This window comes from Amphibalanus amphitrite, unplaced genomic scaffold, assembly GCF_019059575.1.
Source record: "Amphibalanus amphitrite isolate SeventyFive unplaced genomic scaffold, NRLGWU_Aamphi_draft 000533F_arrow, whole genome shotgun sequence".
Lineage (NCBI taxonomy): Eukaryota > Metazoa > Arthropoda > Thecostraca > Balanomorpha > Balanidae > Amphibalanus > Amphibalanus amphitrite.
The window spans coordinates 55,858-344,215 of NW_024882027.1; the positions used below are offsets into that span (position 1 = coordinate 55,858).

Sequence of the window (288,358 nt, forward strand, 5' to 3'; positions counted from 1 at the left end):
TGAGCTGAGCTGACCAGCAACAACCTTTGCTTGTATAGCTTTGGATGGTTAACTGCCAGCCAGTGTTGCGCAAGTCCCAGGAAGCCACTGGTTTTAAAGAGAGTTCAGAGCTCAGGGTTCAGAGTTCAAAATTGGAGTTCTGGAGTGCATCAGACACGTGAAAGCGCAATACAACTCTGCGCCCATTCCATCCATCATTTTGACATTCACGCACACCGGCGCACGAATTTTGGACAGGGGAGTCCCCGTGCGCGGCGCGTGCAGCGAGCCGCCAGGAAAGGAGGCCACTGGAGCGGGGACGGGGCCGGGGTGCGGCCCGGCCGGCCGACCGCTGTCGCTGCTCTGCACGACGGTACCACGGCCGAGGCCGGCTGCTGATGAGCCAACCCAAACGGGATATACGAGTATAGGGCTGGTAGAGTAGAAGGATGAGTCAGCGAGCACGGACAGACTGAGAAACAGATACAGACATATAAACACATAAACAGGCAACGCAAACAGTACGGCGACAAAAGGCAGACAGTCTTAAAGACAGGTAGTGTTTATTACTACAAACGTTTCACACAATAATAAAGCCAGGGCGGATTTGCTGGCGTCAGCCTGCATATTACAGCCCGCAACCCGTAGTACTCTTGGATAGCGCTGCGCACCCCGTGCAGTGCCGTGCTGCACCGGGTCGAGGCGGGCCGGCTGTCGAGGTGTGCGGGGCGGCCCCGGAGGCCGGTTTGGCCGGATTAGCGCCGGTCACTCGGTCGGCAGGCAGGTGGCCAGAGCGCGCCCCAGAAGTGGCCGGGGTGGACTGCAGCTGAGACAGACAGACAGACAGACAGACAGACAGACAAGGCCGCAGACCGCGGCTCCGCGCCAGCTGCCAGGCAGGCGCTGGATACCAGGGACATCTCCTCCAACTGACACGGGTTTGCAGGGATGCGAAGTTTTACAGAAGTGACAACTCACAAGCCGGATGGGTAATGGCACAGTTCAGCCGACCAGTAATTATGCTGTTCAGTGTTCATGGTAACGTTGAGCGTCATAATGCATTGGTGTTCATCGCCGATATACCAAAGGATGGACCTTCCAATACTTGAGGACGTGAGTCGTGGAAACAATTCGAACGAAGCCGGAATACCTGTTAGACTCGGAGAACTATGAACGCATCTTCACGGCAACCTTCGAGAGCCTGCAATCTTTCACTACGTCAAAGGGCGCGAGGGGCCAACGTTCCGCAGGGTCAGAGGGACCAGATCAAACACGCGATGTTGGCCTCTGGAAATCCTGCGAATTTTACATGTGCATGCAATAGCAAAGGGTACGTCCGTACGTACGTATCCTGGGCATGTGAGGTCAGCTAAGCATGAGCATGTAGGGATAATATAGGCAGGTAACCTGCATCAGTGAAGTGCGCCTTCATGTGTGGAAAACGTCTACAATTATATCAGCTCTTCCGCAAGGTCTAATGCAATATATCTGTGATGACCTTGTGGGACACCCTGCAGCCCTCAACTCTCGATCAGATTATGCTTCCTTCCCACACACAATCATTCAGACCTTTCGTCAAAGTTTTCAGCTGCAGATCCCTGCTGTTCTGTCCCTTATTCTCGTCATCTTGATAACTCTGTCGTTGTATTCACTCTCCACACAACTTTGTAGTCCCCCGGGCTGATAATGTGGGGTTACCGCAGCGGTGATCACAATTCACCCTATGACATAATGGCATCTATCTAGCCAACACACATGTGAGATTGCCCTGGGCAGGTAATGGCGTTGTCCCCGGGTCTTCCCGCTGACCGTATGACGTTGTCAGTCAGCCAAGGTTGGACACTGGACACCCCTTAGCCACCTCCGTGAAACCCGGTCTTTGTGCGAAGTGGAGCTAAAGGGCTGGTCAGCGACGTCATATAATCGTGGCATTTCCCGTGCGGGGAAGAATGCTAAGCTTCCCGAGCATAGGGAACAGTCTGCAAGGGGGCAGTGAAACCAAAACCACAGTGTGGTTGGACAAGCACCACATTAATTATCAAGACGAACCATCAAAGCAAGCCATGGGCTTCAGTGGTCGGTGGCCAATGCATAGGATGGACGTTGTGGTCAGGATATGGACGGTTCCTGAAAGCATGTGGTCTCGACCTGCGACTTCAATCCAGGTGTGAGGGCGAGGTCTTAGTGCACAGTGGGACATACCGCATGGGGTTTCGTTCGAAAGCATATCGTGAATGGAAGCGAATGGACAACCAAGAACGCCAGCCACAACAATCGGGGATCTCCAAAAGTTAATCTTTCCGGGCGCAATAAACTACGAATTCGAACTGCCAATGATGCGATGCTTCAAGGAAATATGACAATGAAGGGCCACCTGATGATTTTACAAGCCGTAACTCCCTGGTCTCGTAAAAGACCATGGGATACGACATGAGAAGATAAGTCGTAAGGATTCAGGCTCAGATCGAAAGTCATGCTCGCTGACAACCGACAGTCACAGGAAGTTGACAGCCTTGCCATCATCTCCCGTCGCTACTCGTGGCCCGAGAAGCAGCAGTAGCCCGACTGCAGTAGCCCGACGATCATATGTTATGACCACCCAGCCATATCCTCTTCATGTCTTCCTCCGCAGTTGAGCCGCTCCATGCCGTGAGAGCAGGACATTCCTCCTCCTGGCCACCGTCCGCTAGCGCACACCTGCGCGCACAAAGAGCTCCACAAAACTGTCCGGGGAGGCACAGGGTTTTCCAGGCGGCTGGAGCCGCGCCGGGCGCCGCCGGAGCCACGCCGGGCCGTCGCTCGGCTGGGCCGTGAGTAGAGCGTTTCCGGCGCCCGTGGAGTCGGCCGATATACCGAGGAAAACCCACAACTGTGGCGCCGCCGCATACCTGGACGACAGGAAATTTCCTGACGCATCTGACTGAACGCCCGTGGACGCAGGCTCGATTGTCCAAACGCTGGTCCTTTGCTGCAGGCGCCTTGGCTGCAGGCTGCATGTTGATGGTAGTACTTCATTGCAGGCACCTTGTGTGCACATGGCGCGGGAGCCGGGGGGGGGGCAGTGGGGGCAGCTTGCCCCCCCCCCAACTCTGGGGCCGTGGGGGCGATGCCCCCACAGCTTTGAGACGGAATACCACACTTTTTTGCAAATGTTTTCCTTTTTGTTGAAAAAGCCAAGGGATGAAAAATAAGTGGCCTAAAACCGGCGAGAAAACTAGATTTGGGGGCACCCTAGGTTGATCTCTATTATGGTGTGCCCCCCCCCCCAGTCTGAACGCAGTTCCCGCACCCCTGTGTGTGCAGAATGCGGCGCCGAGACTGGCTATATGATATTCATTCATGCCCCGCACCGTTAGAACAGCGCTGCGTTGCAAAAATAAAAAATAAAATCGCATCAAAAAGGCATTACCGCACTAGCTGCTGTAGTTAACGAGATGTCCCATAAAGAAGCACGGCTCTGGGTGGAACAGATTCTTAGTAGTTAAGTGGATTCACAAGTGATGTGCTTCGGATTACAGCGTCCGGGTTCTTAGTGCAGAGTTTAGCAGACAGCGGGAACGTCCATGGACTAGAAACGGTACCGATTATATTCATAGGTACAGTCCACAGCAGAAGTAATGTGGGGTTTCAGTCATGGGTATGTTCTGCTTCTGAAGCTTAGGAACGATTAGCCAGACTACAATGAAACTTTGAATGTAGCTTATATGTATCGTCACCCTTGCAGCTGCAACTTTAGCTATTGACATCTTCTTTTCGATCACTCCGCATTAAACAGTCGCCAGTCAAAGCCAACCGTTGAGATTGGTAAATCCCTACATTACTTTAGCGGTGGGCTGCACATACATATGTAAAATACGATAGATAATCTACGTAATATGTCGGGCGCTGACATTAAAGGAAAATATGTCATGCCCTGCTGGTACAGCCTCCGCCCTTCCAGTTGTGGATCACACTGGAATGCCTCGGTCCTTGAGCACTGAGGGGCGGTTTGCTCCGTCGAAGCTAGATGAAGTCAAATTATGCATGGTCAGCTCTTTCCGTAACCGCGAATCCCCGCACCTTCTCCGAGGTAGGAACTCAGAACTCAGAAGACAGTCGTCGACTTGTTAAATAAGAGCAGTGAGTTGTGCATGTCCAAGATTTAGAAACAGAGCTGTTGAGGCGGTTTCAAGTCGCCTCCTTAGAGCCCACTCGGTTACAGTTCTGCGAACTCAATAATCACACCATTATAATGGTGTGATAGACGGAGGCCGATCATCCAGCGCTCATTTATATCTAATGAATCCGCCGTTCGTTTGAGGGGCGGCATCGCTATCGTCCTGCAGGGAGAATCGAGGGAATACCCGCTCCCAGCTACGGCTCAGTTCAGACTCCGGCTCCGGCTCTGGCTCCGGCCGCAGCTCCGGCTCTGACTTCGGCTCCGGGTCCGGCTCCGGCCGCAGCCGCCCGTCGCGCTCGCACAGAGCGGCAATAAAATAGTGTCCGTGCACGCGTGCACCGCAGGGCCGTACCTGCTCGGCCGCATTCCTATGGACCAATCGGTATGCAGGAGAGGCAATGGCCGTTGCAGCCGCTGCAGCGTTGCTAGACGGTAGAGCACTGCTCAATGTTCAGACAGACAGTGTCCGCCGGCCTCGGGAAGTCGGCTGGGCGGCGACCGTCGAAAGTGAAGGCGAGATGGGCTATAACCCTCGAACAGAGTCGACCTCGACCTACGTCCATTTCCGAGTTATTGATATTGCGTTCTCAGCAGTGTTTAGAAATTAAGCACTGTGCTGACGGGCACCATCACTCCGTTTTTTAATTCAATTCCTGATAAGTACGTGTTTTTAGCATAATGTATTCCAATGAGCAGCATGGCAAGTGCAACACAAGTCACAAAAACGATTGCATTGTGGGGATATGTGATAATCTTGTAGATATATTCTCGTCTTTGGTGTTCCCAAATGCATCCACTATTGCACTGTTTTGCAGTTGAACTGTGCAGGCCTGCAGCGTCGAGCTCGGTCACTGCACAGTGCTGCGCTGTGGTGCGCCAGAATAGCGGTACCGGTTCCGCACCGGGCACTCCCAGCAGAATGTTCAGCTAACACTAAACCATTGCCGATGCTGAGGCGCATCTGCAGTCTCAGGATTCAGGACACCACAGCCGCCTTTTTTCGAGGAGCGGCCGGCCTGACCGCAGTGCGGGGTGGATGAAGTGCCGATCGCTCCCACCACAACCTGTCGGACCGTTACACGGCCCCGACCGTGACGGGACGTGTGCCGTAACGCAGCGTGACGTTGCTGAACAGCGTCACTATGACACTGCTGGACGGCACGGTTTCAAAGTTTCGATCATAAGGTCAATGTGGTGTCCGTTCTGTCCACAAAAGGCGTACACCTGGATACTGGTGCTGACCGGCATAGTCCCTGATCCTATCTTCACCTCGTCAGAGGTACAGTTGATGATGACGGCACGAACTGCATGGAGTGAGCGGGGTTCAACACGTCACGGTTCGCTTCCCTATCGCACTATCCTGGCCCGGTGCCGATTTACGTAAGCTCCTCTGCGGGGTTTCCACCTATAGCGTCCATATTGCACGCTTCCTGGAAGGTGTGCTCATATCTCTATTCATAACGAACAATCGCCGCACTTTTCCATCTGGTTTCGAGCTAGTCTGCGGCCACGCCACCAGCCTTGGCAACACCGGACCGAAGCGGTCGCGCTGGATTGGGAAGTGACGGCCGTTCCCCCATTTCCCCGGGCCGTTCATCCATGTCTCAGTCATCACTCACAGCCGTGGGCCGTTCCCATATATCCCCAGGCCATTGACTCATATTCCCGGTCTGTAACAATATCCCCAGTCTATTCACTCACATGTGCCCAGTCTGTTTCCTTATACCCACGGTCCGTTCCCCTAAATACCCAGTCCGCTCTTCGGTCCGCTTCTCTGAACTCGTGGCTCGTAAGCTGGAGCCTGATTCGATGTGGTCAATAGTCACCCGATGAAGCGAATATCCGATGTCAGGCTCATCTGGTGCTCTCGGAAGCCCATTAATGCGTAACCAATAGATTGTATCCAACAGGCAACAGACAATAGATGTCAAAACCGTGGATAGCCTGACGACCCTCAGAGGGCCACCGGTGTAAGTACATATACCGGCCATGTGTACATATACCTGTACAATACCGGCCGTACCAAAGAGGTCCGGCGATGTATGTACCCCGCCGTACCAAAGAGGCACCAAGGCCTGTCCACCGGCGCGCCGTAGGGATATTCCCGATCTAGCCTGTCTTAAGTCCCAGAACCGACTTCTCTCTTAAATCATTCTTTTGGGCTCATCTTGCGTAAAATTGTCTGAATTTTTACGTTACATGTCTCATTTTACCCTTAAGAATAATTTGAGTAGAAAAAATGAGCTCAAAGTCAGGCATCGCTTACTTTTCACACCGGGTAGAAATGGATGCTGAAAACAAGCACGCGATTCTGTGGCTTATAACTGGAAAGCAATGATATCCAGCATGACAAGTGGCATATGGTCTAATGGCCACATCATTGTGGAGTATGTGGATGCATTACAATAATATATTTGTCAAATTTTGGGGTTCTAAACGCCAAATAAAAGATATATTGTAAACGGTGTTTTAGTTATCAGTACGGTTTTGAAAAACATAGAAAATCAACAACTTTCGACAAAAGTTGACACTACAAATTTGACACCATTCGATTCTTTGAACAATTCTAGGTTAGAATTACATTGTAACTTTTGCTACTTTTTGCTCCTCTCGGAATTCGGCCGCCTCATAACATAGACGGTAGTAGGGCGGCACACGGTTGAAGCTGCTGAGACTAACCAAAATGCAGTTATATCGCTCACATCTAAAATTTGCCCATTCCTTACATCATAAATCGCTGATGGTTGAATGGTCAACTTATTTTTGACCACAAGGCACAGTGGTGATTTTTCCGATCTAGCGCGTCTTAATTCCAAAAATCTTTTTTGGATTTTTTTTTTTTTGTGTCAGTGGGGCTAAGAGATGTCTGAATGTTTCATATAGCATGGCATTGTTTTATCTGTATGTCCACAGCAAGACTAGGAAAATGCGCCAAAAGTTCACACTCATGCGTGATTACTCAATGGGCTCAGTAAGGCCCGAAAGTATAGCTCAATGTCATTGTCCTGTCCTGTTGGTTTTATTCTTGCGAGGTCTTAAAGTTGTATATCGTCTGAAAGGCACCTTTATTAGGAATGGAATGGCAAACAGAAAGCATGCCCAACCTTACTAAGGTCACAAAAATGCCATTTACAAAAACAACAGACACCATATTGAAGGAATGGTATTCTAAATAAATGTACATAGGAAATCAACAATGTTTTCCACACTTTTCCACTCCAAAAACATATCCTATCGAATTCGCCACTTTCTCCTGCACAAGACAACGCCTAGTTTGGCTGCCGGAACTTGCCTGAACACGGAATATTCACATTTGAGTATCTTAATTAATACCCCACTCTAGGAGCGTTAGGGCAAACAGCACGATATAGGTATGCTCCGGACATAGGCGAATAATTTTACTTCGTGATTTATATGATGCATATTTTCTGAGACACATTCATTAGGAATAGGATGGCAAGCGTAAATTATACATACCGTAACCTTATTAACCCTCGCTGTGGGGAGGGGGAGGGGGAAGTGGTTGGATAAAACCCCATGGTTTTCCGCAAATTGCTCGCGCAAAAAGCGGCCGATAGCGACAAAACTTTCGGTGCCCTCGAGATCATCAATTGTACATCTAACCTAAAAATTTCATGACTCTGACCCAACTGACCTTTGACCTGTGGCATATTCCTCGAGACCATGTTTGGCCGGAATCGCGATTCGGCGTATGCCAGCTCACATTATCGGCGGTTTCCAGTCTTTTTGTGGTTTTAAACGTTAAAATATGTGAGATGATGTTGGTGCCATGCATTATGGTGGGTGTCAAGGTCACGTTAGGCGGCACGGGCGGACATCGATAGCAGCGCCTCTATCGGTCACTAACTAGGGAAAGCTGGGCTGTAGGCGACGAAATACCGGCTGAGTTGTCACACGCTGAAGAGGTTTATAGCCATCCGTCTTGTGAAAAAGTTGAACTTTTGCCTTTAATATTTCTACAGGCAATTTTAGAAGTGTCTTCACATGGATTACAAAGCCGTTTAGATTATTGTATTCACTTCAAGCCTTCCCTATTGTTCTTGATGATACGGGAACTATTTCTAATTAGTGTTTCTAGCTTAGTAAAAGAACACAGGTACTGTGCAAACGATGAAAAAAGCATAAATGGAAGATTTTAAATGCAATTTTCTCTAACAATTAATGGTAAATTCTCTACATATCAAGGAAAAGGTGCATGCTAACTGATAGTTTAAAGTTCTTGGGGCCAGTTGTTTTCTTCTTTTCTTACGTCGCCCCAATGGCCGCGAATACACTTGTGATAACGCCTATCGACGTGAAGGTCAAGTCAAGGTCATTGACCTTTGATGACCTTGATTCACTTTTTCGAGTTTTACTTGTTTTTAGGGTAGTTTTTGGTGCTGATTTCGAATTAAGCAACCATTTGAATATTAACGAAGTAGTTCTGGTGCCATCGTACCATGTTACGAAGCTGTCAGTGGTAGGTGACTCCTACTATGGATGGCCGGCAGGACGCCTACTGGTTGAGCTGACCTGACCTGACCCGACCTGGCCTTGATGCATAAAGGCATCGTCTGTGATCAAAACTAACATGAAATTCGTGATCAGCACCCCAAAATACCCCGTCACACCCGAACTTTACGAAGTTTCAAGAGGTCTCGATTTCCCAACTTTAGTTGGGTCATTAAACTGACTTGGAAAGTCAACTTATGACCTTGGACTTTGAAATTAGATACATTCGGCCTCATCTCGTCATAGGCAGCACGCTTGATTTTTCCGCGAAGCTCTAGCTTGATCAGGGGCCAAACGGCTGAGACAGGGGTCCAATTGAACCCCCTAAACTATGTTGATTATGCACATTTACAGGTAAACATTCTCACCAGAACACACCAGCCAACATCTGTGAACAATCTGGCTACAATACTACCTATGGTTTGCCCTCTACGAATTAAGACGTGCTAGATCGGAAAAATCCCCACTGTGCGGCGTCCACCGACATCCAGGGCCCAGTGTCCAGTCCCCCGGTGCCCCGGCGTCCACTGGCGGCGCGGTCACTAACGGGCGCGACACGGTAAAAACGAGCCGACGCCGGTCGGCCGCGCCCGTTTTTCGGTGCTCGGGGAATCCCCGGTCCGCCGGACAAGGCCCAGACCGTGTATACATCGGCTGCGTCCGCCGAATGGCTGCCTGGAACCGGCCTGGGCGGCCTGGTGACGGCGAGTTCGTGCGCTCCTCCGATCGAAAGCCACTCCATCGTGCGCTGGTGCCCCATCGCCAACCTTGGAGGATGATGAGAATTAATGTCGCTTATTAGCCGGCGAAAGCTATAGGTAGCTCTAGCTGGACAACGCACTGCGAAAGGCCGGTTGGATAATTCTACGAAATTCTGACATCGTCAGCGTTGAAGAGGCCCAGCGCAATATGAACTTAAAGGGACCTCCAACCTTCAAAAAAGTTGATTGGCGTAATGAATTGAAATATTTAAAAGATTGAATTGGCATTAACCCGCGCGGGGCTGGGGGGGGGGGGTAAATTTTACCCCCCTCGCGAATTTTTGCAATATCTCAAAAATATCGGCGCGTAGCGCCGCCAAACTTTCAGTACCTTTTCGTACATCAATTTGACACGTTCCCTGAAAATTTGAGCGAAATCTTCAGGATTTTTTTTTTTGAGAAAATGACGTTTTAGTGACGTCATGCTCGCCATTTTCGCCTCAAAAACGGCAAAATTTCAAACGCCGCTAACATCTTCATTTTTAAGGGAATCAAGACGTAACAAAAAGGTTATACGTGATTCTTCTTTGTCTATCAAATTGCTATCTCGGTTTTTGGAAAAAAAAATTGATTTTGGCCCATTTTTTTTTTCTCTAAAAAAAACTGATTTTTGGGGAAAATAATTGAAAAATCCAAAATTTTGCGTGTACCGAAAAAACGGAATTTATGTCAGAGAAGTGGTCCATGTGCACCTACATACCAATTTTTAGAAAAATCGGTTCAAAAATGTGGGAGTTATTAAAAAAGTGAAATTTTTGAAAGTTCTAGACCTTGTACGGAAACAAAAATAGCACCATTCGATTCGCCGTGAAAAACTGCATCAAAGCCTGGCGGGCCTGTCACGGTGAGCTCGTAAGGCCAGAAACTGATGTCACCCGGTCATTCCATTCATGGGTGTAAAGTCCACATCAGAGTCAACTGAGTGGGACAAAACTGCATTGCGTCAGGTTAGCGTTCGGCCTGGTCTCAAAGGTAGCGTTAGTGCGTGGACTTGACCGTTTGGACGAGTCTTATCGCGATCTTGAAGGAGGAGATACATTGATAACACAGTTGTGTGCAGTGGAAGCCCATATGTTGGTGCTCTGACCATATGGGTGAACCTCCTATCCTGGATGAGACAGTCCGGCGCACAAAAAGAAAAAAGAAACTAGAAAATGTTTTCCAATTCCGTTACTGTCAAAGAAGATTCCCTGCAAAGAAGCACATGACTGACAACGCGAGTTCCCATGTCTGTTTCACAACATCAGGAGAATTTGCTTTAGATAAGCTCGATACTCGGGAGACTAAAAATGTAAAGGCCGGCATTCTAGCATAGTTTTCTTTGTTTACAAAAGATGCTTGATCTGTGAGTCGTTGGGTTTTCCGTTTCATGAGTTCAGCGCTAACGTATATTATTATATTAAATGCCTGTCATCATTAGCTAACATTTTTCTTGTTAAGCCTATTTATGGAAATTCCGCGGTGATAGTTTTTGGAATTTCATCTAACGGTCACTTTATTCAAATGTCTAGTGTTGATATAGGAACAATCTCACTGGCGGATCCAGGGGTTCAGCGCGGGGGGGGGGGGCATACCAGGTCACGGAGCCAAACCTAGGGTACCCCCAAATCCTGTTTTCTCATCGGATTTAGGCCACTTATTTTTCGTCATAGCCCTGACACGAGTTTTTTTTTCTAAAAAAAAAAACAGAAATGGTAGGACACCTGACCCCCATTGGCAGATCCAGGAGGAGGAGGCATTTGGGACAAATACCCGGGCAGCGCCAGAATCGACGAAAATTGGTGGGGCCGTTGGGGCCCTCAGCCCCTCAGAATGACTGGTGTATAGAGCCGACCCAGGGCCGCCGGTGTGGAACCTTAAGAGGTGCTAGCGTGGGACCATCAAAGGTATCGGTGTGGGTTCCCCAGAGGCAGTGGTGTGGGGCCCTCTAAGGTGCTGGTGTGAGGCCCTCACATGGACGTCGTTGTGGTGCCTCAGACACTGGTGTGGCGCTAAGCCCACACCATTCACAGATGGCTGTGTGGGGCCCTTGGAGTTGTTGGTGCGAAATGCGAATGCTTAATAACCCAGTAGGACCTCTCAGAGACCGACAAAGGGCCCTCAGAGGCCGGTAACAGGCCGTATGATGTCAACAATGGGCCTTCACAGGCCGGCAAGTGTCTTCAGGAGCCCTGTGGAATCCTTAGAGATCGGCATGGTACTCTCAGACGCCGGTGGGGCCCTCATAGTCACCGGTGTAGGACCTACAGAGTTACCGGTGGCTGGCTGCCAGAGGCACTGGTGTGGGGCCCCAGAGGCGCCGGTGTGGGACCCTGAGAGTCGCCGATGTGGGCCTCAGGAGACACTGGTGTCTCAGAGGTGGCGGTGTAAGGCCCTCAGACGCGTCTGTGTGGTGCCCTCACAGTCGCCGGTGAAGACTTTCAAAGGCATCGTTGTGGGAGTCCTCACTCCTCAGAGACACATGCATGGGGGCAAGGGGTCTTCAAGAGACCAGCAAGGGCCAGCAGAGGGTTTCAGGAGCCTTGCGGGATTCTGGAGACCGGCGTGGTACTCTCAGGCGTCACTGGGAGCCCTCAGACTCACCAGTGTGGGGCCCACAGAGTGCAGGTAGGTAGCCGTCAGATGCGCCTGTGAAAGACCTTCAGAGGCGCCAGTGTGGGGCCCTCAGAGCCGCCGCCGATGTAGGGCCTTAAGAAATATTGGTGTTAGTCCCTCAGATTGGCGGTGTTGGGCCCTCAAAGGCGCCGGTGTAAGACCCTCACAGGCGCCGTTATGGGCCCTCAGAGACACTGGTGTGGAACTGTGGAGCCGTTCCATGCGGGTATGGGCCAGGACCCTAATTAGAGCTGACGCTTAATAGGTCAGCAAGGTCACTCAGAGGCCAGCACAGGGCCCTCAGAAGCCGGAGTGGGGCCCTTATGGAGATGTGTGATGTGACTCAGGAGCCCGTGACTCTGTGAGGTGCCCTCACGAGGCCTGCGGGTCTTATCTCAGTCGAAATAAGGCACGCTTGGACCCTGAGCGGCCAATTGGCACTGCAGGGTCTCTCGGGCCCATAGGGCACCATGCATCTAATGAGGCGGCACGCGCCCCTTGTGCCCCCCCCCCCTGGTTACGCTGCACTGGCTGCGGCCATACAGGTAAATCATATTCTAACCATCCCTATTCCCAAGCATAGGCGGCGGCCGATTCCTGCATGATTTGCGCAATATGAGTGCCATCGTTAGACAATACGGTCAAAAGGGTTGAAGCGGCATGACTCCCTGTGGTTAGAACTAAGAAGCAGCATATTTTTAGACAAAATAAAGCAATGACAACTAAATTGAGGTTACTAAAACCAGTGGCGCGGGAACCGGGAGGGGGGGGGGACTAGCGGGGGTTGAGCCCCCCAGCCGAAAAGCTGGGGGGGGGGGGCTCGTAATGTATTTGAGCCTCCCCCCCCCCCAGCTGGAGGAATCGAAATCGGAAATCTACCAACATACCTAATTTCATAGATTCATACATAGGCGCGGGAACCGGGGGAGGGGGCAATGGGGGAAGCTTGCCCTCACAATTCTGCGGCCGTGGGGGCGGTCCACACAACTTTTCATGAGGCCAGGAACCGCAGCTTGTCCTTCCCAAATTAGGGGTTGTGGGTCACATAGGAAGAAAGCATGTACCTAAGTGAAAAATCCACCTCTTTCACTGGCTCGGCAACTCATTTGACAGATTAAAACCTTTACTCCAGGTTGCCAGAACGGTAGTTTCTTCACTCAGCTGAGACGGAATGACTCACTTTTTGCATTTTTTTTCGTTTTTTTGTTGTTGTTGTTGAAAAGACCAAAGTCTGAAAAATAAGTGGCCTAAAACCGGTGAGAAAACTAGATTTGGGGGTACCCTAGGTTGATCTCTATTATGGTTCAGCCCCCCCAGTCTGGAAGAAGTTCTCGCGCCGCTGACTAAAACGACTCTGATCACAAAAGTAGTTACTAGGAAGGCTTTCTAAACCATTTTTATTTAGTTCCTCGTTATAGGCGTAAGAAGTGTAAGTCTGAACGGGGGGGGGGCATACTTGTACTGAATGCCCTCCCCAGGCTCCTGTCGGGGGGGGGGCATATGCCCCTAATGCCCCCCCCCCTGGATGCGCCAGTGAACAATCTGTCACGACTCGTACCTAGCCCTCTGTAAGAACAAAAAATAAACACGTCACAGCCACAGCATTCAGACAGCATTCCCACACCGTTTCTACCATTGGAATATATACCTATAGACGTAAAGAAGTAAAGTTCTATAACAAAGTCCCCCTGCCCCCGAAAGACTTAACATTCACGGCTGCGGAACATCTGGCGTCAGCACTCAGCAGTTTTATGATAGAATGTCTGATGTCTTCATTGTCAGACAGGTGGGCCGTTGCCCGCACAATGCACATCCAAACTGACGCCCAGGATAGTCCTTTTGACACCTATACATTGGAGCATCCTCTGTTTGAGCGAAGTGGATATAGCTGAATAGAGTACATACAAGTACCTACTCCGAGCAATTGCTTTCTCTGAAGAGGCCTTATATAAGCCATCGACCTAATGGTTAACATCGAAGTGCCTAGATAGTTTCAATAATGAGGCGCTTAGGCTGCGGACGGCATCGTCCTGCGTCCCTTGGGTACCCACTTCAAGTCCATGTTCGTCAGTAGTTAGCCTGTTAATGTGACCTTTATTATTTTTTGAGTATTTTCAACGAAGTACCTATACATAAATGTCCATATCAATAAATGAAATTGAAACCAAACTAATTCCAGTAGGCCAGCCAGAGATCCCGGATCCCGCAATAGTCCAGAGTCCTACACTTCTTATGTAACCTCCAACCAGCTCATGTTGCGTCCGTTGACAGTTTTTTTTTTTTTTTTAAATCCCAATTCATAATGTGAACGGAAGGTCAGCCTCTACATACTTAACAATACCTCATCATCGACATGGCATCGGGTGATAGATGGTCAGGTGTCAGAAATCACCATTCACCTCAACCGGCACCAGAAACATTCAGGTGCTCTCGTCGGTCGTCCTGCACACCTGGTTAGTCCATTACCACGTGGGCTCAGATCATATAGTTCCCTTCCTCCTGCTCCTTGACCTTGCCATCAGCCATGAGGGGCTGAGGGCGACAGGGTTGGTAAAGGAGAACTTCCGCTCATGAGGACAGAAGAGAAGGAGGCGATGGGCCCGAGCTGCGAGGTTTGTGAGCCAGCGTCCACGGTGGAGGGAGGAGGGCGGCTGTGCGGTCGAGGTGTAAGACACGGAAGGGGCGGCGGCCGTGCCGTTGCCACCGGCCCTGTCGCGCGGCGCTCGCCGCCGTCGCTGTACCGTTGCGGTGCGCCCGGCGCGGTTGCTGTCAGGGCCACCCGGTCCGGGGGATTACCCACCGTCCGATAGATATTGCGCAGCGCCACCGTTGTCCCCAGCTTATGTAACACGACAGAGACGGAAATGAGGCTCGGGACGAGTGCTCGACAGTCAATTGGTGCAATATAGGACGGCACGCAGGGACAGACCTAGGCACTACGCCGCTTTGGGCAATAGATACGGTCTGCTAGTTATAAGGACCCACTGTGCGAGGACAATCCTGCAGCGGATTCCATGTCAAGCTAGGGAGTTTTAGTGATCGGATGTCCCACGCATCCATGTTATTGCAGTAACGGAGATTTGTGAGCCAGAGTGAGATGTTGCGGGCCGATAGATCAACCGCTGCGAGCCTAACCGCAGATGGAAACCGATCTCCTAAACTTTCGGTCTCCGTGCGTGTTTGTTATGTAAGCTTGTTCAATGTTGCATAAGCATTCCCGAATTTTCTACTACGCAGTACTCACCAAAATTCCGTGCCGAAAGGTCCCAAAGATGAGTTCGTTTTAAAAAAATGCGCAGTTTCCCAACATGGAAGCGTTCTGGAAACGGAAAATCACGGTCAGCATCCGCATAGGATAGCCTATCTTAGAAGTCGCTGACCGTCTATAAATAGCACGCGATCACAGCAGATGAGAGTAGCTCAACAGCAATGCAAACAATGCCGAATGACCCTATCCGCATGCTGCTTGCCGATCCATGCAAAAGCAATGCGCATTGTCAAAACAAAGCATTAATTGTTCATACATATTCAAAGAAGTATGGGGCAATGAAAGCCATTTGACGGCAATTAGACTAGACACTGATGGTGCACTCATGAAGATCATTGCCTAATGTCCATGAAACGCTAACGTCGCTTCTCGCTGACAACGTCAAGGTTAAGTCTTTTGAAGATGTCGAAGCCATTGGAAACTACATTCGATTAGCCGATTCGACCCATCCTTATTTATACGCTACTAAGTTGAAGAGTTGATGATGAACACGTGCAATATATTACAATCACATTAACTCCACGCAAATCATCACCATGCTGGGTCCATTCATGCACATTCGTAAAATGTGTGATCTACCCGTTCAAACCCCAGCAAATCCAGGGACAGGCTTGCCCCGTACCATTCACAGCCGGCATAAACTGGTCCTGAGTCACATCAGTCTTGAGCGGACAGGAAGCCGTCAGATAAGCAGTGAGTCGCCGGCACGACCAGCAGCCGAGACGATGTGCCGCTGCTACAAGACCTTGAATAGCCATCTCGCTGGAGGACGCTGGGAGTGGGGTCCTCCCAACTTGGGGATTATTAGTACGATTGGTACCGTAGGTAGCTGAAGCTCAAGGCCGCCAAGACTCCGCAGTTCCATAGCTGCGAAAAGAACGATCTTACGTTATCGAAAAAGCAGAGTGGTGGAGAGCAAATAGGCCGAATGATAGAGGATAGCGACAGTCGGGGTCTTCGATCTCGGGTGTGTCTTGCGACCCGCTGCCGGCAGTCGAGTCCACCCGCCTATATTTCTAAGCGCCGGGCCAGCGCCCCGCCAGCCGCCCTTCCGAGAGGGCATCGACCGATGGTCAGCCCGCCTTAAGGTCGACCGGTGGTACCCCTACCTACACTGGGGCCACCGTCACTTCCTCAGTGGATCCAGCGGTGAAGCTACGTGAGGTCTTTCGCGGCACCTTTGTACTTGGAGACTTTAGTTAAGTAGGAGAGCTTTTAGAATATCAATCATATCAAAGAACGAAAATCTGATGACCTCATTTATTGAGACGGTGAGGTGACAATGATACAATGACACATGAGCTTAGCGAAAGCACGGGAAAGATCCCACCATCCGGTATGTCGCATGGAACGCTCCCTCTTCATGAACAATGTCTTATCCTCCCACGCAGTACAAGAGCAATGTGCCCCGCATTTGCGTGAAATCATCCCTCTCCACTCCCATTTCGCTAAACCGTCGATGGCAGGCCCACAACATGGTGACATCACTGCATCCGGCACACACGTCTGACATCACAGGGTGACGTCAACCACTCTGTCAGCCAATCGGCGACCTCAGATCCGGGCTGCGACGTCACTGGATGAGGTCACGCACAGGTCTCTGCACGAGAAGGGCGCGAGCTTAGTGTGAAGGGCCCACTATCAGTCACGCCACCCACCGTTTAGTGTGTACTGTATAACCTTTACTGTGGCGAGATTGTGGGGTTCGCCCACACAACGGAAGCCCTCACAGTCTGTGAACCTCTAATCACCTCTGAGCCACTCAATAGCCCTTTGCGTTGTTAGTCATCCTCATGTAGCAGACACTAGCCCGATCAAGCAGAGACGAGCAGAGAATACGCGGGCCTATCAGTGAACCAGATGTTCAAGTACCCTTCACACAAGCCATGTCAGTGAGCCAGGTGCTTCGGTATCCCTGGCGCAAGCCGGTCAGTGGACCAGGTGCTGGAGAACGCCCTGCCGCACCAGGTGCTGGCACTGGGAGCGAGGCAGAAAGTGTATCGAGTTCTTCTTCAGCAGCATGACGTCGCCGTCCTCGGTCTCAAACTCTCCGTAATCCTCCATACAGCGCACCTGGCGACAACAATTCGGTTATCGGGGTCAGAGCACGAGTCGTAGGGGCATGCGGGTCAGATCGTGAGGTCAAGTCGGGCCAAGTCATAAGTTCGACCCAGACAACGCAAAAATTACTGTCAGATGACGGTTCAATGGGTGAGGCCGAGTCAGCCCATGGGGCAAGTCACAGTCATGTAGGTCAGGTCAGGACATGAGGTCAGTTCATTGCGAATGCCGTGTTAGTCAACACGAAAGCATGTCGTGAGCCTGGTGTTTACGGCGATAACCATCGTATTTTCATATGCTTACCATACCAGAACAGACATAGAAAGGCAATCAGCGCTAAGCCGTTACAGCACACTCGTGTCTTGTCTGGCTGAATATGCTCGATAGTGACAGTAAAATTTAGCTGTGTGGTTCCCCTCCCTCAAGAAAAACGAGGATTGCCAGGGCAAGGCGATTTCTGATATTTATTTGCATCGTATCTCAAGCATATCTATTCATACGTGACCACTGACCAGCGCTCCACCAGAGCACAGGCACGACCCCAGTGTCCAGTTTTGACGGACCAAATGACCCGGGCTTCCCACCTTGGCGCCCAGGCTCCGGACGAATTAGAACACACTAGAACAGTACAATACCTCCGTTACATAATCACGACATGTTGCCTTGGGAAGCACCGAATGACGCATAATCTGGACCTACAGAGAAATACCATGTTCGTTCACAACATCCGCTTCTTACGGCGCGTCTCCGGACGTGGGGGATCCGGGATCAGGGCACTGGCCGCGGGTCTGTCCAGCGTCCCCGCCTACGCCGCCCTCCCGGCAGCAGCTCGATGGGGCCGAGGGGACCCCCAGGCAGAGGCGGGGTGACTAGACATCCGGCATCTTCACGGAGCTGGTCGGACGCTCACGCTCTGAACTACATCAGCGATACCCGACTCATGATAATGAATCAACTCGACGCCGATACGCAGATGCAATGTGTTCAGGTGGGTCACCAACTGACACACAAGTGTGACCTGACTTGACATGTTTATCGTTTATGCAATAGTCTACGGGCACTGCGCACTGCGCAGTCCATGCAATATTTGCGTCACTGGCGTCCCAAGGCGTTGTTCATCGACGACTCATGCCACCGTTCCCTAGCCTGGTGACTCCCGACACAGCTCCACGCTTGCAGGGACTCCGGGATTTGTAAGAGTCGTTAACCCACGTCACACTTTGGCCCCATTGGCCCAACACGCAGTCGCACAATCCCCGGCTGCGTCGTTACCACTGGAAAACGGGGAATGAGCCAGGAGGGAGAGGTGCGCATTGCGGGGAGCCCCGGGCCGTCGGGGCTTTGTCTGAAGATCTCCTCAGGCACAGAGGTGTAGCGCGTCAGGGTAGTCCCACCGCGCTGTAGGGGGGAGCGGAGAAGTAAATGACGACGGAATATACCTCCGCTAGTTGCGCGTGTTATACTAAGACTGAGCCCTAATCGCGCCCCACAGCGTCAGGGTGAGGGACGACCACATCAAAGGACACAGCTCAGCAGCCAGGTCACCGAAATCGGCTGGCATTGAATGTGCATCAGCTAACGCCTAACGTTGAACACGACCATCGCACACCGACACCGACAACAGGCCATGCCCACCGAAACTTTCAGACGCGAACAGGGAGAGTCGTGGCCCTAGCCCGTCTCTCACCAGTGCAGTGTATCGAACCGCTGTCTGATTCGTTGCTCCGAATAGTCAACGAAAGCCCCAGACATTAACCGGTATGGGCCACTGGAACTGCATCACATCCCGTACACTGCCATTGGGCACTGGAAAACCGACAAAACTGATGGTCGCTTGTTATTTCTGTCCATGCCCTGATAATGGCAAAAATTATCTTCATGGAAGTTGGTTAGGACTAAATATTTGCAACTGATACACTACATTACTGAATTAAAACATATTTATCAGTCAAGATGTAACTTTTCTCTCCGTCTGCTACTACACATTGCACAGTAGTGGGTAAACATCACGAAATCCACCAGCAAACTTTCGTGCCACGCGACTTGTGAAAACGACACCAAACGAAGCTCACAAACGACTCGCGGTAAAATCCAGCAGGCACGGCAGAAAAAAGGCCAGTCGACGATTCTCCTGATAGCAACCACCGTCCCTGGCATGTGAGACATTTTTCTCTTGTCACGAAAATGAAAAGTTGCTCCCGTTCAATGTTTCCCTGTCCCGAGTTGGAGCAACGATAAATTAGTAGCGACGTGCAGCTGTTCAATTCGCTGCTGTTGACTCTGCAATCATGCAGCGCAACATAAGCGCGGTCAGACGAAATAGATACGTAAGCTGCAAGCGCCCACACCTTGGCGACGTTTATTTGTACATTCTCACTGCAAGCAACGATGAGAGAACACACTGTAATGTTCCCGAAACAGTGTCCAGATAACTGATAATGCGAATTACACCCGGAACTGAAGGAGATGCTAACGCAACACAGGCAATCGCGTGTCGTTCAGCATCCTGAACAAGGGAGTTTCCAGACGTCGTTTACAATTCAGGATTAGAGCGCCATCTCGCCGGTCCTTGGCCGAGGTCCTGTACCTTTCCACTTCAGGCCGGTTCATATGGAAACATGCCGACAGCCTTGACCAGCGTTATTTCCAGGTCGGACTACTCAGCTATGCGGAATTTACCTCTCGCGGGTGGCCTGCTCTCGGCATAGCCCAAACTGAGAGGAGAGATCCTTCCGCCAGACAAGTCATGGAGATGATCTGGAAAACTGGACCAGGGCCGACGAGCCGCGGGCTGGCCCGGCGCCGCGGCTTACAGACGGTAATCCCAGTCGCACCCCCCCCGTTAATGTACACACATGTCACGTGCTGCGGCCGTCTGCAGCGACCCCCCCCCTCACTCACTGAGAGGACTAACAGCGCTGCGCGCATGGCCTGGCCAGGACTGGTAAGTCGCGCCACCCCCATCAATCGGTCAGTTGAGCGGGCCGCCAGGTCACCCATTCTATAACTCGGCAAGTGGAACAGGACGGCAGATCGGGGTCACCCCTTCCCATATAGGTCAGTGGAGCCACGCGAACGACAATCAGGTAAAATTCCCCTTTGCAAGGCAGCAAAGTCGGTAGAGGCTGCAAATAACTGCGGTACACCCGTGACCGACCATCCTATTTTTGGAGGTGAGCAAACTCGTCCCCGGGCTCCATTTGTTCCACACATTTCCCGACCACCGTATTATTTGTGGCCGGCAGTCGTCCCGCGAGCGTCCCCCGCTCCCGGCGGAAGCACCATCACCGGCACCATAATGAACATGCTTGCTGGTGTGAATGGCACAAGCCGAGCATAATATAATTACGCCAATGGTAATTACCCCATGGAAACTGCATTGAGCAGAATGGGTTTGAAATAATCATAATTTGTATGCGCTTATCGTCCATGAATGTATAAATATATTCAAATGTAATGAATAAATGAAGTATGTACCATACAAATCTACTGCCTATGCCAACAGCTAATTATACGAAGGTAACATCGCGGCATGACCGTCTCAAAGACGAAAAGGCTAGAACAAGAACACCGAAAGCGTATCATCAGTTCCACGGCCACCGCCGTTTGCTATATACCATTGCAATGCGACCGTCTCTGTTCCATACTATAGCGTGGCGACTGTCGCTAAAGAGCGTCTCCACAATCTGTCTTTGTAACGATTGTCTCTGTGCTGTGTAATAGCCTCGCGACGGTCTCTGTGCGCCACCAGAGCGTCGCCATTGTCACCGAGCGCCGTCAGGACCGCATCGGGCCGCCCTCCACCAGGAAAATGTGTCTACTTTGTAGCGTGCGCGGCTGCGACCGGCGACCACAGGGACTTCCCTGCCGCCGGCCGACGACCGTCCAACAAGGGCCGACCGACGCGGACTAGACAACACTGCAGACAGAAATGGAGGGAGGGCCGCCCAGCGCGGTGGGACGGGGGGGAAGGGTAGCCCAGGAGCGGCGGGAAGGGCGGGAGGGGGGGGGGACTGCAGCTCCGCAGCATGGCTGGTGCGGGGGTCGTTGGCGGCGCTGCAACCGCAGACCCAACATGGTGGGTCTCACATGGATTCCCTCAAGGGATGTTTACGGGATGCCACTCAATACTAAGAACAACGAGCACCGCGACGGAAGAGATACACGCACCAAAAGATCATCAGTAGAACGCGCTGCACCTTTGTATTGCATGAAGTTCAGTTATCTCGCATTTGGCCATCTATCAACTATGGGGTCACTCTTGACTGTCCCTGTGCAGTACCAGAGCTACCGACCCGTTCTAGTTGCAGCGACGGTCGCCTTGAGCGCACCAAATCATGTTTTCCGTTACAGCTTTGCCCTTATATCAACACCGCTGCATCACTTACGACATTTGTTTGTTTATTGAGGTTACAGGCGCACTGACTGCATGCCATTTAAACGTTCACACTGTCTGTGAGCCAACAGGGCAGGCGTGGCGGCAGCGACCATACCAGTCCTAGCCACCGGCAGCAGTGGCAATGGGCCGCCCCGGCAGGCGATTTATCATGCACTCGATGGAGCCTCGGCGAGACGGCGACCCTGAATCACCGGGCGCGGAGTTCACGAGAGACACTCGGCCGCACCGTATATGGCTGTGAGCAATGCGGAACGACACTAGCACGGCTCGGCTAGGTGACAAGGAGCAGGCTCGGCTTGGTAAGGGTTGAGGAAGGGGATGGGGGTGACATGGGAACTGGGGAGAGACGGCCCCGCTGCGCGACAAGAGACGTTGGACGGCAAGACGCCACGGCGGCACAGGGGTCAAGGGACTGCTGGCAGACACAAGAAGCCACGAGGACGGCACATGGAGCAATGACATGACACATGGAGCAATGTGATGACACTTCGAGCCATGGGACGACAAAGTGACACTCCAAGACATGGAAATATCCCGGCGATCACAGAGGGAGACCCCGGTACTTCCTCCGCGGCATGGGAGCGATATTACGACGCTCAGCGCCGTAGCGGTAGCCGGCCGCTGCGCCCCGGCCGGCGCGCGGCGGTGTTTGACCAGCCAGGTGGAGGGAGATTGGCGGCGCCGAGCGTTGGCCCGGGGAGTTACCAACTCTCCGCAGGGAGTTACCAACTCTCTGCAGGGAGTTACCAACGTTCTGCGACATAGTAACAAGCTGTCGACCGACGCAATATTCGAGCTCAGAGCGTCAGCAGCGCAGGAGGAAAAAGCTTAAGACGCAGTTTCATCTGTCAGAAATTATGTGGTACTTCTTACAACGCAGAGGGGATATCACCGCTTCCTTTTACGAAATTGGCTTGGTATTAGACCGCTAGTTTATTCCAAGTGGTTACTACCGTTAAGAAGATGCATCCTTATACCTCAGAAGATGCGTAAGAGGTTTTGAGCAGGGTGTTCCCTCGCAGCTTGATCTGCTAGATCTCTTATCTCCTATATTAACTTTTTTGCAATTTCCTCTCAAAATGAGGAGTGAAAAGCGATATTAAAGCCTACCTTGGGTGCGCAATTTTTTTTTTTCAAAACGGCTGTATTTTATGAGTGATGAAAGAATCATCACCTGCCATTCGTCAAATTAGTAACCACTTTGTAACCGTAAAAAGAAAAAGCAGCACTAGCCTATGTATTATCGTCAAATTAGTAACCACTTTGTAACCGTAAAAAGAAAAAGCAACACTAGCCTATGTATTAGTTACAGCATGCCTGATTATGCGACAGACAAATAGCAACTTAAAAATGAAATGGAAGGGACGTTAGCACAGATCGGTATTCTTAAATACTTCACAATTCAAACACACAGATATGGCAAAGCCATTTTTCATCCACAATAAATCAATTCGGCCGTGAACAATCATCAAATACGCAGTGGCGAGCCAATACCAGTAGAATCCAGACGAGCTGGGGGCATATGGCGCAGCCGCTGCGAGTTGCTGCGAAAACTACCGAGGGACTTTCCCGGCGATATTCATGGCTCGGCCGCCGCCCCGACCCGGAGCGGTGGCTCAATAACTGAGCTGGGGTCTCATCTGCGCTAATGGTAGAGCGAAGGAGGCAGTGCGCCCCGCGCGAGTCCCGCCTTCATAGTCGGAAAGACTGACAGAATGGGAGCAGCGCGTGGTTTATGGATCGTACCTGCGCAAACGGCTGGGGTATCGGATCAGACAATCACTGCAGGCTATCGCAGGGTGTTCCCGCATAAGGAATGACGGTCAAGTAAGAGGCACAGCTCTCCTCTCGGGGGGCAGTCGGGTCAAATCATGCCTGGGTCTAGCCTAACCTTAGAGTGGAGTGAATGATATTAGGAAACATTTGGTTAAGTTAGCTGTCACTGTTAGTTAATAAAACATATTTTGTTCGGATCATATCTTGAAGTAGTTAGGTCAGTTTGATGGAGCAATTATACATTTACTAACACCACAATCATTATTTTTCAAATGGCTTGAACAGCAAAGAATGCTTCTTTGTATAAAACTATGCCCGGATGCGGCCGAGCCCCCTGGGCAGGTCGGGTGACTCCCCAACTATCACGGGGAACTCCGTGAACGATATTCTGGGCCGGTGAGTTGATGAGTTGACGACCGATATAGCACCCGACCACCGGAGCACGCTCGCCGGCGGTGGTACACCGAAACACAATCCAGACACCAGGGTCTATCTTGGTCGCCAACCGGTGTTATGACCGGCTCAAATGACACCTATTTTTGACCCATGAAAATTTCAGACTCATCATCCAGGAACTTTTTACTCCTCGTGATACTCATTTCAAACAGAAAAAAAACTGATGGCGAATCGTGATACGCTCTAAACCAGTCTTCTAAACGGCCGTCCCAGCCTCTATTCTAACGTCCAGTCTCTAACCTGCTAGTCTCTATTTCGTCTTCATTCTGTTTGCCAACAGCGCTGGTCTGATCCAGAGTCCCCTACCCGTTTGGTTGACCCCAACGCTCCAGACTTGAATACCACCCTCTCAGCCCCTCACCACCTCCGGAGACGGAACCAACCTCGATGTAAAGCTGTTTGGGCGGCTTCAGGTCATCGGTCAGATTCAGGCCGGTCTCGCCGATGGAACGCATGTAGCCAGCCAGAGAGCGGCTGTACTCGGCGAACCAGCTCACCTGCCGGAGGTCAGAGGTCACGCGGGTCAGTCGCAGCCGAGGTCAGATCACATGGGTTTATGTATGCTGGAGGTCGAGGGTCGGGTCACAATGGTCAGCTACAGGTGAGGTTAGATCACACGCAGTGGCTTCAGCCGAGGTCAGCTCACAGGTACAGGTCACATGTAGGTCCGAGGTCAAGTGGGCCAAGTCTAGCCGAGATCAGGTCGCACACATCGGTTTTAGCTTAGGTCAGAGGTCACAGGTAAAAGGTCAGAGGTGAAGAAAGTCACACCTTCAGTCATGTGAAATGCCTAATGCGATCCAGCACAAAAAGTCCCATAATCGGGAATGTCAACTCAATTCGTTTAGGGTTTGAACTCAACATGGCTTCATAATCGAGAAAACCTGAAGCTTCGGTTTCTTCACTGCGCGTCGTCGTCTTCGTCTTATACCATCATTGTTTTTCCCGATGCATCCCAAAACAGCAAAATGCGCCTTCCGCCTCTACTCGCCAACCGTGTGTTTTGAATGAAGGCCACGTGCTATTGTTGTGACAGTCCGAAGGTGTGAGACGAGCAAACGTCAACAAATACAAAAATGACTCAGCCGCCCCGACACGTGTCTGGACTGGATTCGCGATGCATGAGCTGTTCGCCATGAGTCAGAGACGTCAGAACAGGTTAGGGGCCAATTCACACCTAAACATTGCCGTAAATGGTCTGCGGTCACTCCCTATCATCTGACCAGGATTTATGGTAACAGAATCAGTGGCCCCAGTACTGACCGACCGGAGGGGTTCAGTGCTCGCGAAAAGACGTAGGGTCACCTCTGAGGGGCCAATGACGACAAACAATAATAAAAGCATTAACATTGAGACGTATCAGTGTCCCCAAAACAGCATACCAACGAGGTGGTAAACCCAGTTGGAATACCTGACGTCTCCCTCGCAAAGTACCACAGCGTGCAGATTACGATTAACTCCCGACATGGAGCGTGTTCTATAGCCGCTCCAGCAAGCAAAACATGGATGCACGATCAGTGTTTTTCAGTGGTAAGGTGATCACATCAGCTATATCATAAATGGACTCGTATCGCGTGACAAAATAGCCACATTTATTCACTTGGGACTATGCCTAGAAGTTCCCTATGTAAACAATACCGTACGTTTATAATGGCGAATGTTCCGTAATCATTTACGTCCAATGGGGAGCCCCCTCAGTGATTAATGGATATTCGCAGTTGATGAACAATGAACATGTCATGAATCATCAATAAAACGAACACCATTGCCACCAGCCCACCAGCGCGGGACGAACAAGGCTTGAGCTTCGAGTGTCTTCCTTACCGGCACTGCGGTTTGCTGTAAATCATTCAAACATTTTTTAGGTGATTTCGGGATCCTCGAGTCATTCAATTAGTACCTATAGTATGGTGCCTTTGCACCTGAGCTGTTGCTATAAATAGGACGAGTTTTTAATTTCGGCTAAATCACATATCTTCGATTAAAACGTCCTCCAGTTCCGCTCCGTAGTGCTTTGACGAGACTTATCAGTGTAAGTCAGCGAACGTCAAAATGCATGGTATCCATATACTTTGCCTCGTTAAATATTCCCAGATTGCAGTGAGTTGAGTGCTAGTGTCCATCCACTGAACATGGTTGGGTATTTCAATAAAGTGGAAATCCAAACGTCCTACGGGTCAACGGACCAGTCAGTTTCCATTGCAGCTGCTCACCCTGTCGGCTGAAGGTTTCATTGGGTTTATTAGAGGTTTGTGTTTAATTTGCTGTTTTCCGGAATGGTTTCGACAGACGAAACGACTCGAACCCGTGTACTAACGACCAAAGGTTGATGACACACCACTAAAACGGCCTGCATACGAGGATATACCGTATTGAGGGCACCATAAAAAGAACTACAAGGAACCCCTGTGCGGAACGAGTATCTTATTTGCGTTACGCTAAGGAGCTGGTTGAGACTACATAGAGCGCCAGACGTTTGGTAGTCAACTCGTTGGCGGCGGACCCGGTGAGAAAGACTGGCAAGCAGTGCTTCTATCGCGTTTTCTTACTGATTTGAGGCAAACAGTCTCAAGGTAGTTCTAAGTTTTCTAACAATGCAATATAAGAATAACGGTATGTAAACATCAAGAGTCCTAAGCCAATGCAAAGTGCAGTGGCCAGGCACAGCACTGCAGCTAGAACCAGTATAAGTGGCACTCATTGTGCGATAGGTTGGGACGTCACACACCGACAGCCGATAACCTTTTATGGCTCGTAACGTTTGATTTCAGGGCTCGACAGTACAAGGTTACGATAACACGTTATCTTCCGTTAACTGTAACGCCTTCAGACTGCGCTCCGTCGTCCCGTTGGCTGATAATCGGCCGTCCGTCCCTCTCGTTCCGTTTCTTACGGCCTATGAGAGGGACAGTCGACATGTGAGGATAAAAAAAAAAAAAAATCAAGGAAGGGAACTGCTTAACGCGGTACTTCGCTCTCCAATCTCCTCTCGCTGGTAGACTCTTCTGCGCGCGGCAGTCACGCACGGACTGGCGAGCGTAGCGCCGTCCCGTCCTTACCCCTCCCCCAGTCCTCGCCTCCCTTAGGATAGCGACGCGCCGCCAGCGTCGCCCGCGGCGGCCCGCCTCGGCCCCGCTGCGCCGCGGCGGCCCGCCTCGGCCCCGCTGCGCCGCGGCGGCCGCCGCCGCGGCCCGGGCGTCGCGGGTGCGGCTGAGAGGGCCGTCTCACAGTCTCCTGGCGTACCGTTAACGAACATATAACACGTTATCTTCCGTTAACTGTAACGCCTTCAGACTGCGCTCCGTCGTCCCGTTGGCTGATAATCGGCCGTCCGTCCCTCTCGTTCCGTTTCTTACGCCAATCACGCCCGACAGGACAGAATGTAAATGTGTATTGATGAGTGACACGTCACAGGCGGAAACCGGTGATTGTTTCGGGGCCGCGGCTGGGGTCCCGCAAATAGTCAGTTAGTCCGGGGGGCACAGGGTCCGGCCTGACATGAGCGGTGGGCTGCAGGCGCCGGAACCGGGGGAGGTCGCCTCGGGACAGGCTGTCCGCCGGCCCGTTGTCGGCCGTCGGCACGTATGCCACTGACAAAACACAGGCGTGACATGCGGTGACGAACAGTAAATGTCGCAACAGTGCCATGATACGGGCGTCCCCGGACCACCCGCGCGAGACACACCCGACCACTCCCATGTTGTCCGAAAACACTCGCACCCGCTGAGCGGACCATTCTGCGCCCCACAACACCAGGGAGACCAAGATGGGGATTAGCTCGATCCAGGTCATAGACGGGGAGCCACTGTCGGTGGTGCCGGCAGGCCAAGGTGAGAGCCACCACCGTTGACCTGAGCAGGCCCCGGTGCCCCACCTCGAGCTGTCCGTGTGGAGTATGATATCCACCGTACGGTCGTCCGGGTTGAGCAGTGGGAACGTCCCAGACCACCGCGGGAGGTACTCTGCCCACCACCGCAGGTCGGCCTGGGCGGCGGCCGTCAGTCGCACCCGATGGAGCGGGGCTGTCACAGAACAGGCCAGCTGGAGCAGGCGTCGCGTAAAGGCCCGACCCGGCGGCACACATTTGCTGGCATGTACGAGACGCCCGACCACAGAAAGCAGTTGGCGTTTGGTGCACTTCTGGCGTGAAAGGAGGTCACCGATGGTGGTGCGCAGCTCGAGAAGCTTCTCAGGGGGTAAGCCCACCGTCATGGCGTCTGTGTCGATCGAGACCCCGAGCAGTGTGAGCGCGGTGGAGGGCGGGACACTTTTCCCGGCTGCTAGCGGCACTCTCAGCTCGGCACACACGTCTTTGACGGCCCGATACGCTTTGTGTGCGTCGCTGGTCCCAGGAGGGGCCACCAGCCAGAAATCGTCCAGATAATGCCGAACTGCCGCGGCTCCCGCGCGCTGCTGGAATAGGGCTACAAGGCATTCGGCGAAGTCATTAAAAATGCGGGGCGAGCTCCGACTGCCGAAGCTCAAGGCGGTCTGATAGTAATAGCTGTTCTGCCACTGGAACCCCAGTAGACGCCACTGGTCGGGCCGCACCGGGATCAGTTTGAAAGCCGCCTGAATGTCGACCTTGGCGAGCAGTGCGCCCCGGCCGCCCAGCGCGAATATCAGCCGAAACGCCTCGTCTATTGCTGTGTAGGACAGCCGGAACTGCGCTGCGTCAATGCCGTCGTTCACACTGCTGCCGGCGGGCTGCGACAGGTCTAGAATGGGGCGTTCCACGAGAAGCTCATATAGATGTCGCTGCTAGTCAAAGCCTCAAAGTTTTTTTGCGCAGATGTTCCAAATGCGGCGCAGTCTTATCGTGTTCATTTTTACTTTTTTGTACTGGAGCTGCTCTCAGTTGCCATTGTAAGCGAATCAGGTTCATGGAAATGATGGCTGACTGACGCTGGGAAGAAATTTCGAATATAATGCGTATGTCTTTCGAACTTGAATCTGAGTAGAGTTTGGAGTCGGGTTTATCGGATTGTGATTGAGCTTGTTGTAAAGACGATCGGAAGCGTTAGATAGAAGCGTTAGAAGGCCTTGGATAAAATAAAGAAGCCTGCAAACATGGTTGGCTGCTGTGTTCCTGGATGCAGTAGCACTGTTGGAGGGCACAAAATACCACGTGAAGAGAAGGTGAGAAAAGTGAATAACCCGGTTACCACACGTCATATAACATATTCAATGTTTTTATGTCCAAATGGCAAGGTGGACTTGAAATTTTGTCAGAGGTTTTAGCTCATCAAATGCATCAGTCATGTACATGGGGGGATAATGTGGCATGACCCAGACCACAACATAGATGATGCTAGGCCACACCGAGATGTTCCTCGCCACACTGACACCAACTTTTGAAACCATTCTCCACCAAGGGCTATGTGTACAAGAAATTGGCATATGTTTGCTACTGATACAGCCTGAAGGGCATACCTATCATGGATTGATCATGTGTAGTATATCATGTCGGCCGCCTGCCATTTAAGTATGCCATTGCTGAAACTCCTTTTGAACTTTCCACAGCCTTTTGGCTTAAAGATGTCTCACTGAGGCCGTAATGTCTGTTTTCACATGCAACTTGCACATTCTTATAAATTGGTCTTGATACCCTGACCTGGAAATGTATTAACATGCTTGCTTGCACAAGTAATGCAAATGTAAAGCTATTTCTTCAGATCTCACATAAAGACATTGCCACATTTTACATGACTGTTTTTACCCACCACAGCTCCGCAAGACCTGGTTGGTGAAGATCAGGAGAGAAGGTTCAAAACGAGGATCTGTGTGGAAACCTTCAGCATCATCTGTAGTTTGTCGAAAACACTTCACACCGAATGATTATATGGAGCCATCCTGGACATCCAAGATGGCAGGAATTGGTAAGTAAATAAATTGTCAACAAAAAACAATTTTCATTCAAAAACAATTTGTCATCTAAGCATGGGATTTCAAATCTGCCACTCACTTTCAACATTTGCTACAGGTACCCATGTTTGCTTTTTCATGTTGATGAATCCGTATTTTCACTTATCACTTTTTATGTTTCGCTTATTATGTGAAGAAATGTAACTTAACATGTGATCCAGCATAAGCAATCCTACACTAGCCTTGCCTCAGTAGGTACCTATTCTTTCTTTTTAAAATGCAAATCAGGGCACAATTCATTTGAGAACAAAGACATCCATAATCAGTAACTTCATAGATTGTTAAGGAATGCAACACAATTCAATATAAAATATCACGCCAAGGTCAATAAATAGCAATTCTTTGCCAGGTAGTTTATACCTATTAACATTTCACCTTTGATATTGTGTTCATTTTGATGCATAATCTAACCACAATTCCTCCTGTTTTGCTTTCAGTCAGGAAGCAGCTGAAAAAAGATGCTGTCCCAAGCATTTTCCCATGGACTTCTGCAAAGAATAAGGTAGAAGTGCAGAGGAGAGCCAGGAGCATACAAAGACAGCACACATCTAAACAAGAAGATGTTGCTGAAGAGCCTGATGCAACTCTTGATAGGATAGGCAACTTTGATACAGTTGAGGAAGTTGTTGCTGAGAATGACTACCATGAAAATGCTGAAGTCGCTGATGAGTCTGCACCTCAACCTGAGCGTGCTGATAAATCCGTGCAAGCAGAGCAAAGTAGCGTGAACTTCTCAGTAGACCGCTTCAGTAACAATGACAAGGCCATCAAGTTCTATACCGGGTTTGAGAGCTTCGAACACTTCCAGATCGTATTTGACTGCCTGGGTCCGGCAGCGCATAGGCTTCAATATTACCCGGATGGCTCTGCTTGCACGGTGATCCCTCCTCTAGACTGTTTCTTCATTACACTGGTAAAGTTAAAGAGAAACAAAGAACTTTTTGAACTGAGCATGATGTATGACGTGTCAGTCTCGCTGATATCCAACATAGTCATCACATGGGTGAACTTTATGTATCGCGAGTTTCTGGACATGGGACTAGGTTGTGGGTTCGGGGCGGGCCGCAGCGAGGATTCAGGGATCACAAAGGTGATTATAGACTGTACAGAGGTAGCAACTGTGAAGCCTGGAAACGTGATCGCGCAGCAGGCCACGTATAGTACGTACAAATCTACAAACACCATGAAGACACTAGTGGCAATAACACCCTCGGGTATCGTAACTCACGTTTCCCAGACATATGGTGGAAGCACCAGCGATAATGCGATAGTGCAGGAAAGCGGCTTGTTGGAGAGCCTCGGGCCGGGAGCGGAGGTCATTGCTGACCGTGGATTCACTGATCGCTGCCTCGCCGAGTCTAGATCTGTGAAGCTTGTGACCCCAGCCTCGATGAAGGGTAGAGGACAGTTACCGCCTAGCGAAAGAGCCGCATCGGGGGCCCTGTCATCTCGACGCATACACGTGGAACGTGTTATTGGGTTAGCCAAGACTTACGCTATTCTACGTGGTCGGATGTGTGTATCCCAGGTTAAGCTAAGCACGGAAATAGTGTACATCTGCTTCATGCTCGCCAACTTCCGAAGGAATATAGTGAAGTAAGCGTACCACACTCCAGCGAGTCGAGAGGTTCTGAATGTCCTAGTGTATACCTATGTATGTCTCTGACTTACTATGTTCCGACAGATCAATGAATACACGTCTCATATTACATCAATTTTTGCAGTTTTCAGAAACGTGTAATACAGGGACGCATACAGGCGCGTGTAGTAACAGAGTTGAGCCGAATCTCAAATACCAGGCAGCCGCTATTACCCTTGTTGCTGTTACTCGCGGGTGTGAGATCAACGATGTACCGTAACTTAATTGTCCATGTACATTTGTAAAGAGCATTGTTGCGTTTTGATAACCAATGACCGTGCAATCAATTCCTATGAAACGACATAAAACAAAGGAGCGTTCAGGGAATGCTCAATGTATTGTGACACATTACAGCACAGGGAAAATATACATGACCACCGAACACAACACAAACAGGGATATCCCTTTTTTAACCAATACACCTTGCATTGAGGGTCATTTTCACGACGAGAGCAATGAACAGAGCAAACGACACTTCACAGAGACGCGGAAGTCCAGCTGAAGAAGAATAGGCACGGCGCGTCAAGTCACAGTTTTTGACGAGCCAATGCATCTTCACAGTTAACACGGATTATGTACCCGACACCGCCCAGTGCCCTTCACAGATCACGGTAAGACACGCTCCCCGGTCGGGGCGCACCTTCATACATAAGCATGTCTAGATATGCCGGACCCCAGCCCGTCACACACGTGGCTGAGACAAGATCGCTGGCCCCCGCCCGCGCCGCCTCGCACCTCAGTGCGACTTTCCACGCGAGGCGGCGCCCCCTGACCACCGGCCAGTCCCGCGGGCCAAAGGCGGTCCGCGCGACAGGCCGGCGGCCCGGCCTGCCCTGCTTATGCAGGGGGGCCGGGCACGGGTTAGCCCGGATGGGGTAAGGCGGGGGCCACGGATCAAACGAGGCGAACAGGGATGTACCTATTACTATTAAAGCATGTACCAACACTTTGTGTACGAAAATGTTTCACTTTCTTTGCCCTTTTGGTGATTGATACACAAGTTTGACATTCAAACGGGCACGCTGCAAGCACAGACAGAGCGCTAAACGGGAGCGCGCATGCGATGCTTAAAAGTAAGTAAGAGCCAGCTCCTCATCTATGTCCATGGATGATGGCTTCGTTATCCCAAGTTTAGCAGACAGAATTGCTGGCACCATATAGGTGTCGTAGAAGGATGCCAGTTTGGGCAGAGCTACGTTGCGGAAAGTTGCTGTATCAGCAGGGACACTGATGATCTTTGTATCAACTTTTGTGCACACTACAAAGTCACACTCGACTTTGTCGGTGCAAAACATCTGCGTTTGGACTTGCCACCAGTATGGGGACGACCGCTTGAGCATGAGAGCTCCTTCTTTGATCTCGATATGCGAGTAGTTCGAGGGCGATATAGCACTTTTCCTTATACTATAGGGACACTTTACCTCGATCACTTTATCGCCCACAATGCCATCGGGCGATGCTGCGAGGGCTCTTAGCTCTGGATGTATGACGAGCCCGCTCTTCATCACCCCACACCCAGTGAGTTCCTCGTACCGTTTGATTGCTTGGGGCTCGAAATTTCGTCCCCACGTTGTCGCCGCAAACCGTGGAGCTCCTGTTCCCGCGACCAGGGTCGCAGCCAGCTGGTGAGGGTCGCGGGTTTTCATGTTGATAATCGTCGAGACATTCGACGCTGTGATCCGCAGGCTTCGCTCTGCGTGCCACAGTTTGCTGGTCGTCTGACCTCTGGTGTGCTGCTCGACTGCGCCGACATCAGTATCCTGCCAACGAAAAATTCAACTCAGTGTCAGTGAGCTGATTTTTTGTCTTTCCTTCCTGTCATATGGGGCAGGTACATGTGTACATATGTACCTACATTCGTTTCCTGCGTGATAAACACACTTTTGAAACAAACAGAGACTTTTCAAGAAAATACTTAATTGAGTGGTCAAAATCCAGCATTTGTTGTTGGCTTATGTTGTATATGGAAAAAGGCTATGTTTTTTTCTTATTCCAGGCAACAGAATAGTAATAAAGATATTTTGCATATCAGTTGTCATATGTCTTTGAACAAGCAATAACAACGAACAATACAATATTCAATGGTGACTATCAATAAACTAAACCTAGGCCTTATTACCTTCAGCTGCCTGAAGAGCCACTGGATGTCGAGCGGAACATCAAGATAATCATGGTCTAGCATGATTGCCTCCCAGTTGGCTTTGTCATCAAAACCTTGCATGATCGCCATTTGTGGCCCAGACTTGTTGGCATGGTAATTCAACAGCAGAGATCTCAGCCTGGCTTGTTTCTCCGCCTTTGGCACGTTTCTGTCATGCTCTTGTCGTGGGTCGAATACAAATTCTCCAGAACCACTTGCATGATGTTCATCACTTGAGGATGCCTGAGACACATTTAGTGGCATATCTCTTGAGGACAGTGCGCACGGAGCCACTCTCACCCTCTTTGGCTCATGCCACTTTTGCTGTTTTTGAGTCACACTTTTCCGCACCAAAACTTCCCCTGTCCTGCCTGCATGTTCAATGGCATAGAGCACAGTTGCAACATGTTTGCACGTAGCATGAGGCCCTGCACCTGCAGGACACTCACAGTGGCAAAACTCAACTGAGCCACCATGCAGACGGACATATGCATAGTATGTCACAGTCTTCGACATTTCTGCATGGACATGTGCACGGAAAAAGTCTGCCTCACCATTGCCTGCATGAAGTAGGGACAGAAGGAACATCTCATGAAGCATCTTGTACCCAGCCTGATTTTCCACTTTCATTCGGCTCACTGACTGACTGTGTGAAGCAAAGAAAAAGCTGATTTCTACATTTGTCAGACTTTCCTGCTGATTTCCATCATACATCTTGAAATCAGTAGATTGAGGCCAAGCAGCTGAGTCAGCCCGTGTCGGATCATTTTCCTGGTTGGTTTCTCATTCACCAGGGACGTAAGACGCAGAGTCCAAAGTTTGAAGTCTGAAAAAAAAATATTCAGTATGTTAGCACGGTTATGCTACATATGATGCAGTTTGTCCATTCAGATAATAGTTTTAGCCTTAAGGGACCACTACTCATAAGGATTCTTTATGTAGCTGTAGGTGCCAGGTGGGCATGACCTGCCAACTGGGCCCCTCATGCCAGGGGCCCCAGCCGGAAAATTCACCCGAGATGGGCCCTCCCAGGGGTTTCATTCACCATCAATTTTTAGATGGTCTTTGGCAGTCTTAAAATTAAGGGCTCGTTTGATTTGAGGACCCATTAGGGGCCATCTGAACACATTTGAGGCAGGCCCCCAAATCGCAATTTAAATGGGCCATGGGGATGGCATGCCGCATGGGCCCTTACGCCCTTACTTTGTGAGTGCCCTTGCATCAATGGGCATAGCTAGAATCTTTGAAGGGATAAACATCATAAAAGAAAACATACTCAAATAAACCTTACCTCTGCACTAGAGCCGATTTTCGACCAGACGTTTTACTGTTCCTCAGCTTCAGCTCTTCCTTCAGTCTTGGTACACTCCACGTTTCATATCCGACCTCCATAGTACGAGGCACTAAGATTTCAAAGCAAGGTTCGTGCAAGAACGATTCCTATAACTTTTACAACAATACAATTAAATATATGCTCAGATAATCGACTCCCCTTCCTCTCCTCATCCGCACAACTCGCTAGTCGCAGCCTATCAAAGACTGCAAAATGTATGCGCGCCAGATTTGTAACAGCTGCGCCAAACGCCTTTGAGGCTTTGCTTAGCAGAGCCACCTGGTGGATTAGTTTCCCCTAGAACGCCCCATTAACCTCACGCTCCCGTCCCCCTTGTCACGGGCGCTTAGCGCGTTGGTGATAAAGGCTGGCAGGGGCGGCGCCGTGAAAGGACCTCGCGTCGTCCCAGCTGCGACCTCTGCGGCGATGGCGGTGGAGACGCCCGCCGGCCGCAGTAACGCGGACCGATTGTTGTCTGTGCGCCGTGCCTCTGCGGGGCCCCGGTAGCCGATGTCCGCCCCTTCCACGAACCGGCGGATAATGGTATCTCGGTGTTTGGCTGGGACCGCCGGGCAGTGGGTCAACAGACGAAATAACGCAGGCACATCAATCCCGGTGTCGTGGGGGCGGTGCTCAGTGGTAGGCGGGGGCGTCGGCGCGGCCGGCAGCGCAGGGAAAGAAGCGGCGACAGGGCCCGCCCTACCTGTGGTGCTGGGGTCTTGGTTAAACATCTGTACAGTATTTACACGAGTGCCGCCGCCGGCAGGGTCAGCGGGGACGGTGCCATGGCCGACGTGGGGAGGGGGCGCGGCGACTGCCGGCGGGGGCGGGGCGCCGGCGGAGCCGTGTCCTCAGCGCCGGGGGACGCGGCCGGCCAGCGTGTACGGCTGGTGGCGTCGGACACCCGGGCCGGGCCCGATCAGCGGGCCGGGCGCGGCTAGCGGGCTGCGGTCTCTGGCGTGGTGCTGCTCCGTCGCGTGGTCGCTCTGTCGGCAGATGAGGCAGGCCGGGTGCTGACGGAACCATGGGCACGGGTGGGCGGGGCAGCGACCGGCCAGGAAGTTCTGGCAGATGATTGCCCGCTGCGGCTTCCTGGTCTCCACACTGTGGCTAATTGGTGTTATGCCAGGCCGGCACAGCACGTCCCAGTCGAGAGCTGTGTGCAGAATACTCGGATTTGCCGCCATGGCCTCTCGTGCTTTGGCGTCGGCGGCCCGAGTTTCGGCGAGGGGCCGGTCGGCGTAAGTACGCATCAGCCACGCCATGTAACTTGTCAGCTGGAGCCCCGCCGCTGGGAAATGGTAGGCTCTGTGAGCCAGCAGTTCGGCTACACGGGCCAAATAGTGGGCGGTGGTCGTCAGCGGGCCCCCTACTTCATCCCCCGAGTCGTCGACAGCGACGTAGCGGCCTCGGTGGCGGAGGTCCTGGGCGGCCTTGGTGCTGACCCCGGCTAGCCGGAGGGCGGGTACCGGCGGCTGCGCGTAGGACACTACCGGCAGCTGCTGGTGGTCCTGTGCGCGGTCCACCGCCACCCCTCGCTCGCGTGCCTTTAGTTCCGCCGCGGCTGCGCTCTCTCTAGTCTCGCCGGCTGAGCGTCGGTACTCGTCATAGGGCTGGATCATTTGTGGGGGCAGCCCGTGCCCGGTGCTGGCTGCGCCGCTCGGCTGGGTCGCGGGGGCCGGGCGGTTGTAGGCCTGGGTCGTGGGTGTGGGGCCGACGCCGGCGAACTGTTCATTCCCGGGCACCGGCCAGTTGGGCGCGCCCCCGGGCGCCGGCCAGTTGGGCGCGCCCCCGGGCGCCGGCCAGTTGGACGCGCCTCCGGGCGCCGGCCAGTTGGGCGCGCCTCCGGGCGCCGGCCAGTTGGGCGCGCCTCCGGGCGCCGGCCAGTTGGGCGCGCCTCCAGGCGCCGGGTAGGCAGGGGTGTGTGCCGCGCCTCCCCATGAGGGCGGGGCCGCGGCGCCGGCCGTCGCCGGCGGCACAGGGCAAGCCGGTGGGTCTCCGGCTCCGTGGGCCCGTGTTGTTGCTGGTACCGGGGCCGGCTGGGGGCCCGCCGGCGCGTCAGCTCCGGTGGTCGTCTGGTGGGCGGGCATTGCTGTAGGGGGTAGCGGGCCTGTCACGTCTGCCCAGGGGCCAACGATCGCGCTCCGCGCTGCGGTGTTGTCCGTTGGGGTGAGCGGTCGGAGTCCTGTAGGCCAGGATAACAGACCGTCAGTTAGGGGCATTGTTTGCAGTCCTGTGAGTGGGATGAAGGCGCTTAGGTCCACTGAGACGCCAGTATCGGGGGGGGGGGGGGGGCGTTGGCGACATGGCGGCCTCGCCCAGAGGCGGATCCAGCTCAGAGGTTTGGGGGGGGGGCAAACCATAACAATTTATCGAATCTTTCCATGCATCGTCCATAGGCGTAATGTTAAAATTATGCCGTTGGGGGGGGGGGAGCAAATGCCCATTTTTGCCCCTCCCCCTGGATCCGCCACTGGCCTCGCCGGGAACGTCACCAGCGGTATTATGGGTACGATAACGCTAGGGTGACCGGTGGGGAGAGCGCGAAAACAACCCACGGTCAAACACCAGTCGGGCGGGAAAAGTAAACAATGGACGGTCAGGTGTCAACCGCACCACACGTTCGCCCACCGCCGTTCGACACCGTGTTCTTTGAGGGCGGTGTGACGTCAGGACTGCTGGGCTGGGCCACGTGGTTGGCGTACGCGCGGTCACCTGATGTGTACGGGCCGTACGTGGTCGCATGCGGTGGTCAGCGTGCGTTCGATTCATTCGTGCGTACCGCTGTTTACCAGTGTATGTGAGCCGACAATGCTATGGGACGGGTTAGAGTTCCATTCGTGCAGACGGGCTGCCAGTCGCGCTATAGGGCCAGTCAGCGATTCATGCGCGCGCGCGCGTCGGGCGTACGAGCCGGCAGCGCTGAGAGGGGGCCGGTTAGCAGCCACCAGAATAAGTACAGGGTGTCAGTTTGTGGGGCGGTCAACGCTCAGAGGGGCCGATCAGCGGCCAGGTCTGAAGAAGTACGGGCTGTCAGCGCGTGGAGCGATCAGCGCTCAGAGGGGCCGGTCAGTGCGTGGAGCGATCAGCGCTCAGAGGGGCCGGTCAGTGCGTGGAGCGATCAGCGCTCAAAGGGGCCGGTCGGCGGCTACCCGAATAAGTACGGGCTGTCAGTGCGTGGAGCGATCAGCGCTCAGAGGGGCCGGTCAGTGCGTGGAGCGATCAGCGCTCAGAGGGGCCGGTCAGTGCGTGAAGCGATCAGCGCTCAGAGGGGCCGGTCAGTGCGGGGAGCGATCAGCGCTCAGAGGGGCCGGTCGGCGGCTACCCGAATAAGTACGGGCTGTCAGCGTGTGGAGCGATCAGCGCTCAGAGGGGCCGCTCAGAGGGGCCGCCTGGGCCGCGATGGTGGCCTAAACGACGGACAGGTAGTCGCGTGCGCCGGTGATATCTTACCGGTGATGGCGTATCCTAAGGCGGCGTGCTCCATCGTTGCACAGGCCGATACTGCACAGAAGGGAACTGCTTAACGCGGTACTTCGCTCTCCAATCTCCTCTCGCTGGTAGACTCTTCTGCGCGCGGCAGTCACGCACGGACTGGCGAGCGTAGCGCCGTCCCGTCCTTACCCCTCCCCCAGTCCTCGCCTCCCTTAGGATAGCGACGCGCCGCCAGCGTCGCCCGCGGCGGCCCGCCTCGGCCCCGCTGCGCCGCGGCGGCCGCCGCCGCGGCCCGGGCGTCGCGGGTGCGGCTGAGAGGGCCGTCTCACAGTCTCCTGGCGTACCGTTAACGAACATGTAATTCCGACGATTACACCCTCGATTAGAATTTCCCGTCACCGCCAGGGGGTCGCCAGAGTCCTCAGAGCCACAAAGGTTGACTCTAGCGGGCGCCCGAGTCGCCGGCATCCGTCTAATAAACGTTCACCTGCTGACAGATAAGATCGAGCGATGACTCTCGCTGACGTCACCCCGACTCGCTGACGTCAAAGCTCTCACTGACGTTGGCACCAGACCGTGACTCTTACTCGATGACTCATCGGGAAAACCGACAGGAGAGTCGGAGTCATGAGCCCTCTCGCGGCGCACGGGAGGCTCCCGTTGCAGCGCCTCAGCCGCCTGGGGTCGACGGGGGTTGACTCGTTGCAACCCGAGTCGACTTACCAAGCCGTGAGATGGGTGAGTCAAGGACTCACATCAGCATGACATCAGCAATGATAGATTCGATCACCGATGACGTCACCGGGTTATAATCTCATGGCGACTCCGAGTCATCTGAGTAGACCCAGGCGCCGAAGGAGCGACTCAGCGCAACGAGGTGAGTCTGTCAGTCAAATGACTCACCCCGCGAGTCGGTCTGTCAGCTGCGGCGGCCGTAGCTGTCATGTGACAGCTGTGCTAGGTGTGACAGCCTTGACGTCTGTCAAGTGTGACAAGCGGTTGGGGCGGGTTCGACGAGCCTCGAGTAAAGCTCGGTAGGTGCGTCTGCATATTGCATATCCGGGTACGTCGTCTGCATATTCGGGTACGGTGTCTGTGGGGTACGTGTTCTTTATCACAAGGACTGGCACAGTGACGCGGAAGTAACAGACTTCGACTAGCATCTGACGAGTACCTACTAACAACGAATTTGCCGCCAGTATTCTGTATGATCCCACCTGTCGTCTTTTTTAGATCGTCTCGAACTAAGACGACTAATGCTCCTTTTACAAAAAAGGTACACAGATACATTAAGCATGTATTTAACGGTGAATCTAAGCAAATACAAATTCTTGCATCAAATATATGAATTCCTTGAATGGCCAAGGTAGTTTCCGTTCCCAAAACTAATGTTTCGAAGTTGGTTGACATTGGAAGTCGGCAGCTCCAAAGGAAATCTACAAGCCAGCTTTCTGAGAAGACGAACAACCAAACAAACTTCACGGGGATATTTGCCAACGGCGCAACTCGGACAAAAATGACCGCTCTACACTTCCCGCGCATAACTTGAAAGGATTTCCTGGCACTGATATGAAACTTTGAACATTGTCTTACTTAGAACAAAAGGCGACGACCGGGCGTCATAGATTCTGCGCACTTTCTCCTATAGCCAGCTGCACATAAGATACTCAGTTTTAGCTGGCCAGAATAAAACACGACGATTGTTTATCCGGTTATTTAACCCTCACCCGTATTGGCGTTTTGCCGCCCGTGAACGTATAAGGGGGGGGGGGGTCCGTTGGACCCCCCTTGCCGTTTCGCCCCTGATCGAGCTAAAGCTTCACGGAAAAAAAACGAGCGTGCTGCCCGTGAGAGGAAGCCGACGATATCCAAGTTTAGGGTTCTAGGTCATTGGTTGACCTTCCAGTCAGGTCAATGACCCAAAAGTCGGGAAAATCGGGACCGGTTAGAAAATCGTAAAGTGTAGCTGCTATGAGATTTTTCGGGGTGCTGATCACGAAAAGCATGTTAGTTTTGATCACAGATGAAGTCTTCGTGCATTTGGGCCAGGTCGGGTCAGGTCAGGTCAGGTCAGGTCAGGTCAGGTCAACTAGTAGGTGTCCTGCCGGGTATTCGTAGTAGGTGTCAACCGCCTCTGACAGCTTCGTACCATGTTACGAAGGCACTAAAACTATTCCGTAAATGTTCAAATTGTTGCTATATTCGAATTCAGCTCCCAAACCTAGCCTAGAAACATGTAGAACTCGAAAAACGAACCGAGGTCATCAGAGATCAATGACCTGACCTTCAGGTGACCTTGACACCCACCCTAATGCATGGGACCAATATAATATCACATGTTTGAACGCTTATAATAACGAAAATGCTGCACACGCGCGGCTAATGCGAGCCGACATTCGCCGAATCGCCACAAGTCTGTTGTCATCTCACATTTGCTGAGGTTTTAATTATATCAACTGTAGCCATGCAGCCTGAACCCTGTAGCTGTAATGGAGAAGTAATCAATTAAATACTTGAAAGAGATGGGAGGCGGAAAACTCTGGTTAGCTCCGCACGTTTACCGTTGACATAGGAGCAACTACATATCATTTCCTTGCACAAAAACCCATTAAATGGTCCAAAAACCGATAACCCTCCCGTGCCGTACCTGTTTCTGACAAAGCAGGCAAACCGAAAACTTGCCACCACGTCTATACCTTTTTACGCCCAATTTGGGCGGCAGTGCACCTGTACACATTTCAGTAAAAGTGCAGGCGATTTTGACAGTACGGCATAGTCTGTTGATGCCGAACTGTCTGTAGTAATGCAAAAAGTCCAGTACACTCAGATGCCTCTATTCACACCCGTACCCGCTCGTGTCCCGGAGCGCACTGCCCGGCTTCACCACATTAGCCTAGATCATACCTCTGTACACGTCATATCACGTCATATCACGTCATTCTGAACCCTAGACAAAGGCTGATCAATTTCTCCCTCCGCCGACTCACCGTCGCCATAAGACCCTGGCTCGCAATACGACGCGCACCATCATCGCTCGAACCACGCAATGACTAAGACACAGACTACACCTCACCCTGATCCTCAAGATCATCACTTCCGCTGCTGCTGTTTAACGCATCAATCGGCACCACGTGGCCGAAGAAGTCAGGCGGCCGCCGATTACGCTGACCTCGGCGCACCACCCTTTCGCCGCTGTCGCTCTCAGACCGGCCGCATTCACCACCCGCATCATCAGCCTCCTCCACCGGGCGCCCCGGCGCGCCATCGCCCTCATAACCGAATGTCATGACGATCGGGGACCCGGCACGGTCCTCCTCCGCTTCCTGTGGGCCCCCGCTGCCCCGGTCGGGGGTCCGAGGGCCTGCTGCTGGTCCCCCGGTGTCACCGCAGTGGCGGAGGTCTCTGATGTGCCAAGGCACGCCGCCCACTTCAACCACCTGCGGCGACACCACGCCAGACACCGTTCCTCGAACCGACCGCTCGGTGCAGCGGGTGCCCGGCCGCCTCACCCACACGGCGTCCCCCACCTGGAAGTCGCCCTCCCGCCGGGCTGGCGGCCGTCCTATCACGGCCTCCTCGGACGCTCCGGCGGTAGCTCTTTGTCTCACGGCGTCCCTCACAGGGTAGCGGTAGATGCCGTTGGCGGGCGCCTCAGCCGCCGTCCCGCCGTCACGGGGCGTGATATTGTACAGGTGCACGGCCTCTCCGATGCCACACTTCTTCCGCGCCGCGATCACTTTGACACTGCGGTGGTTCCGCTCCACGATGGAGTTCCCGCTGGGGCGATGCACTGCGCGGAAACGCAGCAGCACTCCCCAGCGGGCAGCGAAAGCGGCGAACTGACGACTGCGGAAAGCGGTGTCGTTGTCCGCCAGAAGCTCAGCCGGTGCGCCTCGCTCCGCGAACACTTGTTCGAGTTCACTCGTGACTGTCGCCGCGTCCGACCGCCGCAGCAGCCTCCACACACAAAACCGTGACGGGCCACAGTCTATCACCGACAAGTAGGACTGACCACCGTAGTGCGTGACATCGATGGCCAGCCGGTCCCACGTCCCCTCCACAGCCAGCGACCCGTGCCTCCAGGTCACCGGCGCCGGGTCAACCGCGCGGCAGACGTCACAGGCCGTCACCACTTCCCTGACCACTTTCCGGGAAATCGACGATGACACATCCCGACGCGCGAAATACAGCGTTCGTCGGACACCCGGGTGACCCGCCCTGACATGTACGTCAGTGACGGCCTGTCGGAAGTCCACGGTAACGGCGCCGCCGCCGTCTCCCACTTCCGATCCAACCACTGCCGCTGCTGCCACTGGCTGTCCATCGCTCGGCCGCTGGTCCGCTGGCTGCGAGTCCTGACGCAACCACAGGGACGGCACTCGGGTCAGCGTGTCCGAACGGTTCTGAGACGAGCGGACTAGAGACACGGTGAGAGAAATGCCCAGCTCTGCGACCAGCTGCCTGATGACGTCGACCCGCCGGCGGATAAGCATCTCTCCATGTGCCTTGGTTCGCAGTCTCGCGCGCCCGCTCAGAGCGTCGCTGACCCACCGGTGAACAGTGGCGGAGTCCGTCTTCAGCTCGATGGTCTTCATGTCCCACGCCAGGGCCAGGTTGATGCCCCGCACGGCGGCGTCGAGCTCCGCCATGTTGATGTGGGTGGCCTCGTCCCGGCGGAGCCAGCACGCGTCCTCGATGACGTCACCTCCCTCGCTCTCCAGCACGACGCCGGCGGCTATCGAGCTGGCGTCCGTCCACAGTACGGCGCGGTGCCCAGTCACGCACCACTGCCCACGGGCCGGGTCCTCGCTCGCCAGTCGCTCAGCCACGTGCTTCAGCTGTTCCCGCAGGGCCGCGTCGTGTGTGACGTCATCCCACCCGCGTGTGAGAGAGTTGACACGACGCTTCAGCCACGCTGTCGCTGGTCTCAGCCAACCGCAGACCGGCAGGTGCGCCACGATACGACCACACCATGAAAACACGGAGCGCCGCGTCATTGCCGCGGGCGGTGAGCCGACTGGGTTGTCACGCCTCCAGGCCAGCCCACCCCCGACTGGCTCCACACGCAGTCCCAGCAGCCGCGCTCCGTCCGCAGCCCGCTCCGGCGGCTTACACTGGAGCCCATAGCTCGCGAAGTGGGCGATCACGCGCTCCGCGCTCACCACGTCCTCATTGACGCACAGATCGTCGACGTACGGTATGACGGCGCCCTGCATCACTGGGTCCTGTTGCAGCACCGTCCGCACCACCGCCTTCATGATGAGAGGCGCGACGTTGAGCCCGAATCCGACACGGGTAAGAGCGTACCTTTGGCCATCAATCACGACTGTCTGAAACGGCCACAGCCGACGATCGGTCCTGAGCTGCAAGTACGCCCTCTTCAGGTCGACGACGGCGACGTTGGCCCCGTGCCGCCGCCATTTCCTCAGCGTGTCGGCACATACGTCAGCGTCGGCCGTGTGTGCCTCCACATGGCTGTTGAGCTCGCGGCAGTCTAAGACTGGTCGTACTTTAGTCTTGTTCTGCTGTTCAACAGCCATGAGAGGGATCAGCCCGCGCGGCGGCCCGTCCACCGTCTCGTCGTACGGCTCCAGCCAGCCGTTGTCGATCCATGTACGGAGTTCAGCATCAAACTCCTGCCGTGCCTCGGCCGGCACGCCGTACTGGGGGACACCGTTCCTCAGGCACCCTGGCTCCGCCCCGTTCCGCCACTTCCACGCCACCGTCCAGTGTTGACTTTTCGCGTCATAAGTGACCGTGAAGTCTCGCTCTTCCACGGTCAACGCCGGGGGCGTCACGGCGCTGCATCGCGGCGGCACCCCTCCCGGGCCCGGCACGGCCACGTCGGGCCTCTCGCTGGCACCGAACACCACATCGTCCGCCGCCCGCACTGTCACCCCGCCCAGCGCCGCGATGCCGGTCATCCCCACCAGCATATCCACGCCCAGTGGTTTGTCCGGCACTACCACGGCGCTGAGCGTCACCGCGGGCCCGCCGCTCTTCAGCTGAACCGCCACCTCCGTTACTCCGCTGCTTGGCAGCCGGGACCCGTTGACGGCCATTACAGTCACGCCGCACCGTCTCCAGCTCGCGCAGCACGACTCGTGGATGATGGTGCAGCTGCAGCCCGAGTCGATAACAGCCACTCTGCGCTGCCCATTCACCAGCAGCTGCACCGTCGGTAGCGCGCCTCTTACTCTTGGGCTGCCCGAGAGGAGGTTGGCGCAGACACCGCCTCTCCTGACGCGTTTCCCGGCATCCGTTCCGGGCAGCGTGCCGCGGCGTGTCCTGGCTGCTCGCACCGGAAACAGATGATGTCCGCTCTCCTCTCCGCCCGGCAGTCACGAGCGAAGTGACCGGCTCGACCGCAGCGGTAACACCGTGATGACGCCGGCGTGTGGCGGGAACGGGCCGGCGCAGCGGCGGCAGCGGCTGCAGCGACGGCATTCTCTGCCATCAGCGCCCGAGCCCGCTCCACCAGCTCGGCCAGCGTCAGGCTCTCCATGCGGCAGCCGGCCCTCAAGGTATGCCTCGCCGCATCCGGGAGACCGGCCACGAAGCCGCACATCAGCGCCGTGTCGCCGAGCCCGCCGAACAGGGAGGCCAGCCGCCGCAGGTCTGCCAGGTAGACGTCGACGCTCTCGCCGACACGAAGTCTTCTCGCCGTGAACTCCTCGTACGCCTGGAACTTATCCACAGCGAACGCCCGCAGCAGGGCAGCTTTGACGGCAGAGTACTGCAGCTTCTCCTCGGGCTTCAGCTGCTGGTAGACGCTGAAGGCTCCGCCGGTCAACCGCAGGGGGACGACGGTTTGAATGTCGGACACTCCGCGCAGCTGACAGACGAGCTCCGTCTTATCCAGCCACTCTTCCACAGAGGCGTTACCGCCATCGAACTCGGGGATTAGCCGCATGTCCAGCGCCGAACTTGCCACAGCGCTTTCCTGTGACATGGTTGCCGAAATAGCTTGTAGTAATGCAAAAAGTCCAGTACACTCAGATGCCTCTATTCACACCCGTACCCGCTCGTGTCCCGGAGCGCACTGCCCGGCTTCACCACATTAGCCTAGATCATACCTCTGTACACGTCATATCACGTCATATCACGTCATTCTGAACCCTAGACAAAGGCTGATCAATTTCTCCCTCCGCCGACTCACCGTCGCCATAAGACCCTGGCTCGCAATACGACGCGCACCATCATCGCTCGAACCACGCAATGACTAAGACACAGACTACACTGTCGAAATCGGTTGCACTATTACTGAACTGTGTGCACTACATAGTACATATGTCTGTCTATATTTGGCCATAACGAGGTGTACACTTAGGCCAGAGCTTTGGGTTCATTTGGTACGATACGACCCACTCCTACCTCATCGGCGATTTCGTAATAAGACGCAATGGCCACACTTTCTGCGTGAGCAGATCTCAGCTAGGGTACGGCGCGGGGAGCGCCTGACCATCTAAAGCCGGTTTAGAGCCGCTTCAACAAATATCGGCACATGGGCCTCCAGCATCGGCTTATGATGAGGTCATCATTCATCACCGCATACCCCGAAATCCACACCATAACCGCAAACTCTCTAAAATAGAGATGCCTTGCACGAACGCCTGTGAACCGGAAACGTTTAGTGCAGTGTTCGACCTCCGGGTTGACTTTGAGTTCGACCCTCAGTCTCGCAGAACCAGCTTAGACATGGGGAGCAGGTGTGTCTCCCAAACATTCCAGCCACGTTATCTTGATTCAGGAATGAAATGCATGATCGGCTATAACAACTATCTGACTTTATTGGCTGATACAGCAGCTTGCAGTCGGATTTAAGGAGGTTTCTCATACAGAAACCGTTAGGAATAGCTGCCAGCTTGCTAATCTTAAACCAGGATGAAGAGACCGATGCCTGGTATCAGGCGCAGTTTGGAAAACAGCTGTTCGCTGGGAGTTATGGATGAGTTAGGAGTGAACTGTATAGACACAACCGTTCAGCGGGTATTCTACCACTGGTCAAATCACGGTCGTGCTCGTGTTTGCCGTAGTTCGTTTTACCTAAAGGTATAATTATAACGCCCGGGCAAAAATAAAAAACAGTAACATTAACATAAATCCACATAAATGTTATATGTTTACCATATGTGATAACAAGCGGAAACTTCAATGACCATTGAGTACGCACTGACATCAGCCCAGTACCGTTCAATTCTCAAGAAGGAGACTTATACCTGGACCCAAGTGGCCGGCTGACTGACATAATTCCCCGCATTACTGGGAGTCCCATCTCCTGTCCTCGTTAAGTCGGGACAATTTACTGGTGAAACTAGTTTCAGGATTAGCGCAATCATGTGTCGAAGAGTGCTATATTGCCTTGGTTACTGAGCAAATATAATTAATCAATTGATGGTATTCCCCAGATTACGGGAAATCCATAAACCAAGAGGGCACACAAAGAGAAACTACACAGCTGTTGTAGACCGTTACACCATCCCCATCCAGTATACTCCTCTGTCCCGATCCAATCCAATATTGGATTGTCCAATATGATGGCATGGTGTGCTCCCATGAAGGAAAAGACGATGAAATAGCGTCCCTTCGCAGCTTTTCCAAAACGACCCCACCAGCAATGTAAAGGCGGATTTGTTTTCAAAGAGATAGAAGGGCGTAGAGTTAAACCCAAAATCACACACACAAAAAACGAGTGTACGGAAAAATGCAGGTGGGGGGGGGGGGGGCGGATGACCGCCCCCCCCCCCTGAGATCTCGAGAACGAAGCAAGATAGCGACAAGCGGTAAACGGCATCGGATACGCACGGCCAAGATCTACAATTTTTACAAAGGTCATTTTCAGGTCAGGTCAAAGATGAAGTCACAGGGGTCGAAAAAGTCAAAATGGCGGCGCTAGCTATGGAGAGAGTTTTTCTCGAATAACTTTCGAATTAGTCAAGATAGGAACAAACTAAGGGCATCATCGTGATCCTCTCCTCAATCCGCATCGAATGATATATATGTTGACCTCGAAAGGTCAAGGTCAAAGGTTGACCTCAGGTCACGTGACCTCGAGGTCATCATGTATATCATTCGATGCGTCTTGACGAGCTGAACACAGTGAGACCATCCACGCGTCTGTATCTTGTTCCTGTACGGAGTTATTGGCCAAAAACCTTTGGTGACCTTTGATGACGTCACATGACCTCACAGCTGCCCAACAGCAAAACAGACCTCAAGGTAGTGAAGGTTGATCGTATATGAAGTCACGTAAAGTATATGGGGCCATTCCGACCCGTTTTAGTGGTAAAAACAGGGAGTTGATTTTTCCCCCATTGACTTATAATGGGGAGGTCGCGAAATTGACCTGACATTGGGTCACCGATATCAAAGTTCCGAGATATACAAATTGTAGCTACTAATGACCTAATAATATCCTGCGACTTTCAAAGGCCTCCGACATCTACTGTAGCTGTGGCACGGTGACAAAGTTGCAAAAAAGTGACTTGAGGTTGGGTCATTCAAAGTGACCTGGTGACCTGACCTTAAAAGGTAGGAAGTTCAAACTTGCACACCATGTGTAAAATTGATGAGGTTATAGTCATACCAAATTTCGCAGCGCCGCGGTTTTCCCGCTATTCGCGAAAAACCTCAGGGGGGGGGGGGCGGATATCCGCCCGTCGGTGCGCGGGTTAAAATGGGGCGATACAGCAACCGATGGAAAACAGCAAGCGGCTATCCAATACTATCCATGTACCATCACTGCAGGGCTGCGGAGTCGGAGTCGGAGTCGGAGTCGGAGTCGGTCGGAGTCGACAGTTGTGACCGGAGTCGGAGTCGGAGTCGATATTGGAAACCCCAGCCGGAGTCGGAGTCGGAGTCACCGAAAATCTGTCGACTCCGCAGCCCTGCCAGGTGTGCGGAGTCGGAGTCGGGAGTTGGAGTCGATCGGAGTCGACATTTCTGCCCGGAGTCGGGGTCGGAGTCGGAGTTGGTTTTTGAAAGCCGGAGTCGGAGTCGGAGTCGGAGTCGCCGTAAATCCATCGACTCCGCAGCCCTGAGGCAACGTTATCTAAATGTAGACCCCTGACTCCCTATGAGCTAGACTCCAAGCACCTTCCCCTTCCATTTCAGGATCAGCATTCTAGTGCAGTGTTCAAACGGCATCTGCTACAGAAATCCCACCGGAAACCCACTTATGTCGGTTCATTTTTACCGTTGCCGGGCAGCCGCACCTCAAAAAGATTCCAGCGAACATTGAGAAATCCCGCACAAATGAAACGGATGGCTGGTCGTATGCGGACGGTCTGAACATGCAAAGCCGCAACGAGGACCGCGAATGCTCGGATGACGTCCACGCCTATGACATATGAGCGATTAGTGTTTCTCGGAAAAGCAAACGTAAGCGCAAAGATCGGAGAGATGTGTGGCTATAATCCCACAGCTTTGGAGTCAAACGAGCTGTAAAATAGTTATTACTGCAAATAATGTTGCCAAAGGCAAATTTAATAATGAATCATAGAAGGGTGAATATGGATAAGTGAAACACATTTCACATATCGAAAGGAAACAGAGCCCGTCAGGCGGTCAAACTTATCGTCATTGAAGGCGTCGACAGCCAATGACGTTCAGAGAATACCACAAAAGTCAAGCGTAGATCATCGTCCCATGTTTTGTATTAGGATTTTCCCTGGGAGAACCAGATCCACAACTAATGATCCACCAGCAGGGAATTTCCATGCGATGTGCACATGCCGGAACCCGGCCAAAACATGCATCGAACAGCACAACGTGACACCCCGAACACCTCGCCAAAAATGTTAATCCGATATTTCTGGAACGGCTACATTAACGGCGATAGACATGGAACACCACAGCTTACAAAAAGAAAGAAAAAACTGAAAATACATCAGCGGGTATGGATAGTTCGTTTCGAATATGCAAAAGAGCCACAGACCATAGTTCTCATAGATGCAAGCACGGGAAATGGGAATTCAACAAAGGCATGGGACGATGTAGTTATTCTTAAGCATTATTCACCTACAAAGAACGAATGAACATAATTAGCTTTTGCCACTAATGCACCTTCAGATACCATCAGGTTTTACAGCATGAATCAGTACCTGGAAAACATCTAAGCAGCGTCTCTCCCGGGCACGAGCGCCAGTGGCTGAGACCAGCACTAAACCGACCGCAACTGGAACTAATGCAATCATAGCGGGTCCAAAGATGCAACACACCGTGCACACAGCTGCCCACTGCCCAGCAACAGGGCGGCAATGACAATGACGTGTTATCGATGACATGCATAATGACGTCACTGTGACGCCATCCCGTGATCCCGAGTAAGACCGCTACAATGCCCATGAATCCCACCAGTGGACCTTGCCCCCGGCTCGTGCAGAGAGCATGTGGGTGGTGTGGCCGGCGCGCACGCTGGGGTCAAAGTGCGACCGGCAGTGATCGAGCCACGGCCGACGGACAATCCCAGCGGCTATCGGTGTTAGCGCCAGCTGGACCAGCCGCACGACGGCAGCGGTCGGACAAGTGCCGGGCCTCCCGAAATTCACGTGCCTCATTGAACCGTCCGGGTCAAATGTATCATCGCATCTCAAAGTCCAAAATATGAATAAGTTCCGAGGATCAACCTTCGCAACACGTTTTTCTTTTCTCCGCAGTATATCCTGATGCTGTCAGATCCTTCCCGGAGACCGGCCATCACCTCGCATCCGGCCGAGGAACGGGGGACCCCGGCCGGCCTCCTCGCAGCTCCGATTTCCAATCAGAGCGCGCGCTGCGCCGACGGTGGCCGCTCAATGAAGCCAACTCCCCCCCTCCCCCAGCCGTGGGGGCTGTTAGCTGTGCGCCACCAGTGATGAGCTCACCTTACCTGCAGCTGCTCTTCGTCAATAGCATTTCAGAAAATAATATACGCTACCCTAATCAAATCTTGTAGAAGTTGCTGAAATGAAAAAAAAAAACAGAGGAAAAACAGCTATAATTGCTAACAAAAAGTAACAAGAAACTTGGTCATTACGAAACGCGTTGTTTATCTTCGTGTCAAATACTTTGACTGGGGGGAGGGGGAAGGGTCTGAGGCAGAACTTCTCGTACATGCCTGCCAAAGGTTGCTGCGCAGGCTAAGACCGCTTACACTAACTGAGGAATTTCAGGCACACAGCAGAACTGTGACTGTGATTCGAGTGTCCAGTCTGTCTTAAAAGTACCGCGCAAAGTGACGGTGGATTCATCAAGCCTGACCGAGAAAGGGCCTGCTTTAATTTTAAAGTCACCGACCAATTGACCTAGGGAATGGACGAGGATGTTATTTGCTTCGGTGACCCAAATTCAGCAGGCCCTTCCTCAATCAGGCTCGATGGATCCACCGTCACTTTGCGCGGTACTTTTAAGACAGACTGTCCAAATGTCGAAATGGCCGAAAAGAGGCACACCCTGCCTTATATGACGAAAAGACTACCTCATCGCAAGCCACGCTGGTTTACAGAAAGACGAAAGTAGCGAACACCAAAGCGAATCGAACTGTGCTGAGACCAGCTCGCGTCGGCAACTCAACATCAGACGATCTTCTGATGTATTTGTGGCCCGGGAACAATGACACACAAACGGGCATTGCATCAGAAAATCGGTGTAGATATGACGACAGCAAAGCTAAATTTAACGCACACCAGCACAGAGTGAAAATTAATCGGCTTGTTCTCATATGTCAAAAGCCGAAATCATTTATATTTTTGTTAATGCCATCTCATCGAAATCATAGCGATGAACACAACATAAGGCCAATCTCTTTAAAATACTTGCCTCTAAAATCTGCGGGCGCAACCACGAGAAATAATCAACCATTCTCTGTTTGGCAATATTAACTTTCCCATGTTTTTACTGGTAGCTTAGCGGCCTGCTATATTTAGCAGAACGGCCGAAGTTCGGCCGCAATAACAAGTCATTCTGGGAATCATGTGAACCCCTGAACCAATTAGAAGTTCAGTACAACTTGGCAAAGACGCCAGCCAGGTAGCACCGACCAAGTCGGCCACCGCTCGTTTCAGCGCCGGACCAATACGGAGCACTCGAGTGAACTTCAAGCAACGGGATTCGCGATAGAATCAATGCAAGAATGTGATGCAGAGAGAAGTACGACTTTCGCGTTTCAGTGTGGGAGAGGTGAGAAGCGATGATGGTACTGCGGGGCGAACGAGATGGGTCATGGGAGGAGATAGCGAGGGCGCGGCGTGAGACGAAAGCAGACATGAGAGAGCTACATCTGGTCGCCTCTAGCAGACCACACCCTGTCATCGGGAGGTGAGGCAGAGCTGGCTCTCCCGCAGAGGGTGACGGATTGATAACACAGGTCACGGGGTCGTGTCAATTATCGGTCACGCAACAGCACTTATTTTTGGCATAGCCCTTTTTCATCGTTAAATGTTATTTGAAAATGCCAATGGTCTTGGAGCTCTAATTACTGGGATATGAAATCATGCTAAATGTTAATGCAAAGTCCGGATATCTATTTTACGTTATTTTGAGATAGCTCAGAAATCGCCACAGAAATATGTAGGTACTAAGCTTCCTCATCAAATGTACCTAACATAAGACGAGAGCCTACGCAGTCTACATCTCCGGTAAGTACAATGGACGCCAAGTTTGGTGTGGGGGAGCTTATCGTGTCTCGACGTTTAAATTCCCTGCATGCACAAAGACGTTTGCTGAAGTGCGTGGGATCGTCGCAGCGCCACATCATCTGCCGTGCAGAGCGCTATCGACATCTGCGTATGTAAAACCAACCAGCTGGTATACGAGTATATCCGACTGTAGTGTGACTGTCGAGTGGCATCATTTGGAATATCCGACTCTTGACTGGAGTGTTGGCTGTAGAGAGGAACCATACCCGACTCTGCGGTGTAGAGTAACACCCAGCTGGTATATCCGACTCTCATCCCAAGTGTAGAGAGCCACATTGATGGTACCTCCACTCCACGTGGACGCGTGGGAGGCCCAGCTGTTCTCGCCGGAAGACGATAAGCTCCGTACTCTCCCAGTTTCCCACTCATTGAGCAGAATCATGCCAACGTACCGGGCGGAACGGTGCTGGACTGAGTCACAGAGTGCCTTGAATCACACTTTCCCTGAATGTCGAATCACTCATGCGTCGCGGTGGGCGGGAATGCTGCTAACTGCAAGCGCAAACAGAATGATGTGTACTCGCTCAAGAGGAGAGGAGGTTCAAGAGACTTATATTGGGATTCTGCTCTAGTCCTATGTAAGACCTTACGCGAAGTTTGACAACCGAGTCTAATCAACACGGATTAGCAAGCTCCTTCAGGGAAAGGAGAGGAACTGAGCGGCTCGAGTGGACATTTCCAACTGATCGTCTGCTTTGGGCACCAAGGAACATTGCTTATAAATGCCTCCTTTGGCAGCCATGTGGTCGTCCTACACCTTATATCGAAGTTCGTGGGCTCAATCGAGACGGCGCTGGGAGGAGCGTCCTTGCCGGCGCTCTCACGGCGCTGCGGTGGCCCGGTGGAGGTCGTCCCGCCCGACACGGCCCTGGGACCCGGCCACACGGCGTCAGCGACCTTCCCGGGCGGGGCGCCGCGGCCCAACGGGGCTGCTGGGAGTACCCAACGCCTGCCGCTGCAGGGAACCCGTCTCTGCGTGACGCCAGACACGAACAAGAGCGAACAGGCCATATAGGGAGACGGGCTCCCATTCCAGCCGCGGCGCCGCCTGTCATAGCAAAGACCGACCGGAAAATCCACGGCGGCCCACAGCAGACACACGTCAGTCGGACGTCAGTATCACGTCAGACGTCCACGTCAGAGCGACGTCAACCCAACGTCAGGAGCTTGAACTCCCGCATAGATAATTCATCGTCGAAACCACCCGACTCTGAAACAGCCCCATATAACGTCGTTAGCACGGAATATCCGCGGGACCCGCATTCGTTGCGAGCTCATTCTGCCTCAGTCAGAACTACGCATCATGGATCACGCTATGGCGACACCCGGCTAATTGCTATTCGCTCGGCGAACTCCCGTACCACACCACACCAATGGAATCAATCATCATACGCACAACTTTAGTCACGTCGCAGAAGCAAAAGTACCTGAAACCAGCCACACCGCAGGGATAACGATCACAACAGTATCAGCTGACGCAACCGCGGCAATCTCGGCGCGGTCGGAGGCGGTCGACGAGCAGAATCCGGCGCGGGGAAGCCCCGCACTGCGTCGGTATCGACGCGCCTCGTCGGAGCGCCGTCCGTGACGTCAAAGAGCGGCCGCGCGCGGTGAACGGGCGCTCCCGGCAGCGGCGCCAGTGGGAGGTGCACCGATCGAAGGACGTTACCTAGGTAACGCTGGCGACTGTTTGTTGCAGGGTATATTGAGGTTTGTTGCTCTGGATGCATGTTTGCGGAACGTGTGATAGGAGAGTTTGCTGTTTGTGCAGCATTAATGTACCATTAATGTACCATTGCACATAAGAAACAACATGTTTGATGGACATAAATTAATTGTAGGCATGCATGCGTACTTATATGAGCACAGCACAATCTAGCCATCGAGGGCTCACGAATAGGCAAGTCGGTAGTCCTTACTGTTACAAAACAGATAGGTATAGGTACAGGTGACATGCGAGTTGCGAACACGGCCTATAATACTACGGTCATACATTACCCCTGTCAACATCCCCCCCCCCCCGTGCGCAATTAATCGTTTCCATGCCGCCTTTTATATGCGTCATGTATTGCAATCAAATGCAACACAATGCATGATCTCAGCTACCAATTCACATTCAACCTTGCAAAATTGACTGCAGGCAACAAGTCAGGGTTCTCAGTGGGATAACTGAAGAACGAAACTAACCACGAAAGCCGGTTCGAGATCACCATTCGCCACGTTGATGGCTCCGTTTCAATCTCGGCATGGAACTTGCAAGAGAGTGCCTTGAATCAGTAAGCTTAATTTATTTGACGGGAGTTGAATGGAGTGAAAGTAACCAGTTCCTAGTTTCATAGCGTAAGAGGATAATGCTTCTGATCACACACAACGGGCTTTTCGTAAATCTACGACAGTCTGCGTGAGGTTTACGTGCGACGTCGATTTATGTAGTAAATAGCAAGTAGTCTACAAATATATTAAAGTGTACATATAATTAGGCGGACCGGTTTCGTCTATAAGACTTCGTCAGCGCTTTTTCAAAAACGTTTACCTTTTGGTGGTCAGTCAAAAAAGCGCTGAAGAAATCTTCTATAGACGAAACTGGTCCGCTTAATTATATGTAATTGCTTCTTTAATGTATTCGTAGACTACTTGCTCTTTACTACATATTTGTCCAATATATCTACGTCGATTTATGTTCTTCGTAAATCCCGCACGTTGATGAAATGGGTTGAAAAGACCGCCACCCGCTAAATCATAAAATTTAGGGAGTGAAAACGAATTGGCATAGGTTCTTAATTGGCACACAAACAAAATGAAGCCTTTGAACACGGGCGGTCGAGGCGAGGTGAACACCTGTCGAGGCGGTTACCCCCGTCGGTGGGTGGTATCGGTCCACCCAGACACCCGAATCACCGGCTTCCAGGTGTTTTAGTTATGGGTGTTATAGCTGCGGATATCTGTGGGCTGAAAAACGAAATTATGAGGAATGACGAGTCATTTGGAATCCAGCAGAAGATTTCGACTAATGAATTTGCTAGCTGCGAGACGTGGGCAGATGGGTCAAAGGGAGGTGGATTGATAAAAGGCAGATGTCAAAGGCGGGTGGGCAACTAGGACTCAGAGGAAGGCGGTTAGGGGCGGTCCGAGAACGATTACCCAGCAGGTCGTCAGAGGAGAAATAAGCCACAGCTATAGGTCCGCAAGGTTAGATTTCAAAGTTCGCTCAGCACATACAGCGAACGCAGCTGCTGGAGCCAGACGCAGTAATATATCGATAATAATTCTCCGAAGACGGGAAAGTTCAATTAGTCGTTTTTGCGGCTTTAGCTATCAAGCTCCAGATCATCATAAGTAACGCCTAAATTGTCCAGGCATGCTGAATCCTAAACCAGCAAATTGCGCTGACCTTCGGAACATCAGTAATGACGCTGAATCACCCAGAGGTACCCAGGGAGGTCTTCGCAGACAACTGGTGTTAATATAACATGTAAAACCTGTAAACCTTTCAACGAACTGAAGAAGGTGTGGTAGCTCCCCAAGTGCCGGCAACATCTCGGGGGGGGGGGGGGGGGGAGGGGGCCAGTGGCTCTTGGACATCAGAAGCTCTGACCTCGTCATGAAAAAAAATGGTATACCTAAAATGGGCGTAGTTGTTGAAGCATGGACTGTGGGTCCTCAGAGGTCGTCCCTGGGGCAGCTGGGCAGTGGGCACTGAGCAGCGACTCTCGCCGCCGCGCCGGTCGACGGGTCGACGGGTCGGCGGGTCGCCGTTGTCGGCGCGGCCGCGTCGGCGGCGTCGGGACTCCCCGAGATAGTATTGACGTCCGCGGCGGACCCGGGGACATCCCCGGGTCGCCGCTAGCCCCGCTCCCTCCGGCAGCCCCACAGCCCAGACGCCCACTGGCCCGCTTCAATCGTAATGGCGACACGTGGTGTGGGCCCCTGGGTGGTCCATATGATCCAATAAACCTGCCACCTGTGACGTAGGTTTCGCCTGTTGGCAGGGCACACATTCAGTGGAGGTGGTCCTACGGTATCAGGAGGGCTAAGTAGAGCACACACATAGGCAGTACCTCGAGTAAAAACGAGAAAACTGATAGAAATCTCCTACTTCATCGTGTCGACTTAGAACGGTTCAAGAAACAGCTTCTGCTAAAAAAATCTACAAACTTGATTGTTTACATGGACCATGCCATTTGTATGAATTTGACATTACATAAGAGGTATCCAATCTGGCAGAAACATTTTCTTATAACATATTTTGCGACTTATAAGGTCCTCATCGAGCTGCAGTTCTGCGAGCAAAGCCTGCAGTCGCTCGATGCCCAGAGGCAATACCGGCTGATATCAGTGCCTTCTAGCAGCAATAGAGGATGGTACCGCCAGGGCGCAAGGTCTGAGAACACCGTAATTCGCGGGCACAGCCTACGCCGGGATCCCTGGTATCTTACAGAACGACGGCCTCCTGCAATCAAAGCTATACAGACAGCTGCCGGACGCATGAGATAGCAGTCCGTCAGTCCCATCAGTCCGTCGTTCCAGCGATATGTGATCTGAGGCTTTCCGACCGCGCACACGATTGGTCTTCGCCGACGGGAGATCCCCGCTCCAATCTCGCGGAAAGTGCGGGACCTTCCCCATCTCTTCTCAGATGAAGGATCGGCGAGCCGGAGGGAAGTTCGCGATCGCCTAAGGGTTCACCCGTCCGCCATTCCTAATGTAATGGACATTAGACAGTAGGTGCCCGAGTGCATACAAGGAAAGCTCTTCATTCTTCCCAGTGATGATTACCATTCTTTCTTTCTGAAAATCTTGCACGCATCTTTGATCAACGGATGGTCGGAGGTCTTACACCGCTGAAGATACTGGCGGAAAATAAAAAGAAATATATTCACAGAAGCGCCTTGAAGTCTAACTTTGGACGATCATACGCGAACTTTATAGGGACATATTACGGATGTTCTGCATGGCGCTTTACTGTTCCCGATGGCATTATTTAGTCCGAAAGGTGGCACATTCCGTTCAACGCCGTAACAACATATCTTATCATTAACACTTAAACAGCCAGTTGAGGCATTTGCGTTCTGAAGAGTATTAACTTATTACCAGAAAGTGGGGAAGCTCTGCCTAACGGAGTTCATGATGATTTTTTTTTTCCAAGAAAGATTTTCAGTATGGACAAACTTTTTTTCGAAGAAGACTGTCAGTATTGACGATTTCCACAACCTATGATCGAGCTTTGTTGGACATGAAAATTATCCTACAGGCGTTGCAAACAAAACACCCAATTGTTTTAATCATATGACCAACAACACTAAGGTCACAGGTAAGATAGCTCATTAGCATTGTTCATTGACATTGCCTACTGAACACCAGGACAAAGCCGTTTTACTCAGAACCAGTAGCAGCCATGTCATGTCACACAAGCAAAAAACGTAACAGGCAGATCACGCGTAGAACGAGTCAGCGGAAACGACAACGCACTGACGATGATACCTGACTACTGCCTCCTTAAGGGCGACCACTTTCCAAAAGTTTGCCCCGATCCTTTTTCTAGGTCACGCTGCTGAATCCCGCAAATTTGGTGTGGGGGTTAAAAACCAAATATGTAGGAGAGCACTAAAGGGATTAACTTTGGGCGTCTTTTCCTCGTTGTTTTCAGCGTAGCGACGGTACATTTTACGTGACGGAGACCATTGTTTTATGGACGCATGACAAAACGCTGGGATTTTCGCATGGCTTGAATAAAACTTAGCTGATCAGTAGCTGCAGGTAAACAGCGAAAATCTTGTGCCAAATTTCCAGCGACGAGTTCTCAAAATTTATCACAGTTCCTAGAAACACATCATAATGAAAGCGTGCCAATGGCGCCAGGGAGACGTAAATCCCAAGGTAAAATCGTATGGGCAGAAGCGCGAATTATGCAAGCTCTTTAGCTTGAGACTGAGCAAATTATCCTAGCGACTCCTAATTACACGAAACTTTAAAAGACAAGCAATGCTGAAAAATGAACAATAATTCACCGCTCGCCTCTCTCCGCTCCCAAACAGTCGGTCACCTCCATGTTGTGACCCGTATATCGCGCCAGTCCACCATGAGCTGGCCGGCTGTGACGCCTACACCACCGGCCGACCTATTGGTAAAGGTCAGCACCGACGCCCCTGGTGGCCTCCGGGCCGGCGCGCGGGCGCCGCAGAGTCAACTGACACCTCCGACAGCGCCGAGTAACGAGGTGCTACACCGGCAACGGGATCGACACCCGAGAAGGGGAACCAACACCGGTGTAGATCGGACACCTGAGTAGGGAACCAACACCGCCGCAGTGGATGTTGCGGAATGGAACGCTGCGCAGCTTCATATCAGAGATGGGGGGGGGGGGGATGCTGAGGAAGATATTGCTTCGAAAGGGACGCGTCAGAAATATTTAACCCGCGCGGGGCTGGGGGGGGGGGTAAATTTTACCCCCCCTCGCGAATTTTTGCAATATCTCAAAAACGGTGGCGCGCAGCGCCGTCAAACTTTCAGTACCTTTTCGTACATCAATTTGACACGTTCCCTGAAAATTTGAGCGAAATCCGTCGATTTTTTTTTGAGAAATTGACGTTTTAGTGACGTCATGTTCGCCATTTTCGCCTCAAAAACGGCAAAATTTCAAACGCCGCTAACATCTTCATTTTTAAAGGAATCAAGACGTAACAAAAAAGGTTATACGTAATATTACTTTGTCTATCAAATGGCTATCTCGGTTTTTGAAAATTTTGGATTTTGGCCCAAATTTTTTTTTCTAAAAAAACTGACTTTTTTGGGAAAACAATTATAAAATCCAAAATTTTGAGTGTATCGAAAAAACCGGAATATATGTCAGAGAAGTGGTCTATGTGCACCTACATACTAATTTTTAGAAGAATCGCTTCATAAATGTGGGAATTATTCAAAACTTTATGACGTCACGACACACAAAATTTTTGAAAAATGATTTTTTTGGAAGTTCTAGACCACGCACGGAAACAAAAATAGCACCATTCGATTCGCCGTGAAAAACTGCATCAGATAGACACCTTTTTAGGCATTAACAACCAACTTCAAAATTTGACCTCACTTGACCTGACCTTGACCTGACCTCGACCTGAAATTCATCCAGAGGTGGTCCATATCACTTATTGAGTGTGCCTATTGAATTCTATGAGTAAAATGACCCATAAAAAATGTGTCGCACATGCCCTTTTCTATATTTTGTTTTTGGTGACCTGACCTGACCTGACCTTGACCTTGACCTCTGAATGATATTATATGCAACGAATATTGTCTTGGTAGCCTAAGAACACGTTTTGGGCAATCAGTCTCAGTTCATGACTCCATTCTTCGGCAACTACGGTACAAGGCCGATACTGTAGAAACTTGCAATTTGTACCCTTGACCTGACCTTGACCTTGACCTCAAACTTTAAATTAAGTACATGTTTTTAGTTGTTCGTGATGAGATCTTTCGATTGACGTTTGAATTTTCCAAATCGGACCATTAGTTCGGGAGATAACAGGGGGGGGGGGTAAAATTTACCCCCCCCCCCAGCCCCGCGCGTTCGGCTGGAGACCCCAGCCCCGCGCGGGTTAATAGCTGCCTCTTTGGGTGGCATGACGCGGACTATGGCGAAAAGAATTTCTAATATTCTGGATCGGGTGTTACTCATTTATCAATGAATCATCATTCCAACATTCGTTACTGTTGTCAGAACGCTGCGTCAAAACACCTCCCTCCTATTAAAATTTGGCGATCTTGCCCATCCGACCCCACCTCTCCAGAAGTAAAAACTATCGATCCATATCATTTATCTCGGTAAGAAAATAATACTGACAAGTGACAAGCCACAACACAGTAATGTGTACTATTACCAAGTAATTGCAAAACATTATAAGTAAGAAAAACTCTGTTAGCCAACAACGACGCAGGTATTTTCTTCAGCCACTCAGCTGCTACGACAATGCACCAGTGCGGGCCATCACGGGGCCGCAATGCAATGATGGTACATTTGCAATGCCGGCTTTCCAGTCTTTCCCCTGCTGACATTACGTCGCAGCTGTCTCGCCAGGGGACCTTGTTTGGGTTTGCGTCAAAGGCTCCGACGCGACAGTTCCACTTTCGTCAGACATGCTTTCTGATCGACGCTAAGATACGGCACATCATGACGATGACGTCACATTTTCGTCACAAAGCAACGTCACGCGAAAGGAACATCGCGGTGCGCAGCCCTGACGATCATCCTTTCGTGACTGTAAATAAGAATGTCTAGCGTCAATAAATGTGTGTCTCCGTTTAATGCAGTTGATGTATGTTGTAGTTCTTGCTGATAAACCGGTACTGCGTATGTAGTTACCGCTGAGTCCTGCACCATACTTATTTATAAATGTGAACATAACGTGAACGGCTGAGTAGGTGGTTGAATGACTTCAATTGTGGCGCGTGAGTAGGGCTCCTTTCGACAGCGTCGCTATAGAACTGCGCGGCGAGCTCTATACGTTTGTCCGACGACAGACGAAGAGCGGCCTTCCCCGCTCGACCAGCGATACCGGGAGCAACGACACAGCGGGAAAAACGTCAGCCGCAACAAGCAGGAAGACATGCCGATTCCGGCCCCTGTCCTGCCACTCCACCGGACAATGGGGAGGCAGAAAGATAGCATTCGTGCCTTGTGCACAGCATGTCTGCTTACCATGGGGCTTCCTAAGAGAACAGTGCAACACTTCTCGACAATGTAACTCGTTCGCTATCGGCAGCATCCGGCGGTTATGAGAGAGTGACATAAAACCAGCATGCAACAGCTAGCCCTGGATTGTGCACTAGCCGCCAGTTCTGTAGCCCTGTTTCACCGCTGCACCAGCTGCGGGGCACTCACCTCTGCCTCGGAAAGGTTCTGCTTCACATCGGGAGGCAGCACACTGCCGAAGCTCCAGCGCAGGGAGGAGATAGCGCGTAGTCGGTGGTACCTGCAACGAGAAGCACAGGGATCAGCGATTATAGGGATACAAGTTCACGTTGCTTTTGCCAAGATGCTTACGTTGAATGCAACAAGAAATGACGAATTTCTTGGCTACCCTTCGCAGGTTGCTCAAAAGCAGCAACAAACTTCTGTGTATGGCCATTTCTTTTCTGCTCCTAACTGCCTGCGCATGGCTCAGTGGGAAGATCTAACCCAGTATCATGGACAAACTAAGCCTTTTTCTTGCGGTATGTGTCTTATCGGCCACATTCAGGTTCGAAGAGCTACCATAACGAAGGAGGACGGGGTGAAGCATGCCCGACAGACGCGTGCGTGATGAACTGGGCTCCCAATCGGTCGAGTGTCCAGCACATGGGCTTTCCAGCGCAGCGCTCACGAAAATCTGCGCTCACCAGGTTGGCCAGAACATTTTCCGCGGAGTTTCCATTGTAAGTTGGCGGAAGAAGGCCACGCAAAGCGCCCATTTGGCGGCGCTTTTCCTTGTCACTGCTGAAGAACAAACAATCGAATGACATGGACGTGTCGGGCACTATATTAAGAATGCTGACGGCGTCAACAGGGGGAAGATTTGTGGGGATATCAAGCGGAAGTCTTATCAGGATGGCGGTCACTCGCCAGAACAATAACACAACTGAAAATTGCTTAGACTTCACTTGTTTATGGAAGCTTTGGGAAGCGTCGACTACTGAGGTCATTTTGCTGGTTAGGCTATGGTTTATCTCTGAAGTACAGGAACGCATCCATGTGAAGACTTTTGAAAAAGCGCAGAGCGTGCGCTCAACAATGAACATGATCGTGAGTTTTTTTTTGTGGCTAAGGTGGCTGAGCCCAGCCCGTTTAACCTTCGCCCCAGTGTGGGGGGGGGGCATATGTTACCACCCTGTCGCGTTTTTTGCATGTGAATAGAAAACCGCGGCGCGTAGCGCCGCGCCACTTGGGGTAGCTTTTGGTACATCAATTTTGGACAATGTGTGAAATTTTTGACCCAAGGTCATGTCAGGTCAGGTCACCAGGTCAAGTTAACTGACCAAGCCTAAAAAAGTTTGCAATCATGTCCAGCCTGCAGTGTTTGTCAGAAAGGTTTTAAACTTGGTTGATTGCATGATGTTATGGGCGCCTACAATTTGTATATCTCGGATTTTTTTTTATATCCGTGACCTAAAGTCAGGTCAGTGGCGTGACCTTTCCATTACAAGTCAATGGAGAAAAATGAAAATGCCTCTAGATCGGTGTGTACGCACAGGAACAGTCCAAATATTTCAGAATCACAATGATTTAGACCACCGGTGATGACCAAGGTGTCATTTTTGCTGATAGCCTCTAGAAAGGTCATCCGAGGTCATTTGAGGCTACAAACAGATTTTTGCCAATAACTCGCGATTGGAAAGAGATAGAACGCTGGGGATGGTCTCATTGTGCTTGTCTTGCCGAGACGCATCGACTGATATGCAACATGACCTTTTCCGGTCAGGTCATGACCTTGACCTGAGGTCAAATTTTCAAGTTGACCTTTCAAGGTTAAATTATAGTTCATTCGACGCGTCTCGGCGACAGAAACACGATTCTAGCAATAGAAATGTCGTTGCTTTTTGTTGTCGAAAGTTATTGTCGAAAAACACTTTTCGTAAAAACAGCTATTTTGGGAGTTTTTGCGCTCTGGAGGCTAAACCGTTGACCTGAGGTCAATTTTGATTATGACCTTTTCAAAAGAAGAGTTCAAGAGCTATCGATTGCTTTTCCATGCGTTTTTCTAACTACCATAGTTCCTGAGATAACGGTATGTTTTCCGTAAAATACTATGACCATTGGCAAATTTTGACCTTTGATGACCTCTGGTGACCCCAATATTGCTCTAAGATGAAAAATGACTGAAATACTTTCAAACGTACGCATTGAGAGCTATCGACTGCTTTTTACCGCGTCTTTCTAGCCCTCTTAGTTTTTGAGTTAGAGGTGGGTGGTAACATATGCCCCCCCCCCCCCACTAGGGCGAAGTTGGCTGAGACTGCCACTGGGGCGCGGGTTAAATGAAGTGTCTGATGACAGGCTTCCCTGACAGTCAAACGGTGTGAGTGGTTATACCGTTTCGGATTAGCCATCTAACGGTGTCTGCGATGAAGTGAACATCAGCCCGGACAGGGTGATGCCTACAAAGGTGTGGATGGGTTGAGCTGAGCCTGCGGATAGAGAAAACGGATTGGGCACAACTGAACTGGCAATAAGTGATGGCGGAAGGGTGAGCAACGGCTAATAGTGTACAACTTAGCGGTACCCCGAAAGGTGAATGAATGCAAGTAAAGAACTGTATGAACCGGCTAACCGATATCGTATTTTAGCCAAAAGCCATTATAACTGACATACACGTAGCGCAGCATACGACGACACGAAATGCACATGCCAAGCCGACCTGCATACACTGTTTTGGACAACAAAGTAGCCATTTTGAACACACTGCTCACACATGAATGCAAATCCAAAGCCATTCTTGCCTTATACAAACTATGCTTATAAAGCGGGACTTGTTTTTTACGACTTTTCCTTTTCAATCCATTCCATTTTCAGGTGTTTCGTGCTTGGAAAGCAGCTTTGTTTTTATCTAATTAAGCCCCAGATCATCTAATTTCGTGAATGGACAAACATCTTAAGGAACTGATAACCATGAGTATAGCACAACATAAAAATGAAGCCCGGTAACAGGCTTTAAATAAATCACATCTGATATGTAGTGAAAACAAAACAACACCAGCTGGGCGAACACCCACACAAACAACGGAAAAGGGACGGCGACTCAAACGAAACAACACAACAATGCACAATTCATCGGCACGGCAAAGCACAAGGCAAGATCGGCCTGAAGGACGCCACACGACCGTTCGTTCGGGCCACGGCCCAATTTGTCCTGTCACGTCTCGTAGCCGCTTTTCCGCGTTGTGAAACCCCGCCGTGCCTATGACTAACAGCCGACAGCTATTTTGACGACAGACCAGTGAGACATCGGGGAAGGGGGAGGGGTTGGGTCATACCATGTAAGACCGTCTATGAGAACGGCCGTTGTCTAATCCTAAAGTGGCGGGTTGTTCCATCCTCCTATCGTCCAAGACAGTGTGTGCGCGTATAAACCGGGGAAACGGAAATTAATGGACGGAAAAGTATAAATGGAGCATAAAAGATAGCATTTTATCACCGCTTGGTAGGCGTTCCATTTTCGACAACGCTGAAAATAGCTCAAAGGCATTGGTAACGGTGATAAGAAAATTAAAGCAAACAGATTGACTTAACTTTTCTCCCAGTGTGTCAACAATATGTTTAAGTTTATATCTTGTCTCAATTCGAACTTCTATCACCCTGTTGAATCTAGCGTGCATTGCATGACCGATACGACAGAAAAGAAAACACCAGAAGGCGCAGCAGGATTCACTGACGTAAGCTGAACGTGCTCGTGCGCTGCCGATGCATCGAGGTCCGCCAAAGTGGCATTGGTGCCACTGACCGCGGCCATTCCGGAATAACTGAACAGCACTATCATGACGATTTACACCGCACGTCGCCGACCCAGCGCAATTTTACATGTCATAGCCTCCACGATAACCTTCAAAAGCGCGAATCGATCCCGCAAGTTTCCACGAAACATTTTGTCCCCTTTCAGAACGGCTCGACGGGCGTTCTGCCGGACCTGGAGCCACACACCCTGACCAGGAAAACATTCCTATCTGCACGAACGTCTTTCCGACAGCCGGCTGCCAGGAAAAGTACCTAATCAGACAGACTCGGGTAAGAACCTCTTCCACTCAACAACAAAAAAAGCAGCGGAGCTTGTGCCCATCCACACGCAATGCAGCTCTGAGCAGGGGACACTGCACGGCCAACTAAAAAAGTCAGGCAGACTTTCATAAAAAAGAAAAATGCAATACAAGCTCGGCGACATTCGTAGCTCGGCAGCGCCGGGTGACCTCAGCCGTTCGTCAGACGGGGTCACAGGCCGCTCGAGCGGGGATCCCCCTGCTATGCACTGGTCGGCCCTCGGTGAGCCTCTGTGACCTCGGCAACCTCGGCGAGGGACGGTACAGGTGGCCTGGCACAGAGTGTCACGGATCCAAACAGGCGAACGATGAGCCACGACCTTTGCTGGAATGGTGGCGTGGGCAGGAGACTGTCAGTCGGGAGCCATTGGCCGCGACCGCCGGATCGGACGTGCATGAACTGGTTTTTCATTGATCAGATGTGCGCAATTGTGAGACTATGTAGAACAGTGCGGCTGAAAAAAGAGCAGATGATTCTCGAAAACGGGACATGCGCAATGTGCAATTTGCCAAATATCTGAGTGCAAAATTCCGACCGACCAAAAGGAATTTGCAAAAAGACTTATAAGTATCCTTCGGTTTAGGATCGCCACTTGCAAAAATAAATGCAAGTAAACTTAAGGATTGATTTACTCGTTGGGAAATGCTAACATGCATCTTTGCCAGTGGCGGATCCAGGGGGGGGGGGGCTGCGGGGGCTGGCAGCCCCCACCCAAGGAAAACTGGCGCCACTGGCCAATTTTCAATTCGCAACTCATCGGAGTGCCGCATACTAGGACTAGGATGCAAAAATCAGTCGAATAACGTCGTTTCAGTACGCTCCGCACCGATATTTCCAATCGTGTGGTGTCACTGTACATACTGATCCTGGGCGCCTCTTGTCAGGGCCACTGGGCGCCAATACGATGCGACTATGGCGCCCATCCGGGGCGTGGCGCCCAATTATGACCTGCAGCCCCTCCCCAGTGAAAATCCTGGATCCGCCACTGATCTTTGCCAATGCAACAATTACACATGTCTTTGTAATATAAAGTCAGTCATCTGACGATTTTTTTGTTCAATTTTCCCGTGAATGACAAATTCAAAGATTTCTGGAAAGTAACAGACAATTTTGCAGGTGATCTCTAAATAAATTTGAATATTTAGGCTGATATCGAATACTGGTTGATGTTAGTTATCACAATAACTCAAGACACTGAGGACAACAATAAGTCTACTTGATCTACGCCTCCAGGCTAGTGCGTCAACTGGGACAGGTCTTGGGCCACAGAAGCGAGCGCAATACCGCGTATCGGTGATTACCCATCAGAGATTTGCCTCGGGTAGCGAGGGCAAATCCCGACAAATGCGTCACTGTCAAAAGAAGAGATCTCCAGCCACTAATGGAACATAACAAGGATTAAATGTAAAATAAACCGTCATGAAAAAGACACATGAACATAAAACCCTCGATATTATATACAATTTCCTTCTAAAAGGTTCTATACCTATCCAGATGGCGGCCCGTGGGGTTCCGATGGATTGGGAGACTCGTTCCCCTCGCACAGACTCGCGCTGCGCTCGCTGGTGAGTGCGGCCATTCAGCCACCTTCATTACACGATTCTGGGAAGAGCGTGACACGCGCAGAGCGGCGCTCGCCGAGACCGGATTCGGAGACCGTCCGCTGTCCGATGTCGAGCTTCGGCAAAAAGCCGGTGCTGAAATAGCAGCCGACAGGATCCGGCTCGGCCGAGCGTGCGCCTCGAGCTCAGCTCACCCGCGGGAGGGACGCGAAAATCGCCCAGAGCTGTGTGGAGGGCACACAGCGCAGGTTGGCTGGCCATCGCAGGCTCTAGGTACCAATTTTTCCGTTATATACACAGACACGTCATTACCCAAACTCACACCTGTTCTATGCACATAGTTACTGTCTCGTTATGCCACTCATCATGACACCCCTGTGTGTTTCATCTATTTAAAGTACTTGCGGATGATATATTTTTGCTCCTTGCTCCTTGTTTTCATATATTTTTCGTTCAACATGTGTCATGTCGAAATAAACAAACGCACATAATGCTTCGCTCTTGCACCCTTTTGCTTTGATCATGCCATTCCATTCGCGACCTAACATCGATAACTTCCATATCACCTACGTTATCGCCATCATTTAAGGTCGCAAAGCGTGCACAGCGTGCAAAACTTCTTTTCAGAGCATTTGGTGGAAAGCCGCCGGCCGTATGCCCTATACAGAATCATGGCTCGCTGCTAATGACACCACGGACCTATCAAATATAATTGGGTACCAAAGGTCACACGAAGTAATGCTGCACTGCTCGTTCAGGAGGTTCACTCTCATCACTGCTGTTAGTCTGTCACTGGAGCATTCAGCACGGCCGAGAATCCTGCGGTATGCAACCCTTCAATTACGTGCACCTCTCTCACGGCCATAATCACAGCCACCAATAAAAAAATAAATTAGGCACACGCAGAGGGCTAGGGCGACAGCGGACCAGCCGTAAATTTTTGTTAGGCGTCGGTTTTATGCTCTCCGGATTAGGTCAAGCACTAATAACAAGACTGGCCGTGTCGGGCTGTCCCATCCATCTTCAGGAGGTGGTTCCCCGTAGGCTGCACGAGGCTGCACTTCTGTCTGGTATGCAGCAGTGGGCGGGGTTTGATATGGAGTATATCAAAGAGGCAATGGGCTGAGGGTCAGGTCAGGCTTCTTGTCAGGTAGTTACAACGGGCGCTTCAAACCACTTCAGAGACCGGAGGCACTATGATAACCCACGCTTGGTGCATTCCCCGTTTCCCATCCATTAGCTTTCAGACCACTTAAACTTGATCAAACATCAGCCGAACAGCACACATGATGACAGTGATTTTGACAGTGGCCCAAAGCTGTCCATTTTGGACACTGCCTTGGACACTGGACAGTGGGCACTGATCTATCCTGACCCACAAACGAAGGTCCTCCTGCACCATTGTAGGTATCAAATCCCGTAAGATGCCATGAAATCAGTCGCACGATCACGCAATTTTTTAACGCCCATCAATCACTGCACTAACAGTTACGGAGTACATCCGTTCGTTGTTTGCGTCGGCCTGCCGCCGGAGGCGATCTATGATATGTAGAGAGGTCTTTTGTGGGCGCAGCATGGCTGCTATCAGAGTCGTTTAGTCCTCGTTCACACCATGTGGAGGGAGTAGACGACTCGGTCTGCCAGTGAAAAGGGTTCAGTATGTGGAAATTAGGTGCAGAAGGAAGCGTTGTATTTTGTGTTGGTCTTGCTGAGTGGCGCCCAGTGCTGGGAGCTTTTTTAATTCACTTAACGATTACCTTGCATTCAATGAGAGGTAGCAATGAGCTATAAGGGATGCGGTAACTCACTTATTTTGCTATAGGTGATGGTGACAGTAAAGATGATGGTAAAAATAAAAATTGTGCTTGTGGTCCACCACGAACAATATTACGTTCACCATGGAAGGTAAAGTATCGACTAACCCCCACAAAAGAAGCTTCTTTTTACTATCTTAACAGCTTACGCGGCAACTACAATAAGATTTTACATACCACCAGAGACTTTCTGTAACCGTTGAAGAACCGTCTCCTGGCGGAAGGTCGGTCTAAGCTACCACAGATCCAGTGCCAGCCCAGCTTCCTCGACCCCCGCCCCCCCCCCCTTATTTTTCAGTTACATCTCCCAGTCTACAACAGGCATCTGTAGCCTCGCGGCGGGACAATGCTTCCCGCCGTCGAGTTGTGGTCGCTGCACGCGCCTTTTTGCGTGTACGTTCGGAGCCGAGCCGGTACTCAGCCGGATTTGGAACACCGACATTTCACTGGGTTGGTCTGAGGCAGGGACTGGGACAGGTGGGCGCATTTGACTGGAAAAAAGTAAAACAGCTGACTCACAGCATATATAGCCAGACACACGGAAAAATAAGATCAAGTTGCAGACCTACGGAAAAAAAAACTAGACCAAATGATGAATACGAGCGCATACGCGTATAGAGCTCGTACGCGCATTAATTATGCTTTTAATTGCAATGCGATCCACAAAAAAAAAATCGACAAATAATTCAAAATAGTTAATTACCCCTTCCATGTAAAGTATCCTACAAAGCTTGACCGAACCCGTCAATCACAGTGGTTATGCTAAGGCGAACTTTACGAAATGACAGACTTCCACCGAATGGCAGTCACAAAACTGCATATACCAGCTTCCATTTAATTAATTAAGTCCCGTTTTTGTACTGCAAGCATAGACTTCAAAGCTTCCAGAAGCCCATGGAGAATCATCTCCACCAGCAGATGAGGAGGGCTACTTCGATCCCGAGCGATATTGATACGCCAGGGATGGCGAGCGCAGTGGCGGCGGAATAGGGGGTGCAGGGGGTGCAGCTGCACCCCCATCGAAGAACATGGGGGTGCAAACATATCTTTTTGCACCCCCAAAATCCGTACAAGGGGCCCGTCGCACCATCCAATACATTTTCTCCTGAAAACCAGTGATCGGGAAACGAACACTGATGTGGAATCATCCGGGATGTCCAATTATGGTCAGGACTCAGGAGCGTCCCATGCTAGTCTTTGGGGCCCCCATACCGACCTAGAAGTGTCCCAAGCCGCGTTTGGTGCTCCACGCGGCATCTGAGGGCCCCCACGACGGCCTCAGAGGGCCCTTTTATGACGATCTCTGAGGGCTCCCACGACGACCTCTGTCCCCTGGGGCCCTACAACGGCCACTTAGGGCCCTCATGACGACCACTGAGGGTCCCACAGAGATTCCAGGGCCCCAAAGAGACTCCGGGGGCTACGCTGGCCTCTGAGGGCCCCTATATGACGGCCTCTGAGGGCCCTATATGACGGCCTCTGAGAGCCCTTACGATGATCTCTGAGGGAGGTCGTCACGACCACTAAGGGCCCTCATGACGACCGCTAAGGGTCCCACAGGACTCCAGGGGCCCCACTGGCCTTTGAGGGCCTCTAAGACGGTATCTGAGGGCCCTCGTGACGGCCCTAGACCCAACTCAAGTCTGAGGGCCCATTTGGCTTCAGACGGCCCAGCGACGGCCTCTGAGGGCCCCAACACAGCCAGACTGCAGGGGCTATGCTGGCATCTGAGGGCCCTACAACGGTCTATTGAGGGCCCTAACAACGATGGTCTCTAGCGGTCTTACCAAGGCGTCTGAGAGCCCTGCAAAGGTATCTGAGGGCCCATGAAGACCCTCACTATGGTCAAGGACCCTCATGACGACCTCTGATGATCCTCTCGAAGGCTTCACCACAACTTCTGAGGACTCCAGGACGGTCCCTGAGGGGCTGAGGGCCCTGTCGACGACCTCTCTGGGCCCTCACGATGGTCTCTAAGACCCAACGCAAGCTCCAAAGGCCCACGCTGGCGTCTGAGGGCCCCACGACGGCCTCTGAGGGCCTTGACGCAGGCAGGCTCCAGGGCCATGCTGACCTCTGAGAGCCCTCTTGACGGCTTCTAGGGCCTAACGAAGGCTTCAAGGGCCAACGCTGGCCTCTGAAGAACCCTACGACGGCCTCAGAGGGTCTCAACTCAACGCAGGCAGGTGCCAGGAGACATGCTGGCCTCTGAGGGCCCCACAGAGTAGAGATTCAGAGGATCCAACGACCTTTGTGGACCTTACGAAATACGAAGGTCTCCGAGAGCTCACGCAGGCTCCTGAAATTCCACACTGATTCTCAGGCCCCATGTCGGCTTGTTGAGGCACTTTATCTGCTCTTGGTGCCCCGTTGCCGGCCTCTGAGAGTCTCAATGTCGGAACTTATAGGGCCATGGGCCCTACACCGGCTTTTATAGCCCCTACATCGACTCTTGGGACTCATGACCCATGAAATGTGGGTCTAAGCGGCTTCTAAGAATCCCCGTGCTGGTTCTAGTAGCCGCCAGCCGAATATTTGGGCTCACACGCGAGCTCCTGGGACCCCGTGCATACCCCAGAGGTTTACATGCCTCTCAGACCCCACACATACTTTTGGGGCTCAAACGCTTGCCCCCGAAGGCCCCACTGAGACCCATTTCCTATACTTAGTCCTCCATGCCGGCTCTTTAGGCTAAACATCGGCTCCTGTGGCCTCCATCCCAGCTTTGGACTTGGAGGGCCTCCATACAGGCTTTTTTGGGGTCCGATGCCGGTTTCTGAGAGCCCTCAAAAGACTTTCGAGCCTATACTGCCTTCTGAAACCTTTCAGCAACTTTCAAGGGACCGACCCTGATCGGAGGGCTCATTCAGTCTGGGGAGTCATGTAGGTCTCTGGACTGAAGGAGTCTCTATGTGGTCGGTTTCCAAGGGGCTTCTAAACACGGTCTTCTTGGAACGGTCTCGTAGGGCACTCAGTGGTCCACTGCGGATCCAGAAAAGTGGTTTGAGACGCTGCGGGTGGTGGCTAGACTAAAAGATTAACCGATAAACAACTAACTGCATTTGCTTCTTTATGCTTTCATTATTTGAGATAGGTAGATAGTAGATACACTGCAATTTCAAACCTTTTACACAACTTGTGTGTATGGGGATAGTTTTCCAAAATCTGCATTTTTCATGAATCAGTAATAATCACTAAAAAAAAAACTGGAGGGGGGCCCAAAACTTCCAGAGGGGCCCCTTAGGAAAACTTTGCACCCCCATCCAAAATTACCTTCCGCCGCCACTGGGCGAGCGCGGAGTTTCCCCGGCTTCGTGCGCAGCGCGGCTGGCTCAGGCTGCTTCTGCCAGTCCCATTTGCATTGACGCACGAGGCCCTGTCGGAATCTCCGCGTCGCGTCGGTCCGTGTGTGGCGCAGGATGGCACCCGGCGGTGATTCGACTGATTGTTCGACGAAGTGTGACGTCTTTGTGACCTGGTACTGACAGAGTTCAATCGCTAAAAGACGCAGATGGCAGATGTCATCTCTACGGCAGCAAGAAGAGCATCGAGAAAGGTCAGGGGATGTCGGGAAATGAGCAATTCAATTATTCATGCTATATGTAAATAGACATTCAGTTGATGACGATTTTCCAGTTTGTTCGGCCACGCGGTAATGACAAAAAAGTCGCATCACACGAAGAGTTAGGCTAAGCAGATTTAGAGTGAATCTGAATGATGACAGATATCCTGAGCTGAGGCGACAAACGATCGCACGGCATTACCTTTCTTCTCTACTCAAGAAATCGATGAGGCTTCCATTCTGCGTACGCTGCATTCCGTTATATTCATTCTAAATACAACCTTGACGATCTGCACGCGAGAAGTGTCCTCGTTCCCGCCCGTGCGTGGGCGATCACAGGAAAACTGGCTGTCCCCTCCGGCTCACCCTACCAAGCACCCAGACCAGACGGCATTGGTCATCAGCGCCCAGTGCGACATCCCTGAACCTCGGTAGAGAGTCCAGAGAACACTAGTAAACATTTCGCCGCATGCCCCACTTATACATGGGGGTGTTTACCGCGCTAGCATCAACAGTGAGCAGCGGCGCCGAACGCATGCATAATTCCAATACACATTGCACAAGCACGTGCAGTGGAACCAGAACATCCTCCACAATCACCACCATCTACAGCCACGTCACCAGCGGCGGCCACCGAACATCGCGCACTATCCCGCTAGTTCCGAGAGGCGTGCGGAGGCCTCGGAGTGTCCCAACCACACCAGTCGCCGAAAACCACACTCAGACGGACATCCCGGAGGGAGTATATACCAAGGGCGCGGGTCCTTAGCGATAAACACTAGCGTTACACACCGCATCCGTATGGCTCCGGCTGTTTAGTTTTCTGCGGGATTTTCCCAAGTGGCGACGGTCCAGCAAAAAAGAACGGCGACTGCAGCTACGCAGGACAGCTATGTAGACAAGGCAATGTTCACACGATAAAATTTGTCCGTTTTCAGAATGATGCAAAGCACCTTTCGCAGGAATCGCAGCCAAAATCGGCGCTGGTTACCGTATGTATGAATTTGGCTATTAAAATAGTTTGTGGTTGGAAAGAGCAAGGCATCTGGTTGTTTCCCCAAATAAAGTCAAAGGGGTGATCATTAGCGTGTGTCACAATCGCACAAACGGGATACCAACATGTTGTTCTTCATTATTAAATAATATCCCTTTCCTGAGTATTTGCATTGTGAGTCAATCGATGAATACAGTAGTTAAGTCCCATAACTCAACAAGTCAATGTGCCTTTCTGTTGCCGGCTACATAAGACCCAAAAAAATTAGTAATGAGCAATTGATCTGCACTAGGGAATCGCATTGTGCCGCATAAGTGATAATACTACAAACGCATTTACAATTGCTCCTGAACGCAACGTGGTCGCACCTATATTTCTCAAAAACAGAACAAACGCTGCACCACTATTATATTTTCCAAGTCGAGAACACCGGCGCACGTGTGAGACACCTTGAACGAAGTTCGTCCGAACGGGGCAGGCCACTGGGCCAGGTCAGCAATGATCGAAACTTCGCGGCTCACCTGTGGCGACACGAGTGGTGTGGTCATTATTCGGCATTATTCTGCTGGGGCCACTGCGCCACGGCGAGATCTGGTGGCGCTGACTGCGCGGCGCGCGCTGCCGTCAGTCGTGGCGCGTGCCACACAAACGGGCACGTCCACTGATGAAACTCCCTGGAGGCCAGCGTAATTCGCAAAGTAGGAGTGTGGTACTACGAACAGCGAAGTTTGGCTGATTCACCCTGTCTGCTCTTGAACCACACTCGGCAATGCTCACTGCCTCGTCATATCCGCATTCTTATTTGAATAACAGGCGCGAGTGACGACTGAGACCACACCCCGCTGCTTGGAATGGTAGCATCAATCACCAGTAAGAAATGAAAAGCCAATAGCCATCATCACATAAAAAGGTAGACGTCGGTCTGGAAATGAGGCCCCGTTACACCGCTGACTAAGCCCTGCACCTAACCGCAGTCGGCGAAAGCCGCAACCCTCAGAAGCCCCGGGGACACTCCTGCGCGACGCCACAGCCGCAAGCGTGTCACTCATACTCATTAGGAATGCCATCTCAGGTGAGGGTAACCTTGACCGCTCTGACCCGCGTCAGCCAGGCGGCGTATGTGAGGGGTTCTCTTGCAGGAGCTGGTGGAAGTGGAAGTGTGTGCACTGCGCACCTGCCACTGGCGAGGAGCGGTTGCGCAGCACGCGGGATGCCCAGCCCAGCACCCCTCGCGCAGATAGCACGTGTATCGGAGCCCCACGCGCCTCGAGAGGCCGGGGGAGGGGAGGGGAGGGGTGAAAACCACTCACGCCACGTCTGGGGATCTCCCCGGTAAACCACCGCACGTGCGGCTCATTCAGAGTTTGACGCGTGGTACGAGACGTGCTCCACGTAGCTTAAGGCGAGCTCAAGCCTGATAGGCGGTTACATTGCGTTCAGGGAACACACCCGATGTCGCGGGCGTGGTGCAACGTTGGTATGTAACTCGGTAAGTTCCGGTCTGATAGGCGCAGAAGATACCAGAGATCACGCCACTCCGCCTTTCCTTGCCAGACGTCGGCCCGGTGTCTTGCTCTGTGACTGCGTCTATGTTTCAGTTCACACGCAATGTATAAATATAGCTGCAATGACGGCTTCGAAACACCTTTGGTCAGCCCTTTCCGACAGTTGAACAAATGTGTTCACATGCAACCGGCACTACCTTTTGTGTCTGTAAAATCACAAAGCCCGAAGCAACCTGGGCCTCAAAGCACAAACCGCGCCTTCGCTTATCATCACCAGCCACCACCCATGATCAAAGGCTTGACAAACGCACATTAAGTCGGCGGTTGACAGAAGACTCAAACATCCAACCATCAGGTGCAGTGGGACAGCGGGAGATAACTACCAAAACCAGACACACTTGACAACAACGAAGTGAGAGCACCCCTGGCCCACCGTGGTGCCAGTGGGCTGGAAATTCCTCCCAGAGCCTGCAGGCAAGTCGTCACCTCATCGCTCCGTGATGTCGTGTCACATTGGGTTGATGAGCCGGGCTTCCCAAACAGCACCACATCACCAAACAGCACCACAGGCACGCCAGGTGAGCGCCGGGACGTTCGGTATGAATTCCGACCTCCGTTAACCTGCATCAAAGACAACAACGTACAGCATTTGGTATGAATGGGTCTACGCCTGCATGTTTCTACAACGCAATTAGCATCAAACACCGACGACCAGCTGGCCAAGTTTTGGTATGGTAACGAACGAGGAGTTTGGAGAAGACCAGTCACGACAGGTGGCTGAAACAGGTTCTACCATGTTCCAGGTGAATCTTCGGTGTGTTCATAGACTAAAGTTTGCTTTTATCAACCGTCGCAGCTACCGACGCAGAAGTTTAGCGATAAATGCGAAATATCCCTCTCTCTAGCTGTGACGAATCCATAACTCCCGGTTCCTCGCGAAAAAGAGACGGTAGTGCAGAAACTTCCAGAGGCTCTCCTTGACCAAAAGTGGAACCCGTGTCACATCAAGAAATCACGACAGTAGCTGATAAGTCACCGGTCGGAGGATTGAAGTCGCAAGTCGACAGCTAGATTATGCAATAACTATGCATGCTGCAACACTGCAAGGGAAAAGGGGAAATAAATACAAGTCAAGTAGAGCTAGAAGTGCGAAGAAGAGTGACGCTGTTATTGTTGCACCTTCTTTCATTTTAGAAACAAGGTAAGAAGCATTGGCCTATTCCCTGCTTCGCCTTGATGCATTTATTTGGTTCCGACCACACGTGGTTTTGCCATGCCACTCAAAAATTCAAAATGCAACTATCACAAGCCAGTAGTTCAAAACGCCACCTCCTACATCAATTAAAGCACGTGCCACAGCTACCTTCCTCCTTTGGACCTAAACACGTCAGCTCCGCCGTCAAAAGTGTCGGACCGATCGACTGACTGACGGGTTTGACGGCTGACACGCGGCCGGTCGGACGGGTAAAGTCCCGCCGGCCGCCGCGCGCGGAAGGACGTCTCGGCAGGCACGAGGTGGGCTTCACCTGTCGTGGCAATAACTGTCATCGACAGAGACGAGCCAGGCGCATAGGGTCGTCAATCACTGCAATGGTCACTAATGACTGCCCAACGAGGCCCAGGGGTAACCCCACTTCACTCGGGCGTAATAGAAAAACACAATTTTAACGAATAGTGTTTGTCTATTTCAAAAAACCTGCGGTTATTAATGAGGATGTGATCCATAACCGACAGAGCACGGGTGTAATTGTAAACAATGGTTCCAGGGCCCACTACATTGTTCAGTAATTCGTGAAAGGCTTGAATCCAGAAGATAACTGATAAGTGATAACTGAAATAAGATTGTCCGACACTTGAAGTAGGCAAAGAACCGATACCTTGCGGAGAAACCTCGGTAAATAAGATGTCAAATGAGGAGTAATTGGAGAGTCAAAGATGTCCCACGGGTAGAAATACGCACCATCGCAGCATAGTGCAGTTGTTGCACTTCAATAAACTCGAGCCGCGAGCATGGGTGGAGATTGGAGAACCTGCCCCGGCCACCCCGGCCGTGGCCGGGGTAACTTTCAGCCGACCCCGGCGCTGCCGGGGTAACTTTTTCCACTTTTGTAAATCCTAAAAGCTGTCTCCATACGAAAAAACTGCCATCTATAAAAGCGTCTCTCATTATTCTTATCTACCTTGAAAAGTTCTGGAAAATTTACTTTATTTTCATTTGGAACTTCTATGTTTTTAAGTCTTTTCATCGCGGAGCCCGACATGTTTCATAAAACAGAAGTAAATCATATTTAAGGGCCGTTATCGTAAGATGGCACTGTAATAACATCACAAGACAGGACGATCAGTGAGATAGAAGGACGAGCTGCTGGGGCTCAAGGCTCCCCCCAACTTTCCCCGCGCCAGGGTGGTGGCCTTACCGTATAACACGTTCGTTGAGTCGAGAGGTGGGCTTTTCACGCTCCTTCTAACTCGGCTACTGGGCTACGAGGCGAGAAGCGGAACGACGTTTGAAAGAGCGACAAACTTGACCAGAGAAATCTGGTCATGTTTTAGGCAAGCTCAATAATAAAATCACCATAGATCATCAAAAGCCAAATTTCCCTGATTTTAGCGTTCTCCGACAACTTTTCTCACAGTTCATGGACATAACGGAGCTTAAACACTGCAAACAAAACATTCGATTACTCGTTTACCTAAGGCTCGGTCGCGAATAATATTTCAGGTACGAGCTCAAATCAATAAGAGGGTCAAAACGGTCAAATTTGACATTTTGTTTTGTGTGGGAAGGTTGCAACTTCCACGGAATAAGCTTTGCAAAGGACATGATGGCATTTATAGCACGATAATCCAGCAAATTTGACCTGATGACCTGACCTAGCACTAGGTGACATGCGTCCGAAATTTTAAGGCGTGTTGCAAAATTGTTGTTACAAGTACGAAATCTTCCGCACCTGCGTGCAGCAGTTTTCCCTAAAAACGTACAAACGGCAGACATCCATTATTATATGCCACAGAATAGGGGTTTGTTGATAACCGTTGACAAATATTTGAGCATCATCGTCTTTCTGACTTTCGGTCGCCGGCCGGGGTAACTTTTTCAAACATTCTCCACCCGTGGCCGCGAGCATAATCGGCGTCAGTACCAGGCGCGGATACAAGGGGGGGGGGCCATGGGGGCCATGCCCCCCCCCCCCTTGGCCGATTTTTTCAAAAATAAAATAAAAAGTTAAAAAGTTGAAAAGGGGGCCTCCTGAAAATAAAGTGGCCGAAATCCGATGAGTTTTTTTTTTAACCTACCCACTTAGTTATTTCTTAGAAGACTAGCTGAGAAGACTTCTTTGTTAGAAGATTGGTAAAGCTTTTCATAACTTGGAGGTCTCTTATACTCACAGAGATGACCACTTTTACAGGGCCTCCTAACCTGCACAGAGGGCCTCCAAGCCTGCACAGATGTTGAGATGTTGCCTGAACAGCTAGATAAGCTCAATAGACGCAGTTTTTTTTTGGGGGGGGGGCCCAACAAGTGGGAAGATGGGGCCTCCAACAGGTGGGATTATGGGGGGGGGGGGGGCTCCTGGTTTCTAATGGCCCCTCCCTTGGAGATTTTCTGGATCCGCCCCTGGTCAGTACAATGAATAAATTACAATATAATGAGGCAGGAGTTATCCAAAACAAAAGCACATAACACATTTGTAATGCAGCTGAACTCACTGCGCGGAGGACACGATCAACAAGTCTCGAAGTTGTGTTTGATCCAACTGTATAAGGACAAACAATTTCGTCCACTCTAAAACGTTATATCATGGTGCCTGCCATTCACGGGCATCGTGACTTAAAAAGGTATCCTCTTCCTGGCTTGGATTACTGTTTGTTTGCCAGGAAATCGGTAGATACCTACCGGTGCAGTGGCCGCACAAGTACCTACCCTGATACGTGGATCAGAGCCAGATTACTGACCACACGACGGGGTGTTATCAGCACTCTCGCCATCCTCTCACGGCGGGTCAACGCCAGGTAAAACCCTGCTAAGAGCTCCGCGTCGAGCACTTGGTACGCGAGCCCAGATTGACAGGGGCTTACTCGCATCAAGAGCTCAGGCTTACTCTCTCAAAGGCCAGCCGGATAGCCGCTCAGCAGGTAAAAATTCCCTCTCCTAAATCTCGGCCAGCGCGGCGTCCAGAGAGCGGGGTTTCCCACAGAGTGGCGCGGTGCAGAGGTCGACACGCGGCGGTCCGAGCTCCCGGGGCCAGAAATAGCCGCAGGCTGCAGTGGGCGGCCACACGCGCGGCCGATGGGCCTCTAGTGGGCGGCTCCGTGCACCCTCTATGACAGTGTGATACACGGCTCGTCCGGAGGGCTGGGTGGGCTGACCTCGACATAGCGTGCCGCAGTGCGGAGTACGGTACACATGCACCGAGTGTGTGTCAATAGCACAGATAGTGCCTGATGCACAGTGATGTTTTTCGAGTGTGTGGGATGGTGAGCGTTAGTGAGCGAGAACAAAGGGAGGGACACTCATTCGCAGACACGGGATATTTCTTCCTTTGTCCCATGCGCCAACTCACCATTCCACGCACAACACGCTCGGAAGACGACGGTGAAAATCAAGCCTAACTGCGTCTGCACGGGGACACTTGCCTAGTTACGGACGGGTATTTAATTACCTCGTCTTCTGCGAACGAGCTGAATGCCGTCTGATCCATTGACGCAATGCAATCTGGATCAATACAGACTGCGCCCCTGGCAATTCACAGTTGCTCCTTGCGTACACAAGCATAGGCGCAGAGATGGACTTGGCCAAAACTGTGCACAAAGTGGATTCTACAAGACTGTGAAAACCCTTTTCATGAAACCAAACAAAATCGACTGAAAAGCGCTATCAGGAGGTCAAAGCCGCAACTGTTGCTATTTCAGACTCATGATATACTTTTACATAAGCAAACAACCCGCTTGGCTTAGACTCGGCTTTTACTTGTAATGCCAGAGAGACAATGTTTAGTGTGTACCTGAACAGACTGACAATTAGCAATGTTACCGTTACAGCAAAATAACGTGCTTATGCAGCATGACTTTCCTTTTTCACCTGCCACTTTTGAACTCTCAGAGTGGCCGATAGTCTCACACGAAGACACCGCTGGGGTCCGGGTCGTCGGGACGAGTGATGGGGACGCCTGTCTAGGGGAGGGACGCCGGACCAGCCGGGGAACTCCTCGTTACATCTCGACTAGAGTGCTTGTCGCCGACAAGGAGTGTGACAGAGTCAGGACGGAGCACGATAGGGGTACAAGACACCCCACTTCCGTTCATGTTTTGGTCGTAGAAGTAAAATAAACTTCACCAAAAAACAGCTCAAGGCAGTTATCTCACAAACAGCTCAAGCAGTTATTTTACTTCTACGACCAAAACATGAACGGAGGTATGAAGCACCTGAGTTTTTGAAACCCCACTTGTACGGGGAATCCTCATAAGAACTCGAAACATATACTAGATTGGCGGCAAGCAGTAACAAATAATAATGTTTCAACATTTTTTCTCTTCTGAAAAACGTTATCAAGAATGTCCACAAGCAGAATAGAGCCAAGAAGTAGAGCTGTTGATAGCTGGTCAATGGCTAACCGGCAGCACATTACAGGGAAAAAAACAATTAAGGTGATTCATCATGGCATATCAAATAAGCGAAAAAGGGGAATTTAGTTCTAGGAAATAACCTTATTGATAACGGTACTTGACGGTATCAAGGGCCAGTGTATACAGGTGTCTAGTAGGTAGGCATTACAGCAATCGGTCGACATATCCCCAGAAGCTCCAAGAATACATTCCCGCCCTTCACTTCCGGACGGGGAACACTTTTGGGAAACTATAGTCTATAACAGTCAATTCAAAGGAGTATGGGGGTGCCCCATGTGCGCCCTTTGATGACAAAGGGCAAGCACCGGGAAAGCTTTTGAATACCCACGATATGGCGGACTATTTCGGTAAATGAGAGTGGGGAATCACAGGCCGGTAGGGCGCGAAGGTTTATTGGCAGGGTTCGAGGAGAATGGGAGAAGGTGGGCGGCGAAAGGACCGGGTAGGTCGAAGTGTCCCCGTGCAGATATAGGCTCGAGTCTCACCGTCGTTTTCCGAGCGTTTTGTGCGTGGAATGGTGAGTTGGGGCATGGGACAAAGAAAGCAATACCCCGTGTCTGCGAATGAGTGTCCCTCCCTTTGTTCTCGCTCACTAACGCTCACCATCCCACATGCCACTCGAAATTAAAGCTGAGCCGAGCTGTGGCCGGGCGAAGGTATGACGGGGAGCACTGGGCAGGCGACCGTTCCCAACGCGACGGGCTCCATTCAGTGAACCAGCTCGCCTCCGGCAGGCAGATATGTATTTATTAGTAGTGTCAATCGGAACCGAAAATATGTATTTATTTACCGCCGCTCCCAGCATAGCTCCGTCGCTCCGGCAACCGCCCGCATCTCGAGCCGCACGCGTCCTTACCGACCAGCCGGATTCCCCGACCAGAAACCCAACCATTCGGCGACGACAGACGCAGAGAGATGTCGGGTAAATGTCGGGAAATCAGACGCAAAGAGATGCAGTGTCAGAAAAGTGGCCGGTTTCTCAATTTTTTTGAACTTGGAAGATTTGTTCTGTGAGATTTTTCACTGCTAATAATCACTTTTTTTGTTCCGTCACTGACTAAATATCAACTGCAACTGGGCATCACAGGACTGAAAGGGAAACTTACTAAAGAAACATGTTAATTGAAAATTTGACATTGTGCTTTGTTCTGTTTTCAGATCTCCAAAGCAGCAAGCAAGCATCCTGCAAGTACTATTGAAACAGATAAGAAGCAGTTACTCCACAATTTCACCATGCAATCATCATAATTGGATCAGTTAAAATGCCAGTCATTCATTACTTTCCAAAGTTGAGGTGCTTACAAGATAGAAGTATTGACAAACCATGTCAAACTATCCAGCAAGTTTTAAAACAAGCGTGAAGGAATGAATCCAGTATACGTGCCTTGAATGTATGCTATTGAGTGTGTTTGTGAAATAAATAAATGTTTCCATTCCATCACATTTCTCACCTGGTTTGTCTACGAATGAGAATCAGATGTTTACGAAAGAGAATCAGCCCGTGACAGGATGATACCTACCATCCAATTCAACCATGATCACCTGCATGTCACGTGCACGGAATGAGGTTAGATGCTTCTTACGATAAATCAATATTATCACGAACAACCACCCATACCAATACCTACGACTTGAATGGCAAGTCCTCAGTCCCAGCCTCACCACGTCTTTGCACAATGCACAATCTACTATACTATTTGTAGAATGAAACTCTGTCTGTCTGTTTGCACCGTGCAGAGGGGTGCTTTGACGCCGTGCACAGGTCAAACGGTGCGGTCCATGGGGCTGAAATTTTCGCACGGTGTTGATGACGTCACGGGCACGTGCAGTGGCGTGTTTCGGGTCTCGGGGGGTGGATGGTTCGCACGTGGCACGCGCTGGAAAAAGGTGCTTTTTCTCCAAATTTTGCTCGGCTCTCAAGCTTGCTTCAAGGCATCGGCAGCCGGGTTCAATCGCCTTTGACAATAAAATGCATGACGATCGGCGGCGGGTGCCTCTCATTTGCAGATTGGCCAAGTTATTTATTTTGATAAACAGAGGCGAATGAAGGTGTTGATTTTCGGTAAATAAAGACAGTTTTCAATGTGCTTACACAAATGCACCGCGTTTGCCGTAGTGCGCCACATTTGTCTCGAGGTGCCATTTTTGCCGCAAATTGCACAGCTTTGTCAAATATTTGACAAAGCATATATTGTCCGATAAAGGTGCAATTCGGTGGAAGGATGCATGGCAAAACGACAATTACAAATGCTCCACTTTTGTCGCAATGCGCCACATTTGTCACAAGGTGCCATTTCCATCAAATACTATTAAGAATAATTGAATGACACGAGTAGGAGGCTAGGAGCAGGGTTAGGAACTCTTTTTTTAGCTGGTTTTTCTGAGTCTGTCACCTCACATGACCCAGTGGTAGTGGTAGTGGTAGTGGTAGTGGTAGTGGTAGTGGTAGTGGTAGTGGTAGTAGTGTTCGTAGGAGTAGCGGTAAGGGTAGTGGTAGTATTAGGGGTAGTGGTAGGGGCTTAGGGGTAGTGGTAGTGGTAGTGGTAGCAGTAGTGGTAGGGGTAGTAGTATGGGTAGTGGTAGTGGTAGTGGTAAGGGTAGTGGTAGGGGTAGTGGTAGGGGTTGTGGTAGGGGTAGTGGTAGGGGTAGTGGTAGGAGTAGTGGAAGGGGTAGTGGTAGGGTAGGGGTAGTGGTAGGGGTAGTAGTAGGGGTAGTGGTAGGGGTAGTAGGAGGGGTAGTGGTAGCCGGTAGGGGTAGTAGTATGGGTAGTAGTAGGGGTAGTGGTAGGGGTAGTGGTAGGGGTAGTGGTAGGGGTAGTGGTAGGGGTAGTGGTAGGGTAGTGGTAGGAGTAGTATTAGGGGTAGTGGTAGGGGTGGTGGTAGGGGTTGTGGCAGTAGAAGCGTGGTCCAGGCCTATCCAATGTGACGAGGTGACCTATAGGTACGACCTGGCCTGACCGAAGGTAACCTGGACTGACCCAGTGTGACCAGGGATGACCATCTTGACCTGACTTGACTCCGTGTGACCCAAATTTCATACAACTAAGCCCTCAGAATAGTTCTTATGTTCAAAATTTTCTTCTGCACGTTTCCGTCCATATCTCTGCTTCCAGACGACCGATCAGTTTAAATCAAACACCATTCAAAAGCAAATTGGTTGCTGCCGCATTTTATGACTACGCCGCGAAGCAAGTGGCGCAGCCGCTTGTCTATATTACTATTTGAGGAGGGTGCGTCTGTCCGTTACCGAGGTCCCGACTTGGTGGTGCTTTGCGTGGACTGCAGGCCAGACCGTTGCACCTAGCCCGGTGAAATTTGCACAACTCATAGATCAAGGATGCGCGACGTGCCTTTGAGGGGTCTCAGCTCGATCGGGTCGATAGGGAGCGCGTGGTGCGTGCTCAAAAAGTGCAAATTCGCGTCATAGACTTTACATGTATAAATCGGCGTGCGAAATCGGGCGAAAATGGCTAATTTTGGCCGACACGGGTCCAGTTCCCGTGCAATATCTTGGTGACCAGGGATCCGACCGGCACGGGGAAAACAGCATCGTGTACAGAATTGAACGGGCTATTGAATGGTGTGCAATGCAGAGGATAGCACGCGCCACGTGCACCGGAGAGGGCACTTTTATTTGAAAAATTGCGGTTTTTGAGGGATTTTGGAATTAATTTTATTTTTAGGTGACCGTTAAATGGAGCGAGTTGAATCAACGCCTATTTGCAAGAGAAAGGTACCGCCTCTCATATAAAAATTATGAAAAGCTGATTGATCCAAATCAAGGTGGTGCAAATCACAGGAGAAAATGGTGTTTGTCAATTTTGTGCCACTTTATTAATCACACGGGGTTTGCTGCATAACCTGATACCTTTGGCAATTGAATATGGTACCATTGGATAGAGCATTCAATTCTGTCCAATATTCACTCTTCATTTTTGCATAATTAGCAACAGTATCCTTAAAAATGTAAATGTTCCAAACCATTACATTGTCATTTTTAGCGAAATTCATCGATGGCCCTCAAAAGACTTCACGCCAGTTTTCGAATCATTCTAAAGTAGAACGCATGATAATACGACACGGGCACCTCGATGCGATGTATCTTTTTGTTTTCTTACAAAATGCTTGGCCGTCAAAAAGCAATCGAACGAAATGGATATTTACCAACCAAATCGACACAGACCAACCCACGGGTCAAAAAATCCCCCCTTAGCGTTGCGGAGCACGCGGGTAACCCTAGTCCACACCACGTTTATGGATACACAGCCATTCCTTTTGCGTATTCTTTCATCAAATCAGTAACTACCGATTTCCTGCTTTCTCGTCCACTATTGGGCAGGAAACGATTTTTATGTAGGAAACACTGATATCACAAAAAAATAAACATTACTTTTGACGGTGATGCGCATTATTTGTCGAATTTCCCAAAAGACGGTCGCTTTTGCCCGTTCAGTGAGGCTGCCATATCCTCATAACGGCATTTCAATGGCAGTGCATTTCTCAGTTTACCATATTCTTGTTCCGTGACACGGAACAAAAGTAAGGGTAGAATAAAGGTTGAAGTAGGCTTGCAATCTGTTCAAATTAGGTATGGCATCATAGATTGTTCAATTCTGATTGTTTCTATGTCAAATTTTTATATTTTTATGGACGTTTTCATATAGTTTTATTGAAACGCCGTGACCATGTTTCGTCACGGAACAACTCACTTAATTTGGAACGTTTAAGCAATCTCGACTTGTATTTATAAAAAATTGGGTACCGTTAGAATCGTTGAGAGACGGCGCTTTTCATAGCATAAAATTATTGCCCAGTTAATGCCGATTGCAGGTATAATACCGACATATGCTGATATCACTTTTACATGAAGTAATGTTTGTCTAGGGCATGAAATCCCTTTGCTTATTACTACATTATTTGAAATAAAGCAGCCAGATTGAGGTCGAATATTCATTTATTTTAGATTCTTTTTAAATATGATATGCTATTTTGAAGTTTTCATCAATTTGAATCATTTTATCAAATTGAAAACCAGTAAAGAGGAAATCCCTTTCCTCTAATTTCCCTCGCCGAGTCATCCTCCGCGCCATTTCTCAAGGCTCGAGGTGCGAGGCGTCCGTTTCAGTTTGAGCAAGCGCGTGGGCCGTGGGCAATTATCTATTGTTGATTATAATCATTTGTGGCATGGTTTTTGGGGGTTGTCTTGCACAAGACCTTTTTTCTTTAAGTGCTGGCATGTTTTTGTGTCTTTGTGGTTCGTTATTTGTTGGTTATATTTGCTTCAAGCTGGATTGCGTCAAATTTGTCAAACTTGCATTATATCAATATAGGTATAAGTAGGTACAAGGCCATTGATACTGATACTATCTAGGTAGGTAGGTACCAGTCCACTTGGCTATGTTTTGATTTTGCTTAAAGGTATTTCAAATAGTATTTCAATATACTTAGCAGTTTTTGTTTCATGTGAAAATGTGTCATTTGAAAAGCATATTCTGGATGTTGTGTATATTTTTATACCCCATTCATTTTTCTCACTGCATTCACAATTTTAAGAATTATTTGTATATTTTCCATTATGAATAATTTTGAGCATCAGTGGTCATCCATTACCTGCATGTCCAGATTTGCTAACTAATTATAAATAAGTCTAACACTTGGGCTGTAAGGCCACAACCTGCTGCGTTCCTTGAACCCTTATTTTATATCTAGAAGCTGCTGTTTCTGACTGAGACTCTGGCAAATATCTTGTATACTTAAAGCATACCTAGAACAATACGCGTGGCCCTACAGTGCCTTACTTTATGATTTTTGTTCCGTGAGCAGCTAAACATTTTGTTCCGCGAACTTAGATCCCCAAACCACTTTTCTGACACTGAAGAGATGTCGGGGAAATGTCGGGAAATCAGTCGCGGAGCACCAGCCCGCTATTTCGTTAGTTAATTGAGACGTACGGCGAATATAGAGCACTGCGACTGCCAACTTGAAGTTATTTATTTGCCCATAGGTCAAGAAGAATCAGCGGGTCTTGAGGGCATGCTGATCGAAGATAAAGCTACTTTACCGTGCCTGATAAAGAGCTTTCTCAATGTGAGCAGTATCTCTGTTGAAAAAAAAAAAACAATACAGTCGATAAGTCCTTTATGTTCCTCCCCCCTCTCTCTCTCCCTCCTTCTCTCTCTCTCTCTCTCTCTCTCTCTCTCTCTCTCTCTCTCTCTCTCTCTCTCTCTCTCTCTCTCTCTCTCTCTCTCTCTCTCGCCCTCCATCTCATCTCCTTATCACCCTTTCTCTCTCCTCCGCTCGCCGCAGCCAGGTCGGTCACGGTCGCCCAGTCTGCCACCCTTGATCTCAATGCACCGCGCCCCGGGCTGATCTACACCAAACGCCCGCCCGCTACACCCTATACCACGTCCCACACGCCCTCTCCCCGTCCACACTCCACAGGGACTTCCCAGCAGCGGCGCACCAGCCTCAGACGCCCTGGGGCGGTCAGCCCGGCCGGGGGTCAGAGTGGTCAGAGGGAGGGCCTAGAGAGAGCGGACTGAGAGGCACACTGCGCACTGCGCAGATGGACGGATGTATGTCGGGGGCGCTTCGACAGCCGAGTTGTTATGCAGGTCACCGGTTAATCCCAGTTTCCGTGCCGGCCTCTCGCCGGCCACAGGTGATGTAAGCTGAAAGGAAACACGGTCAGCCAGGCTGTGACACGGAAGGGGTGTCCACGGCGGCGCAACGTGGACAAACACCTGTCAACCCTCCGGGAAAGAAACCGTTGTGTGGGATCGGACTGACGCCGGGTGAGGGGAAACGGACGACACGTGGTGAACTGACGCAACCGCTCCGTGACCGTCACATGTCACATGGCTGTGACGGTCCGTGCGGGACGGGGCTGTCCCGGTGCTGACTGGCAGAAAACCGCCGGCAGCGTGAAGGCAGGCCCCCCCCCCCCCCCCTCCCCACCACCCGGGAGAGTCAGTCAGCATGGACAGAGACCGTGACTGGGCACGGGCGGGGCCCGGCAGCTCCGCTACACCCACGCACCGGTCATTTACGGGCCGGCCACGCCTGCCGGAATGGCCGTCAATGGCGGTCGGTACTGGACCGCCGTCGGTGCGGGACTTCCCAGCGCGGCGGGATGAATGGGTAGGGAAGGGGAGCGAGGTGAGCCAGAGGTGGTCAGGGGCGGAGAGAGGGAGAGAGAGAGAGAGAGAGAGAGAGAGAGAGAGAGAGAGAGAGAGAGAGAGAGAGAGAGAGAGAGAGAGAGAGAGAGAGAGAGAGAGAGAGAGGGAGAGAAAGAATGCGAGAGAGAGAGAGAGAGGGACAGGGACAGGGAGAGCGGGGGAGAGAGGGAGAGAGAAAGAGAGGGAGAGAGAGAGAGAGAGGGGAGAGAGACTGGTCCGGTCCAGTCTTGTTTTTTTTTACGGTCAACTACAGTCCAGCCTGTTTCAGGCACTATTTACATAGTCAGGTCATGGTCCTGTGCAGTCCAGTGACAGTCCGATCTGGTCCAATCCAGTCCAGTCTAGTCCACTCTAGTTCTGGTCCAGTCCTGATCCGATCTATTTCCGACTGTCAGCCAAGACAGTAAGACAGCATTTTATCATAATACCATCATATATCCCTTTAAGCATTGGCCATTATGATCCATTTACCGTGGCTACCTACTTATTTTCAGCCCCTTCGTTTTTATTTTATATTTCCTAAATAATGTCCCTGTTTTTACTTAGTAGCTTAAGCAGCTTATTGCTAGGTTTGCGGAGCGCGTCGGTGCACCAAACAAGTAGGTTTGATACGGTGATTTTACATGCAAATAAAGTGAGGTTCCCGCTGTTTATGCAGCGCATTCAATCACGGAGCGCCATGAAAGTAATACCACCATGTGCAAGAAATGATTACGAAGAGATGCTCTTCAGCGGGTTTACAGCGTCGTAAAACATAACTACAATAGTCATTAGCGACAAGCGAGGGAATAGTTGAGGCAAATAAAGAACATAAATGTGTCAACTGTACAACAGACCCAAAGCGCAAACCTTCCGTGATGACTAATAAGCCCGCCCACCCAGTCATTACGCTAAGTAGTGAACCACACAGCTGGTGAGTCTAAAATCGCCGCGATGGTCGAGGCCTACACACATCACATCCGTTCATTCACCCTTTGCCCACCACACTGCTGAAGAGAAACCCCAGCCCGACCTCCCCAGCAGACTACCACCACACCGATTCAACACGCTATGCCCTCCAGCCTTCAATGACGAGCACATTTTCCTCGCATATTTCACAGCACAGCGACAGACCCAGCGGCAACTCCGCGGTAGGCCCGCGCCCGAGCCCCGGGCCAGCGGCAGGGCCGGGTGGAGGTCCGAGTCCGGTCCAGCCAGTAGCGGGGCCGGGCGGCACAGCGGCCGGGGAACCCCTGCTCACCGCCGCCGGCAGGTAAACCGACGGCGGGAAGCCAGCCCAGTGAAGTCCCGCACTGTTTGCGCGACCTCGCAGCCGGCCAGGCAAATGGGCACAGGCATGCACGGGGAAGGGCTGCATGCGGTCGCTTCCTTCCTCGGCTCGCTATCGATACGGGATGTGGTGAGGCGAGAGTGTCGCATAAAGCCGAAACCGGGGAGTCCAGCAGTTGTCACTCATCGTTCAGCAATGCGTGATAGCGAAGGAGAGAGCAGCGAGGGTGTTACTGTTGCTGTATCCTAATTAGCGGCGTTTATACCCGATTTCGCAGTGTTTGGAAAATGTGTCACCTATGACGCAAATTTGCAAGTTTTCGGCATATATCACGTGCTCACTGTGGACCCAGTCGAGTTCAGATCCGCCAAATTACACATCCTTTTTCAACACGGTGAACAAACTTAACGTTGTCACTTAAAATCAATTAGCTCGTAGCCCAGAATAAAGGCAACGATCTCGGGACAGCACATTCCACGCCTTGTGTATACAATGTGGAAGGTTCACACTACTCATAAATGGTTAGACTTGTAGCTTAGAATACACGACACGATGGCGGCCGGGACCTTATGACCGCAGGGCGCTAACCGACGCATCATTATCAAAAAGAGAAAAAAAAATATTTACGCCGTTTTTGCAAGGAAAAAAGTTGCCACCAGAGAGTAGTGGCGTTTTCATTACTGCGCTTACAACAGTGTATTATGAGCATTAAGTCAGCCATGATAGGGGGAAATTGTTCCAGAGACAGACACCAATATAACCCTTTCATAAACGTCCCAAAGCTTCAGGGAATCCCCACGCAGGAAAGCTATAAAGCATTCACACAGGTTGTCATCTACTTCCAACAAACATTGGCGAAATGCACACACCTCCCTCTGACTACTCAAACATTGGACTGCGCTAACATATGCGGCCGAACCGTGGCCCCGGCCCGAGAGGCGCTTCCAGGGGCCAATTCTGCCGAGCGGTGAAGTACCGCCGAATCTGTCACAGTGCTGTGTTTTGCCAGTCGCGCCCCGCAGCAGTAACAGGTTCAGTGGCCTCTGCGCCTGGCCTTCGGTGGTTCGACAGCCTCTGTGAGCCCTGTGGCCCCGGCGGTCCGGCAGACCTTGGGAGCCCAGAGGCCCCTTCAGGTCCACTGACCCCTTCTGGATTAGAAACCCCCCTCCAAGTTCAGTGACCCTCAAATATCGGTGGCCACAATAGCTGCCCAGGCCCCGTCTGACCAGCAGTGTAACACTCACAGGTAGGCGAGCAGGCAGCGGCGGTTCCTCTCAATGCCGGCGTGTCGCACCCAGACTGCCGCTGACAGTGATCCGCCCACTCCGCTGGCGTCCAGGTCGACGCTGGCGGCCGGGAAAGGTCAGGTCAGCTTAATGGGTTTAAACAGCACACCGTCTCCATCGCTGGTGTCCAGAAGACAGGTCAATATTAATGGGTGCCGGTCTTAAGTCAGAGCCATATGAGAGTGTCGAAGCGATGAAACTGAGCTATTCGGGACGAAATCAATACGGGCTTCGGATAGCGTTGACCATTATGCGGAGGATTGAGGATGACTTTAGAGCCACCAACAGCTCGAAAACACGTTTTCCCAGCTAACTTTTTGTAAAAGAGATTGCTAAGGTCATGGTACAGGTCACAGGACCAGGATCAACCAAATAATAGTGCATGAGTATGCCTATTTGGGCAGTTACGGCGAACCCGTCTAAGGCCCGCAGCCCGGCGCCAAAAGGTGGCGCTGTAGAACATCCACCAGGTGGCAGGGCTGCACAGCATACAGCGGGGCGCAGTACCCTTCATCGAATGCGGCACCACTGGCGTGTGGTGAACGAAAGACAATCGGCGCTGGATAAGCTTAGGACATTCCTGAAATGAATTACAGCGATAGAATTAAAAAGAGCTACATGAAGCAGCTACAGAAGGAAAGCTAGAGACGCTACATGTAGAAGCAGCGAGAAGGAGCTACAAGAAGAATATGGGCTGGTATGAATATCAATGATGGTCCAGCAGGTGAAGACATGGCAAGCTTGATGCTGCAGGTAGCTCAGCTATCCAGAGGAGCTGGTATATTACTCACACGTCGCGCCGGTTGGCCTCGAACAGTGTGCGAACCTCCTGCAGCACCTGGCGCACAGTGGCGTCCTGAGGGAAATGAAGGAGACGATTTACATCAGCAATGACATAGCACCACCACAAAGCATGACTTGAGGGATGGTGCAACTAGCCAGTGGCAATGTCTTAAAAGGACCTAAATTAGCAATGATAAAGTGCTCACAGAGTTTTTGTGACCCTATCATAAAACGTAACGCAGTATGAATGTTTACCTAAAATAGCATAGGTACTGGCGGCTGGTTAGAATATAGTTACCTACATTCCCACAAAATACCAATTCTGAGAACATCTCACTTTCTAGACACACAAAAATGTGACCAGGTGCAAAAAGTCAACACAGCACTAACTGAATAGGTAGGTAGGTAGAAAGCAATTATTTGGCCACCAATATCATTGTGCAACACCATCCAACACTCACATTGTATGGTGGCAGGCTGTCAGGTGTCCTCTTCAATTCTCTTATGAGCTCCAAAGCTTTAGCTCCCAACATTGTTAACTGAAAACAGGGCATTCTTCAAAGCAAAAGCATTCATGTTGATGAATTTGAAACTCACCCAACCTTAAAGGTAGAGAGCTACTGAATGAATGGGATTACAAATAGTTCTATTTAGTTCACACACATGTCACATTCTTGTTCTTGTCATCAGACATAGAATGGGAGGACATAATTTATTGTAATAATGCTGATGTTTAAGAGATTCAATGCATAGGGGTTGCATTTTGAATTTTCACATTTTTTGCACAATACTACACTGTCCCGGTGCAACATATGTTCAGTAAGGTTCTGGAGAAAGCTGCATCCCAGTGTATTTTAGCTCATGTTCGCCCGGTTTTATCCCAGAAACAGCATGGTTTCATGCCAAAACGGTCATAGTCATGTGACAGCAACTCAACTTGTCAAATTTGCAGCATGCAGGGTGGGAGGCCATAGAGAACAAAAAAGCAGCTCGATTGCATATCAATATATACCGACTACTCTGCGGCGTTTCAGAGCGTAGATCATAGACTTTGGTCATTCACATGGAGCCTGGAGGTCCATGCTGATGCTTCAAAATTAGTTAATCCCTATAATATAGACATCATTCTATAGAGAAACTCATGTTAATTGGACATAGGTGATAGGTACCTACTGCCTTGAATAAAACTGAGACACGAATTTAAATTGAAATGCAAAGGGGTAATTCAAATTGACAAATTGTTACGTTTGCAAAAAGAAGCAGCAAACAAGAACAAGAAATGTAGGTACCTATTCAAAACATAGGCAGGTGTCCCGTGAAACACACTATCCCCATTGACAGGTTACTATCAGAGGTCAATGCTATGCTATCCCTAACACTAGTATAAAAATAAATTAATATAAAAGAGCCCTAACCACACAGGCCACACAGTTGCGGGCCCGCCGAGCGAACGTAGAATTGAAACGGGATCGCCAGATATGTATGAAATAATGGAAATGCACGTCTACTAATTCAAGTGTCGTCCAACTAATATAAAGTAAACCAGATATTTCGTTTCAGAGATATATTTTTTGTGATCATTGCTTGCTTTATTTAGTCGTGTAGAATTTTTGACAATGAAAAAAATATTTTTTTGATTGAAAAACTATACACTTAAACCGATTGATACTGAAATTAATTAAAAACCAAAGATAAGATCTCGAACAGGTTAGATTTGTTAAGGGATCTCCAGAAGGACAGTGGCTTATGTCATTATGTGTTTTGGTTTCATTTCAGGCACAGTGTCACAAAAGTGATAATGCAGGGGTCGAACAAGTAAGAATGCATGCGCACGAATGCAGCATCCAAGGCCGCATCTACTTTGCCACGATACCTCTGATATGGTAGTAATATGGAAGCGCCGAGTTGTTTGGGTTATGGCGCAACAGCTTCAAAATACAGCCAGCGCGGCTGGCGTATATTTTTGTGTGCGTCCGAAATTGCGTCCATCTCAATCTATGAATTTTTGGCATGTTTATAAAGATCGTAGGCAAGTTTATAAAGTTTATGAAGGCTATAAAATCACAAAAGCTTGCATCAGCTTGAGATGACATATACGAACTTCTTCTCATTAAAAAATTGAACGTGAACCTGATGGATAGAATTAGATATTATATCATTTTCACATATTTAGGCTATGGACAGATGACAGTTGATACCTATTTTCTAATGTCTGACATGCATGTTCACAATCTGAAGTAAAGTCAAAGTTGAACTGCGGAACATAGGTTATAAACAATGACACCTGCTTTATGACGGTGGCTTGACGGTGGCTGCATTCAAGGCACAGTGTGGCCTAAGGGCATGTATCTGGAGAATGAGATTGCAACACAAGTTGTGGCACTTTTTAATAAGGTTATTTTGAATTCCTGTAGCATGTGAATTATGAGGCTGAAGGCTCTGTAAGGAATTATTTTTTCAATTTATTATTTTTTAGAAATTCAGTGACGCGTGCTCTGTTACAAGCCCTGAGGGCACCCCTCTCCCAAACGACCACCCTTTGAGACTGCTTATAAAGCTGTCTCCAAATATCAGGCATCAACCACTAACCAGACTTCTGCAGTCAGCTCCATCAATTGGATTGAATGTAATGTCTTGTAATGTCTTGTTTTACCTCTTGCCATTCTCATTCTCCTGCCTCAAAACATGGATAAGCTGGACTCAGGTCTACTCACCTAGTTAACTGATCTGGTTGGGATATCAGTGTCAAGAAAAGGAGTTGGAAGGAAAAAAGGAAATGCAGGGACCCCTGGATCATAGACATGCCAGCTGTCAGAGCGGACAGCTGGCACTCTGGCTCCTTACTCTAAGGACAGCTGGCTCCTTAGCTCTAAGGAAGATCTTCACTTGTGGTTGGCTGGGCAGTGTAGAAAGATGGAATTTAGTGTCTTCCATTGAGTCTAACATTATGCACAAACACATTGTAGGTACCTAGTTTGGTATGGAGGTTGTATCTACATATCCATTTCATGTGAAATGTAATGAGACATTTTTGGCATTACAGATGTGACAATTTGCAGGTTTTGGGAGTAGTTTTGAGGGTGAAGAAAGCTTCAAAGTATTGACATGGATATTGATGAGATCTACTCTCATATTGGGGAGTTTGGTCCCATGCAAAAGAAGTATGTCTTTGGGATTTGTTTATCAAGTTTGTACACTGCATTCATAAATTTAAATCTGGAATTTGCTGGTGAGTATGTAGATGATTTCTCATTGCTGTTGAAATTGCATCATCACTTAATTTTTGTTCTTAGCTTTCACCATTTCTGAGTGTATCTTTAACTTGACTGATGTTTTCTGCTTTTAATGTGGACTTGTTATGTAATATCTTAAATGTTATTTTGGAAGTGCCATTTGATAAAATTTTATTGCATGGCCAATGATACAAGACTGATAATGGGTGTTCTTTTTCAGCATTTACACCAGAATTTTCATGCTATCCAAAAGATGGTGGCTCTACACCACTTCTCAACAGATGTCCAAACAATGAAATATCAAAGTGTGTTGACTTCAAGTATCACTCAAATTACACAACATTGGTTACAGAGGTGGGTGTTCATGCATATAATACTACCACAAGCAGCTAACTATGTATATGTTGGGACTTAAGTTGGAAGTTGGGACCATAGGTATGCACCTTGATATTGAATCCTCGTCATAACAGCAGTTTCATCGATTAATATCGAGAGGTCCTTGCACATTCCCTTGTTGATTTTTTTTTCAATTTTTTTTTTTAAATAAATTTAGTCCGAACCTTTTCATAGGAATGATTCACAAGGACAGAGCCACCGCTAAGCGAAGCTTGTTGTGGTAACCCCCCTGCCCTCTACCCTCCGATCGCGCAATTCCAGTTCTATGGCAGAATTTAGAGTCCAAAGCTTAACGTGCGCACAAAGCCGTGCACGGCCGGTCCCCTCACTGACTTCGCCTGGCTACGGCCTGCCACCAACCGCAACCATACCCGTCAGGAGGCCCATAAATGTCAAGCGCCCGTCGCCCTTCGAACCCGGACTGTTGTAACCGGGAACGCGTGCTCTCACCACGCGGAGTCCAACGCTCTACCAACTGAGCTACGGGACCGGCAATTTATCTGATTTATCTGATTTGTTAATTCTCTTAAATTGGTTTGTGTCTCTTGAACCAGGGCTTCATTCGAAACTTCGTTAACCAGGCTTCGCAGTAAGTAGTAACCAGGACTTCGTAAACCAGACTTCGCAATCGATGTCGAAGCCAGAGTCGTTCGTAGTGCGGGCAGTTCGGGCCGGAGTCCGGGGTCCAGACGGTTCAGGTCGGAATCCGGACAATTCAGGCCGGAGTTCCGGCCGGAGTCCGAACAGTTCAGGCCGGGATCCGGACAGTTCGGGGCGGGCCGGAGTTGGAGTAATTGGTCACCGAATTCGTCTTGCCAGTGCATTCATCTTGCTAAGCCAGTTTTTAAGATGTTACGCTCGTTTAGTGTTTCTTGACATCTTTTCGCAACCAAAGCCATAGACATTCGTGTTTTGGACAAACGTTTTTAGCGTGACAGGCAGACGACAATGGCGCCACAAAAATTAGTAACTTGAGTCAAAGTTGAGGTTTTGTCAGTGCTTTGATGCCGGAGTCGGAGTCATATAAAAGCCGTCGACTCGACAGTCCCGTTCTATAAATGATGGAGCTACAACATCGTTGAGGGAAGCACTCAATGCTTGTTTAACCCTCGCCGGCACAAGGGGGGGATTGATGCACCCCCCCTAAGGTTTTTCGCGAATAACCCGCGTAAAAAGCGGCCGATGGCGACGAAACTTTAACCCTCGCCGGCACAAGGGGGGGGGTTGATGCAACCCCCCCTAAGGTTTTTCGCGAATAACCCGCGTAAAAAGCGGCCGATCGCGACGAAACTTTCAGTACCCTCGCATTGATCAATTTTACACCTACCCTGAAAATTTCATAACCCTGACCCCAATGACCTTTGACCTGTGACCCCTTTTCCGTGACCATGTTTGGCCGAAATCGCGATTCGGCGTATGTCGGCTCGCATTAGCCGCGCGTTTGCAAGCTTTTCGTGGTTTCAAACGTTCAAACATGTGATTCGATGTTGCTCCCATGCATAAGGGTGGGTGTCAAGGTCACCTGAAGGTCAGGTCAGGTCATTGACCTTTGGTGACCTCGGTTCACTTTTTCGAGTTTTACATGTTTCTAGGCTAGTTTTTGGAGCTGAATTCGAATTTAGCAGCCATTTGAACATTTACGAAGTAGTTTTGGTGCCTTCGTAACATGTTACGAAGCTGTCAGAGGCGGATGACAGGTACTACGAATACCCGTCACGACCCCTACCGGTTGACCTTACCTGACCTGAGCTGACCGACCTGACCTGACCTGACCCGACCTGGTCTAAACGCTTAACGACATCATCTGTGATCAAAACTAACACGATGTTCGTGATCAGCACCCCGGAAAACCCCTTATCAGCCACGCTTTACGACTTTCTAACAGGTCCCGATATTCCCGATTTTTGGGTCATTGACCTGACCTGGAAGGTCACCCGATGACCTAGGACCTTAAAATTGGGTATCATTGGCTTCCTCTCGTGACGGGCAACACGTTCGTTTTTTTTCCGCGAAGCTCTAGCTCCATCAGGGGCCAAACGCGAGGGGGGGGTCGTACCAACCCCCCCTTCTGCCATCGAAGGACTCAAAATGGCCTGTGCCGGCGAGGGTTAAGGTCTTTTCTTTAGTATTTCGTCATGTGTGCAGATAATACGTATGTCGTGAGATAAAATACCTACGGCATATTTTTTTGGACAATCGCGAAAAAAAAACGTGTCGGAGTCGGACATTTTATGATTGTTGCAACCCTCCCCATGTGCATTTGTGGTCAAATATGCTGCTAAGCCGTCGCATTATTTACGCCGTGCCGTGCTTCAGTAGTACCTGGTTTGTAACCCGCTTATATAAATATGTTTACTGGAGTGGGAGTTTGTGTCTTGGACCTGAAATATAACTATCTTTTATATTTGTCTCCACAGTGGGACCTGGTGTGCGACCAGGCGTACCGGGCCAAGGCCAGCCAGTCGGTATACATGGCCGGCCTGATGCTGGCTGCTCCTCTGATGGGGCCGCTGGCGGACAGGATCGGCCGCCAGCGCACCATGTTCCTGTATCTGCTGATGCTGATCGCCTGCCTGGGAGGCAGCATGGCGGCGCCCACCTACGATATATTTGTGTTGCTTCGGTGAGAGCGGGGCGCGGATGGAAAGAGGGGAAGAGTGGGATGGTAGGATTAGGGGGAGTGATAGGTAGATATATATTTATAAGTAGGATGGGTGGTCATATGGACTCGAGGGAATTTGTACGAGAAAATTTCATCATGTATAACATTGATGCAGCTTAATTGCAACTTGATAGTTGGGTGGAATCTAAAATAGTCTTCGGCGATATTCGATTACCGATCTTTCTTACTGACAATACCGTCTCCGGCCGCCGGCACTGCCTGGATCACTTCTGCACAGCGCACCCAGCACAGTGAGAGACGCCTGTCCGTCCACCGCGCGTGCCGTGGCCAAATAGACACCCACCACCACCGCACCGCTCCCTTAGTTGGACATCGTGTGCTGCCTGCTCAACCACTGCACCACGTTCAGTTCGAGCCTGTTCGTTGTCCGTTTAATTGTACTCCCTATTTTATGTTTGTATCTTTAAATTTGACGAATGTTCTTTTTTTTTTTTTCGTTTGCAGTTCAGTAGATCATAGACTTCTGCACACGTCCAGAGGTCTATGATTAGATACCAGATATATATTTATAAGTAACTTGCCTAAAGCATCCTTGAAAAGTAGACGTTTAGGTACATATTCCCAGCTTGAAGGGGTATGGATTTGCATTGCATTGTTTAATCCGTCTGTGCTTGCGTAGTTCCTCTGTAGTTGGAATCGCTTCATACTGTACCTGTTCAGTTCAGAAGGATTCTATGTTTGTTTGCGATTGCCATGGTTTGGGCATGGTTTAGGTAGTATTATTTACTTTTCTCTCTCACGTGTAGCGTAAGAACGGTTTGTTTTTTGCTAACCGGCTACACGTGATCTCGATATATGCGCGCCTACTGATGTCAGCTTGCAGTGGTGCCTCATATTCGCTGTACTCACCTCTCAGAGATGCCCTGAATCTTCTCCCTCCTCCCCACCACTGCCTACCCCCCCCCCCCCCCCGGATGCGTGCTTCAGATTCGTCTCGGGCTGCGTCATGATCGGCGTGATCCTCTCATCATTCGTGCTGGTTTCTGAGCTGGTGGGCGGTGCTCAGCGGGCGTTTGTCGGCAACCTCATCAGTGCCACGTTCGCGCTGGGCATACCGGCACTATCAATGTCTGCGGCGCTGGTACATAGCTGGCGTCAACTGTACCTGCTCATGATGGTGCTCGGATGCTGCTACTGCACACTCTACTTGTGAGTACCGTGGAAAAGGAACAGGAAGGCACTGAACAATCCCATAGCAGCTTACTGTAATTTGGAGTCACAAAGGATGGAAGGAAACTGCACTTTGTAAGCGCCCTGACGACGTATCTCTAGGTGTAGAGGACTGCGTGAGTTTAGAATTGTTTTTTTTTCTTGGGTTAAGATCGTTACGTTGATTTTACATGTGTCCGCCAACTGTCAGCCTCTAACCCATTTAAATCCTCCCCCCCCCCCGCAGCTACATCCCGGAGAGCCCGCGCTGGCTCCTGCTGAAGGGCCGCCCGGAGGCAGCACTGCGTATCCTGCAGCGCACGGCCCGTGGTAACGGAGTCCCTCTCCCGGCCGGCACTACACTGCGAGCACCGGCCGGTCGGCCCGCCGCCGGAGCGGGCCCCCCGGCCGAGGGCGTCACATCGCTGTTCAAGTACCGCAAGGTGGCCGTCTGGACACTGATCATGATGTTTTCTTGGTGAGTGAGAGTTAGTGTAAGTCAGGAGGCGTGGAATGCGTACGACATCGAACCGCATATTCTGATCGTGATCGGTGAAATACGCCTTTTGTGTTCGGTGACTGCGTTGTTTTGCACTATTATTTTAAAATGTTAAGATAAAAGTGAGGTATGCAGCCAGCTGTTTCCCTTCCGTTCTTATATGCAGTATTTGTCGATAGCAGCACGCATAATGTACATAGGTACGTTTACCAAATGATTTTATATAATAACATGGTAGCTTCGCGCCCTTCTCTTTAACTGTTTCCTTCTCTTCACGGTTTCCTTATCCAATGAACGCCATCCCCACGACCTTTCACTCACCTGATGAGAGCTCACCCCACCCTCATCCCTTGCATGCCAGGTTCGTCAACAACCTGTGCTACTACGGGCTGACGGCGGCGGCTGCCACCATGGGCAGCGATCGCTTCTCCTCGGTGGCCCTCAGCGGCCTTATCGAGCTGCCCGCCTACGTCATCGTGGCCCTCGTCCTCAACAGGTGGGTGACGAGAGTGCTGGTCGACCTATTCCCGGGATGACGTTTTTGGGTTACGCGCTACGGCCCCGCCATGTGGACTGTGGAGAGTACAGTGTGAATTATCGGTACTCTGGTCTGCCGCGAAGGTCTTGCCCAACGTTGCCGTCGTGGAGTCGTCAAATTAAGTATGATTGAATGCTCAATTACCTCCGGGTTTTGCAACTGGGGTTATTAAATATCTTGCCTTGATCTAGGAAGCGCTGATAGCCACAATGTGGATGTATTTCTAGCCCATTCTAACCGTGTGTTTACCCGAGTTTACTCCTCGACTGGGGATGCTCAAATGCGCCACCCACCACTCCCTAACAATCCCTCCGCCGTGCGTTCGCCCAGGTTCGGAAGACGGATGCCGCTGTGCGCCTTCATGCTGCTGGGTGGCGTCTGCTGTCTGTCCATCGTCGGCCTGCCGCGGCGGGACGAAATGTCACACGTCAGGATGATGCTGGGGCTCATTGGTAAGTGTTACCGCTGACATTGTGGGCGATGATGTAACTAGATTACATAGTCTGTCACTCAGTCCGCCGTATTTTGTATGGCGTCAGTTCTGTTGTGTTTTCGGAGACTAGAAATACCCTTTCTTTGACTATGACCCTGGAGGCCGCATAAAAATTAGAAGACTGAAGCAGTATCCCACTCATGCGCAGTTATTCGAATGTGATTTTGTAAGTTTTATTTCATTTTTATTTCACCCAACCCCGGCCCTAATCTGCACTGCCCGGTTTTCGTAATATCGAGCGTATGTGTAAATTGTAAACCAGCCTCTCCCCTTCTCACAGGCAAGCTGTGTGTGTCGGCCAGTTTTTCGGTTATCTTCATCCACTCGGGGGAGATTTTCCCGACGTCGATCCGAAACACGGGCTACGGCTTGGTTAACGTGTTCGCTCGGCTCGGCGGCATCTGCTACCCGTTCATGGCACTGCTGGTAAGTTGGTCCGTCGCTTCCCGGAGGGAATGGGTGGGTGCCTGAGGAGTCGGTGGGTGGTCCAATGGAATGGATGGTACCCTTAATGGTCCGTGGAGTGGAAGAATGATAGTCTGGGACGACACATTTTTAGGCTCATCTCTTCCGTCGCCCTGAAGGCCTTCCCCCTCCCCCTCCAGAACGATATATACCCGGACCTGCATTTCGTCGTGTTTGGTGGTCTGGCGGCCGGCTCAGGTCTACTCAACCTCAGTCTACCGGAGACGCTGGGCCGACCTCTACCAGAAACGGTAGAGGAACTGGCGGGTACAGAACGCTCCACCGAGATGTATTCTCCACTGCGACACGTAGAAGAAGATGATGAAGGGGGCAGTGATGGCGAGCTACCGTCGACCGGACGAAAACGGTCTGTCAAGGCTGTGTGATGGCCATGGCAGGGAGAAGGGAAGGTGAAGGACAGGAAAGGGTTTTGGTTTGTTTGGTTAGGAATGGAGAAACGGGTGCGAAATGTTTGCCGTCCGTATGAAGTGTTCTCCGTTGGAAGGCGTATTGTTGTGAGGTGTGATCAGAGTTATTGTTAGTGAATTATCGTGAAGCTGTGCAGTTCTGTGGTGTCTCGATAAGTAGGAATAGAAAGGAAAACATCCTTTTTGCCAAATTCAAATCAGTTGATATCGAAAGGATTCGTAAAATCAACCCTATTATAAACAAATGCAAGGCTTAAAATTCCAATTGCCAAAACTATCGAAATCAGTTTTGTGTCAGGTAACCAAAAATTCGATAACCCATAAGTAGAGTTATTAAGTGGCAGTGGCGGCGGAAGGTATTCTAGGATAGGGGTGCAAACGATATTGAAGCGCCCCTTCCCGCTGGGCGCCCCTTACCATGCCGATGGCCGTCCCTGCACTGGAAAATCAGTTTCGCCCCTATACAGGCGCCCATAGAAGTTTGCAGAGTGCTATTCCTGGTCATAATCATCTCCCCAGTAAAAAAAAAAAACGCAAAATACGCCCTAGCACTAGGGGTGTAACCGCCCATACGGACAGTGCAATTTTACAGGCCCCAATCTCGGACCTCCCTTAACATTCATATGTTGTAAACGGCAAACCGCCCCCGATAAATGTTACACAAACAAATTTCCTCTCGCATATCGGCCATCAGGCGCCCCTTTTTGTCGCATGGAGCCTGCAACGCTATAAGCCCTCATATGTTCGTGTTGGCGTTCGGAGGCTATCGCCTTCAAAGACGTCTCCATAAATGTTTCTTTTTCGTCCCACACACAGGCGCCCCTCTTTCGCATGCAGGCGCCCCTCTTCCGCATGGCGCGCTTCTCGAGTAGCTGCGCCCTCCTAGCCTTTATCGCCTGGCAAGATTATATTCGACAGGGTCGGCAGCATCTGCCTTTGTTTCAGATAAGGATGCCCTCCACTCTTCAGCATATCAAAAGATACTTTTCCCACGTCATTGCCACCCTCTTCGTGTCACAAGTGCCTTTATCAGTTGCGGTGTCGCCTCGCACTGCTCAGCTTTATGGCTGCCGCACCTCTTAACTTCCTGCCTCCTCTACAGATTTTCGAGGCGCCCCTTTCCATAGCTTTAGGGTGCAGCTGCCCCCCTTGCCCCCCTGCTTCCGCCGCCACTGTTAAGTGGTTGAAATTTTGCTACTGAAATTTGTATATTGAGAAGAAAGTATCACCGCTGAGTGGATTAGACCGCTATTTTCTCGCTATTTTCCATACATTTTACAACGGTTTTGTGCTAGAGCCTCTTAGAGGTCAAAGTTCGGTAGGACTAAGAGCTGGACGGAGGTTTTGTGAGCAGTTCTCGGTAGAATGTGACCGTCCAACCCACACGGGCCTCAGCTGCCTCAATGCTACGGCCCGGCCCCCGCGTGCGGCGCACCGGGCAAAACTGATACCACTTATTAGTCATTCCAGACTGGTAGTTGTGTTACATTTTAGCCGTTCCCTCGTTCCCTGGGTGTAGTGAGTTTATGAAGTGGAATCTGCTGCATGGTCGATAGGAGGTACTTACGATACGAGCTGTGTATAATCTTCCAGCCTGAGTACTGGACTGACAGACCTGGAAAAATATTTTATGGTCCGAAATAGATAGAATATATCAGTCTATTTGAGTAGCACTCTATTTGAGTAGTAGGGAGAGATGGGTAGGATTTCTCATGCTCTCTTTGAATGGGTAGAAGCTTTTATGGTTTCTTGGGTACCTAAGGAGGACATGAATCGAATATTCCAAACGAGTAGGGTTTGTCGTGCACGTTGTTCTTTGTTTATATTTATTTGAAAGTGAAGCATGTCCACGGTTTATTTTTAAACATTATGTTTTCATCTATTGTTCTCTCCTTGATGTGATGTAGATTCATGTCACTACATATCTAGCATAAATAGCTATTTTTCCTGAAAACTTTATCAGCATGTTTTGTTTATTTACCTTGACCCTATAGATAAATCTTAGTGAATTTATTTGCACATTGCTCTTATCTTCATGTGCTCGAAATTATCACACTGTGCTGCATTTTGTAACACGTATTTTAATTCCATAGCATCCTGATTGATGTCTGATGTTGACGCTGTCTTTGGTGTGGTGTATGGTGCTTCATCCTAGCGACTGAACGGTGTCTACCGCATGTCCGCTGCAAATGTTACGTGGGTTTTGTCCTGCTAGGTTAAAAGGGACGAAGGGCTGTGTGCGACTTGGTGTCAGTGGTCTTCCGTGTAGACTGCGGCAGGATGCTTCATTTCGGAGTATCGATCTATCCCATGGCTTCCGTTGAATGACGAACAGAGTTTAAATGTGGGGTCGACCCCTGAGCGTTGCTCAGTGCTCACGTTTAGTGTGGTATACTTGCAAGCATATCCGAGGCTAAAACGGCGACCCGAATGGGTCATCTGAACGGTCGTCGGTTGTTACCGTACGTCGCCGTCCGCCGCTCCCGTCGAACAGGGCGTCATTGGCGAGCTGTCGGTGTGTGGTGCATGGACTCGTTCGGTGAGAAATACAACGAATTTTTATATATTGATTGTCTGAAAGAATAATCCGCTGGATGACCTTGGTTGGGGTTGGTGTGGTGGCCAGTCTGGACAGTGGTTTAAGTTTCAGTGACACCACTGGGGTAGTTTGTATAAACAATCTTGCACAGTTCTGGGCGGGTTTAGCAGTATGGTTTGATTTTCCGGTGAAGTGTTTTCTCACCTATTGGCGTACCGTTTCGCGAAATGGGAATCTTATATATAATATAATTCGCTGTTTATGGGTCACCTCGTCAAAATCTGCTCACTATATCGTCATCGATGCGTCACACTGACTTTCTCTCGTCCTTTTTAGTTGAGTAACAAATGTCAAGCGCACAGGCTGTGCAAACCACGTGTGATAAAGGAAGAAGCGCTCCGGTATGCGGGGTGACCGGTGCAGTGGGCAGTGACCTTCCGCGACTCGTTCCTGCTGCGTGCACTCGGTCCCACCGTGCCGACTATACGGAATGAGACATCTTCCGGACAGGTTACCCCCCTCCCCCCCCCGCTGCGCGCCGCACGACATCCAGTCAGGTCAGAGGTGGGGGGGGGGGGGGGGTCGGAGAGCCGGCCGGACCGGACTGGATCAGAGGCAGCGCGGCCACCGTTGCTGCCTGTCTCACAGTTGTCTCGGTGGTGGTAGTCGGTGCAGGTACGGTTCAGCCCGGGCCCGTACTGAACACAACGGCACATTGCTGGCCCGAAGACGGTTCGCCAGCAGTGGTATCAGCCTGAATTAGTGGTGATTGGGACAGACATCGTTAGTGCGTCGGCCAGGGACTAGCGTTTGGTTCTGACACGTTGGTGCTGGAGTTCTGAGTTTCCAGTGGTGCCGGTGGTGCTGCTGATCTGAGCAACTGCGGTGACGGGCCGCGCGGAACACCAGAAGTGGCTGAGCGGCACCGTTGGTGCGCTGCTGGAATCAGGACTGGTGCGTTCACCAGCCGAGTGGTGCCACTGGTGCTGCCTGAAGTTGGTGCTCGACATGCGGTGGACGGTGGTGCTGGTCTTCGCTCTGGTGAGTACCAACTCAAAATAGACTGAAGTATGACGGTGTCTATATAGTGATTATTAGTACCTATCTAAGAAATACGACAGGCGCGCATTCTTTATCATTTTTTTTTAGGCATGCAAAGGTAAAACAAACCGCAGAACGACTGTGCAAGTAATTCCCCATGACGCCGAACTGCTATTTCGTGCATGTAAGACATGATGTGATTGAAGACATTTGATCTCACTTTCATGGAAAATTAGTGTTAACAGTGTTTATACAGTAATGGATATATCTCTCATCGCTAGGGGAAGTTGGGGCAATGCCGGAGTTGGGGCAAAGCCGAAATTCGAGATATTTCGAAAACCGTAAGACATGGATGCCACCTGTCAGTGATGCTCTGAAGCTTAAGTGACTACAATTATCGCATGTTTGTTACGAGTCGTCATTCGGAATACTTCGACTGTGAGGGCGCCAAGAGCGTTTTCAAGGTACGTTTCCCTTGTACTACATGCGCCTTTGAAGCTGCATTTCTTACTCATTATGCTACCGTTTGTCTGGCCAATTTGGTCAAGTAATCTTTAGCATGTCTTTGCATAAGTGTGCTGCCTATTTGAAATTTATACAGCACGTTGAAAAGTTATGGGCCTGCAAATGAAAGTATGGCAGGCTGGGGTAATGCCGAAAACGTGCGATTACGCACGTGTTAAAAGCACGCTACGTGGACTTTACTGCTGTAGAATAGCAACGCGTATTTTTAGTCACACAAATTACACTTTCAACCGACACAACGGCCTGTTACCTATAAGGAATGATTTAGGTCTGGCATGTTCTTATTATATCACACAATTATAACTTCCAGTGTGCACCGCGTCCTCAAGCTCTTAAAACGCGTGTCAGCTTTGATCAATTCTGGATAAAGTTTGAGATAAAATGGCAAAACATCAATGTCGGCATTCCCCGTAGATCATTTCTCCCATTTTCGGCTTTCCCCGCAGTCCGGGGCAACGCCGAAAAAGTCACTTCTTTGATATTTTTAGTTTGTGCGCTTAACGGTATGCGAATTCATCAAATGCGCCTGGTATGTTTGAAAGGCAAAAGACTGGCCTCTCGAATGACGCCAACAAGAATAGCCTATGTTGTCTACCTTGCGTGCTACGGGCGTCAGAAAAAAAGTCTTCGGCGTTCCCCCAACTTCCCCTACTAATTAGCTGCGTGGGATGTACCGGCCTTTCACCGGCCGACGTGGATCGAAAAACAAACGGTCAGCCATCGCTAGCTCATATTTGATGTCATCCCGTGCCACTAGTTTGTGCCTACTTACCTAGCTAAGAAGGCCGGTTTGAAACAGGTAGACAGTAGACACCTCTCTTCATTCCGGTCACTGGCGTCAAATATAGCAAGGAAGCGAAGCGCGATAGGGGAAGCCGGGGGAAGCCCGGGCGCGGGGGAAGCCCGGCCACCCCGTTTCCGGCTGAATTATTCACAATAAAATGCTCAACTGTTTGTCCTTTCAGCGTGGCAGCTAAGGTAACGCCAGCAAAAAAGTTAAGGCTCACAAAAATTGCATATTGTTAAAGTTATAGCTCAAAAATGATATTTTAAGGGTTTTTAGCTAAAAAGTGAGATATGTTGCACTGTTAATGTTATACCATACAGTACTAATATTTATACGAATGTTATGTAAGGACCGTTTATGTGTTTGTAGTAAGGGGTGACGAGGCAGACTGGCTTAAGTATGACATTTTTTTCGAATATCGCTGTTCTAAAATAAAAATTAGCACATTGGGGTAACCCCGGGCGAGTGGCCAAGCTTACCCCCAACCGAGAGCAATGCCACTAAACCACTGTTTTCCATGAGATAATAGGTACTGAGCAGGTTTGGTTTACACCTAGATCAAAGATAAATTTCGAAAATAAACATGTTATCATAGACAAAGCCAGTCATGTCACTTAAGGTCAACTAGGGTCAAACTACGTTTTTGCAGATAACGCGACAGACAATGAAGCTAGAGCTTCAAAAATGGTGTCGTGTTCTTCTTCATCAGCCGAGTTGAATGATATGCAATATGATGCATTAAGGTAAAAAGAAAAATAAATTGTAAGGAATTTTGAAATACACATTTTTTGTCAATTTTGCATCACGATTTTCATTGACCTGTACTGTATATGTGGTAGACGCTAGCTAAAATACCAGTAGTGACATAAACGCTAAGATGTCCAGAGCTTATCAGTACCTTAATATTTCACTTTCCGTTAATATTTGGAAGACACATAATGGTTTCATCAACTCGTTGTAAAGCGCTGGGGAGGTGGCCGGCGTTACCCCTATGCCGGGCTTACCCCAGAAAAATCAACACTTTTTTAAAACTCGATTTTCTCAACCTTATACTTATTCCACGAAACCGAATTTTTGGGAAAACACGGCCAATGAACTTAGCTAGCTAACAGGATATCAACATTTTATACAGCACGTATGGTATGTAATAAAAATGAAAAAGAGCTTACTATGCCGGGCTTCCCCCGGCTTCCCCTAATACGTCCACCGGAGAAACCAGTTGACGGAAGGGGCGGTCACCGTTCCCAATCCCTGTTGGCGCGTCACAGCGACATCGAAACCAGTCCGAAAGCCCGACTTATCTGTCCCATCCTGTCTGCTCACCGATCTTACCTTGTTCTTACCTTGCAGCTTGCGGTGTGGTCATTGCGAACGGGATAAGACTGGATTCCTTGAGCGCGGTGAACCAGGATGGATCTGACCTAATTCTCGGATGGCCTCTGCGCGCACAGTCGAGTGTCCTGCAGCCCCCTTGGTTAGGCGCTAGTAATCTTGCCCTCGGCAGTCCCCTACGCATTACGTTTACGCTGATTATGTGATCTATGTGATAGCGTGAATTGGACGGACTAGAAACGAATAAATGTTGAATTTCCGCAGGGTATGTGCTTTATGATGTGTCTAATGCTATGTGATTCCTCTCATATTCCAGGCGGCAGGCGCTGGCGGCCAGTCACTGGCAGACCGATTTCTGTCGTTCTTCTATCGGCAAACGTGCGATGACCTGCGTCACTCCCTGTTTGAGGTGGACACCCTGAGCGACTGCTCGGAGGCGCTCGGGTGTCCGCTCAACCAGCACTGCGAACCGTTCACCTGCCAGGGACTGTTCGTGCACCGGTACGTGGGGATAGGGAGGGTGGGAGCGGGTTACTGGCTCTACCGCCTGCTTATAACACGGGTAAAGTTTAACGTGCCGATGTTCTGGTCACCAGGCACCTGCCATGTGTAGCGTATATCCCACCGGAGTGTCATCAATTTGTCTGTCAAATCAACGCCAAACGTCTTTCAATCCGTTTAATCCATAAATTTCGCCGTTCATTTAGTGGCTTCTCTGAAGCGTCGAGGCTGCCGATGCCTTACGTCGATGCTGTCCCTCTGACTCATGTTTCCGACCTTCGCCAGGTGCGTGTCCAACTTCCGTATCGGTGCGTCGTGCCAGCGCGGCGAGCAGTGCAACACGGGCTTCTGCCACCCGACCTCCAGCACGTGCCAGCCGAGCGAGGGCGCCTGCCCGGAGCAGATGCTGAACGCGGGCGGCATCTGCCTGGGACTGCCCGCGTTCCGCGCCGCCTCGTGGACGGACGCACGCGCCGCATGTCCTGCGCTGTTCGGCGTAGGCGCCGCGCTGGTCTCCCCAATCAACCGTGTCGAGCAGCAGAACCTACAAACGTTCCTGGTGCTGCGTCGAGCTGCCGAAGAGCAGCCCTACATCGGCATATCCGACCTACAGCGCGAGGGAGAATTCCTCTTCGACGCCGGCGGCGCCCCGGTGGAGACTTTCAGCGCCTTCCTGGCGGAGGACCTGGCGCTGAACAGTCGCCGGCTCAGCTGCGCCACACACCGGCCCGTGAGGCTCGGGGTCGACCAGAACGGCTGGCAACTCAGTGAGTGTGACGGCAGCAGGAGGTTCGTCTGCCAGGCGGAGCCCAGAGTCGGACAGTGAGAGCTGCGTGACGCCGCACTGGCTTAAATGACACCGTGTAACACACGGTGGGAGAGAAAAACAGCGGCAATGGTGAGTGCGTTGGCCCTTGACTTGTCTCGCAGATCACCGTATACGCGTAAAGACGATGATAGCGCAATGATATCGGCTTGTGGTGACTTGAAAGACGCATGGCTGTCTACGGTGAAGTGGCGATAAATGAACTGTCACATCGCTGGCCACTAGGCTTCACAGATGACCGTGCCCAGTGCGATATGTGCTTTAGAACGTCAGCCCTGCGTCATGCGTGAGTCGGTAGAAGGTCAGCAACATGATCGACAGTGGAAACATACATACACCAGTCTGCAAGTGGAAGACGTTCACGACAACGAAGATGAGCTCAATGCGTTCCGTGGTCACGGGTCATCGTATAACAAGCAACGAGGACAGTGATGAGCCATAACCACCAAGCCTGCAAACGGCCAACCGGACAATGCACGGACCCCACGAGTCCCAGCATTCTTCCTGGCGTGGTGGATTACAGTATATCGTCGGTTATCGTTTCATGTCAGGTGAAACGAGCAATGCCTGAGGAATCAAGCCTTTACGCGAGTTCTGTCTACCTTGACGCTCAACTCGTAGTGCCCGTTTTGCATAATCTTAACGCGACGGTCTTGTGACGGCATCTGATAAGCGGTATCTCATGATAATAATTGACGTTTTTTGATTGAGTACCGAATCCTTACAAGTGCTCGTGGTCTTGCTCAGATCACAACATGTGCATTGGAGTATGACTTCAGTGTTAAGCTCAAAGTATTGAGACGTTACGCAGTGCATATGTGATATGATCTGAGACACCAAATAAGCCGAAAGCCGTATATGTAGATGTCCCTGTGACTAAACTAACCGGACGGGCGGTCTCCACCGACTCCACCGAATACCGTTGCAGCGTTGAAATCAAAGCCGGGTCCCGAACAACTATGACCAGATGTCGGCTACGCTGCTCCTGGGCTGCATCTGAGATGTTGATGTTTAATCGGTCGATGAAGAGCCGCAGTTTGAGTTTGTTGTTTTATTGCTGATGTGTCATATATGGATACCTATTTGTGTGTTTCAAAGACCTGGCGATGAACTGTTTGTCAAAAATAAACGTCCATCACTGTAACTTTTGTTCTGAGCGTTCTGAGTAGCATACCTGCTGAACCAACACGGCGCAGATGATGACGGTTCGTCAGCTCAGTGAAAGCCGTCTGCGGACTCGACTCAGTGGATGGCTGCGGTTGGGATGCGAATGAGGACATCCGGTCTGGCGCAAGGCAATGCGCTGCTTCAAATCCGCCAGTTTCTCCTCACAGAGCCGAGATGAAAAATCTGTGAGTTATGATCTATTGTTCTCCAACAGGTCGATATTTTCATGGAAGGCTTTCAGAGTGATCCCAATGCCATGGCACTTTCTCTTGCACGGTGTAGCCGAAGGCACACCGCTGCGCCTATGCATTTCAGAATGGCCTTCGCCGTTAAATTTAATTGCGTTACATTACAACAATGCATAAAATATTTATAAAACATTTTTCTCAGACGGGATAAGCTGCGAAATATCTTGGAATAAGCCGTCTGCCATTTAGGCTTGCATTACTATTTGAGATCAAGGGCCAAGGTCATGCAAAGTGTTGCATATAAAAGCTGATATATTATATCTACCCTGTGCGTTTCCTAATGCACTTTATCGACTAGTCAAACCTTACAATTACATTACATTTACGGGTGTTACAAAATGCAAACAGCTTACTGATAATTTTATTGCAGTGTTTTAGGGCGTGTGATACGTGTTTATTGCTGTCCTTGGTTGCTGTTGCAAAGGGCCGGCGATTTACAATATTTTTGTGTTTTTTTGGTGACGAGTGGTGGATGGTGAACGATAAAAATATATTCAGAAATTGGAAGAGTTCTTCGACATATTTTTTTACTTCTGGTTAGTATTGGTTGAGGTTCATGCTTTTACCAAACTGACCGATCAAGATCTCGGCAACGAACGTCGGACTTGACAAGTGACACGCCCTGGAAAATGTGTAAAAAACAATTCAGTTTAGTCCAATTAGGCTAATACAGGCTTGCAGGTTTATCAGATTTTAATAACAATTGCAAGCTCCATCCTCATTATTAGTTTGTGTATTTCTGCTGCTCAAACACATAGGTTGCCGTGTAGGTAATTTGCGTCATGCTCATTCATTGGTTTTAATCTCTTTTTTTTTCATCCAGAGGGCTGTTCACGGGCAATATACCCTGGTTCACGGGCACCGCACACTGCTGAGTGCAGTGTGTGCAGTATGTGCAGCAGGCATGGGGGTAGGGGAGGGATAGTCTGTATGATGCCACCCGGCTGAGTGCGGTGGACCGCACACGGCCATCACTGCATCCCGTCCCAACTGGCCACAGCGGTCGCTGTGTGCACTGATGGAAGGCTGACATAGGGGCGCAGTGGGCGGAGCTTGGAGCCTGTGTACGGTCCTACCGCACACAGGGCCCATGAACAGCCCTCAGTGTGAAAATGTTGTTTGTAGTGGGAATGAAGGCTGCATTTGATAACTCCCGGATTGGGATGACAAAGATTTTACAGCTTCAGGGCCAATGCAGTTTGATGTTGGCTCTGCCTGTGACTATCAAATGACATTGGCCTGGATGACTTAGAATTGTTGTTGTCTGGAAGTTTGCCTTAAATCTTTTTTCCAGTAATATGGGATGACCGTCACTGAAAAAAATGTTTTATCACTCCAAGGTTCAAAGCTGTGTACCTACCTAACTTTTTTTAGTTAAGTGAGCTATTTGTGTTTGTCATTCTGTTGTTCTGTTCTTTTCCTATTATTTTCATGTAGCATTCTTTCTCTGCAGCCTGGTTGAGACTGTTGGTCTTCTAGCCACCCATCAGTCCAGCCGCAATGGCCACAGATGATGTCAAGGAAGCCACTGAGGGTGTTGGAGCACTTAGTGTCACTGAGAAGGCCAGCAATAGAGTCTCAGAAAAGTGGGGACTTGAGCTGCAGCATCTCTACCACTTGGCTGTCAAGTTTTACAAAGGTGAGATGACTTGCTGGAAGTGAATACTTTTGTGACACGACATGTAACCTTGTTTTGATGGAGACAATGCTGCCTCACTTCTTTCTATAATATGGCATGATAAGAAAATACTAGTGTGACAAATACTACATCCACATTCCACACCTACCATATGACTTGTACTTAAGAGATTGTCTGGCTGCACCTATCTGTCAATTAACCTATGCTGCATGCTCTATCTGGCAGACAACTCTGGCAAGGTGCTGCAGCCGAGTTATGAGCAGAAGCTGCAGCTGTCGGCTCTGCAGCAGCAGTCAGTCCACGGACCGTGCCGGCCGGACGCGCTGCCGCCGCTCGGAGTGCTGGACGTCATCGGACGCGACCGCAGGTCAGTACGGGCGCACGTCGCCTCGGCTGGTACATGCCCTGAGCAACCAGTTGAAGCATTTTCAAGTTTCATCACGTTGACGCCAACGGAGGACTTATGGGCGCCGACGCAGACACTGTCGAAGACACCATCGTCTAATTCTGCTCCATTGCCACCATCGAGTTGAGGCGAATGGCTCGAACTGCTCAGACAGTTAGAGATGTTTCATCGATGCATATTTGTTGATGACTTGATGACTCAACAACCAACATGCATTACCCATGTGTTTACCGATGCATTGCCCGTAACATTGTGCTACCATTGTCTGCTATCGTGAGCTCGGCAAAAACTTTTGCATTTTGCACTCATTCTGCGCTAGCGTGCGTTTAACGCATATAAACTATGCTATTTGGAACACTTTGTGGTTTGTCATGTAATCTCTTAGATGTCTTTTTCCACAAACAATCAAGAACGGCCGGCAAGACATTTTATAAGCAGAAGCGGTGGCTAGCATTGGTAACGTAGCCATCATTCGAGACCGTCGGCTATCTAGTCAGATGAGGACAGGTGCTTGTCCACAGCGTATTTCTCACGCGGCTTTTACGTAACGTGGAAGCTCCGAGGCGGTAACGCGGAAGCTCCGAGGCGGTAACGTGGGAGCTCCAAGGTGGGCTGGTGTCAAATAAACACAAATAAACACGACGCCTTCACGCGCGACCTCAATGGACTCTGCTCGGAAGTTAAATTTCACCGATCCTCCACCAGATGGCAGGAGCTGAAACCGACGTAGTTTACGTGGCACGTCTCAAACGTCATCAATCAGTATCAACATGGTCATTATATGACACCCTATGAGAAGCGCGGCGTGAATGAACATCCTCGCCCTTGCTCACTCTAGCCCTTTACTCTGCTTAGCTAGGCTGACGGGCGGCTACCTACTTATTTTTCCGTTTGGGCAGGCATTAGGTGGACGTGTTCTACCTTTGCTGACATATTTCTCCGTCTAGAGACACAATTGATGGGTGTGTGCTGCCCCGACTGACATATTTCTCCGTTTAGAGACACACTTGATGGATGTGTGCTGCCCCGACTGACATATTTCTCCGTTTAGAGACACAATTGATGGGTGTGTCAGCTGCCCCGACTGACATATTTCTCCGTTTAGAGACACACTTGATGGATGTGTGCTGCCCCGACTGACATATTTCTCCGTTTAGAGACATAATTGATGGGTGTGTGCTGCCCCGACTGACATATTTCTCCGTTTAGAGACACACTTGATGGATGTGTGCTGCCCCGACTGGCGACTGACATATTTCTCCGTTTAGAGACACACTTGATGGATGTGTGCTGGTGTGCTGCCCCGACTGACGCATTTCTCCGTTTAGGGACACACTTGATGGATGTGTGCTGCCCTGACTGACATATTTCTACGTTTAGAGCTGACGCATTTATCCGTTTAGACACGTACTTGATGGATGTATGCTGCCCCTACTGACATATTCTCCTTTCACAGACAGGCGTGGCAGGCGCTCGGTGAACTGAGCCGACCCGAGGCCATGACTCGCTACATTGAGCTGCTAGACTCTGTGTGTGCTACGTTCCGGCCGTATGCGGAGGCACACAAGTGTGACCTGGAGGCCAAACAGCGGAAACTGTAAGTGATGGTGGGAGGTGTGGGTGGGAGGGTGGATCTCTGTGCTGGCGGGGATTGAGCGAGCGAGCAGTGTGCGAATGTAGTTTCCCATAAGGGTGCAAGATTTCCAAACTATCAACTGAGTTAGTCCAGTAAGTCAGGTGGTTGTCCACGTGCCAGTCAGTCCTGCAGCTCGTGTAGCATCTAGATTGTCGGTGTGACAGGTAAATGAATCGACTGTGTCTTATTTCTGGTCATTTTTGTGTACTGGCCAGCTTCTGCTGGCAGACCTGACCGCTTTTTTTGCTTCATCTTGCCGACCTTGTTGGCATGAGTGTCGCGATACATTTGATGTAGTTTTGCTCCGATGTGTGTTGTAACATCTACAGCTGAGACATACGAGTATTCAATGCCATGTATCCTGTGACATGCCCCTGTATGTGACCTCGGCTTTAACTCTTTCCCCGGGACAGAGAAGAGGCGCAGAACTCTGCCCGCCAGGAGCTTCAGGAGCAGGAGGAGGGTCGCCAGCGGCTGGAGCAGATGGCCATTCAGCAGGAGCAGGAGGAGGCTAGGAGACAGGAGGAGACCAAGTAAGGAGCCGGCGACAGAATCGCGCAGAGAGAATTAATAGGTGGAGGCGGAATGAAATGATACTTCAAGATCGGCACACTCGCTGAGTACCTACCATGTCTAACTACTAGTATGCGGATAGTCAGGCATATGATTTCATATTTTCTACCATCATGTACCCAGAATTTACCGATCGGATCTTAAAGGTCAGGATTTGCGCAACAAGCTTTGTGTTGCGGAGGCTCTGACAGGGGAAATATGCCATGAAAACACTGAGCATTTGATATGAACTTTGACGTAAAGGAGACGCAATGGAGCTTTCAGAAGTTTTATTTTAAAAATCTTTGAAACTCAAAGTCACTCTTGCGTTTCATCCTCGCAGATTTGGTTAGCTTTGTTCCACGAATAGGGCTGATTGTTGAAAACACGCCATGCTATTCAGCTGAAGTTAAATGAAATGCAAGTTGTGCCACATCGAATCATTATTTCCAAGGTTTGCTTCCCCGCAGTGACTGCGGGAAAATTTCGCTGATGTTTTAATGAAGTTGTGGGCTGTACTGCTTTGTGCTTTACAGTTCGCGCCTTGGCTGTTTTCGACGACGCGTAATGCAGCTGTGGCGTCGTGCTCACAAACATTGCCACCCGAGACATTAATTCTGATCGGGAGGTTAGATTGTAATTGGAGAGCTGATGGAAATAGGACCACACCTAGTTATACCAATTGTCACCTGCCACGCAGTGAGACGCGTGGCAGCCATTAGTGGCTAATTGGCTCTAGATGGCTCGCTAGTTGGCTGACAGATCTGCTGTCAGACCGCAGCTGCTACTTATACCGCACCCCTCCCCGCCCCGACCCTCCCTCCTGCGTTGTGCCCCCTCATGAGGCCCGCTCGCGCTAGTCCTCCGCTCATTCCGTTAACCTTCCGCCTCCCCGTCGCGTCGCCGCCGTCGTTCGTCGTTCGTCGGTGGCGGCGGCCGCTGTGACCTTGAGCAGCGATCGCTGATTGGTGGCCGCCAGTTGAGCGGTGGCTGCCATTGGTCAGCGCCCCCGGTGTTCTGTTCGGTGGTGGCAGTTCCTCGTGGCTGTGTGTGGTTGAGGTGCCGGCGGTGGTGGGCGGCCGCCTGGAGAAGTGAAGTGGACGGGATTCATCTAGGAACAGGTTAGAGTCGTGTGCTTTCTTCCGCCTTCGAACGTGTTGGGTCCAAACGGCATCCCTGACGCTTGTGGTTATGTAGAGGCAGGTCGTGGGATGTCACTGATTTTAAAACGGGTCGGCTGGCCAGTGGCTGATTGCTACGTTTTGTCTAAATAGTAATTGGAAACGTGACACGAGTACCGTATTATTCGCTATTGCATGTAAATATTATGGCTTTTTGTTAGCTTCGGGCTAGTTGTACGTGGTCCGTTTTTTATCTTTCTCTTGATATGACTGGTCAGAGAGCATTAATATTTCACGCACGCATATCTAATATCGAACAAAACCTGGACTCTGCATACAAAATTGGCAGCCCAGTCGTGAGTACCTACGTCATAAGTCGTGCTCAAACTCCAATCGCCTAAAAACTGCGAGTGTGCGAGCGGGCCCGCGCACTAATTAGCTCTCCTATAGCAGTGCTTGATGAATTCGCGCTCACGCTGGAACGCAGTTTTAGGCGTCAGAACTGGGCGGGCTTACTGGATTACGAGTTGACTTTGCTGGCTGAGCCCAGTGATCTAGGCCCCCGCCCCTGCCCGTTTATTAATTAGATCGGTAGAGTAAATGTGTGACGTGCTTTTGTTACGCGATAATTGCCTTTGCAAGTATTTTAGTATAACTGTGGCGCTGCTGACCAAATGTCTGTGTATTCTTCCCGGCCTATTGAAGACGCTTGGCCTCTGCCAGGGGTCTCAAAATTATATGACGATCAATTAATCAGCTACGTCGGAGTATTAGCGGTTCAACTGATATGCTCGGTGCTTGATTTCATCCTCTCGGCTTTATCCGCTTTATCTGAAGTATTGTTCTAGCCAAGTCCTAGCTTTCAGGCATATTCGATTCTTCTTCTCTTCGGTTTATTTATAAAGCTAATTCGAGTTATTGAATATTGTTGAGGACTCTGATGTTTAAGCGTGTAACTGAACAAACACCTCGCAGTCACAGACTCTACGCCCGGCTCACCGGAGCGACTTCAACACAAAGTGGACCGACCTTACGGCATGGTATCTACATACCCGCTCTTCTTGATCGGTGGCTGACTTTGTGCTCGAGTGCCATCTGTTTTCATGTAACAACGCTGGTCACGTTTGCCAATAGCGTGCTGAATGATGGACGGCCCAGTTACTCTGTTAGCAAGCCTGGGATGGCTGGCTCTATCAATGGATTGTGTTTACTGAACTCCAACAACTCGTCCAAGGGTAACTCCAATTAAAGACGGTATCAAACATCAAAGTAATGCCTGGAACATTATGGGGATTGCGCTTGTGGAGCTTCAGTTGAGCTGTCCCCGGCCTTTGAAGAAGTTCTCTGTTTGCAACCAAGGCATTCACTTCAATTATAGGACTTATTTGAAGTGTTCATTCCGAAGCTTTTCAAACATCGGCACCGCCGTTCCAGCACAGTATCCGCGGCGTCCCATATCCCATAGCGACGCCCTGCATCAATATACAGCGCCGCTATCAGTCCGGGACAATTGGGGACGTGTTGGCCGCGCGTGCCGCCTGGCTCGCTCAACTGGCCGCCGCCCGGCTGGTCCGTATCGGTTGCCGGTAATCGGCATTGTTTGCGCCTGATAGACGGGCTCCGGTTCCCAGTGGTGGCTGTCTGTGACGACCGCTAACGAACACTGCTGCCTTCATGGCGAGCTGCTATGTGTAGATGTGAATTTTTTATCGGTATGCTGCTTTGTGATGAGGCGGCGCGGTGCGAAAGGAGTCAACATATTCGGAAGTCCTTAATCAGTATGGCTCACTGTTATCTATGTTTTCGTTATGATGCATGAGTCGACGCTTTTAGCTTTCCAGCGTCGATAGAGGGTGAGTCATGAACTGCTGAGTCATATTTAGATACAAAAGCATGCATTAATGTCCTACACATTATAGCATTATTGTGATGGAGCCTTCCTATTTCGGTTCAGCGTGGATCAAGTTACACATGCTCGTCGATACATCCCCGACAAATGGATTCAGTTCTCCGATTTCATCTCCGTTTGTCGCTTAGTGACCGCAGCCGGCTTTCTGCCTCGGTATAAACACAAAGTTGCCGTGGAGACGTGCGCCTTGGCTGGATGAATCCTCGAGAATCCCACTGAGCCCGGCTGACGTAGTTTCAGTTAATGTTGACCGAAATAACTTCTCCAACAAATCCACGAGTCTGAACTCCGACGTCGGCCACGTTTGTGGAACGCCAGACTCGCAAGTCAAAGCCTTCGGTCACTTACAGCTATGTATAGCAATCTGTGTCGTCTGCTTCAGAAGGTACCATGAGCGAGAAATCTGAGTTGTGAATAGCGTTATTTCTGAACGGTCGCCGTCGACTGCCAAGTGCCACCCGACTCATCCGATGTCCGATTTATGGTTCACACTCCGAGTGGAGCATTTGATGACGCGCTACAAAAGACCAGGATGCGGGCTCGCGCAAATGGACACGGTTATTTACTCTCTGTTGGGCTATTTTGTTATTGGTGGCCGTGATGTAGCTTTGCGAGAGAGATTGAACTTGATTTATGTGGAGGGATGTAACATTTATATGAATTAGTTTTGATTGACTTTTGATGCATTTATCATTCTTTCACTCCGAAATGCGATTCCGAAGTGAATTAATCTTTCAGCTGGACTTCTGTTGTTATGAACTCTTCAGCATGTGGTGTTACAGCAGTGGATTTTCCTTAAAGGGACTATACCACCTTCTAAAATGTTGTTAAAACCAGTTAAATTGTGCCCGACTTTATAGATTGGATGACCAGGAACACGGTTCTGGCATTTATTTTTCATTAAACATCTTAGGCTTCCCATATTCCAAACACAAACTTTCAAATATGTGACGTCACAGCCCAAAATTACCTCCTTCCCCAGGCCACATTACTGTCATAAAGCTGATTCTTTTTACTCTGTAGGCACCACAACAAAGTTCAGACCAAGTTTTAAGCGATTTTTCAACGAACAAACCCATTTAAATCAGAATGACTAAACGAGGTGACGTCACACTAACGGTCGCTCCATGTTGAAGATAGGGCCTTGTACAAGGCCCATTGTCAAATGAAGGGAACGAATTTCTTCAACACCAAGAGGCCGCGGGGGTTGCAACCTAGATAGATAGTGGTTTCTGAACCTCGCCGCAAACTTGGCTATCTCAACTCAAACCCCATGTTAAAGGTGGGATAGTCCCTTTAAAACATCAAATGCCTTTGCTCGTAATGTTTCTCGTAAGGCAACTTCAGTACCTTGGTACCTATCTGCGTTTACGCTTTCCATTGTCCGTTTTATTTTCGCAACTCACTGCTGTCTGCCTTCATCCGCCTTCGTCCGTCCGTCCGTCCGTCCGTCCGTCCAACACCTACCTACGCCTGTCTATTCCCCGGCCCGTCCATCCGTCCGTCTGTCCGTCCGTCCGTCCATCCGTCCATCCATCCATCCATCCGTCCATCCCTCCCTCCGCCCGTCCGCCTGTCCGTCGGCGGGCGGCTCGGTCGGTGTGCTCCTGTCCATTGATCCCCGATCGACTGGGCGCTGTGTTCATAGAGAAAGGATCAGCTGGACGCTGTGTTCATAGAGAAAGGATCGGCTGGGCGCTGTGTTCATAGAGCAATGAGCGGATCGCCGATCGGTACTGTGTTCATAGATAAATGAGCGGAAACCGAATCGGGGTCTGGGCACAGCGACAGACGCCGGAGCGATGTCAGGGGTGGCAGACGGTGAAGCGGATGCATCGTTTTTAACACTGATATGGACACTGGTGATGACACGTATACGAACTCTTAAACTGACACATGTAATGCATGAACACTAGCGTTGACAACGATACTGGCACCGATACCAACACCAACACCTATGCAACTGTGGTACACACTGACCAATAGTGACAAGGTGACTATACCTTATTCATAGCTATCTCGATGGTTCGACACATACGCATTGATTTTATGAGACAAAGACCGACATCAACATCATCATTCTGGACACCTCTCTATTGATCCCTGAGACCTGTGCAATGATTGTTGACGTGTGCTGTCTGGTCCCGTATCATTGGAATGCAATCATAGCGCCGCCTTGCCTGATTGGACGGGATGGCTGTCAAAACTTGTTGACTGCTTAGTGGAAGGTTCCGCGGAGATGAAACAGTTTGTTGCAGACACTTCTGATGTGATTTTGGCGCAGTGCAGGGGCCGGTGATGAAACAACACATTGTTGAACCCGGTTCTTGTTCCCTTGTGTGTGGGCGTGCTTATGCGTTGTTAATGCTCGTAGAATAGGTAGTCATTTGCGTAATGGTCTCCGATTAACCCTCGCCCGCACATGCCATTTTCCCATCCTAGAACGCACATGGGGGGGGGGGGTGGTTGCCACCCCCCCCCCGCGCCATTTCGTTCCTGTTGGAGATAGAGCTTAGCAGTAAAGACCAAAAAGATTCTTTGGGAAGAGACGAATCCAATGATACCCAGTTTTACCTTCTCAGGTCAGTCATTGACCTTCCAGGTCAGGTCAAACTAAAAAATGTTGCTGTTTTGGGTCACCGTTGGATATCAAGTGCGCTGCTTATCAAATACCGATGACGATGCTGTTTTCTGGTGCCGAGCCAGCTAGAACCTCTTTGTCACACTATCCGACCAGAATTTTGCTGCTGAGGTCATTTCAGGTCAAGTTAGGTCAAGGTCAATTATATGTGTTTGTATGTCTGTGTGTGTCTGTGTGTATACTGATGTGTGCACCGATTGTATTTGGTTCCATATCACATGAAATCATGATCTGAGAAGCTTTTACCAAAAATGCAGTCAAAAAACTTAACAAAAAGTAAATTCAGCTTGCCTAAAACGCAATTATCTTAGATGACCTAGGTTGACCTTGACCCTGACCTTGACCCCTGTACATCGTCGAACAACATGTTCCATGATAGGTGGGAGGTAAGACTGGCAAAAAAGGCCGAAATCAGGGTGTCAAAAGCTCACAAGGCCCATGGCAAACGCAAGATGTTGAGAATTGGCCATTTGGGTCATGACATGACCTGAAAACAAGGTCATATCTCCGAAACCAAAAATCACAGAAACTTGAAATTTTCAGTGGACATCAAGAAAGGATAGACGAGCAGCTATACGAAAAATCAGCCTTCTAGCTCTAAAAATGTTGAGTGCAGAGCAGAAAGACTGCCTGGGGGGGTGGCAACCCCCCCCCCCCATGTGCGGGCGAGGGTTAAATCAGGACTGAAACTTCAATGGGGCAACGGCACTACATTTGGCCATTTGTCTCCGTTCTCTGTGATAATAGGTAATGCTGTCCCGTTTGCCGCAGTGCACGGCATGATAACGCTGTGGAGACGACAGATGCCAGGGCTCCCACCGCTAACCTGGCTCTGGGCAGGGTCGCTCTTCACAGCAGCTATGTCTTCTTGAATGGTACCGATACATGCCACCGTGCTGTTCTCTCTCTTGCTTTTCAATTAGACAGTCTTATTTAACTTAATGACTAATTGAGCTGTAAATGAAGCGGCCCAATTCAGTTTTGGATGCTGGTCCGGTGACTGTTCTTATTTGAACCGGCGAAATACACTGTCATTCCTATCTCGCTGGAATCACACCTCGACCTCTCACGTTTTCCATCTCACACCTCTGTTTCATCTGCCGTGCTGAAATACCTTCGTGTCGTTGCTGGCCGTTCGCGCCTGCCTTCTCACAACTCCCGTGTAAGCTTACCGTGGGTCGTGAGCGTCTCAGCCATAATGGTTTCGGCTCCTTTACTGCTGACACTGCCGGCTTCGCTCAGTTTCCCAGCGACAAAGACGTGGCGCGACCCCGCTCGTTCCATTTTCACATTTTGTCGAAAGGGCACAGTCTTGCCTCTGCTGCCGTTCCCTAAAGGTCACCGAGGTCGTGGGGTACTGCTCGCCTGAAATGCAAAATCATATATCTCGCTAATGAGCCCTTCACACTGGACAGGCTGGCACCAGAGTAATCTGCCGCCTGACAGGCCGCGGATTGAAATGGAGGCGTCGATGCTGGTTTATGTTTTTATGTCGGACTTGGCTGCGATGACCAGCTGGTGTGATCGAGTGATTTGAGGAGATTATGGCTGTCGGTAAAACTCGGCAGCTTTTGTCATTTTTCAGTCAACAAGCGTATTGTTTCGGATATTGGGATCCCGGAGGGCCTTGCATAATCTCAACTCTCGAGCTTTATTGTTTGTGATGAGTTTGGCAAACGTAGGCCTAGAGCTGATGTTGATCGGCTGCGGTGTTCCTTGAGACCGATCCTACCTTACATGAATCATGGAACATTAAAACCCAATATTCGAGAGCGGGCAAATATCATTTTTTACCATGTGACGGTGATCCCTTTAAAATGTCTAACAATGTTAACTGGAAGTGCAGCCTCTGCGTCGTCACTGCCTCCTTCTCCCTCCAAGGGTTCCGTCACGACCCGATGGTTGGGGGGGGGGGGGGGACGAAGGCCGTTTGAAGTCGATTCTTTCCATGCAACACCCATAGGCGTAATGTTAAAAATGTAAAATCCCTCCGTCCCCCGGTGGCGGAGCCCTTGTCTCCCTCCTTCATCTTTGTCTTTCCGAGACCTTACCCACCATGGGCGTAAGAACCTCACAAAAAGTGTGTGTGTGTGGGGGGGGGGGGGGGGGCAGCGAAACTTCAATGTCACTTTGTGAGAGCCCAATACCCTATGAAGAAATTCTTTGCAGTTTTGTGCTCATCTCACCTTGCTGAACCACTTCCTGCTCTTAGTTTTGTATTTAAATCAAAAATAAACATTTTACTAAAAATGGCTGAAAAGTGGGGGCATGGCCATCCCGCCTATCCCTGCGCCTATGTTACCCACGAACTAGGGATGGATCGGTGTGTGCGTGACATGACCCTAGACACTGTTCTTTGGGGAGGCGATCGACTTCGACCCGCCTTTGACCACGCCGTGGGCTCAATAGATCGTCCACCGGCACCGCGTCGTCGATCCTAATCGTTATTAGAGACGGAGGGGCGGTCGACCGGACCAGCATCAGGGCGGGAAGGCTCCCCTTGCTTTGATGGCATGGGGTCAAACAGGGGTCACTCCTTCCGCTGTGATGGACAGGGCCGGAGAAGGAACAGCTCCTTTTGCTTTGCAAATAGTTTCAGTAGCTCTCGATCTGTTGGGGCCCACGCCGAAGAACGAAAACTCCTCTGTTTCCACTGTGTTGCGTTGTTTGTGCTGACGACTACCTGGTTAGGCTTTCATTATGGGTTCTGGCTTTAGCACGGGAGAAACTGCAGACAACTGCTGACGTCTACCATCTGTTGCTTTAGTTTACCTGAGAGCATAATTCGACAATTACTGGAAACGGATATGGAAGGAGAGTGTCAATGTTTATATTCGTGGGTATGTGTTTGTTTATCTGTGTGGGAGAGGCAAGCGCTGGTTTCCAGTATCTACCCACCATCTCTTTTGATCATGTGTAAGGGAAGGGATAGTAGACGGGTCCGAGGATGTGCGAGTCATGACCAAAAGCGACCTGAGCGTCGAGGCGGAACTTTTCGCTAACAGGCGACTGGTTTAGAGGTCACGATTCAGTGGTGGAGTATCGGCCAGAAGAAGCGCTATATGGCTGCAGGTCCGTGCTTACATGCCGGCCTCAAACAAACTAGACTCAGGCACAAACAAACGGCGCTATACAAGCGGAACATGGGTGGCGAGGGCCTTCTGACGACGGGCGGGAGGGGACGCGGGGCGACCCTGGCTGCTACCTGTGCTTATCAGAGTCTTTATCCGTTGTCACCATTTTTCCTCAGATAGATTGACCCGATGACCGGCCAGAGAACCTTCGCCGGCCGTCATTGCTGTACGATGGCTGGTTTGAGAGCCCTGAGAACACATTCAGCCCTGAGATGACACCGAGAGCGGCTGTGGTGGCGGTGATAGCTTGGTCTGATTCCGAAAGACGCATTAATGGAGGAACGGCGATTTCGTCCTGCCTCCGTCCATACCCTCCATATGGAACCGGTACAACCACTGTGTCCTGTGTCCTCTGTATCCATTGTGTTCATTTTTGTAAGCATTGTGTCCACTGTGTCCCGGTGTCCAGTGTCCCTATGTCCTCTGTGTCCGCTGCTCCCCTGGCTGCTATGGTCCTCCCCTCTCGTTCCATAATATCGATGAAGATGAGATGGGATCAGCCGCGGAATGGACGACGCTCCCGGGATTGCCTGTCGGTGTTGGTATATTGTTGACCTTAGTTATTGCTGCGGCTCCTGGAATATCGCCCTATGTGGAGGGCGTTGTGGAAAATTTCATTTACAGGCATAACCTGTCGCGGCTTTCGAACATGTATTAGTTCCATGGAATGGAATGGAGCTTCTGGTTTATATATGTCGCCTCATATATAAAATGAATGGCCTGCAATTTTGAAACGAGATATTGGACATGGTATCTCCAAGGTCCACCTCGTGAACACGTGGTATCTCCAAATTCGTCTCGTAATGAAAACAGAGATTACGCTTCACATGTTATGCCCGAAGTGAAGCTTCATATTCGTACAAAAACACCCTCCAAACCATTCGAATAATTACATGTGCCATCTTGTGTTTCCCTCCGGTATTTGTGGTGGTACCGCACAGCTCGGCGCGTGCGATAATTGACCGATACGGTCCGTCCGTGCCGTCCGATTCCCGATATGGCCGCGGGCTCCGACCTCCCGTTGATTCCCATCGGGCATTGATGGGCCGCTCGCCGCCGACGGGTATTGGTCTGACAGGCGATGGCTGGTGTCTGGCGCTGGGTGGCGTCGGAGGTCCGTTATGGTTTCGGATTTTCAGTGATGGTGTCTAAGGTCTGTGTATTTGAGGTCTGTGATGGTTTTTGAGGGTCGTGGTTTTGTGTGCGGTTTGTGATGATGTGTGATGCTTGTGGTAATGTGTGAGGGTTGTGATGGTTTCGGACTTTCTGTTATTGTTTCGAAGGTCTGAGATGCTTGAGGTCTCCAATGACTCATATTGACTAAGGCCGTCATGCTTGTGGTGTCCGTGTTGGTATCTGCTGTGGCTCCTTGGGCTGTGTCATGCCGCACACACGGTGTGTTGCCGGACGACCCCAGTCCTGGCTCAGCTGGGTCGCGGTCGGCCTGACATCAGCGCGGCGGCCGGTCGCGGCTGGGACAATAGCCGACTAAGCTGTCTCCATTACGGGGCTCGGACGGCCGGGCAGCTCCGACGGGGCTGGCGATCCCACAGACAGACTTACTGGGCTCGGCGGTCGGGTAGCTCCGCCCGGGGCTGGCGATCCCACAGACGGACGGACATTTGCGGCGAGGTCATATCTCACTGACATTGACTGATCCCACGGACTGATATCTGGTTTCGCTGAATCTGACTGATCCGACTGAAGACGCAAATAGTCCCGGAACGGCACAGTCTCGCTGGGACTGATTGGAAATGCAGACACACATATCTTAGCAGACATTTCCGACATGACTGCGTCTCTCTGAATACATCAGTGCAGCGCCGTCTGTGTCATATCGCTCCCATGTGTAATTGTGTGGCTTTCTTTGCCGACAGGCGACACATCAAGGAGGCTCTGAACCAGCAGACGCGGGCTCAGTTTCGGGCCTACGCCGAACAACAGTACCCGGGCAGCCCTGATCAGGTGAGACGGCTGCTAAAAAGAAACTTCCTCGCGAAAGTTGTCCTCTCGAAGAATGTGAACTATCCTAATATTGGCCACATTCCTCCGTGTTGCGCCAGCTCCGTGCTTAATTTGGAATACGGCAGTGCATAACTGCATTACTGTGTCCAACCAGTCGGGTCGCGCCCTACGAATTCCCAGTCCGTGGCTTGGCTGAGGGCAGGGTCGGGCGAAGAGCTAGTAGTGTGGATGTGTGTCAGGTGTAGTCTATTCACACGACAGTCGATGACGGGTCGACACTGTCCTGTCCTTCCTGTCCTATTTTGTCATGTTCACCGTCTAGGTGTCCAGCTGTCCTGTTCTCTCCTGTGGCTGACCGATCCCCTCCTTATGTGGTGGTGGCCACCATCCTGTCCCTTTCTGCCCTGCGGCTGACCACCCTCCCCCGTCCCGCATTCATTAGCCTCCGGAGTGCCTCGCTGCGGTATACCGCGTGGGCCGTGTGTTGTGGAGACGGTGCGCCGAACAGCCGGATCCTGGCTAGACTGAATACTCAGCTGAATAACCGACTGAATGCCCGTCTGGGCAGCGGTCAGCGGCTCAGCGGTCAGCGGCTCAGCGGTCAGCCCTCGCTGAGGGATGGCCCCCCGCCGCGCCGGCGGCTCTGGTTTATTAAGCGGACATGATACCCAGTAATTGAACGTCGGCGATCGGTCCGCTCCTCCAGTATCGACCCATGTCAGGACCCAATCTTGTATGATAATGTGCGGCTTCTTCGGTAAAGGTTACCGCCGCGACTGGCCGGATGTGTTGTGACAGTGCAGCGCGTTGTTCGTGCGGGAAGGGGGGTCACACTGTCAGCTCAGAAAGAGGACACCTGACACCTTTCCGCTCAGCGGCTGGAAGAGAACCTGCTAAGTGTTTGCGCGTCCTGTCTGTAGCCGGTTTTTCAACTGACTGCGTGTATGTTTGTGTGTCGGCAGCAAGCGGTGCTGATCGAGCAGCTTCAGGAGCAGCACTATCAGCAGTACATGCAACAGCTGTACCAGCAGCAGCTCCAGCAGCAGCAACAGCAGCAGCAGCGACCGGCGCCGGTGGAGACCAGTGGAGGCGGGGCGGCCGAACCCCAGTCGGTTGGGGCGTCCGAACAAGCCGCAGAGCCGGCCGCGTCCGCTGTGCCAGCCGCGCCGGCTAGCTCACAGGGCGACGCTGCCGGGACGGGGACAGGTATGAACCTATGAGAGAGGGGAGGGAAAGTTAGAGGGAGAGGGAGAGCGATAGGCTATCCTTAGCTCATCTCCACATAGTGGGTCAGGCGGTGCGCTTTGTGGTCTGATGAGTGATCGGTGGAGGCTAAGGGACGACTTCTGCAGATGCTAAATCCGGCTGGTCACTGTATGACCCTCGCATTCTGACTGAGAGTGATGTACCCTATTATTGGCTGGAAGTGCCGCTTGCAGGGGAGTTTGTTTACAGTACGGCTACAGAACTACAGATGACCTCCCGGCGTAACCCGTGCCCTGACCTTGCTCTTACCTCTATCCCGCCGTAGCCGTGTTCTGACCACAATCACTACTGTGACTCGTGCCCTAACCTCTCCTGTCATATCCCGTGTCATGACCTCTTTCCCTAAGTTGACCGTGCCCCCCTCTCCCCCATCAGGAGCCGCAGTGCCTCCCCCAGTGAGTGCCGCCATGGCCGCCGTCCAGACCCCGGAGACGGAGGCTCTGCTGGAGTCGGGAGCCGACAGGTCACTCCGGGAGACGGACGGACTGCTAGCAGAGTCGGCGGGCGAGGAGTCCGACTCCGGAGACGGTGAGTCATGAGGGAGTTAGGACTGTCAGGAGGTTTGGGGTATCGAGTAAATAGGGGCACTGTGGGTCTCGAGGGGTGGAGTGGATTGGTCGGTGGCACATCGAGAGTCGGTCTCTGGCAACAGTGGGCTACAAACAGGGTTCTAGGCTGGGAGTTGCTGTGAGTAAGATCCCAGAGATCGCAAATCGAACTCCTGGGACGGTGATTCATAAACTATGGATGTGACTTCTAAGTCGGTTCACATTTGTATTGTTGATGTAACACCGACGTCTCGCTAGTTTCCACTGACATCTAACCCGTTCCACCCGGTTATGTTCTCTGCAGAGCATGTTCCGGACGTCGGCTCTGCCAGTATGTGGACGCGCAAGGACCTTGCCGAGTTCAAACAGGCCATCAAAGCCGAGGGAGGTGACGCAGTACTCAAAGTTGGTCACGGAGAGACGGTCACGGTACGTGAGGGGGACGGATGGGACTCGGTGGGACGGTGGTGGGACGGATGGGACGGTGGTGGGGTTTGGGTGGGACGGTGGTGGGGCTTGGGGGCGGGACGGGAATGAGTCTCGGTGGGACTCTGTGGGATGGGCGAGGCTGACTTGGTTTTGTGAAGTGCTCTGTGATACGTATGGAGAAATGGCACGCTGGCAAATGCAGGATATGACATCCATTCGTCGTATTTCGGCGTTTTTACTGCCTCTGCGCCAGACTGGCAGCCCGACGCCGAAGGGCTCTAACGGGACCTTGTTAAGAACGGATCGCGTGATTACTGCCTTAATCGGAACCCATTAGCGTGTTTAATTAAGTTTATGACGGGAGAGTTTATTGCGTTTCCAGGCGCTTAGCTGCCTACAAACTAGTTGCGATACCTACTTGTTTTTTCACTGTTTGAACCCTTTAGTATGTCAACTCTAGCTGAAGTTTTTATGTTTTTCTTCTACCTTTACGACTAGTCTGACTCAAAAATGTAAATAAATCAAAGTTTTTGAAGTAAACGTCACATACTGAACTCACTGACTGATTGTCGAAGAGAGGAAGGCTTGTTACGGAGCGAGCGAAGCGAGCGTAGTCTTTCCTTAGATTAACGGAAATTTCTGAGTATGAGCGGCCGGCCGGCCGGCCGTGGTCACGCTTTTGCGAGGCTTATATCTCAGCAACCACTTGACCGATTTACACGCGGTAATTTTTGTAGGGTAGCTTCATTCCTTCTACCAAGTATTGGACTATTCCCGATGCATGTGGGTGACCCCTTATGCACGTGCCACGTGCAAAACGAAGAGGTGTCACTTTTGTAATTGTTGCAATATCTCGGTAACTACTGGGCCGATTGCGCTGAAAGTTGGCATGTAGGTAGGCACTCACTAGGCAATGCACAGTGTGGCCAAATTGGCAATGTTGTGGGGAAATCCTCCCCTAATGAAAAGGATAATGACATCCTAAAAATTGGGAAAAAGACATCCTCACGACTTTTTCACTTAAATATATCATACTGTTCTGCAAGCATCAATGTGTTTGGCAACTTCTTGCTAGGTCATAAAATACCTCTGTCTCAATGAGCGCCAATTTGAATATAGGCATATACAATGTTAAGCAATATTCATATTCTTATGTTCTGGCAATATTGATATAAAATATAGGTCGAGGTATGTATGCAGCAACTGCAAGACGTATGGAAGAAGACAAATGCAAGACCGAGACAGCATGGCATTAGCAGTTGAAATCAGCATGCATTGCTGATGCTGCATGGGTGATGTGATTGTGACAAAATAAAAACTGCATTATATTCCAGTGTCTTGACTTTTGGAGCTGAGTTTGTACCTACCAAACAACATGCACAGGTTTGGTAAGGAAATCACAAATTGAATTGTACAAACAACTAGGCTATTTCAATTTCAATTTCAAGCTCACCCAGCGCAGATACAGCATATAGCCTTGGACCAGACTCGGATTAATATACAATAGTTATCAATTGATCGCAAAGAATAAAAGCAAAACTAAGCTCAAACACAACCACTGAAAATCAGGATAAGCGCAAACCCCTCGGACACAACACCAATGCATCCACAGCGTCCACAACACAAGCAGTCGTTCGAGATTCAAGGCCATCAAAGACACAATAATCCCCTGTTGACTCTTCATACATCATGCACCACCGCCCTGGCGTGCTTTGTTCAGCCTGTGACGTCACCGGTGGCCAAAAAGGAAGTCGTTATCGGGAAGTCATAATCCCGAAGGAAGTCGTTATTTTCCCCCTAACAACCCCTAACTTATAATGACGACAGCACCGCTAATTGACCAAACCAAGACGAGAAAATGAGATAATACGAAAGAAAATGAAATAATACATTGCATACGCGGTCATTTTCTTGGAAAATTTGCGAAATGCTTGTTTTTGAGCCCAGTAAACTTCCGTCATTTTCATGCGAAAAATCCGCTGATTTTGCGGAAAAAATGGCTTCTGAAGAAATGAAATTGTTAATTCCCAGGCTCATTTTACGAGCTAAATGTTATACAAAGTGAAAGAAAATTGATGAATTATGCCCACCTATGCATCAAAACTGATATTAAGCCCACAATACTCTATTTTGACATGTTCAAATATAATGACATCCTTCGCCTGTTTTGGCGAAATTCTACCCCTAACAACCCCTAACTTCAACTCTTCGCCAAACTGTGAAAAACCATTTTTGTGATTTGGTATTCACATATATCATGCTCCATCGATTTCCCTACAATATTATCATCATTTTACCGGCTGTATTGTCTTAATTTTCACGTTTGGCTGGCTTTCGTGAGCCGCTGTTTTAGGGATGTCGGAAGTTTTTCTGCCGAAAATCTCTGAAATCGTGTGACGTAATACGGAGGCCGCGAAGTTCGACAGGTGCGTCGAGATTGATAATCTTGTACAATATTTTGTAGACGAGGAAAACCGAAACATTTGCTCCATACAAACGATTCGAGAAATTAAATTGAATAGACAAGCAGTGTTGTGTTGTGGCCTTGTTGCCTTATTTCAATTTCAGTATTTGATAGAAGCGTAATAGAACTGATAGCAATACTTGCAAGCTATTAGTCAATAAGGTACAGGGACCTAAGACCTTGATCCTGGAAAGATCTCAATTAAAGTTGGGATGATGTTGGTCTATGCATGCACGTTTGTTATTTGTAGGTGGAGAGCGTAGACTGAGATTGCTTTGGAGAAGCATGGAACAGGAACACAGCCTCAGGTAAGAACGTTTATCAGCATTTCGAGCCTTTAGCTCTTGCCATCATCAGGAATCCGCAACCGAAGCTGGATGTTGAGCTCATTCACAAATATATAAGGCATCAGTTAAAATTTCATTTGTGTGCATCTGTTATTTTATCTGATTTGATACATTCATATACTTCAAAAATGCATATTACCTAAAAACAACAACCAACCAACAATCAGAACTCAGAAGAAATTTCCAGTGATGTTGGCTGGTTCCGTTAAGTTAATTATTAATATTTTGGATTAGCACCTCAGCAATGACATTGTCATTGCTAGTAAAAACCCTCTAGTTTCAAAGATTTTTCATTACCAGTTACCACCCATCTACTCTGTGCATTCTGACTGAAAGAAATGTAGGCATCTGGCCAGATTCTTACATATTGATATATTTATATATAGGTATCTGGTATGATAAAATTTGGTTTATGTGTAGATAGGTTGTGGGCTTAAGGTTGTAGGTTGTAGGTAATAGGTTTTGAGTTGGGACAGCCAGGTTGAAAGTTTTAGGTTGGTAGGTAGCTAGGTAAGGTTAGATCAGGTTAGGTTATGTTCAAAATATTCACTGGACTTCATATTCACATTTACTAAAGATTTCTTATATTGAGGGGTGATCTGTTAATATTGGACATTTGACGAAATGTTAATGTGAAGGCAGATGCGATGGGTATGTAGATTTCATTACATCAATCATTGCTTTAGTGTGTGAAAAATCTTTATGAAGAAAATGCATTCTGGCATTTGCAAACACCATTTGAACTATGATGATGTATTGAACTGCTTCATTCTGAAGCCTGATCTGATTCAGATGGGAAGTACCTTGACCTAATCTAATCATTTCAGGGATTTGGAGCTGTGTGTAAATTTAAAGCGATCTACATTTCTAATTCAACATAACTAGGCACTTATTCATTGCAAAACACTACTTATAATTGCAGTGGTACCTGGGTGAGGGGTGTTTTAATTTATGAGGAAAATACTGAGCAATATACATTATGAAATCTTTTCAACTTCACAACAACTGCATAGTACATTATGGCGACATCTATTGAGTAGGTTGTGGTGTTTACAGAGCCACCTACTGGCAGACATCCAAAACGAAACAACCAAGACGCACCGTGTACTATGCGTTCAGACTCATAATCGAACTGATTGGTGAATTGGCCCCAGTCAGTCATACCACCATTCGTGACTCGTGTGACTGATTTGTGAACCTACCATAGACTCCTTACCTGCAAAGCATGACAATCTCGATGAGATGTCGGCGTGAATGCACTCAGCTAGACGCTGGTGTGTTGTACAGCACAACTGATCCGCTGTCGTGTGGTAAGATTTTTTTTTTTTGTGCCCAACCAACATGGTATCGTGAACTTCGGTGTGAGACTGAGCACATACCCTGCTGTGCTAGGAAAAGGAAATGATAGGGTGAACTATGAGACCCACAACAGGTTGAGCAGGGAATAAATCGCCGTGTGTTTTTCCTTCAAACTCCATATCTGTTCTCCCGTAAATTTCCGACAGGTTGAAAAAAGCTTGAGAAAATACAGTGACTTGGTTTTCTGAAGTTTGTCTGTCTCAGCAGATCAAGCAATGTCAGAACAAGCTCACATGCTTGATACTTGATCAGGATCGAATAATTGATTGGACTTTTTAAATTGGATTTTTCGTGCTTCCGGGCAATTCACGGGAAGAAGATCAGGGTTTGGAAAAAACGCGTCGAAATGACCGGCTATGGTGTTTTCCCCTAAAAAAGTGTGATAGGCTGGTAAATATTTTATGACCTATTCAGTAATAGCTCTAGGTCTTGCTAGATGTAGGTGTGTTTTTCCAGCTCTGTTAGCTCTGTTCCGTCGGGCTGGTGCGGACTCATCACCTTAGTTGGTGCAGCTCGCCGACATATGTTGTCTCGTCTGGATATGGATTTGCGATCTGGCCAGCGATATAACGGTGACAAAATGTGCTCATCTCATCCGTTCGACCAACTCTTCTAGTTCAGTGTTACCCAGCCCAAAAAAGATCGGCGATATGGACGTTTCGGTACCTTATTGCATTTTATTTTCCCTTCAGTTGCCGTTACTACACACAGTAATGAGTAAATTCATCGCACACATTGAACCCAAGATCACAGTTGCGGTTGGATTCTGGGATATGCACTAGGACATTAATGTCGAGGATGACATCGGGAGTTGTACTGGCCACTGGCCATATCGGTCAACATTTTATATTAGTGATAACTTTTCTTAGTTCTCATAATCGATGCAATTCTGATTCTTATACTGATGCAATGTTGATACAATAACTGATTCAGAAATGGTCGTATAGTCGATTAATTCGATTGATTCGAGAGTAACCTATTAAACACAGCACTATGCATTTACATTTTATAAAACGTGAATAGGTATGCAGTATGCGCAGCTGTATCTTCGGGGAGCAGACGTCGGTGTCCGAGGTCATCCGGCAGTAGGGATCTTGATGGATTCGTAGGTTCACGATGATGACAGGAGTGCTTGGAAATTGGAAGGCTCGCGATCTTCTTTCAGGAATGGATGAGGAATATGCCTGGAATAGAGTAAGGAGAATCAGCATCGGGAAGGTGGTGGTTGGCAAATGACCAGTGGCCGTTGAAGTTGTTCCTATTAAACGATTGTCTTAAAAAGGATTGCTATTTCTACATATGTATCACTGAAGTGCTTTCTTCAAAGATACATCAGTACTGAATGTTAGTAAGGCCATTTCCCACCTTTCCTATGAAAATTAGAACTTAAAAAAATCAGTAGACCATTTTTCAAAAAAATAGTTACATCCTCTGGCGGCTTTTTTTCTACATCCTCCCCAAACGCAAAATGGATTTGGCCACACTGGCAATGCATATCCATGTGCCAGAGTTGGGGTGCTGCTGCACGTGCGCACGTGCAGGGGTCGATTCCAGATCTCGAGAACGGCTGGACCGATGGCGCTCAAATTTGGTACATGGCTAAGGACCGGTTAGTAGGGTGCCGTGCAAAAGTCAGTTGGGACCCATTTTGCACGTGCGCACGTGCAGGGTGCCGCTTCCAGATCTCGAGAACGGCTGGACCGATTGTGTTCAAATTTGGCACATCGCTAGAGACCGGTTAGTAGGGTGCCGTGCACAAGTTAGCTGGAGGTACCCCCTCGAAATTTCGCACGTGCAAGGCTCACCCTCTCGCTCGCTCCGTTAATCGCCCCAAAAGGCGTTATACTGGTTTATGCTCTTTGAAAGTAGATCACAAATGTCAGTTGCTCTTTCGCTGAATTTTTGTTACTCGACTTTGATAGGACTCATACAGACACCTTATTTCCGACATACCACACCCTGGCTGTGTTCTGAGCACTTCAGGCGCCGACATGGTCCACCCGTACCCTCATCCGCTCATCTGGCTTAGTCCCTCTACACGCCTGCAACCGCTCTGTTAGGTCGGTGGTTGAACGCAGTGCACCGCTCGTTCCAGCCGGGCGCTCCGGGCATACTTGAGTTTCGCACCACGTCCCCGGAGCCCGGAGCGGCGGCCGTTCGCGGCGGGAGCGTTCGATAGTGGGATGTTCCGATGCTGGTATGGTGGGCTGTTCTGGGATCGTGCTCGTTGAGGTGACGAGGGGGTGGTTAAGGCGTCGCATCAGCCAAGTGGAGGCGACTGGAGCTGCCTAGGATAACGTTTATACAATGAACGGAGGGGACACATTAGATCGGGTATGGAGACGGTGTGGGTCCAAATTGTTGACTGGCTGCAATACTGGTTGCTTCAAAACACCTTTAGCGCCCGCTGTCACCGGCCATTAGGGTAGTGCGAAAACAACAGCAACCAAAGACAGCGTGAAATGGAACACTAAATGCGCCGTCGATTTGATAGTAGTTGTGAGTGTGCTTTGCTTTTAAAATGATTGATTTCTTATTAGTTTGTGAGTTTATAATGTTTCCAGCGTTCAGCTACCAACCTTATGCTTTTGAGATTTATAAATTGCGCAACAACGGACCAACCTGAACAGAAGCGCTATTGTTAGAGAACCGTGTGCAATGCTGAGCGCACACATTATCTCCCTTATGTTTCGCTAACTTTGTCAGTATTTCGCCGAAGAATGCATCAACAAACAGCAACTTTGTCCCGACGGCGCTTATTCTCCTGCCACCAACTTTGTTATTACAACTACCCACTGTTTACCAACCTCTCGTTCTCGTTATTACAACAACCGACTGTTAACAAAACCCACAGTCTCTCCTGCTCTCCGCCTCTGTCCTAACTAAGGAAGTAACCCTCCCTTTACCCTGTGGCGCAGATCCGCGTACCTACTCACGAGGATGGCACGTGTCTGTTCTGGGAGTTCGCCACGGACAGCTACGACATCGGCTTCGGCGTGTTCTTCGAGTGGGGTCCCTCAGAGGACAGCGAGGTGACCATCCACATCAGCGAGAGCGAGGATGAGGACGAGGACCCCGAGAATGGTGAGGACTGGAGAGGATCGGCTGAGGACCGACGGGTGAGGACTAGGGGCGGCCAGTTGAGGACAGTAGAGAGGACCGGGATAGGGGAATGACGGGATGGAGACTGGGATAGAGGAGGGGGTGGGAATGGGGTAATAATGGAGGGCTATAGAGAAGGCCGAATCGTGATTCCTGTTATTTTTCGTGACTGATATGAGCAGTGATAATGGGAATGTTGAAATTATTTTCTGACCTCGTGTGTCCCTTCTGACTCCATGTGCTGCTTTTGACCCCGTGTGCCCCCTCTGACCCGTCTGACCCTACTCCACAGCCGATGATCCGGAGCGGGGCGCTCACGCGGCCGCCGAGGACCGTCCGCTAACCACCTGTGTGATTCCCGTGTACCGGAGGGACTGCCATCAGGAGGTGTACGCCGGATCGCATGTCTACCCTGGCCAGGTGAGCACATCGAGGGCCTGTGGGGCAGCATAGCATAGATGGCGATGTCACTCGGTGGTCGAGGGGCGGCGGCGGCCTGTCGAGCTCTTAGAATTTGTCGGTCTCACATAAATAAAAAAAAAAAACGAAAAGTTTTTGAAGGATATTTGAGATTGTTTATTTGTATAATTTTGTCATGTATCATTGTGAGCCTCACTTCTAAGTTCGACCAATTATATGCCTATCCAATCCGTGAGTCTAAATGGCCCCCAGCCTATTTCTTCTGTTTCTGTGTACCGTGTAGCTATGCCGGGCGCTATCTGACGCGGCTGCTCCCACCTGTCTCCAGGGCGTGTACCAGCTCAAATTCGACAACTCCTACAGTCTATGGCGCTCCAAGACGCTCTACTATCGTGTCTATTACACGCGGTGAAAGACCCACGAGCGCTCACCCGGCTGTGTAGCGCCGCGGCGCCGGTCAGTGTGGGGTCTGAGACCAGACCATGGACCAGTCGCGGCAGATCAGACCATGGTCTGTGGTGTGGATGATCCAGCCCGGAGTGGTGGTGGGTGATCCACCGAGTTACCAGCGCTCTGAGGCAGCGGACCGCTGAGGCTACTGCTGTAAGGGCTGGCAGGTGGATATTGGTGGAGCGATGGGAACAAGAGGCTAGGTACTGTCAGAGCTGAGGTAGATTCTATGCTGTAGTGGTTTTAGCCGTGTCAGCGAGGACGAGAGACGTCTGTGAACGCTGGACTGTGGACTGTGGACGGCAGACTGGCGGCTGCCTGTGGACAGCTGGGAGCGAAGTGGATATTCCACACCGTTTTGTTGTACTGAGAGGTGGACGTCACTGTGCAATGTAATTATATGGGCAGGTGATGCTACGTTACACGGAATCCTGTATACTCACTAGTCACTGGGCCCACGGGGCGGTGGACTGTTGGATCGTATAGTATTGCCACCAACTGTCCCAGTGCCCTCTGCTGCTGCGGCCTTCTTTCCATGGCCCTCTCAGCTCCGCCAACGGCCATCCTAGTACCGTCTCCAGGCCCGTGCAGCTCTGCCCGTAGTCCTCCAGTACCGCTCTCCACCCTCCCATCTGTACTCTCTGGCGCTCGCAGCCCCGCCGGCCGTCCCAGTACCGCCATCTGCCCCTTTTAGCTCTCTGCAGTGATGCCAAGCCGACCTGATCGGCCGGTAGTGAGCCTTTCAGAACTATCACGGATGTCTCCCAGCTGACTACTCCGGCAGGGGAAGTCATCAGGTGACTGCACGGCGCCTCACAGACTGACCGCTCCACCTGATTGGACTAGAAAGAACGGAGATTGCGCCGCCGCTGCCGCCCGCCGCTGGTGGACGTTTAGCGGAAATGTGCAGTAGATACTGTATGCGGCACATACTGTATGGAGTCGTCCAGGAGGCTCATTGAGCCAATATACGACTCATTCTGTCCGGCCCATGGTCGGATCAGATCCCCGTGTCTCCTCTGCCCCGGGCATTTCATGTGTTGTTCTGTTGTTTTGTAGATGCTTATGTTGCGCCGCGTCGCGATTCGTGTCATGAATGGCGTGACTGTTTGGTGTTTGGGTGTCCCCCGATGTGTGGGGCAGGGCTAGTGTGAAACATGCTACAGGCACGCCGGGTTTGGCTAGGGAGAGGTCTTACTGTATCTTATGATTGATTGTGGGCAAGGCGTGGTGATTTTGAGAGCCGATCCGTCGCCGCCAGCGCCACCACTCATGTACTTGTGTTTCTCGGACTGTTCGTCCGAGGGCAGCACTGGTCCGGTGTTTGGCGTTAGTGGACGGGCCGTGGTGTCGCTTCTCTAGGCGTTCGTTGTCGCAATGGCTGTCCCGTTGACTGCCGTTTGCGTCGCAGCACCGTAGAGTGCTCAGAGGCTCTGGGCATTTGAGTCGTATGGATGAACGGGCTTTAAAGTGTATAACCAATTACATGTGTGAGTGTGTCCGTGGAATACAGCTATGTTGTATCTTACAGATGTGATGTTTTCTGTTCTGAATATTTATCAATATCATTTTATTGATATTTTTGTGTTTACTTTCGGAGGGAATACGGAGCCTTTTGGTCCCTTGCGTCATGAGTAGGTTCAAGGCATCGATACCACTAACGAATCTTCAAAAGCTTCTCTGGAGGCTTCCACGTATGTACCATGCAGCGATGAAAAAGGTAGCCCGAAAGTCGATGTGTGGGAACGCTTACATTGGCCTACAATTGAGGCTAGAATTTTGATGGGCTAAAGCAAGGCTAAAGGGCCTGAGACATTTATTTTTGTCGTGCCTATACAATATAAGTACATACAGTGAGGTATGCCATTTGAACGTTCGATGTTCCCGTTACCGATAATGTGTTTGAGGCGCGGCCAGGCTGCAGCAGACGGTTTAGATGGTGCTACGGGTAGGGTTACGGACAAAAGTACGTATCGCTAAAGTACGTAGGACAAAAGTACGTAAGCAAAAGAACGTAGGATTAAAGTACGTATCGCAGAAGTACGTACAGTATAAAGTACGTACGGACAAAAGTACGTCAGGGACAAAAGTACGTATCGCAGAAGTACGTACAATATAAAGTACGTATGGACAAAAGTACATCAAGGACAAAAGTACGTATCGGAGAAGTACGTACAGTATAAAGTACGTATGGACAAAAGTACGTCAGGGACAAAAGCTCGTATCGCAGAAATACGTACTGTATAAAGTACGTATGGACAAAAGTACGTCTGGGACAAAAGTACGTATCGCAGAAGTACGTAGGGTATAAAGTACGTATGGACAAAAGTACGTCACGGACAAAAGTACGTATAGCTAATGTACGTAGGGTAAAAAGTACGTATGGACAAAAGTACGTCACGGACAAAAGTACGTATCGCAGAAGTACGTAGGGTATAAAGTACGTATGGACAAAAGTACGTCACGTACAAAAGCCTACGCATAGCAAATGTACGTAGGGTATAAAGTAGCCTTGGGCAAGACGCCCCATATAATTTATTTTGCTACATAGGTACCTTCTTTTGTCTCACATCACCTTGACCTGGAAGGCCAAATTTGTGCTCAATGTGTTCTTTGGACATTTTATTTTAAATTCCATCCCTCAAATTCATTCACTTGTGATCGGACTCCCAGCTAGGAAGTGATTTGTGAAGCAACTGCAAATGGGGCATTTTGCCCCAACCCCAGGGCAAAACGCCCCACGGCCTGAGGCAAGAAGCCCCATACACTAGATTAAAGATTGAACATGGTAGTTGGCTAAATCTTATATGAGAGGTCCGTTAGACCGCTGGAGGCACGGCACTGAAGGTAACACCTTCCGTGTTTTATTCCGTGTTTTTCTACTTGTCTGTATCAATATACATTTGTCTAACACCTTCCATCCTATCAAGTGTTCAGCTATGACACTATTGTATGACCAGGTTTTTCACCTGCCTCATAAGGCCAAATAATAAATTATTGCAATGCAAATCAGTTAACAATATACTTCCTTTGCCATACAATTGCTGAGAAAAATACATATAAATGCATAGAAACTTGTTGTTCGCCAGCTACCGAACATTAGGAAGTGGGTAGTCCGAACAACACATGAGGTAAAACGCCTCATGGGGCTTTTTGCCCCGCGACCTACTCGGGCGTTTTACCCCATCACGTAGTTCGGTCAGCGAACAACGCCTTGCGCTCCAGCAAGACATAATTTAACACGAACCAACCCGGCATCATAAGCGTTAGACAACAGTTGTTCAAAATACATAAAAGTTGTTAACCTGATGTGAACCACAAAAGAACGCGATGATGTATAATCAGACAACCAAACATAAAAATCACTCAACAAACACATTTTTGGCTATATCTCCTTAGAGAATTATCACAATTTCTTTCCAGTCTGCCCATATAATGATCATATAGTGCACATTTAACCCTCGCCGGACCTATTGGTTTTCTACATACGCGCCGGCCGAGGGGGGGGGGGCGGGTACGACCCCCCCCTCGCCGTTTCGCCCCTGGTGGAGCTAGCGCGTCGCGGAAAAAACGAGCGTGTGCGCCGTTACGAGACGCAGAGATTGGTACCCGATTTTAAGGTCCTAGGTCAACCGGTGACCTCTGAGGTCAGGTCAAGTGCCCCAAGGTACGGTTCAGTTTTTGGTGAATAACTTCGCAAAAAACGGCCGCAGAGCGCCGATTTTGGCAGCATCGTGTTCGTCTCGCTCAGGCGCGTCGAATGATATACTTTTTGTCCGGGTCAGGTCAACTTGGGGTGTTGACCTCAGGTCAAGGTCAGGTCAGCACCCCCAGGTCACGAAGTTGGTCGAAAGAGGTCATGTTGCATATCATTCGATTCGGCAGGTCTTCCCGAGTCCATTGGTGGCTTTCCCGACTCGCTAGCTCAATTTGATCAAGAGTTATTGACGAAAAACTAATATGACCTTGATGACGTCATAAATGACGTCACGCAAGGTCAACATTGCAAAAGTGACGCATCTAACCTTGCAAGGAGTGCATCAAATCACGATTCTGTGTGCTTGAGATAGTTGGAGATCGTTCCCGGCGCCAGAATAGCAGTTTGAATTTTTCCCCATTGACTCATAATGGTGAGGTCACGAAAATGACCTGACCTCATATGACCTTTAGGAAAAATCCGAGATATACAAGTTGTGGGAATCATAATGGATACTAGATCCTGCAAGTTTCATTTCCCTGTGACATCTCCTCTGGCAGTGAGGGCGTTGCGAAGTTGCGACATCTGAAGACCGTGCAGAGGTTCACTTATGACGTCATAGGTCAGTGACCTGACCTGACCCAAAAATGCGGTTGGTGTCAAAAGATCCGGCTTGGATCAAAGGTCAGGTATGCCAAGTTTCAGCTCTCTATCGCCAGCGTGTTCGGAGCTATCGCGAAAAAACCCTATGGGGGGGGGGGCGGCACCCGCCCCCCCCCCTCGGCCGGCGAGGGTTAACAGAAGAGAGGATCTTTCCCCAGAACCCTGCCAGTTCCGAGAAACATCGGTGAGGCGTTTTACCTCGGCGGGGCGACTTGCCCCGGTCTACCCTACGTGTGGACAAAAGTACGTCACGGACAAAAGTACGCATAGCAAATGCACGTAGCCCGTAGGGTATTAAGTACGTACCCCACCCTTGGGTTAAGTTGATCAATGTGTAATACCTTTCTTATTCTTTATTTAATGAGCATTTGTTACAAGGCATAGCAAAATTTCTCGATGAGTAAATGGGCGAAATGGACATAGCTATATTACCTATTTGGTATATGAATTTATCATGAGTTCCCTGTTGGTATGGCAACAGAGTAGCAATAAAGAAAAAGTGGCTCAACTTACACTACCATACCCTACTTCTAGCATACGTACTTTATACACTACGTACTTTGGCATACGAGCCGTACGTACTTTTGGCATACGTACTTTTTACACTACGTACTTTTGCATACGAACTTTTGCATACGAACATTTGCGTACGTACTTTTAGCATACGTACTTTATACACTACGTACTTTTGCATACGTACTTTTGCGTACGAACATTTGCGTACGTACTTTTGGCATACGTACTTTATACACTACGTACTTTTGCATACGAACTTTTGCGTACGAACATTTGCGTACGTACTTTTGGCATGCGTACATTTTACACTACGTACTTTTGCATACGTACTTTTGCGTACGAACATTTGCGTACGTACTTTTGGCATACGTACTTTATGCACTACGTACTTTTTCATACGTTCTTTTGCGTACGAACATTTGCGTACGTACTTTTGACATACGTACTTTATGCACTACGTACTTTTGCATACGTACTTTTGCGTACGAACATTTGCGTACGTACTTTTGGCATACGAACTTTATCGCCTACGTATATTTGCGTACGAACATTTGCATACGTACTTTTGTCCTACGTACTTTAGCGATACGTACTTTAGTCCTAAAATCCTACGGGTAAGCGCCTGAAGGTATGCTGTGCTGCAGAACTTCCTCTCTCGTCGACAGATGGCAGCAGTAACAAACGCCTGAATGCATGCTGCGCCGCAGAGCTTCCAGTCTTGTCGCTAGATGGCATTAGTAGTAACGCCTGAGTATATGCTGTGCCGCAAACCTTCTAACCATGCCGCTAGGCGCTAGACTAGATGGCAGCAGTAACCAATGCCTGAATGTATGCTGTGCCGCAAAGCTTCTAATTGCGTCGCTAGATGACAGCAGTAATTAGCGCCTGAATGTATGCTGTGCCGCAAAGCTTCTAATCGCGTCGCTAGATGGCAGCAGTAATCAGCGCCTGAATGCATGCTGTGCCGCAAAGCTTCTAATCGCGTCGCTAGATGGCAGCAGTAATTAGCGCCTGAATGTATGCTGCACCGCAGAGCTCTTGTCTCTTGATGGCAATAGATTTGTTAGTAGAAACTAACGCCTGAAGATTGGTTGTGCTGCATAACATAGGTAGATACCGCTATGAATTGATTATCTCTCCGTTCCGTCGTGTCCATCCTCAGGATACTGAAATCCTTCTCCTCCACGCCGTAACCCCACTCCGGGCTGGACAGGCAACTTTATCTCATGCGGGCTGCTCCCTTGGAGCGGCATCGCTGCTCCCGAGGGAGTGCTTGGGGGGGGGGGGCTGGGTGGCCTGTACTCTGGACGGGCTCAGCCCCGGCGACTCTCTAGGGTTTCTGCCCAGTCTGCCCAGACTAATGTCTCCCCCTAATTCCTGTCATTCTTCCGGCTCTGAAATAGTCTTGTCAGACCGAAAGGGCCTAACCCAACAAAACAAAAATTGATTACCGCTATTGAAAATGTCCATTTCATAAGCTGCTGCGCCTAGGCATTGGCATAAGTGACACACATTGCCTACTTATAAATGACTATACGATGCCCATTTTCATAAGCTGCCGTAACTCAGAATTAGCAGATAGTGGCTTACCGATAAATGTTTTTAGGCTTTTCAGTCCCTCATAGTTACTCGAATGTTTATGTTCCCAGGAATTGTTCCCTTAGCTCGGATACGCATTTTCCAACGCCGGGATAAATCACCATTCACCAAACATGTTATCACTTACCGAATACGAACACCGTACGAGCCTAAATAGGAAAGTCGGACCCTGCATGCAATGAGTACATTGACAGCATGACAGTATGCAGCTGTCAGGCTTTCCTTTTTATGCGGTAGCGTGCTCGAATTTCGTCTTTTCATAGATAAGGCATCTATGAATTTGTGGGTAGGTCAAGCTAGGTCAGGTCAGGTCAACCAACAGGCGTTCCGCCAGCTATCCATTTACGCTCAATCTGGCGTAATTGACTCATAGTCGCAAGTGATACCATTACTTTTTTATATAAAATGAGGCAATTATCGTGTTTTTTTTTTCTGCCGAAAGTCGTTTTGCAAAAAAAAACTGACTGGGTACAGCCCCCTCCCCCGTCCCGGCGCAGGCTAACTTCTTGTTGAAAATGCATGAACCAGTTCCTTTGCTGGTGAAATGTTAAAAGCGGACGCCCTGCATAACGGATCGACGAAACACGATCTTCCCCGGTCAAGTAATGATCTTGAAACGAGTTTAAATTTTTTGGGTTGAACTGCAAGCCTCACTGTCATTTAAACCGTCTTTCCCTCAAGGACAAACCATCAAACATCCTGTATGTATAGTCGACTACAGAATGATGTTCCACTCCTCAGAAGCTATCAATTGACCGGAGCGCTAACTTGTGCCGTTTATCACGCAAGTGTCGATTGTGAGCATTGGGACAAAGCTATAATTTGTGAACTCAGCCCGTGTGATGCGGCACAGCCTACCACTTCATGCAAATTATTGCCTGTGAAAAGTGGTACATCATTCTGTAGTCGACTATACAGAGGCCAGTTTTACCAACAGAAAAATAGCCGCCTGCCGGAATTCTTTGCCTATAGACCGCTTTACATATGGAGCGTAAAAGCGCTGAGCGCGTAAACGGATAGGGCTTCACCGTTTACACTCCATATGTGAAGCGGTCTTAGAGTCCGAAAAAAAAATCCGGCAGGCGGCTATTTTTCTGTTGGTAAAACTAGCCTCAGTACCAACGAGCCATTGACGGTTTAGATCGAGTCTTGTCCGCGGTGGCGGTCGGATCCGGCCCTCGCGAACCGCCTCGGGCCGGTCTGCGTCGGTGGTGAACGGTGGCGCCACCCGAGGCGAACAGACACTCCCCCTGGCGAACGGAGGGCAGTCAGCGCAGAGCGACCTCCGGAGAAGCCAGCAGCCACCCACCAGCTCCAGAAAACATGGGCAAGGGCAAGCCAGGTGAGTGCATACAGTCGGTTATTGGCACAGCCCTGCTCTATCCTTCCAGTTTTGCGCCGATCAGTGCTTAGCCAGGACGCCGGTGAAAACAGGGCGCCGGAGGGCATATTAGTCACGTGACATTTGGAACTTCTCCCGCTCCAAGGGCCTTGTATATCCCAAACGTCACGTGTAAATTTCACGAACCTTGATCAAATCGCCCCAGGCGCCCTGTTTTCACCGTCGTCCCTTAGCCAGTCGCTTACTCTCGAATTTAATCTTATACGGCATCTCTTTTGCATCACCATCACCGTCGGTTACGCTTTGATTTCCCGTTAGTTTGTTCACTGGAGTGCGAAAACTGAGATGTTGCTACCACCCCTTTAAAATTGCAAAGGCGTTAGACCTTCTGGGTAGTACTGTTGAAGGCTGAAATGAAGCGATTTCACAATATTTAATTGGCGGGTTTATGGCTTTCATAATTCTTTTTTAACCCTGCAGAGTATCACCACACATTATGATCAACATACTTATCTTCGTTCATTCCGATAGCCGAACGATAAGGATCTGTGGTTCAATTTAGATAATCAAACATGTGATGGATACGAGTAACTGATCATAATGAGCATACAGCATGCAAAAAATATATCGCTCTGTGGATAACAAAATAGCTTGCATTATATCGTGCATACTGGTGTCTGCTTTAGTTAAACTGTGGTCTGTAGCATATCGATTAGCACAGACGAGCCAATGCCCGACTGTATGGATAAGGAAACAATGCAAACGTTCCTTCTTGAATGAACTTCCGGTTATGACCGGTTGGCTATATGCTATTTTTGCACGGTATATGCCATTTTACGCCAACAAAAAAAAAAATGTTTGACCGAAGGAGAACTAAGATTTGAGCACGGGCACAATAGCTCTGTAGGGTCTCAAACCGTGCATGACCTGAGATTTCGTCAGCTGAGTTTGCCTGACCCCGCCAGGTCAGCCGGTGTGAACCGGTTCCATCCGGACTATCCCGGGGGGCTGACCGGGTCGATAGGCTGGCACCGCGCCCGCCCCGCCCGCCCCCAGGGCAGGGGGGAGGGGGAGACGTGACCGGAGGATGGCAGCCTGTTGCCTCCGGCCGCCAGCCGTGACCTGAGGCTCTACTGCCTTTCAAAAGCCGAGCATGGTTCTTGCGCTTGAGCTTGGTATCTTGGTATTGAGCTGACACGATTACAACATTGGACACTTGGTGCTGATTGTTAACTTTTTGCAGAGAAGAGTGGCGCCGCCCCTGCCGCTGATGCCGGCGCTAAGGGAGACAAGAAGGCCCCCGCCAAGGGAGCCAAGGAGGCCGCAGGAGCGAAAGAAGCCAAAGGCGGAAAGAAAGGCGAGTGCACGTGTTCAAAGGGAATGTCTTGTTTAAGAGCCGACTCTAATGCAATTCCTGTATGCCTATGTGCTATATTGTTACAGTTTTTATATTACTTCGCAAGTAATTCTTTCTTTATCCGATCATTTGTAGCGAGGAATAATCCGACAGGCCTGGTCCTACCAGTAATCACTGACATCATTGAGCGTATCATCTGTGTACTAACGTCATGCTCATGTTCCGTTTTCAGGAGGCAAGAAGTGACCCCGGGGGACGATTTCACACTACTTATCATCACTTCATCAGCCAGCTGACTAGGCAGCGCTGGGCTCGAGGGGCTGTCTAGCAGGAGACGCTGCTGTCTAGAAGAGGCTGGCACCGAAAATGCTGAGGACGGCGGCGCAGGGCATGGCTCACAGATTCCCCGCGACGGCAGCTTCTGGAGATGTGCTGACTGCTGGAGTCCTGGGCCGACCATATACCATGATGACCAGACTAGGCAGGAATCTCTGGCATAACACCTGTGGGACTGAGGATTGTACTGTTGTGAAATTTCCTGAACTTGGAGAAGTGTACGGAGCAGTATTTATTTGCCCGCGCATGTATTGTTTGAATAACTAGTCTAAATATAACTGGGACCGGATTAGCGTCAAAAGATAAACGTGTTTGAAGAACTGTCGCATGTGTTGTGTTACTGCCATCTAGATTTTTTTCTTGTGCATTTGCAGGAAAACTGTTATCGAAAATAAAATGATAACATCTTACTCTCTGTATTTATATGGTAGGTACGACTGGTCTCCTGGCTCAACCTGATAAAATCCAACAGCGAATCATCTGGAGTAATACCGGGCTTCTCAAAAAAGTTAGACGGATTTCTTTTGCGAATAGAGGACCCCTAACAACATTTAAGCAAAATCAATGCACGTGGAAAAACGGAGAATTTTTCGTAGATTTATATGACACCATGATTTGAGCTTAAAAAATGAAGCCGTGGTCTTAGAAAGTAAAAGCATAACTCGTGAAATTATGCTTTCCCAGACTACGTCGGTCGGTTCGACACCACGGAAGATCCGCAAACACTTTAGGGCAAAGAGAGCAACATCTTGAAACAAAATTTTCCACATTATTGACAAGTTTCTGGCTGGAGGAAGTGTTAACAATATGGTTCACGCAATTCAAGGAACACAGCGGCGGCCATAAACCCAATCAAAAGCTCACGGCGAACACCACTCGTGTGAGAGATGCGCTACTCAGACTGTCAATGGTCAGCGATATCGGGTGGCTCTGGCGACGTTTTTGGAGGGTTCTGCAATTGCAGGATGAGCAGAGATCCGGAAACGCTTAAGATCCAATGGTTCCAGCAAGACGGTGCCCCGCCAATACCGCTAAAGAAAACCGGGAGGGGCTGTGGGAGCGTTTCGGGCGGCGCGTGATCTCGAGGTTCGAGACACGCCCGTGGTCGGCGAATTCTCCGAACGTAACCCCACCGGACTTTTTCCTATAGGACCACCTCAAGTCCCAGGTGTACCGAAACCACCCAAAAAGTTCCGAAGATCATAAGGATGCAGTGAAGTCAGCGGTGTGCCGTCTGCAGCTTTCCGTGGGTCGTGCTGCAGCAGAGGTCGCGCTGCGCCGGGCTAAACTGCGCATCGAGCAAAAAGGGAATCATCTCGAATATAACCTCGGCGCGGCTCAGAAAGGCGACTGCCGAGGATCGAAATCCCCTCAAACGAAATGTCTTTGATGAGGCTTTTAGGTGATACCCAATTATGTTTTGTTACACTGATACACCCTTCAATACGTTAGTTATAAAATCGTCTAACTTTTTTGAGAAGCCCGGTATATGGAGTGTTTAACACGACGCGATGACTTTATTGCTCTCTATCCCTCTTATCTCCATAACTGCTGGTGCGATTCCCAAATTTCATGCATGAATTTGTTTTAAAACTTAGTTATAGCTTACTGTACATTATTTGTTTAGATTATACATTTTTTTCTAAAATATGAAAACACGCATGTTTAACCGAAGCTTTGCGTTTTTTGTTTTTAAATAGAAAAAAAGTCATTCGACAATCCTGAGTTGTTGAGCATTTTAGCAAAAAGAGCCTGAGAATATAGGCTGATAGTTCTGTTTTCTTTCTTGTATAATCTCTTAAAAAGCTGCAAATTGTGTTCATGGAAGGAATTTCGTAGCAATATTTTCCGTATTTTTTTTTTTTACATAGAACATTTTATGGTCTCCAGAGCTAGTCGTGTGGAATAAATAAAATTTTAGCAAAGATCAACCAAACAAGATTAACCCTCACCGGCACAGGCTATTTTGAGTCCTTCGACGGCACAAGGGGGGAGGGTTGGTACGACCCCCCTCGCGTTTGGCCCCTGATGGAGCTAGAGCTTCGCAGAAAAAAACGAGCGTGTTGCCCGTCACGAGAGGAAGCCAAATGATACCCAATTTTAAGGTCCTAGGTCATCGGTTGACCTTCCAGGTCAATCGATTGATTCTATCCGGACTGATTTTTGGGTCAATGACACAAAAATCAGGAATATCGGGACCTGTTAGAAAGCCGTAAAGTGTGGCTGCTAAGAGGTTTTCCGGAGTGATGATCACGAATATCGTGTTAGTTTTGATCACAGATGATGTCGTTAAGCGTTTAGACCAGGTCGGGTCAGGTCAGGTCAGGTCAAACGGTAGGGGTCGTGACGGGTATTCGTAGTACCTACCTGTCATCCGCCTCTGACAGCTTCGTAACATGTTACGAAGGCAACAAAACTACTTCGTAGATGTTCAAATGGTTACTAAATTCGAATCCAGCTCTAAAAACTAGCCTAGAAACATGTAAAACTCGAAAAAGTAAGCCGAGGTCACCAAAGGTCAATGACCTGACCTGACCTTCAGGTGACCTTGACACCCACCCTAATGCATGGGAGCAACATCAAATCACATGCTTGAACGTTTGAAACCACGAAAAGCTTGCAAACGCGCGGCTAATGCGAGCCGACATACGCCGAATCGCGATTCCGGCCAAACATGGTCTCGGAAAGGAGGTCACAGGTCAAAGTTCATTTGGGTCAGAGTCGTGAAATTTTCAGGGTAGGTGTAAAATTGATCAATGCGAGGGTACTGAAAGTTTCGTTGCGATCGGCCGCTTTTTACGCGAGTTATTCGCGAAAAGCCCTAGGGGGTTGCATCAACCCCCCCCCCCCTCCTGTGCCGGCGAGGTTAAAGTAGCATGAAACTTAGCGTTCGCACATCCAAAGATGTGTCGCAATCACGTCTGAGAGTTTGGAGGCTTCATTTCAATCAGTTATGTGGTCTTGACCGCACTTCGGCGCGCGTTTATTCGAGTCCGAACTGCGTATACACTATACATAGTGTCACCTTAACGATGGTATAAGTCATTTGTCAACAGATGTTGATTCCTCAACGTTATGAACTAGGGGTAACATTAACAAAGCTACCGCAGCGGGGAACAAAGGTGCTCTGAAAGCTCAGACATTACCATTGGTGTCGGGTTACACTGCTTGCAGTATTGCAAGACAACAGCCTATATACGCGGCTAGATTTAGTCGAGCTCACATGTTCTCTCAGCATATATCAGTTTCCAACATTTCACCTTGCATCATTTCCGAATCACGCATTTCAGCTTTCTAGCCACTTTTGGATAGATTAGAAGCTCATGGAGATTCTTTTCACACCAATCGCACTCAAGTCTTCGATCCATTATTCACGATGTTATTGCTCTTCGAGCAAGTTTGGGAGTTGGGACTTGAATCAATGTGTCATTCCAATTTTAAGCTGCTCGCTGGCTTTGGAAGTGCGAGCTGAGACGCATATTCCAGACATGGAAATGGCTTCGCTCCATGCGCCGCATGGAGCGAAGCACGATCACGTTGATTAGATGAAGCACGATCACGTTGATCACGGGTTTCAGCCGAGGCTACTTCTTGCCACCTGAAAAAGAAACAGAATACAGACGTGAATTTCAAGTTTGCTTGTTTGCATGTTTGTTCCTTATTTCTGGATCCCTGTTTGAGTAAGCTATAGGTAAAGGCCACCAGCTAAACCTACAAAGTACAGTGATTGTTTTGAAAGCTGAGAATGGCGATCCGCGATGGCTCTTCGACCCAAACCTTTATTCCATCGGATGGCTCGGAATCTGCTACAATAATTAAGTACTAAGTAGTATAAGGATATTTAATATACTTAATTATTGATTAATGTATAATAAAATTATGATAAGGAAATTTGCTAATAAAATTGCCGATATTTAGTGAATGACCACATGTGATATGTGAATAACTTTTTACCACTTTAAAAAACCTAGAAATTGAAATGACTTTCTGAGACTGTTCATTTTCGTAATAATTAACAACTTAGGTATTTAGTAGGTCTACTCGCCTTTCTTTCCGCCCTTGTTGTCTTTCGCTCCACCGGCATCCTTTCCGCCCTTGCCTTGGGCCTTCTTGTCTCCTTTGCCGGCATCGGCGGCAGGGGCGGCTCCACCCTTCTCTGAGAAGTGAGACAGTTGTGTGTCAGACGAACAGGCGTGTCATGCGCATCACGTGTGTCAGGTGTGTTTCAGGTAGGTCATAGGTTGAGTAAAAAGTAAGGAGGCAGGCCAGGCTAGCGGTGGCAGTTGCAGAGGAAGGTCAAAATGTCACAGACACTTCCGTGGACTGAATGTTGTTAGGCTTCAGTTGTGTCTGACTGGTATCGATCGTATTCTGAAGTGCCACCGGCGAAAGCAAAACCAAAGCTGGGGATGACAAGGCTATAGGGAGGACAGATCGCAGTCTGGGACGACAAAACTGGGAAGGACAGAAGTTGGGAGGACCTAGTGGCATAAGGTGTCTTGGGAAGGACATAGTGAAAAACTTTGATGAGCAGAACGTTACTTGTTTAGGATCAGTTTAAAGGTAGTGTGCCACCTTTGAAAGATTTCCCATTTTATTTTTCCTAGGATAAGAAGCTTCTGTTTTTACCTAATATCGCAAAAAAAATCAAAAATGGGCCTGGAATAGTGCCTTTCGCCTGAAAGTTTATCGGTTTTTCGATATGTATAACAACTGTAGTGGGCTGACCTGCAAACAGGCGTCGGCAACAATCGCGAATGCGGCGCACATGTGACAATAAGCAAAGGTCATTATAGAGTTACGGCGTACGGGAATGAGTTATCAGCTGTCTAATCGTAGACAACACAATGTCGAGCCTTAAACTGTAAGCCTGTATTGGTATTGTTTCTTTTATTTGGCTGTCGAACATTATTTATGGTTTGAAATATGATTTTATGTAAAATAATTGATATGAAAAAGCCGTCTCTTAAGTTATGACCCCATTTCACCACACGCAAGTGGCAGAAATGACAATGATCAGCTGACGCATTTTTCTTGGCCGAAGTCAGAGCGCGCGGCCCGACGCACCACCACCGCACCACAAAGTATGAGCAGAAGCCGCGCCCAAAGCCAGGGCCCCGGTAACGTGAGGTAGCCGAGTCGGGGCAGCGTGCGCTGACCCAAGCCGGGGCAGCAGCTTTGGGCGCGGTCTACCGCATCCCCGCGGGCAGCCCCGGGCTATCACATGACACCGGGAGGACGCGCGGCCCCGGCTTGGGTCAGCGCACGCTGCCCCGACTCGGCTACCTCACGTTACCGGGGCCCTGGCTTTGGGCGCGGTCTACCGCACCACCTAACAGGCGCGTTCGAAACCGCAGGAGATGATGATGAACGGGTTTATCGAAACTTGATTGGATGAGCATATCGGTAATAGCGATTTCAGTGTGTGCATTTATTGTTCATAGTGGTGTGAAATGTGGTTGGGGTACGACCGACAACCCGTCGGGGCGAATTTCGCACTGGGGTACTCAAAATTCGAAGAATTTAAGACGTTTCCATGACTTTTGAAGGTATGGATAAGTTCTAAAAATCCGGTTCTCCTTATCTGGGCCATTAACTCCATACGGTCCAGGAAAGCTGGCACACTACCTTTAAAACGCATGCCGGATTTTGATCGTATGAATAAACTGGAGCTGTCAACGAGGCATGATATCGATGATTGCCAAATGACCTTCCGTTAGTTGCCCGCAAAGTATCATCACCGCCTTCCTTTATGACAACACAGTCCGCTGGCGGATCGGTCACCGCTGGGCAGGCTGCCCGAGAATGTCGGCGCGTCGGCCAACTTCGCACCGAGCCCCCAGCTCAGAGGAAACAGCAGCGTCACGAACAGCCGCTATAGACAACATCGAGCGCACAGCACATGTCACCTTTCACAGTGCTTGTCAGCAAAGCGGACGCCGCCGCTGAGATACTCACTAGGTCCTCCTTTTCCCATGGCTTGTGCTGATTTCACGTGCGGTTGCTCGGGAGCTCCTCCTGTGCTGACTGCTGAGTCGGCCGCCAGGGGACGATGCCAGCGAGAGCGTAGATGGCGCTACACTCACCTTGGCCGGCCCCCAGTCGGCGAAGGACGATTCAGCATGCCTGTCAGCCTGCGAGCGACAGTGCAGAAATAGCCATCGTCGGCCGGATATTTGGCTACGGAATCTGGCAGGGTAGTCCGCTATAGTAATTTGGTTACCGATGTTTTCAGACATTGCATATCTCAATTCAGAATTCAGATAGGTACCTACAAACACTAATGGAAGAGTTATCTTTTATCTTTAAGTGTTATCTATGACGATATGAGATGCAGTTCATGCTCTAGAAAGTCTAACTGAATCTCATTTCCTGATTGTCGAAAAGTACTTTTGGAAACCTCACAGAAGACGAAAAATACAATTACTTCCTACTTCCTAGAAGTTCTGACGGTTTAAGGGGCCCTGACACTTGCACGATTTTGTGGCACGCATTGGCACGAATCGAATCGTGCCCGTGCGCATACTAGTCGTAAACTGACGTGAAGTGTGCGTTAGCTCGTCGTGACTTCGTGCCATGTCGGGGTGAGAACTTTGAAATGTTCAAAGTTTTGGTCACGACAAAATTTCGTGACCGGATCGTGAACTATGCGCAAACTGTTCGTGAACTCGTCGTGAACTTGTCGGGACGGTGCGGGAAGTGCGTAAACTATGCGCAAACTATGCGAAAAGTATTCGTGTACTCGTCGTACCAGCCCTTGCCAATGTGTGGATCTCGGCTTGCTTCGTAGCGCGAAATTTGGGATTGTTTGGTTTTTTCCCGAGTCGATTGGACGCCTAGATGGGAAGTTATGACCGAAAATATATTTAATGGGTCATTTCAGGTCAAAGGGGTCCAACTAGGTCACACGGGCTCAGGTTAGGTCACAGAGGTCAAATTAGGTCACACGGTGTCAGGTTAGGTCACCATGAGGTCACGATGGGTCACGCCACGTCACAGAGGTCAGCCAAAGTCACGATAGGTCAGTCCAGGTCAAACTGGTCACATTAGGTCCGGTCAGGACATTTGCGTCACTGGAGCTCACGATGGGTCAGGCCAGGACACGGAGAAATAGGTAAATGGGAGGTCACATTTTTATATGGCATGCCCAAGTCGGCACAAATTGCGCAAACTTGTCGTGCCAATGCGGGAAGTGCGTAAACTATGCGCAAACTATGCGGAAACTATGTGTGAGCTCGTCGTATCAGTCCGTGTCAATGAGGACACTGATGGGCACGCATTCGTGAATTATTCGTGAAATCGTCGTGAACTGGTCGTGCACTAGTCATGAACAGTGCGGGAGCCATCACAGTTCGTGCACGAAAATGGCACGGCTTGCCACGACAAAATCGTGACCGAAAGTCGTGCAAGTGTCAGGGCACACCCTGCCGGCTGTGCACTCTGCACATAGGTACTCGTATAACGAGGTGACTATCAATTCAGTGACAGAAGTTGGACCGTCTTCACAATACCCACAGATAAAGAGAAAATAAGGTATTCACGGTGGTTGTAACTATTGAACCAATTTATTTGTTTTGTTGGGTTAGGCCCTTTCGGTCCAGTAAGACCATTTCAGAGCCGGGAGGATGATAGGATAAGGGGGAGACATTGGTCTGGGCAGACACCCTAGTGAGTCGCCGGGGCTGAGCCCGTCCGAAGACAGGCCACCCAGCCCCAAGGCACTCACTGCACCCGGCTACGGGGTGCGCTCCCTCGGGAGCAGCGGTGCCGCTCCAAGGGAGCAGCCCGCATGAGATAAAGTTGCCTGTCCAGCCCGGAGGGGGGTTGCGGTGTGGAGGAGAAGGATTTCAGTATCCTGAGGATAGAAGCATGGAACGGTTGAACCAATTTACAAAGACTTGGGCCTTTACAGTGCACTAAATGCAATCTTGTGTTTCGTCTCCATACAGCCAACAGGCTGATAATAGTGCCGCAAAAATTCCACTTTGACTTTCCAATGAACCATTTCGTTGACTCAGATGCGCACTTGTCAATACCATATCATCATGCATGCTGCGTCAAATACCGGTAATATGAAAGTACGACATGATAAGATGGTTGATCTTACGTTATCGTTATGGAGGAGCCTTTAGGCTAACGGCCCATGGTGGTGACACTAGTGGCCCCTGGGGGCGACACGTCTGGTGACACTAGCGGCCCCTGACAGTAACACTAGCGGCCCCTGGCGGTGACACTAGCGGCCCCTGACGGTAACACTAGCGGCCCCTGGTGGTGACACTAGCGGCCCCTGGTGGGGACACTAGCGGCCCCTGTATTGTGTATAATATGAAGATTGAGGGAGGTACCCTCGACGAATCCGTCATCTATCACTGCTAAATGCAAATAAATTCAATCACCATTCGAAGTCATCTGCAAACATCATCGCCACCATACTTCTTAGCATCCTCGTGCGGCATTGTCCTGCCGATATGTTTCGTGTATTTCTGCAAACATTTCTACGCCTCCCGGCAGGCCATGCATAACGTGAGTCATTCTCCGAAAACGGTTTACATGAATGCCTGTATCAGCTATGAGGCGCGGCACTCCGAGCTCCGGAGGCCGGTGCTGTCTCAGCCCCCCCCCCCCCTGAGCTCAGACCCCCTCGGTCGATCTGAATCGATAGCCAAACTGCGCTGTAGCCGGCTCTGGTTATTTCTGGTTTGCAGCTAACGGTAGCGGCGGCGGCAACGCCACAGCTCAGTTCACGGGACGGCCACCAGTCAGCGCTACCGTCGTGACGGGTCGAATCGAACCATGGGCTGGATACTAGCGCCATCTGAGCTCTGACGGCCTCTCCTGGGCTCCTGGCGGCGGGCTCGTCATTTACCATTGGGAGACTGTGGCCGCTAGTTGTGGTTTCTCAGTGACCAGTATGAAGAAGGGAGGACCCAGTGAGTACTGCAGGCCATCAAGTCGCCCCTCTCAGACCTTTCGCTGGCTGCGTGCGCTCCGTGCATGCTTGCTTTCCGGCGAACTTGCAGCATCGGCTGCATGCATCCTCTGGTCCCATCGGGAAGGGGAGAGGCGCACCCATCTCTCGGTCGCCATGATTCTGCTAGGCTGAACGAAAAGCAGCATCACTTATTCTTATGTCCTCCGTGCCGTGGTTTCCATCCTCAAGACAGTCAAATCCTTCTCCCCCACGCCTCAAACCCCTGTACCGGACTGGACGGGTAACTTTATCCCATGCGGCAAGCTCCCATATAGGAGCACACCCGTAGCCGGGTGCAGTGAGTGTCAGGGGGCTGGGTGGCCTGTCCATTGGATGGGCTCAGCCCCGGAGGAGCACCAGGGTGCCGCCCAGACCAATGTCTCCCCCTTATTCCTATCATCATTCCGGAGCATCTGATATGGTCTCGTCAGACCGAAAACGCCTAACTCAGAAAAAAAAAAAACGTATCTCGGATCCAACTGTTCTATATCCTTAGGGCGCGAAAATCCGTATCTCTAACGTCTCAAGCTTCCTGTCACGGGCTGGGCAGCCCACATCATTACATAGCTCCTTCGGGACAGACTCTCGTGCGGTGGGGTGGCAGTTGGTGTGGGCGTGGCTCGTCTCGTGTGGATGTGGTTCGTCTCCTAGCCGCCCAGACCCACACCCCCTCGCCTCACTAATTCCAAACATTCTGCGGCTCTGATATGGTTTATTGTTTATATCATTTCGTTTCAAACCTTCATGAAAAAGACCGTAACGTCATAAGCGAAAATACCGAAAGTAACGAAAACTGTTCAGAACAAAGCAATCTGAGATTCCATAAAGGCGCAATCCTTCTTTGTGAATCATCAGGGCATACCCAAAGCCCTCGGGGGTTTGGGAATATATAATCACAAAAAATGTAAAAAAAATAGAATCACACAATATGTCCTCCCTGTAAAACTAAAACGACAGATCTTGGGCGGATAAGATTAATATTTATTATCGTTCTAGCGCCTAGTATATAAACGGGAGTTACTCGTTGTTAGCTGCAAGTCCCTCCCGACCGCCTGCATTGCCGGCATCGCCCGACCCTCCCGACCTGTGCACCATCCATTGGCCTATTGACACACTGGTTTGAGCCGTCCAGCAACAGGCAGCCCCCCGTCCCAGCAACAAGCATGCACTGACTCCAGATATTGATTCAGCAAGAGTCACTTCGGTGTTAAAGTGACTATCCCACCTTAACATTAGTTTTGAGTTGAGATAGCCAAATTGGTGGCCATGGCCTGCAAATACCGGTTTGGGCACTCAAAACATCGAGAAATGCTTTAATTCGGAGATATGGAATTTCAAACTTGCAGTTTTCGGATTCTAAGGGGCTAATGCATTGGGATGCCCCCTTAGAATTTGTGACGTCAGCGGTGATCTAACGATTTTAAAAGCTTATACTAACATCTTTGTGAAGCAGTGGTGGATATATGCTATTTGCGCGCAACATCTGCCGCAAACGCCGCACTTCCAAAATGAAGTCGCTAGGAACAGCGGAGATCCCAAAAAGTAAACAAAAGTAAAAGTTTAATGTCTTGAAAACCGGTGAATATTTTTCGGTGAAATTTGGTAGATATTCGTTTTTACTCTTTCTGAATCGAGCGACATCACTTTCATGCCAATTTATTAACTTTTTTGAAGGTGGGAGGGTCCCTTTAACAGTCTCCTGTTAAAAATTGAATGGCCCGTCAATCTATGTCTATGTCGGCCAAGAACATACGAGTCTTTGCTACATTTATCCACAATATTTATCGTTGTAAAATGTTTTTCTTCGATGCAAGTTCATCGCCTGTTAGCCGTTACTCGTTTGCCCATGTGGTAATAATTCTGCTCATAGCACTGTGGCCTTCAGATCTGTCGATCGGTCATCTCGTCATCCTGATAAGTCGTCGCGTCATCCTTCAGATCTGTCGATCAGTTATGAGTCATCTCATCGCAGCTTGTCATTCTCACCGACTTTTGCCCCTCCCCCCCTTCACAGAGAAGGAGGGTGGAGACACCGAGCCGGCTGGCTCCCCGGCCAAGGAGGACAAGAAGCCTGCCAAGGAGGCCGCCCCCAAGAAGGAGGCCGCCGCGAAAGAAAAGGGCGGCAAAAAAGGTGCGTTAGATCCTCTCATGCAATTTATGATAGTTCTGAGATATAATTTAAATCAATATCATACCACTTCATGATAGGTATTTTTATCGTCAAACGGCATCCACTGTTACACCTCTAACAAACATATGCTACAATACTTCGTTACTTGAATTAAAATGAAATCGGACTTACTCCACAAGAGTTCGTTGGGTCGGAGCTTTCGAATTGTATTACAATTCTTCGTCAGCGAGAGTCGTATCGGATGTTAAGATCGAATCGAAGGTACAGTGCGGATCGAACAAAATATATATGTATATATATATATATATGTATATATGTATATATATATGTACAAAATATATAAAATATATATATCATATTTTGTTCGATCCGCACTGTACCTTCGATTCGATCTTAACATCCGATACGACTCTCGCTGACGAAGAATTGTAATACAATTCGAAAGCTCCGACCCAACGAACTCTTGTGGAGTAAGTCCGATTTCATTTTAATTCACAATTCATCTCCACATCATGTCTTTAAATGTACTTCGTTACTTGGTAGAGCTGGCTCAAATGTGTCTAAGTTTAAAAAAGTCAATTTATATAAAAAACTCTCTAACAAAACATTCATTCCTCGTTGTTTTTTTTTTAGACATATGTGGAATTATAGGCCACTCATGGATTAAAGATGCCGATTGTCATGCTCTATTTTTTTTTTTCAGGCGGTAAGAAGTGATCTTTGGCGAAGTTCGCCAACAAGAGCTTGCTTCATGTCACATTCCACTCCTCAAGGCACCTCAAGGCACCAATTCAAGGCATATGGAGAAAAACGCTTCCACCATTCCCTGCCAGCAAACGCTTGAGAACAGGCAGAACTGCTTTGTTGGGCACGCCAAGGAGAGAGCAATGTGACTTGTGAGCGTAAAGCTCAGGCTACACTATCAGCGTTTTTTCGGTTTCTGCGTGATTTCGGTTTCCGCGTTTTTACGGTTTCTGCGTTTTTTCGTTCCGGGCGGCCGCCGCGTGGACGGTGTTGTTTGTAGCATAGTGATGGATAAATGATAAATTTATGTAATTATTCATGTTAAATATTATCGTGTTTTAACAAAATTATGATTAAATAATTGTTTTAAAGATTTTGCAACTAACAAGGAAAGATTTTCGATCATAATCATTTGTCAGTTTAATTACAATTATCATATTTGATGTAGAATGATGAGTTTTGAAACACATTTTGTCTTATTTAATCATGAATTACACCATTTTCATTATTTACATTTGAAACTGTTCCATCGTCACAATATTATTAGCAACAATCACTTCTAATCATCCATCACTAAAACGAAATCCCGCAGAAACCGAAAAAAAGTTCACAGCTCTGAACTTTTTTTCGGTTCCGACTCGTCGGTTTTTGCGGGTTTTCGTTCCACGGGACGCCAGACTGGCAGTGTAGCTTGCGCAATGCATTCGCTATGAGGCGAACTTGACGACGCGAGCCGAAATCCCGCAGAAACCGAAAAAACGTCGGAATTCATGCTAGTGTAGCTTAGGCTCAATGCGGATTGCCCGGGCTCTGAAAGGCCAACAGGCCGCTTGGACCGTTGGTTTAAAGTCTGTCCGCGGAAGTGTTCCAACATGATGTATGTACTCACCGAGTATACCGTGATACGAATAAATTATTTGTGTTTCCAACTGTAAAAAGTGTTTATGCAGAGACGACTTAAAATGTTGCATGACACTTAGTTTGCAATTGGTTGAAACTCGAGCGTTACGTAATCATACAAAGAACTTTACCAAAATGACTGAAATATTTACCATCAATACAGTGCTTTTGATTGAAACGCTCCTATTTTATACTTAAACAATTATACTGAGTATACTGAACATGAACATATTTTCCGTACTAACATTGGCAATTTCAATGATATAGTTGAGAACCACCTTCAGCGAGCTCGATATTGCAATCTTCAGCTCGGCTTAAGGCCACAGCGGTAGCACAGATTTATCAGGCATCATGTCACAGGTGGCAGGCTTCTCCCCGCCATAGAAGGGGTTGATACGACCGAGCAATGGTTTTTAATCTCTCAGTGCGTAATCAAAATTCAGTCCCTTCTCGTTTTAATCCTACACCAAAAAAATGTTGAAAACCATCTTGATGTATGTTTGTTAAATCTATATATGTAAAGGTATAGTGTGTTGAAAATGATAATGTTATCACCGAGGATCCTGCAATAAGCATTATACCCCCGCTGGAACTATAGCTGTTTTGCCATCATTGAAAGCACATGAAAGAATACTAGTATAAAGAGACATGCTTGCAGCAGCTAAAGCTTGTATGTTGGTTCCCGTTTAGCAGCCTTTTAAGCCTTTGATGAAATGTGAAAGAACACGAGCGATCTCTACCCGTCAGACGACACCCTATGTCGGGTTTATTTGGTTCCTGGGGTATGGATAAAACGAAGCACACCCAAAAAGCCATAAGGGCATATATTTGACTGTAGCTTTAGGCTAGTTTTTAATCATTGCAGCGCCCCGAACAAAGCCGACCACTGCACTCAGCACTGCAAGCAAATATAACGCGCCCAAGCACGGTGAAGTCGGCGATAAAGGGTTATCTCTTTTCCTTTACGACAGGCTCATTCAATGCATGTGCAGTAATTACAATGTTCAATGCACAATGCACATTGCCCATTCCAGTTGTCTACAATGCAGGTGCCTGCATAAATCAAGTTCAATGTTGGGAATGTCTTTTTGTTTTCCTTATCCTGTTCCGATGGGGTCTGTCTGTGGTACTCTGCTTGAATGTAGTGCTAGAGAGCGTAACATTAGTGAACAAGTACCTACCTCAAATATCGCACCATCAAGCTTACATTCCATCCACTAGATGGCACTGGCGACTAGCGCCTGAAATTCCGCTGTGCCGCATTGCTCAAAGTCCAGCCACCAGATGGCAGTAGTGGGATGCGCCTGCTGGTATGCTGTGCCGCCGGCCCCGGTCCCGAAAGGCCAAATTCTCGTTACGTGCTGCTATGCGAAACAAACTGGCGATGCCACCGAACCGCGATTATTATTGCATACCAGCGTCTGTACGGCATGCAAGATGATGGTTTTCATTAATTCAAAGTGTTAGCGTCTGCAGCGCTTGCATTGTTACCTGTGTTGTAAAATGTACAGCCGACAGTGTCGTTATTCAATGCTTTTTTTAGTCAACATGCTTTAAAGTCATGTGCAATCCTGTTTAATAACTTATATACATATAAGTCTGTCTCACTTAAAAACTGCATACGTACTACGTAGCCGGCAATTAGCGGCCCAGCATCAGCCTTCGAAATAAAATAGTCACCTTACAGCACCATTAATGAATGCCTGATTTATGGAAAGGCCGAGTATACCATGGCATGCTAATTGTGAAGAGGCATGTTTTTCCGATCTACAATTACTCAGGCTTCAAGGGTTTTAGGACTCAGTAGTTTCTTTTGCCCACGCATTTAACCCGCGCCCCGTTGGGCTCTGCCGAGCAACGCGCCCCGTTGGGGGGGGGGGCATTTTGGCCCCCCCCCTAAGATCTCGAGAACCACGCAACGTAGCGACAAGCGGCAAACGGTGTTGGATAGCCCTATCAGGGAACTACCTTGTGACCCAATTTTATTGACCTAGGTCAAACCGATGACGTCACAGGTCAGGTCAAAGGTCCAATTTTCACCGTTTACAGGCATTTCAAGAAATGCGCTGTAAAATCGAGTAAAATGCATTTCATTGAAAATCATCGATGGGGAAATGTTCTTCAAACACATATTTTGCTAGTTGAGGTCACTGATACCAGGTCAGGTCACAGAGGTCAGGTCACTGGGGGGTCACAATATGAAAGTGTCGTGTGATACATGTTTTATGGTCCATTTTACATGACAAATGCGATTATGTGGGTCAGGCAGCCTTTGGGGCCAGCTTAGGTCACGTTTTGGTCAAGGCCAGGTCAAGGTCAGGTCAAGGTCAGGTCAAATTAGGTCAAATTTCAAAGTTGATATTTTTGCATAAAATGAGTATCGAATCGATGCAGCTCGTCACGGGGAGTTCAATGGTGGTCTTTGTTTTGCCGTACGAGGTCTAGAATCGCTAAAAATTGAGTTCAAAAATTTGACGTCATCATTTTTGAACAGTTTTTTCGCTACAACTTGGCCAAAAAACGAGATATCGATCTGAAATTTGGTATGTATATATAGGAGCGCAGCGACTATCACATATATTCCGGTTTTTTTCGAAATTCGGAAAAATTTTGGATTTTTTTTAGTTTTTCTAAAAAAATCAGTTTTTTGAATTTTTTTGGGTCAAAAACCCAAAATTTTGAAAATCCGAGATAGCAGTTTTGTAGCGCCGCTTTTTGTCTACTAGACCATATAAAGAACATTGAAATTGCTTGATAACTGTAGATTTGGTGAGCGTTTCAAGATTGCATGTTTTTTGCTCATTTTTGCTCGAACATGACCTCAGTTTGACCTCAATAACTCCTGACCTAAGGTGACCTAAGACTTGAAATTTGGTGTGAAGGTGTCAAATTGATGCCCGGGAAGGTACTGAAAATTTGGCGGCGCTGCGCGCCGCCGTTTTCTTGCTATTCAGGAAAAACCACAGGGGGGGGCCAAAATGGCCCCCCCAACGGGGCGAGGGTTAATTACCTAGGGGCTAAGGACATGGTTTTACATACGCAATTAACTTTCGATTGTTCCCAAGCTGCGCCTTCGTACGACCCATTTATCTTACTCATCCTTGTATTTATTTTTCATGGAAAACTGTTTGTAATTCTAAGCGACTTAACTACTCGATGCTTTCTAGGTTGCGGTTCTTTCGCGTCCGCGCAATTCAATACCTATTTCCCATGCATTTACTACATTAGAATATTATGACTCAATTCTAAGCGACTTGTTTCTTAGATTGTGACTTTGTAGACGATCGATAAGTTTTTAGGAACTTTTTTTGCGCGCGGCGGATCCATGGGAGAGGAACGGCATTTCGGGGCAACTGCTTCCTCCCCGCAGCTCCCGAAAAGGAGGAAAATTTGCTGTTCAGAGTAAAAACTTACCGACTTGTATATTCTAATTTTTCAATTGTACAGGAATGTGTAGGAAACCGCAATGCGAGCTAAATTTTTAGGGGGTTCGGACACCTTTTTGGAGACATGCCCCCTCCCCGCAGAGTGCGAGGTCGCCTTTCCGGACCAACTTATGTCTTTTGCACGGTAGAATAACTATATAACTCTCATATAACTCTCATACCTCACGAGAGGTGTCAAACACCCCGCTCCAGCAAACAAATATGAGTACACAAATAAACTGATGATTTATTGACCCACCGCACACAGTTGGAATGAGCCCCGATCTTAACACAGCAGCGGGCGAGCTAAGAACTACTGGCCTTGAGACCTTCCGGCCAAACCTGGACCTAGCACATCACTTCAATAGTTGGGAACACTCAACACAGCCAGCTTGCAACGGTGGAAATATCTTTGCTCTTGACGACGCGATCCATGTGTGGCAAAACGAATGGCAAATGAAATGGTGAATGGGCGCAGCCTTGGGCAGAGGTCACTTCTTGCCACCTGAAAAAGAAAAGGGAACGTCAGCTTAGCTCGAAAACAAAAACTGGTGCACTTCGTGGCCCCGGACTGATGATCGAACTAACGAAATTCTGTACTTTTCATTGATTTTTTAAAGCTTTTGCAGTTTTCTTTTATAAAATAATAGTTGATTCTGTTCCCAGCAAACTGAAATATTTTGGTTTACGAACGCACCTTTTTTGCCGCCCTTTTCTTTCGCGGCGGCTTCCTTCTTGGGGGCGGCCTCCTTGGCAGGCTTCTTGTCCTCCTTGGCCGGGGAGCCGGCCGGCTCGGCGTCTCCGCCCTCCTTCTCTGTGAAGGGGAAGGGATTAACCAGTCTCAGATGACGAAAGAGGCTGACTTATGGCAATATATAAAGGTGGCTCTTACCAGGCTGCAGGCTAAATCAGCTCAATCAACCTGGAGGCACGCGGGTGGCGCCAGGAGGCAGATTGCAACATCCATGAGCCTTATCTAACGATTTTCCAAAAGTTGGACTTCATGACAAAATAAAAACACAATTTTATAAAACTATTTGAATTTCTGTACGCCGGGTTTTGTTGACTTTTCCTTTGACCTTACGGCAAATAATTACCGGGCCGGCAAAAATAAAAGTTCCAAAGGGGATGAGAAAACGATTTTGTCTACTGTTAGCAAGCATGTTTGGTAATTTTACATGGAAAGGAAACGACAAAGACGGTCCATATTAAAACAGCAAAGCCCAGTGACCGAAGGTATGTACTCACTCGCTGCCTTCTTCATGGCTGGTTGCGTGCTGCGGCGCCGACCCCTGACCGATAAATGCCGAGCCCGCCGCCAGGAGTGGCCGAGGCCGGCGGAGCTGAGATGGCGCCACCGTCGGCCCGGCTCGGCAGCTTCGATCAGCGCCGAAGCTGGCGCCGTCCGGCGGCGGCGGCTTGAACGGCAGGCGAGGCCCCTCCCGGCGACGGCGCAAACCAGATCTGGCCGGTTCAGAGCAGAATGAGCCGACTGTGCAGACGCCGGCAGGGACCGCGCCGGCCGCCCGATTTCCCTTGTTTGCGTACCTGTCTGCTGAATTGCGCTTAGGAACGCTATCTTGTGGTTCAGAATGGCTGGTGCCACAACTTTCGATGAGTTTCGACGTGAGAGGAACAATTTTGAGCTTGAAAACTCCACCCGTATCTCGCATGTTTCTGTTCAAATGGATGAATCCTAATAGCTGAAGGAAGTAGAGGTGTGACAAGTATCAAAAGGCTGATCGCTTACCGGTTCCACGCTTAAAACGTTGTGACGGCACATTGTTATTACCTGCGGAAAACATTGTGGTAGGCATTCCTGATACTGTTTAAAAATATTTTTATTGACTTTTGAGAAACATTCTAGAGCGATTTAAACACTCCGAATGTGTCGAGTTCGATTATACGGATCGACTGGTATGCAACATGACCTTTTCTGGTCAGCTTATGGCTTTGAACCTAAATAAAATTTTCATTTTTTTTTTAGCTAAGTTATAAATCCATTCGACGAGTCTCACCGACACAAACATGATGCGATGCCGGTAAAAGCAACGCACCACAAGACTTGTGTCAAAAGTTATAGCAGAATGCGCTTTTCCATGACCCTGTTGTAGCTCTATTGATTTTCGAGTTATGCGCCAATTAGTCAATGAACTAGGCAAAATTTGTCCTTTGATGACCTCCAGTGACCTGACATTTGACCTGACGTAAAAATTAATCCAAAAATATACCCAAAACTTACTCCGAGATTTTCGACGCTCACTCAATCGTCGCTTATCACGTGTCACTATCGCGTGTCGCTACGTGGCTCAAGAGCCGGGTTAGACACGAGGTGTGTTTAGTGCCCTCGTGAATTATGATGCGCTAATTATGAACAAACTTTCTTGCGATGAGCTTTTTGTACATTTTTTACAAATTCAGTGCTAACTCGTCCCCGAAAAAAGCGAGAGCTTCAGCTAATGGGACTGTTCCATCAAAGCTGTTGTGAAAGTCTCAGTCACATTTGTGGTTGTGCCAACTGCCGGAGTCTATGGGGTCTGTTCCAGTCGCACTTCCTAACACCTCTAAACTCCTCCAAGATTGCTTCCCTGTTCCAGTGGCAGCTCTAGCCCCTACAAAGCCAAGAAGGGCCCTGCTCCAACCTCCTCTGTCTTGCTCTTGGAGGAGTTTAGAGGTGTTAGGAAGTGCGACTGGAACAGACCATATATGTACATACATATATGCATACCTATATTACATATATGTAAACGCTGGCTATCGAAATCGCTGGTGCCATAGGTGTCCCAGCGAGTCCCAGCTTAAGTCATTACACTCTACAGTGCGTTGGGTGTCCTAGAAATCCCTGGTGGCCGTGGCTGTCCCAGAGTCCCAGCTGTAGTGGGCGTCATAGTCCCAGAAGCTTTCGCTGTCCAATATAATCACAGAGCTCCAGTAACCGTGGCTGTCCCATAGCCTCAGTCCCAGTGAATGTGGCACCTAACAGTCATGCCATGCTTTCGCTTGCCAGTCGACCCATGTAGCCACATTTCAATCGACGTATTGTCTTACATAGAGACTCGGGAGCAGCGCCAGCGTATCCGGTGTCCATCTAATGCCAGCTTTCATGCCAGGTTGCCGCATCAACCTAGCCCGTTTAGATCAGGTGAACCAAGCTAATCGTACTAATCACATGATTATTCAAATATTGAACTATTTCCACTCATTTATGATACAGATATAAACTTTTGTTTATTTCGTGTCCTACTTTAGAATCATAATCGAAGTACTCTTTATTGACTCATCCGAGGTTATATCTCTGCTCTGGGTCGCTCGAATCAACTGCTCTTGGTGTTCCTACCGAAGGCCTGACACGATCAATACAGTCGTCCAATAACACAATCATAATTTATTTAGCACCACTGTACACGCATTTGGAATCGGCTCAGAAGCTCGTCACAGGAACACAGGCGAGGGGGGAACCGCTGGTCTCAATCAGCGGACCCGTGCCACCGAATACTTTAGGGTGCCGCCGCGGCCCGCGGTCACCTAGCCTGTCTAGAGGGGTCATCTGGAGACCACAAGAGGCATGGCGTTCCACGCCCTCAGCCGCCGAGTATTCACCGGAGCGCGGCCCTCCCGGCTCCGAGCTCTCCGCAGGCTGGTGATGGCGAAGGCATCTCTTCTCCAATGTGAAAGGCGGCGCGAGCGAGGTGTGGAATAATGAAATGAGTGATGGGGCGGAGACAGGGCATCCGCAGTCATCGCCCGTGGTCACTTCTTGCCACCTGCGAAAATAGACAAAGGGACTTCAGTTTCGGCTCAGCGATGTCATTTGACGTGGTTGCACTATCGGATGAATCATTTAGGGAAAAATAAAAAAACAGCTGAAATAGTTCAAATATTGTGACTTGGTTACTGTACTTGCAACATTGACCCACATAACTGAGGTTGCTGAGCTTGATCAATGTCTAACCCATAACTTAAAAATTGAAAAGTTGCAAAGCCAAAAATTTTACCAAGGTAAAAGTGGGTGATTTTTACCTTTCTTGGCACCCTTGGCCTCCTTGGCGGGAGCCTCCTTGGCGGGCTTGGCGGGTGCCTTCTTCTCAACCTTAGCATCATCGGCCGGAGCATCGGCGGCGGCGGCTCCTCCCTTCTCTGCGGGCAAAACACGGCGAGTTAGCGACGAGAGTCAGCGATGTCAGCGAGGCGCCGGGGCATTTAGGGCAGCACTGTCTTCCCAACTAGGAGAGGGCTGCAGGGGACAGGGCATGCTATCGATCGTCGCCCAGACAGCCGATGCTCAGGGAAATATATAAGACCCACTGTGTGCCATTGTTGGAGTAACAAGTAAATGACCAGCTCTGACAAGAACGAAAACGTTTATCCGTACTTATTAACGAATAGGCACCACAAAACCTGGCCAATGCACACACCACTGATGGAAGGGCTGCGGCCAAAGGCCAGCAGTAGATATCTCACCCGGCTTGCCCTTGCCCATGTTTTCTGGAGCTGTGGGTGACTGCTGGCTTCTCCGGGGGTCTCCCTGCGCCGACTGCCCTCCGCCCGCCAGAGGGAGTGGCTGGTCGCCTCGGGTGGCGCCGGTGGCGCCCACGTTCCGGCCGACAGTGGCGCTGACTGGCGGCCGGCCGCTGAACTATGTAGGGGGTGCAGCTGGTGTCGATCGGAGCAGCGTGCGGCTCAGCGGGTGGGGCAGCCCGGGCCGCCAGGGGTCGTGCAGGGACGCACACACTTCGCCGTCAAATTTCTCCCGATCAGAATCTCAGATGATTTCGATCAACCAAATTTGTTAATTCAGCGCATCACGGCTTTCCGGGGACATGAATTCAGCGCCGGCAGCGGTCTCCGCCCTCCGCCGTGAGCCTACAGGCTCCTGTTCGTGACCGAGCGTTCCAGAGTCGTGAACCGGATCGAACCGGTAGCCACCTCCCGGCGCCGTCGCCGCTGGCCTGAGGCGTCTTTTGACCTTCGGCAATGCCCTCACCGTCACGACAATCGTGGTTGGAGGGGGATGGGGAGGGGAGGGGAGGAAGGGGGACTCGGAAGCGACGGGATTAGGGAAGGGCAGGGGCGCGGAAACTACTTTCAGACGGGAGAGGGGAGGGGGACACCAATATAGATATCAACCTAGCCCTAGGGTACCTCCAAATCTAGTTTTCCTACCGGTTACCTATTTTTCATCCCTTGGCTTTTTCAACAACAAAAAGAAAACATTTGCATAAAAAGTGCGGTATTCCGTCCCAAAGTTGTGAAGCACCTCCCCCACGGCCCCAGATTTTTTTTTTTGGGGGGGGGGGGCAAGCTGCCCCCACTGCCTCTCTCCCCGCCCCCCGGTTCCCGCGCCCATGGGGAAGGATGATCCGTGATAGTGCGATGGGGCCTAGTAACGACGTATTTTTACGAGCGAGCGAAGTCTTTTCAATATAACGGAAAAATCTCAGTATGAGCGGCCCGGCGCCCGGCCTGTAACCCTTTTGAGAGGCTTATATCTCAGCAACCGCTGGACCGATTGGCCTGCGGTCTTTTTTGCTGGGTAGCCCCGCCCCCATCCCTTCTACCCCGTAATTGACTTATACTTTTGATACATCTAAGTGACCGTCGTGAAAAGTCAAGGGTGTTCAAGAAGTTTTGCAAGAGTAGTGATTTTGAGAGGCCCATATCTCAGCAGCGGCTTGGGCGATTGTCTTGCGGTAATTTTTATAGGGTAGTTGCATCCCTTCTATTCTACCAAAGGTCGGATACTCTTGATCTATGTGAGTGACCCCCACTGCACGTGCAAAATGCAAAAAGAAGAGGTGCCAAATTTGTTCCCATTTCAGTAACTCGGTAATTACTGGGGCGATTTCGCTGAAACTTGGCATACAGGTAGGCAACCACCAGGCAATGCATTCCCATGTGTTGCGGTTAGGGTGCTACTGCACGTACGCACGTGCAGGAGGCGTTTCCAGATCTCGAGAACGGCTGGGCCGATTGCGCTCAAATTTGGTACACGGTTGGGGACCGGTTAGTAGGGTGCCGTGCAAAAGTCAGTTTGGACCCCGTTTGCACGTGCGCACGTGCAGAATGCCGCTTCCAGATCTCAGGAACGGCTGGGCCGATTGCGTTCAAATTTGGCACACCGCTAGCGACCGGTTAGAAGGGTGCTTTGCACAAACCCATTGGAAGTATCCTCTCGCCCTTCCGCACGTGCAGGGCTCACTATCTCGCTCGCTCGTTCTTCGCCCAAAAGGCGTTTTACTGGTGGTTAGGGAAATGTGAATCTCCTAAATATCAAATACGTTCATGCTTGGATGCATGCCTCTCACCCTCATCGGCGTTTTCGCAGCCGCTAACGTAAGGGAGCCGTCCCCTCCCCATCCTAGCCGCTCGGTCCCTGCTAGACTAGCTTCGCTCGCGGGAAAAACGAGTTGCAGACGTCAGGAAGTCAATGATCCCCTACTTTAAAGCCCTGACTCCTATGTCATTGATTGACCTTCCAGGTCAAATCAGCGACACACAATCCGATAAAAATGGAACCTGCTAAACCGTCTTAAAGTCTGATTTATATTGGGGTTTTCGTGGTCCTCATTTTGAATTCAGCATTTGTAGGTATTGTTCAGAGATGATGTGTTCATGCGGTCGAGTAAGGTAAAATCAAACATTGCTAATGATGAAAAGTCTGGAATCGAGTGTGCGCTGGCTCACATATGTGTCAAATCGTTATTCTGGCCTGGGAAAGTCTCAGGAAAGTTATAACAGGTGAAAGGTCATGCCCTTTTAAGGAAAGGTATACAATGAGGTAACATGAGCGTACTGGAAAGATGCGTCGTGACCCGCCGCTTAGGCTTCATTAGATATTTTGATGATAGATGCATAAGTATATATTTTAAAAGTTTTGTATGATGTAGCCCTTGCGCATAGCTGGGGCGTCGCAAGTTATGGAAAACCCATTGGAGGGATACGTTCGACGCCCCGGCTATGCGCAAGGGCTATACATCATACAAAACTTTTAAAATATATATTTACGCATCTATCATCAAAATATCTAATGAAGTCATATTTTGTTTAATTGCATATTGACAAAATGTGTTTAGTTTGTATTTACTCTTAGCTGAGCTACTCCGAGCAGGGGGCATGTTTTCAAACCTAATTTTGTGGACAGGGGACGCTCTTATATAGGTATGAAATATGGTGTGACGGAAGGCCACTCGTGATGACATCGGGGTAGGGTGCGCTTGTGCTGAATAAGGCCTGCGCTCGATGCAGGGGGCGCTTGGGTCACCATTGAACAATGAACATGTCTTATGACAGGAGAACGGTATAGCAGCGCTAAGCTGACGTCCTGGACAGGTGGCGCTGATGTCTTATGGTCGACGGGGATATCGGAAAGATGACGCTTACGCCACCACTAAAATGGTATGCAGAGTCTATAGGACAGTTGTTAGGACTCGTACAGGACAGAGGAAGCTTCCTCCAATCCCCTTAAGTGGGTATCAGTCGTGTGAATGCTCGTTTCCCCTCAAACCACATCCAGGTTATAGATAAACGGTTACCATGATCAGACGCTAGCAGGGAAGCTTCTTTCGGAACAGGCTCTCTTGCGGTGGGGTTGCCTATCCCCTCCCCCCTGAGACGGGCTCAGCCCGTCCCCCCCCCCGTCCACCAAAGTGGCCGCCTAAACCGGTTCCCTATCCTATTCTTATATCCCCGCGACGCTTGAATGGTCTGACTAGACTGAAGCAGTCTAAGCCGATTAAACAAACAAAGCTGGGTATTTTGGGCGAGCGATTATGCACCGTCACATGGACATGTCTGAACGTTTCCATCATGCCAGGGGTGTTTGCCCAAAGTTATCGAAGCTGACTAGTCTGACTGGTGATGCTCTTTTGTGTGTTAGGAGCGGAAAATAACATTTTTTCCCGTCCGTCCAATGGGCAGTAGCGGCGGAATACCTTCAATTAAGGGGGGGGGGGCACTGCCGACTTTTGGTCCCATTCTTTCCATGCAGCGCCCATAGGGCTAATGTTAAAATGCCAAAATCAAAGGGGGGCACGTTGCTCCGGTGCCCTCCCCGTTCCGCCGCCTATGCCAATGGGCAACATCAATGCCCAGGTACGCATTGTTCTGCACAGCCATATTTTTTTTCGGCAACGTATGTGTATGTAACCTACCATCGTTCAGCAGTATCCATAGATTTACGGCCTCAACAAGTACCGTACGTATACCTGCTTGTATGGTTCGAGGCTACGCCTCTGGTTTGGATACTGAGGGTGCGCATTTGGCAGTGCACCTGTTATCTGTTCTCGACTGAAAGGCCTGATGCCTGATCTTTATTGAAACACCTGTTCTTTATTGAAATCGCGACTGCTGCCATGGTTGGCGCTATAGCTCTGGCCACCAACCGGCGTACACTGTACACTGTGTACAGTTTCCTCTGTACAGTGCGACTGTGGGCGTTTGCCGGTATCGCGTTTCCCTGGCGAGGAGCTATATAACGTACTGTAGAGCGTTTCCCTGACGTCTCCTGCAATCACATTTCCCGGAGTTGTTTGTCGCCGTGAAACGTCTCTTAGATTGCTTTCCGGTAGGTGCGAGTAAGTTCGGTGAAATTCTAGTTGTGTGCTTGGACCTATTGTGCTTCACTGCATTCGTTAAGTGTAAGTAGCATGCTGCATTTTCATTTAATCAACTTACAAATTACCTAAATAAAATACACAATTGAATACATGACATAGTTTACAATTAAAGCTCCCGAAGAACAACTTAACTTCAACTTCAAACTTTTAATTACATAAATCTAATGCAGCATTTGGTATATGCTGTCGCAGCTCCCCATATGCATACTCTGTGATGATTACTGATTGACCAGTGACCTTTACCACTGGGCAGCATCAGTGATGGAGAGACATGGTCTGGTGAGCTAAAGAGTTCGCAGCTTTTCTGTGCTTCGTCATTTTCCATCCTCAGGACAGTCCAATCCTTCTTCATGCCTCGAACCGCCTGATCCGGACTGGACGGTGGCCTTCATTCGACGTGAGAAGCTCCTCACTCCTCAGTAACCGGCTCACGTGCGGTAGGGTGGCAGTTGGCGCGGCTAGTTGGCCTTGTCCATCGCGACGGGCTCAGCCACGGCGGCGCACCAGGGTGCAGCCGTTCAGACTTCAGACCAATGTCTCCCCTAATTCCCATCACCTTTCCGGCTCTGAAAAGGCCTCGTTAGACCAAAAGGACCACCTTACCCTACAAAGAAAATTTTAGGCATTATCCCCTGCCACGAATTCCCAACGCGAGAAAAACTTACGGGACAACAAAATAAAAAATAGCTTACTTACGGCCTTTTTACCAGTCGTTGACTGTCACGTGGTCAAATAAACCTTTATGTATGTATGTATGTACTTTGGGACTTAATTTTTTATCGTCAGTTGCTACTTGCCTGAAATATTCACAGACATTTTTACCTCCACTTAGCGCGCGCGGCGAGGTGATAATCGCACCCATATGTATTGTGGACTTCCCCGTCCGTTATTCCCACTAAGCCTACGACTTTGCTGGTCCCAGCACCGCTCTCAGCTCGGCTTTACAGAAAATACGGTAAAAACGGTCCACAAAGCACACGGCCTTCGTCGCAGCGGGGACTGTCCCGGCTCGGCTGAGACCTCCGTAATAGCGCTGCATCGTGAACGACCCGAGGCCTGCCACGCCTGGGCACTGGGCAGCCGGAGGCTGTTCGGAAAAGGAAAGCACTCCCCTGCAATGTCTCGGGTTATAGGTGAGATGACGTGCGTGGGTCGGGTTCTAATACCAGGATCACCGCCGTCAACAAGTCCCCACTGAATCGACATCAGCGCAGGGATCTCACCGCGGCGGGACGCACGTGCGCTCGCCACGTGCGGCGGCTGACACGTGTCCCGCTCCTGTCACGTGAGGCTGAGTGCCGACCCCTCGCTGTGTGTGTGTGGAGTGTGGTGCTGCTAAAGCTACTGACAGTAATCCCGTCATTCTTGTCTGAGAACTGCTCCGTATCAGTATTGCCAGAACTTATGATTATTGTAGTTTTCGTAATGTAAAAGGCTTAGAATATACTCAGACATCGTAACACAAAACACGCATGAACCATCTGTATCCATCAAAATACGTAAGCTATACAAAAACGCAATACAAAAACGTTACGTACAAACTTAAAAACTACCACACATTTGCTGCCGGCAGCATCGCCATTCGCTCGCAAGTCTTCCTCAGGCACTCCTGCCCGCAAGCTCGTCAGGATGTGACCTGACGGCCAAAGGGTCACTCCCATCCCCCAGTTCCCTGGGGTGTGACCTGATGCGACCCCGACCAGACCTGGCAGCACCACTGATGGCCTCACCGAACCGCTGTTCAAGCGCGGTGGCACAGCCGCCAGATTCAACATCAGTGAACACCATCGGCGTCAAAACGAGAGGGGTCTGCGTCGATCGCGCGTGTGCGAGAGTTGAGCCTTCGCCGGTGTCGATTTTGTGCAGTGTCGGGGCCGTCGGCTGCAGGGACTCGTCTTGTGTCGGTCGCAGGGGTTGCGTCTGTGGGCGAATAGGCAGATTCTGTGGTGGTCGCAGGGTCTGCATCTCTTGCTGAACGGGCAGCCTCGAGGGCAGCCTGCTCTCTGTAGGAACAGACGACGTCAGTCGATCTTCAGCCGGTGGCAGTCGGTCGTCAGCCTCTGGTGCTGGGACCGACAGCTGCAGGGCCGCCGGGTCATTCACCAGGCCCAGCAGGAACCGGTGCGTCTCGCGGCGCAGCGCCCGCAGCTCTCGCTCAATCTGATGATGGCGGCGCATCGCTCGCATCAGTCGCAGGGCAGCAGCTCGCAGCACGGCCCTAGACAGCGGCCGCCTCCGCCCTGGACGGAGGCCGGCCGCCGACACGGGCGGGTCGGGGGCTGACCCGACCCCGGCCCAGGGCAGCGTCTGGACGGACGAGGGGCGGCCTGGTGACTCATTCTGAAACGTCAGGCCGCCAGGAGGACCGTCCAGCTGCGATGATGGCCGCATCTGAGGGCACACGGAGAGGGGATGCTGTTAGACGTCAGGGGTCAGATGCAATGGAGCACTCCACAACAAATCGTACCAGCTAAAAGCACAGCCCTCGAACTTAAGACATTTTTTTTAAATAAAGGAATTTATCTACGAAAAACTATTTTCAGTCTTTGGTATAAAGGCAGTGTTTGCAGCAGAAGCGTATTACGCGTTAACGAATCATATCGCGTAGTTCAAAACCATCTGCATGCTGATTGGCCGATGATTGACGGCTGCATTCCTTGCATTCTTCCGTAAGGTACCGCATTCCTCCGTAAGGAATGATTTCCGAGCTAAAATCGATATAATTATTTGACTCGGATACCCGTTTGAGTGTAGAGGCCTTAGATTTGTGCTCGTCTCAGCTCAAGCTACAAAATTGCTATTCCAGTTCAAATCCAATGTTAAAAATGGTATAGTTCCTTACATTACTCTGGTTTCAATGGCCTGACTGACAAAACAAGAGTTCATGCTATACAGGGCGCATTGCTCAGGCCTCAACCCCATTGTCCGATTAAGCAACTCCTGGTTGAATCGGTGGATACTTAAGACGCGCAAATTTCAACGTTCCTATCAAAGTCAGACACAGTTCGTCCTACTCAGTGGCATTGAAATTCAGCTGACTGCGGCTGCCAACCACAACCATCCGCATTTACCCTCTATGGTTCTCATACCTAATATCGAGCGCCGGAGAACCCCAAACCCGGGTTCTCATGAGGTCCCATGCTGTATCAGCTGTGCTACGGGATCGGATAGCTAAGCTGGTTGCGGATGCCATAAACGAGTTACGGCTGCTACATATATAGGATTCTATAAAGAAATGTATTTATATATGGCTTTTATGTCTTTTGCAGCACAACGTGACACAGCAGCTCGTTACCGATTCATCGATCGCCTGAGGCACCCGGGACTGTGCTCCGGTTATAAGCTAACGTCAATACTAGCGCCCCGACGGTAATCAAGCGAATCGCTTCGTCGGCAGCTGACAACCCCCTCCCCGCCCGTGCCACTCACGTGCGGGGGGGGGGGGGGCGGTCGTAGCGTCGCTGCGCCATTGAGGCTGGTAGGGTTGGAGCGGAGGGGGGGGGGGCGACTGGTCCCGCCCGGGCCGGGTGACGTCACAGCCGGTCACGTGCCGGCTCACGTGACGGGCGGCCGCCGAGTCGCGTGCAGCGCCCGACGCGCAGCGCGCTGCTGATAGCCCAAACAAACACTGGCAACAGCGCCAACCGTCGCAGTGATGTTGCACAACAGGTATCACCTTGAACACCAGCTGGGCTGTGTCGCGTCGGCATGTACTGCCCTGGCTGCATTGTCGTGTCGCCATCGACGACACTAGTGGTAAGGTTACAGGACACACTCGTTCTGCGTTCTTAGCTACTTTGGGAAATGGCTTGACCCGGATCGGATTGAAAGATTATTTCAGGCTAAATAATCCAATAAGGGAGAGCCCAGGCGAATGGCGATCGTCGCCAGAAGAAGGACCAATCTCACTTCATGAGATCAATGCATGGCATCAAAAGCTCATAAAAAATGTTTCATTAACATATATTCATGTTTGTACTTATGTGGTTAATTAATATACACGAACTTTGCAGGAATTTGTCATTCAAAATTTGAATTAATGATTTGGGAGGCGAATATTTGATGATAAGCCCGGTTCATTAACTTTGGCCATGGTTTCGTTCGGGTGAGTGCTGATATGATGAACGTTGGGGCAAAGTTGCTCAATGCAGAAAGTTCTGGTCGGGCAATGTGATAAGGGATATGATAAAAGTAATGTGGCCGATCTGACATCATGTGCCCCGTGTAAAAAAAAAACACATGTAAACAACAAATAATTTGAGTCTAAAGATACCTATCAGCAACAAAGGATTTGAATTAACCACTGCTGTAAGTTTCATTCCCTGAAAACCAAACCCTGGTTGCCAGTTTACAGTTGACACTGAGAAGGTCACAAAGTCGTAACATTTTGGGACGCAAGATTACTAGAAAAAAAAAAAATATTGGACCAGGCATAATCATATTGCAGGGTTTTATGTATGGCGACACAGCTCAATGACCTAACTTGACCTGAAAATAAGAAAGGTGCCAATCGTCACGGCTGCTAAAAGATCAGGGTGTCATTTCCTGCTTTTTTTCTCGAGCTCCTCCAGGACAATCACGATACAAAAACTATCGGGACCGGGTGGCACCAGGATCTCCTCGGCAGGCAAAGGGCTATCCGGCACATCACAACCAGCGCTTTTTCTCCTTATGCGAGACAATCCTGTGGCTAGTTCATGTAGTTATTCATGTAACAAATAATAGCTGGCTCATTCATTTGAGTGTATTTTGCATGGCATAAGAAACAAAATTAAATCATAAGCAAAACATTTTACGGTGTTAATTGTTTGAGCATACAGCGTGCCTAGGGGTAATATCTAGCCAACAAGGAAATGACCACAACCGTTAGATTTCGGCATTCGGTCCACCAGCTTCATTAACAGGTATGTGTACACAACACAATCCTTTAACCCGCGCATGACTGGGGTATTTTCCGTGACGCGAGTGACGGGGGGGGGGGCTCTCCAGAGTTCCCTCTCGTATTTCCAATTTTTACTGGTCGGATTGTCAAAATTCAAACGGTGTCTGATAGCCCTGGAAAACTGTCAGGCGAAACCTATTTTCATTGACCTCGAGGTCACCGATGAGTGATGACGTCACAGGTCAGGTCAAAGTAAAAATTGTCGGCATTTTTGCTTGTTTACAATTTAGGCTCTGGCCGCCGGCTGACAAGTCCGATCAGGCTCATTTTTGGTTTACACACTCCTTGATATATGCCTTAGATACCCTGAGGCACCTGAGGGTACCGAGCTTTTACTCTGAATTTTTCAGGTCAAGGCCAGGTCATCCTAAGTCACGAAAATTGTACCTTTATCATGTATCGGTCACGTGCCGCATGTTTTATGGTCCACTTTAATCGGAGATTTCAAAAACAATGTCGTCTGTGTCATTTGAGGTCATTTTCTGCTGAATTTACCGGATGTCAGGTCACTTTCAGATCAGAAAAGGTCAAATTTTGAAAATGAATTTTTTCAACAAAAAAGGTGTCTAGCAGATGCAGTTTTAGCTCAGAAACACGATGGTGCCATTTATATTGCTGTATGATGTCAAAAACGTACTGAAAAATGGTTTTGCAAAATATATAATTGTAAAATTTTGACAATAATGCAAATAACTTGGCTATTTTGGAAGATATTGGGCTAAAACTTGCTAGAATCAGTGTGTGGTCTATCATATATATTCTGTTTTTTTAAACATTTTTTTTTAATCAAAAATATATTCGTTGGAGGTGGGCTATGGCTAGTTTGAGCATAATTATAAGTATTATGATGGTTGAAAATGACCTTATGCTCATGATACAATGAAATTATATTAAAATAAGTCCAAAAAGTATTATGATATATTTCGACTTGCGTCGTCTTCAGAATGTACATTTTCGGAATTGTCGACGAGCAAATTCAAATCCTTTCCAAATAGCGTGCAACATTTTTGTGAAATCTCTGGCTAACAAATTACAGTCAGGTCATACCTATAATAAATTTTAGCAGCGTACAATACAATGCTCCAATATCACTGAAGATCGAATTTATCCAATTGCTCTTCAGTGATATTGAAGCATTGTATTCTACGCTGTTAAGATTTATCATAGGTATGACCTGACTGTAATTTGTTAGCCAGAGATCTCACAAAAATGTTGCACGCTATTTTGAAAGGATTTGAATTTGCTCGTCGACAATTCCGAAAATGTACATTCTGAAGACGACGGAAGTCGAAATATATCATAATACTTTTTGGACTTATTTTAGTATCATTTATTGTATCATGACCATAAGGTCATTTTCTACCATCATAATATTCAATAATATATTTTTTTTGTAATTGTAAAAGCATATTTTAAAAAATTCAAAATTTCGAAAATTCGAGATAACAGTTTGATAGCTACGTGTAGGTATGTGTAGTCCACTGACGTAAAGCAATTGGATCTAGCTTTAACCCTCGCCGGCCGAGGGGGGGGGGGGCGGGTGCCGCCCCCCCATAGGGTTTTTTCGCGATAGCTCCGAACACGCTGGCGATAGAGAGCTGAAACTTGGCATACCTGACCTTTGATCCAAGCCGGATCTTTTGACACCAACCGCATTTTTGGGTCAGGTCAGGTCACTGACCTATGACGTCATAAGTGAACCTCTGCACGGTCTTCAGATGTCGCAACTTCGCAACGCCCTCACTGCCAGAGGAGATGTCACAGGGAAATGAAACTTGCAAGATCTAGTATCCATTATGAGTCCCACAACTTGTATATCTCGGATTTTTCCTAAAGGTCATATGAGGTCAGGTCATTTTCGTGACCTCACCATTATAAGTCAATGGGGAAAAATTCAAACTGCTATTCTGGCGCCGGGAACGATCTCCAACTATCTCAAGCACACAGAATCGTGATTTGATGCACTCCTTGCAAGGTTAGATGCGTCACTTTTGCAATGTTGACCTTGCGTGACGTCATTTATGACGTCATCAAGGTCAAATTAGTTTTTCGTCAATAACTCTTGATCAAATTGAGCTAGCGAGTCGGGAAAGGCACCAATGGACTCAGGAAGGCCTGCCGAATCGAATGATATGCGACATGACCTCTTTCGACCAACTTCGTGACCTGGGGGTGCTGACCTGACCTTGACCTGAGGTCAACACCCCAAGTTGACCTGACCCGGACAAAAAGTATATCATTCGACGCGCCTGAGCGAGGCGAACACGATGCTGCCAAAATCGGCGCTCTGCGGCCGTTTTTTGCGAAGTTATTCACCAAAAACTGAACCGTACCCTGGGGCACTTGACCTGACCTCAGAGGTCACCGGTTGACCTAGGACCTTAAAATCGGGTACCAATCTCTGCGTCTCGTAACGGCGCACACGCTCGTTTATTCCGCGACGCGCTAGCTCCACCAGGGGCGAAACGGCGAGGGGGGGGGGGGTCGTACCCCCCCCCCCCCCCTCGGCCGGCGCGTATGTAGAAAACCAATAGGTCCGGCGAGGGTTAAAACTAAGCTCTTGACAGCGTTTGCCGTAATTCAACATTTTGCATCAAAATCGGCCGACATGACGTTACTCTGACGTCATTTCCTGCCAAACTATGGTAGCTAGAATGTTGGAATTTTAACACAAGGTGTCGAATTGATGCCGCTGAGGGTACCGAAAGTTTCGATTTGATCCATCAAACGGTTTAGAAGATATTGCCGAAAAACGGGAGGGGGATCTGTAAATGCCCCCCAGTCATGCGCGGGTTAACCTGCTCACTGCTCCGTGCTCATGCATACAAACAACGCAGCGCTGCACGCACTACGCATGCATGCGCTAAGCACAGACACATTCAAACACCCTCTCCACGTACGCACCCCCCCCCCCCACACACACACCTATCCCCCCTCCCCACGCACACCCGTTCCCGCGCGACCAGGCAGTAGTGGCCGTCTGACCAGCAGCAGGGTGCCCGCGGTCAAAGGCGGCATCAGGCAGCCTACTCACCGCATGCCCCAGGTGTGAGACGTCGTCTGCAGGTCCTGACGCTTGGCGCCGCGTCTGCCGGCCGAGCCGTCGGATCGCAATCTGCCCTTCCCCCACCGCGTGTATACACACAACCAGCTATAGCACCCAGCTGAGTCGGCGCGCGGCGGCCCCGCCCGCTCGCTGCCCGCCCCCCCCGTACCGCCCGCCCGCTGCCGCCCCCCCCCCCCCGAGGCCGCGCGGCAGCCGCCGCTGCAGAGCTTTGTTGCCAGAATATCGATAGCTGGGGTGTCGATCGTCGATTGCTTAGCTTCTGCCCTGGTGGCGGGGTAGGGAGGGGAGCAGTTTGACCACCCTAGTTATTCTCTGTTTGTGTCAGAAAAGGCTGCACTAACGATTCGAAGCTAAGAATAGCTTATTAGACACCAATTGTGGACGTATGTAGGTATGCTCAGGTCATGACCTCATCTAACGGCAGGTCTTCAGGCCAGTTTACTAGCAGCCTTCACTTAACGTATGCCTGCGTTTGTGTCCATTCTACACGGTTTATCCTTAATTCAAGCTTGTGTAAATTGAAAATTCCGCCAAGATATAGCTATCCCTTCTGTCACCAACTTGTACAGACTTGCACGGTTTGATTTGATGTGGCGTAGTTTTATGTGAAATTTATATCAGAGCTATGAGACAATGAGAAATGTGCCCCTGCTGACCTAACCATCGCGAATGATCTCAATGTTTTGTCCGGCAATAAAAAGCATGTCATTCGGTGCAGCTATAACACAGCAAAGATGATTCAGAAATCCGTTCTAGCGACGTTTTTGCTCCACGTCATCTACAAAAAGCAAGCCCCGATGTCACATTTGGGTCACTTATCTGACCTTTATTCCGTGTAAGGGCTGTACTGTAATAGAGAAATCTTTTATCGTAGCTACGTAATTCAGGATGAGGTTGAAGGAAGAAGTAAAAAAAGAACATTTGGGTCCTCTCCTAAGTCGGCTCCTACATGGGAGCTTGCGACATGCGATAAGCGATGCTAGAAAAAGCATAAAAACAGGAAAAAGTGTTTGGGTAGTTTTCAGGGTAGGTCAAAGTTTGGGTGACCAGAGGTTGTTCAAGGTCACCTTTCGATATCGTAAAGTTTTGGGACAAATTGCCTCTTAACCCGCGCCCCGTTGGGCTCTGCCGAGCAACGCGCCCTGTTGGGGGGGGGGGGGCAATTTGGCCCCCTAAGATCTCGAGAACCACGCAACCTAGCGACAAGTGGCAAACGGTGTTGGATAGCCCCCATCAGAGAACTACCTTGTGACCCAATTTTATTGACCTAGGTCAAACCGATGACGTCACAGGTCAGGTCAAAGGTCGAATTTTCACCGTTTACAGGCATTTCAAGAAATGCGTTCAGCGTTGTAAAATCGAGTAAAATGCATTTCATTGAAAATCATCGATGGGGAAATGTTCTTCAAACACATATTTTGCTATTTGAGGTCACTGATACCAGGTCAGGTCACAGAGGTCAGGTCACTGAGGGTCACAATATGAAAATATCATGTGATGCATGTATTATGGTCCATTTTATATGCCAAATACGATTATGTGGGTCAGGCAGCCTTTAGGGTCAGTTTAGATTATGTTCTGGTGAAGGTCAGGTCAAAGTCAGGTCAAGGTCAGGTCAAGGTCAGGTCAAGGTCAGGTCAAATTAGGTTAAATTTCAAAGTTGATATTTTTGCATAAGATGGGTATCGATTCGATGCAACTCGTCACGGGGAGTTCAATGGTGGTCTTTGTTTTGTCCTACGTAGTCTAGAATCGCTAAAAATTGAGTTAAAAAATTTGACGTCATCATTTTTGAACAGTTTTTTTCACTATAACTTTGCCAAAAAACGAGATATCGATCTGAACTTTGGTATGTATATAGAAGAGGGCAGGAACTATCACATATATTCCAGTTTTTCGAAATTCGAATTTTTGGGTTTTAATGAATTTTTCTAAACAATTTTTTTTTTGATTTTTTTGGGTTTAAAAATCCAAAATTTTGAAAATCCGATATATCATTTTTGTAGCGCCGCTTTTTGTCTACATGACCATATAACGAACTTTGAAATTACTTGGTAACTAAACTATAGATTTGGTGAGCGTTTCAAGATTGCATGTTTTGTGCTCATTTTTGCTCGAACATGACCTCAGTTTGACCTCAATAACTCCTGACCTAAGGTGACCTAAGACTTGAAATTTTGTGTCAAAGGTGTCAAATTGATGTCCGGGAAGGTACTGAAAATTTGGCGGGCGGCCGCCGCCGTTTTCTTGATATTTAGGAAAAAACACGGGGGGGGGCAAATTGGCCCCCCAACGGGGCGAGGGTTAACCTGAAACTTATACCTATATATCAAAGTGCTAAAATTTTCAGACAAATATAGCCTGTCTAAAGCTCTTGTTTTAGTGTCCTACCTTTAGCGTCAAACGTAGGAGAATGAGCTGCTGAACTGGCAAGAAGGTCACAAAATGATTATCGTAGGGAAAACATTTTGTTCTTAGGCTTATGAATCGACACAGTCACTCCTTATACTCGTTTACGCTACCTCTGAAGTCTGAACCTTCAGCCTACTCTCAGTGTGCATTGTTAAATATGCATGTGTGAACCTGGACAGCCAATTCAAGGCATGATTATACAAATGAACACTAAATGCCAGTCAGCATCGAATCTCTTCCACTAATCATTCGCTTTGTCGGTAAAGCTGATCCACTGGATACAATGCGATCCTTGTGATCGGCTAGCCAGCATCGGGTCACGGGTATTGTGTGTCCTCACATGGCATAGCAATAGACACGACACACAACAGGGACGTAGCCAGGGGGGGGGGGCACGGGGCTTATGGCCCCCTGAAGGCGAAAAAAAAATAAAATAAAAAATGAGAAAAAAATGTGAAATAAAAAATGAAATAAAATAAAATGAAATAAAATAAAATGAAGAATAAAAATAAGTAAAACAGCTGCACCACCATAAAATATAGTGGGCGAAATCCGAGAAGTTTTCCTTTTTGGAGGGGGTAAGACACTAGACCGCGACCTGTGGCCCATCCCTGAGTAAAATCCTGGCTACGTGCCTGCCACACAACACCGATAAACTGTTGCTCTCCATGAATGAACGTCACAGAGTATACGAAGCATTTTATACGCGTCAGTTCCAAGTGTTCCAGTTTTAGTGGGGATCGTTACCTCACCCATTATGCAAGCCATTATGCATCGCTTTCTGTTAGGACCTAAGTTCGCATAGTTTAGGATATTTTCGGTGCTTTGTTTTGAGTAGGCCGAACAACCGAAGAAGTTATTACGGGTTTCGTCAAGGAGTACGAGTTACATTATAAGAGAAGCGCAGCGCTTGTGGTTTGGTTTCTGCACGATCGGGAGTCCCATGCTAAACGCAAGGACACATCCAAAAAAGCTCAAGTGATACAAAACCATGCCTTTCACCGCCAAAGAAAGTCCCTATAAGCCGATTCTTTAGCATGCCATCTTTTCATGTTAACCCGCGCATGACTGGGGTATTTTCCATAACGCGGACGACTGGGGGTGGGGGTGGGGGCTCTACAGAGCCCCCCCCCTCCTATCTCTGAAACTACTATATGGCCGATTGTCAGAATTCGAGCGGTGGCTGATAGCCCGGAACAACTGCCTAACGATACCCTGAACTTAATTTTTTTCAGGTCAAGGCTAGGTCATCCTAGGTCAAGACAATTTTATTTTGCACATTGAAAGTAGGTACGCTGTACGCAGTACGTACGTTGTATGCAAATTTCTAGTCATCCACTTTGGAGAGATACACCGTGGTGCTATGGTAATTCTTGAAAGTTTCATCACATGCACTTTTATTTGGTGATACAGTCACCTCATCTTATGCAGTTATGCATTTGAACTTCATAGCCTATAACTCCCTCCGGCCAGTGCCTTGCCGCCTACGTATACCATAACATAACATAAACAAGCCCCACTCTTCCACCCAAGGCCGTCTTCCACCCACCTCAGCCAAGCTCATAAACAACGTGAACTTGTTGGAGCACCTTTTGATATTCGACAGTTTTTACGCGTCTACTCTAGTTTCCAACGCCAACTTCGTACAACTCGCATGTGCACGGGACACTTTCACCTACCGTGCATCCGTCGAACCTGCTTCGCTATTCCGGACTGTACCGGCTAGGGTGACGGCATGTTTCCTTGGCGACGCACGCGCGGCGCTACGCTGACTTGGCCGTGCGCGCCGCTATCTACTGGCATTGTGAAACCGTCCTCGGCTGGTTACGAACTGGATGAGTCCGGTTATGACCGGATTAGCCCGTCCTTCGGCCCGCCAGTGTCTCCGTCGATAGGCTGGGACCGTTTGGAAGAAACCCATGAGTGTCGAGCCGGGCCGAGAGCTGGGGACGGGCCGAGGTGGCAGCTGGGGACGGGCCGTGCTGAGGGGCACCACGGTAATGGCCATTGGCCATGGAGGAAGAAGGGTTCTTTCATCCATGGTATGGCTCTGGGGTGGGCGCTGGGACCACCGTAAGGTGTCGTCCATTCGGCCGTGGGGAGTTGTCAGCTCATGCCCTTTGGCATGGCTCTTGGGTCAATGTATTTTCCGTGACTCCGACTCCGACTCCAACTACGGCTCCAGCTCCGACTCTTGACGTCTGTGTTTAAACTTAGAACCCACGCTATTACGCCTAAATTTATGTCGGAGATACCTGAGTCTTGCCTGAAACAATGCCTACGCACTTTAAGACCTTAACCGCTTCTTAAATATGTAAAATACTGAGCTAAAAGCAGGTTCTGGTACAGCCACAGTCCCCTGCATTTACGCTCAAAACGATCGTCAAAAACAGGAGTATGGCTTGAGCCACCTTGAGCTCATACAAAATCTACCTTGTATGTTAAGGTAAGCGAAGTAATATTTTCCACCAAGCAGGAGTCGAACACGACCTTGAGCAGCGCAATGTCGAATCATATTGAGTTGGAGTCGGTAAAGTTTTGGCGACTCCGTCTCCGACCCCGACTCCGTCTCCGGCTCCGTCTCCAACTCAGACAGACTCCGGCTCCGGCTCCGCAGACCTGCCCTGTGACATTCTTTTCACCTCTCCTTCCCTGGACACTGGGCACCGGGTGCTGAGGGGTGTAAGTACCTTTTCCTTCAGCCGAGGGGATGCGTTGCCGGAGGGTGCCCCTCCCCTCCCTCCCCGTTGGAAGGGGTCACTGACAGGCTAGCGCTGAGCGGGCCGGGGCGTGGTCACCGGTCGATACTCCGGTCAGCTCGACAGGAGACGCCCTAGTACCGTGCGGGCGTCCTTTGTTCACAGAAGGGCGATTCCTGTGGCATGGGTGGTTAATGTGGACTTGTGCAGCATAGCATAGTTTTCGAATCGTATGCGATAAGCTGTGTCATCCCGTCTCAATACGGAAACATGAAGTCTCGTAACTACTTCATTTCCAGGAGCTGCTCAGGCCAGATGGCGTGATTTGTTTGGGATCTTGACTCTCGAGTGAGCTGCTCTGAACGGTATCGGTCACATGGCTATCGCGTGATCGATCGTTTGCTTCCTTTCTTTCGCTTTTGTTGCTAATTAGGCCATTCCGGCTGTGTGGTCACGTGGTGTGTTCCGGAGGTCAGCGCATGACACGTGTGACCTGTGGTGTCAGCAGTCATCCTTGCTGCCGCATTATTTTCAAATTCCATCCTTCGGCTACAATATATTATGCTATAGTCTGACAAAGCTAAGAAAGAACGGATTAAAAGTGCAACAGCTATTGATGCAAGCGTCTCTATATTGTCCCCAATACATTCAAGGATATTTTGTGACGGTTTTCTAGACAGATTTTCTCCGAACTATGCTTTCGCAGTGATTAAAACTCATGTAAAATTGTCAGATACTTTAACTTTCTTCTTTCAACACATGTTGAGAAAGAACGAAGTTAAATTCCCATTGGTGGGTCGCTGTAAAACAGTTCAGCTGAGCCTGTTTGTAGTGTGTATGATTAGGTTTGTCAGACTAGTTTGCGAGGGTGGCCTCCGAAGTTACCTGTTCAAGAGGTTAGCTTGGCGAATGTTGTGGATATGGGAGGAGTGTCCATGTCAACCTAACTTGCAGAATAGTTAGGCACTGAACTTTAGAGTAATTAATGTAAGCCACTATAGACTTGATGAGACCCCTGCAACTGACTATTGCATAATGTATAAACTGTGACAAGTACCTGTCGAGACGGAAGCGGTGTTTACCTCCGAATCAAGTTACAATAAGCTCTGAACAGCTTGGAATTTGATACAGCTGCAGTGGTGCTTCCATTTCGTTTCTTAGCTTCGCTGGTCTCAGGCCTGTATTGCAAATTGCAATTCATAGGCGTAGGAACAGGGGGGGCCAGGTGGGCAAGTGCCCACCCACTTTTCGAGGTGGGGGGGCCAACCATGTGTTTTGGCCCACCCACTTTTTACTTGAGGCCCCTCGTCTCGATTTGAGAGGACGTCGTCACCTTCCAGAATAAACAAACTCGGTAAAAATAAGTTCCACGAATCCCCACGCACGGACTCCAAGGGGCCGTGATGGATCCAAGGAGGCCCTCTGTTCATACTTATCAGTCGAAGCCCCTGAGACTGATGGCCTGAGAGGCCCTAGTGGATCTGAGGAGGCCCCAATATCCACACTGGTCTGGGAGGCCCCTCCATCCACACTAGTCAGAATAGGCCCCTGACACTGGCGGTCTAGCCGAGGCCCCCTACCCTCACTAGTCAGAGGAGGCCCCTCTATCCTCAATAGTCAGAAGAGGCCCCTGAGACTGATGGTCTGGGAGGCCTATCCATCTACACTGTAGTCAGAGGAGGCCCCTGAGACTGATGACCTGAGAGGCCCTTATAATCACACCAGGCAGAAGAGGCCCATGATACTGATGGACTGAGAGGCCCTTCTATTCATACTGGCCACAGGAGACCCCCAAAACTTTCGGTCTGGGAGGTCCCTCAATCCGGCACCAGTCAGAAGAGTCACCTGAGACTGATGGCCTGGGAAGCCCTTATATTCACACTAGGCAGAGGAGGCCCCTGAGACTGATGGTATGAGAGGCCCTCATATTCACACCAGTCAGAAGAGGCCCCCGAGGCTGATGGCTGTGAGGCCCTTCTGTTCATATAACTGGCCACTGGAGGCCCCTGAAACCGGTGGTCTGGGAGGGCCCTCTATCCACACTAGTCAGAAGAGACCCCTGAGACCGATGGTCTGAGAGGCTCTTATATGCATACTGGCCACAAGAGGCCCCTGAGACTGATAGAGAGGTCCACTCGTAATGAATCTGAGGGGGCCCTCTATCCACATTTACACTTTTCTAGGGAGGCCCCGGGACTGATGGTCTGAGAGGCCCTTTTATTTATACTGTCCACAGGCCCCTGTGGACAGTATAAATAAAAGGGCCCCTGGGCCCCCTGAGATTAATGGTCTGAGAGGCTCTTCTATTTATACTAACCAGAAGAGGCCCCTAGGATTGATGGTCTAACAGGCCCTTCTACATATTATACTAGCCAGAGGAGGCCCATGAGACTGATGGTCTGAGAGGCCCTTCTATTCAAACTAGGCAGATGAGGCCCCTGAGAATGATAGTCCGAAGAGCCATGCGGCGGCAGCTGGCCGTGGCCATATTTCGGCTCGGTAGGGCCCCACAGAGCTCATGAGAGCACCTCAAGGGCTCCTAAGTAGACACGCTTATCCCCATAAGGGTGCCACGCCGGCTTCTGAAGGCTCCTTGTAGGCATCTAAGGGCCCTTTCCGGCCTCTAACGGCTCCACCCGCCTGTGATGGCTCCACACCAGTGTTTATGAGCGCCACACAGCGGCGCCTTTGAGGGTCATACTAGTGTCTCTTAGGGCCCTATATCGGTGGCTCTGGGGGCCCCACACCGGCGCCTCTGTGGGTCACCACATTTGTGCATCTCAAGGCTCTATATGTACAGCCCTCAGCAGACTGCGTGGTAGGTATTCTTTCATGGTGTGTCAAAAGTGGAAATAGCCGCCCGGCTTTAGTTCGCCAGCCTTGTCAATAGATGGCAGTACCACAATATGGGCAGCGGATCGTGCAATTGACGTCAAATTTTCGTTATCTGCTAAGAATTGAATGGCGAATCTTTTCATGCAAGAATCAAGTAAATCGGTCCACAACTTTTCTAGCAACAGAGATATGAAGTCAAACACCCTGCCAGAGCGGCGCGGCGGCGCGGCGGCCGGTGGCAGCCGTTACGCGCCGCCTGGGAGACAGGCGGCGCTGAACGGTTCCGAATTGGCACTGCACTAAAACCTGTAAACTGCTTGGAATAGTTATTATAGCAAAATTTTTATTCAAGTGAAGAATAACCAAGGGCAGGAAGTATGTATGCTTGTGTGCGTACTATGTAAGCCAAGAAACTGCATTAGCAGATACTCGCTAATATTAGATCCAGCCAAGTCCCAACGCATTCCAGCTGGTGTGTTTCTGATGGGTCAACAATATTTATCGTTCGAGGGCGGATACAGTTTTAACAATACAAAAAATATTTTTGCACAGCTCTATTCCTTGAATAATTCTCTTCAACGCCTCATTCCTAGTTAAGCGAATTAGCCCACCCTGGTTGAATAAATAAGGCGATTTCGCCACAAGGTCGGGGAAAATCAACCGAAAACGGCCGCGCTCAACGTTAATTTGGGCATGCAGACTCTTAAAAACTCGCATTGGGCGGGCAGTGTTTCCCAGGTATTGGCTCCAAAACACCGTATTCGGCTCCCGAATACGTCCAAGTGACCCGCCTCGTTCCTAGTTAAGCTCTAATTAGATCAAGTGACTCATAGGGAGCGAAAAAGCGACAAAAAGCATGAATTTCCCAATGGCGGCGGGCTGCCGGGTTGCCAGACAGCGCACCGGCTATTTCCACTTTTGACACACCATGTTTCGACAAAACCGGAACTTACTCAAAGGCTATGTCAACAGTCGGTCGGAACTCACTTCAAATAGATGCGCCATGCTCCACTCCTTCGATTGGGTCTATCACTTAACAAAATATACGGCTTGTGTGGCAACAAAATGCAAAAGTTTGTTTTTGGGGCAAATATAAACTTTTGGGTTTTGTTGCCAAACTGGATAGAAAATGAACACGATGATAATGCCAATCTAAGGTGCGGTGTCTCGCGCGTCTTGCTGTTACGATTTTCGAGTGACCGATATCATAGTATTCGCGTTATTCTCGGTTTTGTCGGAAACAGAATACCTACCACGCAGTTTGCAGAGGGCTGTACATCTGAAGGACCCACACCGACACCTCTAAGGGGCCCCACACCAGTATCTCGGAGCTCTGAAGGCCCCACACCGGTGACTCTGAGGACTCACCGGCTCCTCAGAGCACCATGTTGATGTCTAACGGCTCCACAAGGCCACTGAAGGCACCACACAAACTCTCACTGAGCTCTAATGTCCATGTACCGGCCTCTGAGGGATTTAAGCCAGCGCATTCATAGCTCCACTCCAGCAATTGTAAGGGCTTCACACTGAAGTATCTGAGGGTTCCACACCGGTGTCTCTAAGGGCCACATACCGGCATCTCTGAGGGCCCCAGACCGGCGTCTCCGAGGGTCCACATCTGGCGGGCACCCATCAGCGACTGAAGGTCCCACACTGTCGACTCCGAGAGCCCCATCTGCGTCTGGGAGCACCATGCCGTCTCTAAGAACCACAGCGGCTCCTCCGTACGAAAGATGGGCGCCTGCATGCCAAAGGGGAGCGGTTCTGAGACAGTAGGGCACCTACGTGCAATAGAGGGGCGCCTATGAAGCCCATAGGGGCGCCTCAATGTGAAAGAGGGGCGCCTCTGAGGCCTACATATATGGGCGTCCACATGAGATAGAGGTCTGCAAATTGCAATTGATCAATGCCATGGGGGTGCATTCAAAAGAAACAGGGGCGCCGGCATGGCAAAGAGAGGCGCCTTCAAGTGTCCATAAAAGAGAGACGCCTATGATAAGCGCACATTGTATGCGACAACGGGGCGACTGTGGGACATATAGGGATGTCTCTGATGACTATAGGCACATAGGGCGCTTATATGCCAAAGAGGGCGCCTATGAAGCTAATGGGGGCACCTGGGAAACGAGGAAGACATTTGTGTAAGGGTTTTCAGGGGTCATGCGCCGTTTGCGGCAAATAGATTCTAAAAAAAAAAATCGGAGGGGGGGAAGAAGTTTTAAAAATGGTGCGGACTTTCCGCACTGTTCGCTTTAGCGGTTACGCCCCTGGGTACATCTGCCCGATCTCAGAAGCTAGATTTGGAGGTCATACTTGAAAGCAGCCAGCAGAATGAGGCAAAAGTTGGAGGCCCCTGAAAATAGGAGGCCCCCTGGAAAAGGAGGCCCCTTGACAGGGTGGCCCACCCACTTTTCATGACGTTCCTACGCCCATGAAGACAAGGAAGCGTCTTACATGTTGAAGCTTTACGAGGCTGAAGGGCCGATGACTGATGGCTGATAACTGTTCGTCACACCCAGCGGCTGGGGCACCCAAATGTAACTAGTGATGTGTCAGATGTAGTACTGCAGGTCAAAGGCAGATCGAGGAACCGCGCTGGGCCCCAGGTTAATCTCTACGTGTTCTCCACATATGGTCCACACATGGTCGTGTTTTCCTTTATGCTAACATCATGATTCATGCTATCTGATGAGGCCTGTGCCTGTCCCTAACAAGCAAGTCGTTACAGGTCGGCTGATCGTCTCAGCTCCAGGCCGATGTCTGATCACTGTAACATCCTCAGGCCCCGATGTCATGCCCTTTCTAGACGAGCAGCACCACGGGGGTACCTCGAGCATAATTGGTACTGGACGCGCCGCGGAGGAGCCCCGGTGCCACGTCACCGTCCTGCCACGTGAGGTCGGAGCTGTGGGCTGCAGGGCGCTGCAGGTTTGGTCAGCAGGACTCCGGCGTGGCCTGTCACGGTATAATGTAGATATATGGCCGGTGCCTGGCACAGGGCCGCCCCTCCGAGCGATGGTAGACGGTCGGAACGGCGCGGTGGAACGGAGCTTCAGGGCGCCAGATTCGTGATCCAGACGGTGAACGGTACGGCGGGTGAGGTATATCAGATAGCTGTGACCATTTTGGGATGGGTACAGACTGCAGGTAACATAAGCTCAATTAGCTGCATCACAAATAAGTCTTTTTCAGTTTCCGGGCTAAGCTAGAGTTGTTTTAACGAGCAAATATTCCCGAGTATCGACGGTGTCGAATGTGTAAATATTGATTGAAGTATCACTTTAATGACTATTAGAAGGGACTGGAATGTAATTAAATTGCTATAGAAGTGCGTGGGTTGACCTCAGTTTATACGTAAAGCGCATCCCTCGGACTCCCCCATTCATTAACGCCTCTGCATTTGTATGGTATCAGGTTCATTCAGCATCGCATTTTCTCTCTAAATAGCACACTGACTTTGTCACGCCACGTACTTCGGGGAAGACCGCTGCCGATGCTACAGCGCTCATTTCCTCGACACGCCTGTAATAATACTCCGCGGGCGTCTCTTATTACGGCGTCGTGATTGCTCTGGCTGATGTTTCACCCAATCATTCACTGACGTCAGCTTTATTACCGGCGCATGCGGGGACAGAGAAAGCCGTCTAATTGGATCTTTGTCACTATCACCTCACTCTGGCTGGAGATTAGCTGGTGCAACTCCGTCCTGTGACGCCACGATTCGGCCCATGTCCAATTTGACTCGAGGGTACAGACTTGCCACACCGTGGACGGTACCCTTACCGTCAGGGCGGCAGTGTTTTGTAATGGGTTGCGCTGAGACCCAGCCAGCAACCGACCTGCGTGTCTCGTGTGCACCCACAGCTCCTGGCGACACTTTCGGGAGTCTTACCGCTCCTTTCTTTGAGACCTGTCCACAGAGCTGAATCCTGAAAGGCCGCATCATGATGTCCTAAATTGGCAGCATCTGAACGTTGCCGACCCACCGGAGCCGCGCACTTCCTCCTTGTGCAAGAGAGGGAGAGAAAGCTGCTGCAAGACGGTGAGGGGCGGCGGTCTGCAGTGACCGGTCCGGGGCAGGGCACGACCATCTCCAGCGCCGACCCGGCACCTGCCCCGCACACCGGACCGGTGAAACCGACGGCGAAAGGCGGCGCTGCGCCATGAAACGGCGCACCACGGCGAAAGCGCCGCGCCGCAGACGCACCGCACGGCTCGCTGCAGAATCTGCCGTGCAGGCTTGTCCTCCGAGAGAAGATTTATCAGCGTTGATCAACCCTACGGAATAACATATCCTATTTCTCTCTGAATCCATCAGGTCTCGTCTACCTACTGTAATTTCCGTTGACGTCACCACCAAACACAAGAGAACACTGCACCTAATCTTACGACGGTAGCTCACCTTTCGACTCATCACATAACAATTTTTTCTTTTGCTTGTGGAAAACAACGTCATGATAAAGTTATTGGTCCACCAATTCATTCTGTAGTTGTTTTGTATTGAACATACATCAGTGCAGCTGTGTAGCCTGTGTTATTCTACTTTTTTATGTGTGTCATGCGGAGACGAAGTCCATTATAATTTACGTATTCCAATACGTGTTCGTACCTGACTTTTTTAACCAGCGCTCATCACCTTTCTAGGAATTTAGAAACACATGAGCTCTGGCTCCTTGGGTTGCATTTTTGCTTTCACATTCTTGTTGCTATTCTGTACATGTATCAACTTGGATAAGTTCACGGATCAGTGGAAGTATTGGAAGAAATACATTTTGGACCTAGATCCTAGCGAACTCTTGGACCCGTTGACTCGAATGGTAATATTTCTGGTAAGTGCCCGTTATTATTTTAGTCGGTAGCTCCGCTCTTGCCGAGGAATACCTTATCTGTGCCCGGAGCTGCTGATGCAAGTTTCTGACGAAACCCAGCTAATCGACCGTCTGAGGAGCATTACCAGGCTCTCAAGCTGCTCCGATCGAGTCCAATAACTCCAATCTCTTCTCGGGTGGCTGCGATCCAGTCGGAGCACTTGTCTGAGATTGAGCTAGGCTATCGCTACCTCAGGTCGTGCCGTGCTTATTGTTCAGGCTTAGCTCGTGAACCAGCTCCGTCCCGAATTGGCTCAACTTCGGAGCCAGTTGCGTGCTGTTTTAGCTCAACATTACCTCGGGAGCAGGGAGCCACCTCCGTCCCGTGCTGGCTCAGCTCTGAAGCTGGCTTCGTCCCCTATGCATTGGCTCAGCTCGGGAGCCAGTTCCGTCCCCGACGACTGGTGCGGTGAACGGCCCCATTAGAGATGCAGATTGATGTAGGAATGCGGTGGGGTCCGGCTCTTGGCGCTGACGAGGATCCCATGGCTCGAGCCGGGGCGGTTGGGTGGGCGAACCGGACTGCAGTGGGCAAAGGAAACGTTCCGCTGTCTCCATTCCACCGTCTCACCGGCGGGACCGGGACTGCGGGTGTCTTCAGGCATCCCTGGTCGCCTCTGAAGTACATGCTTACATATGTGCTCACAATTAAACGGTATTCGGCGTCAGTATTAAAGTTTCACATGACCCTGTTCAGTTAGCTGTTTTTCAGGATTATCAGCTCACACTTTTCCTATCTGTTGAATCTTTTATATGTAACTAGAAGACGGTACGTTTGGAAATAATAGAACCATTATAATAGAGGAATTATCTTACTCCGACTTTGTGCGTCTTTTTAAACATTAGCTTTGCGTCTGACTTACAGGCAAAAATAATTCAAAATAATGAACAAAAATAGATGAACAAAAATAATTCATCGCCGGCCGTTATATGCCCTCGGAAAGATCCACACTGAAAACAATTTAACCCAAGGCTGGCGAGTAAACCGGTGTTTTACGGGTACCCCTATCCGCAACCATTTTTGACCACCCTCCCAGGAGTAGTGCTAGGTTAGGTCCCATTGCGGTGTAGTCGTACTTGCTCTGAGCGGATATAACCGCTGTCAGCGAACAAGTCTGCTGAGAGCAGGGGCGATTACACTGCAATGGGACCTTACTGTACTCTTGGGAGGGTGCAGGTTAAAAATGGTTGCGGATAGGGGTACCTGCAAAACACCGGTTTACTCGCGGGCCTTGGGTTAAATTGTTTTCAGTGCAGATTCTAGATGTTCACAGTTGACGTGACTCGCACCCCAGGGAGTGTCGTATCATGACAATGACTGATGACATCACGCTCAGCCATCAACTCATCAAATTAATCACTGGTCTGGTTTCTTGGGTGCGTCATGACTCACGAGTATGTGCAGTGTGCAATTTTATTTATCATACAGTACCCGAGTATTCTGTTTCCGTCGTCTGTTGAGACAGGCTTTGTCTTCAGGTAACCGCGAACGCATGATCGTCTGCAGGGCTGATGCCTGGTTAACTTAAACTTTGCCAAGCATTAGCACTTTTAACACATAAAAAATCAGCATTAGGTACTGAGTACATTGAAACCTCACCGTTCCGAAAGTCTAGACAGTGCCGTCTGTATACACCAGGGGCGTAGGCAGGGGGGGGGGCCACTGGGCCATGGCCCCCCCCCTTGGGCGCCGAAGGCGCCCTTTGCGATTGGAGGGCGCCGAAGGCGCCCTCCAATCGCGAATGCAATTGTGATAGAATCGAATCGAAAAACAATCGCGACTGGATACGTAAGCCTATAGGATCGCTGCCTTCCTGCCCACTGGTGCCCTCATTTGATCGGTGTACTCCTACCTATTGGTGCTCTCCTGTAAATAGGCGCCCTCTCACCCGAAGGCGCCCTCCTGTAGGTCGCCACCCTGCTACACATTGCTACCATTCTGCTGGTCGGCGCCCTCATAATTATTGGCGCCCTCCTATCTATTGCGCCCTCATGTGAAATTTTTATGGCCGCCCTCCTCCCTTTTGGCACCCTCTTGTTGAGTGCCGCCCTTCTAGCCATTGGCGCCCTCCTACCTATTGGTTTCCTAGTCCCTCCTGTTGAATGCTAATCGGGGCCCTTCTACCTATTGGCGCCCTCGTGTTGATCGCCGCCCTCCTAACCACTGGCGCCCTCCTGTTGATCGCCGCCCTCCTATCCACTGGCACCTTCCTGTTAAATCGGCGCCCTCCTCACAGACGCCCTCCTGTTCAATGTCATCCTCGGGCAAAGGCGCCCTCCTCACCATTGCCACCCTCCTGTTAATCGTCACCCTTCCACTCATTGGCGACTTCCTGTTGATGACCGCCCTCCTACCCATTGGCGACCTCTTGTTGATCGCCACCTTCCTATCTATTGGTGCTCTCCTGTTCCTTGCCGCCCTCTCACCCATGGTGGCACCCTCCTGTTGATTGTTGATCGGAGCCTTCTTACCTATTGGCGCCCCCCTTTTGATCGTCGCCCTTCTACCCATCGGCGTCCAAGTTTCGGTGATTGAAGGTGCTCAACACTGTATGCATCTGTGAGAAGGAAATTAGGGCTGGTCGAGGTAATTTGGATGAGAAGCCCTAGAAGACTAATCGATCTCATGAGGAACAGCCCTGTTATGGTTTCTCTTTCTGTTGTTGCCGCCTTCTCGTTGTGCGCTTGTGTTTACGCACCTCGCGCTCCGGTATCAATCCGATAAGTGGTGATCTGGTGTCGGTGTGTATGCCACCGCCAATAACCTTTTCTAAATTTCTACATCGTCACCCATGGGCGAAGCTTTCTATACAGCTTGTGTGGCATCGACCCCACCAAACCTTAGGTATTTTTTACACCTTCAAATTTGGTAAAAGAGCGGGAAGAGCTTTGAACAGTGAGCACGCAAAAGATGTGCCTAAAAAGCGGAGGAAAAGGTTGTTTTCAAAAATTTCGCGCGCCTTCGGCGCAGCATTTCACAAACTCTTCTTTACTAGCAACTTAGTACCTATGCCAATAACCTGCAACCTTTTTGTCACGTGTGAGATGAACCCGCGCCAGGAGGTTTCTTCAGACATGCGGTTAAAAAAGATCCGAAAAAGGTGCCACTACGTTACGAGCTTCCGTTTTTTTCCCTGGGGGAGAGAGGGAAGTGGGTGAGCGAGAGGGGCACACCTTTTGGTACATTGCTCTTACACGTGCTCTAAAAATGCAAACCACAGTCGCTAAAAGCAAGGTAATCAGGTCATGTCAAGTGCTCTAACTTAAAAAAGTTTTAAGCATTGTCACTTAAGCTGAGCGGGTGACTTGACCTTTTTTGGCCTGGAGTAAAAACAAAATACACACGATGCCAAATCAATGCAGCATAACCTACCATACCAAGTCACGCAAAAAAAAACTGGTGGCGTGGTAAAAAAAAACGCCTCCACCCCCCCCCCGCTGAGCGGATTTTTATCTCGCGACCGTATGGCGCCCTCCTGGGGTGAGGTGGCGCCCTCCAAACCCTTGGCCCCCCCCTTCGCGATTTTCTAAATACGCCGCTGGTATACACTAAAAACAAACGGTATTATCTGACGGAAGCCTCTTGAACTGACTGCCTACATGTGTGATGTGTCAAGAAACAAAGCACGACCCTGGATTCGGCGTCAAGTTATCACTGAGTAGGTACGCGTTACGGCACGCCCAAATCACGTTACGGCTCGTCTGAATCACGTCACGACGTGTTATGGCACGTCCCCAGCCACTGAGCCGCGGCGGCGCGGGCGCCACTTCCTTGTTTGACGACTGACCTCAGCCGTGCAGTTGGGCGAGATCGGCGTCTGTGTACTGTTTGCTAGCTGTGTGCTGACTACTGCCTGTGGTAGGCACGACGCTTAGACACCAAGATACTGCGGTGGCGATCGGGGAGTTGTTTGTACGGCCGCAACTCGACCCTCCGGCCGCGCTGTGCTGAGGCTGGCTGAGCGAGGCGGTAGAGCGAGATGCAACACAGCGGTCCGGACGGCAGCGAGGGCTGTTTGTGGGAGAGCTGAGGGCGTGGTGCGGAAGTGGGGGCTGGTCCAGTGCACGTATGGGCGTGGCGGTAAACACTGGTCGATCTATGTGGAGGAGATCAGGTGCATTTGATAATGAATTGTGAAGGTACGGCCCTCCAGCAAAAGAGTGGTTGTTTAGCCTATGTGCTTTTGGTGTAATAACTTTGAATGACAGAGACACTCCTGTAATATGACTCAATAGAAATGAGAAGAGGGTTCGTGCACACACTTCGGCAATGGTTTTCAACAGCCATTAGACGTATTCGTCAATGCAGATCGCTTATTGTGATGTTGGCAACCAACCAGCCCGGCGGCCGCTGGGCCTCCGCGCCACACGCCGGCCGCTGGGGGGGGGGGGCATATAGTTGCCCCCCCCCTTTACCTCCGCGGCGATATCGTCGCAACGCGAAGAGATAGAGAAGCGAAACTTCGCACACATCTTCCTGAATACCTAGCCGAGGTTGTGTCCAAATTTGGTGTCGATCCCATTTGAAATGACGTCACAGTGACGTCATAAGTCAAATTATAGATTTGCGACTCTCAGTTTCCTCACGATACATCAGGTATATAGGACCGAACATAAAGGGCCGATTATTGGTTAGGAACTAGATGGAAGTGTACTTAGATGTTTTAGGATGACAGCAGGTGCTGTCTAGTTCATTTACAGTTGAGTTTCATGCTCAGCGTCATCAGAAACGGTCCATATTGGAAAACGACAAAACTTTATGACGTCACTGTGACGTCATCTTAGATGCTACAACCACCAAACTTTCTTCAAACATTGCCTAGGTATTCATTTGAAGCTATGCCAAGTTTCACGTTCGTAGCTCATCAGGTTTCGGAGATATTCCACAAAACGTAAAGGGGGGGGGGCAACTTTATGCCCCCCCCCCAGCGGCTCGTGGGTTAATTAATACCTGGAGGGCCGTACATAAGCCTTGGCGAATCAAGGTAAACGGTATGCGACGTTTCTAAGAACGTAATCCCGAGGATGGAAACCAAATTCCATAAGGTCGTCGATGTTCACTTGCTGCGAGGGACATATAGCTTATGTTTTATGCAAGTAAAATGGACTTGATAGGCAAAATTGGGAGGCGGCAGGCGATTGGTTATTCCGCTGCGCTGCTCCCGAAATCCACTGACGCCAGTAACCGTACTTATAAATGTCGAAATCCGTTGTTCGTCCGAGAAGCAATCCTTAAACAAAGGTCACACAACATGATTTATGTGATCTGACTGGCCTTCTGGAACATTACGGCACTCTTCCAATAAGGAGCCTATCGGTGACAACTCGGCATGGCACGGGTCCCCATATGGTAACAGTATGCGTGCCTACTGCGCAGTTACGGAGCACGGAAACCTTTCACCTGCGCCTCGCGCTTCTTCTCCATATGGGCAGACGACGAGCGCCGCGCACTGCGAGGCCGGGGTGCTGGGTTTGGTTGACGGGGCCCGCCTCCTGGGCTATCGGTGGTCCACATCCCCTCCTCTCCCCCCCGCACACACACAGACAGCAGCGGTCCGGGACGGACGTTGCGCCATGGTACGCCATTTCCGCCCGTCGCCGATCGTTACCTGGTCCTAGGGGACCCGAGCCGGCGTCGCCTCCGCCGTATCGCCCCGTCTCGGCGACGGGGCCGATACACAGATGGCGGCGGATAGCCGAGGCGCCTCGGCACCCGGCATGAGTCATAGCCACCAGGCGTCCGGCGAGATTCCTCAGCACGAACAAAGAAAGACGAGCCGGCACCGTCCGAGAGCAGAGCCACCTAGCACGGGAGCGTGGCGTCAGAGCTTGTGTCTGCACCACCAGAGTGGAACGATAAATCCCCCATAAATCTAAGCCTTGATAAATCTTTGTTACTGAAAGTATACCTCATGTGTAGTTCTGTAAGTAATGGGTATAGGTAAACCTACTATAGGTATTATTACCGCGCCCGCGAACCTCGCGTCTATAACTAGGTTTAGTTTATCTTTACGCTTAGTAACATGACATGGCTGTTTTTTCTCAGCCTATCTCTTACTTTCACTAGTTTTCCTTTGCATATTCTATTCACGAAATCACATTTGCTTCACAGCAAGAAGAACTCACGGGATAAGTAGCCCTGTAACTTGGTGTGTGCATTTCAAGTACTGCGGTACAGCATATCTTCAGGCGTTCGACGCCCCTGCCATCTAGTGAGAGAAGCGCGAACAAGTCCGTCTGTCGTGCGGTGCAGCCTATCTCCAGGCGTTTATACTAGTGCCACCTAGTGGCAGAGCTGTACACGATCACGCGGCGGGGCTGAGCCGTGCCTCGGACCACAGTTCGCTACAAGATTCTTTCAGAAGTTTGTGATACGTTTTCTGCTTTCGCCCTTGATATATTTTCGGTCACATGACTCAGCTATTCTATCATCAGGATAAACTGGTCATTTCATGAAGTCTCTCTCTCTGGCTTTCTCAGGCTAGCGTAGGAGGTACTGGACATAGGCGTAGGAACAGGGGGGGCCAGGTGGGCAAGTGCCCACCCACTTTTCGAGGTGGGGGGGCCAACCATGTGTTTTGGCCCACCCACTTTTTACGCGAGGCCCCTCGTCTCGATTTGAGAGGACGGACGTCGTCGCCTTGCAGAATAAACAAACTCGGTAAAAATAAGTTCCACGAATCCCCACGCACGGACTCCAAGGGGCCGTGATGGATCCAAGGACTGGCCCTCTGTTCATACTTGTCAGTCGAAGCCCCTGAGAATGATGGCCTGAGAGGTCCTAGTGGATCTGAGGAGGCCCCAATATCCACACTGGTCTGGGGAGGCCCCTGACACTGGCGGCCTGGGAGGCCCCTCTATCCACACTATAGTCAGAGGTCTGAGACTGGTGGTCTGGGAGGCCCCTCCATCCACACTAGTCAGAATAAGCCCCTGACACTGGCGGTCTAGCCGAGGCCCCCTACCCTCACTAGTCAGAGGAGGCCCCTCTATCCTCAATAGTCAGAAGAGGCCCCTGAGACTGATGGTCTGGGAGGCCTATCCATCTACACTGTAGTCAGAGGAGGCCCCTGAGACTGATGACCTGAGAGGCCCTTATCATCACACCAGGCAGAAGAGGCCCATGAGACTGATGGACTGAGAGGCCCTTCTATTCATACTGGCCACAGGAGACCCCCAAAACTTTCGGTCTGGGAGGTTCCTCAATCCGGCACCAGTCAGAAGAGTCCCCTGAGACTGGGAGGCCCCTGCGACTGATGGTATGAGAGGCCCTCATATTCACACCAGTCAGAAGAGGCCTCCGAGGCTGATGCCTGTGAGGCCCTTCTGTTCATATAACTGGCCACTGGAGGCCCCTGAAACAGGTGGTCTGGGAGGGCCCTCTATACACACTAGTCACTAGTCAGAAGAGGCCCCTGAGACCGATGATCTGAGAGGCTCTTATATTCATACTGGCCACAAGAGGCCCCTGAGACTGATAGCCAGAGAGGTCCACTCCTAATGAATCAGAGGGGGGCCTCTATCCACATTTACACTTTTCTAGGGAGGCCCCTGAGACCGATGGTCTGAGAGGCTCTTATATTCATACTGGCCACAAGAGGCCCCTGAGACTGATAGTCAGAGAGGTCCACTCCTAATGAATCTGAGGGGGGGGGCCTCTATCCACATTTACACTTTTCTAGGGAGGCCCCCGAGACTGATGGTCTGAGAGGCCCTTTTATTTATACTGTCCACAGGAGCCCCTGAGATTAATGGTCTGAGAGGCTTTTCTATTTATACTAACTAGAGGAGACCCCTAGGATTGATGGTCTAACAGGCCCTTCTATTTATACTAGCCAGAGGAGGCCCATGAAACTGATGGTCTCTGAGAGGCCCTTCTATTCAAACTAGGCAGATGAGGCCCCTGAGAATGATAGTCCGAAGAACCATGCGCGGCAACTGGCCGTGGCCATATTTCGGCTCGGTAGGGCCCCACAGAGCTCATGAGAGCACCTCAAGGGCTCCTAAGTAGACACGCTTATCCCCATAACGGTGCCACACCGGCTTCTGAAGGCTCCTTGCAGGCATCTAAGGGCCCTTTCCGTCCTCTAACGGCTCCACCCGCCTGTGATGGCTCCACACCAGTGTTTATGAGCGCCACACAGCGGCGCCTTTGAGGGTCATACTAGTGTCTCTTAGGGCCCTATATCGGTGGCTCTGGGGACCCCACCCGGCGCCTCTGTGGGCCACCACACCTGTGCATCTCAATTCTCAAGGCTCTATAGGTACATCTGAAGGACCCACACCGACACCTCTGAGGGCCCCACACCAGTATCTCGGAGCTCTGAAGGCCCCACACCGGTGACTCTGAGGACTCACCGGCTCCTGATAGCACCATGTTGATGTCTAACGGCTCCACAAGGCCACTGAAGGCACCACACAAGCTCTCACTGAGCTCTAATGTCCATGTACCGGCCTCTGAGGGATTTAAGCCAGCGCATTCATAGCTCTACACCAGTAATTGTAAGGGCTTCACACTGAAGTATCTGAGGGTTCCACACCGGTGTCTCTAAGGGCCACATACCGGCATCTCTGAGGGCCCCATACCGGCGTCTCCAAGGGTCCACATCCGGCGGGCACCCATCAGCGACTGAAGGTCCCACACTGTCTACTCCGAGAGCCCCATCTGCGTCTGGGAGCACCATGCCGTCTTTAAGAACCACAGCGGCTCCTCCGTACGAAAGATGGGCGTCTGCATGCCAAAGGGGAGCGGTTCTGAGACAGTAGGGAAACCTACGTGCAATAGAGGGGCGCCTATGAAGCCCATAGGGGCGCCTCAATGCGAAAGAGGGGCGCCTCTGAGGCCTACATATATGGGCGTCCACATGCAATAGAGGTCTGCAGACTGCAATTGATCAATGCCATGGGGGTGCATTCATAAGAAACAGGGGCGCCGGCATGGCAAAGAGAGGCGCCTTCAAGTGTCCATAAAAGAGAGACGCCTATATGATAAGCGCACATTGTATGCGACAACGGGGAGACTGTGGCACATATAGGGATGTCTCTGATGACTATACATAGGGCGCTTATATGCCAAAGAGGGCGCCTATGAAGCTAATGGGGGCACCTGGGAAACGAAGAAGACATTTGTGTAAGGGTTTTCAGGGGTCATGCGCCGTTTGCGGCCAATAGATTCTAAAAAAAAATCGGAGGGGGAATAAGTTTTAAAAAATGGTGCGGACTTTCTGCACTGTTCGCTTAAGCGGTTACGCCCCTGGGTACATCTGCCCGATCTGAGAAGCTAGATTTGGATGTCATACTTGAAAGCAGCCAGCAGGACGAGGCAAAAGTTGGAGGCCCCTGAAAATAGGAGGCCCCTGGAAAAGGAGGCCCCTTGACAGGGTGGCCCACCCACTTTTCATGACGTTCCTACGCCCGTGTTGCAATTACTGCAAACTTCTCACAAAGGCTCGTTGGTGTTTCAATCGGCAGTCGATCTTGACACGTGCATTTGCCACGTTCCGTTATCTAGTCTATTGCCTCCAACGTACGGTGTTTCTCCGACGAATTATAGACGGCCAACTGCCAAGTTCGGATCAACATCACGAATCATCTCGCAGCTATCGGTGGGATCAGCCGGCCTCTCAATTTTGAGCCCAACTCTGTCCTGGGTGATAACGTTCGAACCGCAGTGGAACAGGGCAGGTGGCGACACTGTACAGGGACCACGCCGTCCTGCAAATATGGCAGCACCACATCCTGGACCCGCCGGTAACGATTACCCTCAGCATATGGAAGCATCCGGTACCCGATAACGATGGACGACTTCACTAGGCCACCAGAGAGCAGCACCAGCCGAAGCGGTATATTCAGCCTAGGTGGCAGCACCAACAATACCAGGATGCTTTGAATAGGTGGCAGCACAGTGTGCATAAACTTAGATTGCATCGTAATAGACATTGGACAATAGGCGCTTGATATTATTCATAAACCTGCGTACCTTCTTCTTTGAGAGGCTTTATTGTCCCTCCTTTCTTGAATTTCCCTAAGGCAAAAGTTTGTCCCAACTAAGACCCAAGGCAAGCATGTTATTTATTAGTAGTTTACATTATTGCCCAGAGATGGCGGGCAGGTCTGCGCCTGAAGTATGCTGTGCCGCACTACACTGCGAGCCCTCACTGCCTCACACCAATCGTTTCGACCCTGAAACGGGAAATTCCGAGATAAGAAGTTCAGGGAGATAAGGAGCCAATGTTAGGGTTACCCAGACATAGTTCATTTATCGACACATTCACCGTTCCCTCTTTCCCATCCTCAGGGCAGACAAATCCCTCTCCTCCACACCTCTTTCCCTTGCTCCGGGCTGGATGGGCAACTTTATGCCATGCGGGCGGCTCCCACTGGAGCGCTCCACAGCTCCTAAGGGGCACGCCCGTAATCGGGTCAGTGAGTAGGTACTTGCGGGGATGGGAGGGGGGGGGGGGGGGCTGGTCGGCCTGTTCTTCTGGACGGGCTCAGCCTAGGCGACTCACTAAGGTGCCCACCCAGACCAATGTCTCCCCCCTAACTCCTATCATCCTTTTGTCCCTGAAATGGTCTCGTCACACCGAAAGGGCCTAACCCAGCTAAACAAACCAAAACAAATCGCCTCATTCGCTGTCAGACCTCTAAGCTCTTGGACTCTTGGTAGTTCGCGGCATCTATCATAGGGACGAGGCCGCAGTATGCGCGTGTAGTTGCATCATCCTATTCAGCATTCACATTAGCATACAGGGTGGACCAAAAAGGATGGAAACATTTTGAACTCGCATAAAACATGCATTATTGCATGCATGTGACTGGAAATGGTACCAAACGAGAGTACATTTCGTGGAAATTCATAACGGCATCACTCTCATCTGCTCTCTTTCGTTTTCAGTCTCTCACAGCAAATGTTCGAAGAGACCGCCTTCGCGAGACAGGCACAGAGCGGCCAGTCTGGTGGCTGACGCGATAGCCCGACGACACATGTTCGCTGGTATGGCTCACACAGTTTTGGTGATCGCTCTCTTCAGGTCACAGAGACCTTCCTTGTAAACCTGGCCATTGAGATGAGATGATAAAGAAGTCACTGCACAGCAGCAAGGTCACCGAAATGGCGTGCCCTCAGCGGAAAAGGAATCGTGGGTCCACTTTGGTTCGAGGAAGGGAGCGGCGACACCGTGACCGTCAATCAACAGCGCATACCAGAGGCGGCGCTGAGGAAGTTCTGAGAGCGAGTCCAAACGAAGCATGGCAGCCTCATCATAGACCTTATGTGGTTCCAGCAAGATGGTGCGCCTCCTCACATCGCAAAAACAACGCTCAAGTGCATCGAAAACCACTTCGGTGACCGGCTGATATCCCGCGGTGCCAGTCGGAACTGGCCTACCTGCTCATCCGACCTGACCCCTATGGATGTTTTACTGTGGGGTCATCTCAAGGGCCAGGTCTACAAGGAAGGTCCAGAAAGCCTCTGAACTGAAGAGAGCGATCAGCAAGGCTGTGTGAGCCATACAAGTGGGCTATCGTGTCAGCAGCCAGGCTGGTCGCTCTGTGCCTGTCTCGCGAAGGTGGTTACTTCGAACATCTGCTGTGAGAGACTGAAAACGAGAGAAAGCATATGAGAGTGATGCCATTATGAATTTCCACGAAATGTGCTCTTGTTTGGTATCATTCCCAGTCACACGCATGCAATGATACATGTTTTATACGAGTTTAAAATCTTTCCATCCTTTTTGGTCCACCCTGTACATATCGATGAACTTCGTCGACAGTCAGATTCGTTCCGAATATCAAAGAAAAATAATATGCTACATATTATTTCTCTGATCTGATTGTGCCTTGTGGCTTGTGCTACAAAACAGGCATGAAGGTTCCTTGGTGAATGGTGAAGTTTCACTCGACATCAGCTTCAGCACTCTCGTAGCATAGCTGACCACTTTAAACACTATAGCTTATTTTAGTACCCACTAGGTGGCAGGCAAGTCTCCAAGCGGCATCGCTGTCACCTTCCGACGCGCTTCCTACGCGGTGCCTACGTGCCACCGCGGTGAGACAGCTTCCACTAGCTGCCCATAACACAGCCGGCCGGTCGGTGGGCGCTCTGGCAGCGGTGGCGTTATGGGCAGCTACTGATAGTGAGACCAGTTCTTGGTCTTCTTTTGTGTCTGATAGCGCGCAGGTCGGTCGGTGCCTGCAGACGGGCCCTCCTCTCCCTCTGCGTCCAGTAGCGGCGGAACACCTTCAATTAAGGGGGGGGGGGGGCACTGCCGACTTTTGATCCCATTCTTTCCATGCAACGTCCATGGGGCTAATGTTAAAATACCGAAATCAAAGGGGGGCTTCGGTATGGTTTGGTATGGTTTCGGACCGCCAAGTCTGGCTCGAGTTCGGCTCCCTGCCAGGCTGCCACGGCTCAAGTCCGGCTCAATACTTAAAGTACGTTGAGGTACGGTACGGCTGATGCGGCATAACTGAGTCCGGACTCCGGCTGTGGTCTGGTGCGGGTGAGCCCCGGGATCGTGTGTCAGCTCGTAGAGCCCCAGACCTTGCCCGTACTTTAGCCGGAGCAAATGCTGGAGCTAGTCAGAGCATAAAAAACAGCTCTCAGACCAAATTTGCTGGCTGGGTAGTTTGTGAGAAGGAAGCTGCCGAACGTTGAAGGACTCGCCGGCCATAGATAGCGATTAAACACTATATGCAATATTACTTACATATGCCGGTAAATGTTATTATTACATACACTGTGATTAATACCAAAGCTGTTCATTCTCCCGCTGAGCTGCGTAAGCAATAATTTCAAGGCAATAATTTTTGTATTTTAACTAAGCCTTCGACGGCGGTCACGGAGTAGAACCAAAATTTATTTACCCGAAAATAACCAGTGGCGGATCCAGGGGGGGGGGGCTGCGGGGGCTGGCAGCCCCCACCCAAGGAAAACTGGCGCCACTGCGCCGAAGGCGCAGTGGCGCCAATTTTCAATTCGCAACTCATCGGAGTGCCGCATACTAGGACTAGGATGCAAAAATCAGTCGAATAACGTCGTTTCAGTACGCTCCGCACCGATATTTCCAATCGTGTGGTGTCACTGTACATACTGATCCTGGGCGCCTCTTGTCAGGGCCACTGGGCGCCAATATTTCAGCGCCAATACGATGCGACTATGGCGCCCATCCGGGGCGTGGCGCCCAATTATGACCTGCAGCCCCTCCCCAGTGAAAATCCTGGATCCGCCACTGAAAATAACTAGCCTCCCCGAGTATGCAGCTCTTCCTTCAGTTTTCACTTTTCATTGTTCGCTCAATAAGGTCCAAAACATCTGACAAGCTTATCTTTTTTAATTTCTACCCAGATAACGATAAATACCCAGATACTCAGATACATTTTAACCGATTTTTACCACGAAACGTGTTGTATCTACTCGTATATGTGAAAAGCACGTAAGCTTGTCGAAATCTTCTTTTCTTTAGTGAATCTCCCTAACATCAACTGAAAACGGATGCTCATGTTCATTGAGGTCAAAAGGATATGGATTAAATAAAACATTTGGCTCTACTCGTAATTGCCTTAATGTTAAAAGTCGTGAAACGAAACACACTCATGATAACATATAATAACCACGCTCTCACACTATAAAAGATTTTATATGTCTATTTGATCGTGCGCGGAAATCGGAATATATGCAATATGCATTTAATGCAATGCATACAGCATTGCAAATGCTTCATGGATCCTTTTTTCATCCTGAAGCATATGCGAGAAACGTCTCTTGCGTCCCTTCTCCGTCGCTTTGTGCGCGTCTCCGAGCAGCTTCACCTCATCGGCATCCATCGTCGGTCTCGCCGCTAGTCCGAGCTAAATCATTCTCATTGGTCTCGCCTATAGGCATGGAACGAACCGGCAACCCTGATCGGAATCCCGTAATTTAAATGCCGCTGGGTTCCGGGCGCCCCTGGCGGCGGGGTACGGAACTAGCAGCGCCGCCGACGCTGTGCCCGGGCCGCCGACGCGCGGCGCCGGCATTCAGTGGAAGAGCGCGGTGGAGGTGAGACGCGCCAGCCGAGCTCCCGAGCCGATCAGCTGATTGAGCGGCGCCGCGGCGACCGTGTGAGATCTAGTCAGTGCTGAGCGGGATGTGCGCACAGCCGCGACACTCGTGTGGCACACTCTGAATGCACACAGCAGTGATGGTGCCGGACGCACTTCACCTATCGGCGGCGATGCCTCTGGGACCGCCGGCCGACCACGCCAAGACCCTGGAGGCAGTGTGGCGACCCGGACCGGGTGTCGGTCTCTGGGACGCGCCGGCCGGTCAGACCAGCCTGTGTGGCACGGGACGAACGGAGGTACCGAGCTGCGCGGCGGCCTGCCGACCTGACCTGGCGGCCTGCCGACCTGACCTGTCGGCCTGCCGACCTGACCCGGCCTCCGCCTGGAGTCGGAGATGCGCCGAACCGCGCAGGCCCTCCGATGGCGCTGGGTACCCGGCTCGCGCTGCCCTGTACCCCGTCTCTGGCTGTACCGAGCTGGCCGGCGGGTGTCCGTACCCCGGCCGGCCGGTGGCTGCGCCAGCTCAGGTCCAGGCGCCGCTCCGCTCGAGTCGAGTCAGCTCATCATCAGACGTGGCCAAGGACTTCAGCCAGCCGCTGTTCGTGGACACGACTGTCGAGTACGACCTGCCCAAGGCGGCCTACCCGCCGGAGAACAGTGAGCCGCTGCTGATGGTGCACCCGCAGTACTTCGAGCACCTGCGGCATCGGCGCACCCTCGGCGCCGGCTGCGCGTGCCAGCTGTGCAACTTCTACGGCAGGAAGCTGACGGCGGTCAGCAGCGCAGCGCCGGCTGCGGTCACACAAACGTTCCAGAGGCCCGGAGCGCAGCGCGACTGGTCCGCCTTCCAGCTGCCCCAGCAGCTCCAACAACAGCAGCAGCAGCGGCAACAACAGCAGCAGCGGCAGCAGCAGCAGCAACTCCAGCTGCCGCAGCTGCAACTTCAGCAGCAGCAGCAGCAGCAGCAGTATCAGAGGCAGCAGCAAATGCTGGTTCAGCCTCAGCAGACGCAGCAGCTGCTCCACCAACAGCAGCAGCAGCAACAACAGCAGCAGCAGCAGCAGCAGCAGCAGCAGCAGCAGCAGCAGCAGCGGTACAACTGTATGTTCGGCGGCGGCTGCGAGCCTCGCCTCTCCCTGGTGCCGCCGAGTGCCAGCCGCGACTCCGACAGCGGCTACTCGAGCGTCGAGCTGGAGCCGGCTTCCGAATGGTGTCGCCGGCCAGGCGACCAGGCCAGAGACGTGATCGCCAAGCGGAAGCGCCGGTACGAGCCGGTGCAGGTGCCGGCCCACCCGGCGCTACCGGAGGTGGTCGGCAAAAGGCCTCGTCTGGCTGTGGCCAGTCAGTGGCCGAGCGGTTACTGAGGTGGCTGGACAGTCACCGAATCAGTCAGTGAAAGAGCACTCTGTCGGCAGGAAGAGGCTGTGTGTTACTCGGAAGTGTTACTGTGTTACTCGGCAGTGTTATCGTGTTACTCGGCAGTGTTACCGTGTTCTGTGCTCTCAGAGTGTGTTATCTATATCTCAGCGCGGACCGAACAGTCGATCTGTGTGTTCCTGTTTGGTCATCGGCAGCCGGCACCGTGGCAGTTTGTCGGTCCTTCGGTCCACCGGGCCAGGTCCAACGATCAGTTGGTCCGACGGTCCGCTGGTTCGTCGGTCCGTTGGTCCACCTTGGCTGGAGGCCTTCAGTCCGCTGGTCCCTCGGTCCTTTGGTCTGACGGTCCGCCATGGCAGACGCATCCGGTCTGTCGGTCCATCATGGCAGCCGGATCTGTGGTCCGCCGTGGCGTGGTCCTCAGTCCGTCGGTTCGTCGGGCTATCGGTTCGGTGGTCCGCCATGACCCTACAGTCCGCAGGTCAGGCCGGTGCAGTGCTGTTCATCAGTCAGTCAGTCAGTCAAGTCAGTGAGTCAGTCATTCAGTCAGTGTGCGAGCGGGTCGGGCCTGTTTTTACCTGGCGATGGTATCGACAGGGACCGGCCTCGTTAGTCTCCAATGGTCCACGGGAAAGGCGGCTCGGTCCGATCGACGCCCGCGATATCGGCTGTTGTGAGAATGTCGATGGCGACGATAGGGAGCAATCGTCGACCGGCATCGGTGTCCCGAGCTGATTAATATGTATCGATAGGTCGTTGCTGCTCAATTATTTATGACGCCATCATTTGTCTTTCATTCCCGATCGGCTAACTGTGTGATGGGAATTGCTTACGTTGCTGGCATAGCAGCCCTGCTGAGCTAATAAAACGCCAGCTGGATACAGTGACCATCTGTTTTGGGGTGGTGGGAATGCGTGGTGGGACCACCGGTAGTAGGTGGGACAGTGGGATGCCTCGGACGGTGGGACGGAGAAAAGGGTGCGCCAATGGGTGGGCTGGGACTGAAGGCTGTCCCAGGCGATGGGATTACACTGCAAGCGTGGACGGATGGCCACATCCGAAGTTCGAGGAGACGTTATTCTACTGCTGGCTGTCAGTTTGTAAGGTAAGGGTTTGCGAACGGCCAGACGGTCGTCAGTAGAGCGAACAGCTGAGACGGGCCGCTTCTTGACGTCGTTCTGGGACGTTAATTACCAGGGGGGGGGGGCTACATAACGCTTCAGAACGTACCGGGGCCGCAGGCACGTCGCTCCTCGCTCCGTGACACACGTCGCTCCTCGCTCCGTGACACCACTCGCCACGTCGCGCCAGCAACCATCAACGTCGGTCGTGGCCGTCGCTCCCAGCCTATCTCGCTCATCACCCTGTGAAGATGAATCGGCCGCCCCCGCCCCCGCCCCCGCACCCGCCCCGTCCCGTCGGCCTCGGACTTGCCAGCCGATGGCTTTAATGAGCTCGTTAAATTCTGACAGATGTGGCGGTAAAAATTTGACTGGCTGCGAGTCACGGCTCGAGATAGTCGGGTCTTTAGATGCGGCCTCTTGTTTGTGTGATGGCACACATAACTTCACATGCGAGAGGTATGTAAAAATTCCAGCTGCGGCTATCGTCTCACACTGGTGAGACCCTCGTTTGGTGTTCTCTCCCGTAGGCGAATGTCGCCGTCATTCCAGCGGGCCGCGCGCTGGGTCTAATTAGAGGACCACATCGGGCGTGTCTCCTTCCCCTGTCCCCCGGTCGCCACGGCCTCTCGTCAGCGGCAGCGGGGCGCGGTAGTGGGGCTAGCCGTGGCGCTGGCAGGGCAGATTGATGACTTTCTGGGCCGGTGGTCGGCCTGGGTCACGCTGATGGGCGGACCTGTTGATGTCAGCCGCGCGCGCTCCTCTGCCGCCCCCGTCCACTCTGCGACGCGGCTGAAGCGCAGCTGGTAGGCTGTGTCATAAACACGACAATCACTCTGCGCGCTTCACGCTGTCGGCCTGACAGCCGCCTCAGTGTGCCAGAGCCCCAGAGCCTCGGCCGGCTGGCGCGTGACATGTCGTTCTGGCGTCACGTGTGACGTGACTGCTCTGGTGTACGGCGGAAGGAGCAGTGACCGTTTCGTGGGTGTGTTCTGAGAAGGCGCACTGGCATAGCTTATCTAATAAGCTCACGAACGTTTGTGTCGTCCGTTTTCGTATGTGCCACCCATAATGGTCTAGGTCCTAGAAAGCCCACTGGTTATTCACGACCGTCGCCCACCCAATAATTGTCTTCCGGTGAGTGTCACGAGACACGAAAACCAGACAGACACTTAGAATGAACCGGTAATGTTGGGTATCCATGACAGTATCCAATGAACCGGTAACTCTGAGACTCTCTTATTGTGATGACCTCCATCTGCTGATAGTGTGGAGTGGCTCTTACATTGACGCTTCGCATTGAATACCTCGGAACTTTGCCACTGCCGAACATCGCGGCTCTAATAACGATGACGCATCTTTTCATACGACATCATTCAACAGACCTGTCAATGGTGGTTGGTCCGAGGTCCAGCCCCAGACCAGACCCTGATCCTGGTCTGCCGCCTGTGCCGACTTCCATGCCTGCCTTCCGTGAACGTCGCTATCCTATTCCTCACAGCGCTAATTAGCACCTTGATGTTGAGAACTCGTGACCACCGGCAGTCGCCGGTCGGACCCTTTGGTCGGAAAGTTGAGCCTGATAGTGGGCGGAACTGGCAGGCAGAGATGGACCCCCATCTCCCCCCCCCTAGAGAGGCGTCAGCTGGCGAGTCGGCGCGGACCGAAATTAATGGGTCGGATTCCCGTGACAAATGCCATTAGGAAGCGGCGGCGCAGTAGCGCGCGGGTATCGGGTATTGGGAATGGGCCGGGCGCCGCCGGAGCCTGGCGGACTACCAGATGAGGTCGTGGCAGGCGACGCTCTCCCGCCGAGAGAGGGCGAGCGACCCGCAGGGAGGCCGACGCCACCTCTCTGCCGAGCCCTCCTGCAGAGGACTCCTATGCCGAGCGGCCCCACGCGGCGGGCGACGCAAGGCATGGTGACTGGATCGCGTTTCAGCGTGATGGCTAATGACAGGGCGCGCTGGACAGAAGGTCGAAGATAACCGGCAGAAGCATACATTGCCGAAAATATACCCTGGAATTAACCCTCGCCCGCACATGGGGGGGGGGGGTTGCCACCCCCCCAGGTAGTCTTTCAGCTCTGCATTCGACATTTTTAGAGCTAGAAGGCTGATTTTTCGTATAGCTGCTCCTCTATCCTTTCTTGATGTCCACTGAAAATTTCAAGTTTCTGTGATTTTTGGTTTCGGAGATATGACCTTGTTTTTCAGGTCATGTCATGACCCAAATGGCCAATTCTCAACATCTTGCGTTTGCCATGGGCCTGCCCTTGTGGGCTTTTGACACCCTGATTTCGGCCTTTTTTGCCAGTCTTACCTCCCACCTATCATGGAACATGTTGTTCGACGATGTACAGGGGTCAAGGTCAGGGTCAAGGTCAACCTAGGTCATCTAAGATAATTGCGTTTGAGGCAAGCTGAATTTACTTTTTGTGAAGTTTTTTGACTGCATTTTTGGTAAAAGCTTCTCAGATAATGATTTCATGTAATATGGACCCAAAAACAATCGGTGCACACATCAGTATACACACAGACACACACAGACATACAAACACATATAATTGACCTTGACCTAACTTGACCTGAAATGACCTCAGCAGCAAAATTCTGGTCGGGTAGTGTGACAAAGAGGTTCTAGCTGGCTTGGTACCAGAAAACAGCATCGTCATCGGTATTTGATAAGCAGCGCACTTGATATCCAACGGTGACCCAAAACAGCAACATTTTTTAGTTTGACCTGACCTGGAAGGTCAATGACTGACCTGAGGAGGTAAAACTGGGTATCATTGGATTCGTCTCTTCCCAAAGAATCTTTTTGGTCTTTACCGCTAAGCTCTATCTCCAACAGGAACGAAATGGCGCGGGGGGGGGTGGCAACCACCCCCCCCCCCCCATGTGCGTTCTAGGATGGGAAAATGGCATGTGCGGGCGAGGGTTAACAATGGTTGGCATTACGGCCGGGATTATCTCTCCCGGATGAGACAAAAACAGCGCCTGGTCGTCGCTGGTGGTCGGACGGTCACGGGTATCCGGCTCACGTGTGACCTCGGCTCGACCGACCCACTGCGTCCCCCACCCCCTCCAGAGGGCCTGTTTATTCACTGTCCCAGCTGTCTACGCCTGGCCCCAGTGGGTGTTCCCGTTCCGTGCCGCTGTCCGTTCCAGCCGCCTCCCATCCCAAAGGCCCGAACCGCCTCAATTTATCGTCTTACATAAGCTTTTCCATGTCGTGGTGAATGAAGCCAGGCGGACCGCCGGACGGCCGCGCAAATCGCACATAATCCAGCCGATTTGTTCTGAGCAGGAAAGCCGTCTGGGAGCTATGAGAAATTCAGGCGTGCTCCAACAGCATCGCACAAGGAATGAACGCCGTCGGCAAACGCTCTTTCTACAATAAATCCCGGATGGAATGCCGTTCACCTGTATTTCCGAGCGAGGAATGTCATCTATTTTCATTAGTTTTCATTGATCGCCGCCGCCAGTCACGCCACAATCGATAGTTCCCGTTCCCGCGGATCGGTCATGCGATTCTGACATGGTTGACGCGCAATAACCCGCCGGTATTATCACGACACGGGCTACCAAACCGAATGTGACGTCACCGTAATCAAAGCGTCACGACTATTGGATCGGCCGTTGCGTCACTGAGGTTGAGTGGGAGTTGAGGTCGGTCGGCGGCCTACTCATTGTGGAGTGGCTCCAGAGATATCATAGATTGCAGTAGATACCTGCAGAGCCGAGCAGGTTGCTTATGACATGCGGTACTCAATCATATCCTGACCGCTTTAGGCATCCATGGCTAATCCAGTTCGCATGGTCAGTCGCTGCGCAACTAGGCTTAATTGCGGATGCGAACGTCTGAAGATATCATTGCATAAATGGCTGATATCCCACTCTGGCTTGGATCAATCACTCCGGCAATCAGACCTAGCGCGTTATTTTATATGCATCAGGGAATTCAGAGGTCAAATATCAGATCCATCGGACGATTTTCTAGCCTGGAATTGGATCCTGCATCACTCGGAGATAGGGCATTCCTCTCGATCCTTTCTAAGATGTGGCTAGTCACGTCGCCCAGCCTCCTCACGATAACATCGGTCCCGCTATCTAAATCATTAACATCGCCGCTATGATAATAAACTGGTGGGAACACTGCTGAACGGCTGGGCCCAGAGCGCTCGCAGCTGTGACCTGGGTGTAAGCAGACGGAGGTATTTGAGATCTTGTCGACTGTCCAGACGTCTTATAGCCGCTTCGAGCTGGAGTGGTTGCGACAGCGTCATTCCTATCAGAACTTGAATGCAGCCATCGCTGCCAGCATCACAGGAGGAGCATTGGAAGGAAGAGGAGGAAGAGGAACAGAAGGAGGAGGAGGTGGAGGAAGAGGAGGAGGAATAGAAGGAGAAACACGAGAGAGTGTGCCTATTAGTGGACCCAGATGCACGACTTTCGCAGGCTGCCGAGTCGTCTTGGCTTTAGAGCGCCGGCCCCATGTAAGCAATTTACTAGCTTGATTTGGGGCTCGAATAGAGGGAGCGGAGGATGGCCAGCACGTGGAGGGAGGGAGGGGCAGAGGGGTGGGAGGAGACCCGAGTCGTGGCGCGGTTGACGACCCGGGTCCAGGGGGAGGGGACCGGGCTTCGGCCGAGGCGAGATACGACACGCACAGTACACAGGCCGCAAAACAGGTCGGGCAGTCCAAGGCGCGCGCTCAGAGGCGGCGGACAGTGCGGAAGGGTGGAAACGAAGCGACAGGCTGTGGAAAACGATTCCCTCCCACCCTCCCCAATAGCAACTTTCAATCCAAAAATACCGTCCTATAGACACATTCGTCGTCGGCCTAAGTCTTGTTATCGATCAGGATATGAACGATAACGCGATTTGGGTGCAGACGGCCATTAACAGGCGTCTTGTTATCGATCAGGATATGAACGATAACGCGATTTGGGTGCAGACGGCCATTAACAGCCAATACTGGACAACAGATCTGGGGAGCGTACGGTATGAGACACCCTAATCAGTAATAGGGCCCACCTATTAAGAAGTTGAAGAGAAGACTGTGGAGGAACACTAACAGAGCTTTATTGGTGTCGCTCGACGAAATGGTTCCACACAGTGCGCCGTCCGCTGTCGGCACCTCAGAGGAAGCTGACTCCACGCTTACGACAGGGGATGGTTGTGTTTACGGTGTACGGCGTGAGCCATGCGTGCGATACATAGGCCGGCAACGAGGCGCTCCATTCACTACATACGTGACCCCGAGGACAGGAAGTTCTCTGTGACCGGCATGATGTCGTCTTCGCTATGTAAGCGGGACAAGGCGTATCCGCATCAGCCAAGCGACTGATCTAACCACCGTATGCGTCCCTCGCCCTCGCGATACGAAGAGCATGCATTCAGCAGTGCCTCGCTTCTGCCGCACTCTCTCCTCCTTCTTCCCTCTGCCTTCTCTCTCTCCTCTCTCTCTCTCTCTCTCTCTCTCTCTCTCTCTCTCTCTCTCTCTCTCTCTCTCTCTCTCTCTCCTCTCTCTCTCTCTCTCTCCCTCTCTCTGTCTCTCTCTCACTCTCTCTCTCACTCACTCTCTCTGTCTCTCTCTGTCTCTGTCTCTCTCTCTCTCTCTCCCTCTCTCTCTCTCTCCCTCTCTCTCTCCTCTCCCTCCCCCCTCTCTCTTCTCTCTCTCTCTCTCTCTCTCTCTCTCTCTCTCTCTCTCTCTCTCTCTCTCTCTCTCTCTCTCTCTCTCTCTCTCTCTCTCTCCGTGGAGTGTTTGTCAGTTTGGACACGTCTTGCCCGAAGTGCCCCAGCGACAGCTCGTCAGGGCCCGTTTCGAGTCGAGCCGCGTACCGTCCAGCGTGGCGGAACACTCCCCGATGACTGCGCGCGGCGAAACGGCCTGTGCGGCGCCCCGAAAAGGATGGTAAGCTGCTCATTAAAAAGCCATCAAATACAGTTTACATGTCTTCAAATGAGGGTTAGGGTGTTTGGCGATATACTTTACTTGAGTTCATTCTGGTAATAGGATTTCTAGGATTCGCAAGTACTCAGGTTTCTCAATTTGGACTTGAACGTCCCAAATGGCTCTGCCACATGTAGTTATACGAGCCTACTTCCGTAAGACGATTGTGATTGTAAGGTTTCAAAGATCCATGGTCTGGGAATAAATGTCAACATCTATACCACTCCGTCGACATTTGCGACTGCGACTGGCAATTTTCTCTGACAATTTTGCTGAGTGGAAGCACTGCTATCGAAGCCCCGCAGCAGTCAGGGGAGCAATTTCAGACGATATCTGTGGCCATCTATGTCCCATTGATGACGGACGCTGCTGACGTTCGGTATGGATTTGGGGCCGGGTTTTTACTCACTCCTGCAGCTGACATTCGGACGGCGCCGGCGGACAGATAGAGCTGACATCAGCGATCGATTCGGCTGACATTTCGGCTGGCGGACACCTCTGATGGACGTGCTTTCCGAGTCACCGCGGCGCCGGCAAAACGTGCGCGTCACCGCAGCCGGTCCGCTGCGGACGTGCCTGGCGGCCGAATCCGCTGTCGAAACGTGTCGCCGGGCCGTGACGGCCGCATACCCATCATCCCAATGGGCGATAAGTCAGCCGGCCGCCGCCACCGCCGGCCACCATTATCGCCACGATGGCTCAGAAGACAGACGCGCGGACGCCGGCGGCCACTGCGGCCTGTTGTTGTTGGCCGGTTTTAATGGTCCTAGATGAGCCGAGACGAGGAGCGGTGGGAAAGACGCGGCGGACGCAGAGTAATGGCCGGAAATGTGGTCCAAAAAATCGGCGGCTGTCTCGGCGCCGGCTGTCAGCTGCGGCGATCTCTCCGCGGCGGACAGTCCTGCCGGCGCCACGTCCCCCGATGGGACCGATAGGCGGCGCCGTGCCGACCTGGGGGAGATAGAGGGCCACTGGCTGCCGCCCGGCTCCTCCAGCTTATCTAGGGGCCTGGCCGACGGCGGCGCCGCCAGAATGGATCGTCCCGCGGAGGACCATCGTGCGCTGCTCGGGCCGGCCGGGGACGGTCTCTGTGTCAGAGATAGCCGGCCCGGGCAGACGGAGTGACCGAGTGGGCTGCTCGCGCCGGACGCCGCAGTGTCCGGTGTCGAGGCTGAGCCGGTGGACATCAGTCTCTGGGATCTCGGTCCCCTGTGGGACAGGTGATCTCGAATGGGTGTAAGGGGAGACGCATCGGTGAAGGTGCTTAGTCAGATGAGCGGACGAGACTGTCGGACAAGACTCGCATCAGCACGGATCAAGTGTGCCGGAAGGGCAGGGGCTCGGCGGGCTTAGAGGGTGTGAGCTTGGCCCCCATGCCGTCAGAGTCTGAAAGATCGTCAGCTGTCACCCCGACCCCCACACCCGTCCAGGGGCGGATCCAGGAAAACTCCAAGGGGAGGGTCATAAATCGAAGTGGTGCCCCTACCTATACCCAAAATTAAAAACTCAACGGATTTCGTCCACTTCATTTTGGTGGTGCCCCCATTTTCAGTTTTAATTTTTAATTTTTATTTTTAGTCAGTATCTTAACTCTTAGCCACAACCTCATTTACCAATTGTAAGCAAGTATATATGAATGTGCTATGTGTATATATGTTGTGGACGCTGAGTAGTGAGTACTTACCAGGAACGTTATCAGGTAAGCAAATCGTTGTCAGTCCGACGAACTTGACCCTGGCGTCTAAAGGGTCTGTCCTTGACACTTCAGGCTTGTCAGGGGCACCAAAGTCCTTCCAGGGACACCACAAACCTGTCAGGGGCACCTACGGCCTTGTAGGGGCGCCACAGGCCCGCCAGGGGCACCACAGGCCTGCCAGGAAGCAGGGGCACCACAGGTCTAGCAAGTATACACGACAGGCCTGTCAGGGACACAACGGGCCTGTTGGGCCCATGAGCACCACTAGGGGCAGGGGCACCACAGTCCTTCCAGGGGCACCGCAGGCCTGTGAGGTAGAGTGTATCGATAACCGAAATTTGCAAGGAAACTGGCATATTATTTGGCGCAAGGACATAAAAATAATATCTGGGCGCAACATTTTCCTCAAAACTCAAAATTGACTGACCCGGAACGGTTTTTGTAAACCCCATTCCAACTGCTGCGGACGTAGGATGAAGCTTTAGTTCTCCCCTTTTGACGCTAGATGGCAGTGATTCCAGACTGTCTCTAACTTAATTTCAGACATCTGTAAACGTAAAAAAGCCATTCGGATTAAATTATGCACATTTTTTACATCATTGGTGTTGGTATATTGCTGTTTTTCCATTGCAAGTGTTTTTCCATTGCAAACGCATAGCTTTCCACACATAATCACACATAACACAATACACATTACCTATGCATTAGCGCCCTGAGCTCTTAAACACGAACAAGTAAATAGCAGATTAGGCAACTATTAGCAACTGGGCTCCTGCCGCATCGTACTTTAAGGACTAAATATAGCCGGTACAATTGTGTTACCAGCGACCAAATGTCAAAGTGGACACTGGTCAGGTGCTCGGTAACTGGTGACTGGTGAGCCAGTTTGCTTTCTGTCCTATATTACGACTAATTCACCATCATCCTTGCTTGCACTTCTCCGTGTTCCGGATTAACGGTCCGCCTAGCAGACAACCGATGGAAGTCAGCTTCGGAGTGACCATTTCAACAAATGTATGCTCTAGTCTGTCCCGTTGTGACTTGCCGTCAAAACAGTATGTCCCGGCGCTGAAATGCCGTCCCAGCGGTACAGCGGACTAGTCGTCAGTGGTTGATTGAACCGATTGAGCCTTGGTTGATTGAACCTTACATTGCCCTCTCCCTCTCGTGTTTTATCATCCCAGCATAGCCTGACTCAGAGCATTGCAGCCATTATGGTGTCTTTTGACTGAGACGCTGCGGCACACAGCCGGTGCCCGATGGTCGACTTTATTCTGATATTGCCCTCTCCCCGCTAATTCATTTATTCATCATACCACGGCCCTAAGATGTTCTCGAATAGACTAACCCATAGGCTCTAACCAAGCATAACGAACAAACCCACTTAGCAGTCTCCGAACGTCTGCTGTTAAAATTAGTAGCCAGTAGGTGAAACCGAAACCGACGAGTGGCCACGTCAAGCGGTCCCTCAGTGCCCCAAAGGTGGTTACTTTCGGGGTAGAACTTGTCACAACTCAGCCTATCCTACCGGGCTGCCGTGGGCTCCTCTCTTACCGCGCGGCGAAGACGGTGAATATCGTGCGCTGGTAGTATTACATACAGCTCGCATCCCAAATAAATAGTTACTGCCGGCGAAGGCCCAACCATTCACCGTACTATGGTGCAGGTCCGGTGACTTTCCCGCCGCCCGTGTCACCGCGACCAACGGCGGCGACAGTGCCGTCACCGGTCCCCTCGAGACCCGGCGATGCCGTCTGTATTTGTTTGTTTGTTTGTTTTGTTGGGTTAGGCTCTTTCGGTCCGACAAGACCATTTCAGAGCCGGAAGGATGATAGGAATTAGGGGGTGACATTGGTCTGGGCAGGCACCCTAGTGAGTCGCCGGGGCTGAGCCCGTCCAGAGGACAGGCCACCCATCCCCAAAGTACTCACTGCACCCGGCTACGGGGTGCGCTCCCTCGGGAGCCGCGGTGCCGCTCCAAGGGAGCAGCCCGCATGAGATAAAGTTGCCTGTCCAGCCCGGAGGGGGTTTCGGCGTGGAGGAGAAGGATTTCAGTATCCTGAGGATAGAAGCACGGAACGGGTGCCGTCTGTACCGGAACAGCGCACTATCTGTACCCGAACAGGTGCGTCTATGTAGGTGGAATAGGCATACTACCAAACTGAACTGCCGCATGCGAGAGACGGCTACAGTCAACCAGGACTCGTGAGTCTGCGGTGTTTTAACCCTCGCCGGACCTATTGGTTTTCTACATACGCGCCGGCCGAGGGGGGGGGGCGGGTACGACCCCCCCCTCGCCGTTTCGCCCCTGGTGGAGCTAGCGCGTCGCGGAAAAAACGAGCGTGTGCGCCGTTACGAGACGCAGAGATTGGTACCCGATTTTAAGGTCCTAGGTCAACCGGTGACCTCTGAGGTCAGGTCAAGTGCCCCAAGGTACGGTTCAGTTTTTGGTGAATAACTTCGCAAAAAACGGCCGCAGAGCGCCGATTTTGGCAGCATCGTGTTCGTCTCGCTCAGGCGCGTCGAATGATATACTTTTTGTCCGGGGCAGGTCAACTTGGGGTGTTGACCTCAGGTCAAGGTCAGGTCAGCACCCCAAGGTCACGAAGTTGGTCGAAAGGGGTCATGTCGCATATCATTCGATTCGGTAGGTCTTCCTGAGTCCATTGGTGGCTTTCCCGACTCGCTAGCTCAATTTGATCAAGAGTTATTGACGAAAAACTAATATGACCTTGATGACGTCATAAATGACGTCACGCAAGGTCAACATTGCAAAAGTGACGCATCTAACCTTGCAAGGAGTGCATAAAATCACGATTCTGTGTGCTTGAGATAGTTGGAGATCGTTTCCGGCGCCAGAATAGCAGTTTTCATTTTTCCCCATTGACTTATAATGGTGAGTTCACGAAAATGACCTGACCTCATATGACCTTTAGGAAAAATCCGAGATATACAAGTTGTGGGACTCATAATGGATACTAGATCCTGCAAGTTTTATTTCCCTGTGACATCTCCTCTGGCAGTGAGGGCGTTGCGAAGTTGCGACATCTGAAGACCGTGCAGAGGTTCACTTATGACGTCATAGGTCAGTGACCTGACCTGACCCAAAAATGCGGTTGGTGTCAAAAGATGCGGCTTGGATCAAAGGTCAGGTATGCCAAGTTTCAGCTCTCTATCGCCAGCGTGTTCGGAGCTATCGCGAAAAAACCCTATGGGGGGGGGGGCGGCACCCGCCCCCCCCCCCCTCGGCCGGCGAGGGTTAATACAGGATCACATGCAAGAGCCCGGTCACCGGCACAGATTGACTTGTCAACCAGTCCGTGATATGACCCCTGCTGTAGCTAGCTCACGTTCGGGCCCTGCTCGGCGCACTTGCCGAGGCCAATGACGAGACCGACTTTTACGTCGGTCCTTCTCCGCCACGCCAACCGAGTTAATAAAATACCTTTCACCATTGCTTTCATACATAATCCAGAATCCTATTATTTGACTCATGTGCCGTACACACTTTGCCTCTGGTGCCGCTCAGCCGTTTCAAGCGTCACAGGCACTAAATGAAGAGCTCTTTGCTAACTGACGGTGAACTGGGTTGGTGCGCGATAGGCACTGGTGTACGCAATGCACTTTAGTTTTTAGGGTATTTCTATTACTTTGCTCAAAAGCAATGGCCATTTGTGACCCAGACAAACATACAGTGATCATAGAACAGGAGACATGAGAACAGCACGAAAACATAGCGTAGGAGAAAAGTGCATAGATGCGGTTTGATACTGTTAATGATAATGATACAGATATGGGCATTCAAAGTCCATTCAAGCCTTCCAACGCATGTAACGCTCTCCTATACACACCAAGGTATAAGATAGGTTTCGATCTGCCCCAGACAGAACAGGGCCTAGGCCGAGAGCCGAGAGCAAAACTAGGGCAAAATAGGCACATGTGTAGTTAAAACTCCACACTCCCTGTGTGTTTTGTTATTTTATACTATGAAGTATGTCAAAGGAACCTCTAACTGTCATTTGAAGTTGTTAAACTAGACGTCTGAAACAAATTATTATGGGCAATTAAGGAAAACAAACGCTATTGAGTGAGTAAGATCAGCATCAGACACCATAAACTGTGTTAAAACGCCATGCCGACGCTAGCGCCACCTACAATTCTAGATGTCGCTAGTAGGTTATCCCATAGGAGCCCGTGTTACGGCGAGATGGTCTCAAAGAAGTGGGCGCGGACCAGAGAATACTGACCGCAGGACACCGATTTTGTGTTTTTCTTACTTACAAATATATAGCGCCACTTTATCTGACAGTTTCCTCTCAATCTGGAATAAAAACCCTCAAATCGATACACTCTACTGTGAGGGGCACCAGCGGCCTAGCAGGGGCACCAGTCAACACAGGCCTGCCAGGGGCATCACAGACCTGCCCGGGGCAGAGGCCTGCCAGGAGCACCACTGACCTCGCAGGGGTAACTTGGGCCTGTCAGGGCCCAGGGGCACCACGGGCCTGTCGAGAGGCACTTCAGGCTTTTCAGGGGCACCATAGTCCTCTCCGGGCGCAGGGGTAGCAGGGGCACCAGAGGCCTGCCAGGGGCACTACAGGCCTAGCAAGGGCACCACTGGTCTATCAGGGGCACCACGAGCCTGTCATAGCCAGGCATCTCAGGCTTGTCAAGGCCCAGGGGCACCACAGGTCTGTGAGGGGCACCAGCGACCTAGCAGGGGCACCAGTCAACACAGGTCTGCCAGGGGCGCCACAGACCTGCCAGGGGCACCACAGACCTGCCAGGGGCACCAGAGGTCTGCCAGGGGCACCACCGGCCTCGCAGGGGCACCTTGGGCCTGTCAGGGGCACCACGGGCCTGCCGAGGGGCACTTCAGACTTTTCAGGGACACCAGTCCTCTCCGGGCGCAGGGGTACCAGCGGCCTAGCAAGGGCACCAAAGGCATGCTAGGGGCACCACCGGCCTAGCAAGGGCACCAGAGGCTTGCCAGGGGCACCACAGGCCTAACAAGGGCAGCACGGGCCTGTCAGGGGCACCTCAGGCTTGTCAGGGCCCAGGGACACCACAGTCCTTCCAAGGGCACCGCAAGCCTGTCAGGGGCACCAGAGGCCTGCCAGGGGCACCACAGGCCTAGCAAGGGCACCACTGGCCTGTCAGGGGCACCTCAGGCTTGTCAGGGCCCAGGGGCACCACAGTCCTTCCAGGGGCATTACAAGCCTGTCAGGGGCACCAGAGGCCTAGCAAGGGCACCACAGGCCTGCCATGGACACCACAGGCCTGCCAGGGGCACCACCGGCCTTGCAGGGGCGCCTCAGGCCTGTCAGGGGCACCACGTGCCTGCCGGGGACACTTAAGGCTTGTCAGGGGCGTTACAGTCCTGTCAGGGCCCAGGGGCACCAGGCCCGTGGTGTCCCTGCTAGGCCTGTGGTGCCCCCGGCGGTCCTGTGGTGCCCCTGTCAGGACTGTGATACCCCTGATAGGCCGGTGGTGCCCCTGGCAGGTCTTTGGGCCCCCGGGCCTGAAGGGGGGGGGGGCCATGACCCATGTGACCCCCCCTTGGATCCGCCACTGCACCCGTCCCTCATCCCGACCCCTGCTGGTTCGGTGTGAATACTGGCGAGGGAGGCGCCGACACTAATCGTTCGTCGCGACTGAGCCACCATTCAGAGTGGGACCACACGGCGGACGGCCGGGCCGCTCCGCCAACGGCAAACACGGGCGGCTGAGTCAATATTGGGCCGATTAAAGGTGAAACAGCCGCTGCCGCCCCGCCGCTCCGCCCCACCCCTCCCCTCCCCTCCCCTCCGCCGCCTCACTCAGCCAGCCCATTCCTGTAATACCAGACCGCAGTTTTGGGTTCAGCTCAGCGCCACGATTCCGCCGGCTCTGACATCGTCTCGGTTGGCTGCGCGGCCGACGGCACCGGCCGTAAAAATACCTTTATCACCACATCAGTAATTAAGACGGCGGTAAAAGTGGCCAATCTGCCGAGTCTGTGATGGACCGCTGCCTCCCTCTGCCGTGTGTACTGAGGTATTCAAGATAAGATTGTGTAAAAAGTCGATGTGTTATCCTCTGGTTCCTTTCCCTCTGCATTGCGATATTGAATGACTTGAAAAAGTCACGCTATATATCGCATTTAAGCTGGATCTTTGGCTGAAACATGAAGTTTCTATTCGGTTTTCCGACAATCCACGGGCCACTACGCCTGATTGCCCGATCTGATTCAAACTTCTTCCACCCACTGCAGGCAACTTTAGGCAACTAGGCATGCAACTAGGCCACACACATCGGCCGTCGCGCCTGCCGAGCCCTGCCACCATCCATCGCTGCTGGCGGCGACTCTGGCGGCGCTCTGCTCGCCTATCTGGACAGCATTCATCTCCGAGCGTCCCCGGGGTGTAGTCAGTACCACTGGCGCCCGCGGGACCCGTCAGAGCTCCCCGAACTACTCAGAACGGCCGGTACGACGCCGCTGACGGTCGTCACGGGGAAGGTTTTGGTCGTGCTGTATTGAACCGTGTCGTACCAGATTGTGCTGGAAAGTGTCGAACCGTACAATGTCGAGTTGTGCTGTGCTGTGCTGTGTTGTAAACGCTGTGCCGTGCCGTAACGCGTCGTAGTGTACCGTGTCGTATTGATATCGCACCGTGTCGTACCGTGCCGTGCGTGTGCCGTGGTATGTGCATGGTCAGCTGAACGCTATTCTTAGGGGTGTATCGTGTCGTACCGTAGTAGACTGATCATATTCGTCTTGCCTAGCGCAGCAATCCATGTGATGAATGATGATACATTGATACAAGCCATTCTAAATCAGCAGGCAGCTCTGCTAAGGTCCAGCTGCCTCAGGCGGAGCGAGCTTAGGGGATAAATGTTAGGGCCGTTGGGGGGGGGAGACATGGGATTGGGATGGGGCTGGGGGAATGGAAAGGGTAGTCGCTAGCCTCATTTCCAGGTAGGAAATGGGAAATGAGGCTAGAAATGAGGCCTAAGTATGAATGAACACAAACTGACTGACGACGTCCTATACATACATATACGTACACCAGCCAGCCCCATCAGACCATTCCTATTTCCTGAGTGATGCGGTAAGTGATCGAACACCGGCCGTGACTGATTTCGTCACTGCCGCCCCAGCACGGACCGTGACGCTCGACGTCACGCGTCACGCCGTGACGGCTCACACCGTGACGATCGTATCGGTGTCACCGCTGTTGCCAGGTGTCAGAAGTTACGGTGTGTCAGTGTGTCACGATGTGCCGACTGCGTCAAGCCGTAGCCGAACTGCCAGAATTGCATGTGTTAAAATTTAGCGTGTGTGCCATGATGTGCGGACGGAAGCTAGCCGATAGCCGAGCTTTCTTGTCTTCTGTACCACGGCTGCTGACTTCTCTGGACGTTCTGTGTGGGGTCACCTTAGTCACCAAGAAACCCCCTCCCCTCCCCTCTCCTCCGCCCGGATGACGTCACCCCGGCGTCATCACTCTCGCTGCCGCCCGGACCGAACGGCGTCATTCAAGATTAACGTGAATGGCTGCATAGTATGGTTGCGCAGTGGATGGTCAATGGCTGGACCACCATAAAACACCTTCCATTTAGGGCTAATGACAGGCCGTCGCCGTAATGAGCTCCAGTCACGAACACTGACGCCGCTGGCCGATGGGGAGAGCAAGGGAGTAGGGTAGAGGACAGGAGGACCCACCGACCCGGTGCAGAAATGCGGAGGGAGGAAAGAGGTAGAGGGAAGAGCTAGAAGGCAGAGTTGATGAGAGAGTGAAGACTGAAGAGCGCAGAAGACGCATGACGTTGTGCATAGATCTGTCTGAGAGGACGGATGAGACAGCGAGGGAGAGGGACGGAGTGGCGGGCAGAGGGCGGAGCGGAGGTAGATGGAGGGAGCGTGACTTCATATATCTTCCGAGGACGACACGAGGGTCATGTCACGTAAAGAAGCGGTCTGCCGCGTGATCAAGTGCTTCCGAATGGCCTCACTGTGACCTCGCGTGCCAGTGGGCTGAGACCGGAGAGAGAGAGAGAGAGAGAGAGAGAGAGAGAGAGAGAGAGAGAGAGAGAGAGAGAGAGAGAGAGAGAGAGAGAGAGAGAGAGAGAGAGGAGAGAGATAGGAGAGAGACAGGGGAGAGGGAAGGAGAGAGAGGGGGAAAGGAAATATAGAGAGATGAAGGAAGGAGAGAGAACGAAAAAAGAAAGAAGGAGAGAACAAAGGAAGCTAGAAATCACAAGCTACAGCTGAACGATTTGTGCATAAAAGGTATCACAATTGAACTTCGTGTAAAACAATTTCTAGGGCTACCCAGAACCAATAGTGAATATGCTCGGTCAGCGGCCACTGGCCGGTGATATATGAGTTAGTGCGCCTCCTCGCGTCGCACCACGCGCCCTCCATCAGCCCTAAGTAGGATGTATGCCGTGCGCAGTGGGCCCAGCTGCAGCGGCCGGGTCCCGCCGTCCGTCCGTCCGGCTGCGCCCCCTCCCGTGGGATGCAGAGGCGCAAGGAAGTGCCCGTCTCCATCTGGCTACCTCCGCCTGCCTTCAATCGAGCCAATCCGGTGTGGGCGGATGTATCGTGTAGTGGGCCGCCCCCGCCCCCGCCCCCGCCCCGGGCAGGCCTGTTCCGGCTCAGGCCCTGTTGGCCTGATACTGTTCTTCCTGCTAGGCCGCAGCGGTTACAGGCAGCCCACCGGAAAGGATTTGGAGAGAGAGAGAGAGAGAGAGAGAGAGAGAGAGAGAGAGAGAGAGAGAGAGAGAGAGAGAGAGAGAGAGAGAGAGAGAGAGAGAGAGAGAGAGAGAGAGAGAGAGAGAGAGAAAGATGTGGACAAAGAGGAAGAAAGAAGATGCAGGAACTTCAACTTGTACTTGTTGGGTTAGGGCGCATAGCCTCATTGGGCTCAAGCGTCTGTAAAAAAGATGAAGGAAGAGAAAAAAAAAGATGAAGGAAGATGATGGAAGGATGCCCTACATTCTTTTATGTTCTCGGTAATGTTGTTGGCCTCGCAACTGTTTCGTTGGCGGTGCCGTTGATATGGACATGCTTTTTGCATGTTTCCCTCGCTACTTTTCATTGTATGAATTGCTTGTCACGGTTTGGCTCACCGCACAGTGGCAGTTACATATAAGGCCCAGGCACAATCAGCTGAGACGCTGTGGCTGGGTGCAATCGTAATGCACTATTGAGTGACTGAAACTTCGCACGGTTTGAGAACTGAGCAGTTCTCAACTAACCTTTGGCATTTGTGCCAGATGCTCCGAGTGCAGCTTTTCAAATTAATGTAAGCTGAACTCCAAGACCCTATATCATTCAGCTCAATGCTCGTGAATGAATTCCTACTTGAGAATTGCATCAGCAGCGCGATATTTATTACGCTCCTTATCTTATGTGCCGTGTGAAACTTGGCTCGGCCTCCTTCACACCAAGTGATGTGCCAAGAGGTGCTTATACGGTCTTACCTTTATCGCACACCGTTTGAGATAAGCAGAAGCCGTTTCTATTGTGCAAGCTTTGCCGTTAGTCGGCTCAAAGTCCCCGGAGATAAGTGGCCAAATAGGTCTGTAATCGGCCTCAGTTCCCTCGCTCGGCCTGGTCGCTGGCGGGGGATTCGCCTGCATCCAGCGGCGATTTTTCCGGAGCGCTGCTCGTGGAGTAGTCTGTTGGAGTGGCCGGCCCTGTGCTGTCACAGGCAGCCCGGTAACAGGCCGGAAGGCGGCACTTCTCTGAAGGTTTATATAATCGTTACTAACGTGTCCAAACACTTAGTTTAGAGCTCTGGTGAATACAGGATGGGGCAGAGCGCCTGACTGAAAAGCTGTCCACAGCGAGTGAATAAAGACCGTGTAAATTTCAATGCGAGCCGACGCGGCGGCGCGCTTTCAGAGATCGTCTAAAACTGTTTCTTTTCTCTTTGTTTGCCCCCTGTGCCCAGTCTGCTTGGTCAATGTTCATGCAGCGCTGCAGCCTGCCGAAACCGGCTGATTGAATGTACCTAACTTTTTTATCAGCCATTGCTGGCTCGTCCACTCGGTTCGTCCGCCTGTCCGTCGGTCAATTGATCCATCGGTTCATCAGCCCGTCCGTCCATCGGTCCATCGGTCCGTCGGACCATCAGTCCGTGTTGGTTGGCGGCGATCCCCCGTCCGTGACCCTTTCCATCTCTCCTCGCCGCCTGGGGCCGAGCGCGCTCCAAAGATTCATTATCTCCGCTTCATTGGCGACAGCGGCACATCCTATCAGATGCCGGTGATTGGACAGGAACTCGATAACCAGCCGCGGGCGGTGGCGGCGACGGGGAGCCGGCGCCACCATTACCCCTCCAAAGTCGTGCTTGAACGGCCGCCACAACCGCCGCCGTCTGCCGGAGATGCGGCCGCGACCGACGCACCGCGGCAATTGCGGCGTAGGAAACGCAGCAATTGTGGCGCAGCGAACGTGGGAGCGGCGCACCGCAACTGGCGCCGTGCGCCGGAACCGCCGCCGCGCCGTTCGGCCTTCGGTAGACGTGGTTATTTATCAGGCCGGCCCCGTGCGCCGCGTGAGGCGTTTATCCCCGCCACAATGGCCTCGTGTGCGCCGCCAGTGCCGCCTGCCGCGCGGCGCGCCATTAGTGCCGGCGGCGCGCCGCGTCTGGCGCACGTCACGGCGGTGATTGGTTGACGGTGCCGCCTATTGAACAGGCACCAGGCACCAATTCGGAGCGATCGGGGGAGATCCGAGGCAACTGCCTTCTGTTCCCGGCTCCGTACGGGGCACTCGGAGGCCACTATCTATGGGCATCAGCTGTGCCTGATGTTAATTTCCGCGGACGAGCTCCCCGGCTGGAATAGTGATGACGGCATCGCATGATTTACGGGGAACATAACACTCTTCATTGGCTGTTTCATAACATTTACCTCAGACTCTGCTGCTCATAACAGTTTCCAACAGTTGCGATTACTCGACAGAAATGGCTATTTTTATTATTCGTTATGGAGAAAAGTTTGCAGCATAGCCAGCAAAACTGCCTATGTTCCTAGAGTTACTCAAGCTCATAATGCATCTGAATTGGTTGATCGGTGTTCATGACTCCTAATGTCCTGATGCGGCTTATGTTCATTGCTTTGCAGACGTCCACGCATCGCATCTATCCGCAATGTGGATTCAGGCTTTGTTTTTCTATTTGTACCAGATGGCGTCGTCCGTATCAAAATGAAGCTCTGCCCTATCATCGTTGACCCATCTGCAAAGGTCTGTGGTATGGCCTGACCTGAGTTGACCTGAGCAGGGCCGCGCCGACTTGCGCACGGAAAAACCTGTGATTACTCGATTCTCCGTTAGCTCGTGAAAACGTTAGCCACCCTCCGGTATGCAGTTTTCGTAATCATCCCGCACCCTGCATTGTGGGATGAGCTCAGGCTTTAACAATGAATTGCTGTGCTCATCGTATGGCTGCTTTACCCGCCGTTGGCGCAATGCTAGAGGTGGTATAATCACGATTGACCTCCAGTGACCCTGGCTTGTTTGGCTATTTTTCGCCTGTATTGTTACCCGACGGCGCATTGAACGCGTATAAACGATGCTTGGCTGAATATATAGACCCAACGTCATTTATCAAGGCGGTCTTTTTCGCCAGCGGTCTGCGCCTTCCGGCCCGGCGCTGAGACCGATGACGAAGCCCGCCGTCGGCCATTTATTTGTCTTTGATGGTGGCCGTCGCCATTCGGGGTCGTTTCGAGTTATCATGAAACGATTGATGGTGGCTGCAGCTCGCGGGCGGCCGCGGCTGATGTCAGCAGGAGGGAGCGGCACAGGAATTAGACCCCGTGACGTGACGTGACGTGACTGAGCGTGACGTGACGTGCGGTGGGACGGGCGTTACACGATGTCCACAACCGTCACAATGACGGATCTGTGCTGGCTCCGCGATCTCGCCAGATAGGCCGTCATGGCACCGGGAACAGCACAGCGTAGGATGCACCCCGGAGCAAAACCCAGCCGGTCGTCCCGGCTCAGAGACCGCGGAACAACACGATAAAACAGGACCGCGACATCGCAGACCAAGCCACACATCAGTGGACAAGAAGGCGCGCTCACAAAACACTAGTCGGCCGTAAAAACACATTACGGAGCACGGAACGGGACATCGCTGGAAGCGTTACACCATCCGTAAACTGGCGCCGGGATCACTTCAAGCCGCCGCCCCCTCACAAACACATCCATTTGTTACCGACCGGCGCTACAAAGCGTGTGAGTCTCGCCATTTGCATTCCTTGTAATCGTATTCTGCGCACGCCCTCATTGCGCCGGTTATTTAAGCAGCGCCGGTCGCCATGACAGGGCCACAAACAAACTGCTGAGCCGTCGCTACTTCTCTCGGCCGGTTGGCGGACGGACGCGCTGGCATGTTCGTGTCGGGGCGTCGGCCGGCCTCATCTGAATATCGCTCGGTCATGTGCGCCCCGTCGCTGCCCGCCGCTCTCCTCCGGCTCTGACAGGGCCTGTGTGTACCGAGTGGGGTCTGAGCCGACAGCCCAGTGAGCGATGGCGTCTGTACTGAACAAGGAAACAATACACGGCGGTTGAGCATGCACTCATGTCTGGGCTTTTTAGCAGGGACAGACGCTCTGAAGAAACCGTAGGAGAAATGTTGGTTGCATCTTATCACTGCCTACAATAAGTCCCTTCATGAATTGCTTCACTTTGCAATGATACGGTGGAGCCAACCAACACTCATTTGCGCGGTGAGCCTATCATTCAGTTTTAGCTCCTCATTCCTAATTTTCAGTGCACAGGTTCACAAATGGAGTCACACAACTGGAAACGTGTTAGTATGCCCAAACCTGGCCTACCCTTGCCGTTCCCTGGGTGCGCCTGTGGAAGTGACCTCTACTGGTGACCCGTGACCGGTCGCGGTCCCCGAGCACGCTGCCAATTTAGCTCAGAATGTAGCTGGTGGTGGTGGTGCGGGCTACTGGCAGTGGTGCGGGCGGCTGGTGGTGGTGGTGGTGGTGGCGTGAGCTAGTGGTGGTGCGAGCGCGGCTGGTGTTGGTGCGGCTGGTGTTGGTGGTGCATTGTGGTGCGAGTTGGTGGTGGTGGTGCGAGCTAGAGACTGGAAAGCTGGACTCCGCTGGATTACCTGCGTTTTAACCCTCGCACGACCAGGCCATTTCTCATAACACGAACGACCGGGGGGGGGGGGGGTTTATACGACCCCCCCTGGCGTTTCGAAACGGAAGGTCGTAGAGCTTAGCGGAAAAAACCAACGGATTGCTCTCAACGAGATCTCGCGATTGGTGGTATATTTTTTGGTCCTAGGTCAACATTTGACCTACTTATGACCGGTCAAAGGTCAAATTTTCCGAAAAAATCAAACTTTTTCAACTTTCCGCGGCGATTGCGGCAAAACGGTTGGAGATATCGACTTGAAACCTTCACTATCGTGTTTCTTGATCAATTCTCTATCGTTTGGTATGTATTTCGTTTCCCTAGCTCTAAAAATGGCGCGTTGGGAGCGCCGGAAGTCGGCAAGGTCACAGTCGGCGGCAGAAATTCGAAAAATCAAAATTTAAATTTTTGAAATCTGATTGTATTTTTGGATTTGGGAGGTCCATTTGCTCCCTATAGAAGCTAATATTGCTGCATATTCCCATTGAGGTGACAATAATTAGCAAAATAGTGGTTCGGGCGCTTTTCAAAAATAGTACCGGACGCTGTTCCTCTTGTGACGTCATAGCTCCGTGACCTGACCTGACCCGGTCAATTTTCTTGCACCACACGATGGCCAATGCTTGCCCCAACATGCATGGGAAGTTTCATCATGATCCATCAAACAATGTGGGTATCACCGGCAGAAAACCTAGGGATTCGGCGCACACGTTTGGTAACTGTCGGCCGGAGGCTGTACCTCTTATGACGTCATAACTCCGTGACCTGACATGACCCGATCAATTTTTTTCGGCAAAAGATGCGCAAAGGTTGCCCCAGAGGGTATTGAAAATTTCAGCCCGCTACGACAAGCCGTTTAGCGTGCACTTCGAAAAAACCTCAGGAGGGGGGGTTGATACAACCCCCCCCCCCCCCCTAGGCGTTCTAGGGTTAATCTAAGGACAGATCGACATTGTGGATCGTGATAATTGCGTAGTATTTGATCAGAAATAGTAGATAACCTTCTTGGACGACGGACGTCGGAGAACTACGCTACAGCAGGGTCATTCAGCACGGAGGTAAGTACTCTCTACCCAGCAGTGGGACCGGCTATATCTGATGTCGCCCATCCGGAGACGGTGTCCATTCAGCTGCCACGGCACAATGTCCTCCTCACAGGGAGCCCCGGCCCGGTCCCGGTCCGGGCCCGCTCCGGAAGCCTCCCCCCTCCGGACAGTGGAGGGGGGGGGGCTTTATCCGGCCGTTCCGCCGACACGGGCCCGGCGCGTGACTGGGCGCCCGAAAAGGGCCGGCGCCCGCCGCTAATGGGGTGTGGGTGTGTGTGAGAGAGATGGGGATGGGCCCGGCACCTCTGACCGCGGCGCCTGGTTCTGGTTATGTGGAGGCCACGCGGCGCTGCTTATTGAAGCGAGGGGGTTCAGTGGCGGACACTGCGTGGCTTTTGTCGCTGTATTTTCAAATCACAGGAAGAAATAGCAACAAATTAATAGCTTATGCTTTTGATATAAAACACAATGATCTATTCACCCAACTTGTCCCATTAAGGAAAGCCTGGCTTGAAAAGACTGCAAACAGTCACAACTCACACAGGTTTATTCAGACACATGAAAACCCACAGGTCAACAGGCGCGCAGCTATCATGTCACCTCACCCGTTTATAACACACATACCACGACACATTTTTCTTGAACATCAGCTCACCCGTTTATAGCACATACCATGTCACATTTCTCCCGAGCAGCCCCTAGCATCCGGAGGCGGCGGCTCCAGTCTCAGATAAACTCGGGACAGGCGCGTTCCGGCTGCACTCTGTCACTCTGACCGTTCCATAACTCGACTGGTATCTGTCAGGTCAGCGTAAAAAATATGTCAGCCGTCAGCCGGCCACGTCCGTCAGTTGGAGCCGTGAGACGTGAGCCTGACGGAAGGCAGCTGGTCTGGGCCGACCTCGCCGGGCTGTTTACGGACCGGGCGAGCCGCCCTCTGAAAGCCGCTCCGTGCCGCCGCGTCAGTCGAACGATTTAACTCGACAGCGCTGGAGTCTGAAATGGAATTTACATTAAAATAGTTTAATGGATTGTTATGGCTCAGAAACGCTGAGCTAATGGTTTTGAATGCGATGGTGTATTTATAATGATATTTAAACTGAAAGAGTATAATGCTCTGAACGGAAGCGAGGAATAATGACGGACAATTATGGACAGCTCTCACCATTTGAATAATTGTAAAGATTAACATTTAGCTTTCCTGATGTGAATCGGTCACACATTTACTGAAGGGAACAGCTGTGAAAACTGGACAGGAACATCCAGCACTAACTTATTGAACTGAAGCAGTATTTTTATATTTTCCTTCGTTGATTGATTCTTTCTTATTAGTTTCTTTATAAGGTGGTATTTTTGAAGATCTTGCAAAATCATTATTGCGATATCTTCTCCAACACATGCCGCAACGGGTAATGCCTCGTAATCTCGTCTGCCGAATTTCTGTTAAAAAAGTAATGGAATGCCTTTTTTAATAATCCAGTAACAGAGAAAGGTGGTGGCCGACCGTTCTAAGAAGTTATTCAGCTACTCAGATGCATTTAGTAATTTATGGGAATGTATATGAGAGCTGAAATCTGAGTCTGAAGAAATTTACAGCCAACCACTTGCCAGCTCTATATTATAGATCCTGTCAATGATTCGTGATACGGAAGCTGCGAGGTAATCTAAAATAGAGCAGAACATTAAAGGAAAAGGGCCACCTTTAACATGGGGATTGAAACTGAGATAGCCATCTTGTAGCCCGTGTCCGAAAACCTACCTGTCTGCCTCCTTACGGCCGATTTCGGCCTCCATTCGTAGTTATCGGCAATTTTAAAAGAAAATTCGCCAGGAATGCGTCCTTATCCCAGGAATGCGTTCTTATCCGACAATACAGCCACCCGCGGCGAGGCTTTGGTTTTTTACCAATCAGCTCCAACCAGCTCAGCTTTAACCAATCAGCTTATCTGACACAATCCGACGAGTCTGTCTTCTGAACGCTGATTGGCTTGAGTGTGACGTCATCGCTATGCCATCATACAGTAGGTGCCGTAGAGAGTATCAACATAGTACCAATATGTTAAATAGTTTTAAATACTTTTTCGCGAATTGTGCACTTCTGGCACCAGTTATAAAAAGAAAATGAAAAATAATAATGTCAAAATGAAAAACAACGATATCTTCATATTTCACGAAGGTGGCCCTTTTCCTTTAATCAAGGTAACATCTTGTCAAATTAAATGCGATGCAGCTTCCAATAGTGCCGTTTTCCACTCCATGTGCGCTCTTTTTGACATTGTTCAGTTAGAGTCCAGCGTGGTGTAACTTTTTACTGAACCTTTCACCATTTCAAACGGGTACTGCTGAAGACTAACCAAAACTTTCCGGTAGCTTTGTGCCCCTGATTGTAAGTACTTCTCGTGATCGCGGCGGGGGACGGTGGTGGCGGGGACGCGGACGCGCTATCACGTCCCAGCAGAAACTGCCGCCTATGCAGCTCTAATGTGAACTCGGGGCGACCAGACTAGTCGAACGTGGTCCCCAGGTGCCACTTAGGTTCCGTTCGGCCGGCCACGCCGCACAGTGGCCGTCTAATTGGAGACTTGTGTGCCGGGCCGGGACCGCAGAGGGGAGGCGAGGGAGGGGAAGCGGTGGTTCAGGGAGAGGCGGAGGGGAAGAGCCATGCCGCTCATCTATTCATAACCACTTCGTGCGTGCCAGGCAGGGATGCGAGTAAATGACGCAATAAAAATGGCCGGCTGCTGCGTGCGCGTCGCTCGTTAGGCCGTTGGCCGCGGAAAAAGCGGGGCACTGACGTCGGATATTCGGTGTAATTCCAGTCATTTGCGTTCGTCATAATTGGCGGTGCCTGAGAGGATCATTTGTGGCTCGGGGGCTCAGGGATCACGCATATCTCCCGAGCCGCGGGTTCACGAGAACGGATGACGGTGACGGCCGCGGATGCCGCGAGAAATAATGAGGAAGAGCCTGCATAGGTGAAAGAAGATCATGTAAACTGATCTACCTCGGTTGGGCAATGGGTTAAGGTCCGAGTTCCACGTAGATGAGCTCAAGCTCACATGAGAACTCCAATGGCATGCGGTGACTGACGATATCATGGATTTTTTAGCATCAAAATGTAATAAATGTTATTAGAAATGACAACTCATTGAACATTTCTGATGACGGCTGAGCTAATCTCAGTCTTCAATGAACTTGTATCATGTTTCTTTTTTCCACATAACCATAATCTTCGGGGTGCCATTTGCTTGCATTTTTACCCGCATTGAGCGGCTCAGTCCAGGCGCCGAAGCGGGTGTGCTCAGTCTTTTTTCCATAAACCGCCACCAGCGTCATAATCTGCCACAAAACGTGGCCAGGTGTGCGCCAGTGCACGTCTCTGCGCCATAATCCGCGCGCCGCGCTAGTCGACAGCGGTTAGGCGATTAGTGGGACCGGCAGCGCCAGCATCGAGCAGAAGAGTGTAGGACGCCGCGCGGCCTGGGCTCAACTACTGGGCACGGTTCACGGTGCAGTGGCCGAGGAATGTCCGTCGGGCTAGAGCTGCTACACAGCATGTCTTCTGAGCCGGACCATCCGCCCAGAACAGTAAATCAAACTCCTCCTTCAGCAGAAGCTGGACTCAGTGGGAATGAGCCATCCAGTAGAGGCTAAACTCAGCAACCTGAGGACTGAGACAGCTCAGCAACTGCTGAGCTTAGCAAAAATTTGTCCATCCCCCGGCCTCACCCACGGCTGAAGTCAGCAATCAGCGGTCAGCAGCCAGCCAAGTGTAATAGTGAGGTCTGACGGCTGAGCAAATAGAGCTGATGTGTTCCTGACATACTCTTATCAAATGTCTAGTTCGTTATGTATATGTACTAGTATGCATGTACATTGTACGCGTGTTAAGTTTGCATAATGAATTAATATTTTTCATGTAACTTTAAAGTGTATCTTAGTTTGCTTTTGGTTTGTAACTTGTGTTAACGGCTGGGCCCCGGTTATCGCTCCTGCGCGCCGCCCGGCCGCCGCGGCGGGCCGCCGCATTGCGGTACAGCCTAACTTGTCAGGGCGCCGCCGATTGCCGCGGCCCTGCGTGTGCTGATTGGTCGGCGGCTGACCACGTGTGGTGAGGCGATGTCGGGTCGTGTCGTGCCGGCGGAGGGCAGTCGCGCAACAGTCCTTGCTGCGGCTGGGTGTGTTGGGCTCTCGAATCTATATCCGTTTGCGGGGCGTTGGCAGGCTCGTCTGTGGGCAGTCTGTCGGCGTTCCCCGCGGCGCATATGCATTCGAGAATCTAAATTGGAGACTACGTCTGTCGGCTAGCCTCCACCCCACACCCATTTTGTCCCGACCACCAAAACACAGCGCCATTAATGCGGCAGTTAAAACGTGAACGTCTGTGGGCTGATCGTCTGCTGCTATTAATGGTGCTGTATTGAAATTAACCATTTAGCGTGCCAAGTACGGGCGCTCATAATTATACGGCTGTGAGCCTATTAAAGGGTTGGTAATTGCGGGGTAGCGCTCGAGCCTATCTCGAGTATTTACTTGTACCCATTTAAGGATCGAGTCGGCACTGTGGCCGCATCTGTTTAGTGCGATTGGCGACCCCTGAAGCGCGGACGGCAGGGTCACTGTTTTCTCCGGTGTCTAGAGCTGGGTTTGCCCGGACTTTGATTAAAATACATCCGCTTGGTGTATTTATAACTTTTTTTGGGTTTCATTCGCTACACATTCGACTTGGAATCGCAACATAGTCCTCCGGGCCGGATCATTTATTCAGTGGAGGACACAGTCCCCAAGGCTACCGGTATTAAATTTTGTTAAATTTTGTTAAGTCCACTGGGTAAATTGATAGTTTGTTTTTGAACATACAGTCCACTTTGTACTTTGATTTAGTTCCCATTTCACTGAAACATGGAGGAGCTACTGGCTGCTAGGTCGCGTCTCCGCACAAAGGCTACTAAAGCGTGCAACGATCTCCGAGCCTACAGGGAGGGAGATCGGAAAGCGCTAGACCCGGACCAACTTGCCCTAAAACTCCACCATGTGGAGAAGATCCAGACTGAGTTGCAGGGCTTGCAGGTCCAGCTGGACAAACAGGGTCAAGCCGATGAGACGAATCATGTTCAGACTCTGGAGGATGTGAGGCTTTCCTCGGTTCTCGCCTTTTGACTCGCCTCGAGAAGGCAGAGGAGGCCCAGTTCAGGGCAGAGTCGATGAAGGCAGCTGGTAGCGCCGATTTGAAATCATCTCTCACCGTGGCGATTCCCACATTCGATGGTGATGTGATGAGATGGCCCGAGTTTTGGGAACTGTTTTTGATTTCTGTTCACGACAACCCTGGCTACGCAAACGTTCAGAGATTCGTGGTCCTCAAGTCGCATCTTGCCGGAGCGGCATTAAGGGCCATCCAGGGCATCCCAGTCACGGGTGACGGCTATGTTCAGGCAGTGTCGGCTCTCAAAGAGCGATTTGACCTCGAGGATGTGCGAAGAGAGACTCTTCTGAGGGAGCTGCTCAACATGCCCTCAGTTCGACAGGGCGACTTGAAAGCCATGCGATCATTCATTGATCACTTGTCCGCTCACACGAGAGCTCTCTGCACGCTTGGAGTCTCTTCAGAGAGCCTGTCCAGCCTGCTGCTGCCCATGACGAAGGGCAAGATCCCCGAAGACTGGTCCCTGGAGTGGGCCAGGCGAGCGACTGGCAGATTTGAGGATTTTCTGAATTTTCTCCACCAGGAAATTCGGATCAGAGAGTCCGCCAAGGGTGTGGTGCACCATCGACCCTCTGTTGCTCCACCAGCGACCCTCTCGGTGACCACTAACTTGAATGCCCAGCGTGATTTGCACAAAACGCACAAAGCTCCGTCACGGCCGCCATCAAGGTCGTATAATGAGTGCGCGTGTAGGCAGGGTCACCATAAGCTCGACCACTGTCAGAGCTTCCTTGAAATGACAGTGGAGGATCGCTGGAAGCTCGTCCAATCCTGGAGAGTGTGCTTCAGATGCCTCGACGCTGAGCACATGGCCAGAGAGTGTTTGGGCAGCCTGTGTGCTGAGTGTGGCCGCCAGCATCACTCGCTGCTGCATGATGCAGAGCTTTGGGCACAGCGCTCGTCCTCTTCAGCCTCCGAGTTGAGGCCTGAGGCTGAGCCACTCTCGCCCACCGGGCCTTCTGCTTCGGACACTTGTGCAGAGGCTCAGACGTACGGTGTTGAGCTGCCCAGCCGTCACCGATACAATGTCAGCTCTACAGAAAAGAGCTTCTTGCAGACCTCTGCTGTTGTGGCTGCAGGTCCCAGTGGTCGGAAACCGACATGCGGTCCCCTTGTTGGAGAATCTCACGCCTCCAAACTTGACATGAGGAGCACAGACGTGCTGTGCTCACCACCCCCAACTGCTCAGCCGCCTCGGTTGCCGTCTGAGATCCAGGCGGCTGATGATTTCCGGGGCGGTGAGGTTGACGTCCTCGTAGCGGCTGATGACGTGCATCAGGTCGTCCTACAGGATCAGTTGGAGGCTGATGGGCTGAGAGCCATCGATACTAGTTTTGACTATGGGCTGAAAGGTGGAGACAGTGATGGTCCCCACATGAGCCAGTGCGTTCCAAGTCGGCACGATGCTGCCGACCTGGACGCGAGCCCAACTGGCATCGGTGATACCGAGCTGAACGACTCTCACTCCAACTCACAACTGATGTGGAGTGAGAAGCTCCACGAGCCGCCCCCGATTTGGGGCTCTGACGAGAGGCCGACATATGGCCGCCGCTCCCGGCCGTCGTGGTGCCGTGGGGCGCCCTCGATCGTCGGCCCCCGACCCATCCCGTCGGTGCAGAGGAAGCACCCCGGCGGGATCTGGCGGTGGCATCGGTGGCGCCGTCGGGGGTGAACCCACCGCAACGCGCCCCGTTGAGGTTCATCCCCGAGGCTGTCCCATGGTGGGGAGGCTTTTGGCAGTGATTCGTGGGGTCTGAAAAGGATAGTAGGTTAACTATAGGATAAGCTTAGTTAAGTGTTTATATTATTTGGTCGCAGAAAAGCAATCTAGGCGGTAGAAGGATGGCAAGCTCAGTCTGTCGGCTGAGTGCGTGGCAGCTTGGCAGCGCCATGTTGCCGCTGGATTATGCGATCTGCTGTTCTCGCTACTCACGAATCTTTCTTGTCTTTTTAGTGTCACCGTTGACGTCCTGGAGATGCTTCAGAAGGACGACCACCGGTCGCAGCGGGAGGCCGTCCGGGTGATGGTGATCCTGAACCTGACGTCGGGCGGCTCCCAGGAGCTGGTGGCGGAGCTGTGCCGACTGGGCGCCGCCGAGCCTCGCTGTGACCTGCTGGCCGCCGGGGGTGCCAACCTCATCATGGTCTTCATGGACGCGCCGTCGAACGTGCTGAGGTGCGCCGAGCAGGTGGACCGGGAGGGCACCGTGGCTCTCCAGGTGGATGAGTGCGGCGGCCTGGACCGCATCGAGTCGCTGCAGACGTACGAGGACGAGCCGTCCTCATCATCGGCGGGCACTTCGTCGACGGCGGCGAGGGGGACGCTCGGGCGGCGCGGACACAGACGCGGCCGCGGCCGGCGGCCTCCAGTTCTATGACGGCGGTCTGCGCGGGACAGTCATGAGAGTGGTGCGCCGGTGATGTGCTAAAGCGGACTTAGTTATGAAAATGGGGCAAGCCCCATTTTGGTGGGGAGTATGTTAAGTTTGCATAATGAATTAATATTTTTCATGTAACTTTAAAGTGTATCTTAGTTTGCTTTTGGTTTGTAACTTGTGTTAACGGCTGGGCCCCGGTTATCGCTCCTGCGCGCCGCCCGGCCGCCGCGGCGGGCCGCCGCATTGCGGTACAGCCTAACTTGTCAGGGCGCCGCCGATTGCCGCGGCCCTGCGTGTGCTGATTGGTCGGCGGCTGACCACGTGTGGTGAGGCGATGTCGGGTCGTGTCGTGCCGGCGGAGGGCAGTCGCGCAACAGTCCTTGCTGCGGCTGGGTGTGTTGGGCTCTCGAATCTATATCCGTTTGCGGGGCGTTGGCAGGCTCGTCTGTGGGCAGTCTGTCGGCGTTCCCCGCGGCGCATATGCATTCGAGAATCTAAATTGGAGACTACGTCTGTCGGCTAGCCTCCACCCCACACCCATTTTGTCCCGACCACCAAAACACAGCGCCATTAATGCGGCAGTTAAAACGTGAACGTCTGTGGGCTGATCGTCTGCTGCTATTAATGGTGCTGTATTGAAATTAACCATTTAGCGTGCCAAGTACGGGCGCTCATAATTATACGGCTGTGAGCCTATTAAAGGGTTGGTAATTGCGGGGTAGCGCTCGAGCCTATCTCGAGTATTTACTTGTACCCATTTAAGGATCGAGTCGGCACTGTGGCCGCATCTGTTTAGTGCGATTGGCGACCCCTGAAGCGCGGACGGCAGGGTCACTGTTTTCTCCGGTGTCTAGAGCTGGGTTTGCCCGGACTTTGATTAAAATACATCCGCTTGGTGTATTTATAACTTTTTTTGGGTTTCATTCGCTACACATTCGACTTGGAATCGCAACAACGCGCATCGCCTTACGTCAGCGCCGAGGCTGACATGATATACAGTACACTAGCGAGTGATCCCTGGCCGCACCTCTTCGAATGATCCAGTTATGGTCGTCATTGCTGCAGGTGTGCCAATACTCGTGCCAAACCGCAGTCCATAGGTGGAGAATTGTGACCAGCTGGGGGTGCTCGGGCGCAGCAAATCCGCCGCCGCCTAGCGGTGACCTTGACCCGCGCCGCCCGGTCGCGGCTCCAAAGCCAAGCCGGCGTGGCCGGCGTGGAATTGGGAGAGCTCGAGCACCCCCAGTCCAGCACAATTCTCCACCCGTGCGCAGTTCTCTTCGGTCTCTTGCTATGGGACTCACTTCTACCGACCGTGACGGTGTCCAGTGGCTGACTGCCCCGCTCCCATCCATTGCAGTCAGTTCACTGTGCAATGACTGCAATCGTGTGAATCGCACCGGCCTTCGCGGTAGTTCGCGCCGCACACTGAGGTCCGTTAGTGCCACCGCCAACGGCCAACAGGTGAACAAACACCGGCATTATGGCCGCTGGCGTTTTAATTTTCATGCCATTCGCGGCTGTTTTGATTGCCGTGTTTTCCTTGGGTGAGCCGCGGACGCTCCGTGAAGCCAGCCAACAAAGGGGGCTATGCTTCGCGGCGTAGCCCACCGCCGCCACCGCCGCCGCCGCCGAGCGTTTAAATGGCAGTCCCAGCGCCAATTATGCAATATGTATGCAGAGTGAACACTACAAAGAGTCAGAGCACTGCAATTTTAGCAGAGTGGTTTGAAATAATGATAAGAAAAGTGATACAGTTAAGCTTTCATTATCCACGCCATGCAGACACTTTTACAGTGTGCAATATGCATATGGCATGCACATAATGACTTAGATACTCCGCAAAGTCATCCATTAGTGGCTGATGTTTTTTTTTTCGTTGATACACATGCAGGGCAATATAGTGCTTTTCCCGCTGACTGATGGTTTACGTTCGTGAGCATTTTTCGTCAGACACGATTGACTATGTGACAGATGGTCTGTCATTCATTCTGAGTCAGCGATAAACGACGGCTTTGGAGCTCAGCGCCCGCAGTTGCTAAAACGGGCGCATAACTGCATGCAAACGTTGAGTCATGGCACTTTGCCCGATGCATGTATAAAAGCAACTGCAAAATTACAACGCTGCACATTTTTTTTACGAGAAAGACCTCAATAAAGCGTTATGCTCACAGTTCACACAGCCTCAGTCGCTGCCAGCCGGCGGAGTCTTGTTTTTACGCAGCGACTCGTTACGTTCTATGCCGTCGTCACCAGCGCCCGTCAGTTTCATACAAACTCATCTCGTTTTAGTCCAGAGCGTAAACATCAAACAGGAAAGCAGCCCGTAAAAGAGCGTACTGGCGCTGCCTAGTGGCCATTATAGTTTTTGGAGCGCGCCACACAAAGGCCGTTTGAGCTAGTTAGATGAATGTTGATGGTTTTGGGGGCCCTCCAGTGGGTACGCAACGCTGGCTGACTTCCTGCTGTGTGGCGACTGGCGTCCCTCACGAAAGGAATCGGAATTGAATGGGTCTTTTGAATATTCAAATTGTTTTAGTTTTTAATTAGATTAACGAGTTCTGGCGTCACTGCTGTTTATTACCGGAATGTTTGCAAATGGCAGATGATTATCTCAGCTCATCTTAAAGACTCAGCTATGAAGCTCTAAGAAACGTTAATAAAGTAAGATGAAAGGTGCATTGTTATGTGATCGGAACTCAGATGACGCTCCCCGGCGTCTATAATATAGTACTGTATTGTTGCTTTGTATCACGGCGTAACAATTGCTAACAATTCTGCTCGCTGGAGAGCCACTATTGTCTGCCGGAAGAGGGAGACGCATTGTTATGTCCCTCAACTTTCCTAATAAAACGGCACGGCAGATGTGCGTCCGGCGCCTTTTTTGTCTTTGACAAAGTCTCGCACGTCGCATCTTTTTGCAGAAGCTTAGAGAACAGAGCTCGTTATTGTCGACTTATTTCCAGGCTAGTTTATCTGGCTTGGGTTTAGTGATTTTATTAAAGTAATACTATAGGGTAGGGAAGTTTTGAACTCCTTCAGATCACCTGCGCCGAATCATCTGAAGAGTGAATCAGCCTAACTCATTTATAATCACCGGCGCCATCACTCGCACTTTTCACTATCATCAACTTCCGCCCGCAGTCCCCAATCCATCAACGCGCTTATGCCACCCTGGGGTCGGTAAAGGCCCGTTCAGACAGCTCCTCGCCGCAGGGCTCCGTCCTCACCAGTTACCATGATAATCAGCTGATCGTATGGTCGCTCAATGGCTGGCTCGCGTGGGTCGATCCCATCCTGTTGTCAGATTAACCGTCGTGGTTATGCCGTCGTTAGTCTGATTAAACATTGGCTTTAGTCGGCGCCCTGCCATTGGCCCGACACTTTGACAGCGGCGATTGCCATGGGGCCGGCAGTGGCCGGTGGATAACAGCCGGCGTCGGCCGTTCTAAAGCCGCAATCTCCAGCCATACGGCGGACAATCTAAGTGCGCGCGATGGCCGCCCTGTCCGGGAAATGGATGTCCAGATGGGCGTTTTACTCCGCACTGGAACGTTAGCCGTCGTATGTGACTGTCGCTGGTCAGCGACGACGACACAGACCGTCACGGATGGCTGGTACCCGGGGAGGTCACGGATGACATCTACTGAAGGATTCTTTGGGCATCGAGGCTGGGGCTGATCAAGTGATCGAGGATTGCTGTGAGCCGCTGGGACCGCTGAAAGATATTTCCAGCAGAACTGGACCTCTGGGACCCCTCAAAGAACACATCCGTGCTGGTCTTTTGAGGTGATCAAAGAGAACCTCGACTGCGTGAGCCGCCTCCATCGCTCCTCGGTGCCTGTCCCCGGCGGCTGCGGCGCCGGTTTTCTGGGACCGTGACTGCGGCCAATCCGCCGCTCCGTGCGTGTCCCGTCTCCGTCCGGCGCGGCAGCAATTTGTCGCGGTCTTCCCAGCGTGTGTCACAGCCAAGGCCGGCGATAGAGAATAGTGTGTCCGGTGGTTCTGGGATCTGTAGGCCGGGATGGTCGGATCGGTCGGTCTCCGACGTCCGCTGCAGAATTGTGGCAGATGTCTGGTGATCGGCGCTTGGTGCGACAGCGTCGATCACCGGTCTGGGGCCGTATTCACGTCGACTTCGTAAGTCGATTTTCTTTCGCAAGTATAATTTGGTATTCACATCGACACTTCTTAAGTTTTTATCGGCGGAGTTCACGTGAATAAAAAAATTAACTTAAGAAGTAGGTCAAACTTAAGAAAATTCTTACGAAAATGATCAACGTGAATACGGCCCCTGGTGTGGTGTAGCGAGTCCCATGGGGCAGCATGAGGCCCCGGCACCGGTAACACGATGGCCAGAACCTGCAAACCAAAAGAAAGAGCGTTACGACTGCAGGACATACATAGAGCACGAATAGAGAACACACATAGCACATACAGAACACGAACAGAACACCACAGAACACGAATGCTGGGCACGAACAGAGCACTACCAAAGCCAGGAACGAACACGGGCAGAGCACGAACAGAGGGTCGTTAGACGGGGCGCTGCGCTCATGCGGCATTCCGGCGCGCCCGAGTGCGCCGTTTGTGCCGCAGCGGCGCGTGCTGCAGCGTCGTTTCCGTCCCTTAGTGGGTGCCGTGATGGGAGGTGGTTCGCCTCTTATCGCCTGGGCTGTGGGCGTTAGGACGTTGGCAAGAGCGAAATAAGCACCGAAAGACCAGGCCCAGCACCGGAGCTTGGGCCTGACTCTGGTGATGTAGTATTTACGTTCTAAATTTATGTACGAGTATATGCGAGACTGGAAGTCGTTGAGGTCACTATTCCTCTCAACTTCTCGGTGCCTCAGCTGCACACTCAAACTGACATCGAACTTGTCGTACAGTCATGTAATTTTCAGCTGCCCATTTTTATACCTTTTAAAATTATGGTAAATTCTCTGGCATTTGAAAACTTGTGAACACCCCACGTGAAACCGGGTCCGGATCCATTACAAAATCTGACCAAATTGAAGGCAATGGTTTTAACCGAAGGTTTGATTTTAGAATTGTGTTTTTCTATTGAAAAACAAATCTGAGTTCCCTGACAATTTGGCAAATATGTAAAGATATAGAAGCGGACATAATCTGCTTGGCGTTTGGTCATGCAATGTTTTAGGCTTGCCATCTCTCCTCGACAGCAGTAGTCGCAGGACTAGTCCAACGTTTTTTTTTTTTGGCTCTCGCCTGCGCCTATACGATCTCCCGTGAACATCACGTGTTCGGTGCTAAAAGCTGCAGCTTGAACACATTCGCACGCTTAGCACGGAACTGACAGCCTTTTGCACACCAGGCTGCCTGAGTGGCAAACAATGCTTAGAAACGTGCAGAGTGTTCAAATCGTTTTGTATCGCGAACAATAGAACGGGCTTGCAGTTAGGAAGAGAGGCTCTTGCTTTTGCAGGTGAATAAGCAGGACGAAGCGATTTATGCTTCAAAGTGCATTTTTGAAGTTGGGGTACCTGCTGTTCAGATCTATTAAGCATTTCTGCGAAAAAGAAAATGGACTGTGGAGCTCGCGAATTGACGTTGCAGCCAGCATAACGAGCGTTTGTGTTGCATTGAGGGAGAGGAAAATGGCATTTTCGGGCCACGACTTGCAACGACTTTCTCTTTTTCAGGCATTCCAATACTGTGACACAGCTATTGTGACCCACTACATTGCTTCCAGAGACCACCATGGAGCTCAGATCGCGCCTCATTCCACCCGTCTGTCTGCAGGACGGCCTGGTGACTGACCTGACCCACCCAGGCCCTGCAGTGCATCCCCGCTTTGTTCCTACCACCGCATGAGCCTAACCGTCCGCACAAGGCACCCCTTCAGCACCGCGCGGCAATCTTTCTCTAACGAACCTTTAGTCACCTACCCATACCTGTGCTCGTCCCTCCCCTGACCCAGCCATGCTCAGCCCCTCTCCCAGCCAGTCCCGGTAACCTGAACTCCACTCCGCCGCACCTGTCGGAAGTGGAACCCAGCACGGTTCCCGGCACCATGCCGCGGTTCCCGGCCACCCGAGCCCCCCTGCACTGGCAACGGCAGCTGTTCCGGCGTGTAATAGTCGCTCCATGCCGTGTTGGCCCGTCCCTGCCGAGGTCACGTTACCTCTACACAGAGCGATATTGTGGCACGGCAGTTGCGAGCAGGGTTGTATACCAATCAAGTCGATTGAATTGATTGATTTGTTTCAACGCGTATTTTGAATTGATTGGATTGAGTCGATTGACTTTTCGAGATGACTGGTTGACTGACTCGTTTGACTTTAGCGACTGGTTGACTGATTTGATTCCCGAAAATTAGAGTGACTCGTATGATTGAGTCGATTGAATGGAAAGTTCAAATAAGTTTTAGTTGACAAAAAATAATGACACCAATTGATGACATCAAAGATCACAAAACTACACTGAAAACTGCTTGTCATCAGATCACAACTGCAATATGGGGTAGACGGCCAAATAAAGAACAGGGCCTAAACATGAACAGCGAACTTTGACTTTCAACTGCAATAACATGCTCCAATCCTATTATCCTGGTGATAGAACCTGGCGATGCACCTACCTACCTTTCTGCACTCCGCAGGAAACGTTTTTTTTAATCCAGATGTTAAAGTGCAAGGCCCTATATACTAATAAAATGTGATTGATTAATAATTCACATCTCCACGACCACATCTCCTCAGAAACAACCCACTAAACTCTATAAATATATGAAACCCCTACAAAAATAACTGAAACAAAAGCGCCGTTTTCGTCTCGCTAATTACGTCTACGTAGTACGTACCTAATTAATAGCTAATTTGCTGCATTGTTTAATTTGCAGCAGAACGTTTGTTGATCCTTTTCTTCTGAGAGCCTAAGCATAACATATTTAATATATTTTATTTTCCTTAAAATATTTTACCCAATATTATTAAATGGTTTTATTTCAAATGAAATAATAATTAAAACGAAATTGGTGTTGTACAACCGATTTATTTTATGATGAGCTACCATACTACATGATAATCAATGACGTCATCTTACCAAAAAATCAAAAGACGTAGAATAAGGATTTATAAAAGCTTAGCATACTCATTGGCAAAACGTTTTCTTTGTTTCGTACTGCAATTTATCAACTTTATTTCATAAATGTACCAGATTTATCACAGGCTATATTAATAAGGGAAGGAAGGAATGATAGACCTACCTCACAGGTCCCTAGATATCTACCTTCGTTGGTACTGTTGGTAGCCAGTGACACATTTAGGCAGGTAAGTAGGTACCTACCTGCTCTCCTGCTGTTTGCCTGCTGTCTTCATAAAGCATACCTAATGAAGTCAAATTTGTAGCACATTTTCAACACTTTCATATGGTGTCAGTGTGGCATGAAACCTAGCTAGGTTCATTATTTTCAGGATTCATTTCAGAAGAGCTCCGCATAACTGACATAAGAGACAGACAGGGGCTTTACATGGGGCTAGATGGCCTGATGACTTAGCTGGAATATGGCCAAAATTAAATTGACAACTTTTAGGTGAAAGGTGATGATTTGGGTTAAGGGGGAGTCAACTACTGGGTTATTTTGCACCCATTAAATGAAACTTCTGCTCCAATTCTACCCATTGAACCTCAATATCATGATCCACCTGTCCATCACTAGGTATCCTTCTTTATTACATAGAAACTTTGAATGGCATGGCAATTTATAATTTTAAATGACAATATTTGTATGTTTCTTCTGTAGGTAGGTAGGTAGGTAGGTACACCAGACTGCTATGGACACTTTTCCAAGTTGGTGGGGCAAAAAACCTAATGTATGTCTTGGTTTGAGTCGTTTGATTGAGTTGATTGATTCCTTTCATTGTCGCGTTTGAGTCGATTGAATCAATTCCCGAAAACTGCTCTGACTTGATTGATTTGATTGGTTTCCCAAATTTGTCGTGATTGAATTGATTGCTATTGATTGAGTCGTATACAACCCTGGTTGCGAGTCTCATATGGCTGTCATAACGCTGGCTGGAGGCGGGCGCCCGGTTATGAAGCGCCTGTCTCGCTCGCTCGTCGGACACAAGCAGTGCGAGGCTCGATGAGAATAATAAAGGCAGCGGATGGGCCGAGAGACGAGACGGAGAGGCCGAGACTAGAGTAGGACCGGGACGGGACTCGAGTCTGGCTGGGTGGAGCTCGAGTCGGGCAGGCTCGGGGGTCGAGTCAGACCGAGATGAAACTTTGGTCATGTTGGGTAGGAACTTTCGAGTCCTGTCGTCGGATAGGAAATTGTATAATATATTTCAGCACCCCAAGACCCCGGAAACATCCTAGTGTTTCACTCAAGGAGCTGGGACCGTCAAAACATCAGCAATTGTTTTGAACAGGAAGTGCAGTGACTCACATGAGACCTCCAATTCAAGCTGTCAAAAAAGAAACTGTGGTGGCTAGACGATCAAGTGATTTAAAGATTTCCGGGACCAGCTTAGGGATGATGGTAATATTAGTGGGAAGGATGAGTCAAATGACGCCCTTCAAAACAATCGTGTATCTAATGAATCACGCTTGATTTGGGTTGTCATAAAAGAAAGGTGTGTATGAATAGCTAATTAACCGCATCAGTGCAATTCTATCGATAGATTGTATCCATTATCCAAACCAAGTCTGCATTTCCTCATACCTGTTCCTGAAACGTAGGATGACACACTGCGCCGGATATGGCTTTGTGCCGCGGTTCGGCTGGATTACATTTCACATACTAAAGCAATTAGTGTAATCATCATAACAGTAATCAGTTTAATGGCCTGTGCGGGGCCATTACTGGGCAAACATGAACCAAAATGGGCACATTATGACTAACTTTTCTAGGAAAATGAAGAAAAACACTGCCTGCTGCTGTAACTACCCAATTCCGCTGCATTCCTGTGCTTCTGCGCTGCCTCAGGCCGTGTCGGTAATGCAGCGGTGTCATTCCGGTCGCATTCGCCGGAGATGAGGCCAATGTACAGAAGACGGCAGTGCCACTCCTTGACTCATACGGCGGGGAGAGGGAAGAGCTGCTGTGCCTGGCCGTCCGTCCGGACGTGTCTCCACTCCTTCAATAGTGCCACCGGGCACAGCAACACAGGCAACCCTACAATGGATTCAATGACTCGCATAGTCTGTCCGACCCCGACCCGAAGTCTACCGGAGTTGACCTATTGCAGGCAGCTTCCGGCGCGGCGACGTTGACACTTTACTGTGAAACCCGCACCCACCCGATAGTCCCCCCCCCCCCTCGACAGGCACTCTGCGGCTGTCGGCGTCAATCTGTTGCCGACGTGATCGCGGGATTAGCCTCGCTGCGCTGTGACTCATCGTGATGTCATTACTGTCACGCGGTACAGGTGACGCCTGTGAAACAAGGGGCGCAGAGCACAGGTGTGTGATGTCTGCCGCAAATTAACGGCCAGACGCGGGTTAGTTACCATGTCGAGCGTGTCGCCGATGTATCTTGGCGGGACGGATCGTTGTTTTCTCTCCATCGTCGCGCTGAGGCTGCATTGAGCGGCTTCTAAAGCTTCTAGCTAAGGGAAATACATTCCCTCTCTGTGTAAGCCGAGAGCATAATGACCCTCTCAACGATACGCTGCGCTGGTGCGACACAATCCACCAGCGTCAAACCACTGTCGCTTGGCAAGAAAATACATAAATATCGAGCTCTCTTGGGAAAAGATGAATGCGCCATTAGCAGTAAAACCGGCAAAGCTTCCCTAATAGCAATCGCCTACCCAAATCCGTCGGCGAAAACATCGCAAATCTGCTCGCGTACCGAGGCTCTCGTTTGGCTCTGGCACTAAGCCCGATGGAGAGCGACGGCTCCGATCGAGGAGGCGTGCGCGTCCTCTCAACGAGCTGTTCTCTGGGTCCGGCCTGCAGCTGGTCCGTCCCGAGCTGAGTGCGGAGTGAGGAGTGCTGCAGAGTGTGTGAGAGAGGAGTGTTTGGAGAAGGTGCGGGAATACCTGTGCAAATGAGTGCGAATGAGTCTCACTGAGGAGTGTGTGAGTGCTCAAAAATAGGTAAAGTTCAGATTAAGGAATGACTAAGCCTGGAATGAATTACTCTATTATCTAAAAATCTGATATTCCTAAGTGTTCAAATGTCTGAAACTCTGAGTAGATAACTAGTTGTCCAAAAAGGAATTACTCTTGTGTTCCGAGCGCAGCACAGCCTCTTCTAATGAGGAAGAGGCCTTGGTTGTGCTGGTTGTGCTTAAAAACGGTTCATCCGTGCTATGCTTAAGGTTCATACATATCTTGGCTCTTCCATATCTTCATAGCGCCAGCTGACGTAGGACTAAATCAGCCCTCTCTGAGGGCGTGCCTCGATCTGACCACTGCCTGTAGTGGAACACCGGTAGCACCAGTAGCGGCGCCCGCGCCCGCCTGCAGACGGGCCCGTCCGAGCGGCCTTGCAGCCGGTGGCCGAGTGTCCTCAGGTGCGGCGCCCAGCCGCAGAGCGCCGTTCCCACCGGAGCACCTCTGCACCGTGTGCACTGTGCAGTGTGCAGTGTGCACGGTGGCAGGTGCACCGGGAGAGCGAGCACCTGTGACCGCCACCGGTGCCGCGGCACTCGACTGATGTCAGATCAGACAGATTGGTGCAGTTACTCTGAGAGGATTGGCGACAAATTCGGTGGGAAGGAACCACATCGGTCGCCAGATGTGCTGGCTCTGCGGTCACGAAACCCGGACACTTCAGACGACATATGGGTGATGCATCCGAGTTGCATGACTTGGGAAGTGTCGCATGATGAGAGGAGACTTTCTCAGCTATCGCGGCGCTTGTGACACCTTCATTGACACAGAGTGACACAGACCCGGCAGCGTCGTGACGCTCGCTCCGTGACGACGGCGTCGGTCGTGACTGTCGACCGTCACCGTCACTGTCGTCGGTGTGACTGTGCCACACCGGGTGGTAAATCATACCGAAAGGGCTTGCCGGTAACAATACACAGAGAATGGCGACAGCGATATTCAGGTCTTCTCATGAGAGTGTGCCCTGAGTGCCTTCCCATGAGTGTCTTTATCCCCAGTGTCTGTCTCTGTGTCCGTGTGTTTTCTCGTGAACAGATGTGATGTGAAGGGAAAGGCAAGATATGAAAGAGAATGGGATTACGAGGGTCAGTAAGAAGTGGACAGGAAATAATAGGATGAGAGAACGAGGCATTATGAGAACGGATAGTTATCAGTAGAGGAAAATAGAGGGGACTTACGACGGGAATGGATAAGCTGCAAGAAGTAACAACGTTACAGAGATGAGAGAGATCCACGCAGTCGAAGGCTATATAGAAAGAAAGTGAGTAGGGCCTAACGGAACATTTCCGTTCGGGCCACTCGCAGTGTTTGTGTGTATACATATGTCATATCTGTGTCGCGGACGTGTTTGTGTGTTTGTTCCACCAAACAACAACCCGGCCGTGACATGTAGCGATCTGTCCACGTTCAGACCGGTCACGATACGTGATATACGACGTGACATGAAACGTGACGTTACACGGACCACCTGCATCGTGACAAACATGACGTTCGTGACGCGACAGCGGCTGCAGGTCACCGATAGGTCACCCTGTGCGTGACCTATCGTCCACCGCGTGTGACCCCGTTAGTTAGGGGGTGGGCAGGAGTTAACGGTGGGGAGGGGAGGTAATTTGTGTCGTTTACCCCATTATCCAGCGGACTGGTCTCGTGCCCAGGAGCGGAAGCCATCAGGGTCTTTACCCACTTGTGCGGAATTGGTAAACAGCTCTGGTGAGTGCGCTAGAGACGGGCTCACATCTTCAAAAGAGCCGACCTCCGTGGTACAACCCATCGCCGGAATACATATTGGATCTCATGACGACCGAGCACGCTTCGAATTGGATTACAGCAAAAACTGTCCGTCCTGAACCGATAGGAACGTCCGCGGGTGAAGATCAAAATCACGTTAACTCACCCGTGAAGTCTCCAGTGGTAGGAGTTTACCAGAGGAATGTTGACGGATCACGGAACACAACCGTAATGGAACTGACAGCAGCAGGTGGCCAATGGAATTATGGACAACTCCTCAATTTGTAGTCATCTGTGATAAAAAACGTAATAAGAACGTTTTGACAAAAGTACAACACAACACGGTATTGCACGCCCCAGCACGGTACGGCATGGCACTTCACGACATGGCATGGTATAAGTCACGCGGTAGCGGTTTATGGTTAAGGGGTTGGTGTCTTTGTCCATCCCTGCACGAATCTTAAATGTTTTGAGAGCTGAGAGATAATATCGGAGGAGCTTAGCCTTCTTTCTGTCTTCTCGTCATTTCTTAGACCGCCTTCTTTACCTTCTCCTTTGTCTCCATGCTCCTCCCGTTTCTCTCCTCTTACTCGCTGAGAACTGGCGTCGTAATTAGGATTCTGACCCGCGAGTCTAAGCGGGCCTCTTCAATGTCCATGGGTCTGGCGCTATGGCATGCACATTTGAAGCAGCTGGCCTGGCCGCCGACACACCCTTGCGAGCTGACAGGCAGACACGCCAGGCGCAGCTGACACAGCACACACGACTCGTGTCTGTGTACGGCCGTGCTCAAGGAGCCAGTGTCTGAGCCGACCCCGGGACTGAGGTCGTACGGGCGCGGCGACTGTTTCAACACACACCCCTCCGCGTCGCACTGCACCAACACACAACAGCCCCTTCTTAGTCTCGCAATCCATCTCCAATGTCAGCTCAAGATGAAGTGATGGCCCATTCTGTTCTGTGATAAACTGTCTGTGTTTCGATGGCGGAGATTAGACTATAGGGCCGGATTGTCAATCGGCGCTTTATTTATACCGTGCACTTTGCCTGTACGCCTCCTTGCATACACGAGTCGACGTTTATGCAACGCCAATCTATCCGATCAGGGCGAGCCGGGCGGCGCAGCACGCCACTTACGATGGCTGGTTCGTGGCAGCACCTTTAACCCGCGCCCTGATGGGGGGGCCATTTTGGCCCCCCCCTGTGGTTTTTCTTAAATAGCGAAAAAACGGCGGCGCGCAGCGCCGCCAAATTTTGGGTACCTTACCGGACATCAATTTGACACCTTCACACAAAATTTCAAGTCACAGGTCACCTCAGGTCAGGAGTTATTGAGGTCAAACTGAGGTCATGTTCGAGTAAAAATGAGCAAAAAACATGACATCTTGAAACGCTCACCAATTCTACAGTTAACAAGCAATTTTAAAGTTCTTTATGTGGTTGTGTAGAGAAAAGACGGCGCTACAAAACTGCTATCTCGGATTTTCGAAATTTTTGGATTTTGACCCCCAAAAATCAAAAAAATTGATTTTTTTAGAAAAACTCAAAAAATTTCAATTTTTTTTTTCGAATTTCGAAAAAAACCGGAATATATGTGATAGTCCCTGCGCTCTTCGATATACATACCAAATTTTAGATCGATACCTCTTTTTTTGGCCAAGTTATAGCGAAAAAACTGTTAAAAATTGATGACGTCAAATTTTTGAACTCAATTTTTAGCAATTCTAGACCTCGTAGCGCAAAACGGAGACCACCATTGAACTCCCCGTGACGAGCTGCATCGAATCGATACCCATTTTATGCAAAAATATCAACTTTGAAATTTGACCTAATTTGACCTGACCTTGACCTGACCTTGACCTGACCTTGACCAAAACATGACCTAAGCTGGCCCTAAAGTCTGTCTGACCCACATAATCGCATTTGTCATGTAAAATGGGCCATAAAACATGTATCACACGACACTTTCATATTGTGACCCCCCAGTGACCTGACCTCTGTGACCTGACCTGGTATCAGTGACCTCAAATAGCAAAATATGTGTTTGAAGAACATTTCCCCATCGATGATTTTCAATGAAATGCATTTTACACGATTTTACAACGCATTTCTTGAAATGCCTGTAAACGGTGAAAATTCGACCTTTGACCTGACCTGTGACGTCATCGGTTTGACCGAGGTCAATGAAATTGGGTCACAAGGTAGTTCCCCGTTGGGGCTATCCAACACCGTTTACCGCTTGTCGCTATGTTGCGTGGTTCTCGAGATCTGAGGGGGGGGGCCAAAATGGCCCCCCCATCAGACCGCGTTGCTCGGCAGACCCCATCTGGGCGCGGGTTAACTGTGATTGCATGCCTAAACACACAAAGAGTGGAGATGAGTGAAGATTGCACAGGGACTGAGTACCGTTTGGGCTGAGCGGTGCCGGGATCACGCGGCTCGCACGCACCGCAGCGGACCGCAGGCCGGCCGGCGCCCGCTGCCGCAGCTAATGATGGTGTTCATTTTAACGAGACGTTTATCGCGCCATCCTACAGACATAACGATACCATGAATCGTGCCGCCGCCGGCGCCGCCGCCGCCGTGCGCTGCATTCACATTGATCAGCGGACTGAAGCTGAATGATGCCTCAACGTCGGAAGTTGGCTCCAACTAACGATAAGTGACTGAATTTGGTATGAGACTGAAGCCCCAGTGACCGGAATGGCGCTGACTGACGCTCGTGACCGAAATTAGCTCCAACTAACACTGGAGTGACCAGAGTTAGTTCCAACTAGCGTCGCAGTGACCAGAGTTGGCTCCAGCTAATGCTCCAGTGATCGGAGTCGGCTCCAACTAGCGCTCCAGTGACTCCAGTTGGCGCTGGCCTGACGCTCCAGTGATCGGTGGCGCTGGCGCTATAAGAACTCCTCCGTCAGCCCGGCTCGTTTTTGGTTAAAGCGACTGGCGTGCCAAACACGTCATAGCCGGTAAAAACCTCAGGTCTAAAAATGACGCTGAGTTATTGCAGCATGACTGCGGTCATGTCATTATTGTTGTCGATGAAAATTGATTTTCGTCATTACTTTCTGGGTGGCCATTTGGACATTCGTGCTTTTTATTTGGGCCGTAGGGATTGGTAAAGATAGCATCGCAGCTGCATTAATTTGGCGTCACGGTAAATGCCTCCCGCCCTGCACTCATGTATGTTTATTTGGTCATCAGCTGTCAGCAGCTCAAATGCATAACCGTGCATGCCTGTCGGGCTCTGTGGGACGAAGTAGGCTCGTGTTCCGTGTCGTAGACACCGTGGAGCCTCTCAGTTCTACAAGCACAGACATCTGTCAAATGTCACTCGGGTTTGTATATTGAGCGAGGCATGCACGCTCGGTTCAATTTCCCTTGAGAGCGTGTACACGTGGGAATTCGAAGGGCTAATTAACTCCACGGGAATACATGTGTAATGTATGTGTATTGTAAATTGGCAATCTTAGTTTCCACTGTGGTTTCAATGAGAAATAAATGTAAAAATAAAATATGTTACGGGCAAAAATGGAAACGGATTTGTTATGGAAGTCACTGTTTGTGTGTAAATCGCCGGACTTTACTTTCTCATGATGTAGGCGTCCGCTCATGCATTACTTTACCATCCGTTTTGGACTACCGAAGTGCAGTGTGATGACGCATTTGAAACGAGAACCCATCTCTCCTAATCCGCTTATAGCGGCCATAACCATGCACACAAAAATAGAGGGATTTCCACCTTATGCAATCATATGGATGTTCTTTGTCGATGGAAATTGGCAAGGATTTAACCGTACCCCATCAATCGTAGATGCCGATGGGGTAAGGCTAGTCTGGACTGATAAAAATAGACTGCATGTTAATTTTTAGCACATGAGCTGGCTTGCGGCCTATAATGCCATGAACAATATGATACCAATATAATGGAAATGAAAGACTCAAAAAGAGTTAATATTCCTCCCCGCTGAGCCACGGGAGGTTTGGGTTGGGGCACGGAGGGAGGGAGGCCTCCCGCCATGGTTCCACGCAGGGTTCTAGCCGACCACGTCATCGGTAATGAGACCAATCAACATAAATACATGGTTACGAGCGCGGCCGACCGCTTCTGGGGGCAGCCGACGCGCTGGTGAGTGACGACTACAGGGAGCCAAGGGTAGGGTATGGGGAAGAGCGGATGGCATAATAGGCGAACCTTGCGGTACACAGCCAGTGTTTTGGCCAGCCGTCGTCATAATTCTGACTGTGCGACTGGTCTCTGTCAGGAGACGACTTCACCTCCTTGACCACAGACCATCACCTGGGCCACGGCACCGGGACTACTGACAGGAGACCACCCTCTGGTTCGGCATGGCACCGGGCCTGGGTCGTGAGCCACAGACCTGCACTGGCACTGGTGCTCATTCCGGCCCACTGTCGACCATTCCGGAGCCATTCCGGGCCATTCCGGGAACAGTTCGGGCCCAATATTCACTACGGACGGCCGGTGTCCGGCATTGGGCACAGTGCTGACCGGCCGGCCTGCGTCGTTTGGGCCAGCGGACGGCGGCCAACTGCCGACAATTAAGCCTTTTGTCGGTGCTAGGCGGCTGACAATGGTCCGGTGCTCAGCCCCGGGCCGCGACCCCCAGGTCAGCCCCGGGGCGGCGGCAGGCGCCCGCCCGATCGCCCCCGCCCCCAGCCCAGTCAGCATGCATATTCACCCGACCATCAGCTCCATTTGCATGCCTTAATGACCGGGTGGCTCGGAGCCCGACTCGATAACCATTCGCCTGCCGCCGCGAGACGTTTTAATTTCGAGCACATCGGCATTACCATTTCTGCCTGCGCGCTGCCGGCCGGACGGCTGAGGTCGACGGGAGGTAGCCGGTCCGAATGGGCGCCCATTACGGCCGGTTATTAACCGCCGTGGGCGCCTGCCACCAGCAGAGGCCGAGATAATGCCCGGAATGCGGCGCCGGATAGGCCTCGAAACCCAGTCGCCGACCATTACGATACGATAGACGGACGGTAATGGAGTGGTGGGGGGGGGGGGGAGGGGGCGGTAACCCGCCGCGGGCCCGTGTCCGTAGACCCACGGCTGATGATAAGGGTGAAAAGAGCACGTTATACGGAACTGCAGTGCACGCCGCACGGTATACGAAACTGTGGGGAACGGTACACGGAACTTGATAGCTTACGCCATATGGAGCTTTGTTGCACTGATCCTAAGTGCAAAACTGTGGTTGGTAGGTTTGAAACTGTGGACTGTGGTGCACGCCGCGTGGTATACAGAGCTACATTGCAAACTGTACAGCATAGCTTGGTAATTAAGAGATCCATGGGCTTATGGAATGCTGTGCTGCAGTTCCAGGTACAAAGATGAAGAAGGAACTAGATGGAACTCGACACAGGTACTTTGATACAATCAACCCGTCAGCATTTGGGGGCTAGTCAGCGGACCTGATTTTTATTTCGTGCTGAACTAAATCAAGTCGCTATGCAGCTTTATCATTCGTGACTTAACTTTAACAAATTAAATTTGTTATTGCTAAACAGCTATGCTGATAAATGGTGCTGATACATTCCATTATGTGAGGGGCGTGATTGCGAGTAATTACATTTAGGACCGAGTTATTTATAACAGAGATTCAGAATAGGGCCAACATATATCAAGCTGCCGATAAATTGTGTCCGATACCATTCATATAATTTAACTTATATTCCATTTTTTACTTTCAGATTTATTTATTTATTTATTTATTTATTCAAATAAATCGCCAACAGGCTCATGGCCCATTAACAGGCGAAGTCATACCACAACATAAAATACACACACAAGGTAAACACTAAGCACTTAGCACTCATTCGCAATTAGATGACACTTAAAAATACAGAGATCCATGAAAGAGATCCATTAAATAATAGGATATAATATAAAAGTACACAGTAAAAATAAAATTAAATTAAAAGAAAAAAACAATAAGAATAGGAAAAGTACAAATAAACTTTAAAATCTCTAAGACACGGTTCTCAAAGGCATGTTCCTGCAGTGGACCACGACGAATGATTTAAAAGAGATAAAAGTATCCGACATGAAATCCACCTGAGGATTCCTGGCGATAAAATCATTTGCCTGGGCCGCCAGCCTTGTAAAAGTTCCTGTCTTTACCGTCGAGACTCGAGCAAACGGCACATTAAACAACTGGACGTTCCGTGTTGGACGACTTGTTACATGTAGTGCGTACGAGGCTAATAAAAAAGACGAGTCGATGCGTCCAGAGTAAATGCTTTTCAGGAATAAAAGATCGAACTGAGTGCGCCGCGCCTCGAGTGACGAAACATGGAAGAAGTGTAAAAGATGACAGTATTCCAGGCAAATTGATCTGTCCGTGCCACCGGCCCGAGCTGCTAACCACATTAGGAATTTGTGCTGGACTCGTTCTAACCGTTTTAAATGAACTTTGGCTGCGCCAGACCACACAACACTACCGTACTCAAGAATAGATCGGACGTTTGCGTAATATGTAGCTATCAGAGCCCTCTGATCAAGTTTTTGTCTGGGCAAGCCGGTCTGGAAAGATCTGAATAGCTGTCCAAGGGCTCTGTTTGCTTTTGCTATTGAACTGGTAATATGAGCCGAAAACGTTAGTTTAGAGTCCAGCACAATTCCAAGATCGCGAACTTCTGCGACACGCTGAAGGGGGAAACTGTTGACATGGTAGGTGTGTAAGATGGGTGCTCTTTTGAGAGTGACCGTGAACGAAAGGCACTTCTGAGCGTTGAGAGAAAGACACCAATCGGTGGACCATTTGCAAATGTTGATGAGGTCGGTTTGAAGGAGGCCGCAATCAGAAGCAGTTGAAATTTGCCGGTAGATTTTGACGTCGTCCGCATACATGACGCATTTGGACGACGACACAACCGTCGGCAAATCATTGATGAAGAGAGAAAAAAGCAAAGGGGCCAGAAGGGCCCCTTCCGGAACCCCGGATTTTACTTTAGCCCACTCAGAAGTTCTTCCATTCACGATCACTCTCTGCTCTCTCTCCGACAGGTACGAGACGAACCAATCCAAAATTTTGCCGCTAATACAGTAAGACTTGGATAGTTTGAACAGGAGTAATTTATGATTAACACTTTGGAAAGCCGCAGAGAAATCCGTGTATATTGTGTCCGTCTGGCACCCGTCGGAGATCGAGCCCCAGGCAGTGTGAAGGTAGGTGGTAAGGTTGGTGATACAGGATCGGCCAGGCAGGAAACCGTGTTGTGCAGGGGATAGCACTGGGGCAGCGTGTCGCAGAAGCTCGTCAACAACAATTTTTTCAATAACCTTGCCAAAAAGTGGAAGAAGAGACACAGATCGATAATTTCGGGGATCTTTTTTGTCACCCTTTTTGTGTATCGGCACAATGTTTGCCTGTTTCCATTTGGATGGAAAAATGCCTTGTCGCAGTGACATGTCGCAGAGTTTGGCCAGAGGCACGGACAGCTCTGAGGCACACCCATGAACAATACGAGCACTGATCCCGTCCCAGATTGCGGAAAACACCCGACTGCTAAAGTATCCTTAAGATTAGAAATTGCAGCTCGAGCAAGGGCACTTGCATTCATAGCAACGTGCTGGAAATATGTTGTAACTCAAGTAGTCCACACTGCTAGCATGTGTTGGTGTGCGCCTAAATGTCCGGTAGTCATTAGCGCAGAACTGAAGCTCAGTCAGTCATGTATGCTCAGAAATTAGCTACCAATTAGCTGGTATTTCTAACGCTTCTGACCGTTGTCACCTAGGTGTGGAGCCACGCAGTACCGGCTGAAAACAATGGTTCCTACATCAAAACATGCTGTCCGCGTCTAACAACGTGCGTCCACGCCGCTATATAAGACCCTTTTTACCACGCAGCGCCAAATGTCGACACGAACAGCCTTTGATTGGTGTCTTTTATCAGGCTCGCGCTTGTGGCTTTGGGCTCGTGTGGGTCGTTGAGCCCCCGGTGCCTGTACCAATATGGCGCTGGCTGAGGGCGAACAATGGCACGCCGAGCGTTGTGTTTATTTTTCACCCTCACCAGGCGCTGCACAATAGTGCTGGGTGAAGCAACGCCACCCGTTCGTATAGCCCCGGTTTTGTCCAATGTCCATTCAGGCACGATAGCTATTTCTGTGGATATAGGAGCTATTGACGTATATTCCCGGACCTTCCCAAATGGCAGCTGCTTGTCGTGCCGAAACCGCATACGAGATGCTTTATTCTTATGTGGAAGTGTGCTGTGAATGCTCACGAGAAATGTGGTGGAGACCCGGCATTGTTGTAATACAAAATCAGGATATGTGACGTCAAAGCCTGGCCATAAAGCTTATACGAGGAATCCAACGGACCTGTGTTACAAGCACTGGAATATTTAGCGAGTTTTAGTGCGGCAAGGCACAGTATACCAATGTATGCAACAAGATACGATAAAAATGAATTCCGTGTCGCTAGTTAAAATGACTTGACATCAGGTATCTTCCGTAAATTGATTGATACTGTAGAATGTGACCAGACGCACATTTAACATCAAGTTGATAGGCATAGCCGTCCGAGAGGTATGAAATCTGCCCGTAGCCTCCACTTGTGCCTGCGTCTGCGTTTTCGCCAATCGCCTCCGTGCCCATCTCCCATTCCCATCCCTGCAGCTCGTCTCCATTTCCATCTTCATCTCCATCTCGCTCTTCCTCTTCAGGCGGGTCGAGTGCGGCCCGTCTGACCCTCTGCATGCATGCATCTGGGCACTGAATCAGTCTGCGCTGCTCTGCCAGTGTCGAGCCTTTGTCATGGTAACCGAGCCTATTACTGCCACCACGTGAATGGTTGCGGACAATGCGGCGCGCTGAATGGTGAGTTGGACGGACGAAGATGGCTGGCAGGCCGTGCTCCGCTTTTTGCCAAATATCTGCATATCTGGCGGTCCCATACGGCGTGCATTTGTCAGTTGATGAGGAGATGCCGGCTCGGCCGGTCGGAGCGACCAGGCGGGTCAGCCCTCTCGGAATTCGAGCCAGCGCCGGCGGAATGCTCTTCACGTTCTGCGGAATCAGATGGGCGGGCGGGGCGGCGCGCGCGGGCCGCGGCATGACAATGGCCGCGCCGAGATGCAGGCCGGGCCGGTGTAGGCGCTCATCAGTCAGAGGCCGAGCGGCCGAGCGTAATCGGCGCATCGCCCGGCCACGCTCGGCCTTTTTCCGAGTCATTTGTCTTGGCGCTCCACGCCGGGTGTACTGGAGCGCTGCGTGGAACGGCGCGAGGTGGAAACGGGGCGAGGCAACTGGGACCATCCCTGGCCCGCTTTTCTGGAGTATAACCACCTGACTGAACACATCCCGACTCGAACTACCCGACCTGAGCCGACTCGACTAAACTGGCCCGACCCGACCTGGCCTGACCCGACCCAAGCTGACCCAAGCTGTTTTGACCTGACAAAATAGGAATGAAGAGGTCTCATAAGGATGCAAGCATATTCCATGACGCTCTCCAGAAAAAAAAAATAGTCTGACGTATCTGAGCAGTTTCATTTCACAGGCACCCTCACCGCTTGTTTTCCCATTGGCCGCCTGCTGGGGAGCGTCTGTTCTAAAATAAAACAAAGCATCGGAAACGCCCCTCTCCCACCAACCACGACAGTGCTGAACAGCTCTGGGTCTGGGCCTGTACCTTATCTCCCAATGTGCAGTGGCGTGATTCTAACAAAGCGTTGTGTCCGGGGCATGTGGTGGTTTCATAAAGATAAATAAATAAGTGGACTAATAACAAAGAGCCCTCTTATACTACACAGCTGTTCGATATATCTGTTGTTTGTTCCGGTGTATAAAGAGATATGCTGCAGGTTCATACGCTTATTAGGTTTATTATAATAATATTTTCCATACCAATTATTTTCAGTTACCTTTATTCAGCCCCCTCTCTCTCTCTCCTCTCTCTTTATCATTTTTTTTTCTCTCTCTCTCTCTCTCTCTCTCTCTCTCTCTCTCTCTCTCTCTCTCTCTCTCTCTCTCTCTCTCTCTCTCTCTCTCTCTCTCCGGTCTACCTGCATCCTCTCTCCCTCTCTCCAGTCATCAGTCACGGCCCTGACTAGCCCTCTCTTGGCCCGCTTACCTGATGTGTGTTGTGTTTGCATACGGCAGAATGAATGCGGGCGCGGCCGCGGCAGTGGGGGCGTGCAATGCGGGTCGGCTCCCGGATAACTCTCTCCCCTCCTACTCTCTCTTTTTCCCACCCTCCCTCTGTTCGCCCACATGCACATCATAGATCATATTGCGATTATTATCTGCAATCAATTTGTACATGGCCGTTAATGAAATAGCCCATCACGATGGTATCTGGCGAGGCGGGCGTCTCCGTGCTCTCTCTCTCTCTCTCTCTCTCTCTCTCTCTCTCTCACTCTCTCTCTCTCTCACTCTCTTTCTCTCTGTGTTATTTTGTATGTACTTACGTAGTCTTTTTTAACACAGTGCTGCCCTGCGGCAAAGAGCTGAGTCATCAGGATCACCTGAATAGTTCCATGGGGCTGCACCGTCCCGCATAAGTCCATATCTCTTCATAACACTGCTCATGGTTAGCTGTATATAACCCTGATGCATATTGCAGGTGTGCGCCGTGGTACGCAGAAACCCACGGCGCCTGAGCAGTCAGCAGAAATGGACGGTCGTTACTTCTGGCTCCCGGTAGATCCATAAGGCGCCCCCTCAGCCCGGGGGCTCTGCTAACTGATTGGCTACCGCTAGTACAGAAGTAGAACGGATGTGTGAGGGGGCCCTTGCGTCTGATTGGTTGCCTGTGACGGAGCGAAGCCATCGTATGCGTCAGGGCCCCTTGTACTTGATTGGCTCTCTGTGATGCAGAGAAAGAGCCGGTATGTGTTTCCCGATTTGAATTCGATATGCAGCAGTGTGCACATATGGCATATGATGCTGGCGCCAGCCCGGTTTTCCAAGAAGAGCGAGCCAGCTGGCCAGCACTCACAGATCTGTTTCAGATATACAAGAACGAGGCCTGCGCTGGACTTTCGGAGTCGCTGATGCATCTGTGTTTCTCGTCTCGTTAAGTGAATATTTATCAGCTGATCAGTTGCGCTGGAGCCGCATAGGAATTCATATTTATGCAAGATGAATGACGTACACGTGAATGTCTGTGGCATTTGTTAGCAGTCTGTGCGATTGGGGAATAGTCTGACAGGCCTCCGGGTGCGGTCTTGTGTAACCGAATCATCGATTTCGTCACTGCTAACAGCTTCAGGACAGCGAATGTTTGCATTTCCTGACAAGTTTATCTAGGAATCTTGGTAGACTCATGCAGGCTGTCTGTCAGACATGCTGTTTAACTTTCTGATCAGTGTACCGGGAATGCATCCGCTCATGCGAACTGAATGAGCGATGTGAGGTCCTATATGGTAATGTTCAGCAGTGTAACTATACGTTGACAGACGCCTCGCAGTTCGCACTGCGCAGTGCGTGGCGTCGTCTTGTAAAAAGCTGCTCTGGATTTCGATGTGTTTGCAAAGCAAAATAACATCACCGCTTTCTTTCCAGTGGTATAATAGCATCAGTGTTGGCGGGGCTACAACTTCTCGGCTATCGGGGGGGGGGGGGGGGGAGGGAGCGATGCTGTATAGCTCAACTACTCTAAAAATAAAAATAAAAATAAAACGGCAAAAACGCAGGCGTTTGTCTCACGAACTTTCGATCTCCGGCTGCCGTCTGACGTAGCCGAAGTTGATCAATCGGCAGTCATTTTTTTTAACCGTGCTGGGCTGGCCGTGCGAACGTCCCACGTCCCACGTCCCACGTCCCACGTCCCACGTCCCACGTCCCACGTCCCACGTCCCACGTCCCACGTCCCACGTCCCACGTCCCACGTCCCACGTCCCACGTCCCACGTCCCACGTCCCACGTCCCACGTTCCGCGTCCCGCGTCCCACAGCCCACGTCCCACGTCCCACAGCCTACAGCCCACGTGGCACCGGTCTCATGTCTCTTGTCGCCGCGCCTCTCCGTGGAATGCAGTCAGAGTCAGCGAGTAGAATAAACGCGCCAGTGATAAAGGCCATGTCCGGCTCTGAGAGAGCGGTGTTCATTAGGGACGTCAGCTGTCGAGAGTGCCGTCGAGAGTGCCGCCTGGTGACGCCGATATCTCTGCGTCGGCGGACCCGCCCCGTTACGTGTCTGGGACGTGTCGCGCCGCCGGCGTGTCACGTTTCGTGACGCGCTGAGTGCCACCAGACGCGCCTCTCCGGCTGTATACTCGTGGCACAAACGTCAGCCAGGCCACATACTCGGTGTCAGCTCGGCAGTGACGCGGCCCCAGGAACGCTGACGAGGCATGCATGACGCTGCGCTCCGGCGGCACTCAGCCCGGCCGCCGAACTGATGGGCTGATTTGGCGAGCCGAGAGGCCGCCGCCCCTGGCTGCCTACAAATGCGAGTACGTTCGGCGGGAAACGATTCAGTCGGATCCTACGACGTAGCGAGGTTTTCACATCAACCAGAGCTCTGCTGATTTGAAAACATACTCGACAGCACAACATCGCACTTTTCTCGGAATCGCCGCCGCTCTCCGCCCGAATAAAAATAAAGTCTGACACGGCTCGGGCGGTAGTTTATCTGAGGCGTGACTGCCCTGTAACACTTGCGGCCGCTCGGAGCATACATGCATGTCGAGAGGGCCGCGTGTCGGCTCCGGTGCCACGCCTGGCGCTGACACGGTCATCTGCAATTCCAGCCGCGGCACGGGCGGCACTCAGACCAGACACCTGAGCGGGCCCGACGGCGACACCCAGCCGCCCGAGCACACGGGACACGACACACGACACAGGAGACATGACACACGAGAACGTGACACAGGAGACGTGACACACTATACGGGACACACAACCAACATACGACACTTGATACCTACTGACAGTTCTGACACTGGCAGCGTTCCATGGTCGGGAAATGATACCAATCTATACGCAGTGCGCACCTATCCCGGCTGAAAGGTATTTTCCAGCATTCCATTCTGTTATAACAATTTGTTCTGAGCAGAGTTCGTTACCAGCTAACTCACCATGCAGTCCCATCGATATTTTCCCGAACCACGGCTCCAAGAACTGACCCCCGTAGCGCGGGCCATAACTGTTAACTACCCATCACCTGTGGACCTTTTCTGGGGCTGCTTGTCTACATACACCGATGCTCTCCCGCTGTTCGGCCGATGAGGCCCGGGTCGACCGTCCGGGGGTGGTCGTCTGGGAGCATGATGAACCGACCTCACCGCGGAGCAAAGCCGCCCCGACCCAAACCCCTCCCCCTGGTCCGCCGGGAGCGATCCCAACATCCATTCGGCTAAGTCTGGATCAGCGCTGATGGTCGCCCCCACCATCACCGTCCGTCTATAATGGACACTATCAATTCCGGAGGGACGATGTAGAGGTGGCAATGGAGTGATGAAGGGGTAGGTGGGGGAGGGGGCTGGCTGAGATCGGGTATTTGGGGACTGATTACACCGACACACTTCATAGTTTATTCGCATCCATGTTCAGTAATAAAAAAGGCAACACAAATATTCCTGCCTTATTTCATATAAGCTGAGTTTCATATCCTGTCAGCAGCCCGTTTTTACGCCTTCAACATACCACTTTCCCTCACCTCATTTAGTGAGGTTCTGAGCGATGGCCGAGTCACCGAACGAGCTGCCGCCTCCTAATTGTGCGACGATGCACCCCATTGTAGCACCCGGCTCAGACCATGTCACCATTAAATAAAACCCAACGCGCCGGCCCGGCGGCAGCCGACAGCGAATCTGCATAAGAGAGCCGGCTGATGCGATGTGAATTGGGTCCGCCGCCAGCGCCGCATATTTCATTTCCAGTCGGAATTAAAATGGCATGGCAAATTGAGATGCCATTTTCTTGTAAGCTATTTAAGTCGGTTGTAAGTTTAATGGCTGGAACTCGGGGAATTCCAGCTTCATTTCCATTTCAGTTTGATGTAATCAGACTGAATGAAGAAGAATTGGTCGGCCTTTTCTGTGCGCATAGTCCCACACATTGAAAAATAACGAAGGATGTGGTATTCGTTAGCGTTTGATGTCACGTTAATCTTAGTGGATTAGAGCATATCCATCTCCTCATGCCTGGCGTACCAGTGGCATACCCATCATACACTTCAGGGATGGCACTATAGTACTGGGACATCCACCGGGACCACTTCATCTTTACCTCGACGTCTCCAGCGTGAGTATAGAACCGGTGTATGTCGTTCCATCTGTGTCACTGGCCTCCTGCAGCGCCCGACGTGTAGCGGCCACGGCCGTCGGTAATAGTGCTGGTAATGTCGCTATACGGCCGCCCGTAATGGCTGTAATGGCCGTAATGGTTCACAGATGCCACCGCTCAGGGTCTGCGACGCTTACAAAGCAGCGCCAGCGACGAAGGGCGGCGAAGACGCAAGAGCGGAACGGGTAGTGACGGTGTTCTTTCGGCGTATTCCACAATCTTATACCTTCAGTGCTCGTCTCCTCTTTGTTATTTCCTTTCTTCGGTCTGCCTTTTCAAATGGTTCGAATCACTGTAATTTATTTTGATATCAACATTCAATAAGTTATTGTGCTCTTATTTTCCAGACTTCTATTCATCTCCTTGACTTTCCACGAGCCGTCCAGAGCGGCGACTCGCTGCACTCTGTTCCACCATCCACCCAGATATTCAGTCATCTGTGTCTGCCGACCGACTGATTACGAGCTGTTTACCAGCTGTTTACCAATCTCCCATCTGCCCTGAATCGTCCCCACCTGAGTCTCATTACAGGGCATCGACAGCGGCCCCATTCAGTGCTGATCAGCCCGGTGACGGCGCTTATCCACTTGTCTTGTCCGCCCGGCGCGGCAGTACCTCCCCGGTACCGCATCCTACAAGGGGTACTGCCCGATGGTGATACCGAGACCTCCCGGTAGTTAGTTAGTTAGTTAGTTTATTGACACTGCACTCTTGATAAAATACACACACTACATAAAATACAAAATTCTATACATAATGCAATACACTAAAAATATACATAAAAAGGATAAAACTCGAGTGAAAACGTGTCCATTAAAATAACAAAATACAATATGAGCACCGCGGACATGGCGAAGCACAATCTAAATACATATTATGAATCATACTTTTCAAGAATGTTCTTACATAGCCTTGCGAGATCTAAAGGGTGTGCATCCATAAGGACAGTTAGACCGGAAAAATTTAATCTGGGGAAATGTTCTCGAAGGCCGTTTTCACGACGGAACTTTCGCAGAGGAACTTATTTGATACCTAAAAAGTACCTACCCTTAGAGGCCTTAACATCCCTCAAACTGAAATATTTTATGTTCAAAATAATTTTAGAAGTTTAAATCCGGGCATTTTTTGCCCTCAAATCACTTATTTATTTACAAACACAGCAATTTTTAGTTCTAGTAGCCCACCTTTCGACTATGAGGTATTAAATCAGCGTGGCAACTTGCTCCCTCTTTGCTCCCTCGGGTATCTAATTCCGGAATTCTTAAAAACAAGGAAAGTATATATCGAGTTCTCTTTTATACCTATTCAGTTATGTTTTAATGGTGATTAAAATATGACAAATTTTTTAATTACATTTCATATAAGAAAACACGCAAAACAATGAAACAAAAATAACTACGGCAGATAATTACCTTCAGGTATCTAATTCCGACCAATCAGCACCTCAGTAGGATATGACGTCATACAAGAATGGTGGTGATGGCCGTTTGCAGTCCCGGCCGGTAGGTCACGTGACCGCCGGGCGCCTCGGGTCACGCGGCGGTCGGGAGTCGGACGCGGGGCGTGGTCGCGGGCGGACGCGCGGGGCATCATGCTTTGCTTTGCTTGCTTTGTCAACTTCATATAACTTACTATCGCATTCGTGTGAAAGCCAAACACTGCTCAGTGCCCTTAGAAATTGAGTTTTGGAAAGCTCAAGTCCCTATAGCTCCTCAGGTCGGCAACAGTTGAAGCCTCATCTGAACCCATGTGAAAAAAAACGAGGGTAAGGAACCTTGTGTTGCTTTTTCTTTTACCGTCATGATTATCTCAAACCATCACAATTTTGAGTTGCCACATTGTCTGCTTCACTACATTCGTGTAAAACTTGGGTGAAGGCTGGTGGCTCAAAGAAAGGTGAAGATATTTCTTTAAGTGCCTAATCCGTGAAATTGAAATATCCCGGCTTTACAAATCTACATTTTTCATTTTCTCCACGATACATTTTTTAAAATTGTTTAAATTTTACCTACATTTGTTAAAATCGGGGCTTTGGTTTTGTGTAAACTAGATCATAAAGTTTACTATAGTTTTGTGTAACCTGATGGCTGAAGAAAATAGTAATTTTGCTAAAATGATGTGCGGAAATTTGTTGCTTTCCAAATCAAATTACTCATACCTATATTTCATTCAAAATTAGGAGGCATTATTACTGTTTTTTCTTGTAACATGAACTGAGTTTGGGTACGGTGCTCCGGAAACGTTGTGGAACTTTAAGCTAGCTAGAGCAGTTTCCATAAAAATTGTTTAGATAGTTGACATGGCTTGTTGACAACTTTTGCTGTTTCTAAAAAAGTGAAAACAATATTTTCCTGCATTAAGCACACAAGGCATGTTATTCTCATAAGCTATCGAATGTGTGTGTGTGTGTTTTTAAGCTGTTTTTTAAGCTTTTAAGCTGTAACTTCAGTTACTTCACTTTAGAACATATTGCCCAGAATGCGTCACTGATCATGAGCTGGTATATCATATCATATGTAGCAAATACATAAATGAGAATAGTGTGTCATGAATTTTTGTGCATGCTTCTGGATCATCTGTAATTACATCAAAGGCTCGGCTCAAGAGTGTCCTGCCGACCAGCTTATGCCCAACCCTTTCTGTCCGCAGAACGTCTTCCGTCGCCTGCGACTCCCGCACGCCGTTTGCGCCCCGGCCGTCCGTACCGGTCTTCGCGCTGCGAGCCGCGCTGCTGGAGTTCGCGGCGGCGTCGTGGAGCTCCCATCGGGACAACGTGTGATGCCCGCGTCGAGCTTATAAGCCGTGAGCTTCGATTGGCGGCTCACGCGGTCACCAGCTGTATGTACAGCCTCGGCCCCGACGACCCCGCTAATGGCCGAGACCGGCATACCCCCTGCATGGGTCCGCTGTCCGGCGCAGCGCTGGCCGCCCGCATGTTACGTTTGGCTGTATCGCTGCCCAGGGAGCGCGCTCCACGCTGCGGTAGAGGTACACGTTGCGACCCGACTGAGGACCGCAACCGGATGGTGAGACGTCGGCCTCTGCGCCCTGGCCGGGGTAGGCGTGACCGACGTCACAGTGGAGGAACACCCAAACAAGACCAGCCCACCGTCGGAGCAGCATGGAAATATCATGTTCTGCCTGGACGTCGGACCCGGCGGCCGCAGAGCACCTGCACACGTGCGGAGAGGGGCGCTGGAGGCGCGGCTTCTGACATCCCGCGGCGCGGCTGCTGGCAATACCTGACAACGGCGGCAATGGAGGCGGTTGGGAACAGCTGCAGCAATGGGGATGGCGGTGATGGCGACATGGCGGTTTGGGACTTCATCTCAGCGCGGCCGCCGCCCAGGCGCCGCTGCGCCCGGCTGCTCAGCCACCTACCGGATGGCGGGGTGGCCCTTACGGCCCTCACGCCCGTTCGGTCTGCGGCCACGTTCTGGGGTGGCGGTCGCGGGGTTAGCGGCGTTGGACTTCGTCCTTTATCCAGACTGCACCGTACCATCTGAACGGATGGATCTGCCAAGAAAGATGACATCCAAGGCGGCTATGAGGCGATCACAAAGCTTCAGCAAGAGCTTCTCCTTCATGGGGCCGGCCGGCCGTTAAGTCGCAACACCGGCTGCCGAGTGCCAACAGCTGCGTGCGCTGGCGCCGACGCGTTGTGGGCCGCGCTGCTGACGCTCAAGCTGCGATATCAACCATCTATGAATAAGTGGCAGCGGTGGTGGCTTGTCAGTTGTTAACGTGCCTTTGCAGACGTTGTGAATAGCCCGCGTTGGAATCGCATGGTTGGCAACACCACGCAAGCTAAAATGGGCTTCCTTGATGAACCTACTTTTTAAGCATTGTAGCCTTTGTAATTTTTGATGTTTTGCTGTAGGTATTATTTTCTACATATATACTATATAGGCACTCACGTGCTTTGAATCGCGCAATGCAATTGAACCATGGTAAAGACAATGATAAATGAACTGAGAGCTGACATGCCCCATGCTTTGTGTGTGTGTGTGTGTGTGTTTTTTTTTTTTTTTTTTTTGGCGAGTCGATAAAAGTGGTTTTGGACACTGGATGAGTTTTTAGGGGTGTGGTGAGGGGGAATGTAATTCCACAGACCTTTTGTCAGATTCACCAATGCAGTAGGTCTGCGGTATTTAGATATCGGAGCATTCTTTGAAAGTCGTGAATAGGGCAACTGAGAACCTACCTATAGCCGTGATATCCCCTCACAAAAACTTCTTTTAAACCAGTAAAACGCCTTTTGGGCGAAGAACGAGCGAGCGAGATAGTGAGCCCTGCACGTGCAGAAGGGCGAGAGGATACTTCCAACGGGCTTGTGCAAAGCACCCTTCTAACCGGTTGCTAGCGGTGTACCAAATTTGAACGCAATCGGCACAGCCGTTCCTGAGATCTGGAAGCGGCATTCTGCACGTGCGCACGTGCAAACGGGGTCCAAAATGACTTTTGCATGGCACCCTACTAACTGGTCCCCAACCGTGTACCAAATTTGAGCGCAATCGGCCCAGCCGTTCTCGAGATCTGGAAACGCCCCCTGCACGTGCGCACGTGCAGTAGCACCCTAACCGCAACACATGGGAATGCATTGCCTGGTGGGTGCCTACCTGTATGCCAAGTTTCAGCGAAATCTCCCCAGTAATTACCGAGTTACTGAAATGGGAACAAATTTGGCACCTCTTATTGTTGTATTTTGCACGTGCAGTGGGGGTCACTCACATAGATGAAGAGTATCCGACCTTTGGTAGAAGGGATGCAGCTACCCTATCCCTCGCCCCGTTGGGGGGGGGCCATTTTGGCCCCCCCCTGTGGTTTTTCCTGAATAGCAAGAAAACGGCGGCGCGCAGCGCCGCCAAATTTTCAGTACCTTCCCGGGCATCAATTTGACACCTTCACACCAAATTTCAAGTCTTAGGTCACCTTAGGTCAGGAGTTATTGAGGTCAAACTGAGGTCATGTTCGAGCAAAAATGAGCAAAAAACATGCAATCTTGAAACGCTCACCAAATCTACAGTTATCAAGCAATTTCAAAGTTCTTTATATGGTCTAGTAGACAAAAAGCGGCGCTACAAAACTGCTATCTCGGATTTTCAAAATTTTTGGTTTTTGAGCAAAAAAAATTCAAAAAATTGATTTTTTTAGAAAAACTTTGAAAAAATCCAAAATTTTTCCGAATTTCGAAAAAACCGGAATATATGTGATAGTCCCAGTGCTCTTCTATATACATACCAAATTTCAGATCGATATCTCGTTTTTTGGCCAAGTTATAGCGAAAAAACTGTTCAAAAATGATGACGTCAAATTTTTGAACTCAATTTTTAGCAATTCTAGACCACGAACGGCAAAACAAAGACCACCATTGAACTCCCCGTGACGAGCTGCATCGATTCGATACCCATTTTATGCAAAAATATTAACTTTGAAATTTGACCTAATTTGACCTGACCTTGACCTGACCTTGACATGACCTTGACCAAAACGTGATCTAAGCTGGCCCCAAAGGCTGCCTGACCCATATAATCGCATTTGTCATGTAAAATGGACCATAAAACATGTATCACACGACACTTTCATATTGTGACCCCCCCGTGACCTGACCTCTGTGACCTGACCTGGTATCAGTGACCTCAAATAGCAAAATATGTGTTTGAAGAACATTTCCCCATCGATGATTTTCAATGAAATGCATTTTACTCGATTTTACAACGCATTTCTTGAAGTGCCTGTAAACGGTGAAAATTGGACCTTTGACCTGACCTGTGACGTCATCGGTTTGACCTAGGTCAATAAAATTGGGTCACAAGGTAGTTCCCCGTTGGGGCTATCCAACGCCGTTTACCGCTTGTCGCTATGTTGCGTGGTTCTCGAGATCTTAGGGGGGGGCCAAAATGGCCCCCCCCCCCAACCGGGCGCGTTGCTCGGCAGAGCCCAACGGGGCGCGGGCTATAAAAATGACCGCAAGACAATCGCTCAAGCCGCTGCTGAATTATGGGCCCCTCAAAATCATTACTTTTGCAAAACTGCTTGAACACCCTTGACTTTTCACGTGGCACGTGCCACGGCGGTCACTGAGATGTATCAAAAGTAGTCAATTACAGGGTAGAAGGGATGGGGCTACCCAGCAAAAAAGACCGCAGGCCATTCGGTCCAGCGGTTGCTGAGATATAAGCCTCTCAAAAGCGTTACAGGCCGGGCCGGGCCGGGCCGGGCCGCTCATACTGAGATTTTTCCGTTATATTGAAAAGACTTCGCTTCGCTCGCTGCGCTCGCTCGCTCGTAATAACCGGGGATAAGTACATAAGCAGAGTAATTGCTATTACGAACACCTAGGTATCACAATGCTGAGCGAATAGGAAAATCTATAGATGGAGAATTGTGCCGCGTTACGGGTGCTCGGGCGCAGCCAATCCAGCGTTACCCCAGCGGTGACCTTGACCCGCATCGTCTGTCTCGGCTCCAAAGCCAAACCGGCGTGGAATTGGGAGCGCTCGAGCACTCATGGTCCAGCGCAATTCTCCACCTGAATCCATTCCTGATACACATTTGCTTGCTCATAGTCATGTAACCCCGGTAAATTCATCTAACTTTCATATTGGTCGCTCCATAGACAGATGGCCACAGATATCAACTTAAAAGGCCATTGTTGCATTCATTTAGTGGAGATCATTAAAGAGCCGTGATAGGCCACAAGTCGCGTGACATCATACGTGTAACAACCAATGACGTCGGCCTGCAAAACCCAATGGAAGCGGCTAGCAGCGTGCAATAAAACAGGGCGCTGCTTTCTAAATGTCTGTCGTGCGCCATAAATGAATATATCTTTTGTAGTGTGGCAACTCAGTATCTTTTTTTAACTATTGTACTAGTATTTAATAAGTTCATAATTTTATAATTTTGCTTACGCTTTATGTTGATGTTAGTGATAAATCCTTAGATAAAGTAAATCGATGTGATATTTAATAGAAAAATAGCAAACTAACGCGCCATTCATTCGAAAGCTGGTAAACCTACTAAAAAGAACTACTAAAATTCCTGAGGAACCAAAGGATTATATTGGTATCAAATAGATGCCTGCTATTCCGTCGTGAAAACGGCCGAAGTGAATTTGATTCTGGGCAGTCTAAAAGTACATGTTTCTCTGTTTGCACTGACCCGCACGTGCACAGCCTTTCTGTCTCTGGTATGCGCGACCACCTCCCCGTTTCTATTTTTAACCTGTGTGAACCTAAACGGATTCTTGTAAAAGCGATGCGCTCGTTTTCAGGTACATTTGCCTCATACATACGGTGTCGCGCGACATTCTGATTAAACTCACGGTATGTTGTCATTCGCGTCGATGTTGATTCTAAAATTTTACAGCGTAAGGTTTCCATGTTTCTTTCTCTAAGTGACCCGATTTCTTCCGTTTGTAGGGAGTTGACATAACGGCCAGCTTGTGAGCCCGACTGCACTGATAAATGCATGGCTAACTGGGCGGGACTGCCCTCGAAATCATCTCGTGATGTCAGCTTTCCTAGAAATTTAATTTGGTTCTCTTTAATCACTGTCTTTAAGTCTGGGTATCCCAACTCTGCGTGAACAAGGTCACTGCTTGTCTGATTCCTGACTGACAATAGCTGTTTTTCCGCGGACAATACCGCCGTCGAGGCATGCTTAAAATCGTTGCAAAGCCAGCTTTCACAGCCATACAGTATTGCACTACAGAGAGCACTTTTGAATACCATCTCCTTGACAGGAAATGGCGCGTCTTTGTTTTTCTTTAAAAACGCGGAAAATTTCACTAAATGACTGCGCTTAAAATCTATGTGGGCTTTGACTTGATTACGCAAAGTTGCATTGCTGATTGGCGTTCCAAGATAAATGTACTCATCTGTGTGACTGATGGATACGTTATCAAAAACAAAAGGAACAGTGTCCCCTGCGTTAATCGCCATAAACTTTGACTTCTGCGGGTGTATTTCCATTCTAATGGTGCCAACTTCGCGGTGCAATAGTGCTAGCTTTTGTTTCATGGCATCTCTGGATGTGGCTAAGACAACTGTATCGTCCATGAATAGCAGCGAATGGGTGTTACTGAGAAAACCGTCAGGTCCAAACGTCTTTATGGCTCTGACCGTACTGTTGATATAGAAAGTGAAAAGGGAACAGCTGTTTGCTGCGCCTTGTTTTACCCCAACCGAAGACGTAAATAAACCTTGCCCTAAGGCATTTTTGCTAGCCTGCAGACTGTTAGCCACTGCTGTTAGATATTTCATGCCGCACCCCTGATCAGCCAGTTTCTGCAATAGAATGCTACGATTCAACTTATCATATGCCTTGATATAATCGATGTAAGCGATATACAGCGTTTGTTTCGTTTTCTGAGCGTAATCGATCAGTAGCCTCAGCGTGAATAAGTGCTCTGCACAGCTTCTGCCCGGTCTACCACCTGCCTGCTCGTCGTCAGGCTTGTACCACTGAACGAATCTATCGTTTAGAATTCCGTCATACACCTTAGCAAGGGCACTCTGAATGCTGATTCCGCGATAATTGTTGGCGTCTGAAGTGTCGCCTTTTTTTGAAAATCGTAAAAACTTTCGCGAAAGACCACTGTTCTGGAAAAGCTCCGTTAAAAACCATGTTAAACATATAGGTTACGATATTCAACCATTCTCCATCAAGAAGTTTAACAATACCTGGCGGCACACCATCAACTCCTGCAGCTTTATCACGACGTAACCTCATTATAACGTCTCTCACTTCGCGGGTGGTGATCGGATCGTCTAGAACGGGTACGTACATGTCACTATTAGGCACAACTATTTTAGTCTCACCGGGCGAGGGGTTTAATAGGCCTTCGAAATGACGGCAGAAATGATCGTCACTGGGCGCATTCTCGCCTGGACTGCGTGTTTCTATTTTACCATTCCAGTTAATTGAAGACCAAATAAGCTTCGGATCTCGCTTATGTAACAGAATCTGCCATCGTGACTGTGCATCATAAGCCACCTGAGCAACACCAGATGGGGCCGAACGGTCACTTCGCTGCGCGGTGCGGCATACCTCATACAGTAATTCAGTCAATGCGTTACACAAGTCATCTGCCGACTGGGGTTCACTATTTGCGGTGCTCTCGCACATGCTGCGCCACCACAGAACAGGGTCGGGTAGTGTTGCTCTGGCTCTCTCCTCATCGATGGAGTTAATGTGTACCGGCTTGCGTGCGATATTTGGTCTACTACACTGCTGTGGGTATGAATCTAGTAACATGGCTCGCTCAACGATACTATCTATGGATTGCAATGGACATGTCAATACAGTTCTCAAGGCAGCGTGATCACTACAAAACGGCGCCTGTTACGCTGGTACGCTATGCTGGTACAACGAACAGTACCAGCATAGCCCCCGTCCCCTAGTAGTACCCTGTACCCGTTACCGATCTGCCCGGCGGTACTTTATCGAACAGCCTTCACAGGGTTCGGCTTGCCGCTGGTGTTCACTGCCGAACCGTTGTGCGGATGACGTGTTACTAATGAAGGCCGCCGGTGACTGATGCGTGGGTTATAATGGCGAGATACAGAGGCGCATACGGGGTGAAATAGTGGCTGTGAGCAATGAACAAGAGCGCAGCCAGCTAGCTCTTGTAGTCACCTCTCGGGTGGGTGATATGTATAGGAGCGCCAGCGAGCATGCACCTTCTTCCCATCATTTGCCAAATCGTTCGCTCGGACTATGGGAGCGCTGTGACCAATAATAAAGAGAACTGCTTACACATGGCCAGGGACACAGATGACGTACATTGTGCTCTGTATCTGTAAGCACATGGCTTGAAGCAGCACTGATCTGCCGCCAGCACATGCATTGACACATTCAGATACACTAGTGATGTAACACACGCGATACGTAAGATTACCGTGCTCGCCTGCATGACAAACGTTTATAAACAAACGAACATGACGAATGGCATAAGTTTATTTTGCAAGGAAATGTACAGCTAGCCTAGCGGATATTATTTTAACATTTGCATTGCAAATTGAGTTACTGCCGGAAATCTAATCGCTAAAATAAATATAACATGGCAGGGTGGCACAAGCAACATGCATATTACGTTACAATTGATTTATTTTTATTTCCAAGGCACAAACCTGAGAGAGAGAGAGAGAGAGAGAGAGAGAGAGAGAGAGAGAGAGAGAGAGAGAGAGAGAGAGAGAGAGAGAGAGAGAGAGAGAGAGAGAGAGAGAGAGAGAGGAGGGAGAGTTCGGCGAACCCGCTGGCCCCCGCAGTGTGTCCGTCGTGTCCCGCGGACAGTACCAGGGAACTCCATAGCGGCCTGAAGAGCTGGCCGTGTCCGGCCGAAACTGAGTCGTGTCCGACACGCCCCCCTTCCCCTCCCGCTGGAGAGGGGCCGTGTCGAGATCGATGGTGCCAAAGTCCGCGGATAGACGGCCTATTCTGAGCACGCATCAGTCACGGAGAGATTTAGCGATCTAGTCTCGATAGATGGGCATAGTTCTCGAAAAGCCAATCTCATGCATCGGCTGACACGGCTAGTTTTTATGAAGTTCTTTTCAGCGGCCATAAAATGTTCATATGAGGCACTCAAGCGAAACTGTTTTCGTCCTTTTTACGTGCTATGGTTATTACCGGCCATCTATAGACCGCTCCCAATATAGGCGATTGGCGCTGGCTGGAGCACTCCCTTGGAGCGCGGCTGGCTGGCACGCAATGCTCGTATCTCGGCCGTCATTGCGTGAGGAGCCGAGCGGCGCCTCCAAACGACCCGACCCATCGGCGCCAGACGGCCGTCTCTCAGAACTGAGTTAGTCAGAGGCACGTCATCCACCGCCGCCACGCCGCTGATAACACGCCGTCTGCCCTGATGGCGACCCAACCGTCCGTCGGCTCTCTGATCCCCGCCCGCGCGCCGAGCCAGCGCTGGCGACTTTGATCTTTTCGCGGTCGCGCCGCCCACGCTTGTAGGTATCTGCATTCTGCTGTATCTCGGCTGAGTGCAGTGCTCAATGTTGACCGTAGCTGAGTGAGAGGTGACGTCACGACCAATCAGTGACCTCCATCAGGCGGAGGGCGGCAGTATCAATGTGGGAAGGCAATTTGAGCCGTCAATGACTGCGTTGAGTAAACAGTGTCGGCGCTCGGCTGGGCAATTCGCGCCGAACGCCGCAGCCGTGGTGACGATGGTAGGTGTAATGATGCGATATGCGCAGTATTGCCACACGCTCTCAGCCCAGTGTGGTATGCCGCGAGTGGCACGATGCTGTTTTCTCGGGAATTATAGCGAGCTGGTGGGATTGTGTGATACGACCGTGGGAGACGGTCGTCAAGTTAGATGTAAGTGAATCCTAATCTATAATCTAAGATTCGGAATCAGGTGAGCCCCTACGATTTGGACCAAACTTGGTCAGTGGATAGTACGTAACGTCCTGATTACGATGCACCCAAAATCTAAGCTCGGCCCGCCATATTTACGAAGTTACGGATGTTTGAATTTCAAGGTCATTCGGGAGAGCCCCTACGATTTCCGTCAAAATTTGTGTACGGACACTCTAGATGCTCCTCATTACGAATATCACAAAATTTAAGCTCGGCCCGCCATATTTACGAAGTTACGGAGGTTTGAATTTCAAGGTCATTTGGGTGAGCCCCTACGATTTCCGTCAAAATTTGTGTACGGACACTCCAGACGCTCCTCATTACGAATATCGCAAAATTTAAGCTCGGCCCGCCATATTTACGAAGTTACGGAGCCACAAGGTTACGGACTTTCAAGGTCATTCGGAGAGCCCCTCCGATTTTCGTCAAAATTTGTATGCGGACACATTACATGCTCCTCATTACGAATATCATAAAAGCTAAGCTCGGCCCGCACTATTTCAAAAGTTAGAGATGTTTGAATTTCAGTGAGTTTCAAACGTCAGTAACTTTTGAAATAGTGCGGGCCGAGCTTAGCTTTTATGATATTCGTAATGAGGAGCATGTAATGTGTCCGCATACAAATTTTGACGAAAATCGGAGGGGCTCTCCGAATGACCTTGAAAGTCCGTAACTTTGTGGCTCCGTAACTTCGTAAATATGGCGGGCCGAGCTTAAATTTTGCGATATTCGTAATGAGGAGCGTCTGGAGTGTCCGTACACAAATTTTGACGGAAATCGTAGGGGCTCACCCAAATGACCTTGAAATTCAAACCTCCGTAACTTCGTAAATATGGCGGGCCGAGCTTAAATTTTGTGATATTCGTAATAAGGAGCATTTAGAGTGTCCGTACACAAATTTTGACGGAAATCGTAGGGGCTCTCCCGAATGACCTTGAAATTCAAACATCCGTAACTTCGTAAATATGGCGGGCCGAGCTTAGATTTTGGGTGCATCGTAATCAGGACGTTACGTACTATCCACTGACCAAGTTTGGTCCAAATCGTAGGGGCTCACCTGATTCCGAATCTTAGATTATAGATTAGGATTCACTTACATCTAACTTGACGACCGTCCGTGGGAGCGGAATAGTCCCGCTGGCGCCGGAGCCGCAGGAGCCGGAGCCGGAGCCGGGAGCCAGGAGCAGCTCCGTACCGGCCTGGGTGTGTCCTGAGAGCGAGGGACAAAAACTAAAAAGTATCGCGGGAAGGAGTTCGGCGGATGACTGGTGTCATATGAAAGCTGAGTCAATGATGGCCAGCCTGTCGAATGCCGGTTTTCGTTGAGTTTTATGTCTCTGTAGCTAAAAATGGTTGTTCGGATCGGCTCACTGACGGGTCCAGGGGAGCGGGGATATTTTGAGCAATTGCCCCACCCACAGCGTCCAAAATCGATGAAAATCAACCGCTTTTCTAGAAAAGAGGAAAACTAAACGACTTTTATTAGGGAAGGTTTGTTGTAAACTGCACAGCAATGCATGTACAGTTTACACATGCATTGCTAATCTAAATCCGGGGAGTTTTTGGAATTCGGAAAACGTTTTTTTGAGCCACGCCTCCTTGCAACGTCTAGGACTTTGTCGTCTTTCTGGATCCGGCTCCCATCGGTCCATTCATTCCCCCCTCCCCAGTCCTTCCGTCCCACCGCTTCCCCTCCCCAGCCAGTCAGCCTCCCCCGGACTCCGGATGCGCTGCACAGTGCAGTCTGCACAGTCTGCACAATCTGCACAGTGCACAATCTCCATGCAGGCTGAGAGAGCAAGCAAGCCAGCCAGCATCCACCGGAATCTCATCTCTGCAGCGGCCGTCCGGAGAGGAGGCCGCAGTCGCCGGGCCTCACTAGCTGTCCATAACCTGTACCCGCTCTGATCTGCCGACCTCACTGACGTCGCTCGACCGCAGCGGCCGCCCGGACCACCCCACAGGAGGGAGGGTAGGGGAGGGGAGGGCTGCAGCTGATCGTACCGCGCATCTCAGACATCCATGCCGAATACCGGCCTAATTGGTGATTTATTATCAGCCTGAATTTATTCCACCACATGACGCAGCTGAAAAATGTGGCCCATTTCATTAGCAGAGGATGTCTATCGCTAGGCTCCACTTTGCAGGCTCGGCAAAATAAAAAGTAATTTTGCTATCGTCGCAGTCCAAACATTTCGGTGACGTCAGTCTCTGGAGGATGCAGCAGAGTTAATTATTGGACAGCGGGCCACACCGCAGCTGAGTTCATCACCGGGCTGGCGCTGTGGAAATACGGCCCCGCGCAGCGTATAGCTGGGTTCATTATTGGACACAGTTTGCGGGCGGCTGGTGGCTCTGCGCCAGCGGGCGGTGCCGGTGCGTCCCTATTGCAACCACCGCAATCCACTGTCACTTGATATTCACCGGCTTAGGTCAACCTCCCGCTAAGAAAAAATTAATTATCTCCACGATTTAGTTCACTATTTCGTATTTCAGCGCTGGCTGCCACTACGCCTTGCATTTATGCGTCGCGTGTGCCGTGCATTATTTCTCTGAGACTTCTCAACTAAGCACTGAGCGTTGCCTTCTCGCAGACAATGCACTGTCGTCGTCAGATGGACAGCGGGGCGTGCATGCTTAGCGGAGGAGAATGAGATGGCATCCTCTACATGCACTGTACCATTTCGGTACACCTTGCTGCGACGGGAAGCGGGTCGGGGCGCCAAGGAAATACTTACGACGGTGACGGGCCTTTTTACACTCGACTGACACAACCAACACGGCCGGCACTGTCAGTGCTGACGAAATGGCCTCCATTAGTTAGAGCGCCGTCCCAGGCGATACAACCAGAGTGGCGGCAGTCCGCAGCGATACAGACCAAGTGGTCGCCGACCGCGCCGGAGCGGTGCTAGAAGGGCCTCGTCCGCCTCGAATGGAGCCACTTTGCGGCAGCGGTCATCTGGCGGTCGGCGGGGCATCTGGAGCAAATGGACCCATTCCAGAGATGGTGGTCGGTGATGTGGCCGATTTCGGCCCGTGTTGTGTACTGTGGGGGTGACCCCGCGGCCGGAGCGCTCCCAGATTGCCCCCAGATTCACCGGCGCCCTTTGGACCCGGTGTGGGCGTTTGTTCACCTGTCCCGACGGCCGGTGGACGGCCGGTGGGGGTGAGATTTGGACGATTTGGTGGATGTGGGAGCGCTGGTGGGCCCGTGGGGTGAGATGACACCCCGCACGGCCCATTGTTCGTCCGGCAAGCCCTGGCGTATAGGACGGACCGGCCCGGGCGGCATTGTGCTCCGTTATCAAGCGGCCGCCGGCGCACAATGCTAGATAGGCGGCTAGCTCGCCATTCTCCTATGATGAATCCGGCATTGTTTCGCCGCGCGCCTTTTGTATAATTCACAGAGTGGAAGAGCCGCCACCCGTCTGGAATATCAACGCGCCATTTTCCGGAGGAGTCGGTTACCAGCGGCAGTGGTGGCGGCGGCGGCGGCGGCGGCGGCGGCAGCGGCGGCGGTGGCGGCGGTGGCGGCGGCGGTGGTGGCGGCGGCGGCGGCGGCGGCGGTGGCGGCGGTGCGGTGGCAGCAGCAGCAGCAGCAGCAGCAGCGATCGCTTGGTGCCCTGTCGAATATAAGGCCCAACATCACTATGTAATCGCACGTCATGAACGTCCTGCCTATGAGCCGCCTGCCGCGCCGCCGTGACTGGTTGGAGCAGCTAATTGCAGTCCCGTGGTCGCCCAGTTCCCATCCGGGAAACGCCAGTGGGGGTCGGGACGCACTCAGCTTACATAAATAAACACCGCCGATGACCAGCCGAACCGCGGCCTCGCCGGTTCCCACGCATCATTGCACGTTTTCTCCGCCTCGCCCCGGGTTTCCTGAGAGTTGTGGTGACGCTGCGCCGCTGAATCAGACACATTATACATATTACCCATGCTATTTTCGTCGCGCGGCGCTCCACCATGAGTGACGCCATTTCCAACTCCAAATTGTTAACTGGCTGCCATTATTTTCTCGTATCAGAAGCATGACGCCAAGGGCGGTAATTTGGGGTGGATTGCCGCATTTTCCAATTACGGTCGGAGGGCGCCGGCGGCGGTCTCGGCCTGCGTGCGACAATTACCCGAGCCGTGTGATCCGCCGCTGCCGCCGTGATTAGAGTAATTGTGCGCGGACCGATCGGTGGCGCTGCACGGCGGGATTCGGTCACAGGTCAGAGGTAATCGGTCATCGGCCGCCGGTCATCGTTCACTGGTCGCCGGTCATTGGTTACCGGCAATCGGTCACTAGTTATCGGTCACTGGTCATTGGCAATCGGTTAGTGGTCGATTCGGTCATCGGTCATCAGTTAATGACCATTGCTAAAGCATCGGTCAACGATCACAGACCGATCACGGACTCCTCCGGCTCTGTTCACCCAAAGAGCATTTTTCCGTGTGAACTGCTTTGGTACTTCGATGCACCTTCGGAGCAGCCTTCGGACTCCTGAGTTCCAAGGAGACCTCGGCCACCCGTGGTCGGCTCACAGGCTTTCTGGGTGGTCTGTCCGCACGTGCAGACCTCAGGCGACCAGAGAAGTAGTGTCAAGATGGTGGACATGATATCCTGCAGCTGAGGCGCGACACTAAAACCTCCTGAGGCCTCACCAACTACAGAAGCTCTCCTCGGCAGCTGAGAGCTTCAAGTGCCTCCTCCTTTGGACTTCAGTGAGAGTGAGAGATCCGCTTGATGTGGAGAGCGTCTTAGTTTTCGCTGCAGGTGCCAAGACGTGCCCCGCGGCCTTCCTCTGATGTGGGCTGAAATAACAGTGTCACAGGATCCAGACGTGTCGCGCAGAACTATGACGATAAAGCACTTCCAAGGCATTCAAATTCGGGAAATCTGATCTGTGTATTATTTCATATATTTTTGTTGCACGAGCTTGTGCAGAATTTAATCGTTTTGCAGTGACCACAAGATATTTATTAGGAGTAGGTAGCCGGAAAAGCGGCTTTGTGTTAGGCTTTATTGCAATGGAATCATGGTTTGTGCCCTAGATTTTAGTACTTAAATTTGGTAGCGCAATTCACCATGCATTCATGAAAACATTTAACTTACATAATAAGACCCATTTGATGTTCCTGGAGATAAGAGTGATAAGATTCTAAATTTTCCATGAACACACATCAAACTGAATTGCTTGGGAATGCGTGCAAATTGCAAGGGACTTAACTGAGTTCAAATTAAAACAGTGCGGTACACTGGCGGATCCAGACTTGCGTTTTGGGGGGGGGGGGGGGCCAACTCGTGCAAGGAGCCAAACCTAGGGTACCCCCAAATCCTGTTTTCTCATCGGATTTAGGCCACTTATTTTTCGTCACAGCCCTGAAACGATAATTTTTTTAAACTAAAAAAAAAATAGAGAGAGAAATGGTAGCCCACTCAACCCGTGCCTTAATATTACTTTGAAAACACTTCAAATTGCTTTTGTCGACCACCGCTCCGGGTCGGTGCTTGGCGCAGCCTTCGCGGGCTGGGAGGTGTCGGTTGAACCTCTCTGCCGTTCGGCCCCTGATCAAGCTAGAGCTCGCGGAAAAAAACGAGTGTGTTGCCTGTGAGTGACGAGAGGAAGCCGATGATACCCGATTTTAAGGTCCTTGGTCATTGGTTGACCTTCCAGGGCGGTGTTTCACGGTCGCGCTGCCAGCCGCTGCCAGCGCATTCCGCGAGCTAAGGTCAACCTTCGGTAGTGTTGTAGGTATAGGCTAGTTGATGTCTCCATGGAAACCAAAAGTGCCAACAGCGCTGGCAGCGTGCCGTGAAACACCGCCCAGGTCAGGTCACAGACCCAAAAGACGGGAAAATCAGGGCCTGTCAGAACCTCCTAAAGTAAGGCTGTAATAGATTTTTTTGTGCTGATCACGAATTTCATGTTAGTTTGGATCATAGATGATGTCTTCATGCCTTTAGGCCATGTCGGGGCAGGCCAGGTCAGGTCAACCAGGTCAACCAGTACTTATGGGCGTCCGTGTAGCAGGTGTCCGACTACCACTGGCAGCTACGTAACATGATACGAAGGCATCAAAACTACTTCGTAAATGTTCAAATGGTTGCTAAATGCTAAATTCAAAATCAGCTAAACGAAACTATCCTAGAAACATGTTAAACTCGGAAAAGTGCACCGAGGTCATCAAAGGTCAATGACCTGACTTGACCCTAAGGTGACATTGACACCTACCACAATGGTTGGGACCAACATCATTTCACATGTTTGAGCGTTTTAAACCACGAAAAGACTGTAAACGAGCGGATAATGTGAGCCGACATACGCGGAATCGCGATTCCGGCCAAACATGGCCTCAAACATGGCCAAACATATGGTGCGTTCGGAGAGGCACATTCCACGTGGAATCCGTGGAATACTCCATGCGCGCGGAACATTCCCGGAGATTGGCCGTTCAGAGAGATAGGTACGCCTCCGAACGCGGCACGGGGAATATTCCAGGCACGGTATATAGAGAACTGGGGACGGTGAATATTCCATGCTCTCCGAACGCACGGATAGTCTCGAGAAATAGGCCACAGGTCAAAGGTCACTTGGGTCAGGGTCATGAAATTTTCAGACTTTGTCAACATGAGGGTGCTAAAGTTTCGTCGCGATCGGATTGATGATAACTTACACGATAACTTCACGCGTCGATCGAGAGGTAAAGTATGCAATAAGAACTTCTTGGGTGAAGACGAGACCAACACTCAAGCTCACATATTTTTAATGATACGGTAGTTTCTACCTACTACGCTACTTTCTCACATTCATATTTCTTAAGTGTTTTTGGGGGCCAAAATACATGTTGCCCCCTTTCAGGCTCGGGGGCATGACCCCGTGGCCCCCCTGGATCCGCTAGGCCGAAACTAACTAGGCCGTTTTCAAACGGTCTGATATTTCAGGTCGTGGTTTGCAAACGGCCGGTGTTTTCAGGCTGTTTCATATGCCCTGACTGGGCCAGGCCGTTTGCAAACGGACAATTTTCATACGGCCTGTAACATATATTCATATTTCACCATCTGTCGCAGCATCAAATGCTGATGTGGTGCACTCAAAAGCCGGAATTGGTCCTTGGATTCCGTAAGGACCCTTTTAAGAAATAAGTGACCCGACTGACCCCTTAGAGATTGGCCTGAGCTCTGACCGAAATAAGTCTTTTACCGTTTCACGGGAAGGGACAAAAAGGTCCCTGATATGCTTCTTGTACAATTACCAAACAAAACAAGCTTTTCAACGCCAACTCAGTGAGTGTTCCTAAAAAAATTATTGCGCATATTCCGTGAATGAAAAATTGCCGGGTCATGTCAGGTCAGGCTGCCAGAGCAAGTTTGTTAACTTGACAGTTCAATCGATATGTATGCAATAAGACCTTCTCGGGTGACGACAAGACATGACGACACTTTATGAAGGAAGCTAGTAAACCAGGTAGTTTCTCCATAGGCGCGGGAACCGGGGCAGTGGGGACAGCTTGCCCACCCCCCAACTATGGGGCCGTGGGGGCGGTGCCCCCACAACTTTCAGACGGAATACCCCATTTTTTGCAAATGTTTTCTTTTTTTGTTGAAAAAAAGCCAAGGGATGAAAAATAAGTGGCCCAAAACCGGTGAGAAAACTAGATTCGGGGGGACCCTAGGTTGATCTCTGTTATGGTGTGCCCCCCCCCAGTCTGAAAGTAGTTCCCGCACCCCTGAGTTTCTCTAAGTACGCTATTGAATCACGCCGGTGATTCTAACTTTTAGGTATCTACTACGCAACCTTCTCACATTAATTTTTCTTCAAGCGTTTTGGGAGGGGGGCCAAAAGATATGTTGGCCCCCCTTTCAGGCTTTTGGGGGGCCATGGCCCCGGTGGCCCCCTCCCTGAATCCACCAGTGGGGGGCGGTGCCACCACAACTTTCAGACGGAATACCGCCCTTTTTGCAAATGTTTTCTTTTTTTGTTGAAAAAGCCAAGAGATGAAAAATAAGTGGCCTAAAACCGGTGAGAAACTAGATTTGGGGGGACCCTAGGTTGATCTCTATTATGGTGTGCCCCCCCCCCCCCAGTCTGAAAGTAGTTCCCGCACCCCTGACTTTCTCTACGCTATTGAATCACGCTGCTGATTCTAGTAGGTATCTACTACGCAACCATCTCACATTAATTTTTCTTCAAGCGTTTTGGGGGGGGCCAAAAGATATGTTGGCCCCCCCTTTCAGGCTTTGGGGGGGGGCCATGGCCCCGGTGGCCCCCCCCCTGGATCCGCCAGTGGTGCGGTATTCGTGACCTCTGCGGATCAAATTTTATCTATTAAAAAAAAAACGAGGAAAAGGACGCCTGAATTTATCGCCACCCCATCTCCACGCCTTGCCGGCTCAGAATGGCGCACAGCAGACAATGCGTGGCGCTGCGAACGGCAAAAACGAGGCATTGTCCCCATCGCGAGTGACGCGTCCCATTATGCGCCGCAACGACTCTGTGCAATGCCTCATAATCTTTTTTGATGACGTGATTTAGTGACGATGCTAATTATGATGAAAATTGACAAGCTTACAAAGAAGAAAAACTTACATAGATTAGTCACGAACCGCATTTTCATTAACAAGTTGGAATATTAAAAAGTTCAAAAATTCATACATGGATGGATCTTGGAAAGTACTCATCATGCCAGTTCCAGAAAAGGATATTAGCCATCAACCACAAGATCATTCCGCTGAAGTGATCGCGCGTCGCTTGGATGCGTATCGGCCTAGATTTGCGCGTTACGAGTGATGACACATCGTTTTAACGCCAGATAACAGATCGCTGCAAGCGTCGCCTGGTGAAAGCAATGATAAAACAAGTTAAAGTGGGGTCTAACAGCGCCGTTAAGTTATCACGCATCGCGACATTTGCTTGCGGTACTTTGAACAATTAGCCAATTCTCGCAACACCAGTGCGGTATGCGATGTAAGTGACGTCAAGATTATGTCTCCCGTCCTGCTGATGTGTGATTGATAGTGCACACATTGGTTTCCGGGCGGCTGTCAGATTGATAAGATGGTGCCCGGTGCTGTTTCCGGCTTGTTTGATCTGAACAGTGATTTATCTGATGGGGCGGGCCATTTCGCATTCAGGCGAGCTATCGTGTTCCAAGAAAACCGATGGGGTTCTTGTCTACGTCATTGCGTCTAAGCCGTGAATGTGGAATATGGCGTTTCCTATCCATCTTGGCAGGGCCATGAGGGTGCATAATCGATTCTTAGGCATATCCTATTGTGCCAGCGATGTAAAAACGAGTCCCAAAGATGCGCTTGAGGATCAACTCAACTTTTTTCTTTTGTCAGACCATCAAAGACAGGGCCACGCCAGACAAACAGTTCGCCTAACACAGCTACTCCGCTTTCCTGTCTAGTTTCGCTATAGACGGCTCACAAGCGTCTATTGTTCGATGTTAGAGAATGGTATTCAGTCGGACAGTTTTCGCCTGTTCTCGGCTCTGTTCGGTTTATCGACAGGCAATAGTTACTGTCTGTGGCCCACTGGGCGATGTTGCGCGACCGCTAACAAGTGAAAGACAATACAAAGCCGACCAGGGTAGGCCCAGTTTAGACGTTCTCACCCAGTTTAGGCTCCGAGGTTTAGCAGGCTTCCAACAGTAAGCAGTATCAACATTCCTATGTCTGCTCAGTCGCCTTCTTTGTAAGGCCGTGCCGTTAGGGGGACGCGTTTTCCACTTTAAACTGATGTGTCGCCTACAAGAATCTTCTTTGAACATTGCATAATTCATGCAATCCGTGGTAATATTTCTGCTGGCTTTCACTTAATACTGTTATCCAGGATTACGTTGAGGACGAAGCCAACTGGCTCAAATAAAATCCCTCAAGTGTCCGTGTAGTGGAATCTGCACCCGACAGCCTTTGACGTAGTACACAGTTATGGGGATCTCATTTTTGCGAGTTCTTAGCCCATTGTAATTCAGCCGGAGCATGCATGTGTTCGCTGTAGTGGCTATTAGAAAAGTCCGTACACGACGGCTGATTCCCACTTACGGCCGCTCCAAGGACAGCGTTATTAACAGTTCCAGCCGGGCCTGCAGGCTCATGATTCCACTCGTAATCAAGATACAGCCGTGTAAAATGGCTCGTTAAAATTTTACTGTAACCGGCTGGCTACAAGGCTGATTGGTGGGCCATTTGGCTTTGTGTGGAGCATTGCTGATCAACCCCTGCAACAATACCCAGGTGGGCCATTCATGTCCGACGATCGTTAGATTAACCAACAATAGAGCACGGCCAGATAAAGCGTCGTCATGAATAAGTATTGCTCGGCTGATGGGCGGACGACGGTGCTGCATGGGCTCGCCCGTGATCCCGAGCGATAACACGGTGTATGTAGGCCCGTGTGCACGTGTGATGGCTCAGGTATCGTATAGTGAGAGGAGGCTGCCTGGCAGCTTGTAAGGCCCACGCGTTTGGATTGAAGGCTTTTCACTGAAACCGAGTCGAAACGAAGATCCGCTATGGTGTCATTCACCTGTAAGCCTTTCTCGCAGTGTGCAAAAATTCTCAAAAGAACGTTGAAGCAAAGCAGTTTCTGTCATTGACCTGGCACTCAAATAACTTCTTCGTCCCTTTGGGGAATGGCGTTCTCCGTGCTAGCAGCGCTGCCCTTTCAGCGGCTACGGGCCACCGCTTTAAAACTGGGGACGAGCCGACACTAAAAACAGCCGAAAGTTGGCCGATATCGACCGGGTACGCCCCCGGAGGACTCTCCCGAATTGGAAATGTTGTATTGATGATGGTCGGACTGGGGTCGGCGGGGCGGTCTGCGACGGCGACTTCAACTGCGGACCAATCGGACCAGCCCGACCGACGGCCAATCGGTCGGAAAACGGCGATAAAACCGCCCCCGAGGGAACCAACGACCAGCCATCGGGCGCACGGATGACGGCTGTCCAGTGGCGATACGCTGATCTCCAGTGAAGTGCATTCGTTTTAAATGGGTTTCACCAGTTCGATATCTGATCAGTAATCAAATTCTTACCAGGGATCTGACAGACGATCTCAGGCGTTCTCTATGCGCTCCATCAGGCATCAAAACAGTAACTGTATGCTTTGTTCCAGCAGAGAGGAGAACGTGATAAGAAATTATCAATAGAGACGTTGACTAATGTCAGAATGCTGCCCAATCATTTTATAACACAGAAGATGTCCACTGGGCGAAAGGACAGCACTTGTAAACGCTTTTATGTTGAACGGGACGGGACAGGGTGGCACGGAATGGCAAGGGGCAGTCCCGCAGCGGACACCCGAGCACTGTCCCCAGCGTGTAAAACAAAGTGCCCACAGCGGGGTTCATAAAACAACCCACCGGGAGGGACAGTCCGCAGCTATATAAACCAAAGTGCCGCCGACTGCCGGTGTGTAAAACGAAATGTCCCTCCCGACCGGTCCGGACGGCGTCGCCGCGCCCGCCGGTCGGTCCAGACGGCGGTCGGGCGGTCGGTCCGGTCCAATTCCCTTGGTTCGGTGGTCGGACGTGGTCCACTTGGCAGAGGGCCATCGGTGGAACGAGGACCGGCGGCCGTTCCGGCCCGAATCAGGGCAATCAGGAGCGGCTGGTCACTGCCACCCAGCCGTGTCGAGGGGGAGGGGGGGGGGGGGGCTGCGTCGGCAGTGATGGCTGTCGAGGGCTGATTCTGCGGCCCGGCTTCTCAGCATGCTTTGGAGGGTCGTTAGAGAGGTCGATGGGTAATGAAGTGAAGACAGGAGCTGGACAGATGCGGTCAGATGCTAGGTGAAGCGAAAGGATGGGATTGTTTGGGATGGGAAGAACTGACAGAACGACGCGGGACGGGACAAGATGGAAGGGACAGGATGGGGTGAGATAAATATTGATGATGTAATAGGGTGAAATGGGGCGGACGGAATAGCACAAGACGGTACAGGATGGGACGGAAATGACTCCTTTTACCAGCTGCCATCAACATTCTGCTTGCTGTCCCGGGCTCTCGAATCTTCAGTTGCCATGACACAAACGACTTGAATTTACAGCTTCTTGGAGAATGTGCCACCAATCATGATATCAAAGACGTATCAGCGTTGTTTGTTGCCGGGCAAGCAGATAACCCAGACAGTTTGGCTATATTTTTGTCAGCTTAAACAACTCTGACAGACATTAGTGGTCGCCTTATCACATGTAAGTACACATTTTGTGACCGTATCTCGGTCTGTTTTATAGCAGCACGAGACCTATTGCAGCGTCAACTTTTCCTGTCGTCACGCTGCCGAGAGTGCAGGCCGCCAGTTTCTGAATTTCCGCCGTGTCCGTCTTATCGGTGAGATTCCCACCTCTGAGCCGAGGATTAGCTGGTTTTTCTTGTATCCGCTGCTGGCACTCGGATGTTTCCGTGCTAAAAGATGTCACGGGTCGGGATTAAGGTATTGAGTACAGCGGACGGATTACGGTGATCCCGTGCGATAGGCATACAGGTCGCTGGGCCGTCACCGCGGGAATGAGATGGAGAGGAGAGGGCGGTGTCCCGTGCTGGTCACATGTGGCCGTCTTTACTGCACGGTTCTATCTGATGGGATCGGGATCAGGGCTAGAGTTTCAGGCCTGTATAGCTGATGTGGCCCCTAATGTTGAACGTTACGATGTCGTGTCTGGGTCTAGTTGAGGGGTGGTGGTGACTGGTGGGAAGGGAAGGTAGCCTGTAGGATGGCGAGGTCCCACCCTGGCACCCCTTTCTGATGGACACGGCGGACACTCCAAACCGTTAATCAAACTCTGACATTAACAACCGCTTGGAATGTAACCACACCACGCTCAAACGTCCTCACCGAAAGCATTATTCTCGCTCTAATGGTGGCGTAGCTTACTGAACCCCGTCCAAACGACGCCGACCCCGCCGCGCCGCGCCGGGCCGGGCCCTTCTTTCAGGGGAGGCTAATGGGGTCCGACAGACCCATGCAGGCCTGTGTCACCTTTGGGACGGATAATTGCACATGGCTGTTGACCGTGTCCGACTCAGGCGTCGCATTCCAGGCCGAACTAATGGATGCATGTCGATGCATTATGAACACGTGTGGGCCATTAGCTGTGCCGGCTGGCGCTGTCGTATGAGGGCTGGGTTCAGCAGCCGACACTCGTCACAGCGACTGTACAACGGCCCCGGACAGACTGCTAACATAAAAGAACTCACCACCACTCACCAGACTAGCAGTAGGTATGCAATATAATTTATGAATACAGCAGTTCGTCACTAACCAAACTGGGCTCAGCAGCTCACCAGATTGATCTCATTCCAAACCCACCAAAGAGCGTCTCACTCCCATCTCACCCTACCCGCCATCGTCTCACGCAGCGATGACAACTGCTGCTCCCACCATCACCGTCGCCAGTTCTCCAAACCTCGCCCGTTTACATTCGCTCTAGACGACCTACGAGGAATGCATAACGGCGTCATGTTTGTTTAAGCTCGAAGCACAGTTCTGTGGCTGGGCGATGCGCGTAAGGACGTCCATTTGGCTCGACCACGCCGTGTGCAAGAGATCAATATTGAATGAGCTGCCGCCGGCTGCGGTGTCACGTCTGGCTCGTCACGCGGTGACTAGTCTCCAGGCTGGTATGTCACGAAGTGATGTCCATTAGTGTCTGTCCAGTGTTGTTTGCCATGCCGCTCACGTTTGGAACATTCATCATGCCACACCCTGGAATGGGAGGAGGTTCCCGATGGTTGTATATGCGCCGGCTTTAACAGTGGCCTTTCACATCGTCGGCATGTTCAACGCTGTGATGAATGCCAGTGCGACATGCCATAAAGTAACGTCAGCTGTGTTGATCTGCATATTTTTACCTTTTTTCATACCACATGCCACTGTTCGCAAGTATCTTTTTGTACACATCGATTAAAATGTGAATTACAATCAAAGGTACCGTCACGTTGAAAGTCCTCCTGGCATGACATCGCCCACGTGCGCTCCCCGTCATGCGCTTCTGTCCCACGTGGGGTTCGTGCCGGGCCGTCAAACGCCGACGGGGCGGTAATCCGCGGACGGCGAGGAGCCGGGCCGCCGCTCATTTCACACGAATACCAATTACTCACCGTCGTCACTCGATCAAAGGCAGGACGGCCGCGGCCCAGCCGGCCGGAAAAAAGGCCAACCCGAGCCGCGCGCCGTCCGGGGAGGGCAGGGCAGGGGGGAGGGGAGGGTCGGCCGGCGGAACCGCCCAGCATTAGATTGGACTTTCAATGGCAGGCGGCTGAAATTTGGGCCCATTGTGGCGCGCCAAGGTCCAATGGAGGTGGAAACTCGATTGGGGCGCCCCCGCGGGGCTTCAGTTACGGCCGGCGCCGCATTGTCGGCGACAAAGGAGCATGAAAATCGGCCCGGCATTGTTGGTCTGAGCCGGGTGTGGGCCGCTGAGGCTGACGGCTGTCCGGCCGGCAGCGGCGGGCGGGGTGCCGGGTGTCCAGTGTCGGCCCGTCACAGGGCCGGTGTCGGACCGGCACTGTCACAGGCTTTCCGTGACCGCCCAGCACTCCCCCGGCTTGGCGTCCGCCGTGCACTTTTGCTTACGGGACAACACTCAAACAGTCTCTGGTACGGCTGTGTACCACTCTCTTCATCACTCACCTGCAATCTTGATCTGACTGTATTCCTGCCCGGTCCTTTCTATGAACTGATGTGACACGTCTACATCCGCCTACATCCCTTTTTCACTCTGCTCATATTTCCTTTGAAGCTGTGAATGTAATTTTATTGCAGGACGCGGAGCCCGATTCACAGCCTCTGCTCCAGACGTGCGCTGTTGAGCAACTCTCTGATCTTACGGAACTGCCAAAGGCAGTCTATGGAGTCAGGTAAAGTCTACATACATACATATACCTGCCAGAGCCAATCGAAGCCCAACTGTCGCTTTCATTGAGCGTCTGAATTCACCAGATCCTGTTGGAGCTCTGCAGTGCTCAACGCTCATACACTCCGCCGTCTATTCAGAGAGCGACATCAATGGGAGCTATATTCCGCGGCCATCGCTGCCAAAGACGTTCGTAGGCCATTGGCGGCCGGACTGGAATTATGACT

General features: G+C 50.6%; 9 protein-coding genes and 3 long non-coding RNA genes across 17 annotated transcripts; 6 read left to right on the plus strand and 6 right to left on the minus strand.

Moving 5' to 3' along the window:
- Window positions 1–16,520: 16,520 nt before the first annotated feature.
- On the minus strand, window positions 16,521–93,277 carry LOC122393394 (DNA replication complex GINS protein PSF1-like). Of its 5 annotated transcripts, none has more exons than XM_043389346.1 (7): window positions 93,066–93,277; window positions 90,938–91,015; window positions 90,485–90,549; window positions 89,652–89,753; window positions 60,990–61,080; window positions 24,350–24,463; window positions 16,521–17,347 (listed from the first exon to the last, which is right to left on the minus strand). In XM_043389346.1, the coding sequence occupies exons 2-7, from the start codon at window positions 91,007–91,009 to the stop codon at window positions 17,204–17,206; spliced, it is 588 nt and encodes a 195-aa protein (XP_043245281.1). In that variant the 5' UTR covers window positions 91,010–91,015; window positions 93,066–93,277; the 3' UTR covers window positions 16,521–17,203. The 5 variants fall into 5 exon arrangements, with proteins under 5 accessions (XP_043245281.1, XP_043245279.1, XP_043245280.1 ...); XM_043389344.1 differs by lacking the exon at window positions 93,066–93,277 and adding an exon at window positions 91,892–91,937; XM_043389345.1 differs by lacking the exon at window positions 93,066–93,277 and adding an exon at window positions 91,766–91,925.
- Window positions 28,974–31,584, plus strand: LOC122393391. The gene is made up of 3 exons (XM_043389340.1): window positions 28,974–29,105; window positions 29,695–29,845; window positions 30,329–31,584. Exons 1-3 carry the CDS (start codon window positions 29,037–29,039, stop codon window positions 31,489–31,491), a joined length of 1,383 nt encoding a protein of 460 aa, XP_043245275.1. The 5' UTR covers window positions 28,974–29,036; the 3' UTR covers window positions 31,492–31,584.
- LOC122393392 lies at window positions 31,849–34,062 on the minus strand. Its single transcript, XM_043389341.1, has 2 exons — window positions 33,650–34,062; window positions 31,849–33,290 (listed from the first exon to the last, which is right to left on the minus strand). The coding sequence occupies exons 1-2, from the start codon at window positions 33,932–33,934 to the stop codon at window positions 32,598–32,600; spliced, it is 978 nt and encodes a 325-aa protein (XP_043245276.1). The 5' UTR covers window positions 33,935–34,062; the 3' UTR covers window positions 31,849–32,597.
- On the minus strand, window positions 44,619–45,390 carry LOC122393393. The gene is made up of 2 exons (XM_043389342.1): window positions 44,719–45,390; window positions 44,619–44,646 (listed from the first exon to the last, which is right to left on the minus strand). Exons 1-2 carry the CDS (start codon window positions 45,388–45,390, stop codon window positions 44,632–44,634), a joined length of 687 nt encoding a protein of 228 aa, XP_043245277.1. The 3' UTR covers window positions 44,619–44,631.
- On the plus strand, window positions 92,265–102,924 carry LOC122393390 (organic cation transporter protein-like). Of its 2 annotated transcripts, none has more exons than XM_043389338.1 (10): window positions 92,265–92,291; window positions 93,536–93,705; window positions 93,930–94,063; window positions 96,523–96,728; window positions 97,716–97,937; window positions 98,185–98,415; window positions 98,798–98,932; window positions 99,305–99,426; window positions 99,748–99,893; window positions 100,073–102,924. In XM_043389338.1, the coding sequence occupies exons 2-10, from the start codon at window positions 93,582–93,584 to the stop codon at window positions 100,316–100,318; spliced, it is 1,566 nt and encodes a 521-aa protein (XP_043245273.1). In that variant the 5' UTR covers window positions 92,265–92,291; window positions 93,536–93,581; the 3' UTR covers window positions 100,319–102,924. The 2 variants fall into 2 exon arrangements, with proteins under 2 accessions (XP_043245273.1, XP_043245274.1); XM_043389339.1 differs by lacking the exon at window positions 92,265–92,291 and adding an exon at window positions 92,539–92,596.
- Window positions 102,925–103,275: 351 nt separating this feature from the next.
- LOC122393397 lies at window positions 103,276–109,055 on the plus strand. The gene is made up of 3 exons (XM_043389351.1): window positions 103,276–103,940; window positions 106,901–107,085; window positions 107,371–109,055. The coding sequence occupies exons 1-3, from the start codon at window positions 103,908–103,910 to the stop codon at window positions 107,909–107,911; spliced, it is 759 nt and encodes a 252-aa protein (XP_043245286.1). The 5' UTR covers window positions 103,276–103,907; the 3' UTR covers window positions 107,912–109,055.
- Window positions 109,056–109,690: 635 nt separating this feature from the next.
- Window positions 109,691–136,291, plus strand: LOC122393398 (Golgi resident protein GCP60-like). Its single transcript, XM_043389353.1, has 12 exons — window positions 109,691–109,862; window positions 110,780–110,965; window positions 111,191–111,332; window positions 112,828–112,968; window positions 113,421–113,540; window positions 124,242–124,329; window positions 125,292–125,535; window positions 125,971–126,123; window positions 126,448–126,572; window positions 133,661–133,826; window positions 134,137–134,264; window positions 134,593–136,291. Exons 2-12 carry the CDS (start codon window positions 110,827–110,829, stop codon window positions 134,674–134,676), a joined length of 1,530 nt encoding a protein of 509 aa, XP_043245288.1. The 5' UTR covers window positions 109,691–109,862; window positions 110,780–110,826; the 3' UTR covers window positions 134,677–136,291.
- A 16,750-nt stretch (window positions 136,292–153,041) lies between these two features.
- On the plus strand, window positions 153,042–156,230 carry LOC122393404. Its single transcript, XR_006258693.1, has 3 exons — window positions 153,042–153,154; window positions 155,210–155,326; window positions 156,030–156,230. It is a non-coding gene; the product is annotated as an uncharacterized LOC122393404 (long non-coding RNA).
- Window positions 156,231–160,622: 4,392 nt separating this feature from the next.
- Window positions 160,623–161,808, minus strand: LOC122393401. The gene is made up of 3 exons (XR_006258691.1): window positions 161,644–161,808; window positions 161,093–161,209; window positions 160,623–160,900 (listed from the first exon to the last, which is right to left on the minus strand). It is a non-coding gene; the product is annotated as an uncharacterized LOC122393401 (long non-coding RNA).
- Window positions 161,809–163,765: 1,957 nt separating this feature from the next.
- LOC122393403 lies at window positions 163,766–165,021 on the minus strand. Its single transcript, XR_006258692.1, has 3 exons — window positions 164,857–165,021; window positions 164,416–164,532; window positions 163,766–164,159 (listed from the first exon to the last, which is right to left on the minus strand). It is a non-coding gene; the product is annotated as an uncharacterized LOC122393403 (long non-coding RNA).
- A 5,458-nt stretch (window positions 165,022–170,479) lies between these two features.
- LOC122393386 lies at window positions 170,480–177,098 on the minus strand. The gene is made up of 2 exons (XM_043389333.1): window positions 176,987–177,098; window positions 170,480–171,401 (listed from the first exon to the last, which is right to left on the minus strand). Exon 2 carries the CDS (start codon window positions 171,399–171,401, stop codon window positions 170,610–170,612), a length of 792 nt encoding a protein of 263 aa, XP_043245268.1. The 5' UTR covers window positions 176,987–177,098; the 3' UTR covers window positions 170,480–170,609.
- A 26,758-nt stretch (window positions 177,099–203,856) lies between these two features.
- Window positions 203,857–206,146, plus strand: LOC122393399 (helicase domino-like). Its single transcript, XM_043389354.1, has one exon. It carries the CDS (start codon window positions 204,005–204,007, stop codon window positions 205,244–205,246), a length of 1,242 nt encoding a protein of 413 aa, XP_043245289.1. The 5' UTR covers window positions 203,857–204,004; the 3' UTR covers window positions 205,247–206,146.
- Window positions 206,147–288,358: the final 82,212 nt, after the last annotated feature.

Excerpts from the sequence above, each read along its gene's own strand:
- LOC122393391 (XM_043389340.1), top strand. The coding sequence starts at position 29,037 with ATGGTTGGCTGCTGTGTTCCTGGATGCAGTAGCACTGTTGGAGGGCAC. Across the intron at positions 29,106-29,694 it reads AAATACCACGTGAAGAGAAG|CTCCGCAAGACCTGGTTGGT; the intron begins GTGAGAAAAGTG and ends TACCCACCACAG. Across the intron at positions 29,846-30,328 it reads ATCCAAGATGGCAGGAATTG|TCAGGAAGCAGCTGAAAAAA; the intron begins GTAAGTAAATAA and ends TTTTGCTTTCAG.
- LOC122393392 (XM_043389341.1), bottom strand. The coding sequence starts at position 33,934 with ATGCCACTAAATGTGTCTCAGGCATCCTCAAGTGATGAACATCATGCA. Across the intron at positions 33,291-33,649 it reads GGCTCTTCAGGCAGCTGAAG|GATACTGATGTCGGCGCAGT; the intron begins GTAATAAGGCCT and ends TTTCGTTGGCAG.
- LOC122393393 (XM_043389342.1), bottom strand. The coding sequence starts at position 45,390 with ATGTCACAGGAAAGCGCTGTGGCAAGTTCGGCGCTGGACATGCGGCTA.
- LOC122393394 (XM_043389346.1), bottom strand. The coding sequence starts at position 91,009 with ATGTTGGGAGCTAAAGCTTTGGAGCTCATAAGAGAATTGAAGAGGACA. Across the intron at positions 90,550-90,937 it reads ACAGCCTGCCACCATACAAT|GACGCCACTGTGCGCCAGGT; the intron begins GTGAGTGTTGGA and ends CATTTCCCTCAG. Across the intron at positions 17,348-24,349 it reads CCAAACAGCTTTACATCGAG|GTGCGCTGTATGGAGGATTA; the intron begins GTTGGTTCCGTC and ends TGTTGTCGCCAG.
- LOC122393390 (XM_043389338.1), top strand. The coding sequence starts at position 93,582 with ATGGATATTGATGAGATCTACTCTCATATTGGGGAGTTTGGTCCCATG. Across the intron at positions 94,064-96,522 it reads ACACAACATTGGTTACAGAG|TGGGACCTGGTGTGCGACCA; the intron begins GTGGGTGTTCAT and ends TTGTCTCCACAG. Across the intron at positions 98,416-98,797 it reads CTGATCATGATGTTTTCTTG|GTTCGTCAACAACCTGTGCT; the intron begins GTGAGTGAGAGT and ends CTTGCATGCCAG.
- LOC122393397 (XM_043389351.1), top strand. The coding sequence starts at position 103,908 with ATGCGGTGGACGGTGGTGCTGGTCTTCGCTCTG. Across the intron at positions 103,941-106,900 it reads TGGTGCTGGTCTTCGCTCTG|GCGGCAGGCGCTGGCGGCCA; the intron begins GTGAGTACCAAC and ends CTCATATTCCAG. Across the intron at positions 107,086-107,370 it reads CAGGGACTGTTCGTGCACCG|GTGCGTGTCCAACTTCCGTA; the intron begins GTACGTGGGGAT and ends GACCTTCGCCAG.
- LOC122393398 (XM_043389353.1), top strand. The coding sequence starts at position 110,827 with ATGGCCACAGATGATGTCAAGGAAGCCACTGAGGGTGTTGGAGCACTT. Across the intron at positions 112,969-113,420 it reads GAGGCCAAACAGCGGAAACT|AGAAGAGGCGCAGAACTCTG; the intron begins GTAAGTGATGGT and ends TCCCCGGGACAG. Across the intron at positions 133,827-134,136 it reads GGACGAGGACCCCGAGAATG|CCGATGATCCGGAGCGGGGC; the intron begins GTGAGGACTGGA and ends CCTACTCCACAG.
- LOC122393386 (XM_043389333.1), bottom strand. The coding sequence starts at position 171,401 with ATGCGGCCATCATCGCAGCTGGACGGTCCTCCTGGCGGCCTGACGTTT.
- LOC122393399 (XM_043389354.1), top strand. The coding sequence starts at position 204,005 with ATGCACACAGCAGTGATGGTGCCGGACGCACTTCACCTATCGGCGGCG.